At 45.5% G+C, this 260,077-nt stretch overlaps 1 protein-coding gene across 3 annotated transcripts; it reads right to left on the bottom strand.

Moving 5' to 3' along the window:
- Positions 1-37,578: 37,578 nt before the first annotated feature.
- On the bottom strand, positions 37,579-249,801 carry SLC41A3 (solute carrier family 41 member 3). Of its 3 annotated transcripts, none has more exons than XM_078661723.1 (11): positions 249,444-249,801; positions 203,432-203,744; positions 148,947-149,054; positions 140,537-140,608; positions 134,332-134,476; positions 112,498-112,644; positions 63,850-63,994; positions 54,459-54,538; positions 49,044-49,178; positions 46,719-46,867; positions 37,579-38,487 (listed from the first exon to the last, which is right to left on the bottom strand). In XM_078661723.1, exons 1-11 carry the CDS (start codon positions 249,698-249,700, stop codon positions 38,302-38,304), a joined length of 1,737 nt encoding a protein of 578 aa, XP_078517849.1. In that variant the 5' UTR covers positions 249,701-249,801; the 3' UTR covers positions 37,579-38,301. The 3 variants fall into 3 exon arrangements, with proteins under 3 accessions (XP_078517849.1, XP_078517850.1, XP_078517851.1); XM_078661724.1 differs by lacking the exon at positions 249,444-249,801 and adding an exon at positions 222,364-222,539; XM_078661725.1 differs by lacking the exons at positions 203,432-203,744; positions 249,444-249,801 and adding an exon at positions 181,109-182,115.
- Between the last annotated feature and the right edge of the window lie 10,276 nt (positions 249,802-260,077).

Here is a 260,077-nt window from a genome sequence, read left to right as displayed (position 1 = left end):
GCGCAGGTCGGTCGGGAGGGAGTTCCAGGTCTTGGCGGCCAGGTAGGAGAAGGACCTTCCTCCTGTTGTCGTTCTTCGGATGCGGGGGACGGCGGCGAGGGCGTGATTGGCTGATCGGAGGTGGCGCTTGGGAGCGTAGAAGTTGATGCGGTTGTTGAGGTAGCTCGGGCCTTGATCGTGCAGGGCTTTGTGTGCGTGGGTGAGGAGACGGAAGGTGATTCTCTTGTTGACGGGGAGCCAGTGCAGGTCTCTCAGATGTCCGGAGATGTGGCTGCGTCGGGGGATGTCGAGGATGAGTCTGGCTGAGGCGTTCTGGATCCGCTGGAGTCTCTTCTGGAGCTTGGCGGTGGTTCCGGCGTAGAGGGCGTTGCCGTAGTCCAGTCGGCTGGTGACGAGGGCCTGGGTGACCGTCTTCCTGGTTTCGGTGGGGATCCACCGGAAGATCTTCCGTAGCATGCGCAGGATGTTGAAGCACGACGAGGACTTGTCTTGACTTGTCTGGTCATGGAGAGGGAGGAGTCCAGGATGAAGCCCAGGTTGCGTGCGTGGTCTGTCGGTGTGGGTGCGGTGCCCAGGGCGGGGGGCCACCAGGAGTCGTCCCAGGCGGAGGGCGAGGAACCCAGGATGAGGACTTCCGTCTTGTCTGAGTTCAGTTTCAGGCGGCTGGTCGTCATCCACTCGGCTACATCTTTCATCCCTTCGTGAAGGTTGGCTCTGGCAGCGGCGGGGTCGTTGGTCAGGGAGAGGATCAGCTGGGTGTCATCGGCGTAGGAGATGATGTTCAGGTTGTGTTGGCGTGCGATGGTCGCGAGGGGGCTCATGTAGACGTTGAAGAGGGTGGGGCTCAGGGAGGATCCTTGAGGGACGCCGCAGATGACTCCGGTGGCCTCTGACTTGTACGGTGGTAGACGGACTCTCTGTGTTCTTCCGTCGAGGAAGGAGACGATCCATTCCAGTGCCTTCTCCTGAATTCCGACGTTGCTGAGGCGCTGCACAAGGGTGCGGTGGCAGACAGTGTCGAAAGCCGCGGAGAGGTCTAGGAGGATGAGGGCCGCTGTTTCTCCGTTGTCCATCAGGGCTCGGATGTCATCGGTGGCAGCGATGAGGGCGGTCTCGGTGCTGTGGTTGGCTCGGAAGCCAGACTGTGAGGGGTCGAGGGATCCATTCGTCTCGAGGAAGGCGGCCAGCTGTTTGTTGACGGTCTTCTCGATGACTTTGGCTGGAAACGGGAGGAGCGAAATGGGGCGGTAATTCTTGAGTTCGGTGGGGTCCGCAGTAGGTTTCTTTAGTAGAGTGCTGAGCTCGGCATGCTTCCAGCCCTCCGGGAAGGTGGCGGTGTCGAAGGAGGTGTTGATGATGTCCCTCAGGTGGGGTGCGATGACAGCGTCGGCCTTGTTGAAGACGTGGTGAGGGCAGGGGTCGGTCGGAGATCCGGAGTGGATGGAGTTCATCATGCGGACGGTGTCATCGGTGCTGATCGGAGTCCAGTCGCGGAGGGTGGTGGTGGGCGGCGTTGCTGCGGTCGTTGTGTGCGATGGTTGAATGCTGAAGCTGTTGTGAATGTCCGTGATCTTGTTGTGGAAGTAGGAGGCGAGGGAGTTGCAGAGGTCTTGCGATGGGGTGATGTCGTTGTTTCCGGCGCTGGGGTTGGAGAGCTCTTTCACGATGTTGAAGAGTTCCTTGCAGTTGTGTGCGTTGTTGTCCAGCCGGTCCTTGAATGCAGTTCTCTTGGTGGCGCGGATCAGTTGGTGGTGCTTCCGGGTGGCAAGCTTGAGGGTGGTCATGTTGTCCGGTGTTGGTTCCCTTCTCCAGACTTTCTCGAGGGCTCGGCAGTCCTTCTTGGAGCTCTTGAGTTCGTCGGTGAACCATGGGGCTTTCTTGCTGCCGGGTCTGCTGGGCGGGGTCCTCAGAGGGGCGAGTTCGTCCGCGCAGTTGCTGATCCACTTTGTGAGGTTGTCGGCGGCCTGGCTGGGGTTCGCTGAGCTGGCGGGAGGGTGCTGACTCAGGGAAGCGGCGAGCTGGTCGGCTGTGAACTTGTTCCAGCTTCTTCGGGCAACCTGTTGCTGGTGGTGGTGGATCGTCGTTCTTCTGAAGGTGAAGTGGACGCAGCTGTGATCCGTCCAGTGGAGTCCTGTGGCGTGGCTGAAGGTGATGTCTTTGCTGGATGAGAGGACGGCGTCGAGTGTGTGTCCGGCGAGGTGGGTGGGGGTGGTCACCAGCTGCTTGAGTCCCAGGTTTGCGAGGTTTTCCAGCAGGGTGGTGGTGTTGCGGTCGTCGTTGTTCTCCAGGTGGAAGTTGAGGTCCCCGAGGAGGATGTAGTCAGCGGAGGGGAGGGCGTGCGGGCTGATGAAGTCGGCGATGTCCTCGCTGAATTGTGTGCGTGGTCCCGGGGGTCTGTAGATGAGGGTGCCTCTGAGGGTGGTCTTGGGGTTGACGTGGATCTGGAAGTGCAGGTGTTCGGCGGGTGCGATGGTGTCGTCGGTGTTGGTCGTGATGCGGATGGTGTTCCTGTGGATGATGGCGATGCCTCCTCCTGTCTGGTTGACGCGGTCTCTCCGGATGATCTTGTAGCCGTCCGGGATGGCGATGGCGATGTCGAGCGCTGAGGAGGCGTTCATCCAGGTTTCCGTGAGGAAGGCGACGTCTGGGTCTGTGGTGTCGAGCAGGTTCCAGAGCTCGACGGCGTGTCTGTGGACGGAGCGGGTGTTGAGCAGGATGCACTTCAGGTGGCTGCTGTTGTTGCTCGTCTTGGTCGGTGCGGGTGTAGTGCAGGTCCGGATGCAGGTGAACTTGCAGGAGCGGCAGCTGAAGGGTCCGTGGGTGCGTCTCGGGGTGGCTCGGTAGCATCCAGGGGTTCGGCCGGCGTTGAGTGCGTTGAGGGTGGCGGCGTCGTACGTCCGGCGGGTGGGCTGGGGTCTGCGGGGGCCAGGGGTTCCGGCACTGGGCGCGGTCCAGGCGCGGACGGGCGCAGACGGGCTTACCTTTGGCGCGCCTTCGGCGCACAATCGGCGCACCCGCTGCGCGTGCACGCTGCGCGTTTGCCCCTCTGCCATAAGAGGAGAGAGGGGGGGGGCGGAGCGAGGGAGGGGCAGCTGGGAGGCGGGAGCGGGGCGGCGAATGGGAAGGCTCCAGGTGGAAGGGGGCGGGGCCGCAGGGGATCAGCGGCGGGGAGCGGGGAGGTGGCGGGAAGAGCAGCGGGGTTACAGCGGGAGAAACGGCGGCAATAGACTAACAAGTGAGAAGACAGACAGGCTGGGCACCGCTGGGGAAGCAGCACCAGCACAGGGGGAATAAAAACAAAAGTGCAGGAACAGCGAACAGCCGGGTGAGAGGCACACAGGCAGCAGGGAGCGGCGCTGCGCTCCAGAAGCAGAGACCACGCCTCGTGGTCAGGGGCACAGCTGTGGGCAGCAGCGGAGACGGGGCAGCCTGGGAACACACACGGGGAGTGCGCGTGGTGGAGTGACCGGCCCAGAGGCACAGAGGTCACAGATCTCCACTGCGTGCACTCCTCCCTATATGGTCCAGTGGGAGGGAGGGGCAGCTGGGAGGCGGGAGCGGGGCGGCGAATGGGAAGGCTCCAGGTGGAAGGGGGCGGGGCCGCAGGGGATCAGCGGCGGGGAGCGGGGAGGTGGCGGGAAGAGCAGCGGGGTTACAGCGGGAGAAACGGCGGCAATAGACTAACAAGTGAGAAGACAGACAGGCTGGGCACCGCTGGGGAAGCAGCACCAGCACAGGGGGAATAAAAACAAAAGTGCAGGAACAGCGAACAGCCGGGTGAGAGGCACTCAGGCAGCAGGGAGCGGCGCTGCGCTCCAGAAGCAGAGACCACGCCTCGTGGTCAGGGGCACAGCTGTGGGCAGCAGCGGAGACGGGGCAGCCTGGGAACACACACGGGGAGTGCGCGTGGTGGAGTGACCGGCCCAGAGGCACAGATCTCCACTGCGTGCACTCCTCCCTATATGGTCCAGTGGGAGGGAGGGGCAGCTGGGAGGCGGGAGCGGGGCGGCGAATGGGAAGGCTCCAGGTGGAAGGGGGCGGGGCCGCAGGGGATCAGCGGCGGGGAGCGGGGAGGTGGCGGGAAGAGCAGCGGGGTTACAGCGGGAGAAACGGCGGCAATAGACTAACAAGTGAGAAGACAGACAGGCTGGGCACCGCTGGGGAAGCAGCACCAGCACAGGGGGAATAAAAACAAAAGTGCAGGAACAGCGAACAGCCGGGTGAGAGGCACACAGGCAGCAGGGAGCGGCGCTGCGCTCCAGAAGCAGAGACCACGCCTCGTGGTCAGGGGCACAGCTGTGGGCAGCAGCGGAGACGGGGCAGCCTGGGAACACACACGGGGAGTGCGCTTGGTGGAGTGACCGGCCCAGAGGCACAGAGGTCGCTCCTTGTCCTTTTCTCTTGTGTCTCTTTTTCGTTGTCTTTGTGTCTCCTTTTTCTCTCTTTTTGTTTCTTTGGTCCCTTCTTTCCTCGTTATTTTACTCCTCTTTCTTCTTTCTTCTTTTCTTTATTGCCTTGTAACTTCTCCTTTGCTCTTTCTTTGTCCTTGTGCAATCTTTGTCCTTTTATTACTCTTTGTTGTTCTGCTTTCTTTCCTTTTGTTTTCTTTTCTTTGTTGTGTCTCTTTTCTGTCTTTTATTTAGCCTTCTCTGGCTTCTTCCACTCTCTTGTTCTTCTTTCTTATATATGTATATATTCTTTCCTTCTTTCTCTTTCTCTATTTATCATGTTGTTATTCTCTGGTAATCTCTTTTCTTATTGCACCATCATCTTCCTTTGCCTTATTGCTCTTTTTCCACTTGTGCGCTCTTTTGCCCGTTATTTATCCTTTATTCTTCAATCAAGACATTTATTTCCTTTGTCTCCCTTTTCAGACCTTTTCCGTGCTTATCTTCCTTTTCTTCTTTATCTTCTTTTTCTTCCTGTCTTTTCTTCTTGCTCGCGTTCTCCTTAATTCACCTTGTCTTGTGTTCTTCTTCTTCTTTGCCCTTTGCCTGGCTTTGAAATGGCTGCTTTCCTTTTTCTTATGACCTTTCCTTGAATGTCCCCTTCAAACTGTCACTTTGGTCGTCTTTGTCCTTTCTTGTCCTTAATATGCCCTTTTATTCTCCTTATTTCTGCCTTTGTTTTATTTATTTCTACTTCTCGTCGTCTTTCCTTTCTCATTTCCTTCTTTTCCGACGTTATTTGGCCTTAAAATGGCCGCTCCATTATAGTCTATCTTTCTTTCCTTATCTAAGATGGCCGCCGCTTTTTTTCGCGCAATTTCGCAGTCCTAATCGCCTTGCCTGTTCTTAAGATGGTCGCCTCCGCTGTTCTCACTGCCCATTGGCTCAGCTCACCTCCTTCTAATATGGCCGCCGAGACTCTCCATATTGTCTTTCTCTTCCTTTCCTGGCTTGAGATGGCCGCCGCTGTTATCGCGATATTTCGCGGTCAAAGTCTCATTTCCTGTCCTTAAAATGGCCGCCAATGCAGTTCTCAGTGCTCATTCGTCCCAATTGCCTGATTTCAATATGGCCGCCTCTCGCGAGATCTCGCGCTAGTTATCTCAATACACGCGCTTAGCTCGAGCGCTTACCGCGTTCTTGCAGATCTTAGGTGATGGCAGTCGGGGTTGGTTCCCGCGTCGCTGCTTTTGCAATTCTCTTGTTTGTTGTCTTCCTGTTGCTTTCCGCTTTTATCCACTCTTGTTCCCTCGTCGAGATGGCAATTGCTGGAATCTGCGTCGATCCGTCATCCCGCCTTCGTACGCCAGTTGTCGTGTTCTTCGGGTGCGCCGGGAGGTACACCATACACGGGACACAGGTTGGTTTCACATTTCTTTATTGGCATCTCTCATTACTGCTAGTTATCATCTCGTGCAGCTGCTGGTCTGCACGTCCGTCCCCGTCCATGTCCTGGTCATTGTCTGCCCCCTTTCCCCTGACGTCACCGGATCTGGTGTCCGGTGACCTGGTCACTCTGCCCACAGGGTCCTAACGCCCTACTGTCCGTCGCCCACACTGTCGGGTCACGACAATTACCAAGGGCCTTATCGCCGCTTTAGCAGCACTTTTTGCCTGACGAAAGCAACCGGTTTGGGTGCCGCTTTGCATGTCAGCGATATTTATTGCTAATGACATCCAAAGTAGGTGTTCCCGACCAACAGACCTGTGAAACAGTCGCTAACAGCCCTATTACCTATTGGCAAGGAGGCCCTGGCCCCGGTTAGCGACGTAAAAAGTTGCGCTAACCGGGGTCTTCACAGGTTTTTTAACACCTGCTAATATGATGACTTAGCAATACCTAATATGGGGGGTGGATTATGCTGATACGACCACAGGGTCTTATTAGAAAGGTTTTCCCCTTCCCCATGCAACATCGATCGTTTTCTCGCGATGTTGGCTCTTCCCTCCCGCTATCGCTGGAATATATATCATCATGGCGCTAATTGTTGCTAATACATCGTTAGCGTGGTGAAATATTCCTGCGATAGCTGACGATGGAAATATTTGCGCTAAGCGCGCTCTGCGATATTTTTCGCAGCTTCTTGCTAATATGCCCCTCGGTATTTTCTGCGGGAAAGGAGCCTCTACCTCAGTGTAAACAGTGTTTTGTGCTGCTTTACTTCTCTGTGCATAAAAGGGTACTAGGCTGTGCTTTGGGTCAACAACTAAAAAACAAATGCCTCCTTGAAGCAGACGCTAACAATAAAATATAAAGCATGCATTGCTTGAGTGCTGAAGTGCACAGCACACATCAAGCGTCTCATTTATGGGATTTTGGCATAGGGCACCACAGCAAGTCACCTTCGTGCGCTGCCTTACGTCAATGTGAAAGGGCAGGAATGCACTGAATTTATCCAAGACCATACATTCCTGTCCTTTCCTCCTGTGCTGGAGCCGTTTCAACAGCCTTGCCGTGCAATGGTGCCTGTGTTGTCAGCAGGATTGTTTTTGGTTTTTGTGCAGAAAGGGACACCTTCCTGCACAAAAACAATCCTGAGAGGTGTTTTCCTCTTTCTATATGTCCTGCAGAATTCAGCACACATCGAAACAGCAATAAACAAGCAGCAATAAAGTTATTTCTCCTCATTATGCCTCACCTTGGAAGATGTAAGGTTTTGGCACATCCCCATCTTTACATGGTCTTGTAACTCTGGGGAAGCATTAAAATCCATGGGTGTTGTGTGGGAAACCCCACCGCAACTCCCATGAAATGCCTCTCGAGCGCAGAGTAAGGCAACGCAGCGATTTGCTCTGCCTTGCGTTACTACATATCTATGAGGCCATTCAATGCCACGAAAAGTGGCTTTGCCTGTCCCAATAGATATCATGTCAAGGTTTACCCCGCCTGACCCTCATAAAAAGCGATGTTACGGCGGCACAAGGTGGTCATAAATATGCCCCACGTGCGTGGAATCCTTCCATGTTTGATTAGACATAGGGATTTGAACTGGCAGAGCATGCTTACAGTACAAGTTCAATGCTAAACAGTGGAATGTAATGAATCCAGAAAAATGGAGCAAAAAGGTTTTGTTACGAGTGACAAATAGAAACTTCAGAACTTTCTGCCCATATATTAAATAATGGCCATATTGCCCCCATGTAGAAAGGATGATCAAATCATGTGTTGTAAATAAAATAAGAAATATGGAGATGCCATCTGGACTGCAATAATCCCATTTTAAAAACCAGGAGTTTGCCTTGTGAACCACTTACTCAACAACCATTGGCAAAGGCAATAGGTCACGCCTTAAATATGTGATTGATGGTGTTATTGTTATTCAGTGGAATGTGTTTGAATGTGAGTGTGCTGTGAGCATTTTTACCAAATGGCACGTGGCAGTGTTTATCGAATGAACTTTGTATGAAGGGAATAAAATTAGTGCACATGATCAACAAATTTGATTATATGAATTTTATTAATTTATGTAAGCCACCCAGTGGCGGCGACAAAGATAAAGAGTGGTGGGCGGGTGGGGGGCTGCGGTGGAGCGTACGGGCAGAGACCATGGCAGGAGGGGGTTAATAATATAAATTTAAAAAAAGGCTTACCTGGTGCTGCCAGCTGCCTTGCGCTCCTATGAATCCAGTTCCAAGTCCCAGCAGCCTCTGGGACAGCATCACAGACACCCCATCCAATCCCAGCGCTGCTTTCAAGCATGGGATCAGAGTGGGGATTGGTCTGAGTGGGCTGGATTAATGCTCACTCAGGTACAGGGATTCTGTACTGTTTCTGCAACCTGGTTGTGCAGCGAAGCTGGGTTGGAGAAACCTAAGTGCGCATGTCAGTTTGGTTGGCCTCAGACAGCCGGCCAAACTGACATGTGCACAAAAAACTGCACCAATCACTCCTGCTCCACCCTCCAATGGCCTGGCCCCACCCCTCCCCTTCCTGCACATGCTGGCTCAGCCAGCAGCTGAAAATATTGTTTTATTTTTCAGCTGCTGGCTCTGAGCCAGTGGGGAGGTGAAACCACCGCTGCAGGCATCTAGGGAGATGAATAGATTTGATCAGAATTACTAGATGGTGACGTGCCTCCGGACTTGAACATAGTTGGATATCAGCTAAGCCGGTAGCCGAAGGTTAGATCTTTTGCACTTAAGCGCATATGAACATAGGGCACCAGAAAGCACTTTGGTGGAATAAATGAGATTGATGGCACAGGTTTTAAGATCGAACAGAATAAGTCCAGCGCTTCCCAAAAATGATGCACTTTAAAACGCCACATACTTTGTGTTTGAAAAGGCACAAATATGTCCAAAATGATTATGTTGCTTTATGCCAGCCTGGCCTGAAGCATCTTACTGGACTGCTTGTGTCGAAAGACTATGGGAGTCACGCACATACTTTGTATGAGCAGAGAACAAGTGTAGCTACCAAACATGTGCAGTTACAGACTGCGCTACTAATCGTTGGCTACTGTGTTGCAATAAATAATGGGGCTTAATTATTAGCGTCACTTATTGTGATGCAGTGCTGCGACAGCGTAAAAAGTGCACCACTTTGTGCCAGAATTACAAAGTGACGCATCTAAGCAGATCCATCACTTTGTAAAGCCCTGAACTACATTATACCACCCATCAGGTACAATGTATGCAGGGTGGGTGTTCCCCTGTAAAAAAGGGTCATAGAAGTGGCGCAGTGAAATCTATGAGATTTCACAATGCCAATTCTAGGTTGCCACTGCGTCAAAATCTCACGCCTGCCTCACAGAAGGCGTAAGACTAACGCAGGCGCCTTTAACATGGGACTTACCTATGTGTAATGACCAATTGCTGGAGTAGCATCACTTTTGCGACACACTCCAGCAATGCATCATAACTGTGCCTACAGATACATCAGAAATACTGACGTATCTGTAAATCTTTGCGACATGGAGCGCCGTACAGTAAATACAGCATATTCATGGTATCACAAGGAGGGTGCACTGAAAAGTGTTGCATCGCTGTTTTTCGCGCAGCCACGCAACACTTTTCATAAATGAGGCCCAGTGTTCTCTATTTATTGTTTTATTAGAGTGCGCCGTGGACCTAGTGGCCAATTGACTGGACCGGATTACAAAATAAACGATATTTTGTAATCAGTAGTAGTCCTGTCAGCTGGATGCTGCTTTAAAGCGCTTTGGATGGATAACATCGTAGCAGAGGAAGAGTACATATGAAAGCACTTTAGGAGGAACAGAGAGGGAACTTTGCCACTACAGGAGCAGTTTTATCCAGATGGTGCATGACAGCGTTTTGGAATGAACTTTGCCTAAAGGGATAAAAGTTGTGCCAGATATCCAGGGAGATTAATAGATTTTCTAAGAATCGCAGGATGATGACGCAGCCCTGGATATATCAGCAAAGTCTGTAGCTGTGGGCTGTTAGACTGCATCTATTGCACCTAAGTGCATAAGAATATAGGGCGTCAGAAAGCACTTTCATAATAATCCATATGACATTGATGACACAGGTTTTAAGATGAAACGGAATAACTGCGGCAATGCCCAAAATTGAGTCACTTTAAAAAGGTAATAAACGCAGCCTACAAACACATGCAGCCACACAGACTACTTTAACCCGTTTACCGCAGCGGCAGTTCCCCCACGGTGCGGCGGGTTTAATGAGTGGGTGGGGCCGCGTCGGCCAACGGGAGTGCGCAGCACTACGAAGGTAGTGCGCGCGATGGCCGCTGGCTGACAGAAGCACGCAACAGGTTAACAGCCAGTAAAAACATGTTTTCCCATTAAAAGGAAGTGCCGAAATGCAAAAGAAGTAAAGCACCCCAGAGCAAAGTCATGAAGTGTTCAAGAGTGTGTGGCGCACATAATGCCGGAAAATGGCGGTCAGAAAAAAAGGGCTGAATTCCAAAATAAATTAAGCAATACCAAGGTGTTGGTAAAACGTAGCACCAAAGAAAAACAAAGTCATGTAGAACACGGTAAAAGATAGATACAAAAGAACCCAAAAATGTTGGTCAGAAAAACGTGAAAGAAAAAATTACCCTGAATCACAGCGCGAGCAGCAGAAGGACACAAATTAAAGGAAGTCAATTAGTACTTAGCTCATGCTTCGGATAAATAACAGGAAGTGATGTGAGGCATATGGTGACCAATTAGGAGGTGGATATATACAATCCCCTTGCAGAAACAGCACATGCGCGCTGTTTGACAAGACCTAAAAGCCTACTCCCGGCTTGAGTTGAATGGGTCTTCTTTTCTTTAGCTTGATATGTTGTGTTCAAACAACAAGATGTATCTCTGTCTCTCTCTTTCATCAAGACACATATATGTGGAGTTCAGAATAGTAATTCTATACTCACCAATATATTCTTACTTTCACAATAGTTTGTTTTTTGATATTTTGGCAACAATTTTAGTAGAACGAAACTTCTGCCCATTTGAACGTTTTTAAGTCCTGGGATATCTTTATCTCTTTTGACTTTACTGTGTGCACTGCCCTGGAGTGCAGCCTTGTCACTCAACCTATTTTACCAAAGGTGAAGAAAGAACCTTTTCCTTTACAAAAAAACAGTCTTGCCTTTGTACACACTGAATTGCTGTACATCCCCAACAACCCAGGTCCTAATAGTTGATGAAATTTCTGTTATCTAACTTGGGGGCATATCAACAACGAGGGGTGATAATTATCGCCCAGCGCGCCTAGCGAAGATTTCCCTAACGCTGGCTAAATTAAATCGCCGAGTTAGCACGTTATCATCAACGCATAACTCAAGGGCGATATATAATCCAGCGATGGCGGGGAAATCGCCGGTTTTGCAGGAAACATCGCTGGTTTTCCAACAATGTTCCCTGTAAAACGGCGATGTGCTTGATGATACGACCCTGTGGTTGTAACACATCAACCCACCTCCCATTGTCAACATACAATAGTCAGGATTTTAGCAGACGTTAGTTTTCGGCGAAAACCGCGGTTTTTGCCAAAAACTAACGCCTGCTAAAATCCTGAGGGCCACCTTGTAAATATCGCGATGTACATTTAGCGATAATTTACAAGGTAGTCCGTCAGGGGTACGCCCAGTGACGCCCACTTTGCATCTCATTAGAGATGCAAAGTGAGGCATCGGCAAAACGTCTGGTAACATGCGCTAATGCATGTTAGCACCGGCTTGCAAATAGGGCGAAAAGATTATCTCCGCTTTTTTGGCTTTAAAAGCTAAAAAGCGGAGATAAGGCCCTTGATAATATGCCCCTTGGATTTATGCTAGACCACGTTTTCCCACCATTGTTTTATTCCCCCATTCAACACACTGTTTTCGTAGGAGGAAAGCACGATTGCATCTCCCCTTCTTGTCATGCCATACTCATGTATGCACTCTTGTGTTCTTGGAGATGTCTGCATCAGCCAGAGGTCCAGTTACAGATACACAGGTAGTTTCCAAGAGACCCACCAAGGGGGCTTGCAAGATGGTGACAGCTCTCACCACTGACTCTAATCTGAATGTCAGGACCTGTAGCAAGAAGGTAGTTTATTGCATGGATGACTATGTTCATGAAGTATGCATTCTGTAGATTTAGCACGGTTTAAAAAAAATCCTGTGGCAATCAGTGGAATTATCTCCTGTAGCCATCCTCAAAGGAAGATGTAGAATAAATTGATAGTCAGGTATGAGGCCCATCAAAGAATCGGGTATCTGTCTACAGATTGAAGAGAGTGGGGAATTTTCCAGGTTTGGAGGTACCAAACCTATCTTCTGGTGCACCAGCCGTTTCTGGAGCAAACATGCGGCAACTTTCTAAAAATTTGGGGGCAGATTTACAAGCCCCTTGCGCCTCTTTTACGCCGCTGTTGCGTCACTTTTGTGATGCAGCGGCGGTGCAAAAGATGCACCCTGGTGCGGAGTATTTACAACGTGACGCATCTGAGAGATGCGTCACGTTGTGAAGCCCTGCGCCACATGAAACCTGCGTCAGGTTTCATGTGGGCGTTTCCACGAAGGGGGGCACGTTCTGTCGCAGGAACGCCCCTGGAAAGTGACTCAGTGAAATCTACAAGATTTCACTGAGTCACTTTACTAACGCTGATGCGTCAAAACCCTGCGCCTGCTTGAAGCAGGCTATAAGGCTTGACGCACCACGTTAACAGATAGGGCAAGTTGGAAAAGTGCTGGAGTTGCGTGCCGCATGCAACACAACTTCAGCACTGCGCCAACTTCACTCCCTAGATGCGACACGCATCTGTTTATTCCTGCACCATGGTGCGCCGCATTGTAAATGCGGCGCATCATGGGTGGCGCAAGGATAAACTTGCCTGCCGTATCTTTCCTGGCGCATCTCTGCTGATTTGCAGAGATGCGTCAGGCAACATAAATCTGCCCCCATATTTCTAAGAGCAGCCAGTGCACGCCTTAGTTGTATTCCCCAGGTGAGAGATCTAAGCAGGCCAATTTTCACACAGGGAAGATGCTTCGATAAAACACTCTGCCTTCCTCTTCTAAGGGCACTGCCAAGATCACCCCTTTCTATTGAAAGCCCAATTTCGTCCCATTAGCCCTGAACACTGTCATTCAGGTTCCTTTGCAATGGGGTAACCACAGTCCCTTAGTCCTACTGTATACCCTTGCCCTCTAGTGTTCAGTAGTCAAATACTGGCTTGTTCTATCAATGTAGGGAGTATCATATGACACTATATCATCACCTCTCTTCACAGCATATGTGTACATTGAGGATAGGGGAGGCAGGCTCTGCTCTGTCTCTGACTGACTCAATCCTTCCACCTTAAGAAGCCTTACTAAAAATAATTGCATTATTTTTCAGAGCCTCAAAGTCTGCCTCCCTCCCACAGAAATGAACATTTTTGTCAGATAGAACTTTTGGATTGCATCTGTTTTCCATGACGAGCCTCTGTGGATTTAGCCCATCACTGGTACAGAGAACCATCCATAAAGCCAAGCATCTGATAAATAACACAACATTTTAGTCATGGGCAAAGTGCCATAACCTTGGTGGAAGGAAATTAACAATATCTGAAATGTAGTCAATAATGACTAAGCAGTATACCACCCCCCCTTTTGTACCGCTTTTTGCCTGCCCTAAGTGTGGCAGGGTATGCTCAGACGTGAGTCCCTTGCTCACTTTGCCACTGGATTCAAGCAAGCCGGGCTGAAGACGGCTGTAATGCCAGAAACCGGTCCTCGGAAGCTTGTTTCCGGTCCAGGGAAGGCATGGCTTGGCAGTTCGGGCTGGACTGTTCCCATGAGGCACAGGGTCAGACTGATTTGCATATAGCCATGTCTGAACTGGGGTGGCAAAGTGGGCTAAAGAACGGTGATGGATTCAACCCAGATCTTTTGACTGGTTGTGAAGGTTTGATTGGGTCAGATGCTCAGTCCATCACTACCCCCTTTTGTACCGCTTTTGGCCGCCATAAGTGTGGCAGGGTATGCTCAGACGTGAGTCCCTTGCTCACTTTGCCACTGGATTCAAGCAAGCCGGGCTGAAGACGGCTCTAATGCCAGAAACCGGTCCTCAGAAGCTTGTTTCCGGTCCAGGGAAGGCATGGCTTGGCAGTTCGGGCTGGACTGTTCCCATGAGGCACAGGGTCAGACTGATTTGCATATAGCCATGTCTGAACTGGGGTGGCAGAGTGGGCTAAAGAACGGTGATGGATTCAACCCAGATCTTTTGACTGGGTGTGAGTGTTTGATTGGTTCAGATGCTCCGTCCATCACCACCCCCTTTTGTACCGCTTTTGACCACCATAAGTGTGGCAGGGTATGCTCAGACGTGAGTCCCTTGCTCACTTTGCCACTGGATTCAAGCAAGCCGGGCTGAAGACGGCTGTAATGCCAGAAACCGGTCCTCGGAAGCTTGTTTCTGGTCCAGGGAAGGCATGGCTTGGCAGTTCGGGCTGGACTGTTCCCATGAGGCACAGGGTCAGACTGATTTGCATATAGCCATGTCTGAACTGGGGTGGCAGAGTGGGCTAAAGAACGGTGATAGATTCAACCCAGATCTTTTGACTGGGTGTTAGTGTTTGATTGGTTCAGATGCTCCGTCCATCAACACCCACTTTTATAAGCAGTATACACGGCACACGTCCATGCACATTCATTGTTCAAGAAGGAAGTTTTTACAGAAGGATAACCTTTAATAGGTTGAGTGACTCTTGCAACCGCACACCTCTGGTTGGTCCATGTGGGGTGCTGATGTGACCGGGAGACTCGCCTGTGTAAGGCTCACCGCCTAAATAGATTCAAGGGATTAGTGACTTCTGTTGTCCTGCTTACATCATTTCAACATGATGGCCATCTGGCAGGTAAGCAATTCTCAAGATTTCACTCACAGTAAGGTGCTCATCAATAAATATGAAAATATGCTTCTTAGCAATTGGTGTATAATTTACTAGATTGTCTTGTTACAAAACATAGGGTGTTTGAGACGGAAATGTTTATCTAAACCTATCACTGACTGCTTGCCTCACGGTCTTGAAAGAGGATACTGATAAAGTAAAGCATAGGTTCCTGGGCACCCCAAATTAATGGGGGGGGGGCTAAATGCTTGCTCTATCAAGTCAAGCTATCGAAATCTGTGTTACTACACTGGAAATAATATATTTTCAATCCCAGATCCCAGTTTTGGATTACATCACTTTGAGACCAAGGCAATATCAGGAGAAGGTGGTTGCCATCCATGATAAATGGAAACATATAATAGAAGAGGCAAAGGAGAGTCCCTGATGGACTTTTACTGCAGTTGAATCCTGCGTGTTTCGAAGCTGTGTTAAATCAGAGGTGGTATTGAGTACTAGAGGCGACTCCCCCTCATTATAGTTAAGATGGTAAAATATTTTCCTTAAATCAAGTGAATGATTGATTGAATGAAAAGTGATTTGTATAGCTCAGCTGCTGCTTCACAGCGCTTTGAGTAATTAAAGATGAATCTAACATCTCACTAAACAGAACGGTCTTTAGCTGAGCCTTGAACAGACTTTCACTGGAGATACTATGTGGGTAAGGAGGTAGTGCATTCCAGAGGCTGGGGGTCAGAAGGGAAAAAGATCTGTCCTGTGATCGGGCTTGCCGAATTTCAGGAACGCACAGTAAGTTATGGTTACATGAGCCGATTGCCCCATGAGGGTGCACAGACATAATATCGAGTTTATTTTCTCCTACCTACAGACATATCGAGTTTCAAATATCTTAGGGACAGAATATTGACATCAAGAATATTGGTGACCAGAATATCGACCAGAAGGTAAGAAATATTGTTCTTGTTAACATCGAAGTTAGTAATATCGTTAGCAAAAATATTGTAAATAATATCGATGTTTTTGTTAGTGTTATGTATTTTATAATGTATTTTATATGTATGTGCTCTACATTTTTTGTTGTTTTGTATTTTTTTCAAATATATGTATTAAATATTTAGAAGTTAGTCATTTTTTAAAAGTAAATTTTGCGTTTTAGTACCGTAGTGAGTTGTGGGTTTATAGGGGAATAGGGTGGGAAGTAATTTAATTATAGTAAATTAAATCATAATTTTTAGAAATTATTAATTATTTTTAATTAACTTTAGCATTTTAGTTCCGTAGCAGGTTGTGGATAGGGGAATAGGGTGGAAAGTAATTTATTATAATTAAGTAATTATTCATTTTTATTTATTTGTATTGATAGTTAATGTATTGTTAATTAATTATTAATTGGTAATTAATTGTTTTTTCTTGATTAATTGATAATTATATTAATTGTGTCAATTTTGTATTGGAGCTGGTTGTGGGTTTATAGGGGAATAGGGTGGGAAGTATATTAATTATAATACATTAATACTTTTTATTTTTGGGTATTGATAATAATGTATTGTTTATCAATTACCAATTGGTAATTAATTTTTATTAATTGATTAATTGATAAATATATGAATTGTGTTAATTTAGTTTAGGAGTGGGTTGTGTTTTTTTAGGGGAAAGGTTGGGAAGTAATTTATTATAAATAAGTAATTATTAATTTTTATTTATTGGTATTGATAATTATTTTATTGTTAATTACTCATTAATTGGTAATTCATTTGTATTATTTGAATAATGGATAATTATATTAATTGTGTTAATTTTTATGCAGAGCGGGTTGGTGGGTGTATAGGGGAATAGGGTGGGAAGTAATTTAATTTTATCCAAGTAATTAAATTTAATTTATTTGTATTTATGATTACATTATTGTTAATTCATTATTTAATTAAAAACAATATTTGATTGATAAGTATGTAATTTTTAACCCCTCTTCTATCCAACCCTTTCCCCACAGTTGCATTCTCTGGAGTGGGAACTGTTTTTTTTAACCCTTTCGCTATCCAACACTTTCCCTACTGTTGCACTCTCTGGAGTTTGAATAGTAATTTTATTTGCTCCGCTATCCAATATTTCTTGTATTGTTTTAGTTAATGTTGTGTATTATTTATTTTAAAAGATTTTAAAAAATTTAGATGTTTTTATTTGGTATATATATTTTTATTTATAATATTTTTGTATGTGTATATATGTATTTATAATTTATAATTTTTTTTTAACAATTTATAAGTTGTTACAACCAAATCGAATGCGTAGCCCTTTCCGTACGACTCGTACAATTCCGTCCGAATTGCGTAGTACGATTCGTTTGAAAAATATACGACCGAATCGTTGCAAACCGTACGAAAAGCAAGGGAAAATCCGTACGACACGGACCCTCACAGTGAACAGTACGAATCGTAAACATGCTGTATGACCCGACAAGTACGATTCGGACCTGGGAATGAGTATGCGATTCAAACTGAAAACTTTGCGTATAAGCGATTCGCACGGAGAGCCACAAATCACATATGCACCGTACCCCTGCAATCATGGGGTGTACGCACCGTACCCCTGCAATCATGGGGTGTACGCACCATACCCCTGCAATCATGGGTGTATGCACCATACCCCTACGCACCGTACCCCTGCAATCATGGGGTGTACGTACCGTACCCGGGGGGTCCGTTTTGTACGCGGTTCGAGTTGAAATCTGCTTGTCCGGATGTTTTGCGCTCCCATAGAAAAAGAGTTGTACGGAGTGTTGTCGAGACGAATCGTACTTGCTGGGTCGGAAAATGCTGCTTCGATCCATACGGACGTCGCGTACTGCGTGTTTCGAATGCCATTCGTACGGATTTTTAAGTCGTATGGTCTTTCGTACGATTCATACGGAGATCTGCTTTGGGTCCGAATCGTACTTCTTCGTACATACGGGGACGTTTAAGGGTACGATTCGTACGGGAAATATGCTCCGTACGGCTATTTGTAAGGGATTTTACCGAATCGGAATCGGCCCCTATATGTATTAGTTATGATTTTTAAACATTTGTAAATATTTTTAACTATATTTCTTTTAATTATATGTATTATTTACTTTATTTTATATTATTTTTTAACATATAAAAACGATATTTTTAACAAAGATATTTTTGACATTGACATTTTTTTCTTGATATTCTTTTACTTACCATGATGTAGATAAGATGTCGATATTCTTGACTTCGATATTTTTGTACCTTGATATTGTGGCAGTCGATATTTTGTCAGTGATTCCCCCAGAAGGTAGATATGTTATTAACTTGTCTTCAATGTAGCTCGGGCCCTTCTGATATAATGCTCTTTGCGTAATCATGAGAGTTTTAGATTTGATTTTGGATTTAATCAGTAGCCAATACAGTTGTTTAAAACCTTGCCTCATAGAGTGTCTTTAAGGGATGTTCAAGATGAGCAGAGCTGTGCCATTCTGTACACACGAAAGCAGAGTCAGCAGATTCTGAGGAGCTTCCAAATAGAGTACATTAAAATAATTCAACCTGGAGGTTACTAGCACATGTACAATCCCCTTTCGGGTGCCAAGAGTTTGATATTTCGGAAACTTCCTTTGTAATTTTAAAAGCATGAAACAGGTAGCAGCAGTGGCCTGAACCTGGGGTTTGAAGGATAGAGCTGTATCCGTCTTAACCCCCAGATTCCTGACTACTGTGGATGCAGTGTCTGTTGGCCCCAACTCAGGAGGCCAAAGTCTCATGGCATCAAGTGGGGAAGTCATATCAAACATCCGAATTTCTGATTTGTCAGAGTTGAGTCATAATCAGCTGTTAGGCATCCAGTGAGCGATGGACGTGAGCAGCCCTGGAAGTCACCAATCACAGTATCATTGAGCATTGTTGTGTATCATCTGTATAAGAGACAATGTTCATTTCCCAACTTTGTGCTATTGTGGCTAATGGGACCAAAAACATGTTAAAAAGGGTTGGGCTTACGCTGAGCCCTGAGGGACACCACATCTTATGTCTCTGAACTGGGAGGTGAAGGGAGATAGAAATACTGCTTGCTACCTGTGGGCTACGTAGGTGCAAAGCCAATCCAGGGCTCGGCCCACAATTCCAGTCTTCTCCAATCTCTGTGCGTAGATCATATTTGACACGGTGTCAAAAGCGGCGGAAAGATCTGAGAATATGACCACCACTTTACGACCCAAATCAAAATTCTCTCTGATATATCCAGTAATCTCAAGCAGGGCCAATTCGATGCTGAAGCCAGCGAAGAAGCCTGTCTGATTGGAATGAAAAATATTATTCTGCTCGACATGCCTGGTGATCTGACAGAGGTACCACCAATGCTTTTTCCAATTGGTAGGCACCACACCATATTTTAAGGACAAATTTAAAAAAATGGCATTAATCTGCGGATTGATTGCAGTGACTGCTTTAGAAAGCATGTAGGGGGCAGGTATTAAGTGGTGAGCGGGATTTGACTTTTAGAATAGTATGTGCAGATTTGGCTAGCTAAATCTCTTTTAATGACTGAAGCCGTGAATCAGCCTTATCCGGAGAAAAGCAAAAGATTGAAATAATAATTTATATTTATTGCGTGATGGTTCATTTTATTAACTTTGTTTAGATGGGCATTTATGTCATTAACAAATTACTTCCGTAAATCTTAGAAAAGGCCACTTCAAAATGAATGTGCTCTGCTTTATTTGATTTTCAATTCAAAATACATCATATGTAAACCGATGCAGGCAACTCAGCATCAAGAGTATTCAGTAACTACACCTTCTAGACTTCTAAATGTCATTCATTCCACACCCTTCCATTCACAGATTGGGAGATTACTGATACCAGAAAAATATTTAAAGGTAGGCTTTCATATTGTTGGAGCATCTCTGACCCCTTTTGACTCTCCTTTACAGGAGGAAACTAATGTGGTCTAACAGTTCTTTCAGTAGTTAAGGGCAGACACGCTTGCCATTCCTCTGATTAGGTTCAGATTTATATGATGAAAATGATGTTGTAGAGCTCTTATCACCTGTCCTGTACCGCACATTTTGAATGCATTCACAGGAACCACCATGACAGCAGTTCCACCCAATGTAATAGATGTCCATTTGGTCACCGGACATCTCTAAATTTGGAGTGTGCTTACTCCGTCAGGTCGATGGAGTAAAATACCTGAACCAGAATACAAGCAACCTAGGACTCATTTTGCCCTTATTGTGGGATCTTCAGCCAGGTACAGGTTGATTCCAGTGGTACAGAGAGCACTGGACCCCCGTCTGGGCATATTTGTCGCACATAGAGCGTCAACTGCAACAACAAGATGATGGATGGAATGCTTGAATTAATCTCAGCCTCTGGCAATCAGTGGGGCCGCACCTCAAGCCTTTGTTTTTCGTCCACAATGCCACCTCAGTTTGGACCCAGCCATCTGCAAATCAGTCTTGACACTGCTCCAATGGGAAATGTCCAGCCCTAATTGCCAAGACAGGTCCTCAAGTGGTGTACCCAGTTCTTGTCCTCCAGGTCACTGTGCATAGCCTTTAGCTATGCACCTAATGGACTGGGTCAGGCTATGGTCATTAACCATTAAGAAAATGGGGTAAAACCCAAAGCTGGTCAGTGGACCTGGGTATTGAATGATATAGAGAAAATGGTCCTAGACACAATTCAATAAACATCAATGAATGCAACACTCATATTAAATCTGAGTTACTCCATGGGACTTAATCCTGCAATGTAAAAGAGAAAAGCAACAGAGAACCAAATGCGTTAGTAGTCTTAATAATGCTACCCAAAAATAATTGTGAACACCAATATTTACAAAGCAGCAAAAAGTCTGCGAATTTATTTCACAATCCTATATACAAAATATTTAAAAGTCCCAAGAGTTGGGAAGAAACTGCCAGGTGCAGTAAAGAGTGTAAAAGTATGTGCTCAAATGAAAGGAAAAAAGGTAAATAAAAGAGTAATCCAATAGTTTGAAATGTAACTAAGGTTCTATTCACTTAGTATATTGCGCCTGCCCCACAAATTTTAATCATACGCTCAATCTACAGTTGTACAATGTTGGGGAGGGGGATGGAGAAGGGGTACAGGCGTCAAAATGGGGGGGGGGGGAATTGTCGCTGTTTCGACCCTATTGCTGTAGTGTTTGGATTACAAAGTCCCTTATACTCCGATCCTTCCGAAAGGCATGCATTGGGGGTTCTAGTATCCCAATTTCATCAGCCACTAGATGCCAATGGTTGTTGATAACCTGCTTTATTTCAGTGCTCCGCATGTTGAACGCTGTAACACAAGTCATCCTTTCGTTGTTTTTAAGTTTATCTGGTTTCGGTTCAAGGAGATGCTCCCTATGGCAAAACCATGCCCTCTTCCTCGCTTTTTTTAGGAGACTTCTCGGATACCCTCTGTCTAAAAGGCTTTCCATAAGTACGGCTGACTCTGTGAAAAAATCTATTTTTCTGCTACAATTCCTCCGCAACCTCAGGAATTGGCCATAGGGTAGGTTATCCCTGAGGTTGCGTGGATGATGACTCGAATATCTAAGGAGTGTATTTTTCTCAATGGATTTTCTAAAAAGGGTAGTATGTAATTTTCCTTCTTCCTCCCTAATAGTGATTTCTAAAAAAATGATTGCTTTATTGCTATAGTCAAGGGAAAACTGAATATCCTTATTTCTGTTGTTAAGCCATACATGAAATGATGTGAGTAGTTCATCACTGCCATTCCATATCAACAACACATCGTCGATGTAACGACGCCATATTGATTTTGTTTGTATGTTTGTTTCTAGTTATCGGGAATACATTTCCGTGTTGTGATTTCTACACTAAGGGCTGAGTGATAGACCCTTGTTCCAAGTTTTTGGACTATTTGAACCCATCATTAATTGGTGAGTGCTTTCTTTGGATTGTATCACCGAAGCCTATTAGACAGATCCCCCCCTGGGATCGAAGGTGCCAGTAATTTGCCTTTCTGGACACTTAGCCATTTGCGTTCTTTTGTTTTTAGGTGGCTAACCTCATTACTGGGGCGCTGTCTTTTTGCAATCTAGGTAATGTACCCAACCCATTGACTGGGGTCTTTTATGTTTTTCCAATTATTTCTTAGCGATTGGTTTGTTTGACTCTTGGTATGGTTTCTCCCAGGACCCCCTTTCCCGTCCTGAAGAAGAGGTGTTGATCCTCCCTCTACAGCAATAGGGTCGAAACATCGACAATTCCCCCCCCCCCATTTTGACGCCTGTACCCCTTCTCCATCCCCCACCCCAACATTGAACAACTGTAGATTGAGCGTATGATTAAAATTCGTGGGGCAGGCGCAATATACTAAGTGAATAGAACCTTAGTTACGTTTCAAACTATTGGATTACTCTTTCATTTATCTTTTTTCCTTTCATTTGAGCACCTACTTTTACACTCTTTACTGCACCTGGCAATTTCTTCCCAACTCTTGGGACTTTTAAATATTTTGTATATAGGATTGTGAGATAAATTCGCAGACTTTTTGCTGCTTTGTAAATATTGGTGTTCACAATTATTTTTGGGTAGCATTATTAAGACTACTAACGCATTTGGTTCTCTGTTGCTTTTCTCTTTTACATTGCAGGATTAAGTCTCGTGGTCATTAACCATGGCACAAACTGCCCGCAAAGCAGCACACAAGGCTGCTCAGCTGTTTAACTTAGGTAAGGCATGTGCCTTGCACCAAGTCGACCGGCCCTCACAAGCACTTTGCTTTGCCAGTGAACCTGCATGGTGGGCTTTGTGCACAGGGCATCAGGATGCCCTGCGTCCGGGCTCTGTGCTCCAGTAACTCATTGGGCATGGATGTGGGTAAAGACACTGGGAGCGCTTTGGCCACAACTTGAGCTTATCACCTTGTCCCTGTGGCATTGGTCATATGCAGCAGAGGGTGGGCACAGGACTCGACTATTAGCCCCAGCCTTCATTTATCCATTGCTTATTTCCTTTGCCTTTGCACAGAAAACACACGTTTTTAGGTCTCGCTAGACGTAAGCAAAAGCGAAGCTTTTGCGTCTAGCGAGACAACTATAGTAGTTACTTTTCGGGGAATGAGGACAGCAAAGTGCCACGCGCATTTGCAGGCCGAGATTCGACCTCGTGAGCGCGCACGTCGTCACTCACGTATGCGCACAAAGAAAGCCATACACACACTGCATATACACACACGCACCCCCCCTTAAACATACACACGCGCACACAGACAGACAGACGCACGCACAAACACACTCAAACAGAGACACACACACGCGTACACCCCACCCCCACTCACCCCTCCTCTCACTCAACTTACCTGTTCTGGCGGTGCACGGCGGCGGCTCCTTCTCCCGGGTGGCGGTAGCGCTTTGCGGGGCTCTCTCACCACATGAGAGCCCCGCCTTCCCCATGCGCCCGCCCGGTCCCCCATCTCGGGACCGGGACTCAATGTGGAGCCTTCGTGGCTCCTCGGGCAGCTCTCTCTCCCTCTCGCCGCGATGGGGCGGGACTTCCGGTTGGGGCCGCGCTGTGATTGGCCGGCTTCCCAACCGCTTCCGGGTCGTCGCTGGCAGCGCGGCGGCCCGGTGGGGATTTGTTGTTTTTGTTGGTATTCCAGGGTCTTGTAAATTGTTTGAATTGCTAGGCGTAGAGAACAGAATACTTCTCAGATCTTTCAAAAATCAAATCGTTGTGGAATTTTTTTTAGATCTTTCAAACATTCAGGAAATCAGACCAGGGACTAGAGGCCGTGGACCGTAAATCACAAGACCCCTGTAGACCGGGTTGATGCGGAGTCTCTCCGGTGTTTCAGCATGCAATGTGAGTGCACCCTCACCCACATCCCAGTCGATCCAGTTCTGTCCGGTGTCCGTAGGCACCTTCACCGTATCTCCTTCGCTCCACTGCGTGCACCGACTCACCGGCGGCCACTGTGGGACTGCTGAGAGTGCAGCAGTGGTCATGGTTGCGATCAGCGGTGGGGGACCTGGATGGGTTCAGTTGGGGGATGGGTTTCCCTGGGTCTCAGCAGCCAGTCAGCAACCACTCCACACCGTGACTTCGCTCAGCGCTCTTGAAACAGGTCATGTTGCATGGGAGAAGCAATAAGTAGGTCAAACAGGCAAGTGAATTATGCACAAAGCCTGTACAGATACACATCCTCCGGATCACTTAATGAAAGAATTAAAGATGGCAGTGGACCACATAAAATAATTGTACATGGTTTCAACACTGATTGGAGAACTGATATTTTAAGGTTTTAGTAATTTTTACAAGGAAAATGAGGAGCACCAAGACTGAATGTGCAGAGAACCAAAGGCGGCCTGGCTGTTTGTCTGTTGTGACCCGAAAAGGTGCAGGGTAAGAAAGATCAAGAGGCATGTGAGGAAAACAAGCATTTGCAATGCAATAGGTCTCGCAATTGTGAGAGTTTGAACTATTGGCATTGTAAATGACAATACCTTATTTTTTTTTATAAAAACCAACACGTAAATAAAAGGCATTGCCATTTACAATGCCAATAGCTCAAACTCTCACAATTGCGAGACCTATTGCATTGCAAATGCTTGTTCTATATCCTACTGCCAGTTCTGTTACCCTGGACTTCCTGTCCAATGCCCTTGAGCACAGCAGTCACAGGACAGAGGTAGGACTTTTGACTATTGCCTGCTTAAACTCTGTCATTTATCCCGCTGTGCACAAGCAAAGGTTATGTGCAGTGGACCCTAGGTATGGTGTGTGGCTTTATTTTTCACCTTGTCACTAGCCCCCACATGCCAGTACTTACTGCACATGTGGTCATGTGCATTTGCAGGGCTTATGTGTCCGCCACACCCTGTAGTCAGTCCTTGTGTCTGAATCCACTAACCAAGGACTTCAACTTTGTGGCATAGCCACTTCAGCCATGCCCTGCCCCCGGTCTTTCTGCACACAAAGCTTTTGCATACAAAGGCCATGCACAATAGGTTGTGGGTGCATGAGGAGCCACTTCTCATATCCCAAAAACCACCCACCATGTTTAGCATCCAGAGCACGCACGATGTTCTTTCACCCTGACCTGCACCAAGTTCGTGTGGCCTTGAACATGCAGTATGGGGGTACTGGGAAGAGGATGTGGCCTTTGGTAACACATTGTGCCCATTCCCTTTTCCCCTTGACCCCACTGAGCATAGCTGTCAGTAGTACAAAGCAGGCTGTAAGTGCAGAGTTTCATGTTCGATCGCTCCTTGTCCCCTTGCCCACTTGGCCTTTAGCGGTCCCCTTCTTTAAAATACAATTTTTGGGGCCACAAGATGTTTTCATATTCCTTCACTCAATTAAAATGACTCCCGACCAAAGACATTTAACCACAAGCCTCTTCAAAGACCATTGTGATATGTAAGCAATTTATCATGCCAGAGTGGGTACAATGGATAATAAGCAATTGATTTTTATTTTTTCTTTGGAACACAACAATCAAGAGAAAGGACATTCTGCCATATCTTGGAAACTGTTCCAAATTAACATCTAGACTTCTTCTGTATTTAGTCCTGTACCTTTTCTCCACAATTTAATATTAATCTATTCACCTATGTGGCCCTTGTTGAAAGTCTTCAAATTAGCAAGCAGTAGAACTTTCAGACTTGAAAAGATCTCTGGGTGTTGAGAAGGTTATTTTACATTCCTCTTTTCAGGCTAAGAGCCCTGCCAATATCTTTTGTTAAGATGTAGGGCACTTATGTTTTGGGCTGACCCACGTTGTTCAAACATCTTGTCGATTCCAGGCACAGATGTCCTGGCCAGAGACCATATTCTCTTAGCACTCTTTGGGTCACAGACAAAGAGGACCCTCTTCCTTTAACTCAAAACCAATAGAAGGCCAACTACTGCAGAAGGTTCAATTATGTCCAGTTGTAGCTTCCCACTTGGCTTTGAGGATTCACACGGATGCACCATTAAGGTATTTGGCCAAAATAATGAGTAAAAAATATTGAGATGCAGAAGCATTGACTTTATAATATCGTGATACACAAATATCATGATGCAGGAATATCGTTGACAAGAATATCGATTTTCTACAGTAAGTAATATTGATGTTCCAAAATATCTATGTTGGTAATGTTGTTCACAAAAATATATATGTTGTTAATATTGATGTTACAAATATCTATGTTGTTAATATCATTTACAAACATATCGCTGTTAATATAATTTGAGGCCTCTGGTTGGGGGCAGAAGGGGTACCCAAGTTACCCCCCCCTGTATAACCATGCCCTGTGTGCAAGCACTATGGGGTGCCTGCGACAGGGTGTAGGGTTTTCCGCAAAGTGTTGTCGGACAGAACACGGGCTCCCATAGAAGTCAATGGGACTCCGTCCTAACAGTGTTCGGTTGCATCGTAATCGGTCGGGCTGAACCGCAGATCGCGAGTTGGTTGGATCCGATTCCGAGAAGGAGTCAGGCGGAAGGTTTCCGCACGACATCGTAATCGATCCCATAATGTCTTAATTTTACCAAAAATCAACAAATAATATAAATATTATTACTATAATTAAAATACCATACTAAGGGGCTGATTACGATGGTGGAGGGATCACCACCGCCAGCTGTGCCGTGGCAGTCCCTCCGCCATCTGAATGCCCATTTCCACCCGCCACATCAGGATGGCGGGGGGAATCGTTCCGCAAGCGTGTTGGGCGCAAAGAGCGCCGTCACGCTTCCCCCACAGGCAATCATTGCGAGACCACATCAACTCTATGGCCAAAGCAGCCAGATTCCACCTGAGTTACCTATGGAAGCTGAAACCTTTCATCAATGCTCCTGACCTAAAAATAGCAGTTCAAGCTCTAGTCATCTCTACACTGGAATATGGATGTTCCACCCTTACTGGTATACCAAAGATCTCTTTAGCACCTCTAAAAGCCTGCCTCAACGCGGCCGCCAGACTACTCACTGGCACCAGAAAATTCGGCCACATCTCTCCACACATGAAAGCGTTGAATTGTCTCCCGCTAGAAGCCAGAATCCAGTTGAAAATGGCATGCATTACACACAAGGTCCTATACACAAACTCCCCTGCCTATCTGGCACAGAAACTAGTGGTATCTGGAGGAAGCAGGAATTCCCGATCCGCCAGAAACCTCTTACTCCAACCTGCCTTTTTTCAGAAAAAAAGAACCTACAATAGGGCGTTCACTGGGGCCGCACCAAGAATTTGGAACTCTTTCTCACCCGACATCAGAAAAATGTCCAATGCTTTCTTTACTACAGTTGTTTTAATATTGTTTACACATTTATTATTATAACGTGTTTATGTATTTAATTTGATGATTTTATACATATATATATGCATGTAATTTGTAACATATATTTAGTCAAATATTTTTATACACTGTTTTCTGTATAATTAAATTAGAAACATTTGCATTGTTTGCAGTCTATTTATTACATTTATTAATTATTTGAATATGTGTATGCAAATATATATATATATTGTCCGGGGAATATTAGGACAGACCTGGGTCGTTGATATATATATTGTGAAGATGACCTTTGCGGTCGAAACGCGTTGCCGTTGACTTTAATACACTAATCTTCTGAAATATGACCATGGTGTGCGAGTATGTATATATTTGGTATATTTAAAAAAACATTGGAAAATTAAATTATAGATTATAATTAATATTTTTTTAAGTTTTATACTATATATATATATATGTGTGTATATAAATATCTACACATTCGTATATATGTGTGTTTAAATAAGTTTCTAATTCTACATATAGTTAAATATTACTTAAAAATATTTAATTTACCTTATATTAATGTTATGTTAAAATATTTATCTATATTTTTGACACAATATTGTTTGTTGCGATATTGAGTCAGTTATCCACTATTGAATATGCATTATTTTTCAGTTTTATCTGATTCATTCAAATGTGTCTTCCCAGAAATGTGGAAAGAACATGCCCACTAGAGACCATACCTAGTATAATTATTTTCCATCATAAGGGGGGATTTTGGTGCATGCCACCAGTTCTTGCCAAGTGCTTGGAGTTCAAAATAGTGACATGTTATCTGGTATGGCAACATTTTCACTTCTTATTCTGACTATTTGTGTTTCAGGGTTTTTTCAGCGCCCTATGTGACTTTTACCACAGGTTCAATTACTGTATAGGGTCCAGGCCATTGACCAAGGAGTTTGTGTTCAAATATAGAAAGCAAGACTAACTCACTGTGCCCTTTTTGAATGGCTCTTATCCTGGTTCCTTGATTGTAATAGTCCTTTTCTCAGTTTTGCATGACTTGTTAATGGTTGGTAGCTACTTCTCACACTCAGTGAAGTTTTTCTTAGAGCAACAGGACACAATCCATCAAGGATGTCAAAGAGACTTCTCACTCTTTCTAGTCTTCTTGAGTCAAGTCAAAAATAGCACAAGACTGATGGCAAAAAAGTAATTTAAAATGCACTAACTCCTGTGGTGGACTCTGGGGTGCTGCATAGAGAAAACAAAAGGAGGCTTTATTTTCTGATTATAACTGTCCACTAAGCCATTGGTCTGGGGATGATACTCAGAAGTTCTATTGGGAATCTAGAGTGTTTTTCATACTTACTTCATTAGTTAAGACATACAGTTAAGTTCACAGATTCATGATGTTTTCTGTTGGCAGACCTAACCTAGTAAAGAAAAGGAATAGATTATCACACAGTGGGCTGCTGTGGGTTCTCTTAACAGAAAAGTCTTGTTGTTGGTTCACATACTCTGTTATGACCAATGTATGACAATGTCCTCAACCAAAAGGTTTAATTGGACTGCTAAATCCATACTATGGTGGAAGAGGTGTGGCGCAGCGGCCAGGGTGCCTGACTCCGGACCACAGGGTTCATGGTTCGATCACCGGCGTCAGGTTAGCCCAGTGCCATGTGACTCTGGGCAATAGCTCGCTTAATCTTCCCGAGGGCCCCCAGTGCCGGGACATCTCTCCGGAGGTAGCTGTACGCTTTACAAATGCTGGTATTTTATATTCTCTGGAAAGGAACTTGGATGATTGGTAATAGCTGTACAAGGGCTTTTGATACTTCTGATTTATTATTGACAGACAGGATAAGTGTAATCAATCAATCAATCATATCATTTGTAAAGCGCACTACTCACCCGTGAGGGTCTCAAAGCGCTGGGGTGGGGAATGCTGCCACTGTTTGAAAAGCCAGGTCTTGAGGAGTTTTCTGAAGGTCAGCAAGTCTTGGGTCTGCCGTAGGTGGATGGGGAGGGTGTTCCAGGTCTTGGTGGGGAGGTGGGAGAACGATCTGCCGCCGGAGGTCTCTCTTCGGAAGCAGGGGACAGCGGCGAGGGCAAGGCCGGCGGAGCAGAGATGGCGGGTGGGGGTGTAGAAGCTGAGTCGTCTGTTGAAGTACGTTGGTCTAGTGTTGTGGAGTGCCTTGTGTGCGTGGGTGAGGAGCTTGAAGGTTATCCTCTTGTTGACGGGGAGCCAGTGCAGGTCTCTCAGGTGGGGTGTGATGTGGCTGCAGCGAGGGATGTCATGGATCAGGCGTGCAGAGGCGTTCTGGATGCGTTGGTGCCGTCTCAGGAGTTTGGCCAAGGCTCCTGCGTAGCGGGTGTTTCCATAGTCCAAGCTGCTGCCGACCAGGGCCTGGGTGACCATTCTGATCGTTTCAGTGGGGATCCACTTGTAGATCCTGCGAAGCATGCGAAGGGTGTTGAAGCAGGAGGGAGACGGCGTTAACCTGTTTAGTCATGGAGAGGGTGGAGTTGAGGGTGGAGTCGAGGATTACCCCTAGGTTGTGTGCATAGTCGGTGCATGTTGGAGTGGTTCCCAGTGGAGTCTGCCAACAGGAGTCATCCCAGGGCAAAGGGGTGGATCTGAGAATGAGGACCTCCGTCTTGTCCGAGTTCAGCTTCAGTCGGCTGTTCCTCATCCATTCAGCGCCGGCCTTCATTCCTTTGTGAAGGTTGGTTTTGGCGTTGTGGGGGTCCTTGGTGAGGGAGAGGATCAGCTGGGTGTCATCGACGTAGGAGATGATGTTGAGGTCGTGCCGACGGGCAACGTGGGCGAGCGGTGCCATGTAGATGTTAAACAGAGTTGGGCTGAGGGATGAGCCCTGGGGTACACCGCAGAGGATCTTGGTGGCTTTGGAGCGGAAGGGGGGAAGGCAGACGCTCTGTGTTCTGCTGGAGAGGAAGGAGGTGGTCCAGTCCAGGGCCTTCTCTTGGATCCCGGCGTTGTGGAGGCGTATTCGTAGTGTGTGGTGGCAGACCGAGTCGAAGGCGGCTGACAGGTCCAGGAGGATGAGGGCCGCCGTTTCTCCGTTGTCCAGCAGGGACTTGATGTCATTGGTGGCGACGATGAGGGCAGTCTCGGTAACAGTAATTGCCAGTCTCGGTATAAACTCCCTTTCCAAAAGAAGTGCTGTTATATCAGCTATTGCATTTTAACCCTCTTTGATGTCCTCTAGCTAAACAACTGTGAGCCAAGGTAATACAGTGGTTAGGAAAGCCTTTATGTTTAACAGTTGTCACCTATGATCATTTTCTTCCTGGGGAATCATTTTGTATATAAATCCCCAATAAGAATTGAATAAGTAACATCTTACTCACAAGCTCTCAAGAAGACATTTCTAAGGGTCTTATCCTGAGCATGTTCTTGTATGAAAATGACCCGACTCTCCAGACTTCAGATCAACCGGGTTTGAGGCACGTCACTGTGAGCTGATGTGTCTTTGTTTTTTCTCTTCTGTTTTGATTCTTAGTTCTTCTTTCCCAATACCAAGTTGGGCTAATAGTCCTACCCTAGGTTCTACTAAAGAAACAAGCTCATGAATTTGGGTATAGGGTACATAACACTACAGGTGTAGGTAGATTAGGTAGGCAGGTAACTGTTATTGGAAACCTTTTTCAGGTTACCTCAGTTATTACTTCCTTGATAGGGTAGGTTGTTGTGTCCCTATGGATACAAGTAAAGAGTATTATGCCAACTTCAGGTATTTGGGTTCAGACTTCAGTATTAATTACAGTTTGTAGGCAATAACTATTTATCAACCCATGAGAAATGTGGCCATGCATACTCTCTTCCGTCAAACATGGATGACAGCCAAATTTCCTTTCTCCATAATGGACCCTGCCAGACTGATATCAAATCAGATTTCCCTTGTGCCAACATTGATGAGCAATTCATCCTCACCTTCTGCAGGAATTAACAATGGCACCTTTGTGAGGATTAATTCCTCTTGTGACAGGTCACTCCTGAGGTCCCTAGCTATGTCCTCCTCCTTGATGATCATTTGGCTTCGCTTGACCTCCTTTACTGGTAAAACTAGCCCGAGATTTGAGATTGAGGTAGAGGTCATGATTCTTTTACGGATACGCGATGATCGGCAGTGGCAAAATCAACCACTCCTTCCAAGGTTGGTTTGGGTGTTTTTTGACCCAATTCTGCATTTGACTTGGAAGAGCTTCAGTAAATTGATTCAACTCCATTTTTATCTCCAATTTGTTCCTTATCAGCCAAAGTTGTACCTAACTACCTATTACCCATGTCTTTCATTCTGTAGTATAATTGGTATTCCGTGCTAGACAGATTGAGATGTAATCTCCTGAATTACATGTGGTATGTTTCTTCATCATATACAGGGTGCTCAAGCATAGCTTTTTTATCTCAGAATATTATCTAGAAATATCTGGGTAAGCTGCCTGATATGCTAATTTCCGCTAAGAGTAATTGAGCTAGGTAATTTATTCCATTTACAAACAGAGACTTTATTCAAAGTTGCTGAATTGAAAGAGAGATGGTAGTGGTCAAAACATCTTCCTGGATGGTTGCATTCCCCTGGCTGGTATTCCAGTCATAACCTCTTCTTAGCACCATCTTTACTTGCCTATGAAATTGAAAAAGTAGTAGTCAGGATACCTTTCTAGACCTCCACCCTGTTCTACTGCCTTCCTCTGTTCTGCCCTTTATATAAGATAACAGGGGTTTGGTAGAGTGCTATCTATCCACCCACTCCTTTCATATTGGTTCCCTGGATTTGTCTCTGTGGGCGTGGGAACAGGGATGACCGTGACACCAGGATTTGGATTCAATGACGGTTTTATTTTGAGAGTTCTTTTAGGGTGTGACATAAGCGTCTTTCTGTTTCTAAATGTCAGTCTCTCCCGGGCAAAGGTGTTGGGGTCCGTGGCGAGGGTCTTCTTCTTTCTCCACTGCTGTCGGGGATAGTTCCTTTACACCGGATACAGCAGACTCCGGGCCATGGAAAAGACCAACAGGAGAGGGAAGCCGTTAGTTCACAGTCCTCTTTATGAGGTGCACCAGGGGGACCGGGGGGGAAGTGAGGGTGAGCCCAGTGAGGTATGTCTTGAACTATGTACAGTGCTCCGTGAAACATCAAAGGAAGGAAAACAATACAGAGGGTTGGGGAACACGGTATGGTAGGGAAACGACAGGGGATAGTAACGTACAGGGATATGTACACCGCTACTCTCTAGCGCTTAGTTTTCCAACCCAGGCCGCCCAATGCTGCCGTACCTGTGATAGCCACACTCCTCCCTCGGGAGTGTGGCACGGCGGTTCGCGGGGTCGTTGGCCTCTCCTCTGGTCTCTCCTCTGGTCTCGGACCCTCCGTCCCTTCCGCGTTCTTCCTTCAGGTAGTCGTTCTCCTCTTCTCCTCTTCATTCGCTCCTCTCCGCTCCGCCGCCTTCCGCCTTCTCCTCCGGGGTGATAACACACCCCGCGTACATCACTTCCTGCCCTTTACCCAATCCAGCGCGGCTGACGTCATTCTGGGCAGTCTCTCCGTTCTCCGTTGTAAACGCCCAATTAAAGGCGCCGCACTCTTCTCCCTCGTTGTTCTGTCTGCTATCATCGTCCTCCCATTCATTAGTCTGAGGAGAAGGGGGAGACGCACATTCAGCATGGCATGGGTTCCACCATTCTCTCGGGCATGCCCCTACCCCGTTACACTCTCATATTTGTGGGAGAATAGTTTTAGGCCATTCCCGGAATGTTTGCATTAGAGGCTCTGGATCTATGACATAATATCGACAGACAGATTATCGACATACAAAAATATCGACACACAAATATCGACATCAAAAATATCGGAGTTATATCTTCATAATGGTAAGTACAAAAATATCGAAAATATAATATCGTAGTACAAAAATATCGGAATCAAAAATATTGTTTTTTTAAATGTATTAATAATGTAAAAATAATTAAAAAATACATATAATTTTACAAATATTAAATAAAAACATTAAAACATATTTAAAAAATTATAACTAATACATATAAATTAAAAAAAAAATCTACATATAAATTAATATATATACTTACTCCACATATTGCAACAGTAGGAAAAGCGTTGGATAGCGTAGGGGTAAAAATTACTATTCCCACTCCAGAGGGTGCAACAGTAGGGAAAGCGTTGGATAGCATAGAGGTTTAAATTACTATTCCCACTCCAGAGGGTGCAACAGTAGGGAAAGCGTTGGATAGCGTAGGGGTAAAAATTACTATTCCCACTCCAGAGGGTGCAACAGTAGGGAAAGGGTTGGATAGCGTAGGAGTAAAAATTACTATTCCCACTCCAGAGGGTGCAACAGTAGGGAAAGCGTTGAATAGCGTAGGGGTTTAAATTACTATTCCCACTCCAGAGGGTGCAACAGTAGGGAAAGCGTTGGATAGCGTAGGGGTAAAAATTACTATTCCCACTACAGAGGGTGCAACAGTAGGGAAAGCGTTGGATAGCGTAGGGGTAAAAATTACTATTCCCACTCCAGAGGGTGCAACAGTAGGGAAAGCGTTGGGTAGCATAGGGGTAAAAATTACTATTCCCACTCCAGAGGGTGCAACAGTAGGGAAAGCGTTGGATAGCGTAGGAGTAAAAATTAATATTCCCACTCCAGAGGGTGCAACAGTAGGGAAAGCGTTGGATAGCGTAGGGGTAGAAATTACTATTCCCACTCCAGAGGGTGCAACAGTGGTGAAAGCGTTGGATAGCGTAGGGGTAAAAATGACTATTCCCACTCCAGAGGGTGCAACAGTAGGGAAAGCGTTGGATAGCGTAGGGATAAAAATTACTATTCCCACTCCAAAGGGTGCAACAGTAGGGAAAGCGTTGGATAGCGTATGGGTAATAATTACTATTCCCACTCCAGAAGGTGCAACAGTAGGGAAAGCGTTGGATAGCGTAGGGGTAAAAATTACTATTCCCACTCCAGAGGGTGCAACAGTAGGGAAAGCGTTGGATAGCGTAGTGGTAAAAATTACTATTCCCACTCCAGAGGGTGCAACAGTAGGGAAAGCGTTGGATAGCGTAGGGGTAGCAATTACTATTCCCACTCCAGAGGGTGCAACAGTAGTGAAAGTGTTGGATAGCGTAGGGGTAAAAATTACTATTCCCACCCCAGAGGGTGCAACAGTAGGGAAAGCGTTGGATAGCGTAGGGGTAAAAATTACTATTCCCACTCCAGAGGGTGCAACAGTAGGGAAAGCGTTGGATAGCGTAGGGGTTTAAATTACTATTCCCACTCCAGAGGGTGCAACAGTAGGGAAAGCGTTGGATAGCGTAGGGGTAAAAATTACTATTCCCACTACAGAGGGTGCAACAGTAGGGAAAGCGTTGGATAGCGTAGGGGTAAAAATTACTATTCCCATTCCAGAGGGTGCAACAGTAGGGAAAGCGTTGGATAGCGTAGGGGTAATAATTACTATTCCCACTCCAGAGGGTGCAACAGTAGGGAAAGCGTTGGATAGCGTAGGGGTAACATTTATTATTCCAACTCCAAAGGGTGCAACAGTAGGGAAAGCGTTGGATAGCGTAGGGGTAAAAATTACTATTCCCACTCCAGAGAGTGCAACAGTAGGGAAAGCGTTGGATAGCGTAGGAGTTTAAATTACTAATCCCACTCCAGAGGGTGCAACAGTAGGGAAAGCGTTGGATAGCGTAGGGGTTTACATTACTATTCCCACTCCAGAGGGTGCAACAGTAGGGAAAGCATTGGATAGCATGGGGGTAAAAATTACTTCCCACACTACTCCCCCTTTAACACACAACACATACAAAAAAACACAATTAATATAAATTTCAATTAATCAATTAATAACAATTAATATTATTAAATTGATGTGATTATAAATGAACTAATTAACACATATTAATTACCAATTAATTAACAATGAATACCAATAAATAAATACAATCTTTTTAATTAATTACATTTAATTATATCACACCCTATTCCCCTAAAACACACAACCCACTACACATAAATAAATCACATAATTTAATCACTTAATAATTATTAATTACCAATTATTTATTAATTAACAATAACACAAAATTAAATATATTAGCACATTAACTCGAATTAATGTATTTAACTAATTAATATTATTTAATTAACAATTAATTATTAATTAACAATAACACAAAATTAAATATATTAGCACATTAACTCTAATTAATGTAATTAACTAATTAATATTAATTAATCACCAATTAATTATTAATGAAAAATATTTACAAAAATAAATTAATTAATTATTATTAAATTACTTCCCACCCGATTCCCCTATAAACCCACAACCCGCTCTGATACTAAAACGCAAAATGTAAACAAAATTACTAATTTTCAAACATACATTAAAAAACATAATTAACAAACATATAAACAACATAATAAAATACATAACACTAAACAAAATTTCGATATTAGTAACATACATACCTTAAAAAACGATATTCTGTCTGTCGATATTTTACACATCGATATTCTATACCATCGATATTAAAACTTCGATATTAATGTATATCGATATTTTAATTTCGATATTTTGTCTCACTACCAGAGGCTCTAACCTCCCGCCACCCCGCTTGAATTTAGCCAGTGTTGTTTGGTCCCATATTCTCCTTGGATATACACCATTATTATCCCCATCTTCAAGCTTTTGGGATTTTTCACTAGCTTTTTTTTAAACCTTTTCTTCCTTTTTCTTCTGTAGATGATAAGCGATGGAAGTACCAAGCAAGCTGTACCATCCTGGCATCCTAAACTTCGCAGCATGTGTAACCCAGGGCATTTCTGTGCACCACTATCTGCACTCAGGGAAAACCGGTTCTTGTGACAGTGTAGTCATATCCCAATTCTATCAACATATGCAAGGAAAAGGTAGCATTCCATCCTGGCTGTAACTAGGTAGTCTACCTGATATACCATGTTTCACTGATTTGTGCCATAAGGTGTTTGTAGGGAGGGATAATGTTTCACATCATTTCATAATTTTACTATATTCCCCAAAAAATATTCTCTGGGAGGGAGCAAGCCCCACAAAACATGGTATTGGTTGGGTGGTAACTCTTCACCCATACAAAATAAGTGCCACAGACAATTGCTAGTGATTAGTGATTTATTGCAAAGAATCCTCCCATCAACTTTTGTTTGTTTGATGTAAAGTCCTAAGTGACTGCCCAGACGTGGATCCTGTGCGCTCTGTGAAACTGGAACCAGCTCAACCTGACTGACGAGCCGTGATCAGGGCGGCGCCAGCTCAGTGTTCCAGTTTGGAGACATTACTGCTTTTTTCAGACCACGGCTGACCTGGGCAGGAAAAATCCACACCAAAGCGACCACCCTGAATATGGTTTGCTTTCTAAAGTCAGCTATCATCCCTGTGGCGAGGGGGCCACCAATCACAGGTTTTCAACAACAAGGCTCCATCGTTGGAACAATAGCAATTTCCCCACCTCTAAATAAGACAGGGGAAAAGAGACTATGCTGCAACTCTGCAAACTTCTTTCAAAGGAAACAAACTGGGATGCAATACTCTAAAGTACTCATGGATGAGAAATACTAGGATTTTAAATGAACTAAATCCTCTTTTGGGCAACCATGTTGTAGTGACTTTGCACTGTATTAGAGCAGAGGTGTATTTTATCCAGGTAAATATTGGTGTTCTTATTCTTTGGACTCCAAGACAATGCCTAATTTGTAAGGGACTCAAGAGTAATAATAATACTTTAAGTCCATTCGGTGCCCAGTTCTTCAAGCTCAGCTGTTGGTTAGAGGAACAGGGTGCTTGACTCCAGTGGTTTGCTGCTGGATCCACAGAGGACAAAAGCATCTCCTGCCAGCAGCTGTTTGCAAGTAAGAAAGCCATGCTTTTGAGATGCCCATGGAAGGAGGCTCTAAAAAAAACTAAATTAACATATTCAATTTACATACAGGCGTCATTTTTCAGGTCATGCTCCAGATAAAGGTAAGTGTATTTCAAGTGGCTAAAATAAAGCAAATTTGAACTTTTAAAAAACATGCTTTTGAAAAAAGATACTAAAATATCAGGATTCAGAGCTTTAAAAGAAATTTCAATACAAATGTGCATCCAGCTTAAAACTGCCTACCTGGGACTAGGACAACTCATAATCATTTTACCAGGGTTGTCGTAGGAGGAATGAATTTGGAATCCATTACACAGTGTACATTAGGGTTGATCTCAGAAATACATGCTGTCTCTCTCAGTGGAAGTAAAGGTGGGGCGTCCAAACAATTAGCTCTGTGAGTAATAATAGGCAGATGGGATTCCTTCAAACGCTCTCTCCTCTTTAACATGACAGAGACTCACACCAACCTCTATCCTGACGTCTTTGAAAGAGGAGGAATCTGGTTAGACAATCTGCATTAGCATGGTGACTCCCAGGCTGGTGTTCCAAAGTGAAGATTAGGACTTTCAGATTAAGGCATCCAAGAAACTTCGAATTTTCTACACTCATCTGTCTAAGCTATTCCAAGTTTCAATGTTTAGAATAAATTGCAAAACAAGTGCTAAATGTATTTAATGGCCACATCATCACAAGGCACTTCAACTCAAAAGCTTCTCAAGTTTTGTCCAGCAATGCACTCATTAAAAGGTTGCCCAATTTGTTCTTTTGGCAAATGACTCCTAATAAAAGCTAGAATTTGGGTGTCTCCATTCTCAATGACTTGAGGTAGCACTACTCAAATTCCTTGACCTTCAACACCCATCTTCTGGTAAGACTAATCAGATGCAGTTCCTCACAGTGTCATCTCACATAAGCTGTTGACATTTCTTTTGACAGTAAGGACTGTAGGATAGTTATCCAAATTAAGAACATGTAGGGTAAAGTCTTATCTTTGTGCCCAATACATTTGTTAGGTCTTTATTGTCACATTACCAAACATTTACGAAACACCACATTTTTCCTGTCTACATTATTTCCAAATATTTAAGGCGGTCCTTACAAAGAGCATTCCGTGGCCATTGGCGCTTTATTTACAGAAGTTCGTTATTACTTTAACTGCACTGTTTGAGACAGTGCAACAGTCTCCATGATGTTCAGCAATTCTTCTCAGAAAGTACCACCAAGTTTCAGGACACTGGAGAGCAAACATGTCACACTGTGACTGGTGTGCTTTGTTTTACAAAAATGAAACCAAGGAGACCTTCTTGATCCCATGACTGTGGAGTCAATGTTGCACACATGCATCACACTTCCCTTATTTTGAGATATACAAAATATCCTTAGTTTCCCATGTCTGAAACCTGCCCACTCATGAGAAACACCACCCGGAAACAGAGAGCCAGGAATCCTGTTCCTAGGAGGTCTCCAAGAGCCGTGAGGTAGGGGATGGAGAAATTATCCGGGTCCAATTCTCTTCTCCACATGAATCGCACAAACAGATCAGCCAGGTACAGTAGGATGGCGACCTGCAAAGAGAAGAAAGGCCTGTCAAAAGCAAACACAGAAGGAGTACTAGGCAAGAGTATCTGAAATATGGCAGTAATCACGAGGACAGGGATTTAAAAGCCTCCGAATAGTTAAATCCAACAGATTAACATCAAAGTACATTTATATCGAAATACATTATTTTCCATTTTTTATATTAATACACTATATGGATATCGTGACATCTTACTCAATAATGCTATTTAGAAGCTGGAAGATAGTGGGCAGGTGTTTCTGGTCCTAAAGGTACTGGGCTTGTGAAAACTATACCTGGTAATTTAGGGCCCGGAAATACAAGACCCAGTTTTACCAGGTGGGGAACCACAACCGAGAAAACCAACCAGAGCTGACAGGAGTGCAGGAGCTGTCATCAGAAGCAAAACCTGGGCCAGACCCACCACTGCAGCACCAGAAGGTAGCAGACACTGCTCTTACCACCAGGGTCCTCCATGTCATGCCTTGCCCCTGCTTCTCAACTCCTCATCATCATGTACCCCCAACCCACACCCTGCTCCACCCCACCAGCAGAAATGCTGGGTGCAAGTCCACACCCAGCTTATACAGTGAAGCCCTGGGCAATAGGCAGACTTAACACCCACCCACACACAGCTACAACACAGAGAGTAAGCAATGCCCCCCCTCACCATCCCCAAAGCCACGTGGCAGCTCCCTCCTACAGGTTCTTGATCCACAACTCTACCCTCTACAGGAATTCAGGTTAGAATTTGACCCTGTAGAAATACAGGTATTCCCCTTTCTGTGGGGACTAACTCGAAATTGCTTGGTACTGGTGGAATATTCCCACACGATGCCAGTGTTTACAGTTTGCAGCCCACCAGTACAGTTCAATCTCTAATTGGGCTCTACATGGCAGGACAAGACTAGGCCTAGTAATCAGCTGACAACTGGGATAGAGAAAAAAAGGCAGCGAGGGGTTCGGGGGATGCACAGAGAAGGAGCTGCAGAATTTGTGAGGATGAGAATGAATAGATGAGAATAGTGGAATGGAAATGTCAGTGAATGAGGGCAGTAATTGACCACAAAAGACATAAGGTATTGTACAACATGTATTAATTCAAATGAGAGTTTAAACAACCCTAAAAAATGAAGCACAGCTAAAACTCAGGAAAAAAGAAAGGTAAGTAAGGCTGAAATAGGAAGGGCAGTGTTCTTTGAGGTGAGTTGTGCAGGCGGGAAATTACAGAATTTCATTTTTGGAACACTGTTGGTGGAAGGGCTAAAGCTGTCTTCCTTCTTTTGAATAATGCTCACGGTTCCAGCAAAGTTTCTTTCTTTCATTTGGATCACCAGTAAGACACTGCCCAAATTCTGAAGTCTGAAACTAATAGATCTGCTAATTTCATTTAACTGTATGAACTTAGTCCAGTTTCCTCCACATCTTGTACAAGTGCCTCACTATCATTCACAAGAAACTATTTGATTTGAGATCCAATAATTCAAGTAAAATGCTACCATCACAGTGGGATCCATTCAATTGGTTATCTGGTTTGCTTTGCTAGGATAGTCTACATAACAAGCCTTTTTCACAGGGTCGACACTGTGATGCACATTATTTTGTAACGTCGTTCAACCAAGGTAAGCTTCTCCATGCATAGGATGGGATGGAGGAATCGGGGTTGAAGAGCCAGAATTGTAATTCCAATCAAAAGGCTCAATAGAAAAGGTCTGCCCTCAAGTGTTTGCAGAATTTCCTGAGGATCACCCAGAAGCACAGTGCAAAGCAAGTGAGTTACAAAGGAAGGAGCCCACAGCCATCCTACTTTATCTCTCTGCTACCTTTGATATTAGGTCTAATAGTGTACCACTTAATCTCCTGAATGAAAAGGGAATAAGGGACATAGGTTAGTAATTGATTTCCTGTTTTCTCTCAAAAAGGTCTCAAGGCATCCAGAGCCCTCCTTTCCACTCTTCATTCACACATCTTCTATTCGGCATGCCGTAGGGCTCGTCACTCAGCCCTACTCTTTTTAGCCCACAAGTTGCTCCACTGGCTCTGAACATCTGATCCTTCATTTATTTTAATCTCGTATGCTGACAATATGCAAACTATTACAGTCATACATCATTTATATATTGGTCTAGCTCTATCTTCTCCACATTCTTTCTTGGTGGTGGTTTTAAATTAAAAAGAGAGAAAGTCTTCTGTTTAGCTTCTCTTTCAAAATCTTGTCTTCCTTATCATGGTCCTCTGAGCTAAGCCCCACACCACTGCAGTCTTTGCTGCAACAAATAATTGGTTTACCTCTGACTAATCCCTATAATTTTCTAATGTTTGTCAAAGTCTTTTCTTCCTGTTTTCTTCTGTCTAACAGTATTGTGCAAGGAGAACCCTCTACTTCCTTTAGAATGCCGAAAACAGTTGTTCAAGCCAAGATTCTTTTAGTCTGGACTACGGGTATCTTTGCACCTCAGCCTTCCTGCCTACCACACTTGTCAACTGCAAATCATTCAGGAAACTACAGCACATTTTCTGGCTTGCACATCCATTGCAGGTCATCTCAAGTATCAAATTCTTATGCAATTGTCATCGAGCAGTGCAACAATAAGGATCAATGTATTCATATCTGGATTCACTCACTACTCACCTACCTGCTCATTCCTTGCATTCTTCTTCTGCTGAAAACTCCCTCTTTTAAGAGTGGCTACACTGGTGACCATGGGCTCTCATATTTGGTAGCCAAGCACTCAAACTCTTTCCTGCTCTCTAAGGCATCAGAGCAACCATCTACTCCGTCACAAAAAAATCCAAATATCTTTCTTTTCTAACTTTACCTTACTTAGTTCTGTATTAGTGTGCCCAAGAAATATAATATAATTTCACAGAGTTGGCACCAATGTAGGATCTGAGCAAGGTTCCTTCAAAATGGTAAAGTTCTTTAAGTATTAAGCATGTATTAATCTATCAATCAGGTTTTTATAAGGCGCGATGGTAAGAGAACTCACAGTGTGCTCAGAGCTGGTTCAGAGGGAGTTTTAAGCTTTGGGGAACGTTGAGAGCACAGTTGATGATACAAGAGGTGGCACGCCAGTAGATTAATTACAAAAGCTTGTACAGTCTTCAAAGGTGGTTCCCAAAGAGATGTGTTCCTTGTGGTAGAGTTATCAGCAGTGGCTAGTCAGCATCAACAGGGAATAGAACAGGAAGACCAGCAAACAACAGAACCACATTGACTAAAGGGAGAATAGGTCATGCAAAAGAAGACGAGGAAAATCTTGGGCAAACCACCAAAAGTTAAGGGTTTCCTTCAATGGCTTGAGCTCCTTCTGTGGTCTCTGGTACATAATGTGAGGGCTCTTTCAAAGGTGAGATGGAGACACTAGTGATCTCTATCCAGGTGGAAAGCGTACTCTTATCAGGTTGGGCGGAGATTCTCTCCTCTGGGTAACAAGTCCTTACATTAAAGATGGAAGCAGATTACCCGTAGAAGTTCTGAAGATGGGGTAGCGCAGTAGCTCAGCATGCAGGGAAATCTATCTCCTTCTTGCCAAGTAACAGTGTCAACAGGCTTCACTTCTCAGTCTTCAATAGTATTCCTGGCTCATAAAGGCAGGCGGCAACAGAGTCAGGATGCTAGTTTAATTGTTTCCCCTGTACTGGTGCACAAAGCCTTGCCCAAAGAGAAAAGGTTAACTGATGTTCTCACCTAGACACCTTGAAGCCAAAGCTAGAGATACTTCCAGACCAACAAATCCCATGGTGATCAGCAAGTTATGTTGCTTAAAATTACCAAGTGTCCATGGTGAGTGAAAACATGTCAATGCTAATAAGGAATGTGAACTGGGTCAGATGAATCTTGGTCAATCAGAGATTGTTTCGAGGCTTCTAGTCTCTTGTCCAGGCTAAACACAGGATATAGGATTAGCCACAAAGCACATTCCCTTTTCACAAGTAAGAACAAAAGGCTCTGCCCTTGGCCTCTTCCTCAGTGTAGGTGTTGCTTCCTGCGGACCGCCGGCTGCTTTGCTTAAACTCACTCAAATTGTGAAGCAAAAACAAAGTGTTGTGCTCTTTACTTTTACCAGAAAGGTGTACCAGTGCCTAACTTGTCCACCTTGTTGCAACAACTGCGACAACTCAGCAGAAGAAAGTGAAGGGTCCATGTCGTGAACAACTGCATGGATGTACCTAGAGGAGCCAGTTAACTGCTTCTCTAACCTGAGGTGAAAGTAATACTGCATGTGCCCCGTGAAAATTGATTTGCTGCCTCCAACAGCCAATCATGACTCAGTCTGGAGAGAATGAAGGTGGTTACTCTTGTCAAAAAGTTTTTTTTTTAGATAACCCCATCTTCAGAAGAGTCACGTACTCTGCTAGGGAACAACATAAAAAAATCATAGTGTAGTACTTTTCAGTGTACTCAAGGCATGAGTCTCATGGGTAAGAAAACATGTCAGATATATCAAAATCCATGACAATCAAATCAAATCATGAAACTACTCGAAGAAAGTCAGGTGCCAGCCAGGCCAGGCTCACTGCTTCAAGGACTTACGGCTACACAATTCAACCACAATGTTAAAGGACAAGGAACAATTTCATCATCAAACTGCCAATCATCAAGGGTGACTGTGCTATAGATATTTTTTATTTTCAAAATAAATTTTAGAAGTCTTACATTTTAACTACATCCTAAGATGAGTTTTCAAATGGTTATCGATTCACAATTTGGCTGGGGTGTGTTGTGGGTGTCCCTTCCAAATTACAAATCGAAACTAAATGTTTTCATGGCAAACTTTTGGTTGTAAAACACTGAAAAGTGACTGACTCCCAATTTGGGGTAGTTACCTCTTAGCAAAAGGTAAAGTGTTCAATCTGGATCCCTTTCCATTTCTGAATTGGGAAAAACGTTTGATGGGGAGTCGGCAGTGGTCAATGAGACCAACTCTCACTGAAACATTTAAAAGAAAACTATTTTTTTTTTTTAAAGCAGCCCCTTTCTTGTAATGAAATGGGGCTGCTTCAAAAATAAAAAAGGTTTACTTTATTTAAAATCAATGGCAGACATAGTAATTTTCGGACCAATGCATACCACTATCCCTTTGATTTGCAACAGAAGGAATTAGTCAAGGTTTGAAACCAACCTAATAATTATTAATTAGGTGGCTCGCACTGCAACCAATTCAGATTCCTTACTTCGCAAACTGACCTACATAAGTCAGTTCGTCAAAATAGGTTTCTGGTTGCAAAAACTGGTCACAAATGGCAACCGCTTTTGGCGCCCAGAACAATACTTTTAGCCTTTAATATTTTTGTAATTAATTTTTTTTTAATTTCTTAGAGAACATCGTTATAAAAAGGAAGAAGAGACTGTTTGCTTAAGAGTCAGCACTTTATTTGTTTGCTTTAACGTTGGCCAACTAGAACTGACTCTATTCAGTTCCTCTTTGCACCCTCCCACCAAAATGCAGTGTTGGCGCAAGATAAGCTGACTTTCCTAGAATGAACACCTAAAAACGGAGCCTAGACTGAACTCTAAACTCAAAAGGCAAACACAATAGAGAAGGCGAATTTCCAAGCATCTAGTACCAGGTGATCATTTGGATGAAAAGTTGTGTTCCGTTGCCCTATGGTGCACCTATCTACACCAGCCAACAATGCATTTTACACCAGATCAAGAACCATTCATCTATTCTGAAGTCACCTGTAGAAAAAAATGGTTCATCTGCCACTGACAGCTTTTTCCTACATGTGCATGCAGACGCAATCTAGAATCGAACACATAATTCAGAGAACATGCACAGGAAACCAAAGCAGGAGTTAAACTATTTGCTCTGAAAGATCTTCGTCCAGCACACTTGTGAGTTATCTGGGACTCTGTATCAACATTTGAATTTCAGAACACAGATAACATAAAGGCACATAAGGCAGGTCTCGCCAGACTAGGAAGCTCAGGCGCAAGGTATGCCTCGTGCATCAGAATGGAGTTAAAAGCAAGATCTAACAGGATCTTCCCAGTCATATCGCATTTATTAAAATGGCTCTCAGTTCTTCAGGAGTCTTGACAATGGGCGTCTCCATCCATTTCCTGGGGCAGAATCTGAGTTACTGTTTTTCTAGGATTTCTGTCCCCTCCAATACGTTGGAAAATTGACAGTCACAATTTTCACCAGGATTATCTCCTGAGCAGGAAACAGTGTAGTAGTAATTACTCACCTCACTTCAGTCTACTGTGAATTGTGAATGTCTTCACAAACAGAGGTATCACATTCAACCTACAACTCTTCAGGACTGTTTCAGAAGTCAGAAAAGAGTTTTTTAAAACCAAGATCCAGTCGGTGAATGCAGTAGCCAACAGTATCCACGGGCAGTGCAAGGATCATTAAAAGGCCCTGGTTCGGTATCCAAAATACACCCCTTCACTTCTGCACTGGAAGAAATTTATATGTTTGTGGGGGAGATATTTCTGGATTTTAGCATGAAAAAGAGGACGAGGCCCATTATAGAAACCTTCAGAAGGCTTACGGCGATGAGCTACACAGCTTGAGTTAAGAAAAGTATTTAAAACTGTAACTCATTAGTTAGGAGCGTTTTTGAGCTCCAAAAATGCAGCTCCTAAAGTATTCAACTTTGGCTAACATGATTTTCTTCTTCGTCTACACAGGATTTGTAGACATTCAACTTGCCTTTGAAGGTTATTTGATCTTCTAACCTGTTGGAGTTGGTAATCAGTCAGTTTCTCCAAATAAAGAACGAATACAAGAGGACACAGGATGAGACACTAGCTACTCCACAAGTACTATGGAGGAACCTAGAGTCTGCAAGTAAAAATAGACATGAAGCACTTTGGAAAGACTAAATAGCCCTTGAGAGTGGACAGAATAAAAGGATTCAAGAGTTCATTGAGCAAAATGCTGTGGAGCAATGCAGCCTCAAAGACATGCACTCCCCTTATCATCTGCCTATAGGATGCAATCCAATATATAAGGATTGATTCTCTTAAAGTTATGGTGTGGACACAACCAAGATTGGGAATACTTCAAAATGTGGAAAAAATAAGTATTAACTTGCAGGGACAGATTTTTTTAATTCTCGATTAGCCACAGATTAAGAACTGCAGAGGAATGTGAAAGGATTTGAAGACATATAAGAAGAAACCGACCTTCAAAGAAGAAGTGTATTTATGGCTAACTACACGGACTTCATAAAGGCTAATTAAAGCTCACAAAACATGCATTTTATTTATGCTAAAATTAGGTTTATATTGCAGTAATGGTTGTGTTCAGCATACCTTGACCAACATCCACACACTAACAGATACTCTGTAACAGTATTCAGAGAGATTACATTTAATGTGTTTTTTAAAACAAAGGGGCATATTACCAACGTTAAGCGATATTTATCGCTAACGATGCTTATCAACAAATTTTTTAACGCTAAGCATCGTCAGAAATTATCGCAGATAAACCTTGCTATTATCAAGGTTTATCGCAAATGCGAAAAAAAACGGCCGCAATGCATGAATATCGCTGAAAAGTCAGCGATATTCATGCATTACCGAGCTAATGCTCTTAGCCATGTTATCCACCTCCCATTGGATAACATGGCTAAGAACTGCTCAGGGCAGGTGTTAGTTTTTGGAGATATTCGCGCTTAGCGCGAATATCTCCAAAAGTTGGTAATAGGAGATAGCGATGTTAGCGACTGTTTCCAGTCGCTAACATCTTGGCACGCCCACTTTGCATGTCATTAGTGATAAATATCACTGACATGCAAAGTGGGGCCCAAGATGGTCGCTATCTCCTACTAGCTGTCGCTAACTGGTGTTAGCGACAGCTAGGTAATAGGGAGATAATTTTATCTCCGCTTTCTTGGCTTTTAAAGCCAAAAAAGCGGAGATAAACCCCCTTGCTAATATGCCCCAAAATGTGCACTTCATTAAAGTTCCTTTCAACACAACAACAGGTCTCTTTCTGAGGCAGTTATCACATGCTGAAGTGGACAGTCTATTATAGATAGTATTTCCTGTAATCGCTGTAAACAGAACTTACCATTCCTGCTTGCATAAATGAATTTCTTTTTACTACTTGCTTAGACCTATCAAACATTTATAACTAATTCTGACTGCAATTAGCACCTTATTCTGAGAAAGGGATTATAGCATTTATAATGAAGGAATAGTAGGTTCTACCATCAGTTAACCTATTACAGTATATTCTTTGGAAGCATTATATACAGGCCGTGAGTACTCCTTACCTGCAGTAAAGCAGCAGTGAGGTAAAACATTACGAATGTGAAGGTAAGGGCAGTGTGTCCTCCCTGCAACAAGTTAATTGTATAAAGGAAGGTGAGGTGCCCCGGGACAACAAGAAAAAACAGGACTCGAGCAGACGTGGAATTTACTCCTGGGGAAAGAAGTACAAAGGAAAGTTACACATCATAATACATTCAGTATTACTGACATATTGGTTCCACCAAATTGCTACTAATAGGAACTGATGGCATGTGATACAAAGACTTGAATTTGGAAATTAATAAAAGATTGGAGGCAGAATTCCACACTTGCATGAGACAGCCTCGGCACTACCCACCCCAAAATATAAATACATTGATCAAACTCCACTCTGTTAAAATAGCCGACTGATCAGATGCAATTAGTTATAAATGAGCTCACGATGGAAGGTGCGTAAGTAATATTCAGAACTTAATATTAGGAATTCTATTGACTAATAGAACTAAATTAAGAACCTCCATCTGCCTTTGTATTCATAACTATAGGTAACTAGTGGTAATACAACTAATTATGAAGTTAAAAGTAATAAGCAAAATGGCAGGACAGACATAAACAAACCATTAAGCGAAAATATGGTTAGGAATTTTAAAAACAGAATAGAACATTCACTTTGTAATGGGTTTCTAGAGTTATTGGAATGATTTTTCTCAGGAAAGACTATGATCCTCTTTAGGAGTGAAGGGCTTTTTTGCACAAGAGTCCTTATTACGAGTTGTGCGATAAGTATCACACCCTCACAGTTTTCCTCTGATACAGTCTGGCAGGTCAAACCTGCCGAAATTTATCGGTTAGGGGGACAGGAGGACCCGTAAAAAAGGCTCAACTTGTAGAATTGGTGTGTTAAAAACGGATCCAATATTTAATGCTCCATTCCCTTTTTAAACACACAGAAGAGGAGGGGCCCAATTCATAAAAGTAATCTGAGACAAAATTCTAACTTTACGACTTTCAGTATTCAGAAAAGGCATTTAGGAGTAGTAAAGTTAGTAATCTTAACTTTACTACTCCCAAATGCCTTTTGTGAATTCCGAAATTCGTAAAGTTAGGGTTTTCCTCAGTTTAGGAGTAGTAAAGTTAGGAATCTTAACTTTACCACTCCTAAATGCCTTTTGTGAATACCGAAAGTTAGGATTTTGTCTCAGATTACTTTTGTGAATCGGGCCCGAGGTATTTACTATATGTGGTAAATGCCCCATTCGCGGGTGGTGGTATTTCCCCATGTAGTAAATACCAGAACCTGTTACAACAAACTCGGAATGAGGGCCCAAGTGTCTTCTCTTTACAACCCTAGAATTGGTTCCACTTTATTTCCACATCTTTCTATAAATAGTGAATGTTCTCTTTAGAATCGTTTCCATTTTAATCTACTGTCCTGTTAAATTGTGTTAATTTCTTCTTTATGCAGTGATGGGCAGGATGAACTATTGGAAGTGCTCTCATCAGTTTGAACTAGGCCAGGCAGTGACAGAAAACTAGTTGAATGATCTACTTAAGATGTAAATAGAAAAATAAATTTGGAGCAAAGCAAAAGTTTGTAAATGTGATCAGGTTGCCCCTGTAAAAGACAGGGTGCAGAAGTAGAAAAATATGGGAAGTAGAACAATTTAACCAAGAAGAGATGGACTTTAAGAAGGAAGCTTTCTAAATTAAAATTCTAAAGTCACGAAAAAGCCACAAGCTCAAAGTGAGATTTAGCAGATATTACCAATGCCAGACTCCTTTCATCTGGCGATAAATGGTAGTCATTCTGTTGGTTGGTGGCCCAAAGGCTCTAGGGTCAGAGGGGCTTCCCCTTCTTTTTGCCTGAAAATCTTTTTGTTTATTTGTTTGTTCACGTTCTCTTGTACCGGATGCATGATTGTATCCCACTGTATTGTTTGTTGCTCTTTAATATTTTCATATACTTGCATTTGATTACATTTTGTGTCCGGCTGGACACCCCTGAATATAGGACTTATTACAGGCTATATTTTATTCAATTGTTCTAAAAAGTCTCTTTAAGGACCACTGTTGTTGTTTAAAATGTATTTTAAGTTTAGCACCTAAATGTTTAAGCTTTACAGGGCCTTATTATGTACATGGCCCTAACATCAGAGATGCTCTAAATCTATAATTTAGCGATGTGAAATGGGATGGAGGACAAGGAATAGGGATGTGGCAAGAGAAGAAGGAAATGTCCACAACAAGAAAGTAACCCAAGCTGCGCAAGTAAACACAAAACTCAGATTCTCATCAAGAAGTACATTGACCTTTAATATGAGCCCCTAATTTTAAAACCTGCTTCTTACCTGAAGAGAAGAACGTGGTAAAAGGACTGGGCCAATGCTGCCTCATCTTGTATGGCAACACACCTGGCATACTCCAGAAATGCAGGAATGTGGATATACGACTGGACTGGATGGCTACAAGATTACCAGCAACGCCTGTGGGTAACATCTTACATATCAGCATCATGTGGTATGTCTTTAAAAAAAACTTGAAGCAAATATCATACATTTTAAGTTTTAGAAGCTTATCTTATTTTCATTCATTCGGGTTTTACTTGGTAGGGTAGTCACAAAGATACAAACATGCTGCAATAAAGTGAATTAATAAGCTAAACAACATTTGCTATTTTTAAATAGCCTCATTCACGTCTTGCCTAAAAGGTACCTATGACAGGTATCTACCAAAGAAATTTGACATAAGAAACAGACTGTGTGGATCTTGTTCTACAGCTAGGTTTGTTTAAAATGAGTTGCAGAATAAGTTTTTGTTGATTTACAAACAAAAATCAGTCTAATGAAAGATGTATCACATTAATCGTCACACACAGCTTACATACACACAATCCGTTCCTTGTTTGTGTCATTAGATATTGAGAACCAAATTTAAATATTCCCTCTCCCCTCTAACATAGCTGTCCGTCCGCCCAAATTTAATTTCAGGCGGACCATCAGTTTGGCCATGGCGGAGACTACTCTGTCTATGGCGTAGCCAAACTTCTCAGATGGCCTAGGAGCATAAGGGATGTAGCAGAAATGATTACATGACTATCCGCCTAATTTAGATGGGTGGACATGTAGCCATATTTTACAGTTTCTCACCAGTAGGTTTTGCCTGTAAACTTTAAAACGTAATAATGTCCCCAGACCATGCGAAAAACTCCCATGGTGAGGGAAGCATTCATTTCTTTTCTTTACAAAAAGAAAATCCAGTTATGGGATCTTTTTTCGAGAATTACAATGTGCGATAGGGCTGCGTCCTGCTGAGACAGCCAAAGCACAGAGTAAAATCCATTAGCAGGAACTGCCAAGACAACAATCCCTGGCAATGCTTTTATAAATGACCGCCTGCTTGGCGGTCATTTATAAATTAGACCGGTGGCCCATTCACCTAGTGGACAGAGTAATTTACTTCATCCTCATGGTGGAATGGCGGGCCGTCCACCCAGATATAAATCTGGACAAAAAAAAAAAGAGGGCTTGCCTATATAACCACACATAACCTGGGCATAAACAACAACTGACGAAATGGTATATCATGGGGATCAATGCCACCCAAACTATTCATCATAATGGGACACTTAATTCACATTGGCAACCTGATTTAAGCAAGCACATTAATACAATTAATGGAAAATATTCAACTGCCCATTAATTACATCTAGAGTAACACACAATCCCTAAATACATATACATGTACAATTTTACTAAACATATACGACAAGACACACGTACAAATTTTGTACACCAGGAAAAATTGATCTCTTATATCTTTTATACAGGAGGAAGATCATTCTCCTACATCGCGGCCAAGACCAGGAACGAACTCCCCACCGATATCAGACGCACCCCGTCCCTAAACACCTTCAGGAAGGCTCTGAAGACCTGGCTCTTCGGCTGATACTGAACTGCTGCACCCCCACACTCCCTTAGCACCTAGAGTAGTGCGCTTGAAATTCCCCAAATTGATTGATTGGTTTTTTAATAGTTTCCACAAGAGGTGTCCAAATAATAAGCTCATAGCAAGTACCCCGCAGAGGTCAATCAGACGATGAGAATACAGAAAAACCTTAATTTCCATCTTTCCTCCATGTCGTCCCAATAAATCGGTACAACTTAATTTATTTATTGGAAACTCCTCCAAAGAATATAGTCAACGTGTTTCGGCACTGATAATTTATGGCCTCTTCAGGACAGAAGTGTAAGACAAGAGGACACGATCCTATAGGAGAACATAAAAATACATATGTATCAACTTCAGATGTTCTTTTCTGCAACGTGGGGGGTGGCTGGAGGAGCAAGATTGCGGCCCCATTTTGTTAGAGCTCCCAGTGGTGGTGATAATCCGCCATCCATCCTGCCCTTAATTAGTGCCTCAGTGCATCTGAGGACGTGCGCAGGCACGTCACTGCCTCAAAGATCGCAGTTCCTGAGGTCCATTGTAACCACTGGAGCTGACGCAAGTAGAGAGGCCTGGACTTGGCTGACAAGGAGGAGCTGCGCACAGCTCTGAGGCCAGATCTGGGGGTCCGGAGGACCTGGAAGAAGGGGCTTCTCTCCTCCACTCCCAGTGACAAAGAGGTGCTGCCTGTGCTCACTCGCCCCCGCTTGCGCCGGAACCATGGAAGCTGGGCACCCACTGGTGGGATGGTGACCCCCTTTTGGAGAACCACCACGGGCCCACAAACACAGGGCAGTCTCCCGCAGCAGTGGCGAGGTCTGGGTGCGCCTCCCCATGTGGGTGTGGTCTGAGGACAATCGGGACCATGGCCTCCTCCCCACACTGCAGTGGGACGGAACATGCACTGCTAAGAATTGGTGAGCACTGCTGTGCAGTGGTGCAACTTGTATGAAGGCCCTGGAGCCGGGGGATCTGCAAAGGCCTTGGGACCGAGTAGTGAGTCATGGATGACCAGCTCCTCCCAACCCTTGAAGTTTTCAGAGACGGGCTGCCTCTTCCACCCCCATCCTCATTTAAGACAGTCTTCCATGGATGTTATGGGGGACTGAGAAGTGCTATTCAAGCTACCTCGTGGTGGCTCTCCGAGGCAGAGATGAATGGGAGCGCAGAGCCCAGCTGGTGATGGAGTGAGCCCCCCCTCTCGGGTGGCTGTACTGAGGATAGGTGCAAAAAGAACAATATGATAGGGACAGGGCAGGGGCCAACAGTGAAACCCGAGCTGATTGGCAAAAAACCTAAGCAAGGGGACCCTGGGCTGCTTGTGCTGATCCCTTGTGGGTGGATCAGGCGGGCCCAGTTGACCTGAAGTAACAGCCATTGCAAACAATAGAGTGGCTCATAAGCAGAGCAAGCTCAATGAACTCGCCTAGCCATTTTTGCACAGGGGGGGATCAGAATGCCCACAAATAGGAGGTCATCTATGGCATGTCGTACCTGCAGGTACCTAAAAAATTGGGAGGAATGAAGTGCAAATGCCGGCGTAAGATGGCCAAAGGACACAATCATATAGTGTCCTTTGGCCACCTTAAGCCGGCATTTGCACTTCATACCTCCCAATTATTTAAGTACCTGCAGGTATGACATGCCCTAGATGCCCATAGAGAAGCCTTTGGGGAGTCCTAGAATACAACCCCCTACAGGCAAAGTTAGCACTAGGCCTGCAGGGCCGAAGGGGTCTCTCACGAATATACAGTTCTTTGCTGCCCAATACTCCAACCCCCCTGCTTACACTCTGTGGGAGATGTTGAGGAACAGGACGACAATGATTGGCTTGGCAGGAGGTCAAAACGGCCTTGAGGCAACTGGCCATCCCTGCCACTCTCAGTCTAATACAGTTGAATTACTCTCATCATAAATATTCTAACCCAGTTAGGTTGGGAAAGATGGAGAGGGCCGAGTCATCGCGCTGCTGGAGCAGTTGAGACCCTGACGGATCCTTTTTTCGCCTCATTTGAACCTGTCCAGTCATAACTGCATACTGGAACATAATCCATACTAGAATCACACACCTCGTTCAGATTACGGATAACAGGGATAATGGAGGGCTGGGCGCACACTAGACACCAGCGCCTGCTTGCAGGTGTTATGTACTTCATAGCCAAGAGAGACATCGGCAGATGTTGGAAGTCCACAGACCTCCCTAGAGTGACAGCTTGATTTGCAGGATGGGCTATTGCTGCTTGGCAGAAAGACGTTTATAAAAGGAGAGTCTGTGCTCCTAGACATCGTAAGATTCGGGGTTCGTGACTTTCTAAATCAGTCCTCGATGGAGTTTAAGATTTGATTTGAGTTTTTGTTTGTCAGATACTGTGTCATAGGCACAGCATACAGTGTAAATTATGATCATTCATTGTCGAGGTCGGATTGCCTTTTTGTTCTGTTAAGGTTCCCTCTCTCCTCTCTGGAAACCCTACAGTTTTATCTCTATCAAATCCCTGGGGACCTCCCCTTGCCTCAGGGAAGTCCAATGCGATCCTGAGCCAGTGCTCCTGAATCATGATGCAATCTGGAATCTCATCTTGGTACAACAGCCCTGAACTTTGTGGATGTGTTGTAAAACCCAGGAGATCTGTGGGATAGACTTTTACGAGTATACCTTGTCTACTAAGTAGGTTCTGCAGAATAATTAAGTTGTGACTTTGAGCAATGTTGGTGCTCCTGAGACATTTATAAAGATAGATCAGATATTTTGGACCACATAATGCTTAGTCTTGAGCAACGCGGGGTTAATTGTTAAGATTTTCCTTTAAGGCGCTGTTGGGTAGATGAGAATGCTACAACTTAAGTAAATATGATTTTTCTGGTATATTCGGGTTTCCTGGAGGTAAGCCAGATTGACTTATGTTAATTGATAAAAAAAGGTTTGAAGAGGTTAGTGTTTATTGAGATATATGACAACTTTATTATGTACTAGTGCAAAGCATGACATTCCCAAATGTAGGTTATTTTGGTTACATAGAACGTATTAATTCTGAATATTGACCAAAAATGCTTCCGAGCATGTCATAACTTCCACAGTGACAGTCAAGTGGTTTTCGATCTTCTTCGGCAATCATCAGTGGCATGGGCACTAGTGCACAACATGACATTCCGAGATGCCATGGTATTGTGATTACATAGAATTGATATAATTCCAAATACTGCCCAAAATCCTTCCTAGTATGTGATAACTCCCACAGTACCTCCAAGTGGTTTTAGATCTTTTAATGCACATCAACGCATAGGGGAAGTGAGAGAATCTGAAATTAAAAGCATACAACTCTACATAATATACATATATTTTGTATGCATTCAGTATTGAATAACTATTTGACTCCTGTAGATAAAATCCACAAAACAATACCAAGATAATATGGATATCTAGATACAGTCTCAAGAGAATGCAACCTATTACCCCCCCACCTCCCTCGAGAGAGTTTCCCTAAAAACATTGTATTATTTGTAAAATGAAATGAACAATGCAAAATGAGATATCAAAGACCATGCCAATCTTCTGAACCCTTCCAACACAGCACAAAGTATTAATTATGTGCCTACAGGTAAAAGAGATATATCTTTGCTATGTAGATGGTGCAATATCAAACTTCCTAAACTTCTCTTGATTTAATTTGACCATCATAAAACAAATAAACATTTGACAATAAGAGACAGGACACTTTTAAAACTACTAACTTTCAAACAATAAATGACAGAATCAACTTTTCTAGAGTGTCATAAAGAGGCAAAATGTAAATGTAATAAAAGAATATGAAACCTACCATTAATTACGGGGGTGAAAACTGCCATCCCTTCAAAGTTGGGATCTGTTACAGTTTTGTCCAAAATAAGTCCACCAATGCTACAACAACAACAACAAAATCTTGAATTTGATGAAAGAGACTGAGGGACATTTAACTTTAAAATAAGTGTTAATTATTTTTCCTTAACATGAGCAACTAAATACACTGGAAAAGTAAATCAATGGAAAAAGATTACAAGTAAGACAAATATACTGAATGCGTTAGTCTACAGCTGTTGCATTACTCACTACAGCAATTTCATTAGCACTAACACAAACAAGTTACTTACCTGAGGTAATGCCTTATCTAGTAGAGACTCAAGCAACAGATTCATTACCTTTAAATTATTTCCCGGTGTCAGACTGGATCCTGAGCAGTACCCCTGCACACTAGTAAGTGGCATTGTTCGGCTCTGTGTAACGTCATTGGAGTCGCTCATGCCAGAAGTGACGTGTGCAGTGCCTATACAGGCGCTACCCCAGCGTGCTGACGTCAGTTTCTTTTCGCAACTTTTCATGCCCGGAGTGCGGAGCAATGAAGAACATTGAGCACTGGTATGTGGAACTAGGGCCCTGAAAAGGGAAAACCCTGTACGTATAAATCAGTTCACAGAGTGGGGAGGATGGGTGGGTCGGTAAGGATCTATCGCTAGATAAAGTTTCTATCAGATGAGGCATTACCGAAGGTAAGCAACTTGTTCATCTGATAGAGACTTTTAGCCGCAGATTCATTACTGTAGAATAGATACTCAAGCAATACCTCTCAGAAGGTGGGTCTGCAAACTTGATTTAGGAAGTCGTGCAGGGCCAAACAGGTACCATCCCGACAGACCTGACTGTCCAGGCAGTAGTGCTTGATGAGCGTATGCAGAAAGGTTCACAATCTTGCCAGGCAGATGTCCAGGGCTGGAACTGGAACACCACCTGCTAACATAGTGGTCACAGCTTTTGGTCTGGTGGAATGAGCATGTAAACCCTCTGGGGGTTGCTTCTTGGCCAATGCGTAGCAGGTGTTAATGCACAACAAAATCCATCAGGAGATTGTTTATTTCTGCATGGCATTCCCTTTGTTGGCTCTGCCACATCCCCCAAAGAGTTGATCGTCCACCTGGAACAGTTTTGTAGAATGACAATGCTCTTTTTGGGTCCAGACGGGGGAGTCGCTCCTCTTTCCTAGAGGGATGAAGAGAGCGTAAAAGGTAGGCAAAGTGATAGACTGGTCTATATGAATGGGGTAACCACCTTCAGCAAGAAGGCTGCTCAGGTCCGAAGGGGCAGTTTGTCTGGGAAGAGGTGTATGGAGGCTGGGATGACAACGCCTGCAGTTCACTGACCCTCCGGGCAGATGCAATTGCCCAAAAAAAAAAGCTTTCTTGATGGTGAGAAAATGAGAGGGCAAGTATGAATAGTCCCAAAGGGAGCACACATTAGAAAAGTAAGAAACAAGTTAAGGTCTCATTGAGGAATAACAAAGAGAGCTGGTGGAAGAAAGTGTTGCAAACCTTTAAGGAACCTATTTACAATAGGAGATTTGAAAAGAGAAGGCTGACCTGGCGGCAGCAGCAAGGTAGAGGTGGCAGATAAATAACCCATCAACGTGCTCAATGATAAAAAAAGAACTTGAGAAAGAGGTGCAGATACGGGGTCAACCTATCTGGCTGCACACCATGCCACAAACTTGCTCCAACTGTCGGCGTACACCATCTTGATGGAGGGACGCGGAGCTACCAAGATAACATAACAGACTTTGGGCAGAAGGTCGAAAGCTATCAACTGTCACCGCGCAATCTTTATGTATGAAGGCACGAGAAAGGTTTAAGTGGAGTAATGTCCCCTACTGCTGTAACAGAAGATCCTTGCAAAGGAACAGCCTGATCGGAGGGCCGATGGCCATGCCCAACAGCTCGATATACCAGTCTCTCCTATCCTAGTCCAGGAGCTACAGGAATGGCTTGGGCCCGATCGTTCCTGATCTTCTTGAGAACTCTGGGCAGGAGTGGCATGGGCAGAAAGGCTTAAAGGAGGCTGGAGCTGAACTCGAAACAAAAAGTCATCTTTGAGCGAGAGCAGCCTTGGAAACTCCCTCGTGCAGAACTGCTGACATTGTGCATTCTCGGCAGTGGCGAACAGATCTAACTAAGGCTCCTCCCACTGTGAAAGAGACCTTGCACCACCTCCAGATGGAGAAGCCATTCATGATACGCTAGGCATCTTCAGCTGAGTTCGTCCGCTCTGGCATTCAGAGATCCCTCCAGCTGGTGAACTCCTAAGGAAATGCCCTGACATTCTAACCATGTTCAGACACGCAGGCTCTCTGCACAAAAGATCCACAACTCCACATCGCCCTGTTTGTTGCAGTACCACATGGCGGTGGTGTTGTCCACAAACACCTGCACTAGCCTTCCCTTGAACGAGGGTAGAAAGGCATTCAATGCCAGTCAGATCGTTCTGAGCTCCAACAAGTTGATGTGGAGCCCGGATTCCGCCAGAGACCAGAGGCCGCTGATACCCCCCTCCCAGATGTCAGCACCAGTCCAGGAGTGATGCATCTGTCACTAATGTTCGATATAGTTGGGGAAGGGAGAGGGGTCTGCCACTGGCCCAAACTCTGTTTGTTAACTACCACTGCATATCTTTTGCATAGCACTCAGAGATCTGGATGCTGCCCCCACTGGTACTTCCGGTACCACTGCACAGTCTGAATATGCCAGTAGGCATGTGTCACAAGCAGGATGTAGGAGGCCATGAAGCTCAGTAAGCATCCTCAGAGTCAGTCTCGCTGATAAGCCAAGATAGGGGCTAAAACATCAGTATCATAGCCTGAATATCCAGGATTGTCGTTCAGGGGGGATAAGCCAGAAACTGCATTGTGTGCAGAACAGGTCAAATTAAAGCAAGCATCTGTGAAGGGGTCAGGTGTCACTTCGGCACATTAATAGTGAACCTCAGTGAGTGCAGTAGGCCCGTCGTAGTCTGGAGGTGGGAGACAACCGCCTGGGGTGAGCCTGTCTTCAACAGACAGTCTTCGAGATAAGGTCTCAACAAATGAGCTGCAACCACCGCAATTACCTTGGTGAACACCTAAGGGGTGCTGGTAAAGCCAAAGGGGAGCATGGTAAACTGTAAGTGCTTGTGGACTACTGTGAACCGCAGGTAACATCTATGGGAAGGCAGGACGGGATGTGGAAGTATGCATCCTGCTAGTCCAACGCTACCATCCAGTCTCTCGGGTCCAGGCAGAGAGGACTTGAGCAAGCATTTTGATGTTCTACTTTTTCAGTAGGGCACAGGTCTAAGATAGGACAAAGGCCTCTGTCCTTCTTGGGCACCAGAAAGTAGCAGAATTGCAGAAACGACCTACTTTTGATGTTGCTACTTCCTTGCGGAGTAAGGAGATATAATCCTTCATCAGCTTGTCGCAATTGGGTGGCATGGGTGGAGTGGTGGTCACAAAGAATAGGGAGTAGCTCCTTCATACAATCAGGAGAACCCAGTAGTCGGATGTTATCAATCTCCAGTGGTGCAGGTGATGGTGTATCCTGCCTCCCACTGGATGCCCATGGTGGTCAGAGAGCAAATTAAAGAGGAGTGGAGGCTACGTCTGTGAGGGGGGTGGTGGACTGGCCTGCCCTCTGGCTACTTAACCCACGATGTCTGTGGGAACAGCGTCTTTAGTCACACAGAGGGCTGGAAAGTTTGCATTCCTTGGTGCGGTGGCCACAAATAGAGTGAAAGGTGGACTGGGGTTGGCGAGGTGCCATGGAAAGGCCCAAAGATATAGCCATAGCTCTGCTGTCCCTGAAGCACTTTAACGCTAAGTCTGCCTTGTCTTCTAAGAGAAAAGAGCCATCAAAGGGCATGTCCATGAGCAAGGCCGGGACATCCCCCGAAAACCCAGTGGTTCTCAACCAGGCGTGGCACCTAAGGTCCACTGACGATGAAACCGTTCTGCTTAGTCGCTCTTTCGTATGCAACCCGCAGCGTATGGTGAACTTAACTGCATCCTTCCCATCAGCAATAGCTTGGAGTATGGCTAAGGCCTCCTCTGAGACCATAGACATCATTGGTGTTCACTGACCGCAGTGCCAGGCTGACGAAAGAAAACATCTTCTTTCCCAAGAAATCTAGCCTCTTGGATTCCCAGTCCGGTGGAGTTGTGGGGAATGCTCCAGGATTTACTCTGCAAACAAAAGCTTGGACCACCAAGCTCTCCAGTGTAGGATTGTTGTGTGAGGAAGTTGGGGTCCCCTGGGGCAGGGCGATGGCAGCAGGAAATTGTTCTATTCACAGGAGCCCCTGTGCAGGGCTTGGACCAGCCCCAGGTAGGACATCCGTGAGGACTTCATTAAATGGGAGAAGTGGTTCAGAAGGGGTGACTCCCAGCTGAAGCATGTCCATCTTAACAGCCATGAAAGGAAGCTGAAGTCCAGGATTTCAGCCGCCCTCCTCACACCATGGCACATGAGGATCATTCCTCCGTAGCCATGGAGGGAGGACAGACCAAGCCAGTATCTGGGATGGTGTCCAGTCCACTGGAATCTGCCAAATCCTCTCACCAGGTGTCCTCAGTGACATTTAGGGGAAGGTATTCATCAGGGTCCAGTGGCCCCTCCCAGTCATCCCTAAGTTCTAACCCATAGAAATAGGGCATAGGCTCCTGCTTGATGGAATGCCTCCAGTCGGTGCTGGAGTCTGTGTCAGATGACGCCCATCCAGCTCCGTGTCGGGATGAGTATGGGGATGGCACAGGGGAAGTCAGCAGTGGGGTTGGCACCAGGGAAGGTTGATCAACAATGGCAGGATCTGTCCATTGATCCAAGGGGCCTGACTGGTGCCGGGGCAAACTCACTGTGGAAGACAAGTGGGGGCCCCTCAAGAGCCCATGGGGCCCAAAGATGCTCCAGCAGGGACGGGCCACCCAAATATGAGATGCATTGCGTCATAAAATTCACGTAGTTGGATGTGAGTCGCAATGGCTCCTGGAAACTCAGGGAGGCGAAGAGACGCACAGGCTCAACTGCAGAGCTAGGCTTCGAAAGCTGATGCTCCCTCGTCTCCTCAAATGCATTCGACAGATGGGATGAAGTTAAAGACCTCTTTGACTTCTTCTTTTTGCGTTTGTGGGAGGTACCAATATGCCTGAACGACTTCGAGGGCAACGATGAGCGTTTGGAGTGGATCCACGACTGATTGCTGAACCATCCTCTCAACCGGGATAGAGACCGTCACGGAGTTGCACTTTAAGTGGCAAAGAGCTTGAGGGAGCACTCCCTCAAGGCCCTGGGGTGCCTGGTGCAACAATTGATGCAGGTCTTGGCGTTATGATCATGCTTAAGAAACCAGAGGCAGATCAGGTATGAGTCCGTCACCGACATTTGCTGGGGACAGGTGCCACATAGCTCAAAACCAGTCTTCCTTGCGGACATCCCTGTCACACCAGGAGACAATGTCTCAAAAAATCTTCGAAAAAGGTCGAAAAAAGGTAAGTCGGATCCGGTCACATAGGCGAGGAAAGAAAAGAAAATGCAAACACTGCAGGTGAATTCAGTTATTCCGTTTAAAACAAAATACTCAAATACAGGACTGCCAAGTTGTTACTGGTAGACTGGTCACCTGGAATGTGTCTATAGTGTGACCGTTTATCAGAAATGGTGAGGTGAACTGTTGGGGATTATTTGGTGGCCCCCCCTTGACACCTGCTCCCAGCCGTGCCATGACAGACAAGAGATATTAGTGCTAGCCCATTACAGAGTGGTCATTGTCCACTTTCTTTTCTTTCTATAAATCAGTGCAGTGTTTTTCAGCATTATGTCTGGGTGTTCATTCTAAATGTTTGAAGACCACCACCCTAACGGCCGCAGCACATATAGCTACACTACTGCAGGTTTCTTCCATTTTTTCCTTTTAAAAAGTTTGTGGAAACGTTTTTCTTGCACTTGTAAAAAAGTGCAAAAATAAGACTGAATTACAATTAAATGAAACACATATAGGAATATAATAGTTGCTATTCAAGTGTGTAATCTAGCTTCTGAGGCACCAGTGGTATTTTTATGATGTTCAAAATAATGACAGTATTTCACTGAATCAAATGGAAATAAACAGGAATACCTCTATTACAGTTTATTTCTTAAATAGTGACATTATTTTCTGACTCCTCAACTTCTGGCCCGCACCTCTTTATTCATGTATTTATTTTTGACTGTTATAACGTACTACACGTCACCTAGGCCAATTCCGATCTGTGCAACAGGCAAGGAAAAAGACAGGAAAATTAAAGTACTCACAACATGGGAGTTAAGAGTTCCGCGGGACTCGTAGGATTAACCTAGAATCACAAGTTCCTAGCGGCATGGTAGCCGGTTTCTGTGAGGTCTGTGCATAATGCACCATTTTTAAAATGTTAGCCTAAATGCAACCAAGGCGCAGAGGAGTGGGCTTTCTGTGCTGGCTTCATATGGTTGGTTCCCTAAACGCAGGTACCTACAGCATGCCGCTGCCCCACAATGCTTTTTGCATGTTAAAGTGTGGTTAACTTGACGCTATAAGTAAACCTCTCGCAGTTTGGCAATGAGTTTTCCAAGATGCCAGAGTATATAATTTTGCAGCAGTCAAATGAGGGACATGACCAAAAATGTAAACTCTATGTGGTGATTGGTCTAAATGAGTGAAAGAATATTCCAGAGGAGGTAGAGTAGAAACGTAGCTTCCATGACCAGCGCATTGCTCTGTGGGCTGAAGTTGAGGTCTTAGAAGAAATTGATCCACTGGTTTCAGATCTGCTGGAAGGAGGCGGAGAGAGAGACCAAGAAGGACTAACTGAAAGCAAGTGATTCAAAGCCAATCCTTCCTACAAGTAGAATTGTGGCTTTCACCCAATCAGTCAAAGGCAATTTCCTTCATCATAAAATTATATCTGGTTTTGCACTCTCCATGCTAAAGATTGCTGCTATTGGGAAAAGAACGTGGATTATATACTTTCTTCATGAATTTTACTGTAAGGAAGTTTTAATGCATTGACTTTATTTTACTATTTTGGCTCTCGCAGTGTTTAAAGACCATGGTCTAAATAAACAAAGAGTTTCAACAACACTCTCCATGCTTTCCCATGCTGTGCTCTAACGGATATGTATCAGACTGTCACCTGCATACATCTGGCCTTTTATATGATGTTGGTATAGTACATGAGCCAAGTCAAAAAATGGAATGTATGGATATATTTAAGCAAAGTAGGGGGAGGGAGGACTCTTGCTGAACTCTTCATTACACTTTGTGGGAAGAGGACACGGAAGAACCTAGATGTCTTTACATTCAAGAAATACATTCAAGAGGAGTCCCTTACACATTCTTTGAGTCAGCCCAGCAGAATGGCATGGTCAACGATCACGGAGAGATCCAAGAGGATTTGAGCCATTTCATGTCCTCCCTCACAGGTTTTGAGAATATTGTTTCTGATGTTAGATAACACTGATACTGAGCCTCGATATGGAAGAAAAGCAGAGTGGACACCATTCAGCCTAGTATTATGACTTCTCTTTATAAAAAGTTGCATGGATATGAAAAGTTGAGATAGGGTCAGTTACTATTCTCCCAAAGAGGGGGCAAAATTTGCATATTTCATGGTGTCAGGAAATTAACTACCGGGAAGAGAAGTTTTGTTAATACTTGTAGGTCAGCTGCAAGGGATGGGAGATTTTTATTCATGTATGCAGCTGGGATAGGTTATAATCGGATGTCAGAGTCTTTTGTTTTCAAGGCCTAGTGTGTAGCTTCCTTTTCCACAATGGATTTAAAGGTGAAAAGGAAGAAAAGGGCGACTGCAGAGGTGGAGGTGGTGGGCGGGGGCTAAGGGTTTGAAAAAGGGATTCTGTTCTATTACTAATGATGGATTGATGTTTGAGATTTCACCCTCAAAGAAGCCTATAATATCTTCACATTCTTTTTGGCAGATGAGAGAACTTTTCAGCACTTCAGAATTATACATTTCTTGAAACATCCTAAAAATTCTGTTACGTGCGATGTAGGTCTAATTTGCATTCTTTAGGGCTTAGTGATAGGCTCTGGAACTTATTGGGTAGGTTATTCGGATTCAGATACTGAGATCCACCATTAGATTTCAGGATGAAAGCATTTTCTATTATTTCTGCCAAGTCAGAATCAAAACATTTATTTTCAGCTTTGATATTAGCCCTTTGCTTTCTAAGTCGACGGGTAGATGGCTTATTAATAGAGAGTAGCATCTTGCCACAGAAAGCTCAGAGACGTAGACCAGGATCACACTAGGTCGGTGATTTTAGCTCTGATATATTCTGAGGATTATTGCTTTTTTTTTTACCTTATGTTATACAGTACTCAGAAAAGCACCTAGCTACAACATGGTGCAATGTCACTCCAAATGTCTAAGGGCCTGATTACAAGTCTCACGGTCCATGGACCGCCATACTTGCAGTGGTGGTGGTTGGTCTGCCGGAATACTACTTTCTGAGATCTTCCAGCGGTGAACCACTGGCTGCGCCAGGGAATTGCTATTCCCTGGTCGTGGCGCAGCAGAGGGGCAATACAATAAGCTGAGTGGGACTGGCACAGTCCCACTGAGCATATTTCGAGTTCCTCCACCGCCAGCCTTTCCATGGCAGTGAGCCCGCCACGAAAAGGCTGGCTGTGGGGAAACAAAGAGAGCCCTATATGGGATGCATTAAGGGGGGCACAAAATGTGCCCACCTGTCTGCTTGCGCCCACAGTTCCGGTCCAGCATGGACTTCCCAGTCCAGGCCGTGCTGAAACATTTTTGTTGTTCCCATTGTGGTGCTCTTTTTCAGGGCTACGCCGTGGGAACGGCAAAAGGACCGTCCACTTGCACGAGTTCATCTCGTAATCAGGTGGGCAGTCTTTGCGTGGCTTTAGCACTGCCATGCTGGCAGAGAGTCGGCGCAGGAGCACCAAAGTCGTAATCGGGCCCTAAGATTATTGAGGAGGGAGATTGAAGAAATATCAGACCGAGGTTAAGGTTCAATGGACAGAGGTTTTGTTTTCTATTTTGGGGGTAAACTTTATGGGCAGAGTAGGACCCATAACATGGGTGGTAACAATCACCACATGCATGAAGCCTAAGCTTTTAATGTTCTCGAGTACTTCTGAAGCTGGTTTTCAGCTGGACTGTCAACAAACAGGTTAAAATCTACAAAAAGATAATGATTTTAAGGGCCATGGATTTAACCTGTAAACTGAGTATTACATCCCAAAATAAATAGGTGTAGTCTGGCTGTCAGTAGATGACGGTCAAAGCAAACAAAGCATGTGACTACTCACTCGAAAGAAGAGAAAATCAGGTCTATCAAATGCACCATAGGAGAACAAGTGAAACATTGGCCTACCTGCTGATAGACATTGCAACAATGACTGGCTGCCAACCAGATTTCAGGACCTCGGAGATTGAGGGGTTCTGTTTAGCAATTGCAATCCAAATTGGTATCAACACAATGAAGACGGCACAGATCAGAGGCGAAAGGTATACAACATCTGCAAAATAAAATTACTGTAAGTTCCCTAATGCATGAGCCATTGATAAGCAGTGTAAGTTATCCTTCTAATCATGCATTTCACTGTAAAGCATTGATTACCAAGCATCTTCAGAAAAGCTCGATTCTTACCAAGAAAATGTTTGTTAATTATGGCTCTAGTCACTTGAACAACCACAATGAATCATCTCAGTAAAGAAAGGGGATCAGTTAGAAATGCTCCACAATCTGTTGGTATGCTTATAATATGGTGAGAAAGTACGGAAAAAGAGAATTGCGGTAAATACTGTAATACTGATATGCTAAATTATACAGATGAATACCAAGCGCTCAGCAAATGTTGTAGGAACACACTAACAAATGGTCGTGCGTAAGTCTTCCAAATTACAAAAATGTGAACCTGCCTGTAAAAGTAAACACAGACACAGAAACTCACTGTCCAATACAGTCACTCACACATGAAGTCACTTAATCATACACCCACTCACCCACCCATAGTCACTACACACCCACTTACCCACTGAGAGCCACATACCCTGTCACTCACCCACCCATACATCCACTGACACAGCCACTCATTCACTAATACAGCCACTCACACAGCATCTCACTCATCCACACAGCTCCTTAAACAACCACTTGTACACCCATACAGCCACTCACACACCCATACACACAAGGGTACATACAGTCACACAGCCACTCACATTATATATATTAAAGGTAGTATCACTCATTAGTAGTATGCCTAGTATACTACTTTAAGTTTTGTAGTACCTTAGTATATATGTTTAACAATTATAAATTCTTTCAAAATACTTACACTCACTGGATGGTGTCATCAGTGATTTCATTTGAGATGTCATTAGTGATATCACTGACCATTTCCTGAGTGATGTAATATGTGAGGTTATAAGCAGTGCATTGCGGGGATGTAAGTTATAGTTAGCGCAGGTAACTATAACTGCCTAATTTCACTGGTTTTGTATGAGTGAAATCTAACCCTAACTATAACGCTCCTGTAACCTTTGGTTTTTTCAATGAATAGATATATATATATATATATATATATATATATTATCTAGAGCTGGTCAGCTGTTCCATAGGAAAAGTAATTTTTGTGTTGCTAATAACTTTAAAACAGTTTAACGCATCTCCACTAAAGTTTCCAAAAAGGTGCTACTGCTTGACTAGTTTGTGCATGTAAAGTTTCTGGGTGATCCATCAAGCGGGGGCCAAGAAATAAGGGGGCCTTTTTTTTTGTAGAGTTTTATATAGCGCGAACTAGACCCGAACCGAATCAGGTATCAGAGCGCTTTACATAGCACCAGTTACGTTACATGAGGACACACTTTCATTTTTAGGCACGGGGAGATTAAGTGATTTGCCCAGAATCACAGGAGGTTTTTGGCGTCGTTACCGAGACTCGAACCCAGATCCCCAGGTCCGAGATCGAGAGCCTTAGCCGTTAGGCCAACCCCTCTCCCCAAAAATTAAAATGCAAAATCTCCATGTATTTTTCCTAGACTTCTTTGGGCAAGGCTACAGCAAAAACTGCTAAACGGAATTACACCAAATTTGCCAGGAAGCTAGATCGTGATCCGCATTGCCCCCTCGCTGAGCCAATACTGGCCCCGGGGACCCCACCCCCTGGGCCAGCTCACATGCTATGTCCCAGGGAGCTCACCCTTAGGACATAGCGGATTCCCTGTTAGAGAATTTTCAATACTCCTGCCAAGTGTAAGCAAATACCTCGTCCGCTCCTATGGGCGGGAGCTATACAAATGCCCATACGAAGGCCCAAAACAGCACCATATCCAGAATTGCCCTGAAGAAAGTGAGCCTTTGCGATGGAGTCAGGTGTGACTTCAGCACTTTCATAGTCAATCTTGAAGTCAGGACATTTGCCATCATCAGGAGGTGGCCTATGATTAACTGTGGCGAGCCCATCTTCAACAGCCAGTCAACGAGGTGGACGGGAAGCTGGGATCCCCAACCACTGAGGGTGTGCTGTGAGTAGCACCATCATTATCATAAACATCCAAGGGGCCCTGATATGGCCAAAGAGGAGCACAGTAAATTGACAATGCTCCTGGCCTACTTTGAACCAAAAGCAGCATCCGTGGGACAGCAAATCAGCACATGAAAGTAGACGTCCTGTAGATTCAAAGCCATCATAGAGTCACCAGGTTCAAAGGCAGACAGAATCTGGGCCAACATGAGGATCTTGAATTTGTCCTTCTTCAAGATGGTGTTCGTAGGTTGGAGATCTAAAATAGGACAAAGGCCTCTGTCCTTCTCCAGCACAAGAAAATAGCACAAGAAACAGCCAGTCCCCATTTCTGTGCCTGGAACAATCTCTATGGCCCCTTTCATCAAAAAAAGCCTGTACTTCTTGAAGCAAGATGGACATGTATCCACTGAACTACACTGATGAGATGCAGCGGGTTGAAAAACAAATGGCAGGGCATAGCCTTTTTGAACGATATGAAGGACCTACTTGTCATATTTTGCCAACCTTGGAGGAAATGCCTGGTCCTACATTCCACGGGGTGGTTGTTTGCCACTAAGGGCAAACTGAAGCAGCTTGAAGGCTGATGCTGGGAAGTTTGCAGCCCTTGGTGGCCTGGGTGTTGTCTAATTTATGCCCACCTGACCCCAAAAGCACTGCAGTGTCTGTTGTGGTGGAAGTGGGCTTTGGCGTTGTCGGTACAACAACCCTCGGGAATAGCCTCAAATGGGGCAAAACTCTGAGGAACTGTTTCACAGGTATAGAAAGGCCTAAGGGACGAGCCATGGCCTAGCTTTCTGTGAAACGTCCTAATGCAGAATCAGTCTTCTTGGCAAGAGCTGAGATAAGTCGAATGGCATAGCCATTAGTGATGCTTGCACATCCCCAGAGAAGCCCATGAATCTTATCCAAGAATGCTGAAGTACTGTGCAAGAGCCAACTGCTCTGCTCAGTCGGTAGTATGCAGACCAGAACGCATAATGTATTTGACCACATTCTGACAATCTTGGATAGTTTGAGCCAAGTTGGTCCGAAATTCTCTTGTAAGTCCAATACCTCTGCTGTATATCACATCACAACAGCATAGGAAGCACTTTTTTCCATTGATGGTGTAGGGGGAAGAACACGACCCAGTGTCCCGTGAAGTGACCAACAATCTGGCCTCTTGCAGATACATGTAAAGATTGTCATCATTATTGTGTGGGGGAAATAATAACCATCATTTCTATTGTCATCTCTGAAAGCTGGTTGACTGTAATCAATCAGAACCAAAATGCTGTGGAGTGCTGGGGTTCAGGCTTTGTGGAAAACACATTGTTCTGTGTGAGTCAGATTGAACTCGGACAGGACCTTGGTCAGGGTCAAGACAAATGAGGCTTGGAGTCAACAGAACCTTTGGGTTAATGACTTCCTCCTGCACTGGTGGAGTCATGACCAACTTCGAAGTGACCAGCTTGGATTTAGGTGCCGGATTGGAAGTTGGGTCCCACATCTCAGTGGAAAATGAGATGGGGTCAGGAAATCACTGAGGGCAGATCCACTGGCAGTAATCCGACTGGAGGCTTCAGTGGAACCTTGGGCCCAAAAGCATGCCAGAGGGAGCAGACGAGGCCTCCTTAATGGATGGCCTAAAAAACTCAGGGTGTGTCAAGACCAGTGTTGGACAGGCCGCATGTTCGAGCTGTCCCCCCTCCTCGCAATGGGACCAGGACCCTGGCTCTCCCTGCATCCCCAGCCAGAGTCCACAAACGACCACCCGAAGTACCCTGCAATCCCTCCACTACAAGACACCAGCTCCGGACCCAGCTGGCCCGGGTCACCATCTACCCCACGACATCGACCCGGCCGCCATCTTGGGGCACTGCAGCACGAGGCCGCGTGGCCTCAACTCGACCCTAACCCCGGGCCCGGCCGGCCCCGACATCGAGGCCCCACCATCCTCCCAGGAGGCAGAGTGATCACTTGGCGAGTCAATGGGAGAAGGAATCGTCAACGGCTCTCCTCCGCCAGGTGTCGATCACCCCAGGCCGCCTGGGCGCTGGCTCCACCCCCCTGCTGGGTGTCTGGACTCCCTCATCCCGGACCTCCCGGCCCCCAGGCGCGAGGGTCCGGACATCAAAGGGGACCAGACCTATAACTGGGGCAGGGCCAGACCAGGAAGGCAGTTGTATCCTGGAGTCGAGAGACCCGAGAAGAACTCATCCGTGACTTGGCCTGCTGGCGCTGCCGCGGCCCTCTGCCTCGTGAAACCATCGTCTTGGCCTGCTGGCGCTGCCGCGGCCCTCTGCCTCGTGAAACCATCGTCTTGGCCTGCTGGCGCTGCCGCGGCCCTCTGCCTCGTGAAACCATCGTCTTGGCCTGCTGGCGCTGCCGCGGCCCTCTGCCTCGTGAAACCATCGTCTTGGCCTGCTGGCGCTGCCGCGGCCCTCTGCCTCGTGAAACCATCGACTTGGCCTGCTGGCGCTGCCGCGGCCCTCTGCTTTATGAGACTATCACCTTGGCCTGCTGGCGCTGCCGCGGCCCGATCCACAGACACTCCAGCTCGAGGATTGTGAGCTCGCCTTTTACCACTACCTGTACCGATCCGGTACCAAGACTGTCCCGCTACCCCCTTTCCCTACAGAGACTAGAAGTGAGAGGACCCCCGGGTCCAAGATATCCTGTATCGCTGATATCCTTGCCTTAAGAACCTTATATAAAGCCTTGAACTCGACTTGGTGTGGTGCCTGTTTGTGGGGAGGGAGGTAACTTGTCTGTACGATCGCCGGAGACGGTCCCCCTCGGGGATCTCTCCCTCGGTATCCGGCCGACCCTCAGGGTCCCCGTCTAACATTGGTGGCCAGCGACGGGATCCGAACCTACGCATAATCGTACAGAAAGTCACTCGCCCCACCACACACAACAACCATGTCAATAGAGAGCGGAACAACGGAAAAATTTCAGATGGAAAAATTGGAAGACTACAACCACCGGGAACTGAAGCAATATTGCATAGAACTTGGACTTCCAACCACAGGTCTTAGCACAAAGGAAGACTTCAAACGAGCCCTAGAAGCTTGGGCAGAAACGGGTACGGCCGTACCCCGAACACAAACAACCGAAACGAGCCCCGCACCAACTAAAGAAAGAGCGGATCTCTCCCTGGAAGAGATCCGAGAAAGAGAAAAAACCAGACTCCACGAATTAGAACTTGCCCGACTTCGCTTGGATGGGGAACTCAAGCTGGCAGAACAAAAAATAACCCTGGAACACTTACGGCTCAGGGAAGAGCGAGAAGACAAGCAAAGACAGAGGGAGCTAGAGGAAAAGAGACTAGAGTACGAACATGAGCGCAATCTCAAAGCACTGGAGATCCAGAAACAGAATAAAGACCTCGGGCTCCCCGAACGACCGACCCCGTCTGCCTCGACCGAACCCAAGGTTCACATCCCCAAAGATGTCATCCGGGAATACCACAAGAACGATGATATCCAGCAGTGGTTTAAAGCCTATGAGGTGGCAATGACCTCCCACCGGATTCCCCGAAGCGATTGGGGAGCCGGATTATGGGGGAGGTTTGTCAACGAAGGGCGGGACGCCCTGCTGCAACTCCCGGACCAGCTGATGACCTCCTACGACCACATGAAGGCCGCCCTCCTCACTCGATACGGGCTCACACCTGAGATGTACCGCCAACGGTTCCGCGACTGCAAACGGATTCCGGGTACAACTTGGGTGGAGTACGTGAACTTTTTTAGCCGAGCCTTCGAGGGGTGGATCAAGGGCAACAAAGTAACCACCTACGAACAACTCTTTGACCTTATCGTATGGGAACACCTGTCGAACAACTGCTTCGTGGAGCTCCGGCAACACCTCCTGGACAGCAAGCTAACCGACCCTCGACAACTCGCCGCCGAAGCCGACCGGTGGGAAAGCACCCGAGTTGGCCGGAGCGCACCCAGCGAAGTATCCAGATCGTATCGCCCCCGAGGGGGAGGAGGAAGTCAGGGTCGGGGGAGAGACCCCGGCCCCTCGTCACCCCCCAGAAACCCCTCGACCCCGGTTGGCCGGGGAAACCCTGCCGTCCGGGCCTGTTTCCGGGCCAACATTACATGCCACAGGTGCCAGCGACCCGGCCACTACGCCAGTGATCCCAACTGCCCAAAGAATCCGAACACTACTCCCCGCCAAGTTGCAGCGGCGGCCCTAGGGGAAGAAATAATCCCGGAAGACCAAGAGGAGTACGAGACCGATCCCTCTGAATGGGCACCCGCCGCCATGGCACTGGTCTGCTTAGGGGAGAGAGACATGATTCCGCGGGCCCCCCTTCCCGCCAACACACAGAAGTACGGTCAATGGGTTAACATCAATGGCCGCCGGGCGGAAGCCCTCCGCGACACCGGGGCCAGTGTAACGGCGGTCCGACGCCACCTCGTCACTCCAGACCAAATCTTGCCGAACATTCTTTGCCCTGTTCGATCAGCCGACAACTCCGAAAGCCTATGCCACATGGCCTGCGTCCCCTTCGAGTGGGGAGGAGTAACAGGGATGTTAAAAGTAACTGTCCGCGATGATGCCCCCGTGGACTGCCTCCTAGGAAACGACCTTGAAAGCTCTCCCTGGGCAGCTGTCGAACGGAGGGAGCACCTGGGGATGCTTGGCCTCCCCGAATGGGTCTGCGTCACGACCCGGTCCATGACCGCCCGCGCGGTCCCCAGCCCAGAAGAGCCCGAGTGGCCAGAACCTCCTCCCGCGCTCATCCCAGAGGAGGCCGCCCCAGAAGCCATTCCCTTGACCCAAACCGAAGAAGGACCCGACCAGCTTCGGGACGTCCCTGACCTGGCACAATGGCGGCAGGAGGGAGGCCCCACGCAGGAACAATTCCGGGCCGAGCAAAAAACCTGTCCTTCTCTCGAAGGACTCCGGCAGCAAGCCCTGGCCCAGAGCACCGGGGATACCTCGGGGGCCCACTGGATCTACTGGGACCAAGACCTGCTCTACAGCGAGCAGAAAATTGCAGAACTAGGGGCCAGTCGGGTGCTGGTGGTGCCCCTTCGCTTCCGAGACTTCCTCCTGAACTTAGCCCACGATGTCCCCCTTGCCGGACACCTGGGGCAGGATAAAACCTACGACCGCCTGGTGACCCATTTTTTCTGGCCCCACATGCGGAAGGATGTCACCAACCACTGCAAGGCCTGCCCCACCTGCCAGGCCAGCGGAAAAAGTGGCCGAAAAATCAAAGCACCATTACAACCCTTTCCTGTCGTCACCACCCCGTTTGAACGAGTGGGAATAGACATTGTGGGGCCCCTCGACCCTCGAACAGCCCAAGGACACCGGTTCATCCTGGTCCTTGTAGACCACGCCACCCGCTATCCCGAGGCCATCCCTCTTCGGACTGTGACGGCCCCCGTGGTGGGCCGGGCCCTGATGGGGATCTTCTCCCGGGTGGGGTTCCCCCGGGAGGTCGTCAGTGACAGGGGCACGAACTTTATCTCCAGATATATGAAGTCCCTCTGGCAGCAATGCGGGGTCACCTACAAATTCACGACCCCCTATCACCCGCAAGGAAACGGACTGGTCGAGAGATTCAACCGCACCCTCAAGGGGATGATTATGGGTCTAGAAGAACCCCTTCGACGCCAGTGGGACGTACTGCTTCCATGCCTCCTGTTTGCCTATCGGGAGGTCCCGCAGAAGTCCCTCGGCTTCAGCCCCTTTGAACTGCTGTACGGGCACCCCATCCGGGGCCCCCTCAGCCTAGTCAAGGAAGGTTGGGAGCAGCCTCCCCAGAAAACTCCCCCGGACATCTACCGGTATCTCCTGGCTCTCCGCAACCAGACCCGGCGGTTCCGAGACACCGCCAAAGCCAACCTCGAGGCCAGTCAGGAGGACATGAAGAGGTGGTACGATCAGCACACGTCCTCCATTGAGTTCGAACCTGGACAACAGGTCTGGGTGATGTCCCCGGTTGAGCCCTGTGCCCTCCAAGACAGATGGTCCGGGCCCTTCAAGGTAATCGAACGCAAGGGGCCCGTCACCTATTTAATCGACATGGAGACTGCCCGGAACCCCCTACGGGTCCTCCATGCCAACAGGCTCAAACCCCATTTTGTGCGATCCGAACTCAGCCTCCTGATGGCTACCGATACTGGGACAGAAGAAGACTCCGAACCCCTTCCGGACTTACTGAGGGCCCTCGAGCAGGATGGCTCAGTGGAAGGGGTCCAGCTCTCCGAGGCCCTGTCCCCGGAGCAACGCCAAGACTGCCAAACGCTCCTGAGGCAGTTCGCCTCCCTGTTCTCCCTCACCCCCGGAGTCACCCCCTGGTGCCTCCACGATGTGGACACCGGGGACAGCCCTCCTATTCGACACCGAGCATACCGCGTACCAGACCGGGTACGAGCCTGCATCCAGACCGAGGTGTCCAAGATGCTGACCCTAGGAGTGATCGAACCCTCAGACAGTCCCTGGGCGAGCCCAGTCGTCCTGGTTCCCAAGGCAGCTGCCCCGGGCGTTGCCCCTGAGCTCCGGTTCTGCGTGGACTATCGAGGGCTGAATGCAGTTACCCGGACCGACGCTCATCCCATCCCCCGGGCAGACGAGCTAATTGACCGGATGGGGGCCGCCCGCTACCTGAGCATCCTCGACCTAACAGCGGGCTACTGGCAGATCGGCCTCACCCCTAGGGCCCAAGAACGATCCGCCTTCTCTACCCCAGACGGGCACTACCACTTTAAAGTCATGCCCTTCGGCATGAAAAACGCCCCGGCAACGTTCCAACGGCTGGTAAACCAGGTACTGGCGGGCCTGGAAGACTTCAGCGCCGCCTACCTGGACGACATTGCTGTGTACAGCCACCAGTGGACCGACCACCTCCGCCACCTGCGGGAGGTTCTACACGCCCTCCAGCAAGCCGGGCTCACCATCAAGGCCAGCAAGTGCCAAGTTGGCCAAGGGTCCGTGACCTACCTGGGACACCAAGTGGGAAGCGGGCTGGTGGCCCCTCTCCAACTCAAGATTGCTGCCATCCAGGCCTGGCAACCCCCTACGAGCCAAACGGAGGTCCGGGCCTTCCTGGGGCTCACCGGATACTACCGGCGGTTCGTGAAGGACTATGGCAGCATCGTGGGGCCCCTCACAGAGCTCACCTCCAAAAAGAGCCCCAAAACCGTCAACTGGACCCCGGACTGCCAATCAGCCTTCAAGAAGCTAAAGACCGCCATGTGCACGGCCCCCGTGCTCCAGGCTCCCGACTACAGCCGGGAATTCATTGTGCAGACGGACGCCTCCGATCATGGTGTGGGGGCCGTCCTCTCCCAACTCAACACCGAAGGGGTCGACCATCCGGTGGGTTTCATCAGCAGACGCCTCTTGCCCCGAGAACAGCGCTGGAGCACCATTGAGAGGGAGGCCTTCGCCGTAGTCTGGGCACTCAAGAAGCTCTGGCCATACCTCTTCGGCACCCACTTCCGGGTGCAAACAGACCACCGACCCCTGCAATGGCTGATGCAAATGCGGGGGGAGAACCCGAAGCTGTTGCGCTGGTCCATCTCCCTGCAGGGGATGGACTTCACGGTGGAACATCGTCCAGGCCAGGACCACGCCAACGCCGACGGCCTGTCACGCTTTTTCCGCCTCAGCGAGGAGAGTCCCCAGGAAGATGGCTGACTCTCCCCGCCTTCAGCTGGGGGGGACGCATGTTGGACAGGCCGCATGTTCGAGCTGTCCCCCCTCCTCGCAATGGGACCAGGACCCTGGCTCTCCCTGCATCCCCAGCCAGAGTCCACAAACGACCACCCGAAGTACCCTGCAATCCCTCCACTACAAGACACCAGCTCCGGACCCAGCTGGCCCGGGTCACCATCTACCCCACGACATCGACCCGGCCGCCATCTTGGGGCACTGCAGCACGAGGCCGCGTGGCCTCAACTCGACCCTAACCCCGGGCCCGGCCGGCCCCGACATCGAGGCCCCACCATCCTCCCAGGAGGCAGAGTGATCACTTGGCGAGTCAATGGGAGAAGGAATCGTCAACGGCTCTCCTCCGCCAGGTGTCGATCACCCCAGGCCGCCTGGGCGCTGGCTCCACCCCCCTGCTGGGTGTCTGGACTCCCTCATCCCGGACCTCCCGGCCCCCAGGCGCGAGGGTCCGGATATCAAAGGGGACCAGACCTATAACTGGGGCAGGGCCAGACCAGGAAGGCAGTTGTATCCTGGAGTCGAGAGACCCGAGAAGAACTCATCCGTGACTTGGCCTGCTGGCGCTGCCGCGGCCCTCTGCCTCGTGAAACCATCGTCTTGGCCTGCTGGCGCTGCCGCGGCCCTCTGCCTCGTGAAACCATCGTCTTGGCCTGCTGGCGCTGCCGCGGCCCTCTGCCTCGTGAAACCATCGTCTTGGCCTGCTGGCGCTGCCGCGGCCCTCTGCCTCGTGAAACCATCGTCTTGGCCTGCTGGCGCTGCCGCGGCCCTCTGCCTCGTGAAACCATCGACTTGGCCTGCTGGCGCTGCCGCGGCCCTCTGCTTTATGAGACTATCACCTTGGCCTGCTGGCGCTGCCGCGGCCCGATCCACAGACACTCCAGCTCGAGGATTGTGAGCTCGCCTTTTACCACTACCTGTACCGATCCGGTACCAAGACTGTCCCGCTACCCCCTTTCCCTACAGAGACTAGAAGTGAGAGGACCCCCGGGTCCAAGATATCCTGTATCGCTGATATCCTTGCCTTAAGAACCTTATATAAAGCCTTGAACTCGACTTGGTGTGGTGCCTGTTTGTGGGGAGGGAGGTAACTTGTCTGTACGATCGCCGGAGACGGTCCCCCTCGGGGATCTCTCCCTCGGTATCCGGCCGACCCTCAGGGTCCCCGTCTAACAACCAGTTGTGGAATTAGCTCCTCAGTAGGGATCTTCCTCGGCACACCAAGAGGCTCTCTAACGTCCTTGCAACTCCTCTTGCTTAAAATAAGGGGAACGGGATGAATACTGCTTGGCCATTTTGCGCTTCTGCTTTGAATTACCGGAAGACTTGGACTGCAACAAGGACCTGTGCAGGAAAGGATCAGAAAGTGGGGTTTCCATGCCTTTGTTCTGTGTTTGGGGACATACAGTTTTGCTTCACGTTCCCAGGTCGCTTTGAGATTCATAAGGGCACACTCCTCACAGGACTTGGAGTAGTGATCTAAACCCAAACACCATAGACATACCTTCCAATGGGTCTGTCATAGAAAATTGTTTGCAACAGTGCCTACCAAGTGTAAACCCTATGGTCTTAGGAGGAGGACATAGTTCCCTTGGATGCTGGGGAAAAAATGTTTAGAAAAAACTCCCTAACGTACGAGGTAAAAGTGGGCACGAGCTCCTGATCCATGTACGAAGGAGCAGAAAAAAAGGACCTGACGCCAACGCTCAGGTGTAACCCTTATATTCGGCTACTGTCACTTCCAGGTGGAACAAATTCAATGTGGAGCCGCACTGCACCACCTACCGGGGTGTGGGAGCAATCTTGCGTATCCCGTCTTGCATCTGGGGATATTCTAAAGGTAAGAATCTGTGGTTAGAAGTATTCTTCAGATGCTCCTCAAAGATATGCAGAGGTAGCGCCGATGTTATTGTTATTGGTAGGATGTTCTGCATGAAAGGCTGTAAGTCCGAGGATTCTGGGATAAAACAGGAACTATGTTGCGGGATGGTGCTGCAGCCTTTTCTACCAGATATATATTTTCTAACAGCAGAATACAGATAGTGTATTTTCAAATTTCAGAACATCAGCGATCCAGAAGGAGAATCGCCCTTAAATGTAGTTTCTTTTTGCTCATATCTGGGATATACAATAGCAATAGCATCTTCATTTTTTAGATGACAAAATGACAATGCCCACCTAGAAGCCGGGCAGCTGAAATCTGTAGTGTGTGCATTTTAAGTCCTGCACTGAAATGTGTGTGAGCATGGGTTCTATCTGGGTAGAGGCTGTTACACCCTCTTGACATTGCCCTTATACAAGGACAATACCTGTGTCTTTTTTATTAGTCAAGGTATAAACAGGCTGATGATAGGCGAAAGTCTTAACTCCCACCTTATCACTCATTTTCAATTCCAACACATTCATTAGCACATTTCCTGCGTTTTGATAATGCTGATTCAGGGACAGACTTCTTCCAGAGTCAAACTCAAACCCTCTACTATGACTTCCAAAATATTAAGGGAAGTGAAAATCTTATGTATGCTTGCCGACTCTAGAAGAAGAGCATGCCAGAAAGGGTAAAACAGGTGGTATTCATTTCCTTGCTTAGACACTGTCACAATACAAGATCATGAGGATTCTCTGGATGGGTTTTCAATTCTCTTCATTGAGGTCTTCTCTGTTGGATGATCTGGAAGATTCTTCAACTGCTATCAACGACCAAGGGAAATGTCTGAGTTTCTCATCAAAGAGATTCAGGGAAGTACTGTTAGGGCTGGTTTATACAATTCAATGATGTGTACAATTCATAATAAGACACCTAGGTTACTCTGCAAGTAATCCCATCTGCAAGACAAGGTAAATTAAGTGCTCCCTGGTGACCACCTTTCATCATCCTGCTACCTGGTATACCATATAATGTATGCCACATACCATATAGCTTATAGCAAGGGGCTGTTTACCCTTACATGCCTTCCGGAACCCGACACCTAGTTTTCCTGCTGCCAGACCTTTCAACCGCCTGCCTGAATTTGCAATATACAACTATCCGTCCGCTGGGTCTCTGCAGAAGGGGACACATTGCTTAACCTTTTACCTCCTGCTGTATCTGTGCACAAGTCTTCGGTCTGGAATTGTCACAATGCTTCCTGTCCAGTGTTCCAGAGCTCTGTGGCCGGTTCAGACAGCTTTGGTTCTCTCACTGTCTCTCTCTCTCTCTCTCTCTCCCAAACTGTAAGCTCCTCTCTGTATCATCTCTATTTTCTGCTTTCTCTGCCAGGTTTTTAGGTCGAGCCTGGGCAGCGCATACACTGCTCTTCAAGGCATGCCATATTCCCCGCCCACTCTCCACCCATATTTGTCATTGGCCTGTGTCACTGTCCTTTGTAAGTGCTGACTTTTGATTAGTTAATAGGCTTCTTAGTCCCGTCTTAGTACCGCCTTGTCTTCATTTGTAACCTCCCATTAGGACTGGCTCTTTTACTTCTGTTGTTACACAGTTCATCTTATTTAGTCTGTAAGCACAATTTTCTTTGATGAGTTTCTCCCACTGCAGGCACGACATGCGTTCCTGTAACATTCAGCGTGCCACGCGTGCTTTTACTTTCCAAGCAGCCCGGGATAATGGCGGCCGCTTATTCGACATGAAGAATGTCTCGCATTTACATGAATTTGAGCTATTGGCAGTGTAAATGACAATTACTTTTATTTATGTGCTAATTATCAAAACAGCCACATAAAAGGCATTGTCATTTACAATGGCAAAAGGCGAGACCTATTGCATTGCAAATGCTTGTTCTTTCTGCCGACAGCTGGTTGGATGGTGTCAGCATGGATCCAGCCTCTCAGCAACAAGTCAATTCCGACCATGCCCTATATGTGCCTGTCTCCTTTCCCTCCCTGCTATGCCCCAACCTTTGGGTTCGGAAGCCTTGGAGACAGGCACAAAAGAGAACAGGAGAAAGGGGCTTGTGGCTGGCGAGACAATAGTGCCTTGTTACAATGCAATAGATGGGCGTCCCAATTGCTAATTACTATCTTTTGTGTCAAAACCGCACTCAAAAACCACTTTGTGACAGTTATCTTTATATGTCCCTGAATGACTGATATACGCACAAGCCTTATTCAAAAGATGAGCCTTTCCATAACCGCGGCACTGAAGTGGATGATATTTTTTGCAATCGCCCTAAAACATGTAGACATATCGAATTTACATAATGTAACTTGTGTATATTAATCAAGCTAAACACTAAAACCTTCAGTGACCTGAACCAGTTCTCTGGCTCCAGGCAAAAAAGGTATAATGGAAAGCTACGCTGGGGTTTTCCACTTCTCTCAGAGGAATGTCCTATCTCTAATTAAATCTGGGGCCCTTCAGCCTTATTGAATGAGAAACACTGGATTTTCTTATTTAACAAGTCCTTCGTGAAAGCATGTACAGAATCGCTCACCGACAGATGTTTTGTTGTTAGCAGGTGGAATTTCAATTGCCATTTCCCTAAAACTGGAGGCCAAAAACACTTTTACTATGGCCACAGGGGTCTTAGAGGCTAGCAAAGTCAGGGCTGACGTTTTCTGTTCAATAATAAAATAAGGTCCGTGACTCTGGACTCTGTGCATGCATGTTGTGTCCATGGAATCACCCATCTGCTGATACATTGTGGGGAATCTCCTATCCTGCTGCCAGCAGGGGGTTTACCACGATACGCATCAGCAGAGGGATAACTAAAGGTGGGAACAGCGTGTGCATGTCCTGGGTGCGTTTACCCAGCAACATTATTCGGGCAACACAACAGCCTGGTCAATGAAGGTGGACTACTCTCACACCAACGCTCATCGTCTGCTCCTGCTTGCCAGCCCGACTACTCTTGAGCTGAATGGCCGCCCCCAACGTAGACTTCACGGCCACCCCAACACCACCTTCTATGTGAGCAGCAACCAAGCCCCTCCCTCACTCTGGCAGTAGCAACAACATTGTTGCGATAAGGTGATCTTGAAGGTGTATTCCAACTTAGCACCCCAGGGGCCATGTTACAGAAGTGCTTTGGGAGCGCAATATGAGTTAGGCCCGCTTTGTGCCGCCCCGGCGCAAACAAGTAAAATGTGCCATATGCATGATACAGCCTCTGGTACACATACAGGGCATGATTCACAAAGGTAAAAGTACACGTTTGCTTAAGTATATTCTTTTTGGGTATTCACAAAACTGCAATTTAATAGTAACTTTAAGACTGCAGAGACTCTTCAGGCGGATCGGGGTGGTGCTCTCCGCACATAAAAAGATAGGCCAGTGAGATCCAGCTAACCGTTTATTCGATATGAACACCATCTCCAGCCATGACTATTGCTGATGCACGGAAGAATTATAAGTGTACCCAAGCTCAGGCCCCTTTAAACCTTTCCATAGATCTATCAATCCATGCACCTGGATCAAAGTTGAAATCACCTATGACGATCCCTCCCATTAATTAGCTCCAAGGCCAGAGAGTCCTAAATATCTGGGTCATCAAAATGTGGGCCTTTAGTAGATTAGCATACACATCCCCTCAATTAGGACTTGAGCCAATACCCAACATTCATTTTTGTTTGCAGCTATTTGAACTATTTTCACTCTCTTAACCCCTTGGCTGCGGGGCACATTCCCCCGCTGTACTGGGGGAAGGGGGGGCGCGCACAGCGCCCCGGTGCTCATGACGAGCTCAGCTCGTCATGAGCCACGGTTCTCGTGTGCTCATAACGAGCTGAGCTCGTCATGGCCACACCAGTTTCCATGGAACGCTCAGCAGAGCAGGGGAATTAGCCCCGAGTGCGAGCGTTCCAACGGGCATGACGAGCTCAGAGCACAAGAGAACCGTGGCTCATGACGCGTTGAGCTCATCATGAGCATGTGAGGGGTTAAAAACAATTCTGTCAATGGTTATTGTGACACTTCTCACATTATTCTGTTTTGTCGTGCATGTAATTAGCCCATACCCTGACAAGTTGACAAGTTGAGGAATGTGCGTTGTTTAATGGCTATATGGGGTTTGCACTAAGCTGTAACAGTGTTCTTTACATTAAAACAATGGTTAGTGTGACAAAGATAAATATTAATAAATCAAATCAATTCATGAAGTGACACAGTCATAATGAAAAAGATATTGTGCATTGGGTTCGATCTTTGGATTATCCTAGAGGTAAACAGAAGAAATGTGCCTTTCATGTTTCATATTCAAGGTGCTTACTAGCCAGACCAGTGTTTCCCAAACTTTGGGTCGAGACCTATTGGTGGGTTGTTACCCGATTTTTGGTGGTCGGCGAAAGACTAAGCAATAAATAAAGATGCCTTTAAATTCTGTATTTATCTTGGAACATTTGCTGCACTTCAAAGATAGAGGTCAAATGTCAAGCTGTATCCTCTGACAAATTGCTGCTTATATTTTTAACATGTGGACTGGTGTTTACAAACTCCTCTCACTTTGCAGTCAGAGAATGAGAAGTAAATTATGCGACAGTCTTGGTGGGGACATGGATTGTGAAAAGAAAAGCATTAGAATGTCATGTTTTTGTAACACACAACAAAATGTAAATACTTGTGAATGAACTGTACAACCACCAGCTAGGAACGCAAATTGAAGATAATTTTTTGTAATTCTGAAGTGTGATGGAACCAAAGAAGTTGATAGGCTCAGAATCAATGAAGACACTTTACTTGGTGATGGACAAATATTAAATTTCACTGAAACCCTATTTTTACACATTATCATTTGTGTGCAATTTAGTTTTAAGTATAAAACTGCCTGGCTGTGCAAATTTAGTGGCTCTTTTTTATAACTCTTTTTATTAGTGTTCAAACAACCAGGAGGTAAATCGGGCACTCCTCCGCCTTACAACATCGTGAGGGGATACCTTTGACCCAATCTCAGAACTCCCGCCTTGCACCACCTACGACCTACTAATACGTCTATACTGGTATAAACATACAAATCATTTTCTATTGTGTGATAACATATCCAGGTATATCCCCTCCTTCCTATGTTCTTTCCTATAATGTCTCTCAGAGATCTGGTTCCTCTGCATTCCTCCATGGACCACAAAAATTCTCAAACGTCCGTGGACAACCCCGGGCTTGGTATAAAAAAAATTCGAGCCTCATGCACTAGTCCAGACCAGACTCCCATACTTGCAATGTTGGTGTCTTTTCCTGCCACCACTGTCTAATGATATGGTGCATTGCCACCATCATGGTCATATTGTAAAAGAGGAGAAAGTAGCGGTCCAGGGCCTGGTCCCCACGACACCCAGGGTAATCAGATGCGGAGTGAGCTCCAGAGTGCAGACAGCCGGTGACCTATTTCCCTCTAAATTGTCTGAATCCTGGAGCACCCCAGATTGTGCTCAGCAGACTGCCTCTTTGCCTGCACCCCTAAGGCAGCGGTCAGTGCCTACCATTCCCATACAGAACATCCTCGTCCTACTGAAGTAGCCTCCTTGGAGTATCTTTCGTTGAATTAATTGAAACCCCACCCGTATGGCCACTTCTCAGGGGTAACAGCACGCAGCCGCCAAGCGTCGTCCTTCAACCTCCTAAGTCTCTTTCCCATTTTTCCGGCGGTTGTCTAGGAACGGAAGGCTTTTGAGCAGAGGGTGGAATAGCGACGGAACATTGAGTGATTGGTCAGAGGGGGTTCCAGAACCCTGTATTCCAAGGGTGATTCGCCTCAGGGTTCCCGTAAGGACTCTTCATGATCTCAGGGCCAGATGTTCAACCATATCATTTAGCAACTTGCAAATTGTGCTCAATTGTTAGTCGCAATTTGCGAGTTGCTAAATGCCATGTACAACAGTGTCTGAGACACTGTTAGCGATGCCTACTGGGGTCACAAATTGCATGCCTCATGCATATTAATGAGGCACTCGCAACTTGTGACCCCATTAGGAATGGCTGGCCCTCCCAGGTATGGTGGCCTGCTGGGCTTTGCAGACCTCCATGGCTGGGACTGCTTTTAAAGAAAGTAGTTTTTTTTTCCTTAAAGGGAAACAGGCTGCATTTAAAAAAAGAAAAATTAATCGTTTTGTTTAATTTTTTAAGGGCAGGTAGTGGTCCTTGGGACCACTGCCTGCCCCTAAAAAATATTTTACTCTGCATTCGTGAAGGGTAAGGGTTCCCCTGGGGACCCCTTCTCATTTACGACTGCTTTACTACCCTTTTGAAGAGGGAGCTAAATTGCGAGTGTTTTGCGACCGCAATTGCGGTTGCAAAACATTCTTACGTAGGCCTCTGACTCGCTATTAGGAAGGGACACCCTTGGAACGCCCCTTCCTAATAGCCACTCGCAATTCCTATTTAGGGAGTTGCAAACAAATTGCAACTTGCTAAACAGGGATTGCACATAGCCCTATTAGATTGTGCATGTGCAAACGGGTCACAAACCCGTTTGCGCACGCAAATTAGGGTCGCAAATTAGGGTCGTACATCTGGCTCTCAATCTCAGCCCTCTAATACACCTACATAAAAAATTGTTGTCCAGAGATTTACAATTTTGATTTGTGTTTTGGGATCATTAGAGACGTAATTTAGCTTGGGTAGACATTGCTGATCCGGGCCAGATTTTACTTTACAACATTTTTAAAAATGGCGGATGTGTTGCAGTGAGGATGTAATATTTAAGGAACCATGTGACCTACATACTTCATTTTGGTGCCAAAACATAGGTTTTGGGGGTCAAGTAGTTTTCTAGTGACAGAAAATAACTCTTCAGAACAACCCTTCTGCCATTTTCCAAAATGGCAGCTATATATATATATGAAAAAAATAATGTTTATCTCTCCTGTTGTAGACACATTTTTATAGCTAACTTTATTCATTTGTTTAATTCAATCGCTTGTGGTACATTTGCAGAAAGACATCTTTTTGTAGCACAGATTTTGCAGGTACATGTACAAGTTCATTCTGTGGGCAGAGGCTTTAAACATTTTGTAGGTTTTAGCACCCCATCAATATCTTCCCAACCAAATTCATATGGATCTTTCTCTACATATGCATGATCAAAAACATTTACACATCTTCTGATCAAGTAGAACGCTCCTTTAATATGTCCACACACAGAATGACGTCGGAGGAACGTCACTTTGCGGGAGTAATCTGTTGAACTCACTGTACCGAAGATCGTCAAATGTGTGACAGTCAGAACTCGTTTTCCACAGACGCACAAGGTACTTTTCTATGTCTTTAAAGTCACATTCTTCTTCTGCCTCAGCAAATCCTTTCAGAAACTTCACAGGTTCAGCTGGTAAAGCTCCAATCTATATTTCAATTTTGCTCATAGTGTCATCACCCGTAAGAATATGTGTCTTGATAAGAACACTGGGCATCTTCGGTTCAAGTTTCTTGTACAGAATATGAAGAGGAACTAAGTGTTTTTTCTCACCTGTTCCATAACGTATCCATAACGCTAACAATCCTTGACTTAAGAACATTGCAACAAATCTAAGTAGCACAATAACATCTGTGTCATTTGACAGTACAATGACTTTACTGGAACCATTTCGAACAGCCCACTCAACATATGGCACAACACGAAGGTCAGCTTCCTCCAATTTGCTGTTAAGTTCTTGAGCAATATGGCTCATACCTTTTGAATACATCTCTGCGGCACCAGCTCCTCATTGACAATCATTCCACTTGCAATAATTGGAAATTTAGTGTTCACTGAAGCATCATCAATGTTTTGGCGCATTAACATCTCCAAGTTCATCTTGTTCGATGTTGATGACCAGAATACATCAAGTTGCACGGGTATAAGTGTCAAACTTTTGATGTAGGCATGGTCAATTGTTCTAGTTGTAGACATATGTCTGATTCTCTAACATTCTTTGACAGATACTTCAAGATAACTGTCAAAGACAATGTTCAGTTCCTGTAAAGTGCACACTGACTTTGATAGCTGTAGAACAGTCTGAACAACCTCTACAAAATGGATGAAATCTTGAACATTCGCAATTGTGACCTATAATACACAACAACAGCCGTTTTCAATGAGGACACCTTATGAATTGAAATTCTTCAGGTGAGTTTTTTTTCCAGCTCTTGTACAAGTTTGTGCTTCTCTGATTTTGCTGCAGCATCTCCGTCAAATAACGTGTTTGTTAGGGTTGGAAGAAGTTTGTGCAACAGAATGTCCTTGATAAATTCACCCCTTTCTTTTGCTACATCCATTTCTCTATGTGCTTGCAAATGTTTTATTTTTACCTGTTTTGTAGTGGCTGATTGGACAAAACTCTTACTATGGCAATTAAAGTGTGTTAGTTTAGCTTTATTGATTATGTCAAACAGCTTTTTCTTTTTCAATACAAATCTCTCTAGCTTCAGTTCTGTTTATAGTTTACATCCATGTTTCAGGACATCTACTAGACGTATCTTTATATTGTTATCCACATATTGTTTGGTCACAAAGTTGTGTAGTCGTATAGGCTCAGTCATTTCAAAGGGGTTTCCTTGCTGCTGCATGAAATGAAGAAGGCAGGCAACATGTTTATTAAAACTTTCCCCTCTCTTTCCCACAAGTTCATGGTGAGGAAAGGTTTAACAATGGTCCATTCATTTTGAACTTGTCATCTCAAAATTAAAAGGACTTCATGGTAAACTGGTACAAAAGGGGGTGGTGATGGACGGAGCATCAGACCCAATCAAACACTCACACCCAGTCAAAAGATCTGGGTTTGATCCATCACCGTTCTTTAGCCCACTCTGCCACCCCAGTTCAGACATGGCTATATGCAAATCAGTCTGACCCTGTGCCTCATGGGAACAGTCCAGCCCGAACTGCCAAGCCATGCCTTCCCTGGACCGGAAACAAGCTTCCGAGGACCAGTTTCTGGCATTCCAGCCGTCTTCAGCCCGGCTTGCTTGAATCCAGTAGCAAAGTGAGCAAGGGACTCACGTCTGAGCATACCCTGCCACACTTATGGCGGCCAAAGCGGTACAAAAGGGGGTGGTGATGGACGGAGCATCAGACCCAATCAAACACTCACACCCAGTCAAAAGATCTGGGTTTGATCCATCACCGTTCTTTAGCCCACTCTGCCACCCCAGTTCAGAAATGGCTATATGCAAATCCGTCTGACCCTGTGCCTCATGGGAACAGTCCAGCCCGAATTGCCAAGCCATGCCTTCCCTGGACCGGAAACAAGCTTCCGAGGACCGGTTTCTGGCATTCCAGCCGTCGTCAGCCCGGCTTGCTTGAATCCAGTAGCAAAGTGAGCAAGGGACTCACGTCTGAGCATACCCTGCCACACTTATGGCGGCCAAAGCGGTACAAAAGGGGGTGGTGATGGACGGAGCATCAGACCCAATCAAACACTCACACCCAGTCAAAAGATCTGGGTTTGATCCATCACCGTTCTTTAGCCCACTCTGCCACCCCAGTTCAGACATGGCTATATGCAAATCAGTCTGACCCTGTGCCTCATGGGAACAGTCCAGCCCGAACTGCCAAGCCATGCCTTTCCTGGACCGGAAACAAGCTTCCAAGGACCGGTTTCTGGCATTCCAGCCGTCTTCAGCCCGGCTTGCTTGAATCCAGTAGCAAAGTGAGCAAGGGACTCACGTCTGAGCATACCCTGCCACACTTATGGCGGCCAAAGCGGTACAAAAGGGGGTGGTGATGGACGGAGCATCAGACCCAATCAAACACTCACACCCAGTCAAAAGCTCTGGGTTTGATCCATCACCGTTCTTTAGCCCACTCTGCCACCCCAGTTCAGACATGGCTATATGCAAATCAGTCTGACCCTGTGCCTCATGGGAACAGTCCAGCCCGAACTGCCAAGCCATGCCTTCCCTGGACCGGAAACAAGCTTCCGAGGACCGGTTTCTGGCATTCCAGCCGTCTTCAGCCCGGCTTGCTTGAATCCAGTAGCAAAGTGAGCAAGGGACTCCTGTCTGAGCATACCCTGCCACACTTATGGCGGCCAAAGCGGTACAAAAGGGGGTGGTGATGGACGGAGCATCAGACCCAATCAAACACTCACACCCAGTCAAAAGATCTGGGTTTGATCCATCACCGTTCTTTAGCCCACTCTGCCACCCCAGTTCAGACATGGCTATATGCAAATCAGTCTGACCCTGTGCCTCATGGGAACAGTCCAGCCCGAACTGCCAAGCCATGCCTTCCCTGGACCGGAAACAAGCTTCCGAGGACCGGTTTCTGGCATTCCAGCCGTCTTCCGCCCGGCTTGCTTGAATCCAGTAGCAAAGTGAGCAAGGGACTCACGTCTGAGCATACCCTGCCACACTTATGGCGGCCAAAGCGGTACAAAAGGGGGTGGTGATGGACGGAGCATCAGACCCAATCAAACACTCACACCCAGTCAAAAGATCTGGGTTTGATCCATCACCGTTCTTTAGCCCACTCTGCCACCCCAGTTCAGCCGGGCTGAAGACGGCTGGAATGCCAGAAACCGGTCCTCGGAAGCTTGTTTCCGGTCCAGGGAAGACATGGCTTGGCAGTTCGGGCTGGACTGTTCCCATGAGGCACAGGGTCAGACTGATTTGCATATAGCCATGTCTGAACTGGGGTGGCAGAGTGGGCTAAAGAACGGTGATGGATTAAACCCAGACCTTTTGACGGGGTGTGAGTGTTTGATTGATTCAGATGCTCCGTCCATCACCACCCCCTTTAGTACCGCTTTTGGCCGCCATAAGTGTGCCAGGGTATGCTCAGACGTGAGTCCCTTGCTCACTTTGCCACTGGATTAAACAAGCCGGGCTGAAGACGGCTGGAATGCCAGAAACCGGTCCTCGGAAGCTTGTTTCCGGTCCAGGGAAGACATGGCTTGGCAGTTCGGGCTGGACTGTTCCCATGAGGCACAGGGTCAGACTGATTTGCATATAGCCATGTCTGAACTGGGGTGGCAGAGTGGGCTAAAGAACGGTGATGGATTAAACCCAGATCTTTTGACTGGGTGTGAGTGTTTGATTGATTCAGATGCTCCGTCCATCACCACCCCCTTTTGTACCGGTTTTGGCCGCCATAAGTGTGGCAGGGTATGCTCAGACGTGAGTCCCTTGCTCACTTTGCCACTGGATTCAAGCAAGCCGGGCTGAAGACGGCTGGAATGCCAGAAACCGGTCCTCAGAAGCTTGTTTCCGGTCCAGGGAAGACATGGCTTGGCAGTTCGGGCTGGACTGCTCCTATGAGGCACAGGGTCAGACTGATTTGCATATAGCCATGTCTGAACTGGGGTGGCAGAGTGGGCTAAAGAAGGGTGATGGATTAAACCCAGATCTTTTGACTGGGTGTGAGTGTTTGATTGATTCAGATGCTCCGTCCATCACCACCCCCCTTTGTACCGCTTTTGGCCGCCATAAGTGTGGCAGGGTATGCTCAGACGTGAGTCCCTTGCTCACTTTGCCACTGGATTCAAGCAAGCCGGGCTGAAGACGGCTGGAATGCCAGAAACCAGTCCTCGGAGGCTTGTTTCCGGTCCAGGGAAGACATGGCTTGGCAGTTTGGGCTGGACTGTTCCCATGAGGCACAGGGTCAGACTGATTTGCATATAGCCATGTCTGAACTGGGGTGGCAGAGTGGGCTAAAGAACGGTGATGGATTAAACCCAGATCTTTTGACTGGGTGTGAGTGTTTGATTGATTCAGATGCTCCGTCCATCACCACCCCCTTTTTGTACCGTTCATGGTAAGCTAGCTGCCGTTGAGTACATGTTTACTTGGAGCTTTTCTGTGATCTGTGGATTGCCACCTCCAGTTCCATAACTGGAGCAACAGCATTGAACCTTCCCTCTCTGTCTTTCACCACAAAATGTATTTGGATGAACTTTCTGTAGAGGTATGGTTTTCTACCTCTAGCTTCATCTCTCTTTCCAAATACCAGGACCCATATCTCAGGTAGTTTATGGAATCAAATTTGCGAAACACAGTAATCAGTGACTTCACAGTCTTCACGTGCAGCTTCTAATCACCTTCTCCATCAGCATGTACCAAGTTTATTACTAGAGCTATCATGTGTAAAACATTTCCCCAGTACTTGCAAAGTTCAGATTTTTCTTCACATTCTTTGACAAGCTCTACAAACATGGTTTTCTGATTTTGAACTGAGTGTATTGAACATTGCCTGGCTTCGCATTACCTCTTTTGAATGAAGTGCACTCTGTGCCTTATTCACATCTGAGATAAGATATTCGAAACCTAATTTGTCATTCTTGTTCCAGAAAGCACTCCAACGCAATGTTTCTAAAGCCTCAGATATGAGCATAACTTCTAACGAATGAACGTAATGAGTTCCGCTCAATACTGACTGGACTATTTTGCTTCCAAAGATTTCAGCCTCATTAAGTGCATCGTCTATGCCACATACACTGACATACTTCTGCACACCACAATGCAACTTCTGTCATGTGGAAAACGTTCATTATTGGAGAAAAATCATCAAATTCTACTGGATTGCTCATAAAAATGTCAGCTACAATACAGAAAACACCTTCATGCAGAAAACTGGCAGGATAGTCTGGGCTTCAAGCGGAGCATACACATTTTGCATTTTATTTAGAGCTGTGTACACGGTTGCGTAGTTTGTGAATGGAGATGGTATTACTGGTAAAAATCCAATCTTCTTCAGTGGGACGGTTTTCTGGGAAATCAGAGCATGAATTCCAGCCCAAGAAGGAACTGGCTTTTCTTCATCCTTCAGTCCGCGCTGAATAAGCAATATGATAAATTCAGTTAAATCAGCTTGCGGACCGCAGCATCAGGTAGAAGAAGATCTATGTCCTCAGCCACTTTGAAACTTTCTGGTAGACTGGGACATATTGTTGGCTTGCAGGAATATTGCACACATTGGCAAGGCAGTTGGGTTATAAGTTTGCAACTTTGTTTGTTTAAGCCTACCGCTGATACAGCTTGTTTTCCAGCAGCTAATTCATTGGCCCTGCCTTGAAAGAGCGCCATGGCAGTATCATGTGTGCTGGATGTTCCAAACAAAGCAGAGCTGCCTTCAAAATCAAAATTATCAAGAGCAACAATTGTAAATCCTTCCCTGGCAAAGTGACTTGGAAGTGGAGTGCAGTCAGATTCACAAGATTTTACAGCATGAGCTGCTAACAAGTTCCTGCTCCGTACTATGTCATTATAATTTGTTGATACACCAATCCTATTCACTGAAGTGATTAGCTCTCTACTTTTGCACATGTCATAGATTGCATGGACAGTCATCACGAGTAGCGGTGTTTTTCCTTTTGCCATGATGTAATTCATAAAACATGATTTGGAAAAGACAGTACATTTTCACAGCATAAGCCTGTCGGTTCATGGGATTGTCTTCCACTTCGCTTATATCTTCAAAGCCATCATCAATGTTGTCGGCTGCTGTTCCAAACTCAAGAACTCTAGTTTGTAACACTTTTACTTTGCTGATATTAAACAATGATGCAAAAAATGTTAAGACAACATCAGGCATTCTTGTTGACTCCCATGATTTGTGGATCTCTGGGGCATCACAAAATTTGCCATTATGTCAAAAATCTAAATCTTTCAGGATGTTTTTTAAAATGGTTCCTGCTGATTTTACTGCATCCTGTGATCTTATTTTGACAGCAAAAACTTCAGGAGTCAAATCAGCTGAGAACACCGAAAGTGGCTCATTCTTGACACAAACAAATTCTGTCATTGTACATTCCCACCAGAAAAATCTTAATTTCATTATTATGGATCAAAAAAGTTTCATCAATGTTGACCATTATTTCTCTGATCTCAGTGAGTGTAAACCCGTAGCCAGCACTCAAGAGTGGCTTTAAAACTTCATTTGCTTTTTCAAAGAGTGCAAAGGTAACTGACAGCTGGCGGTTACACTGCTTTTGGGAGGTCATTGTACATTCATATTTTCAAATGTATACATGTATGTAGTTCGGGTGGGCATACAAATCCTCTGCAACTACATTCACCTCGCTGTTTAAATAAGCTACTTGGCTGAAAACGTCATCTTGGAAGAAACTAGCTGCAGATAAAAACATGTTTCCCCTTTGAGACTCACATACTCTGTACTTTGTTCTTTCGTCAATCCCTTTGGCCCTTGCTCTGGGTAAACTACAGATAACACATTGAAGACCCTCTGCTATTCTTCTAAGTGGATGGGCATTGGGTTTTGTTGTCATCGCTATCTCAGAAGACTTGGATTCTTGTTGTGATTCACTGGTTTCTGCTATTTTTTTAATTAACTTCTTCCAAGCTTTTTTCCTTGTATACGACTTGTTGCACTTGTTGTTAAAATGTGAAAATATTTGATCCTCTTCGCCCACCAGTTTCAATCTTTATTTAACTTCATCTTGCCATATTTCTGCAACATCTTGAACTCTCTTCTGTCCAGCCTTAGTTGATTTTAGCTTTTCTTTCGGATTAGTTTGGCCTAAGAAAATTTTTTCTTTGTTGAAGGAGTCCTCAGAATATGTAGTTAGCAACACTCCGTTCAGGCTGGTAAAGATCCTCTGCTATCACATGCTTCGCTCATGTTTACAAATTTGAATCAACGGAAAACCTGAGACTAAAATCATATTAAAATAAATAAATTATTTGATGCCTAAAACACATTATTATAGAGCCACCATTTTGGGAAATGGCAGTAGAGTTGGTCTGAGGAGTGATTTTCTGTCTCTGTGCGACTACTGTACCCCCCAAAAACTATGTTTTGACACCAAAATGAAGTACATAGGTCTCATGGTTCCTGAAATATTACACCATCACTGCAACACATCAGTTATTTTTAAAAATGCTGTCCAGAAAAATTTGGCCCGGATTATCAATGTCTACCCAAGCTAAATTACTCTAATGAGACAACACAAACACAAATCGAAAATGAAAATCTCTGGGCAACAGTTTTTTTACAGAGGCATATCAAGGTTATGAGCTGAATACTTCCAGTATTTTCAGCACCTAGGGACCAGATTGATCGGGTCTGCTAGGTAGAGCAGTATATCATCGGTATACAGTGAAACAATGTCTTCCCAATCTGGGTCTCACTGCACGCCTCAGAGCAGTGCATCTCTTCTCAACCAGCACGCTAGATGTTCAAATGCCAAAGCGAAGAGCAGGGCGGGCAGTGGACATCCCTGATGGGTGCCTCTGCCCAGGCTAAACTCCTCAAAGAGGGCCCAATTTGCCCGGACCCTGACGACCAGGTCCTTCAACAGCAGTGTTATTGAGGACATAAACCATGTACCCTGTCACCGGGTCACGAAAGCAACAGGATCGCTCCCCGTGACTGAGTTTCCGTCTTCCCCGCAGGATTGGTCCGGGCCCTTTAAGGGAAGTCTGGATTCCCTTGGCCGTGAATCCGCCCCTCTGACGTCAGCGGAGAACAGCCTATCACCAGGAGACGGCATCGAAGAAAAGGAGGACCCGGAAGACGCCGTGTTGCTGCTGTGCCGAGGAGACATCGAACCCCGGAGAAGAAGCAGACGTGGAGGACGAACAACGGAGGACGCCGAGTCGGACGGGAGAAGCAGAGAACCCGGGACGAAGCAAGCCGACAACGGAACGTCGGAGCAAGAGAGCCAGTCAGAGTCCCCGCCGAGGGAGAAGCCAGGAGGCCAACGGTCCCACGCACCGCCCAGCCACGCGCAGGAAGACGCGTGGTTCAGTCAGGTACGGGGTCGTTTCCGTAACCTTCTACGTTTTAAGAAAGGGGGAACCGGGTAACGGAGGGAGCGGGAGGGGCTAGGACACACCAGTTGCTTTGCGCACTTCACCGCACTTTGGGTTACACCTCTGTGAGGTCGTTGTTGGCGATGGTGGTTCAGTCTCTTGACTTCCCACATTGTTATCCTCACTCCCTTCCCCTTCAATTACGTAAAGCCAGGCAGTGAAGTAATTGCCACGTTTTCTTTTGTTTTCCTGTATGTACTGGGCAAGCCGCAGAATCCGAGCTGTGGAGACTCAACCCGAAGACAAAGCAGGAAGTTACCCCCAAGTCCACAGGAATTGTCATTTGACTTTATTGTGCTATCTTGCCTAAGAACCCCAATAAAACCTCTTTACAAAGACCTTAACAGTGGCTCCTTCCCTCCTTGTATACCCTCAAGGTTACATACCAATACACATTTTAGTCACTAGCGCCATTAAAGAGGTCTATTCGACTGAATTGAATGCCTTTCGGCATCCAGAGCGAGCATGATGGTCCGCTCGGCTCTTTGGTTGCATCTCAAAAGGCTTCTGATCAATCTGCATAAGTTGTGTCTCATCGGTCTGTAGGGCTTGAAGCCTGATTGTCCCAGAGACACAGCGTGTCTACCTCCCGGAGTAGGTGGTTGGCCAACACCCTTGCCAGAATCTTGGTTTCGAGATTACGGAGTGAAAATGGGTGGTATGGGGCGCATTCCACAGGCGGCTCCCCAGGCTTGTGGATCTGTAACGGGGAGGATAGGAGGGTGGAAGAGCCCTCCCCCTCTTGCGAATGGTGGGTCGCTGATTCTACCTCCCCTCCTTCCCTCCAGAACGACTGGACTTCGTTTTCCTTAACAACCAACACGGAGGAGGAATGCGAGGAAGGCGCCTTTAACTGGGCCTATACCGAGGACGAAGCCACACCCCCACATGACGTCAGGACCACCGGATTGGTGAAAACCCAGGAAATCCAAAAGCCGGCGTGTGACGACACCCCGAAGGAGTTGGAAGGAGCGACGAAGAAGACGGTGACGGGAGCGGAGTGCGGAATCGAGGGAGAGACAGAGAAGGAAGCTATGCCAGGAGGCCAACGACCCTGCGGAGCGCCGTTCCACACTCCCTAGGGAGGAGTGTGGCTGAGACAGGTATGGCAGCGGTACGCAGGCTGGGTCTGGAGGCGGGGAGACTCTCCTCCATAGCGCTGCGAACGCCCAAATACCGTCCTGTATATATTTTGTATATATACACCCGCCTTTCCTTTTCTTCCTGCATTCCCCCTTACACCTTCTCCTCACTACGTGACCCACATCACAGCCCCTACTGTATAAAACACTCGTCAGCGGTGACCCCTCACAACCCGGTTCCTTTTGGGTGACTCGGTAGAGACCTTGAGCCTGACGGCCTCTCCTCTGTTTGTTTGTTTTTCCATATCGGACCGGTGGGGAGCCAACCCAGAACCCAGACGGGAAAGGAAACCGAAGACGGACATACCACCCAACCCTGGGAGGGAAATAGCTACCATGGAATCTGCCAATTTTGCCCGTGAGAGACTAACATCACTCCAAAGAAAATCTCTGACAAAAATAAAGCCCTATCTCACCAGAAAGAGTCTCCGGTCCCCTACTTCGCCAACGTCACAGGATCATGACTATCGTTGCCCTCCTAAGATCTCAGGGCATGACACCCTACTGGTTTACCCAGAGGTATATCACCCTAAGCGCGCACCAATGCTGGATTTTGTATATTTAAAGACCTCCAGGGGGAGGGGGGGCGGAGAGGGGGAGTAGCCATTCTGGACAAGGGCTTAACCCCTTTTTATCTGACTGATGGCATCTGCTATCTCCCATTCCAAGAGTGCGGCACAAAGAGTGGCACACCTCCTCATCTAGTCTTGGTGTCAATAGCTCCTTTACGAAGTCTTCAAAACTGTTTGCTGAGGTAGCCCCTCTAGCTCTATCGAGCTCTGCCAAGCGATACATAAAGGCTTGTGTGATGGTGGCCGAGGTTGCGGCCAACCCTTCTGCACCACAAGAGATGGCCTTCCTCCTTTTTGGCCAGCCACACCAACAGTTTGCCCGCTTTACCTCATAGAGCTTGCCCTGCTTCTCCCGGTACACACACCCAGCCTCCTGATGGACCGAAACCCTCAGATTGTACCTTGACCCCTTTATCTTGTCCGCCAGAAAGGTGGTGGGGTTAGCTACGTAGTCAGCCTCCTAGGCCGCTAGCTTTGTTTCTAGATCTCTAGCCTGAATGTCAAGTTCCTTACACTTGCCCGAGACATGTATCATTAGGATTTTGTATACCTCCCACAGATGAAGATGAACCTCCGAGTCCACCTGGCCTGTGCCTGTGCTCACTGCAAAGTAGTAGCCCAAAGCCTCAGTGGCCCGTTTCCTGAAGGTCCAGTCCATCAAGGTCCCAGGGGTCTAACTTCCATTCCCCCCTTATCCCCTGTGTGCCCGTACCCAGTTGTGTGAATCGAGGTGAGTGGTCTAAGATGCTGCAAGGTAAAATACTGGTGTTCCTGAACATGTGTGGTTGTTGCTTCGGTGTCAGGAAATAATCCAGTCTGGACATGGAGCGCCTCTGATTAGATTTGTAATTAAACTGTTGTGTCTTCGGGTGCTCCTCCCTCCATGTGTACACTAGCCCCATGGTGTCGAGAAACGAAGCCAGTCGCGAGTCAGGCTTAGGTCTGATCCCCGTGGGCGTTAGCCTGTCGAAGTTCCCCTGGTGTGTTACGTTAAGGTCACCACCCACGAGGAGCAGGGTATTCAGCACTGCAGTCAACCATGTGTCCATTTTGCCCAATCTGTCAGTCTGTAAGCCCAGGGGGAAGTACCAAGATGTCAGCATCAGGCTTAACCCGTTACATTGCCCACTCACCGCCGCCTGGTACCCTGGGTGTCAAACCATCTTTGGGGCGGCTGGAGAGGGAGGATTTGTTGCACCAGTATGCCCACCCTCCAGGAGCATCGGAAAAATCCGAAGTGTACCAAGAGGTGATATCTGCCCTGATTCCGCACATTACATATGGTCCCCGCCAAGTGCATTTCTCGCAGGAGAATAATGTCTGAGTTTTGTCTTGCTGTATACGTCTCACGCTTGTACATGCTACCCCATCTGCTTCTCAAATGACCATGTCTGCAGTCATTGGGGTGAACACAGGGCGGGCTGTTTCCTCCGAATCCACCCCAGAGTCCTCAGAGCCATTGTTCCCTTCATCTGAGCCAAGTGCTAGGCTTCCCATTTGTTGCCAGGAATGTGTGTGTTGAATAACCGCCATTACTTTGGCTCTCTCTGTTTCCACCTGGGCCCTAGTCCAGCTGCAGCGGGGCCTCCGTTGGGTTTTTGCCTGATCCCCTGTCGCCTCCACCCTGATTTCGGTGCAACCCGCGGTAGCCAGGGGGAGGGAAGCCTTGTGATTCCAGCCCATCCCATGCTGTTGCGGCCGTCTGACGAAACTGTGTGTCCCCTTTTCCGCTGATCTGCAATTATGCCAAATTTGGATGCTTCTCTTCAGCGCTCAAGTTATCCTCAGCTGCAGGATGGGACCTATCTCTTTGAATCCTTGAAGGCTTTACTCGCTCTGAACGAAGTTCTTATGTTCCTAGATTCTGAATGAGGCTCAGAGAAGTCAATTGCAGTTTTCGTTTCATCTGGTATTTTGACAGAAAACGAAAAGGGTGAAGAAGAGGGCCTTGCAAAGACTTTGGTAAACTCTTGCTGACAGCGGGGCTTTGAGGTTTAACTCTTATGAAAATGGTCCTGCATACTAAGTTTTGTGCTCAATGTTTTAACCCCATTTGTACTCTTCAGCTTTGTATCCATTCAGACTCTCAGAAGGTGTCAGGCGACAAACTCTACTATGGATGATATTGTTAGATGATGTCATTTTATTTGAGAATCCGAAGACTTATCAGATGCACTTGAGAAGACACTGGATAGTGGCTAAACCCAAAACAAAGTTGTCATTTTGGGTTGTCAGGTATTATGATGGAAATCAAACAGTCAAAGGCCCAAGGATTCAGATAATCAGCTCGCCTAGGGCTGAATGTTGATTAAGAAATCTAAGAAAAGGTTAGGGATGTCACAATAGCCAGATAACCGCTGTGTCACTCAAGAGTGACTATAGATAACTGCTTCTGGTGTCCACTTCCAACATATTTCTATTGAATCTTCCCTCCCTTTATAAATATCTCCTCGCTGTTCACTAGAGCTCAACCAGGCAGCACTCACCGGCACTGCTGCTTTCAGTGCTGTGCAGCATCCTGTGTCTTTTTGCTACCAGCTCTGAAAGCACAGATACAAATAAGAATTCAGGAAGTTGTACTGTAATGCACACTCATTTTTTCACTGTAGCCTCTGCATCGATGTAAAACCACACACTGTCTCTGCCCAAGGTTTTTTCTGTTTCAGCATGGAATTGGAGTAGTTTCTGTCCTGTAACTCCAGTTATGTAGTAGGGGTATCGCTGTTATAGTCATAATCTAGTGAATAGTCCCGCCCATGTGCGTGGACCCCGGAGCAATCAAAAATAATCTCTTAGAGTGTCGAAAAATGCAGAACTGCACAGACACTTAAGAGATAATTTAAAGACAGATAATGCAGCCTAAAAAGGCTACACTGTCCAGTACTTCAACTAGAAATTCCACCACAAAATCCACAAAACAGCAAAGCCTGTACAGATTTCCCTTGCTTTAACAGCAAAAACCCTCTGGAATGATAGAGAGAAGAACCTGGACAGACAAGCCCCATAGGCTGCCATTATGTGGCTCAGAACAGGATACTGTGCCTTTAAGAGAACTTTCCAGAACTTCACAGTATCCCAGAATGCACTGCATGTCCCAGTTACTTTCAGTTCTTTTTGAAGGCGTAACACGCCAGACCTGTAGCATTCCTTACATGAATAACTCCCTCCACCGGGGAGGAGGGCGGGCGCTTATGACTATAACAGAGATACCCCTACTACAGAACTGGAGTTACAGGACAGAAACTACTCCTTCTGTAGTAGGGGATCTCTGTGTATAGTCATAATCTAGTGAATAGAATGGCAAGCCCATCCCCACACCAAGCGGCGGTGGAGAAAACAGAAATAACACCACTATTGTGCGAACAGATTTCGCAGCGAAGCCTGCCCAACCTGAGCGTCTGCCCTGGCATCAGTGTCCAGGCATTAATGCTTAGCAAAGGTATGAACCGACTTCCAAGTGGCCGCCTTGCAGATCTCTGCAATGGGAACATTACGAAGCAAAGCTGTTGTGGCAGCTTTGCCCCTGGTGGAATGAGCCTTAGGTTTTCCCCCTAAGGTCTTATTAGCTTTGTAGTAACACAATTGTATGCAAGACACAATCCACCGCGAGATGGACCGTTTAGAGGTAGCAAGACCCGTCCTGACTGATCCATATTTAACAAACAATTGGTCTGACCTACGAATATCTTTGGTTTTATGCAGATAAAATTTCAACATCCTCCTATCATCCAGGGAATGTAAAGACCTTTCCGCTGGAGATGAAGGATTCTGAAAAAACGTAGGCATAGTCTGGTTGACATGAAAATCAGAAATAACCTTGGGAAGAAATTTAGGGTGAGTATGCATAACAACCTTAGCAGCATGAAATACAGTATAAGGTTCCTGGCAACACAACGCCTGAATTTCACTCACCCTGCGGGCCGATGTAATGGCCACGAGGAACGCCGCCTTCCAGGACAGGTACTGCAACAAAGCCTTATGAATAGGTTCAAAAGGCACCTTCATCAATCTGGACAGCACCACATTCAATTCCCAGGAAGGCGAAGGAAGCCTGACTGGAGGGAATACTTTCTTCAAGCCTTCCAGAAAGTCTTTGATCACAGGGATCTGGAAGAAGGAAGTCTGTGAAGGGCATTTCCTGTAGGCGGTCAAAGCAGCCAGATGAACCTTAATGGAATGGACATTAAGGCCAGACTGCGCCAGATGTAGTAGATATGGAAGGATGACATCCTCCTTGCATGTCGTAGGGTCATAGTTCTTGGACTTGCACCAGATGCAAAACCTCTTCCACTTGTAAGCATAAGAAGTCCTAGTGGAAGGTCGCTTAGCCTCCTTCAGTATGTCCATGCAATCCTCTGGGAGATTCAGATGGCCATATTGCACTATCTCAGGAGCCATGCCGCCAAACTCAAAGACGAGAGGTTGGGGTGCAACATCCGGCCCCCGAACTTCGTGAGAAGGTCCGGCCTGCACGGCAGCTTCATGTGAGGAAGGAGAGACCGGTGAAGCAGGTCCGTGAACCACCACTGTCTGGGCCATTCCGGGGCAATCAGAATCATCCGCGCCCTGGACTGGCACAGCTTGATGAGAACCATCGGAATCAGGGGAATGGGTGGAAAAGCGTACAGAAAGCTGTTCGACCAGTTGATCCATAACGCGTTCCCCAGCGTCCCCGGCTGGTAGTACCTGGAGGCGAAGTCTCGGCATTTGCTGTTTTCTGCGGTGGCGAACAGATCTACATCTGGAGTTCCCCACCTTGCGAAGACTTCTCCTAGTACTTTGTCGTTTATGACCCATTCGTGGTTCTCCTGAATCAGTCTGCTCAGTTCGTCTGCCTGAACATTCTGCACACCTGGCAGATGTGTGGCCGTTATCGTCAATCTTCGGGCCAGAAGCCAGTGCCAGATCGCCTGCGCCTCCTGCGACAGAGTGCAGGATCTCGAGCCCCCCTGCTTGTTGAGGTAATACATCGTGGTCGTATTGTCCGTCTGTACAAGCAGAGAGTTGGTCTGGAAGGACGGGTGAAAAGCCTTCAGTGCCAAGTGAACAGCTCTGAGTTCCAGGAAATTGATGTGGTACGTGGATTCCGTCGGGGACCACGTCCCTTGAATCTGTAAATCTCCGGAGTGCGCTCCCCATCCCTGGAGAGAAGCATCCGTCACGATAGTCTGTGTGGGAATGTCCTTGTGGAAGGGAACCCCTCTCAGGAGATTCTCCGCTGAACACCACCACTTCAGAGACTGAAGAGCATGCAGAGACAGTCGTATCTTGTCGTCCCAAGATCCTCTCCTCTGGTCCCACTGATCCTCCAAGCACTCCTGCAGCGGTCTCATGTGCAGCCGCGCATGTGGCGTCAGGAAGATGCAAGATGCCATCGATCCCAGTAGAGAAGACACCTTCCGCACTGTCGTAGATGGAGTGGTCATGAGAGCCTGAGCCTTCCGAAGGAGTGATAATCGTAGCTCTTCCGAAGGAGACACGCTTGCTGACAGCGTATTGATGAAGGCTCCCAAGTACTGAATGCACTGGACCGGAGTCGGGACAGACTTAGACATGTTGATGTGCAACCCCAGCTTCTTCAAGAGAACACACGTCTTCTGGAAATACGCTTGAGCTTCCGAGAAGGAGGAGGCCTTGATCAACCAATCGTCCAGGTACGGGTAGACAAACACCTTGTTCTTCCGCAGGTGTGCCGCTACCACTGCCATGCACTTCGAGAAAGTCCTGGGCGCAGACTTCAGCCCGAACGGAAGAACCGTGTACTGATAGTGATTGGTGCCGACTTGAAATCGCAGGAACTTCCTGTGTTTGTGTGCAATGGGCACATGGAAGTACGCATCCTGTAGGTCTATAGCACATAGCCAATCTCCCTGTTGCAACTGAGGATAAATCTGATGCAACGACAGCATGCAAAACTTTTCTCTGCGAATCCACTTGTTTGCCTGTCGCAAGTTCAGAATGGGCCTGAACTCGTTCTTGTCCTTCTTGCGGACCAGAAAGAACCGGGAGTACAGACCTCTTCCTCTTTGAGACAGAGGTACATCTTCTATCGGCCTCTTCCTTAACAGGATATCGGCCTCTGCCTGGAGCTCGCGCAGTTGATACTGCGAGCTGACCGGCGGAACCATAGGAGGAGGGCTGGTGAACCGAAGACTGTATCCATTGCAAACAATATTCAGCACCCACTTGTCCTGAGTAATTTTTCTCCACTCTGCCAGAAAAAATTGAACGCTTCCCCCCACCGGAGCAGGTAACGGATGAAGGGGAAGTAACCGCTCAGGGTCGAGACCCGGCCGGGCCTTTGTTCACGGTAGAGGACTGCTGTCCACCTCTACCCCTCTGGCGTTTTGGAAAGGGTCTCCGGAACTGCTGCTGTTGTTGCTGCTGCTGTTGTCCCGAAGATTGTCCTCGTCCTTTCCCCTGCGAACCGAACCGCCGTTGGAACGGGCGGTAGGGCTTCTTGTCTTTGGGCTTCTCCAGGCCCACAGCCGTCAGGGTCTCAGCCTCCGCCTTCATGCGTGCCATTTCATCCTCGGCATGTTTTCCGAATAGTGTCTCAACGGAAAAAGGCAGATTGGCCACCCTCTGTTGCGCCTCAGGCTTGAGTGACGTAAGCCGGAGCCAAGCATGGCGGCGCTGGTTGACCCCGTGACAGTAGCCATGTGCTGCCAACAGTGCGATATCCGCAGCGGCGCTGATAGCCTGGTTTGAAACCAGCATCCCTTCCTTGACAATTTCTTGGAAATCCACCCTCCTGTCGCGTGGTAGAAGGTCCGCGAACTGTTCCAGGGAGTCCCACAGCGCACGGCCGTACCGCCCCAGCAATGCCGAATCGCTGGAGGCCTTCATAGTAGTGGAAGAAGTCCCACAAGCCTTCCTTCCAGCCGAATTAATCCAGCGGCTCTCTTTATCCGGAGGCACTGTGGAGGACGGGGAGGTAGCATGCAACTTCCTGGCAGCCGTCACTATCACGGAATCGGGCACTGGGTCCGTCCGCAGGAAAGCCAGGTCCGAATCCGGTGCCCTATACTTCTTCAGAAGTCTGGAGGGAGCAGCCTTCACCACCGCAGGTGTAAGGAACAGCTCCTCCGCCGGTTCGACCAGTCCTGGCACCAGCGGCAGCAGAGGGCAAGACAGGTGCTTCTTGTGAAGAGTCTCGAATATCACGGACGTCGTAGGGGTAGGAGCCGTCACCGTGATACCCAACTTCGCAGCCCCACTCAGGAGAACCTCCTGGAACGTGCCGATGTCGTCTACCGGAGACACCCTAGTCTCCGGCGAGTCCGATAAGGTAGGCGAATAGGAGCGAGTCCTAGAGGAAGTCGTACGGGACCTCGATCTGTGCCTCCTATGGCGATGCCTAGATGTAGTGGAAGACCTGTGTCTACTCCTCAATCTCCCTCTCCGTCCGGAGCGCGACCGCGATCTCCTAGGTCTGGGACACTCTGCCGGCTTCCCCGGGGTGGGCGTCTTGGGCTTGGACGGTTCCTGAGGTTTAGGAGTCCCTTTGGGAGGGGTCGGAAGCCTGGGCAACGAGACTGACCTCGGTGGAACCGGGGGCGGCTTGTCCGGCACATGAGGCCGCGGTTCCGTTGGAAGGGGAGGCAGAGGAGGCAACGGAGGAGGAGTCGGAGCCCTCGGAGGGGGACCCCTCGGCAACGGAGGCGGAGGTGTAACAGTCTTCTTTGGGGTATACACCTCGGAGTACACCGATCCCGGTGACCCGCCTCCCTTTCCAGATCGAGACTGTGGGGAGCCCCCCACAGCCCCAGGCCTCTTATCACGATCCCTCGACGTCGAAGAACGTTAACCAGACGGCGAGCGTAGGCCCCTCGACGTCGAGCGCCCCTTCGGCGTCGACCGTCTTCCATGCCTCGGCGCCGACCGCCTTCCATGTGTCGACGTCGATCCCGTCCACCTCGACGACGACCTCTTGCGTCTCGACGTCGACCTCTTGCGCCTCGATGGCGACCTCTTGCGCCTCGATGTCGACCTCGACGGCGACCTCTTTCGCCTCGACGGCGACACCTTCCGCCTCGACGGCGAGCGCCGACGCCGGGCCCGTCGACGTTGAGTGATCGGCCGAAGACGACGAAACCGTCAAAGGATTTGACGGCGGCCTGTGCAACTCCCTCGACGCCGACCGTCGACGTTTCCTCAACCCAGAGCCCTGGGGAGACGGGGAGCAGGCCGTGGTCATCCCTCTCGACGTCGTGGTCAGTGCCACCGACCCAGACGGAGAATGGTGAGGTTTGCTGGACTTCCTGCCCCTGGGGAGCCCCCCAGAGGCCTCAGCATGGGCAGAAGAAGCCCCTCCAGACCCACCTTGTGCCTTCAGCCTTCTTTCCTCGAGGCCCTGAAGCCTGATCTTCTGTCTTTCCTTCAGGGTCCTGCCAGAGAAGCCTTGACAAATCCCACACTCCTCGGGGATGTGGGAAGAGGGAAGGCAGAGGATACACACCTCATGGGAGTCTGATTTTGCCTTCTTCCTGGAGCACTCCGGGCATTTGTCAAATAATGCAGGCATATTTGACATCAAAAGGGAGCAAAAACCAAGAAGAAACAGCACAAAAGTACTTTAGAAGCACTCAAATCGAATTTAAAGTGAAAAACACCAATAAACCCTTGAAAAGGGAGAGCTCAATGCTCCAGGGTCCTGCTTGCAGGAGCCGGAAAAAAGAACTGAAAGTAACTGGGACCTGCAGTGCATTCTGGGATACTGTGAAGTTCTGGAAAGTTCTCTTAAAGGCACAGTATCCTGTTCTGAGCCACATAATGGCAGCCTATGGGGCTTGTCTGTCCAGGTTCTTCTCTCTATCAGTCCAGAGGGTTTTTGCTGTTAAAGCAAGGGAAATCTGTACAGGCTTTGCTGTTTTGTGGATTTTGTGGTGGAATTTCTAGTTGAAGTACTGGACAGTGTAGCCTTTTTAGGCTGCATTATCTGTCTTTAAATTCTCTCTTAAGTGTCTGTGCAGTTCTGCATTTTTCGACACTGTAAGAGATTATTTTTGATTGCTCCGGGGTCCACGCACATGGGCAGGACTATTCACTAGATTATGACTGTACACAGAGATCCCCTACTACAGAACTAGGGATTGGCGGCTGAGATGTGCTACAGAGATTATCTGTAAATGCGCAGGCACTTAGTGACACTGGTTTTTATGAAATCTGGGCCACAACAGCAAACTGCCAGACATAAAGCAAGCTATCAGTGTCTATAGCGCCAGGCCTCTGTGATTGTCAGTAGGTAGCTGGCGGACTACATTGGAGGTGTTCTGTGGGGAAGGTGTTTTAGAATTAGACTAACAGTCTCAGTTAGATTCTGGGTGATAGATGTTTAGTCCGCCTGCCATTGTGGTAGAGTTCCCAGATTCAGAGGTCTCCTCTAAGATGTGGAATATTTTCACCAAAAGGAGCAAGTTTGGTGTTGAAAGAATGAGAATTAAAATCCCAGTGTCTGTAACTGGCAGTGGAAATTCTCCCAAATGAGTGTAATGTAAATGTACCACCATACTAGGACATTGTCACAGTCCACATATTGAGTTCCCATAATATGAGGAGGTGTTTTACAGCTACCTCCACATCACTGGTGGAAAGCAAAGAGTATTCACACGAGTGTCCGCCGGCAGGATGTCTACAATCTACTTCACTCTAAATAATCTGACTACCACTGTATATGTAGCCGGTGAATCCTCCTATATTTAATATTCAAGTAGAAATTTCAATTATCATAGTCCCTTAAATCAGGCCATGGTAACAAACATTTCTATGAAATGATGAAGCATTTAGTAAAGGAAATGAAGACTGAATACGATTGTGTAACAAAAGTAGTAGACTTTCAGAAATTAAGCCTTCCTCCTTTGTCTAAATAGTAGTTAGTACATTAGCATCCTTTCATCATCATCAAAGAGTTTTTATTCAGCCAATCATGGCCATAAAAGAGATAGATCAACACAGTAAAATCAAATATAATCATAAAACAAGACTTAAAAAGTGCATCATGGTCCACTGCAATCTTACGTGACATTGACCCTAATTTAGTACAAGCAAAACACTCAGCAGTATGGTAACAGCAGCTTATAAATAAGACTATTAGCAGCAAACATATAAAGTGCAAAGTGCATATAAAATATAAATACAACATAGTCAAAAACAATAAATATCTAAAAGTTGGAAGCTGTTATGTCAGTAAAACAAATGTTATTACCCTTCCATTGTTTTCTTGACTCAGATTGCGGCTTTAAGAAAAGCACTTACCCTAAAATAGATACTTGGCGTATTCAATAGTAGCAGATTGCACAAGGCCTGTACACATCTACAATGCCCTAATGTTTTTAATAGGGGTTTAAGGAAAGGTCTTCATGAATAACTGCAATAATTACAAAAGAACATACAGTGCAGTAGTGAATGCAGAGAAACCCCGTTACAAGGAAGAGTCCGGGTAGTACCTCCCAAGGCATCAGTTGGCTTTCCAATACTCAAGAGCTGCCTCACTGAGACGGATCTAAATCGAAAAAGGAGAAACCTTTCCTGTTCCATTAATTCTAATGAAAGATAAAAAAAAGAGACTCTGAGCTAGCGAGAGTCCAGTAATAACTTATCACATTACTTTTCATCAACTCCTTTTGCAGCCTTTTTTCTTCACAAAGTTCCAGAAACGCGCTTTTTATCCTTCTTTGTGTTTTTAACTTTTGCCATGTAATATTACAGGCAGGATGTATCATACATTTTTAAATGATTTGTACTAATAAAAGTCTTTTTTACATTGTTTATAAGTGGTCACTTACAGCCAGATTCATGAAGCAAAAATCGTCTCGCAAAGGGCCAGATTCTGCGAATCTGGCCCTTTGTGAGCGCTTTTTTTGCATTTGGGATTCATCATCCCAAATGCATAAATCGCTAATTTTGAAATCGCTAAATTGCGAGGAATTGCATTTAAGGAATCTCTATTTGAGATTCCTTAAATACAATTCATGGACCATTTTAGATTTGCGAATTCGCAATTCTGGGCCACTATTTACCGCGAAGTCTGACTTCGAGGTAAATAGCGAAAACTTAGAAAAATGCACTTTAGTGCATTTTCCTAAGTTGTATGTTACACAAACACATGTCCTTTGGACATGTGTGTGCGCAACACCAGTGTTAATCACCATTTCAGGGGTGCTACAGGGTGTCATTTGGACACCCTGGCACCCTTGAAATCGCATCCTAATTTGCGATTCGCTAATTGCTAATCGCAAATAAGGAATGACTCCCCATTCATTAAATGGGGAATCATTCCTTATTTGCGATTAGCAATTAGCGAATCGCAAATAAGTAAGCTGTAGAAATCGCTATTACTTTTGCGATTTCTACATGCATCCCGTTTTGCGAGTCTTTAATAGCGATTCCTTAATAATCGCTATTAAGGACTTGCAAAAGAGGACAATGATGAATCTGGGGGTTAGCCTTTTTCATGATTATGTTGCAATTATGTTATATATTCAAAGTAGAACATTAATTGCCTAGGGATTTGCTATTTAAATTTGTAATCTCCCTGCCCTAGGAATAGTTATAAGTAGCAGGGGGCCTTATTTATACAAGAATAGCATGTATAACCAACAAATAGAATAGCAGTGGTCACCCAGGTCTCCGGCGGGACAATGATGTTATACATGTTAATAAAGGTCCACCAATCTGGATTAACTACTTTCCCTGCAACATTCCAATTTAAGAGAGAGTAGGTGCGCGCAGTATTGTGTGTATCTAAAACTACATCCGAAGGGGCTGTAATCTGGTTTATACCAATGTCACTAGACAAATTTGCCGCAGACAAAAGTCAATCTATGTCTGCAAGGGGATCAAATCTATTCTTGGTAGGGATTGCGAAAAGCCTAGTAGTCCTCTGCAATGTGATTTCAGGACCTTGGGACGAAGCCTTATGTGGCATTCCAAATGTTTGAGTAGTAATTTGCCAATGAGAGGGCAGGTGCGAAATTCATCAACCACCCTTTATTGGTTGAAAGGAGGACCCATAGGGCTAAGTCTGTTTGAGCAATAAATTGGTGGTTTATAAAAAACGCCCAATGGGACCAAGGTGACAGCGCTCCTCAGACCAGTGACTAAAAAATTCCAAACAATGAGTTTTGCACTAAAAACGGAAATGTAAAATTGATTCTAATACAGCCACTGGTGGGATCTCCAGGGTCAAAGCCAATCCATGCACATCTACGCAACATGAAAATATCTTTAGCGTTGGTCAATGGGAACCCTTTATGCCGTACTAACCGGTCCAATGTTTTGTTATACAACACCTCATAAGCTTCAGACTGGTCCTTGCTCAAAGGAGGAACTCCAGTGAGTACGGCCACGTATGGACACGCTGCAGACGGTAAATTAACTACAATTTTGTCGGGCCTCAACTCATGCCCTGTGTGGCCCTTAACCAACTTTCAATCCTGAGAAGTCTTGCTAGAGTGCCCCAATTCTGTGGCTGCCATAGTGTTAGCATAGGAATATTGCCTGCAATTACATGAGCGCGCCTGATTCACGAGCGTGCTGCTCAGATTGAGACTTTCCTAGCGCTGTTAAGCGCTCTGCCTGCTCCCTTCTCTCTACCAGGGATTTCAGACCGCCCTCGGCCGAGTATTGACGCCGAGGGCTGGGATCTGTTTGGGGCCGCCATCTTGGGGGTAGGACTCTCCGCCCTCGCGCTCTAGTAGCGCTACAAAAGGGAATCCCGCCCGTTAGACAGGGATTACCATCTGCATACAAACCATTTCCCTCCTGAGGCGGATAGCCGGGAGGTCTCTCTTCTTTCCTTTGGCAAACCTGCTTTTAAGCCACTGTTAAACCTGCTTTAACTGCGTGTATTCTGTGTTTTTAATATTGCCTGCAATTACATGAGCGCGCCTGATTCACGAGCGTGCTGCTCAGATTGAGACTTTCCTAGCGCTGTTAAGCGCTTTGCCTGCTCCCTTCTCTCTACCAGGGATTTCAGACCGCCCTCGGCCGAGTATTGACGCCGAGGGCTGGGATCTGTTTGGGGCCGCCATCTTGGGAGTAGGACTCTCCGCCCTCGCGCTCTAGTAGCGCTACAAAAGGGAATCCCGCCCGTTAGACAGGGATTACCATCTGCATACAAACCATTTCCCTCCTGAGGCGGATAGCCGGGAGGTCTCTCTTCTTTCCTTTGGCAAACCTGCTTTTAAGCCACTGTTAAACCTGCTTTAACTGCGTGTATTCTGTGTTTTTAATATTGCCTGCAATTACATGAGCGCGCCTGATTCACGAGCGTGCTGCTCAGATTGAGACTTTCCTAGCGCTGTTAAGCGCTTTGCCTGCTCCCTTCTCTCTACCAGGGATTTCAGACCGCCCTCGGCCGAGTATTGACGCCGAGGGCTGGGATCTGTTTGGGGCCGCCATCTTGGGGGTAGGACTCTCCGCCCTCGCGCTCTAGTAGCGCTACAAAAGGGAATCCCGCCCGTTAGACAGGGATTACCATCTGCATACAAACCATTTCCCTCCTGAGGCGGATAGCCGGGAGGTCTCTCTTCTTTCCTTTGGCAAACCTGCTTTTAAGCCACTGTTAAACCTGCTTTAACTGCGTGTATTCTGTGTTTTTAATATTGCCTGCAATTACATGAGCGCGCCTGATTCACGAGCGTGCTGCTCAGATTGAGACTTTCCTAGCGCTGTTAAGCGCTTTGCCTGCTCCCTTCTCTCTACCAGGGATTTCAGACCGCCCTCGGCCGAGTATTGACGCCGAGGGCTGGGATCTGTTTGGGGCCGCCATCTTGGGGGTAGGACTCTCCGCCCTCGCGCTCTAGTAGCGCTACATAAAGCTCCCCTTTCCCTCCGCGCAGCGGACGCGTTTAGCGGACGCGCCTGATCTGCGCCTGAGTCGCGCCAGAGTCCTGCCCGTCTGCGCCCGTCAGCGTTCCGGAGGCGTTGGCGTGGCAGGTACCTCTGGCCACTATGCTTTCCTACTCCGCTCAGGAGCTCCTTTCGCTGCGCAATTGGAATGTGGCGTGTCTGTCAGTTTTTCCAGGCCGATATAGGGGCAAGCAGAAGTGCCCTGTTTGTCTCTGGCACCCTGTCCGCTCACTCCCTTCCCCTGTTCCTGTTAAGGAGAGTGGCTTAAAACATCACTGCCTACTCCTTAATACGAGGTCGTTGCATCGTCACACTCAAGAGATCTTTGATCTCCTGTCAACGACTAGTCCCACTTGCTTGATGCTTACGGAGACATGGACCAATGATTCCTCCCACCCGGACATTGTGGCTGCCATTCCCACTGATTATACCATCCATCGACAGGATAGAGACAAGGGCAGGGGAGGAGGAGTTGCCTTAGTTGTGAAGAACTCTCTCTCGTGCATGGTCACGCATGCTCACACCATCGAAGGGGCTGACTCATTAGCTTTTACCATCTCCCTATCGCCGCAACAAGCACTGAAGGGCCTGATTGTTTATAGACCTCCGGGCCCAGTGGGCTCCTTCCTTGATGATCTCCAACAGGTCATGTCGGTCCTTGTCCTGAGATCGGAGCATTGCTTACTTGCGGGAGATTTTAATTTCCATATGGACGACCACAATGACCAAAATGCCATCAAACTGTTAGATCTTACATCCACCCTGGGTCTTTCCCCTTATCTTTCTGGTCCGACCCACGATAAAGGCCATACACTTGATCAGGTTTTTTCCACCATACCTATCATGAATGTAACACTTCTGCCAATCGTTTGGTCTGACCATTTCCTTGCCCATTTTGAAGTACCCTCTACCTTGGCTTCCCCGGCTAGCGCCACGAGACAGCAGGGCAGCAGCTATAGGGCACTTCATCGGGTGTCCCCAGATATGCTCACGCATGCTCTGGATGATCACCCTGTGGCTTGTACTGGGGACTTGGAGAAAGATCTGGAAAGCCTGCAATCCTGGCTTCTTGCCAGATTAAATGAGCTCGCTCCCTTACAGTCACCCAGGTCCGCTGCTCGACGGGTTTCTGCCCCCTGGTTCACGGAGGAATTAGCCCATGCCCGTAGGCAATGTAAAGTGGCGGAGCGGGCTTGGAGAGTCCAGTATGAGCCCGAGGCCAAACAACGGTATAAAATCATGATGAAGTCATACCATGAACTAGTCCTTCAGAGCAAGAAACGGTATCTTGCCAAAAGGATTGACGATGCTGCCAATTCCTGCAAGGAGATCTTCTCAATCGTGCGCGAATTTACTAGCCCCCGGTCCCTCTCCACTCAGGGTGCCCCAGCGGAGACCTGGGCTAACACCATCGCCAATTTCTTTACCACCAAAATTAGGCAAATCCAGGTTTCCTTTTCGCCGAGAGCCCCAGATGATGTGTCTGCGACGCTGATCGAGACAGCGTCTCTGTCTCCCTCAGGCCCAGCTCTGCTTGAGTTTCCTCCCCTCTCGGCTGCCACATCTTTAGCCTTGATGAGGAACCTCAAGTCTGGCTCACCATTAGATCCGTGCCCGGCAAAATTTCTGGCAAAAATGGCAGATGCCATCAACCCCATAGCCAATCCCATTCTTAATTTATCCCTGAGCGAGGGCTTTCTGCCCCAGACCTGGAAGCAAGCCATGGTCATCCCTCTGATTAAGAAGCCCAATCTTGACCCAGAGGTACCCTGCAACTACAGGCCAATCTCGCTCCTTCCAGCACTGACCAAGATCTTGGAGAAACACGTGCACAACGTGCTTTCCAACTTCCTGGAGTCCAATGATTTACTTCATGAATCCCAATCGGGCTTTCGCTCCAACTTAAGCACCGAGACGGCGCTCTTGGAAGTCTCAGAGATCGTAAAAGAGGTGCTGGACTTGGGAGGCAGGGTGATGTTAGTTATGTTAGACCTGTCGGCGGCGTTTGACACCGTCCCCCATGAGGATCTCCTCATCAGGCTCCGTGACATCGGGCTAGGGGGGACGGTGCTCAATTGGTTTTCTTCCTTTCTGGCCAACCGCCGCCAGACGGTCTGGGTCCCACCCGGATCCGCCGAGATGCCGCCATTGGGAGTCGGAGTGCCTCAGGGCTCCATTTTGAGCCCCTCTCTATTTAACATCCTTATGACCCCTCTGGCGACATTGGCGGAGTCCTATGGGGCCCGGATCGTCTCTTATGCTGACGACACTCAGCTCCTTTTTACCTGTCGTAAGAGCGAAGAGTTCGATGGAGAAAGGATCCGTGAGTGCCTTGGGGCTGTTTTTAGCTGGTTTTCACATAACAGCCTCAAGTGCAACTCGGACAAATCCGAAATACTATTCTTCGGATGCCCATCAGAACCAGATTGGCAAGGATGGTGGCCAGCCGACATGTTCCCTCCCACACAGTCCTCTAAGTGGGCCAAGAACCTGGGAGTTAAAATTGACAACGAGCTTTCGCTCAAATCCCAGGTTTCCACTCTTACGGGAACATGTTTTGGGATTCTCAGAATGTTGCGCAAGTTTTTTCCCCTTCTTTCGGAGCAACATCGGAGGATCACTGTTCAGGCCCTTATAGGGTCCAGACTGGACTATGCCAATGTCCTATATCTGGGCCTGCCTGAATATCTCCTCCAACGTCTGCAGGTTACCCAGAACGCTGCTGCGCGTGCCATTTTTGGCCTTCATCGCCGCACTAGCGCCTCTAATCTCCTTGTATCCCTCCACTGGCTTCCGGTGCGGAAGAGGATACTGTTTAAGGCCATGACTCTTGCCCATAAGGCCTTGCATGGCAATGGCGCCAAGTATCTCCAGAGGAGGCTGGACTTCTATCGACCTGCACGTTCCCTCAGGTCAGAAGCCTTGGCTTTGGCTCGGGTACCACGCATTAAAAAGGCTCGGCTAGGCGGCCGGTCTTTTAGCCTCCTTGCTCCTCAGCTATGGAACTCGTTACCGTTGTCCCTGCGAAACACCTCAAATCTGCTTGTCTTCAGGAAAGACTTGAAAACCTGGTTGTTTGCTGGATAATTTCTCCCCTTCTTTGGGCCTCTTTCTGTTATTGTTATGTTTCTTGCTCTTTTCCATGGTCTGGAGCTCAAAGCGCCGGGACACTCCTTTGGAGTAGCCGTTGCGCTATAAAAGTCCCATTTTAACATAACATAACATAACAATATTGCTGGGTAACCCCAATTGGCCTGCTCTTCCGATGGTTTTGGCTGACATGCTCCTCAAGATGAGGATTCCTGATTGGAGCTGAGCCCATAGGCGCTTCAGTACTAAATACCAAGACAGGAACCTCCCTGTTGAACAAACCTGCGCTTACGCATCCTGAAACTGCTGGATGACAGGCGTTATCTTTACAAGCAGGGGTTGATGAACATGAACTCGCCAGGGCCAAAGCTAATTTGGTTTCCAAGGCCTCCAAACGTATTAACAGGGCAGAAAGTTCTGACTTAAGCCAGGTCTTAAGCTGTTCAAAAAAGCCTTCCAAATGGAGAGACAAGCTGAGAATCCCCCCTTCGAAGGAGGAACACAATGGTGGAGAAGACAAGGCCTTTACTCATCGGTCTGTAGGGAAATTGACAGAGGAGCCGGGTCAAAGATAATGTAATCACAGCACTGCTTACACTGCCCGTTTAGACTTTCTTAGTGAAGTTGCCACATTTGAAGAAGAGGGGCTTGGTGCCTTCAAATAATTTGGACTTAATAAGGACACACATGGTGAGATGCAAGGCGTTCCCGCAACTGAGGCAGACAAACAATCTACCAAAAGAGGACTTAACTCACTGAGTCCCCCATTGCAGTTTTGACCACTACCATCGCCAACGCTAATGGACAACCTCCTCTCAGAGAGCGCAATCTCTCCAATAACAACGCTGATAGCTCGCTCCACCATACGGTCAAAAGAAGTAATTTTAGCAAGTGGAGTAGTAGCAGAACCGGGATCAATGGCCTTCTTTTACCCCATTATGGTTAAATGAATTGACAGTAGGCAAATGGCATAAATGCAAGGCAAGAGTCCGCAATGGCAAACAATCAACAGTGTCGCAAAAGTGGACTCCACAAACAATGGTAATATACAGAATAAAGGATACCATTAAAACTGTACCTTCTGGTGAGACGAGCCAAGCGACCAGGCCTACCCACTTCCGGCCAATGACAGGCAAACAAGTGTTCGCCCTTCGCCCACGTGTGTCCTGCACAGTGGAGAAGCTGGTAGCACTATAAGCACTCGTTGTAGGGTAGCCCGTCCCCATGGGAAACACTTGGAGTTAGCGCCTCCAGGCGCTTGGGAGCCTAGTAGATGAAGTCTCCCTGCAGCAATAACCTCACGGGGCATGGCCCATGAAGCGGGGTAACCGGTAGTGCAATAATCGCTCGGTGTAGGGCAGCCCGCCCGCTTGTGTGAGGCTATGAGTTTGTTCCTAAGGGCACTTGGGAGCCTGGTAGATGGAGTGTCCTTGCTGCAATCACCTCATAGGGGGCTCTAAACCACCTCAAAGTCCTCCAGTGTATCCTTTCAAGTAAGCTATTCCATGAGAATTGTTTTACACACCTCTCATTTTGGAAGAAGGGTCCGCCAAGGATGTATTCTAGTGCCACTTTAGTTTATTTTATACATAAATTACTTGAAAAGTTATTTGGTTGAGAAGGGTGTTGATGTTAACATTGTCTGTGGTAAACCTATGCTGTTCTGTTTTACGCTGATTATGCAGTCCATTTGAGAAAACTCCAAGGCCCTGGGAAACTTGGTGATCAATTTTACTCAGTTATAACCAGCCTTGACATTAGTACAACCTATTTAAAGTCATAAGTAATGTCTTGTTGGCCGAGTTGATCTAACTTCATTCTGGCACTGTTCGTTGCTTGATTTGCCTTCCATTAAGCTAATACAGTAATTCAGATGTTGTTGTTTGCCCCTGCGATGGAGTTTGCTGCTAATCATTGTTACATACTAAATTGTTTGAAAACATTAGACAATTTTTACCCAACACTTTTTTAACCTTTTATTTGAAATATTGATAACTGCAATAGTTGTAGGGTTGCTTTGTGCTTTTTACAAATGTTAAATGATGAGGTAACATTTTTCTGCTGGTGTCTTCTTGAAATCAGCTGTTTATCACTGTAACTCAATGTTATTTTAAATTAATATTTTCTTCTTAGTCTTATAATGAAGAGTGTATATTTCTATGAGTGTTTTTCTTTAACCCCTTCCATGCTCATGACGAGCTTAGCTCGTCATGCAGTACACTGCTTGTGTGCTCATGACGGGCTGAGCTCGTCATGAACAATGGGATTCATCGATGATCAGCATGGGGGATGAATCTCTGTAGCATTGATGGTGTTAATAGTCGGTATAAACATTTAGATTGATTGATTACTCACCTCTGAAATACAGATCCATTTTTTAGTTGTGATGTTCCTGCACTGAAAAAATCCTTACAATAATAAGTTACATTTTCAATAGCAATGTTTTTTTTACAAACATATGTAAACCAAATACTATTACAGTACCTATGTATTTAAAAAGGGTGCTGCTGATTCCTGCCAGCAGCGAAAGGGTTATCAAATCTCCAAGGCTGGCTGCAATGGGAGTAGCTACATTATCCGGGTTTATTCCCACTTTCCTGGATGCAATGATTACCCCAATCATTACCAGACCTACAAATTCAAAATGAAAAAGAGTTGGTCTCAGCTGATAGTATTTACAATGCAGGCAATTCTTATAATTCTCAGACGGATAATTTATAACAATGATCTCAGCAAGTATTAACAATGATCAACCTATAAACTATATACTCCTTTGGCCAATAGCCATAATGACTATTCTGGCATTATTAGCATCAATAAAAAGTTACTTACTGATAACGCTTAATCACCATCATAGAATCTTTACAGAACTCATCAACAGAGTATCTTCACTTATGTTTTTAAAGAGTAATTTCTCTTAAACAGATATCTACATAACGTATTTTCCAGTTTCCCTTAACCAATGACAATTTAAATTAAACCTTACAAAATCTTTTTAGTTCTTTCTTTTAAAAGGAAGAAAACACGACTTTTTGATGGATTTTGCGCTGTCACTTTGAGGTAAAGAGCTGACTTGGCTACCAATAGTGCATAGAGGCATCAGATAGGCCAGTAATAATATTTAGCATTTCACAATTTAACAATTCCTGCCCAATGCACAGTCACTAACTACGCTAGTAGAACTCAACGCGAGTAAAGGTTTAAGAACAGCGACGACAGTAATTACAGGCAGTGAATATTCAATTAACAGGTCATTATAACCAGTCAAGATAAGAGAACATCAAGTCCCAGAAATCATTGGCTGACTGATCACGCAAATAACCAAGAGAGATCAGCCCCTGATGAAGGCACAAATCAGTGCGGAAGTGCATTGGGCAGGAATTGTTAAATTGTGAAATGTTAAATATTATTACTGGTTATTACATTGAATATTGTATAATGTATTGAAAAACATTGTAGTAATTCATTGTACAAAATTGTATAAAGAGTATGAATGTAAACACAAGTTGATTGATTGCAGATAATCAGATTATGATAATAAATAACTGATGAACAATTGCACATAAAGTTGAAAGTGTTGAAACAATTAAGGTGTAAGGTAACACCATGTGCACTGTGCGCAACTAGATGAGCGTCTGACAAGCATTGGCATAGCCAATAGGTCTTGCTTTTGGGACCTTATAAGTATTTAGTTATGCAGCACAATATCCTTGGTGCAACAACATCAACTGTTGCATGGCTAAACACTTATAAGCTCTCAAAGGAGAGACCTATTGGCTATGCCAATGCTTGTTGTGGAAAGGGTCATGTACTCATCATGCCCCAAAAGTCATTAGATCATTACAGCACAACACCCTGAAACACCATAACTGTCTGTAAACGCTACACACACAGTAAAGTGATAACTGGCAAACAACAGGAGAATCCTCATACTGTAGTCAATGGACAGAAGGTGATGAAGGGCATGGGAAGCAAAAGACAAAGTGAGAGGGTTGACTATTCCCAAGTGAAATTGGAAGCTGAAGATTAACAAATTGTCTATGGCCCAAGTTACAACTGGTGCAGAACCTCTGCATATGGTTGAGGGGTAGGTGATCGGTGAAACAATGGAGCCTTTTCCAAAAGCACCAGTTATGCAGAAGAAACATGGTGGGAAACAGCTACACAGATCAAGCTTTGAAGAGAAGTAAAGTGGTAAGGGATAATAACATATGGGGAAGGTCACTGAATACTTTAAAACAAAAAGGAGATTTGTCACTACAACATACATACTACAATCGCAGTAAGAAATCAGACAAAAAGAAATATAGCAAAATACTATAAAATATTGAGAAACGTACCAAAAAGCAAAGAGAAAAATATCAGCCAACAATCTAAAAGAACAGATACACACAAGAACATAAAAACAAATGCGGCAGGAGATATGCACAAGTGCGCACGAGAATACAAAATGAAATACACATCCAATATCAATATCTGAAGAAGAACTAAAAGTCATTGTAGGTGCCACAAAATCGTTTGAACAAATGATAGGATCATTCGGGACAGTGACGATATTTTGAGAAAGCACCCTCATACACTACCAGGGAAAGAGTCTGATGTGATGTGCTGGATATCAGGCAAAGCGGATTCAGTCATAACAATAAAGGAAGGACTGTTCACTAAACATTTAATGAGGGCAAAAGGCAACAGCAAGATTGACTGAAAACATATTTGCTGAAATACTCTTCTAAACTGAAGGTGATTTATGGCAAAAGTTAAATTTTGTAAGGCAGAACGGGGACGGGACGTGTCGGCAAGGAAAGAGGCGCGCGCTTGGGAGAGCAGTCTGCCCATTTTCAAGCACTGCACTCGTGCTTGTGGCGCATCCCTGCTCGCTCCGCCAAGGTTTATGCTGCCACAAGCACAATTGTGTGTGCTTGAAAAGGAGCAGAGCGACGGCTATGGCCCTTCTATGCAGCGCATGCGCGCTGCCTAGACGAGACCTAAAAAAGAACAGTCTGAATAACTAATCACTATTTGCCTTACCATTTTCCTGACTTTACTCAGGAGGCACATGGGTTGCTTCCCATGATGGAGAAGTAAAATTTCAAAGCAAGCAGATTTTCCATCTTCGTCATGGGATCCGCACTGATATTACTACAGCATAAAGAATAGAAAAGTGAGAAAGAAAGCTTCACCAAATTAGTTCCACAGATAGGCTTCTGATATATTAGTTCTAGTTCTAGAGTCAGAATACAAACAAGCACTGGCTGCTTGTTGTCCTATTGATGGGTCTAAGGATGGTAGTGATAGACAAAACTAAGCACCAGAATATGGACTGTCTACTAGTCAAACCTGTGTAAAATGGACGTAGCAAACCAACAGTTTCTTGGACTTCTTAATCTACTATGTTAGGAACTGTGGGTAGAAAATACATGAGATTTATAGGGAAAGCTGATATGACTGTAGAAGGAAGGAGGCGCCAATTTTAATAAAGTACCAGATTGTGAATAACATAGTATAAGGTTCATGAAAAAACAGGGATGGTAGCACAGTCATTCTTCTGACCGAAATGATGGTCACTAAGAAATCTACTTTCCTGGACAGGTGTTAATGGTTAGATGTAAGCATAAGTTTGCAGTGGGGATCTATCAAATTTGCATGCACTATGTCCAAAACTTTTGGTGGGAAATGGTATTTTCGCTTGAAGAAAGAATTTTCTGGCCATTCCATAAATTCCTTCATCAATGGAATGGATTTGAGAGATTATCAGTGATGTCATCAATGATGTCACTGACCATGTCATGAGATCTCTGAGGTCATAAGGAGAGCATGGTGAGGGCACACGTTCTAGTCAGTTCAGTATATGTATATAACAGGTAAATGTCAGTGTTTTTTCATTAAAAAATGCATCCAGTGAATTTCACTCCCACGGGCGCCCACCCCCCACCATGCACCGCCATCAGCTGTGCAGGGCATGGGGTTGGGCGCAGGGCCTGCCCTGTATCCAGGCCCTGTGATCACCCCATCTTGGGTGTCCAACCCCTGCCACTTACGGTCGTAGTCCAGGCCCCATGACCAAGCTCCTGCGGAACCCCCCAACAGACACTACCCCATACATTTTTGTTTTGCAATTCATTTTCCCAGTCAAGGTGGATCATACCCCAAAAATATATAACATTTGTATTTTGACCTGGGGTGTCCCTCTGGGACCTGTCCACAAGAGCCAATGGGTCAGGCCCTGCCCCTTTATGGTATTTTTAAAACATTTTCAGGACACTGTGCCAAGTCCCTGTAATGGCAGCTGCATCATTTTTTCTGATGCTGCGGCCCATAATTCAGAGAGCAAAATTACCAACGGAAGAAAAAGCATGCTCGGCCAATCATTATGCTTTATTTTATTTGAATACGTGGTTCTACAGGCCTCCTGAGGGTCTCCTGAGGCACCTGCTGTCAATATAGCTATGTTTACACCAAATCACAATTAGCACACTTTCTGGGTAAAGATCTAGCTATCTGACAACTTTGGTGTAATTCTGTTTCAGCTGGTTTATTTGTATCAATGTCTAATTTTGCATGGGAAATCCCCCTTTTTCTTAGCCCTCGCTCACGGATCACCCCAAAACTTTCGAGAAATTAGCATAGGTGGATGAAATTTTTTTGTGAAGTTTCATGAAGATTTGTCAAGCGGGACTAAAGTTATTAGCAAACCTAAAACACCATCTTCCTAATACAGGCCATGTGTGGCACCAACGAGGGGATGGGCGCAGAGCCTGACACCCTCACCATGACCTGCTTATTACCTAAGAAGTTCTATGACATCACTGATAGCATCACTGCAACATCTTAAGTGACAAACTTGATGACAACACTGCATGGCGGAGGCCCAAGTTATAGTTACTTTTAGGGCGGGAATTATAGCTACTTGAAATATCTATAACTGGTACATTTCAGTGGTTTTGTTTGTTTAAAATGGTATATTTTAGATGACATTTTCACCTATCCTAACTAAAATGTCCTTTATTCCTTAAAGTGAATTTCTAAGATTGTTTTAGATGTAAAGTAAGATATTATTGCAATTCCAAACTATAACGTCCCTTTAACCTTTTTGGGAAAATAATTCATAGTTAGGCTCCTTTTAAAAAAAATATGTACATTGAAACAGTCAGGAAACATTCAATAAGAAGGTTTACACACACAAACACACACTGTAGATAGGTAGAGGGGACTCATATTGTACAATATTTGTAATAATATTGAAGATCGTGTGCTGGAATCAATGGGATTTTCATAATTTACCAGGATATAATGGTTGAAAAAGTGAAGAAGGAACACTACAAAACCCCTGATGAACAAAGTCTCGTAGAGGTTCTGAGAAAGGAGTATGGCTTTCAGAAAGGATAGACTCTAGGATATCAGGAAGGCAGTGTCCCACGTTAGGGGAGTACAAACAGTACTGAGCGTGGATAATTGTTTCAGGTGCTCCTGTGCCCCAAAAGCTATATGAAATTAGTCACACCATATGAGCATATCCCAAAAAGGAATCACTTTAATTAGTCTTTATTCGATATATTTCAATCATAAAAGACATTTTTCAGAAATAAAAAGCGTTGTTTTTTATCCCACCCCACCCCCCCACCCTACAGAAATACAGAATCCACGCAAGTTAATACAATAAATAAGCAGAAAAAAGCAAAATAATAAAAAATCTTCATATCTCATACTATTTACACTACTACTATGTATTCTACTTACATCTTTACACAATCTTACAATATCCTATTTACATTTTTACATAACCTTAAAATATCCAGCTAAGTTCATAGAAGCCAATCAAATAAGGATAGAAGAACAACAACTATAAGTTGAAAATTACATATTTTCTCACGTAGAATACGACTTAAAAGAAGTTTAAATAAATGCAAACTGTACGACATTAAATAGAAATCCTAACTTATTCCAGACAGGTTTTGCGTGCCCGAATTATCCACATCCAGTGAAGGAACTTTGCCATAGCTATAACAACAGGCTGGGAGGAATCTGTTCTTAAAATCCTGACAGCCTCATTTGACGTCTTTATACCTAACTGGATGCAAATTGGTTTGAGCCATGATTGTCTCGGTATTCTATATTCAGGGCAGGCAAATAACACATGACCAATGTTTTCATTATGATCCGGACAGAAAGGGCACCTTGGAGTTTGTGCTTTATGCCATTTCACTGTTAGGGCATTCAACGGGAGTGTCCCCACCCTCATCTGATGATACCTCTTCCGGTCCCCTGGGACCGTAATCCAATCCCAGTATAGTTCGAGGGCCGGTGAGTGCTTGAGCTCCAAAAAATCATATGTAAAGGAACGGTCAATATGATTCCTAAAGCACTTGATCTCCACCATACTCCAGTAGAGTTCACGAAGTATCTTTTTTGGTGGAAAAGCACTATTTAGCGGATCATCCCACATTTGGGATAAACCCAATGCCCTATATAGAAGCTTAGCCTCTTTCAACCAGACTATCTTATTAGCAGTATCTAGGGATCTCACCTCCAGGAAGCCTTGGGCATACTGGGAGAGCTCAGGAGTTGTCCATAGCCTTCTCCAGTAGGCCACAATTCTATACTTGGCTATGTCACTAAAGCTATAGATTCCCAGATCATACTTTAAAGGTATCAATGGGGTTGACATTGGTAGCCCAGTAATGTTGCGGAGAAATTTATTCTGTGCTACCGTCAATTTATTCAGATTACTGGACCCCCATAGTTCTGCTCCATAAAGAACAGCTGCTCCGACCTTAGCATTGTAGATTTTTAAGACAGGTCTAATCGGTTTAGTGTGAGATGAAAAAAGCTCCTTTGTGAGAACTCCTGCAAGTTGAGCATGCTTTGTGTCTAATTCGTTTATATGGTGTTTCCAATCTAGATTGTATGACAGATTGATACCAAGGTACTTAAAGACCTGGGTCTGCTCAAGCTGGACCCCATCCATAATAACTCTGCCTCTAATGTGTTTTCGTTTATGCATAACCATAAATTTAGTTTTGCTGGTGTTAATTACAAGACCATGATCCTTGCAAAATCCTTCAAACACCCTAATGGCCTTTTGTAGCCCCTGCTGCGTCTTTGATATCAGCAGGGTGTCGTCCGCAAACATCAACAGGGGGATCGGTCTTCCTGCCAACCTAGGGGCATCCGTGGGCTTTTGTTCAAAATAACCGATCACCCTGTTGATGTATAGCGAGAAGAGTGTTGGTGCAAGCACGCACCCTTGACGTACACCCCTCGCTACGGGGAACTTCTCAGTAGTACTACCCCGCTGATTCCATCGGACTTGTGCAAAACTATTTTCATGCATCCTAATCAATAAAGAGAGGATTTCTATAGGAATGCCCTGATCATGTAGGATATTCCACAGTTTGTGGCGGGGAACTAAATCAAAAGCTGATTTTAAATCAACGAAAGCTGCAAAAAGCATCCCGCCCTCTAATAAAACTGTGCGCCAATATAATAAAACAAATCTAAAAATTTGATCAATAGTGCTGGTATGACTACGAAAACCAGCCTGCAGGGGAGATAATATATCATAGTCATCTATCCACCCATGAATTCGCTGTAATACTAGCCTTGCCACAACTTTTTGCATACATGCGATCAGGCTAATAGGCCTGTAATTGCCTGGATCCGAGCATGCCCCCTTTTTAAAGATGGGGATAATCTCGGCTCCTTTCCAGGTCTCAGGGATAGGCGAGCCCTTTGCAATAGCGTTGGCTAAAAGCTGAATATAGGTGGCCCATAGATCCTTGTCATGCATAAACAAATCTGCAGGGATAAAATCTAAGCCCGGGGCTCTGGCTTTAGGTATACAGCTCAGAGTTTTTAGGATGTCATCTTTTGAAAAGACTAAGGGGCTCTCGAGGATATCTACAGAAGCTAGACATTCCTCTTCAACTTTGTCCTCAGCAGAAAAGTGGGTAGAAAAATGGGATACCCATGCTTCTGGTAACACATGGTTAGTGGGTTCTCCTCTACTAGACCCCCTTCCCCATTTGACGATGTTCCAGAAGGGTGTCATGGATCTTTCCCTACTGGCATCCAGTAGGTCCCTCCAGTAGCCTTCCTCCCAATCCCTTTTTGCACTAAGTTGCACTTTTTTGTACATAACTCGAGCCTCCCTTATTTTAATTTTGTCTCGAGTTTTAACCGCATCTGACAGTAGTCTATAGGCAGTCCTGCAGGACTTGTCATACCACTGATCCTCCTTTCTAATTGGTCTACGTGGCTTTTTCTTAGCTTTCTTTACAAAAAATAATTTTAAATTGTTAAAAAATTTATCGTGGATCCTGCTAATTTCATCTATCGGGGTATTATTTTCAAGTATATCCTGGACTTCTTGAATGGCCGAAGTTGTTAGATCCCTTATGGCTATCAAGCTTTCCTCATTTGCTGCACAAATTGCCCATCTAATGTGTCTTTGATCGTTAGAAAGGTTTATCTGGACAGTTTCCATCTCTTCCTCTTTTGCCATCAGATCGAACAATTTAAAGGTTAAAATCAGTGGGTCGTGATCACTTTCCACCCTAGTCTCAACCCTCATATCAAGAACTTTCCCCCAATTCTCTTTATTAGTTAATATATAATCAATACGGCTTTGCGTAGTTCCATTAGAGAAAGTAGGGGCGCCCTGCTTGTCCGATGGCGTTCTTCCATTAGTGGCCCTCAGCCCAGACTCAGCACATAATACTTTTAACTGTAATGCAGCCTCAGTCCATCTTTTGATGGGTATCAAGGAAAGCTGTGGGATTTCCCAAATGAAGTCCTCCTCAGTAATGAGGTCAACATCCTGGTTGTCAAGTGGTTCAAAACAACAATTAAAATCACCACCAATAATAATATCAGCATTCAAACAGTGTTGATTTAATAGTACATCCAATAGCTCAACCGCCTTGGTGGATTTACCACCCGGAAGGCCCCTTGAGTAGATGTTAAAAATAAAGATGTCCCTACTTGGCGGTCGCTGTAGTTTGACCAGTAATATATCAGAACTATTGGTATCTATTTGTAACACTGTGTAGTCATTCCTCTGCTTAATCCATGTAACCAAGCCACCTTTTGCCCTTCCCCTTAAGCTCGGGGTGGCTGGAATAAAATAATGTAGATATCCCTGAATTGGATCCGGTTCTAACTGCCAAGTCTCCTGTAAAAGGACTATATCCTTAGAATCCAGGAAATTTAGCAGATCCTGTGATAAAATCTTGTTTTTTAACCCTGCCACATTCCAGGACAACAAGGTACTTTGTATGTCAGCATTGTCACTGGTAGGTTTTGTACTATTGGTTAGACCCTTACCATGTTGCTGAGTAGAAATATATTCACATGCATTACCTTCTATAGTACCCAGTTCAGGGGAGAGAATCTCATATGACTCGAGTATATCATTATTTGTAGTAAGTTTGGGACATTCGATACGCTGTTCGACATTAATCACATTACCAGACTCGACCTGAGTGCTACTTACATTGGTCAAAGCATCAGCTAGTCCAGTACTTAAACAAGTGCCCATTTCCCTAGCCTCATAAGTGACATCAGGAATTAGAAAATTTTCAAGACTATTACCCAGTCAATCACAATCATTTAGCCCTGATAGGGCATCATATCTATTACCTAGAACCATACCCCAGTCTTTTTGGGGAACACCTTGGCCTCTGTTGTTTCTCACAGTGTTCCACATAGGTCCCGGGGTCCTAGGAAAAGTCACATTCTTTTGCTCACCATAGAAGAATTTTAACGTAAGGGGAACGACAGATCCTGCTCTTCTTTGGGGGGGATTGATGTGTTTTAGGAGATTTGGCAGAACACCTGGATGAAAAAAAGTCACTATAACACAATCTCCCTTGAAAACTTTCGGTCGATTTCCAATCCACGCCACCCTCTTAGCGGATTTAATCTCAGATGCAAGTTGATGTTTACCCCCTGGTGCCATTTGCATGTTATTTGTTAACCAATGGAGGGCTTTACTGGACAAAGATTCCGGGGTTTCGAGTTGTGCATCTGCTGGCGCGGGAACATTTGCCAGAACCAGGACCACAGGAGACGCTTCCTCAATAAATTGGAGGGGATCTGTTTCCTGACAGTTTAATGGCAAGTTTTTGGGTCCTGATACCCCGGCAATGTTTGGAGGTCGATTAATAGGATGAGTTTCGTTCCCAACTGTACTTTCTGGGAGCATAGGACTAATCTCCTTTTCTATGGAGCTCTTTGCCTTAGGTTCAATTGATTTTGCCATTTGTGTCACTAAAGTATTGACCGTCTCAGCCCCTTCCACAGCTTTGATTTGAAGAATAGTCATCTTTTTTACCTCCGCATTCAGTTTATCAATCTTGGCGATCAAAGGCTTAATGATAGTTTGGATTTTAGAATCAATAATGTCTGCTATTTTCTGAAGCAAATCATCTTCGTTATAGCTTTTTTCATGATTGCTTTTATCAAGGACATTAATATCACCATCATCTAGAGTTTTTGACTTGTTTTGCCCTATTGGAGAAACATTTTTCCTCCTGTTACTGGAACGTAACCCCATCCGTTTTTGATGAGTTCTCCTGTTTTTTCTCGTAGGTCGAGTTTCCTGCTCAGGAGAAGGTAAGTCATCAATATTATGCACCAGAGCCTCATGGTCATGTTCAATATTTACTCCTTGGTCTAGTGGCATAGCATTAGCGGCATCATCCAGATTAAGACTAATCTGATCATCCAAATTGGGAGTAGGATGAACCGTGATGTCTATTAAGTTTGGGGTATCATCCAGTACTAGAGAACCTGAATGCTGAGGACTTTGAATTGGGCTTAATAACTGTAAGTCAGGCGACTGACTTAATCCCAATGATTCTCTTCTGTCTTTATTTATTTTAGTTATGACTTGAAGCATGTAGTTTTCAATGGGCTTAGAGTTGACTATAGGCTTAGAGCTAGCAGGAGGCTGTTTTTTAGAATTCTTTTTAGACATGTTGAGATTATATAATCGATTGACCAGGGATTATATAAGCTTTACCAATACACACCGGATACTTGAATAGAGCCTTACGTAATGACACTATAAAGTAAAGTCAGTAAAGAAAGGGATTTTCTTACTTGCTTGGGTTGCAGACGTTAGAGGGGTTGCCCAGTCCAGTCCCGGCCAGTCTAGGACTGTCTAAGACTGTCCCGCCCTTGTCCCGGGCTTCTCCCGCGCGCGACTCGCGTGTGCGAGAGGCGTTCCCTGCTGATAAGGCGCCTCCTGGCGCGTAGGCGTCGTCACCCCCGCCGCGTCCACCCCCGGGGCAGCTGGGTGATGTAGTTCCCCAGCTGCTGCTGCACCGGGTGGATAGCGGAGGATGGCGGTATGGGCGCTGCGTTTCAGGCCGTTTCCCTCACGGCGCGGTTAGGCAAGGTTTCAGGCTGTGGGCTTCTGCAACAGGAAACGAGATGGCCGTTTCCCTCACGGCAAGTGCTGCGGCGTTCAAAGTGTCAAAATGTGGATCCTTTCCTTCTGCATAACATATTATAAAAGATAGTTTGTTCTCATACTTCAAAGAAGAAAAGAGAAAAGTCAGATACAGGGTACCATTGTAATAAAGGTGTGAAATACACATCTCCCAATATCTTCTAAATGGATTTGATATGTTGTGTGTAGAGAGTGTTTCTGAATGGATGCAATTACATTTTTAAACATCAATTCTGTCTCACATTAATGTAAAAATCCCCTTATGCATTTGTATGACTCTGGGAAAGCTGGCTCCCCAAAATGTGTATTTGTTAGAAATTGGGGTTATGGTTGGCAAAAGTATGCACCCTGTCCAAGCAGGAACCACAATCCTAGTCAGGGCAAGTTAAAAGTAACACAGTCTAAATTAACGCATGCTAACCCTCTGGTAGACGGCAGGAAGCAGTCAGGGTTAACTAAGAGGGCTAGCTAAGAGGGTTAACTAAGAGGCAATGTGTTAAGTATTTGTACACACCACACAGTAACACAGTGAAAACACCACAACAATACTCCATACCAGTTTATAACAATAGACTATGATTTTATAAATAAAACTAGACCAAAACAACAAAATCCAATATGTAGAAGTCGAAATCTAATCCCAGGACATGTAAAAGGTAAAAGCACTCGTCCTACTTTTTAAATACACTGCATCCTGCCCTCGGGCTGTCCAGGGACTATCTTAGGGGTCACCCCATGTATGTTAACAAGCATTTACAATGCAACGGTCTCGCCTTTGCAAAAGTTAGCGCTTTTGGCATTGTAAATGACAAATGTTTTATTTATGTGTTGGTTTTGGAAACAGATAAATAAATGGCATTGTCATGAGCAGTAGAGAGTGAGTAGTAGAGAGTGAGTAGTAGAGAGAGTAGTAGAGAGTAATAGTGAGTAGTAGAGAGAGTAGTAGTGAGTAGTAGAGAGTGAGTAGAGAGTAGTAAGTGAGTAGTAGAGTGTGTAGTAGAGAGTAGTGAGTGTGTAGTAGAGAGTAGTGAGTGTGTAGTAGAGACTAGTGAGTGTGTAGTAGAGAGTGTGTAGTAGAGAGTGTGTAGTAGAGAGTGTGTAGTAGAGAGTGTGTAGTAGAGAGTGAGCAGTAGAGACTAGTGAGTGTGTAGTAGAGTGGTGAGTGTGTAGTAGAGTGGTGAGTGTGTAGTAGAGTGTGTAGTAGAGTGTGTAGGAGAATGTGTAGTAGGGAGTGTAGTAGAGTGTGTAGTAGAGAGTGTGTAGTAGAGAGTAGTGAGTGTGTAGTAGAGAGTGTGTAATACAGAATGTGAAGTAGAGAGATTGAAGTAGAGAGATTGAAGTAGAGAGATTGAAGTAGAGAGATTGAGGTAGAGAGATTGAATTAGAGAGATTGAGGTAGAGAGATTGAAGTAGAGAGTGTGGAGTAGAGAGTGTGGAGTAGAGAGTGGAGAGTCTGTAGTAGAGTGTAGTAGAAAGTAGTGAGTGTGTAGTAGAGTAGTAGAGAATGTGTAGTAGAGTAGTAGAGAGTAGTAGAGGGTGTGTAGTAGAGTGTGTAGTAGAGCGTGTGTGTAGCAGAGTGTGTAGTAGAGTGTAGTAGAGTGTGTAGTGTAGAGTGTGTAGTAGAGAGTGTGTAGTAGAGAGTGTGTAATGTAGAGTATGTAATGTAGAGTGTGTAATGTAGAGTGTGTAATGTAGAGTGTGTAATGTAGAGTGTGTAATGTAGAGTGTGTAATGTAGAGTGTGTAGTAGAGTGTGTAGTAGAGTGTGTAGTAGAGTGTGTAGTAGAGTGTGTAGTAGAGTGTGTAGTAGAGTGTGTAGTAGAGTGTGTAGTAGGGAGTGTAGTAAGTAGTGACTGTAGTAGATAGTGTGTAGTAGAGAGTGTCTAGTATAGAGTGTGTCGAAGAGAGTAGTGGCTGTAGTAGTGAGTGTGTAGTGAGTGTGTAGTAGAGTGTGTAGTAGAGAGTAGTGACTGTAGTAGAGAGTGTGTAGTAGTGTGTAGTAGAGAGTAGTGACTGTAGTAGAGTGTGTAGTACAGTGTGTAGTAGAGAGTTGTGACTGTAGTAGATAGTGTGTAGTAGAGAGTGTCTAGTATAGAGTGTGTCGAAGAGAGTAGTGGCTGTAGTAGTGAGTGTGTAGTGAGTGTGTAGTAGAGAGTAGTGACTGTAGTAGAGAGTGGGTAGTAGTGTGTAGTAGAGAGTAGTGACTGTAGTAGAGTGTGTAGTACAGTGTGTAGTAGAGAGTAGCGACTGTAGTAGAGAGTGTGTAGTAGAGTGTGTAGTAGAGTGTGTAGTAGAGTGTGTAGTAGAGAGTAGAGTGCGTAGCAGAGAGTAGTGACTGTAGTAGAGAGTGTGTAGTAGAGTGTGTAGTAGAGAGTGTGTAGTAGAGTGTAGTAGAGAGTAGAGTGCGTAGCAGAGAGTAGTGACTGTAGTAGAGAGTGTGTAGCAGAATGTGTAGTAGAGAGTAGTGACTGTAGTAGGGAGTGTGTAGTAGAGAGTAGTGACTGTAGTAGAGAGTGTGTAGTAGAGAGTGTGTAGTAGAGAGTGTGCAGTGATTTGAGTTTTACATCAAATTAAAAACGGGAACGGAACAAACTCATCCTATACATTATTGTGGTAGGTGCCCACGCATATAGGGTTAAATGATGCGTTAGATGCCACAGGTCCCACCAACACGCTTCCTTTATGATAGGAGAATGCCCAACATCGCGGAGATTTGCTCTCTGCTCTTCCCGGATATTTGTATTTTCAAATGTATAATGTTATCCTGCTAAACGAAGACGATGCTCAAACTATAAAAGAAGAGGGTTTCACAGATATGTTAGTCCTTCCGGGCAAACGAAATGACCCAAAGAAAGATCAAGTGACAGTTTAGAGCTCCAAGTGAGTCTTAATAAAATCAGTGTCTGGAACGCATAGCATCAAAAAACGAGCGGGGCATCAAACTGCAGTGTCATTCAATCAAAGCTTCAAGGCTTCTGAGCGCTAGCCGAGAATTATTTTTTGTGAAGCACTAATCACTGTGGAAGGTGCCCCTGCTATCCCAGATGTGAGAAGTCAGTCTGATATGAAAATAAGCAGTATTTGGAATGAATGTATTTGGCAGGGGGAAGGTGGGGCGGCGCAAGACCGTACTGACGAGTGAACAGGAGCCATTTTGTACCGAGTGATTCTGCCTGTGTGCATGTAGACAAACCAGGCAGCAGCATGAGCATGTGATTCGGTAAAATAACAAGCATTTACAATGCAATGGTTTTGCCTTTGTTAAAGTTAGAGCTATTGGCATTGCTCTTGACACTCTGAAGCTCCACTCTGCATTCTGAAGCTCCACTCTGCACTCTGAAGCTCCACTCTGCACTCTGAAGCTCCACTCTGCACTCTGAAGCTCCACTCTGCACTCTGAAGCTCCACTCTGAAGCTCCACTCTGAAGCTCCACTCTGAAGCTCCACTCTGAAGCTCCACTCTGAATCTGAACTCTGAAGCTCCACTCTGAATCTGCACTCTGAAGCTCCACTCTGCACTCTGAAGCTCCACTCTGAATCTGAACTCTGAAGCTCCACTCTGAATCTGCACTCTGCACTCTGAATTTGCACTCTGAATCTCCACTCTGCACTCTGAATCTCCACTCTGCACTCTGAAGCTCCACTCTGCACTCTGAAGCTCCACTCTGAATCTCCACTCTGCACTCTGAAGCTCCACTCTGAATCTCCACTCTGCACTCTGAAGCTCCACTCTGAATCTCCACTCTGCACTCTGAAGCTCCACTCTGAATCTCCACTCTGCACTCTGAAGCTCCACTCTGCACTCTGAAGCTCCACTCTGCACTCTGAATCTCAACTCTGAAGCTCCACTCTCCACTCTGAATCTCCACTCTGAAGCTCCACTCTCCACTCTGAATCTCCACTCTGAAGCTCCACTCTCCACTCTGAATCTCCACTCTGAATCTCCACTCTCCACTCTGAAGCTCCACTCTGAAGCTCCACTCTGAAGCTCCACTCCACTCTGAAGCTCCACTCCGAATCTGCACTCCGAATCTGCACTCTGAATCTGCACTCTGCACTCTGAAGCTCCACTCTGAAGCTCCACTCTGAAGCTCCACTCTGAAGCTCCACTCTGAAGCTCCACTCTGAAGCTCCACTCTGAAGCTCCACTCTGCACTCTGAAGCTCCACTCTGAAGCTCCACTCTGCACTCTGAAGCTCCACTCTGAAGCTCCACTCCACTCTGAAGCTCCACTCTGAAGCTCCACTCCGAAGCTCCACTCTGAAGCTCCACTCCGAAGCTCCACTCTGAAGCTCCACTCTGAAGCTCCACTCTGAAGCTCCACTCTGAAGCTCCACTCTGAAGCTCCACTCTGCACTCTGAAGCTCCGCTCTGAAGCTCCACTCTGAAGCTCCACTCTGAAGCTCCACTCTGAAGCTCCACTCTGAAGCTCCACTCTGAAGCTCCACTCTGAAGCTCCACTCTGCACTCTGAAGCTCCACTCTGAAGCTCCGCTCTGAAGCTCCACTCTGAAGCTCCACTCTGAAGCTCCACTCTGAAGCTCCACTCTGAAGCTGCACTCTGAAGCTCCACTCTGAAGCTCCACTCTGCACTCTGAAGCTCCACTCTGAAGCTCCGCTCTGAAGCTCCGCTCTGAAGCTCCGCTCTGAAGCTCCACTCTGAAGCTCCACTCTGAAGCTCCACTCTGAAGCTCCACTCTGAAGCTCCACTCTGCACTCTGAAGCTCCACTCTGAAGCTCCGCTCTGAAGCTCCGCTCTGAAGCTCCGCTCTGAAGCTCCACTCTGAAGCTCCACTCTGAAGCTCCACTCTGAAGCTCCACTCTGCACTCTGAAGCTCCACTCTGAAGCTCCGCTCTGAAGCTCCGCTCTGAAGCTCCGCTCTGAAGCTCCACTCTGAAGCTCCACTCTGAAGCTCCACTCTGAAGCTCCACTCTGAAGCTCCACTCTGCACTCTGAAGCTCCACTCTGAAGCTCCACTCTGCACTCTGAAGCTCCACTCTGAATCTGCACTCTGAAGCTCCACTCTGCACTCTGAAGCTCCACTCTGAATCTGCACTCTGAAGCTCCACTCTGCACTCTGAAGCTCCACTCTGAAGCTCCACTCTGCACTCTGAAGCTCCACTCTGAAGCTCCACTCTGCACTCTGAAGCTCCACTCTGAAGCTCCACTCTGCACTCTGAAGCTCCACTCTGCACTCTGAAGCTCCACTCTGAAGCTCCGCTCTGAAGCTCCGCTCTGAAGCTCCGCTCTGAAGCTCCACTCTGAAGCTTCACTCTGCACTCTGAAGCTCCACTCTGAAGCTCCACTCTGCACTCTGAAGCTCCACTCTGCACTCTGAAGCTCCACTCTGAAGCTCCACTCTGCACTCTGAAGCTCCACTCTGAAGCTCCGCTCTGAAGCTCCACTCTGAAGCTCCACTCTGAAGCTCCACTCTGAAGCTCCACTCTGAAGCTCCACTCTGAAGCTCCACTCTGCACTCTGAAGCTCCACTCTGAAGCTCCACTCTGCACTCTGAAGCTCCACTCTGAATCTGCACTCTGAATCTGCACTCTGAATCTGCACTCTGAAGCTCCACTCTGCACTCTGAAGCTCCACTCTGCACTCTGAAGCTCCACTCTGAAGCTCCACTCTGAAGCTCCACTCTGCACTCTGAAGCTCCACTCTGAAGCTCCACTCTGCACTCTGAAGCTCCACTCTGAAGCTCCACTCTGAAGCTCCACTCTGAAGCTCCACTCTGCACTCTGAAGCTCCACTCTGAAGCTCCACTCTGCACTCTGAAGCTCCACTCTGAAGCTCCACTCTGAAGCTCCACTCTGAAGCTCCACTCTGCACTCTGAAGCTCCACTCTGAAGCTCCACTCTGAAGCTCCACTCTGCACTCTGAAGCTCCACTCTGAAGCTCCACTCTGAAGCTCCACTCTGCACTCTGAAGCTCCACTCTGAAGCTCCACTCTGAAGCTCCACTCTGCACTCTGAAGCTCCACTCTGAAGCTCCACTCTGCACTCTGAAGCTCCACTCTGAAGCTCCACTCTGAAGCTCCACTCTGCACTCTGAAGCTCCACTCTGAAGCTCCACTCTGAAGCTCCACTCTGAAGCTCCACTCTGAAGCTCCACTCTGCACTCTGAAGCTCCACTCTGAAGCTCCACTCTGAAGCTCCACTCTGAAGCTCCACTCTGAAGCTCCACTCTGAAGCTCCACTCTGCACTCTGAAGCTCCACTCTGAAGCTCCACTCTGAAGCTCCACTCTGAAGCTCCACTCTGAAGCTCCACTCTGAAGCTCCACTCTGCACTCTGAAGCTCCACTCTGCACTCTGAAGCTCCACTCTGCACTCTGAAGCTCCACTCTGCACTCTGAAGCTCCACTCTGAAGCTCCACTCTGCAGCTCCACTCTGAAGCTCCACTCTGCAGCTCCACTCTGAAGCTCCACTCTGCACTCTGAAGCTCCACTCTGAAGCTCCACTCTGCACTCTGAAGCTCCACTCTGCACTCTGAAGCTCCACTCTGCACTCTGAAGCTCCACTCTGCACTCTGAAGCTCCACTCTGAAGCTCCACTCTGCAGCTCCACTCTGAAGCTCCACTCTGAAGCTCCACTCTGAAGCTCCACTCTGAAGCTTCACTCTGCACTCTGAAGCTCCACTCTGAAGCTCCACTCTGAAGCTCCACTCTGAAGCTCCACTCTGAAGCTCCACTCTGAAGCTCCACTCTGAAGCTCCACTCTGCCCTCTGAAGCTCCACTCTGAAGCTCCACTCTGAAGCTCCACTCTGCACTCTGAAGCTCCACTCGGAAGCTCCACTCTGAAGCTCCACTCTGAAGCTCCACTCGGAAGCTCCACTCTGAAGCTCCACTCGGAAGCTCCACTCGGAAGCTCCACTCGGAAGCTCCACTCGGAAGGGGCAAAGATCGGAGCATCACGGAACTAAAACAAATATAAACAAGGCAGTGAGTGCAGCACCGCCTTAGCAGTGGGATAGCAGCCTTGATAACATCGGAGCAGCCCCTGCGCCCGGCCTCAAAACAATAAAGGCAACTCTAGAATGCAGATTTACCTGTATCCCGCAAGTGATGTACGCAGATGGGAAAGAAACAAATAGCAACCTTGGAGAGCTGGCGGGGCAGGCAAACACAGCATCGGGAGACGCAATATAAATAAAATAACAGCTAGTATCAAATTATACAAAAGCCCAACGTAACGAATTGCTCAAAAAAGTCAAACATCATGTGTACATGAAGACGCAATATAAATTAAAAAAAAAAAACAGCCACCAACAGATTAAAGAAAAGCCCCTCCATAGCGGATCGGTAAATAAACTCCAAACGCATCTGTTTATGCAGCATCACACAACCCACATGCCCGTAATATTAAACAAACATGTGATAGCCGCAAACCTTATCATTTAAATTAGTTAAAAAGCCGTTGTCCGAGCACCCGTGAATTGCCTGAGAGCTGGGGTACAAGCCTTCGCCAATGCAGAACGGGCACAGAGAGGCAGCCTGCTGTGGCGGAGCGCAAAATGATGCCCCCCCTGCAGAATGCGAAGAGGCCCCGAGGCTCTTGAGTATAAAGCATGCCTCGCAGATATGTAATGAGCTTGGGCTGAATAGGATCCCCCCGAAAGGCTGCAGGGTTTCTGCATGTTAGCCCCTAAAGAGCGGTAACATTATTAAAGCCGGTTTATGAGGTAATGGACAAAGTAAATGACTTCAACTAAAAAGGGTGTAAAAAAGGGCCGTGTCTTGATTTCGAGTGCTCGATCTGTTTATGAATTATGTGATGACTCGGTTCAGATATGGGGTCCAGGATCAGTACATATCCAAACGCCTTACGCTATCGGCTTGGATAGAAAGTATTGTAACCAAACTCGAGGGGACTTCAGAAGTACAGTGCCATAAAATTCAGCCATCAATGTTTAAAACTAAATAAAAAGGTAGCGTCCCAAAAAAATAAATAAATAAATACCGCCTTCGGGTAAAGTCCGCGCTATATAAAAATGCATAAATAACTAACTAAATACATACCGCAAATCACTGCCGTCACTCTGCCGGCCTGCGACCAGGAAGTCAGGCAGGCCGGCGCGTCAACAGGAAACAGGAAGTAGGAGGGCGGGAGCCTACCCCGCCTCCCACGGAAGAGCCGCGATTGGACGGAGCCGCCGTGTTTGGAGCACCGGAGCAGGCAGGAGCCTACCCTGCGCCCCGGTGCAGAAGGAGGGAAGAAGAGTCCTGCTGCCGGGCCCTGCAGCTGAGGAGAGCCGCCGCACGAAGGAAGCCGGTGAGTGCGTTGCTGAGCGGGGAAGGGGGAGGCGGGGGGTGCGGGGAAGGGGGAGGCGGGGGGCGCGGGGAAGGGGGAGGCGGGGGGCGCGGGGAAAGCATGTGCGGGCGGGCGGGCTTTGTATGTATGTGTGCGTGCGTGTGACTGTGGGGGAGGGGGGTGTGTGTGTGTGAGCGAGTGTCTGTGTGCCTGTATGTGTGTGCCTGCGTGTGCATGCGCTCGCCTGTGTGTGCGTGCGTGCGTGCATGCAGAGGGGTGGGGGCTGCCTGCCTGCGTCTGTAAAAGCAAGGGCTGTGAGTTACTCTGCGCATGCGCGGGGGCAAGCCTGTTCATTCCAAGCCAGCCTCAGCCAGCCTCGGGAAAAACGAAAGTAATAAAAAAGCGAAACTGACACTGCCACTGCAGACAATGCTGCGCGCTCCCGAGGTGAAATCCGGCACTGAAAACGCTCGTAACACTTTGGTGTCCACTCTCCTAAAAACGGATCACATTAGTTGTCGAGCTGACAGCATTCATGCTTCGCATGAATGCTAACGTCAGCTCGACCTAAAAAGGAAGGTTTGGGTCTGGCAAGTTGGTTAACGTGTCAGGTGAACATGGCAGTTTAAAACTGCACACACAGGCTCACCGGTGGCAAGCCAGAGACATGTTTAAAGTGCTACTTAAGTAGGTGGAGCAATCAGTGCTGCAGGCTGACTAGTATCATTTGATCTCTAGGCCCTGGGCACACATAGTTCAATTCACTAAGGACTTACAAGTAAATCAACTATGCCAATTGTGGATATCCCAATGTTACCATGTTTTAAGTAAAGAGCACATGCATTTTTAGCAGTGGATGGCATTGGTAAAGTGTCCAGATTCCTAAAGACAGCAAAAACAAAATCAGCAAAAAGAGAAGGTCAGAAGGCAAAAAGTCAAGGGAAACCACACCAAGGATGCTAGGCCTAACAGTATTAATAAAACATACGTGCTCCTTACACATTTAAAATTATTTATGACAGAACTAAGAACATAATTCAAAACTATCAAAGATGAAGCTGGAGCATTAAGTATAGTTTTGTAATCATAAACAGAATCTTACAGAAGATTTAACAATATCTGGTACTGAATTCAGAGGTCGATGTTACGTTCTCTATCATAAAGAACTTGGGCTGCCCAAATACAATAGTGGGAATTGGAGCAACAATATAAAAAAGATACAGAAGTTCTAGTGGGTTTTATTTGAAGGCAAGATTAGATGATAAAATTCAACTCTACGGAAGCAATTTACTTGACTGTTACTTTACACAAGGGCTTATTTAGGGTTTAGCAGAGTGGAAACCCCATCATAAATTGGCAGTGCACTGATTCCGCCAAACCCATGGTTCCACTGCCCTATTTAGAAATGGGAACCACTTAGTTTTCACCAGTCGAACCTCCTCTGGCTCTGGAGGTGGATCCCTTGACCTGGCAGTCAGTCAACCAAGAGGCACCTGAGTGGCGGGTGCCCCGTCCTATTTAGGGCAGGCCGTTGCACCCACCACTGATTTTTTCACTCATGTCTGCTATGGAAATCTTGGTGGAGCCAGGCAGGAAAGCAGAAAAATGTCCCTGGTGCTCAATCCAACTCCCTGCACATCAGGACCACTAAATTATTCTTTTTCAGAAACAAACCAAAGGTCAAAGTCTGAACAGGCAGAAACAACCTGGTGGCATCCTGCTTTGTAGAAAATGCATCCGCCACCGTGCTTACAAGCAGATGACTTTTTTAGGCCCCAAGAAAGCCCGAATATATAAAATTGTGGGTTGCCGTCCACCATTGAGGTGGAGGAATGACTTCCACCGACTCGGCGGACATGGTGGGCTGCCTGCAGTAGCTTAAATGGAGCCCTTAGTGGAAAATCATAGATTCACTGTATAAACATACTTGCATGATTAATCTGAAATCAAAAATATAAAATGGAGACACAGAACAAGCTGCTTCAAACTGGGCTACTGGGGTCACTGTCATTCACATAGTACATAGCAGCCATTAATGTGGCCCAATAAGGTGTCTACTCACCCTTGGAGGCATTCCAGTGCATGCAAGTGTGGAAGGGTGGGAAGTCGGTTTGTGTGAACAATATGTAAAGTTGAATGTGTTTTTTGGATGGCTCCAGCAGACATGATCAAGTTGTAATGCACATTGACTTATGTCAAAGAAAAGGTGTACAGAGGTTTTGGGCTAGCACTCAAAGCAGTAGGGGATTAATGTGGGGGTTGCTAGAAAGAAAGTGCAGGATTTGAGAGGTGTACATTGTACCTGTGTATGCCACAGGTATAAGAGGTCTGGATGTGTTTTACTAGGGGCACAATAAGCAGCACGTGCATCTAAGTAAAATGGCAAATAGACAGGATTTGAGGAGCTGTGTGGTGAATAGATGAGCTTGAAAGCAGCACTGCAGAAGAGAGACGGTGCATATGTTGGTGCTGTGGGACAGTCTGAGATGTGCTCCCATCATGATGAAGTGAGTGCTCAGCTCAGCTAAGAGTAGGAGAGAAGTATTTAGATAGGTGCACATTCATTACCAAATATTTGGATATAAAGTCAGTGTTAGAGAGCTGCTGGTCTTACCAAGTGAAAGTGCAGCAATAAAGGCGGTGGTCACACTGCTGGCACACAGTACAGCTGCTTGTTCGAAATCCACATAGCCCTTGGATATTGCTCCCAGAATCACAGCCGCAACAGCAGCGAGGAGCCCCACTACGGTGGCCTGCACCTAAAAAGCAGGAAACAGATCCACCAACATAATGACTACACCATGATCAAAGTCACACAAACATTTAGACTAGCAGATGCTCAAAACATTGTGTTCATTGAGTAAGTCTAGTAATTCGGGTCTATGGTCCCTGCCCCTTCACGCCCTTTGGACATTTGGGGGCCCTACCGCACTTACATCAACAAGATTACTGCTGAGCGCCAGTCCCAGCTGGTGAGTCAGGTGGTCCCCACGGGTGTGGGCTGAGAGATGCCGCCTTCCTCCCCAGATGTAGGTGGAATGCCATTGTGCTATGGGCCCTGGTGACACCCACCCTGATACTGTGTGACTGCATGGCCGGGATGTGTACTGGCTCACCTCCGTGCCTCCAACTTGGTGCGTCCTCTGGTTCAGCTTCTGCTCCTCCCTGATGCGGGTCTCCCCCCTTGGCTCAAATAGACCCTGCGCTGTCATGCTTACTGGCGATCCCTGAGACCATTATGTCCTCTAATGGCTATGTTATATGTGACCCTCTCCTCATATACTGTACTAGATATATATCTTACTGTGTAACTAGAAACCCATTTGTAATTGCATACATGTTTTGTGTATTATTATTTGGAAAATGAGAAATAAAGGTTAAAAAAAAAAAGTCTAGTAATTCGGGTAAAACAGCATCGCATTTATCATGCTGAATGTCAAGCAATGGACTTCAAGACATTTCTGTGGCATCACTTATCAGAATATTATTATCTTGTGCCAATTTGTACTACCTGTCTGTGATTACGTTTTCTAACATATATTTATTTTTGGGATACATTCTCCTTATCCTTCCTGCAGATCCTCATGGATTTATTTATTTAAATGACTTTATGCAAGTAAATACTATGTGAAATTAACTAGACAAACTGACATCTGCAGTATGGTACATTTTGAAAATGATAAGGAAGCTTCTTCCATATATCCCGCTTGACACCAGGAAAACGGTGGTAACAGCACTGGCCTTATCAGGCTAGATTACGGAAACGCGCTCTATGACGGTGCCCAGGCCCAAATCATAACTACACTCCAACGTCTACAAAACGCAGCTGCCAGACTGGTGCTGGATGTCCCCAAGTTCGAGCCAATAGCCCACAGACTAGATCATCTCCATTGGCTCCCGATATCCACAAGAGTGTCGTTTAAATCACTCTGCCTGGCCTACAAGGGCCTCCGCGGTTCGGGCCCGTTGTTCCTCAGAACACGGTTCAAACCCTATGAACCATCCAGAACCCTCAGATCCGGCCAGTCTCGACTGCTGCAGGTCCCCAGGTTTAGACAGGCCAGATGGGCAGGAAGGAGTTTCATACTGCAAACGGTCAGGACCTGGAATCTACTCCCAGTCACTATCAAAAACAGCACCTCTTTGCTCTCCTTCCGGAAGGAAGTAAAAACCTGGTTGTTAAAAGCAAGATAATTCTGAGCAAACCGAACCATGTGACTTTGGAACAGAATCAGCGCTTAGACGCCCACGGGCAATCACGCGCTTTATAAAATAAAAAATCAAATCAAATCAAGATTTAGTAAACTCAATCGTCTTCATTCTGTGGGTAGCAAGGGTTAAAAAAAAGCAGGAACTGTTTTACAAAACATTTTGGCCTGAACTAGTACGTGTCCATGGTGGTAAGTAAAGCAGCAGTTGGGGAACCACCTTTTCCCACAGTATTATGAAAACAAATTTGTAAAGGAGGCAATGTGTGATGAGAACATTTGTGAATATTTGTTGCATTTCATTTTGCATTGCGGAGATGTGTTGTGCTGTATTATTGAGCTGTTTCATTTGTGTTCTGCATTATTACATTGTGCTGATCTTGTGTTGTGCTCTAGTTGTGATGCATTGTGTTTTGACTGCTCTGATGAGCTGTAGCATGTTATCTTTTTGTTTTGGTTTATGTTATTATGTTGTTGTTGGGATAAGAATGTACCCAGCATGGTAAATGGGAGTGTGACCATGACCTGAGTGCCCGACTGGAAGTGAAACTGGTATCCTGAATTGTTTTTACCCTGGATGGTGGCGGTCACAATGGGTCTAGTTGTATCCTGTTAGTATGCCACATGAGGACGTGATGACTTATCCCGCGTTTCCCTGCTTGGCACTTTGCTTGGGGTGTACACTTCCTATATTTGCTGGGCACAGTTTCCTTGTGCCAAGCGGTAAATTTCACATGGGGATGTTGGTAGTAGTAATATTTTTCACTGAGGTGTTGGCAGTGAATTGTTGAACTTGGCTCTCCAGTAGGCACTTTGAATGACTTTAAAACAAAAGTCCTGTGCACACGTGGAGGTAGGTATATACAAATGTAGTCAAAAGGTGAAGAACAGTTCTTATCAAATGAGACAAGGTAGACACACATCAGCGATTTTAAGCTTAGAAATATATTTGAACCTACCTACCTCCACGTGTGCACAGGACTTTTGTTGTATTTACTAGTGGGCTCTTGCCACTACTTGCAGAAGTTTTGGGGTCTCCTCTGACCTTGTGGCACCGTACATTTCTATTGCTTTTGCTCTAACTTTTAACCGCTACCAGCTGGGCGCCTATCTTCCTGTATATGTGAAAACCATACACAGAGCCTTTTGTACTTTGATGACTTTATACTTGGTTTTTCATCAAGAGTGGTGACACAATTGTTATCAAGGAGTTACACGTGTCCGTGGAGCTAATCGGGGAGTATATCATTTATTTATAAAGTTATAGCAGCACAGACCCCGTTTCATGGGGTCATTTTTGACACCGGATATGCATTCTGGGTAGTGGTCATCGTTTTTGAAACACCTTGTCAGCATTCTGAATAATTGTCATATTGTCCTTAATCACGATGTACAAGATGAGCCTATGCCCTACATTGCAAACATTCTGGCTATTTTGGTTTTGGTTATAGACAAACATTATTTGTTGTCAACGTATGCACTCTTTGGCAACACTAGAGTATTGTTTCTTAATTGATATCACAGTCATATAATACTAAGGGCCCTGTTTTTAATTTGTAGGACACCAGTCCTGATGAGACCCGCAATTCAAGTCCATCTGGGTCAAAACGTCGACAAAGTTGGCAGTCTAGCCGTAAGAAGACCACATCATCTCCCCAAGCTTCTCACAAGTGGGCACCCCAGGTGACAGTAGCAGCACTGGGCTCTTGGGGCAAATGGAGGGAATACATGGCTGCACTGTGACAACTTGAATACTTATTAACACACCTCACAGCTGCAATAGGAGACCGAGGGACCCTGCAGACTTTGGGTCAGGACTGGCTTTGCTCCCTGTCAGTAGTCAGCTAGTTCCTGGAACCCTATGCACCAGGGACAGGCTGGATTTTTATTTTTGGACAGCCTAACTGTTCTGCAGGGCCAGACACTATCCTTCCCGCTCTCTGGCAAGCAGGCAGATTTCTAGACTCTTAGGCTGAAGACTTTAGGTGATATCCACTCACCTTGGGCAGACTGGTTTCCATGCAGATACCAGCTTAGTCACACAGCAACCACCCTGGTACGCTGGGGAGAACTTCCTTCCTTGGTCATGAAGGACTTAGAATTGCAGGGGTGTATCCCATTTGTACATACATTTTACACACAGAGGATTTGAATGCATTGTTTCAGGATTCAGAATCGATTTGAGATGGTCCTCTTTCAAATGGCATTTCAAGGCTGCTTTCCTGACACAGCCATTGTGTGAATTTATGGTAGCAATGGGGAGGGCTTCAAGCCGAAGTATCTAAAAATATGCGCACAATGAAGTGAGAGTTATCTGTACCTGGCTGCAAGAACCTTACTGGAACTGTAATCAGAGACACAGAAAATGGCAGTCCCTGCCTAGAAACATCCTCACCCTGTATAACAGAAATAGCAATTCAACCCTGCTCCTACCATCTATCAAATGTCGGCGCTCAGGAAGAACTAATCAGCAGCCTCTTACTAACAAGTATCTTGTGGAAATTCTAAAGGAAGCCCTAGCTCCATCCTCCTCACTTTAGTTTCTGGGTCTCCACCCTCCTGCCGAAGAAATGCAGGCAATAACTTCCATGGTCTGGGGACCCTATCCTTACCCTTCATCTTGTGCCATGCTAATGTTATGTTATGTTATGTTAAAAGCATTTGTTAAGCGCACGTACACCGACGGTTTCTTGGCGCTCAAATGAGGATCAAGCCTGTGACAGGGAGGTCGCTTAATCAGTATATGCTTGAATGAACAACCAGGTCTTTAGCTGTTTTCTGAACTGGGCTAAGGAAGTCAGAGACCTTATCTCAGCCGGGAGAGAATTTCAAAAATGCAGAGCAAGGACTTGGAACCTTAGTCCGCTGTACTTCTTTCGTTTGGCTGAAGGAATTTCCAACAAATTCAAATGGGAGGATCTGAGGTTTCGAGAGGGAATGTAGCGTTGTAGACGAGCCGAGATGAAAGCCGTACAGTTGCCAGGTAGTGCTTTAAAAATGGTGCAACTCATCTTAAACACACAGCGCTAAATCACTGGAAGCCAGTGGAAGCTTTTCATTAGTGGGCTAACATGGTGCCATTTAGGCTGATGAAAGATCAGCCTGGCCGCCTGGTTGTGAACTAGTTGGAGACGCCTCAGTTGGTATGCTGGAATGCCAACATACAATGAATTGGCATAATCCAGGCGAGAGATCACTAAGGCAAGAGTAACCAAAATCATAGCTTCCCTACTCAAGAATCTACTGATCTTCTTTATTCTGCACAGCTGAAAGAAGCCAGCAGAGACAACCGAGCTGATCTGAGCCTTCATGGACAAATAATGATCCCCAAGCTTTTAGAAGAGGCAGCTGGCACAGGGGGATTGGCACAACACTCAGAATCAAACAACGCAGAGTCCTACTAGAACATATGTGTGAGACAAGCACAGCAGTCACCCATGGAATGTCAGCAGATGATTTGGGGTTTTAAATAACAGTAGTATTTTACACAAGAGGGGAAATAGTCCACACTGTTTGACACTGAAAAACACAAAATAAAAAAAAACAGTATGCTGCATCTGCCATCACCACTTCAAGTGATTACTCAGGCCAAGGACAATAGTTTTTTTTAACCTATGAATAGGACCAAATTGGTGCATCCTTCGAGTCACAGGACAGGTCCTCGACCTTGCATTGTCAGGGAGTGGGAAAGGCCTACATACCCATGCTGGATTATCATGACATCAGGATACAAGTCAGAATACTGTTTCACACGCAGTCAAGTACTAAGAGAAGCTGTCTAACCTATGGGCAGACCAGGACAAGTATTTCTCAGACCTCTGAATCACAACCGCAAGGGACTGTTCAGAACACAGTGGAGCTGCAGTTTGGCTCTAACTATGTTGTCAGTAAAACAAGTACTGTGTAGGATTTCGCATTGGGCAGCATTGTCTCAGAGGACACATACATGTTTGTATCTCCGCCGCAACCCAAATATGTAGAAGAAGAGCTGCATGAGGATCTGAGTGTAAGTTACATTTGCTACAGAAACCTATGTATGTAGATTCATCATCAAACAGCAGTGGAATAAAATTCTTATTTTGGGTGGGTACCTGGGATTTCAATCTTTGGTATTAATTACACATATTATGAATGAAATGGTTTAAAATGCAATTGCTAACTAATCAAACAGTGATAAAGGAGAAAAGTTTTTAAAGTAAGCTGATGGTGGCAGGATTAGGTCTTGGGAAGTGTTTTCTCCAAGCAGGATCTTTTTACTAGATGTCAACCTTGCTTTATCAATAGCTCCTGCTAGGCTGAGAAGAGGCCCTGGACCTACTTCAGACACTGCTGCTCCCTTCCACCTCTGCCTTTAGCTTGGCAAAGCTAAAGAAGAGCAAAAGACTTCTCAAGAAACCATTTCCACCAACCCATCCCCCATCTGTGCACTGCCGGATGTATAGTTCTGAACCATAAAGCCAGAAAATGTGTCTTCCAGTTCAAGTCTGCCAGTGATTTGATCAGCTTTATGTTAGACTTCTATCACAAGGCACCTATCAAAGTGACATTTGTTTAGCAAAACCTTAAAGTAAGAAATACAAATATCTGTTAACTATGTACAAATGTGCTTACCTGAATCAGAGCTAAGTTGCAAGTGGCCAGCTTCCACTGCGCCTTGCTATCATCCATCTGTCCCGTGTTTGCCTAGAAATATGAAAAAATACACTGAGCAAAGGAAATTAAGCGTCTTCAGATGAATTTATTCAATGCAGGATTTACTACAGTTATATCAAATTAGTCTGGAGTGAATACAAAATGGAATGATGAGGCAGTGCACTTTTTCTGGAGAATGTAACAAACTCCATTTGTGCACTGGGTTCAACTGGTTCTTCTTTCAAAGTGTATCTTAAGGCTCTGTTGGCAACTGAATCCCATGTTGCTTGGTACCAGTATAGGTATGATCTGAAACTTGAGATTTTAAATGGTGAAACATATTGCTACTAAAGACCACTCAGAAATTGAAATATTAAAGGAAGATGTAAACTGAATTAATATTTTTAACCGCATGCGTGCGGCAGCTTTTTTCGCGCTGTGCTGCATTGTTAAAATAACCGCGTTACATGACGAGCTGAGCTCGTCATGAGCATGCGAGCGGCGCAACTCATGACGAGCTCGGCTCGTCATGAGCATGGAAGGGGTTAAAATAAACAATATCAATAGCCTCAGCTATAAATTCAGTTGAGTCTCCAATGCGCCTTAGGATGTTTCTTGAAAGTGACCCAGCGGAAGCACCAGAGGAAGTTCACCAGAAGTCCCAAAACAATTCAGAATTTCTTCTGGCGATGCCCCCTTCAAAAGTTGTAACAACCCATCTCTATTTCTCACTTGCTTACTAACGAGGTCCTCATTAAAAGTATAGAAAAAAAAAGACATTCCCAAACGGGGTACCACTGTGCCAGACAACAAGTGTTCCAATGTTTCCAGATCTGAAATTAGTGGGTCTAAAAACACCAGACCCAGTTTTGTAGGGTGCAGATCTGCACATGATAAAAACCATAGCTAGGGAGAGGCAAGGGATGCAGACAGAGGTCTGGCCACTCACCTCCCACAACTTCCAGCACCACAAGGTAGTAGCGAATGCTCCACCCATCCAAACCACAGCCCCTCCTCACACTGGATGCCTTTAATGTCACCGCTAACTATTCCCCACCAATACCATCCCTCCCTTCTACATTGACATTTATTACCTGCTCAGAGCAGATGGTAATGCCAGGAGAACTGTCTCCAGAATTGTGGAAAACTGTGTGGTCATCCTCCATTCTGGGAACAAAAGCTTGTAATGGCTGGTTTTAGGTGCAGGGATACTGATTGGAATAGGATATTCAGGGTCCTTGGAATACCTACACCTAAATCAGACTAACTCACCACGATGGCTTAAGAGGCTTACCCAGGTTCACTGCTGCATAGCAACAAGAAACAAACGGATATGTGTTTCTTCTTCTCTTAATTGGTCGTCTCTTATTAATCAGAGGGCCAAAATGGTGAATGAAAATATCCTCTTACCAAAGGTCTCTTCTCTTTTTCATTCCCTATCTTTGGGAATAGTCAGGAAAGTGTTGGAGTCTGTCTGACTGTTCGATGCCTGCACTACCAAACTTTCTGAAGATGATTGCTGAGACAAAAAGGCAGGATCGCCTGGAGCGAGTTGGTGGCGCTGCACAATCTGACAATTTACTGGAGGGCCAGAGCAAGGTTTGACCCATGCCCCCAAGAGTGTATCAGTTGTAAAAAGGAGTAATGGCTCAGTTGCGGTCTGTCCTGGCTGAAGGACTTTGGTCAGGAAAATGGTTTTTGACCTCTACGATGGGGAGCTGGAGGTTGAGAGCTTCGGCCACCATCTGCATGACCACTTCAAATGAAGCACTCTCCTCAGTGGCTATACCTGGGGTGTGTGAGAAGTCTTGAATAATGAGAGATATTAAGCCCACCGGCGTCTTGGAGGTCGTCATACCAATTCTCCTCATGGAAAGTTTGGCCAATTTCGTCATTATTATTGTCGGAATCGGTACCAAACAAGGCATGTAAGGAATGTGATCTGCCTTGTGGAGGCGGTTCGTCAAGCAGTGCAGGCTGAGGACAAACAGACATCTGTCTCGCTTCGAGGTCGTAAAGGCACTGACTTGGAGTCGGAGACCACAATGGGCACCCCCTTCTTCGGCATCAACTCAGTTGGCATGTCGATATTCCCAGAACTGGACAGGGTTGTGGAGGTGGAGCTGGCATGGGTGCCAGAAGCGGACCGTGATGGATACAGAGGGTCCACAGATGAAGTGCCATGGAGCTCCTTGGGGACCATAGGTGCACCAGGGGGAGTTGAAGAAGCTCTGAAGAGTCAGTGCATGGCCTTGCAGGACTGTTTGACCTCCCTGAGTATCATAGAAGGCCTTAGAAACTCGAGTTGTGCCGGGACAGATGTAGGATGGGCTCTAATGGCGACTGACTTCAGGAGGGAGATCAAGATGCATGACAATCCCCTCACACCTTCTCATGAGTAGAAGAGTGGCGGGGATGGGGTCTAGTCCAGTTTAGATATCTTGTGCTTTTTCTTTGACTTACGTGACGATTTGGAGCGCGAAGTCTATCGACCCCAGGATCGACTCCTCGGGCTCCTAGACTTGGAACGGGACCGAGAAACATCCTTGGAGTGGCCCGACATGGAATCTTATGATCTTTGGCGATATAGAGCTTGGCCTCATGGTACAGATAGGCAGGGTTCATCGACAAGCAGTTACTGCAAGCGTGACGTAACCTAAGGCACCACAGGCAAACCTGATGGGGATCTGCCACTGGCGTTTGCTTTACCTTACAAAGTGTTAAATCCAGGAGTTTTGGGAAGTGACATTTCATTGCACACATTTGGAAATGTCTGAGGTAAAGGTGTCTACTGAAGAGACCAGAGGTTGCTCCAGATCGGCATCTGGTGCCGTGAGAAGAAAGGAACTGATGTCAGCACACGGGAGTGGCATCTATATATGCTCCGAATGCCATTTCCAGAGCAGCACAGTGTCAGTATGAAGCTGCAAGGTACCACCTACCGGCGTGCAGGGTTACCGCTGAAAGGTTTTGGGTTCCTGTCTGAAGCCTGGGGGAATAATCAGCAGTTGAGGATCCTGCAGGTAGAAGTCTGTATCAGAAATTAACAACCCTGGCTGGGAACCTATGGCCAGTCTATTGATTACCAAGCATACTCTGTGCACCATTTTATTTCCCATAACTGTAGCTTTCTCACAAACAAATCACAAATTGATAAGAGATGTTAATAAAAAGGGTAATCTCTGGAAAATATCATAAAGGTAATGTTTCCTTAACTTAAGCTAAGTGCTAATATATTTTCAACCCTTTTTAAAACATGTACTATACCAAGGCCTAGTCTAGCACTAAACCTGGCTTACTCCAGAAGGGTAGGAGTAGGTCAGGAGTTCTACAAGAGTACGTCACAGCAGCATCTTTCTGCATGAGGCCCAAAGTGTTTCCATTTCTAAAATACATAATCAAAATTGATAGCTCTATGATAATCCTTGATGAGCTGGAGAGACATATTGTAGATGTTATTGGCAGAAGGAATTAATTTCAGACAACCAACAGGACTGGAGCCAATAATTATGAAGATTACACAATGGATCTGGAAGATAGCAAGAGCAGAGACTGTTTGTATCCCAGGGCTACAGATACACATCAAAAGGGTAGATATGAAAGCTTTTCTGGGAACCCTCATTCCAACCCTGTTGAACTTCACATTTGACCCTCTCTTAAAGTTCTCCCTTCCGAGGGAAAAAAGAGGAAGGGAGGGGCTCTTAGAGTGTTTGCTGCAATGGTGAGGTCCCTTCGAGAGCTAGTTACGGGTAGCATGTGCAGAGTTCAGAATAAATGTAAAGAGACTATTAGGTAACTTTATTAGAGGTCCTCAAAAGGCAGATCAAAACTAAGACGGGAGTGGGTACCTTCAACCCAGACAACAGAAGAGGGTCAGCATGTTTCTGCCCAGCTCATGACCCTCTCAGAAAGTTCTGGGAATTCATCAGGGCCAATCCTTAAGTGTTCACTCTGCTAAGTAAAAACAAAATTAATGGAAAAATACATTCTTTACTTATTTTTTGGTGTCACAGACAATGGCCCACAGTTGTGTGGTGTCGGTCCACCATAGTCGACACCCGCAAAATTTTGGGTGTCAGGCCTAAAGTGAAGTCTTTGCTGACAGACATAAACAGGGCTCTGTCATTCACGCTGTCATCAAGGCGACCAGATTTGTCACAGCTGGGTTCATGTCTCCCAGTGTTCCTGATGGCTTTCGTTTGTCACCACATCTGGCTGATTTCCTAGAGTCCTACCTGCACAAGCTGTCAAATATGTCCTCAAATTCTTCTTGTGGAAGTGATGAACTATATGTGTCAAGACTATCACAAGACAAAGGATTGGGGCAATGAATTGTGCATTCTTTGGTTGACTTGCACATTGCAGTGAGGCCAATGTCAGGCACATCCTTTGAAGAGGGTGGTCTTATTGCAGATGGATTAACATATGTGGATTTTTTTGCATTTGCAAATAAAAAGTTTACAATATGGCCGAGCATAACGTCCAGAATATTTGTAAGTCTGCGAGGATTAGATGAAGATTCAGCTTTATTACCTGCAAAGGATCTGCGAAGGGAACCATGCAGCAAAATAAGTAGGGTAAAGGAAACCCTGCCTGGGTGAACCTCCTCCAAAGTAGGTGCTGGTGGTGAAAAGAAAGTGAGAATCCACTGATCACTTACACTGCTTGAGTCCGGAGCAATAAAGTGTCATTCATAAGCATTTCCTTGTATAGGGAGTTCCTTCTTCAGAGGCATGCAAAAGAAGCATGTACACTTACATGTGACCCTGATAGGCTTATTTTGGATCACACATGCACAAAAGCCACAGAGGTCATCAAGACCAGTGTTGGGTTGACCTGAAGCACCCATCACAGATGTGGCACATCATTCTGGTTAAAAGTGTGTTAGAAAATGGCAAGAGGTGAACTGAGAGGTAATTAATTTCAGTTATAACATTCTGTGATGTCACAACAAAAGGTATGTCACGAGACACAGCAAGCCTATCATTCAGTGGCATATCCAGATTAGTGTATGGTTTATTTTTTCCCTTGAACATGGCATTTCCAGATAAGTGCATGGTTTACTTTTTTCTAGCCAGCATCTTTCATTTGCATATTTTTACACACTTTAAAATGGTTGTTTTTCTGTTTCTTAATTACTAAGTAAATAGGTTTTGCCTATTAGTCCCGGGCTTAAAAAATATCTTTCGTGCCCATTCAAAATGCTCAAACAGCTTAAGCAAGTGTAATTATTGGATGTGACTGAGTTTTTGCTGCAAAAGAGTCAGGTTCTCATTTAGAGTATGTCAGCCATTCCTGGAAATTACATGATCTCGTAATATCATTAAACCTAATAACCGCGGAATCACAGTAAATTAGGAAATAAATAGAGGAAAACATACAGAAACAGTGTGTCCACACATGTTTCCACATTTATTAGTGGGTAATTGGCATATTTTTGCTGGAACTAATGGGTACAGGAACCCTATGCACAGAAGTGGTATTACCATATTTTTAAGTAATTATATCTCATTTCACTAAGTACAATTGTTATGCTAAATACAGGGACATGGCTAGTAAGAAATGATTTGCTAGCCACTGCATTAAGCCACTTGAACGGTGACTGATGAAGGATTTAGGATTTGTGTTTCCGAGTCACAATCGAGTAGCACCAGTGTAAGAGTAGCCAACACTTGTACTGGATACCCAGAATGAATAGTAATTCTACATATTCCGGCTGTTCATTCAACATAAATTGGTATCCCTTCTCTTCACGTTGCACCTCAACCCCTTGGTCGCCATACGATTTGGCACCCAAGTGGAAAAAACTGAGCTGATTGCCTCAACAGAGGGCGTCTGTCAAGGGTGTATCTTAGCACCCTTCTCGTTTTTAATATATACCATTGGTTTGGAGGACATTTTATTAAGTAGGAAGCTTAATTTCCCTAAAACTGTTAGCAAATCTGTTCCCTTACTAGCTTATGCAGACGACACAGTGTTAATGGCAACAACAGCTAATAGCCTTCAGAAATCCCTAGATATTTTTACTGTTTTTATGTCCTCAATCAACCTAAAAGTTAACTTCACTAAATCATATATAACGGCATGTGGCCCTAAGACTACAAGAACCAAGAACTTTGTTGTGTGGGGCAAGAAAATAGAAAAAGTAGACAATGTCAATAACCAGTTGAACTGGGAAACACTTTTCAAAACAAGAGCCCGTCTTACAAACAGGGCTTTGGATGGGCTATTTCGTTTTGCACGTAGATTGGGCCACACACCAGTGAGGGAATGAATTACTGTATGCAAAGAAAATTGTCTTTCTATTGCAACATATGGGGCAGGGGTGTGGGGGACACCATAAAAGCCGCCAGCTACAAATACTGGAAAATAAATTTACCAACAGGTTATTGATGACCCCGAATAGTGCCCCAAACCGCCTATGTCACAAGGAACTAGGTCTAGAGTTTGTAGAGGATCGCATATCTAGTGCTCCATTGTTTCTATGGTCAAAAATATGGCTCCCAGAAGAGTTAATGTTTTCATGTGAAGTACTAACAGATTGCCAAATTTAGCTAACGCCATACAAATACCATGGCTACGCTTTGTGGGGGACACTTATCATGAGATAGGACTGAGGCACTTTTATGACAACCCGGGAAATATTCTATCAAATGCTAAAGCCATTGTTAAAGAGGCGTTCTTTTCAAGGGCAATTTGCGCTATTGTGATCAAGATGAGATGGGCCCACTACAGTTGCCACTTGCCCCGTTGCAATACTATCTAACTTTTACTACTGATTTGCAGGCTAGATTTTATTTAACTAGATTCGTGTATGAACTATACACTTTTTATTGGCATTCCCACATCAAAGAGGGTGGGCTGAAAAATGTACACCTTGTACTTTACGAGCCAAAGCACTTTGCACATTATTCTATTCTGCACCTTATATAAAACGGCAAGGAGTACATTTTTAGTCCCATTATTATGGAAAATCCACCCCTGCACATATGTTGATGATTTTAACTTTTTGCACTCACTGGCTGCCCCTGATATTTGTATTGTGGTAGCCAATTACATAAAATTTTCTTTGGCTCACCGAAACCGCTTTGAGTAAGTGCTCCTCTATAATGAATGGCTTTTACTGTACGCTGCCTTAAAAGGATTATTATAGATTTCGAATTTTATTTCTTATGAATTTTGTATGACCCATACATTACCAGGTTGTTCCAATGTAATTAATGTATGTAAAGAATTTGTATCTCCCTGGTATTTTATTAACTATTCTTCTTTTAATTTATTTTTTGTAATTGTTATATACATTGTGATAATTGTATTGTAAACTTTTATGGTTCAAATGAACCGAATAAAGTTGTTGAAGTTACACAGGGCATATTTAACACCATCAAAACTACATAGGATTTTCCCTGCAGCTTCACCTTCCTGCCTGAGATGCCAGTCTGGTGATGCAGACTTGCTGCATATGCTGTGGTCATGTCCTACGTTAATAACCTACTGGAAGGACATCGGAGAATCACTCATGAAACTTACGGGGTCCACAAACTGGGATACAAGAGGACACTGCTTTTTAGGACTATACCCTAGACCTAAGGCCTCCAAGACTGAAGCACGCTTTGTTGATTTAGAACTTCTCCTGGCCAAATGGCAGATCACACGTCATTGGAGATCCCCTACCGCACCCTTCGTGGAAGGTTGGCGAAAGGGTGTTTGGCATTGGGGCTCTGCTGAAAGTCACGCCTTACACAGGGAGGAATACCTTTGGGTTGCGTAAACAACCCATGGCAGCAGTGTGGGACGCCCTACTGGAACAATTTAAACCCCAGGATTAGGATGCTGCCTGATCTACCTACACGCAATGGGGCTTGCGCTCTCATGTCCCTGCCTCTGGTCATTCCCTCACTGTTCATTTTATGTAATATATGTTGAGTCTTGTGAGTCCTTACAGGGGTGGACAGCTCTCACTGATTTGTGTTGATTCTCAAGCAGACATGGACTTCATATGGTGGTCAATGTTAGGGAATAGGTAGGCAGTTGCTTCGTAGTTCTCTTTTTTGTTCTTTTCTTACTTAATCCTTATGGTATGTATTCTATTAAAATTCCATGTAGTTTTTCGTTGACCACTACTGAGTTTCATATGCTTATTTCTATGTATGCATGATTGCCTCCACCCTGCTGGCCCCCCACAATACAGTGTATGACAATGGTCATTGCAATAACATTCCGTTTATGATGATCAAATTGCAATACAATAGGTTTTAAAAACAAAACATAAGCACAGCTTAATTCTCTGCAGCAGGAAGAATTCAAGTACTGCAATATTAAACCCTCAATACAAATAACATCAATACAATGCAATTGAAACTAAGGTTGGATAGTTTTTAATACTTACAGCAGTGGATAGTCTGGAGGCCAGTGTCATTTCGAGATTCCCTTTCAGACCAACCAGGGCGGGAACTAGAATGAACACTTCTGTGATCTTTTTAAATACATCCCAGTGCTGAAAAATTAGAAGTTGCAAAGAATCAGCAACTGTTGCTAACAGTGGCAAGACATTTTAAATCTAATCTACACAATCCATATACCATAGAAGATATCAAAAGCTAATGAAATAAACACTGGACAACACTAAACTGATCTATACACTTACTTATCATGTCCTATCTGTTACTTTTACATTTACTACAAGCGATGTTGTCTTCCACCACGCTCCCTTTAGGCGATCCTAACAAGGACCACATGTTTGAAAAAGTTTTGTGCTCCCAAAGTCTAGGCTTTTGCAAAATCACAGTTTGAGACCACAAACGTTCTGCTATGTACACAACCCCTTTTTTAAAAGCCGTATTGCGACCTATTTCGAATTACAAATAGGAAGGGTTGTGAAAGGCGTCACCCTCCAGTTTGGAAATCGCAATAGAATGTACTAATACTTTCTGATTGCAACTGTGATCGCAAACTATTGATCAGGTGCCAACAATTCAGAGGCAGTGGTTTCTGATTGGCAAAGGGGAATCTGCTCCCTGCGGTTGGCTTTCTCTTTGTGGATGATGTCGGTCACCCCGGGGAGCATACAGTGGCACTTAATTCCCAAACAGGAAAGATTTTTTCTAAAGCAGCACCTGTCCCTCTAATGGACACAGGTTGCTTTTAAAAGAAAATGCTACCCATTTGGGTAAGCTAAATCACAGATCACTTGCTTTCCCATGCAGACCACACACCTCTATCTGCTGTCAATAACAGAGGTTGCAAATTGCAACCTGACTCATTAATATTAATGAAGCAGGTTGTTTTATGACCCTCAACGAACTGATATTTAATGACGTGGCCTATTAGTATATAAGTAGCATCACCAAACGGTAGGAAGGTCGCAAAAAATGTGTGCAATTTACGACCTGCCTGTCCATGTAGCCCGCCAAGAAGAGATATTTTCTATGCTTTTCCTTCCTCCGCCTACTGGCCAGAGGAAGTAGTGTCCAGAACCAGGGCCAGTGCCAGATCTTAGTTCTCACTGGTCACATGATAACAGACCAAAGACTGAATAGGCTTCTGGGTATACCCTGAACCTCTTTCAGATAAAGCACAAATAGAATCTGGGAATTTGTGATTATCAGAGAGCATGATGCTTCCTGTGCAGTGACAAACTACCTCCCAGTCCTTGCCAGGGCCCAAGTCCAGCTCCACTCCACCCCATCCAGAGAGTCCTTGGACCCCACCCAGAGTGTTTATACCCTAAACCATTTTCCATCCAAAGGAACAACTGCCCAAGTACCTACCAGTGATTAAATTCATAGTATGATCCAGATACAAAGTGTAGTCTGTTATCTTACGGTCGGTCACAGTGACTAATAGATAATGCACAATACGAAATAAATAAAAGCAGTGTACAGGAATAAGTATTGCTAAGTGGCCGATTGCCATTTGTTTTTTCAGATAACTTTTATAATTGGCTTGTTACCTTCATTATATTGGTGGCTACTCCGCCAAGAGGGAGCTAAATAGGTAATAAAAAGTAAGCAAACAGCACTTTAAATACTGAACTGCCTAAATCAAAGCAAAAAGAACTACAAGACATTTGATTGACCAACATCTGATTAGCCTTACAGAACATAATTATGATTTCACAGCTCTGACTACGTTTGATTTAGATGCACGTGAAGAGCCATTAGGGACATATTATTGCAAATACTGATCCACAGTTTCAGGAACTATGCAACTATTTTCTGGAGTTGTGAGTTCATGGCTGGGGTCAAAACACAGGACCTCTGATGAAAAAGACATGGGCATTGTGGGCATTGACATTCTTTTCCAAGGACCTTTCATACCTAAGATCTGCACCTACACTTTGTGTTTGTGAAGTGGGTGTGAGAAGCACACATATTTACAAAGTCATCATGACAAGCACTCCTGTCTACATTCTTGCAGACAAGCTCACCGTCTATGGTGGTTCAGAGTAAGAAGTGCAAAAATGAAAAATTAAAGGAAACAGGCATTTTCCATCTATGCACCCAGAATCTGAAAAAACATTCTTGTATCTATCACGACCCCGTCCCCCAACACTGCTCCAATGTAAGAAAGAACACTTCACTACAATGCATTAGCAATTCACATCCGGACTACCTCTCTTCCCACTGGTTGTTTTATGCTTTTGTTTTTGACCCTGTACAATTGCATCACAGCCTTTTGATTAGGTTCAGTCTACAGACATACCATATGCATACAAACATACACAAATACTAAAGGTAACTCACAAAGATGGGGCTCGCCTGCATAATGTGACAAGGGGCCACTTTGGGAAAATATCAGATTTTTTAAGGAATGATAGATGGCTGAATATAGCTGAAATGTCTCATTTAATTCCAAATGATTTACTTCTCCTTGGGTCATACAACATTTTCAATAAGTTCCTGAGTAAACTTAATTTGTTCCAGATCATCGAACGGAAATTCTTAGTATATGATCTATTAGATGATATTGCATCTAATAAACCTGGGAATGGAAAAGCGTTTAGCCTCTATCAAGGGTATGGATCTTAAGGCGAAGGCTATAACTAAATGGGGAAAACATGAGGAGCTGGAAATCACAGCAAGTATGTGGTCAGTAGTTAATAATCTCAACTTTAGTACCTTAAGGGGTGCTAATTGGCGAAGGATGTTATTTTTTAGCAAATGGCTACTTTATAGAACTCCACTTTTCCTATCTAAGGTTTACCCCAACCAATCTGGGCAATGCTTTCGTTGCCTTAACCATCCTTCAGCCAATTGGACACACATCATATTACAATGCCCATTGATCCAGAGGTTCTGGAATTACATTTTTCACTATTTGTAAGCCGAATGCTTAATTAAAATATATTTGAATACTCGGCTGATAGTGTTTGGCTATGACCCAGACCTTCTTTTTTCAGACAAGGTGATCAAATTATTATATATTGCAATGGCTGTTGCCAGATCACTTTTGCTTCAGAGATGGCGATCAGATCTTATACCATCTAAAAATGAATGGGTCTGGAAAATGAAGCAGGTTAAAAAAGCGAACGAGCCTATGCACTGCGAATTGGCGGGCTTAAGAACTTTGAGAGGATTTGGGCAGCCTATTTTGATTAAGATCTCAAAATTTAGCCCATATCTCAGGAGGTATTTTCAGCATGTTTGACTCCTATGTATTGTAATATCAGCACTTTAATTTACTATAAGACACTTCATATTTTATTGTAACATAGCTATATAATCAATAGGAAGAAATAGTATGTTGGCCATACTCGCTGATTTCTCTGTATATGCTTAAAGTATCTAAGATATAATCAATTGTTTAGTTTGTGTTAATTATTGGCAGTGGATGCTGTTCCAAGATATTATGCGTTTCATTTTTTGAATACTGGCTAAAATGGATATATTGTCTCAATTTTATTGCTTTTAGGACTTACTGTTTTCCGGCCTTTGGTGTTACTTAACAATTTTGTATCATTCGTCACATTTAATAAATTTGACGGATGTATGTATGGATAAAAAACTTCTTGTATATGGATTTCAATCAAAAAAATGGGCCGCTGAGTCTCACATCTCTCAAAGATATTCACTGGCCTACAGTTAAAAAGGGGCTCCCTGCAGGTTTGTCCCCCCGCGACTGTACAAATATATTTGCTTGTAGTTTTAGACATCAAAATGGTCATTGGCTTCTCAGCAACTGAAATTATATCAGCGTAGAGGTGATTGATCTTTTTACTCAATCCAAGGGGTAAGTACATTATTTTCAGTGACAGTGTCCCTTTGAATGTCTAAACTTTAGTTTCTTCATGTTTAGTTTTCGTTTTGGAGAGATTAATTGTGGGGGGGGGGGAGTTGAGTGGAACCCCGTTCTTTTTTCTTACAAATCCTCTTCACTGCCTTTAACACCCCCTTAGATACCATGCTTCTCAACTTTGCTCTAGTTTTGTTTACAAACTCATAGCTCACTTTTTCACTTTACTCGTTTTTGTTTCAAAACACCCTTACTCCTAACTCCGGATTTGCTCCCTTTTTTACATACCACTTACTCCCCTTCTCACTTTTTTTTACAAACCAGTCAGCCCCACTCCCGCTTTACTCCCATTTTTTTACAAACCCCTGACTCCCACTTTACTCCTTTTACAAACCCCTTACTCCCCACTCAAGCTTTAGTCCCTGTTTTTTTAACAAACCAACTCCTGCTTTCATCCTTTCTTCCAAATCCCTTAGTTCCCCCACTTTATTTCCTTTTCTAATAAACACTTTTCTCCCACTCCTGCTTTGATCCTTTCTTGAACCCCTTAGTCCTCCTCCACATTTACTACCTTTTTCACAAACTCCTTTATCCCAGTCCCACTTTACTCCATATTTGCAAACCCCTTACTCCTCTTCCCACCTTACTCCCGTTTGTTTTATTTTTTTTACAAACCACTTATTCCCCCTTCCACTTTCTCCTTTTTAACCCCCTTACTCGCTTTTCCACATTACTCAAATTTTTTCAACCCTTTATTCGTCCGCCAAACTGCAAATTTGGGGCTTCTATTGTAACAGAGGATCCATTATTAAAATAATCTACTACAACTTATTAAGTTAAGCATATTTTGGCTCAAACGAAAGATGGAATAGATAATAATGCTCGATTTGCTTGGAGGATAAAAGAGCTAATGAGATGATCCACCCAATAGAACACAGGAGATCCCAGGCTGCTGTGTATCAGGATGGCCATGAAATTAGGAAACATGGATTCATGATCAACAGAGGGCAAAATTGTCAGATATTAGACTACTAGACTATGAGGACTCAGAGGACGAATAGCTCCCTTCAACCTTGAATATCCAATGCGAGAAATGCAGATTGTGTGAAAAACAAACCATAGTGGGTAATCAGATTAAGAGAAATTGAGGAACATTTCAATAAATGAATGCCTCATCTTCTGACACACTTTGCCGATAGACGGATGAGGCAGAAAATCTATTCGCTAGTGCTCATGACTTGTTCTGTACCGGGCGCATATTGCTGGAATTTGCCTTTTCTTTTCCCGCAAACTACCTACGGCTGTTGTTAATGTAGACTATACTTTCAGCACCTAGATATTTTGTTCCCACTTCTTTTAGGTTGTTTGCATACAAGAGCACCAGGCTCCTTTACCTGAGTTCTGGCAAACTTGACGATATAGTACAGTATTGTAGTGCAGCAGGTCTTAATACGCATTGTCTTGAGTGGGCTAATAGGTCAGTGATTAAATAAATCATCTTATTGCTCTGAGTTGCAAACGATTAATAACAAGCCTCTGTTTTTGAGCTTTCCACTCGCTTTGCACAAGCAGTTCCATCAGATGAAGGTGTTTGCTTTAGCATCACACTACTTTAGGGATTGTGACTACAGAAGTAACATCATAACCTGAGCTTCACAGTCTTCAAGTGCTCAATTTCATTTATTATCCAGAAAATATTGCAGTGCAGACACATCAAAGGTCTTCGGAAGAGCTTTGGAAGGATACATTTTGAGAAGAATGTTGAACATTCTCATTCTAGAATTGAATAACATTTGGCAGTAATTTTGTTGAATAACACCATGCTTTATTGTCATTAAGGCTCTTAAAAGTTGCACGTGCTGGCAAGAGAATGGAATGGACACTGTTATCTATACAGTCAAACTAAGATAAGGAATGTTATGGATTTTCTTTGAATTTCTTTAAGTCACATTTCTGTACACAATTTTTTAATGGTTTAGATATGGGTAAAAGTAACTAATGAGCCCCTTGGTAAAAGTACTACGATTAAAGAGAGACAATTAGTAAAAGCTTGTAGTGTAGTCTCCTTTGTATAAATGAGCTAAAACATCAGAAGGTAAAGGAGCCCTTCAACTACAAATCTGAGAAACTTGACTTTGTGTGCCTCTGTAGATATCACTATCCAAGTGAGCTCTGAAGCTGTTGTCATAAGGTCTACAACGGTTAAGGAAAACCATTTTACATTGTGATAGGCCTGACTATTTTTTTGTTCCAAAGGAAAAGATCCAAAATAGGGCTCTGTGTCCTAAGTTTCTAGAGAAGGAGGCTTTATTGGCAATGAACTCCTTAATTTGGTAACAAAGGGAAACAAGTTTTGAAATTAACAAAACTCACCTCCATTACATGATTCAAAAGAAACATGGGTGAGATGTCGATGAGGCGTCAAGCTTAGGAGGCATGGCTTCTGGCTGCATCGTTAATTATAAGTGCACCCACCTAGGATCCATCTGTTTCTAGTAAAATGCTCTGACTGTTACTTGGGGAACCATACTCTCCACTTGTCCTCATCCTGGATATAAAATGTTTTTATTCTCTCATTCTTGTATCCATTACATATTTTTTACCAATATTATAAAAGCAGATGCCACATGTCTGCTATATCAAACATTGATAGCAAATAGTATTTATGAGATGCATACAGTTTCTTGCAAACACGAGTGGGACATAAGTCGAAGAGAGCAAGCAGAACAAACATAGACATTAAGCTTTTTTATTGCCAAGACTCTCTGCATCAACCCTCCAGCAATCAAACACTTGTGGAACAATATCTGATATGAGATATCTTAGATCTATATTTTGTTCTCATCTTGGTAACATCTTTGTAGAATACGACGTCTGATGCATTTTTAAGAAAACATCAAAAGATCGGAGATACAAATCTATCTACAACTCAAGAAATGTAAATGTCACACCTCTGCTATGAAACTCCCCTGAGAGCATATTTCTCTCTCCTTGTTGTGCACCTGTATTTCCAAAATATCCTGCGATTAGCAATGTGAATAGTATGTAATTGAATAACTGCAATAAAGAATTGGGTTTTTCAGGCTCTATAAATGTATTAGAGCTTTTGCTACGCATAATGGTCATCCAATTTTCTGCAAAAGGATGTACACTTTGGATGGTATCAAACCTTTTATGACACATTTGAGGTGTTAGAAAGAGATGTTACCACTTCAGCAGTACATCGGAGGTTGAGAATATATTATGTGCTGGCTGCAATTCTGTTCTTTCACAACTAGATGAAGACACATTTGCTACATATGTAGCCTAATTCTCATTCAGGTAATCCACCTTTACAAGGAAACACTGACCATCTAAATCCATGGAGTGCTTTGGAGAGGTGCGGGACTCATAGGGGATTTCAAGTTGGACATGTCAGGAGGCTAAAGTCGGGAGGCAGGCATGATACACTCTCTTTTCTCCCAATAACCCTCCAAATCCATGCCTGCAGGATGAAGGTCAGGTACCTCTATACTTTGGTAAGGCAAGTGCCCGCCCTGTTGCTGGGCTCCTTGGAGGATGATAAGAAGTACAGTTGTTGACCTGCAACAAGCCCAGAGCCCTTGATAAAAGCTATGATGTACCTTGAATTAGTGCAGCGTTGACCAGTTGCCTACAACTGGACCAACACCCAGTGCCTGGGTACCCTCACGGGTGCCAAAAAGCGCACTACAAATCTACCGATTGATTGTACACTGGGAGATCAACTCAGGGAATATGAGCAAAGTCTGACGCCATTGGGACGATTGGCTGTGACAGATCATTCCTTTTTTGTACAATAACTTTATGATTATTTTTTTAAAGAAAGGACTGAGGGATGTGGGAGAGCTTTCTTAAAATTATATATTTGTTAGTTTCAACCCCTGAAAGCCTCCGCAGGCTTTTTTTTTAACCTAAGTTATATGTGTGGTTTCCCACCACTAGTGTCTTTATATAATTAATCCTATAACCATTAGTCAAACACCCATCTCACATGTTTATTTGTGACAAAGTGTTTATATTTTCTGCAATAATTTGCGAAACGTATTCTTGTGTTAAATGGCTAGCAGTGTAATGCAAGTCCAAAGCGTCAAATCTTGGTCTTACAATTTTGCTAATTCATTTCTTTCAATTATGATCCTGTAAGAAAATGATTTATTTTTTATTTTTTATATTTTTATTTTGAAGGTTTAATACAGCGCTAGCTCCACCCAAGGGTATCAGAACGCTTTACATTACAGTGGTAATACTCGGGGAAGCAGCAATATCAGTGTACGGAAGACAAATTCAATAGTTGGTTAGCTAAAGATTAGAGGAACCATTTAGAGTACATAGTGTGAGGAGTACAAATCATATATGAAGAACGTCAATTAAAAGAAACAATGTCGTAGTAGACAGCTATTTTAGTGTGCAAGGAGGACTCAAGAAAGCAGCAAAAGGGATGCAGGAAACAAATTCAGCAGTTGATTTAGGCAAAAAAATAAAAAGGAACCATTTAGAGTACAAATTGGGAGGAGAGTAAGTAAAGTAAACAGAACATCAATAGAAGGAACAAGAAAGGTTGCTTACGGCAGGATGGGAGACAAAAGTCAGAAAGGAGAGAAGGGGGTTACATTCCCCAAAATTTAGTCAGAAAGTGTATTTTAAGGTTTCTTTTAAAGTTGGCATAGGAGGGGTTGTAGCGAAGGTCTCTGGGGAGGTCGTTACAGATGGTAGGGGCGTTGCCACAGAAGGAGCGGGATTGTGGGGAGCTTTTTTTGAGTAGAGGGGGTATGAGGAGAAGAGAGTTGGTGCTTCTCAGGGTTTGGGTGCAGCCAGCTTTTTTGAGTTTAGTTGATAGTAGGTTGGAGTCTTCCGATAGAGTGTTTTGTGCGTAATGAAGGCAATTTTAAAGGAGGATCTACCTTCAATGGGGAGCCATTTGAGGGCCTTTAGGGCAGGTGAGATGTGGTCGAAACGTTTACAGTTTGTAGTAAGTCTAGCTGGGAGGTTGAGGACAGATTTGATGGGGGCAAGGTGGATTTTGGGGGTACCAGAGAGAAGGGAATTTCTCAGTCGATTTTGGAAAGGACCAGCCGGAATAAAGGGTTTGATTTTTTTGAGATGCCGGAGTGCGAAAAGTGCACTTTTTGCTGAATTTTTAATATGGGAGTTAAGAGTAAGATTGTCATTGATGCCAAGTGATTTGACAGATTCAGCGAGGGAGAGAGGGCAGTTTAGGGCATTGAGGTCCGCGATCCATGATTGAATGGGAAGAGGGTTGTTTTTGGGCGAGTAGAGGATGATCTCAGTTTTGTTAGGATTGAGTTTAAGATGGTTGTTGTGGAACCAAGTTTGGATCTTGGTTAGTGCTGTGTTGAGGTGTAAGATGTCAGAATGGGATTTTATTTTAAAGTACAGTTGAGTGTCATCAGCATACAGGTGATAATTGATTTTGGCTTGTTTAAGTATCAAGGTAAGGGGTTCCATAAAGAGGTTGAAAAGGGCAGGCGAGAGGATGGATCCTTGCGGTACACCAAGGGAGAAAGGAGTTGGGCTAGAGAGGCAGTTTTGAATTTTAATTTGTTGTGTTCTATGTTGGAAGTAGGAGGTGAACCAGTTAAGGACAGTGCCATTAAGGCCAAAGCGATCCTGGAGTGTATTGAGTAAGGTAGGGTGGTACACTGTGTCAAATGCAGCGGTGAGGTCAAGAAGGATGAGTAGCTAAGTCTCACCCTTGTCCAGGGCAAGGTGTATGTCATCGACTATGTTGAGCAGTGCAGTTTCCGTGCTACAACCTTTGCGGAAGCCAGATTGCAGGGGGTCAAGTAGGTTGAATTTGTTCATGTGTTCGTCCAGCTGAAGTAGGGCGCACCTTTCGAGGGCTTTGGAGAGGAGGGGAAGGTTGGAGATAGGGCAGAGATTGTTGGGGTCATTTGGAAGTGTACTTTTCACCCTCTTGAGGCAACAGCCGGGAGGTCTCTCTTTCCCTTTTAATTTGTGATATTTCGTGATATTTCGTGATACTTGCCTATTTTAAAAAGACATACTGAGTTCATTGAACCTGCGTGTTTCTGCTTGACTAAAAAGCATTTTAACTCAGGACATTCTGTGGAGACCTCCTAGAGATCTCTTTTCCCCTCCCCTCGCCACCGGGCCACTCTCAGCCGAGCACCGACGCTTAGAGCCGGTCTCGGGCAGCCGTTCCCAAATTAGCGGCCATATTGGGTGTGGGCGAGCGCGGCGACGCGCTCCAGCTGCAGATAAAAAGATTTCATTGTGCGCGAGCGCTTGACTAAGAAGTGCGCTTTTCACCCTCTTGAGGCAACAGCCGGGAGGTCTCTCTTTCCCTTTTAATTTGTGATATTTCGTGATATTTCGTGATACTTGCCTATTTTAAAAAGACATACTGAGTTCATTGAACCTGCGTGTTTCTGCTTGACTAAAAAGCATTTTAACTCAGGACATTCTGTGGAGACCTCCTAGAGATCTCTTTTCCCCTCCCCTCGCCACCGGGCCACTCTCAGCCGAGCACCGACGCTGAGAGACGGTCTCGGGCAGCCGATCCCAAATTAGCGGCCATATTGGGTGTGGGCGAGCGCGGTGATGCGCTCCAGCTGCAGATAAAAGGCCACGGTCATGCCTCCGCGCAGCGGACGCGCCGGACCTGCGCTGGAGTCATGCCAGAGTCCTGCCCGTCTGCGCCCGTCCGCGGCCGGACGGGGCAAGGGGCCATTACCCCTAATCCTTCTAACAAAGACTCTATGAGGTATGATTACACTACATTACACCTGTTAAGACCTACTGAGATGGCGAAATGTCAACATACACTGGACCCTGCTAAGCCTCTTTTATTATGCCAACATTGTCATAGGCATTTCAAAAAGCACGACCACCGGGACAGAGACCATACGTCCACTGCACTATACAATTTAGCACTTCTAAATTGTAGATCCCTGCCAAAACATTGCACAGAAATAGGACTTCTAATAGAAGAACTTGAATTGGACGCCATATTCCTGACCGAAACCTGGCTCCAAACAGGAAATGAACCAGACATCGTTCGCGCCCTTCCTCCAGGGTACAATATCTGTAGAATAGACCATAGTACAGGAAGAGGTGGAGGGCTAGCCATTATTTTTAAGGACAAGTATCGCTGTCGCCTCCTGCCTTCAACCTTTACAGAAGGAGAAAACCTTCTTTTTTCTCTAGAGCTATCTCCTACAGACTGTCTGTCGGGCACTCAGATATATCGCCCCCAGAGGCGCTAAAGGATTTCATTCCAAAATGTATTGATCTAGCCTCAAAACCAGTGATAGCCATGGCCAATTACACCACCTTAGGAGACTTTAATATTCATCTAGAGGATTTCTCTCTGTCCACCACTAATAATCTTCTATCTGGCCTTCAGGCCTTAGGTCTTGACCTAAAGTGCCCACTTCCTACCCACGGTAAAGGCCACTTACTGGATCCCGTATTCAGTAACTTGCAAAATCTTACTTCAGGAGATCCTATCCCTCTACCCTGGACCGACCATTTTTTAATTCCCCTGTTCTGGGTCACCAAAAATACGCGAGAGGCTCCTCCCCCCAATGTAACATACGACCGAAAGTGGGGTAAGCTACCTTTGGATAAATGGCAAACCTCTCTTAAAGTCACTCAACCTGTAATAGGAACCAACATTGAAGAGGCAAATACCAACTTTAGTATCTGGATCCAAAATACGTTGGACTCCATTCTTCCGAAAGTTATCACACAGAAATGTGACAGGAAAAACACTGCACCATGGTATAGTCCTCAACTAAGATTGTTAAAACAAACATGCCGTAGATTTGAAAGAACCTGGAGAACTTCTCCCTCGAAAGACACAAAAGATACATATAGACAAGCTATCAGGAGCTACAAAAAGGAGATAAAAGAAACACAGGCTAAATTTTATGAGGAAAAAATAGCCACTGCTGCTAACTCTCCCAAAGAGATCTTTCGAATAGCGAAAACTCTGATCAATCCGACACAAACACCCCTTGCCAAGGAAGGAGCCCTGGAACGCTGTAATAAACTTGCAGTGTTCTTTAAAGAAAAAATAGAGATGATATATAACACCTTTCCCTCTAATCAAACCGATACAGATAGTCAGCATCTCACTGACTTAACCGGAGTGCCCATTTTAGATCACCTGGACCCTTTGACGTCAGAGAAACTTGATACAATCATTGGTAAAGTAGTCTCAGGTTCTCCAACAGATGCTGCACCGCCCAAACAGCTAAAAGCAATAATTAAATCCGTCCAAACTACCATAATGGACATATTAAATCTTTCCATGTCGACCGGTATAGTCCCTCCATCATGGAAGTGTGCAATGGTGAAAGCATTAATCAAAAAGCCCAGTCTGGACCCTTCCATTCTATCTAATTATCGGCCAATTTCCCTCCTGCCATGGCTTAGTAAATTGGTGGAGAAACACGTAAATATCATTCTCACCAATCATCTCGAATCGAACAGTCTGTTGGATGACACCCAGTCCTAACCATGGTACGGAGACTGCACTGTTGTTAGTAACAGAAGAGGCAAGGAAATTGGTAGACGAAGGAGGAAGGGCAGCTATCATCTTGTTGGACCTCAGTGCAGCGTTCGACACTGTCAAACATTCCATCTTGACCAACCGCCTTAGAATGAGCGGGGTGTCGGGCGCTGCACTGAATTGGATTGCCTCCTTCCTCAGTAATCGCCATTTCCAAGTCTTTGAGGGAGATATAGTCTCACCTATTCAGTTGCTGGAATGTGGGGTTCCACAGGGTTCGGCATTGAGCCCAACACTATTTAATGTTTATGTGAAGCCGTTGGCAGCTGTGGTACATCCATTCGGCATTAAGATTGTCAGCTACGCAGACGATACCCAACTGGTGGTATCTCTGGGCCAAGACGTGGGTTCGTCTGATAAGCTGACACCCTGCCTTGAAGCAGTAGCCGGATGGATGAAGGACCCCTGCCTCCGTCTTAACGGAGAAAAAACTGAAATCATGTTGTTGGGCAATGCCGCCCCTGCTTCCACCATGCCCTCTTGGCCCACATGTTTGGGTCCAGCTCCGCTACCCAAAACGCACATAAAGAGTCTGGGAGTGTGGCTTGATGACAAATTGACCTTCAATCACCAAGCCACAATATTATCGTCAACATGCTACAGCCTGTTAAGGATGATGCGAAAGATTCTCCCTCTCCTCCCTTTTGTAGCACGAAGAATTATGATTCAGGCCTTAATTCTTTCCCGGCTGGATTATGGGAACTCCCTATACCTTGGAGCTCCACTGTCCACCATCAACAAATTACAGGTGGTACAAAACAGTGCAGCTAGACTACTCCTCCAGGTCCCTAGGAGACAATCGGCCAAACAAGCCCTTCGTCAGCTACATTGGCTGCCAATGAATGCCAGAATTCAATTTAAAACACTGTGCATAGCCTATAAAGCCATTTGGAAAACAGGCCCTAAAATTCTCCACCCATTAATGCCACTCTATCTACCATCTAGGTCGCTTCGATCCAGCAACCGATTTTTAGCCTCCATCAGAAAGATAAAGAAAGCAAGATGGGGGGGCCGCTCCTTTTCACATTCAGCGGCTAAATTGTGGAATGCCCTTCCCCAGCCTTTAAGAGAGACACGTAGCCTGCCTGTCTTCCATAAACATCTGAAGACACATCTCTTCAACTAGTGTCTTCACTGAATTGACACTCTTGGTTCTGAAGCGCTACGAGGCCTCCGGGTAGTTAGGCGCTATATAAATACTCTTTCAATTCAATTCAATTCAATTCGGGTCGGCTTTAGGATATTTGGGAATGGGATTGATTTGTCCGAGTTGAAGGGAAGGGGGAACATTCCTTGTTGAGAGGGAGGCTTTAATGATGGTGGTCCAATAGGGGACAATGATATGTTTGAGATCTTGGACAAGTGAGGAGGGGAGAGGGTCTTTAGTGTGTGAAGACGGTTTGTGTTTCGATAGGATGTTGAAGACTTCCCGTTCAGAAACGGAGTGGAAAGTAAGCCATAAGGCGTTGTTTTTAAGTAGAGTGATAGTAGGGGGGGTTCCGGGGAGAATGAGAGGGGAGGATGAGTGAGGGTGTCAGGGGGGGTTTCAAGGGGGGGATTAGGTGTAGTATCCTGGGGGTGTTGAGGGTTGAACGAGGGTTGGGTATCAAGTAAAGCACTGTCAATTTTGGCAATTTTTTCAGAGAAAAAGTTGGCGACTTCTTCACACTTGTCAATAGAGGCCACAGGGTTGGGTGGTGCAGGGGAGTTTGGTTTCTAATAATGTTGAACAATTCTCTAGGTCTGTTTTTGGCATGTGAGAGTTGTAGGCGGAAGAAAGAAGCTTTTTCTGAGAAAATGTGTTTTTTGTAAGAGGATCTGGCAGTTCTAAGGAGAGCAAGGTGGGATGGTGTAGGGTGTTGTCTCCATGTTCTTTCTGCTAATCTGAGTGCGCGTCTCTCTTTATTAAGGTTGAGGGTAAACCATGATTTGGAGGGGTTGTTTTTTAGCGTTTTACTTTTCAGAGGGGGGAGTTGGTCTAAAACCTCTGAGACAGTTTTGTTAAAATGTTCCGTGAGTTCGTTTGGATTTGTTGAGGGGGGGGGGGGGAATCAGATGGGATCGGAGTTTCAGTTTCAGGGCGCGGGGGGGATTTGCTTAAGATTTCTGGTCATAATTGTAGTTTTGTTGTTTTTAATAAGGGCAGGTGGGGCTGGAGGGGAGATTGTGAACAGAATGAGATGGTGGTCAGACCAGTCGATAGGAATGATGTTGGTTAAGGGTTGGTGATGATGGCGTCAAGAATGACTCCTTTGGCGTAGGTAGGGGAGTGGCAGAGTTGCTTGAGGTCACTAATCTCAAGAAGGTTATTGAGAACGTTGATTGTGGGGTCATCAGGTTCATTCCAGTGCAGGTTAAGATCTCCTAGGCAGATATTTCTGGAGATGGAGAGTAGCGATTTAGTTAGAAGGTCCGAAAGTTCTTCAGCAAAAGGAAGGGGTTCACCAGAAGAGTGATAGATATTATGTAGTCGTATGGGGGGGGGGAGCTTTTCATTTTACGTTCGGCTCCTAAGTATTCAAAGATTTAATAGTCGTTGTTAGTGATTGGGGAGAGTTGAAGTTCTTTTTTAAAAATTATTGCTAGTCCTCCACCTATTCTTTCAAGTCTGGATTTACTACTTGAAATAAATTATGCAACTTTTTACACTCAGAATCTCCCCTTCTTACCAGGTTCTAACAGTGTCACAAACTTATAATCTAACCATGACTGTTCAACTCTTTTATAATATTCAAATCAAAACAAATACTGTTTGAATGTTTTTTCCTTTCCAACATGGTCATTTAGTCTGTTGGTCCTACAGGTGGGCTGAGGGCATGGCCTCCAGCACCCTGGCAGAGGACTCTTCGCTCTATTTAAAGATTCCATGCGTGCCTAACAGGGATCTCTGTGCAGTGGCGGCTCCCTTTATAGCACTGCTGGGTTACTGAGATAGTTCCATATCTTATGAGCATGCTCTGCAAAATTTTTAGCTTTGAGAAAATCCAAAGAGTGAGTTTGTGTTCCTTAAACACAAAACAAATGACTCCAATAGACCGGGAATTTTCTCCAAGCTCATGAGGATAATTTTTTAATTTCCGTACCCATGTCCATCATAAGTTGCATAACGGACATGTGAAGAGAAAATAAGTTATGCGCACCCGGGTCTAAATGGGTCAGGCCGACTTTTCTCTGTGGACCTGTAGTGGATAGACCTTTGGGTTACCGTTGCTAGCTGAGGCTACACTAAAGTAATTCTGAAGTTCGCACACATTTAAATGGGGCAAGACAACTGTCACTTTACTGGTATGGTTTAGCACTGGTGTACAGTAATTATTTGGCCTCTTTCAGCTTTTTTAAATCTCTAAGTGTACGACTTCAGAGAGTGTTTAAAACCCACTCAATGAAAAACTCTCTGAACGTTCAGATACTATCAGTGTACCCATCACCCTTCCATCAATTAATGGAAAATGTCATCTCTTTCCACATATACACAATGGTGCCAGACGGCCACCGTTTAGGAGAGTAGGACACGGCACTAGCAAGGGCTACTGGGCCAAAGCCATGGGAGCTGGGGTTATGTGGCCTTAAGACCCTCAAGGGTATGTAGTGCGCTTAACAAATGACTGATTGATTGATTGATTTGCCTCAGATGCCCCGGGCTCCATCCTACCATGACTCCATAAACTAGCTTAAATACAACCCCTACAGCACGTGACTCTCAGTGACAGTAATGACAAGCAGTCACAGGCTTCTCAATGAGGTTAGTGTGGAGATACAAATAAGCTCAACCCTCAAAAGACATCCAGCAGAACAGTAACGTGATTGTACAACCCAGTGCTTCTCTTATTAAAATAACAATAATTTGTTAAGCAATGAAAAACAGTACTACTCATTATCACATAAGATATCAAACATATGAAATGTGGGTGCAAGGCTAATACTTCTAAGAAGAAAGTCCTCCCTGACTCTGACCTCTTGACCCACGTTATTACTTTGGGGTACTCAGGTGATGGAAACAGTCCAGGTGTTGCACTTACCCAGTTTGGGTATCAGTCTTTTAGACAATAATAGCACTAAGTCTCTTACCCGTTTTCTGGGAACGCGGTAGACCTCAAGCTGGTCTGCCGCTCTCAGTCGGTGTTCCTCTGTCACTGGAGGTGTGCCAGCTGTGTCTGAATCATAAAGCTGCTCTGCTTGGGCAGGCAAAGCTGCACAGCAGTGTCCTGGAAATAGCAGCAGCATGCCTCTATCTCCTGACCACAGCCCCCTTCTGGGCAACAGGTGAGCCTCCAACTGCTGGAATGGTGAGTCTTGGTGGTAGATGTGCACAATTCAGCGAAGACATCACAGACTTCATCAGTCCACACGCCCTCCCCTCCGCTGACTACATCCTCCTAGGGGACCTCAACTTCCACCTGGAGAACAACAAGGACCGCAACACCACCGCCCTGCTGGAAAACCTCGCCAACCTCGGACTCAAGCAACTGGTCAACACCCCCACCCACTACGCCGGCCACACGCTTGATCCCGTCTTCTCTTCCAGCAAGTACATCACCTTCAGCCACACCACCGGACTCCACTGGACCGACCACAGCTGCGTCCACTTCAGCTTCAAAAGAACCACGACCCACCACCAGCCGCAACAGGTACCTCACAGGAATTGGAGCAAGATCACAGCGGACCAGTTCACCACCTCCCTCAGCCAGAGCCCACCCGCCAACACAACGGACCCCAACGAAGCAGCCCGCAACTTTACACAGTGGCTGACCGCCTGCGCCGACGACCTCACACCACTGAAGAACCCTCCCAGCAGACCCAGAAGCAAGAAGGCCTCCTGGTTCACCGACGAACTCAAGGACTCCAAGAAGACCTGCCGCACCCTCGAGAAAGCCTGGCTCCTCGACCGGACCACCGACAACATGACCGCCCTCAAACACGCTACCCGCAAGCACCACCAGCTCATCCGTACCACCAAGAAGAAATCCCTGAAGGAACGACTGGACAACAACGCCCACGACAGCAAGGAACTCTTCACCATCGTCAAGGAGTTCTCCAACCTCAGCACCGGCACCAACGACATCACTCCGTCACAAGACCTCTGCGACTCCCTCGCCTCGTTCTTCCAACGCAAGATCGCCGACATCCACAACAGCTTTGGCGCACCACCCACGCACCCAACCGTCGAACCAACGCCCCCCACCACCACCCTTCGCACCTGGACCACGGTGACCACCGAAGACCCAACCCGCACAATGAACACCATCCACTCTGGATCACCGACCGACCCCTGCCCACACCACGTCTTCAACAAGGCCGACTCCACCATCGCACCCCAACTTCGGAACATCATCAACACCTCCTTCAACACCGCCACCTTCCCGGAGAGCTGGAAGCACGCCGAGCTCAGCGCCCTCCTGAAGAAACCTACAGCGGACCCCACCGACCTCAAAAACTTCCGCCCCATCTCGCTCCTCCCTTTTCCTGCTAAAGTCATCGAGAAGATCGTCAAAAGACAGCTGACCGCCTTCCTCGAGACGAACGGATCCCTCGACCCCTCGCAGTCCGGCCTCAGAGCCAACCACAGCACCGAGACCGCCCTCATCGCAGCCACCGACGACATCCGGACCCTGCTCGACAAGGGGGAAACAGTGGCCCTCATCCTCCTGGACCTCTCCGCTGCGTTCGACACTGTCTGCCACTGCACCCTAGTCCAGCGCCTCAGCAACATCGGTATCCAAGAGAAGGCACTGGAGTGGATCATCTCGTTCCTCAACATCATCTCTTACGCCGACGACACCCAGCTGATCCTCTCCCTCACCAGAGACCCCGACGCCGCCAGAACGAGCCTACACGAAGGGATGAAAGACGTCGCTGAGTGGATGAAGGACAGCCGCCTGAAACTGAACTCGGACAAGACGGAAGTCCTCATCCTGGGATCTTCGCCCTCCGCCTGGGACGACTCCTGGTGGCCCCCAGCCCTGGGCACCGCACCCAAGCCAACCGACCACGCACGCAACCCTGGCTTCATCCTGGACTCCTCCCTCTCGATGACCAGACAAGTCAACGCCGTCTCCTCATCGTGCTTCAACACCCTACGTATGCTTCGCAAGATCTTCCGCTGGATCCCGACCGAGACCAGGAAGACTGTCACCCAGGCACTCGTCACCAGCCGACTGGACTACGGAAACGCCCTCTACGCCGGAACCACAGCCAATCTACAGAAAAGACTCCAGCGCATCCAGAACGCCTCCGCCCGACTCATCCTGGATGTCCCCCGACGCAGCCACATCTCCAGCCACCTGAGGAACCTGCACTGGCTCCCCGTCGACAAGAGGATCACGTTCCGGCTCCTCACCCACGCACACAAGTCTCTCCACGACCTGGGCCCCAAGTACCTCAACGACCGCCTGACCTTCTACACACCCACCCGCCAGCTACGGTCCACCAGCCTCGCCCTCGCAGCCGTACCACGCATCCGAAGAGCCACCGCCGGAGGAAGATCCTTCTCTTACCTGGCTGCCAAGACATGGAACTCCCTCCCCATCCACCTTCGGCTGACCCAGGACCATCTCGCCTTCAGGAAACAACTCAAGACCTGGCTGTTCGAGCAGTAGCATACCCCTTCCCCCAAGCGCATTGAGACCCTCCCGGGTGAGTAGTGCGCTATACAAATGGTATGATTGATTGATTGATTGATAAATGTTTGAGCTTCCATGGGGTGACGTGTGGTTCTAATACTCTTTTCAAGTCCTGAGTGGCACCTTGACAGCTTTGAGGCACTTCTGGCAGCGATGGCTGGGTGTGCTGGAAAACACTGAAGTTAGTGCTGCAGGCAGACAATCAGTGCTTCGGCACACAGAACAAGTGCCTTGATACAGCAGTAATGTCTGCGGTGTAGGCGGTACAGCAATGGCATATGGTCTTCAAGTAGCTAGCCACGTGTTTAGTCTGTTTGGGGCATCCTGGCACATACCCAACGGGATTCACATGGTACTCCTTCAGGGGGCGGACTGCTAGAACGTTAATCGACCAGTGCCATAGCCATTGTGGCACACAGTCACTTTGGGGTGCTTGAGCAAGTGCAAACAGTCAATGTTGATACCCTCTTCAGTGATGCTGGCCATGGCTACTACAGCAGGGACAATGTTGGTTTTTCTCAGGCACACTTCGGCAGTGCCACAGAACCTCCACTCAGGTTCCTGTGACCAACTACGAGACAGCAGTATGCCTGCCTTGAGTCTCTGGTGCCCAGACTCACTAATAGTACCTTATATGCCATCTGCCGATGAGACTATTCCGATTTTCAATTTGTCAGACATTTATTGTCATCTGCTGAGATTTCCCTTTTAACTAAAGGGTTGAGTTTCGTGCCCACTGAGAAGTCGAATCTATTCGATATCCAGCTTGAACTGTTACAATGTTTTCGCCGACTTAGACTAAAAGCTTTCTTCACTAACAATGATTCACATATGGTAGATAGCCAATCGGGACTACGTCCCCTGTCTTCATTTAATCCTCCGGCTAATAAAAGCCGATTGAACTATTGGCATTCGAATCCATGGTTTTGAAAGAGGTTTCGGCTCTATATAAAAACTTTGAATTTATTCCCTATAACAATCACGCTGACTGAACACTACACGTAACAGGGTCGAAACGTAGACTATCTAACCCCCTTGAGACCAGCTTGTACCCCTAAGCAAGATTGTTTCAGCTTTATCGAAGCTTGGTTATAGGAATCTTCTGACCCATTGTGGCATGTCTGTTTGGCTTCCTTTTGAAAGCCATTGTAATAATGTATTTGTGAATAATGACATTTTCTGACCTGCACTTAAGTGGTAGAATCTTCTTCGTTATCCTACACAAACCCCTTCACCGCACAACCCCTCCTCCCTTCCCTTTCTCTTTTGGGCACAACTATAATTGAAATTTGATGAGTTTTTTATATGTAAATGTATAACTGATAACATGGCTGAGTACTTTGTGAATTAAAACACTGTACTCTCAATTTGTCTCTTTGGATTTCTATGATTCTATTTTGATTTTTCTTTCTCTCCCAGTCTGGGACCCCTCATTTCTAATATAACCACCACACTACCGGCATGATCCTGTGACAGGGAAAGTAGTCCTCTGCCACTACCAAGAACACAATTGGTTAGCCCTCCTATTCCAGGATGAGTCCATGGTCAGTCTCTTGTCAAAGGCAGGCCTAGGCCTTAACACATACAGTACAATAGTGTGAGTTTGGGGCCAAAAGAAACACAACTGTACGCCATGCAAGAGACATTCCCATCACAACAGTGTCTCAGCACACATGTTGCATACAGTGACGTTTGCTGTGATTTCCTAATTTGTTTTCAAAGACCAAATTCCATAATGTATAATTATAGACCCCTTGAAGCAGTGGACACAATCATACATCATTTAGACCCTTATTACCTCCAAACTGACCTCTCTTACTTTCTTCCATTGATCGCACTGGATAGAATCCAAGACATTAGAATGGCTGTGAAGCTTGGGTTGCTGGCTCTGACTGTTTACCAGCAATGGCTCCAGGTTCTATTTTCAACTCATTGTCTATGATTTGCTCCAAGAGCTGTCTTTGCTGCTCAAATACAGTTCTCTGTACTAAGTAAAATTCTGTAGATAATTAGCTGCAGTCATCCAAAATATTCAGGCAAAGGTCACTTCAGAAGCAGCAACAATTGTATATAGATATGAGTGGCGTTGTGTTATGATCCAATATGTGAATGTTGTCATTCCGGTCTACTCTGTGTAGACGTGGAGTAGAACGGTTGAGGGTGGAATGTGGGTTCTTTTTGGAGTTGAGACAACGATGGAGCTGGACGTTGTTTCCGTCATTCCATCCTTGTTTGCCAATGAGAAAGTCTTGAGATGAAATAAACTACCAAAGAAGAAACCCGAGCGTGTCAGTGATTCATTACATAAGACTATGGTGACGATCTCTCAAGACTTCTCGCTGACCCATTTCGGCCATTCACAAGTAAGACTGTTTACATTAAGCACAACAAAGTGACGTTTGCATGGTACCGCATCGGCATCCTCAGTCGACAGTATGGATTTTAGTGCATAACTGCAAATAATTTGGTTCAATGAACTTAAAATGTTAGAACTAGATGTACTAAAAACTATAGCCAAAGAAATTTAATCTGGCTCCCTACGAGATCCGGCCTGTCCAAAACAACTACTGATGGGAGCCGATCTTATCATGCCTTATATTTCTGAGCTAATTACTACCTCCTTCCAGAACGGAGAAGATCCCACTAGCTGGAAACAAGCAATAGTGCGTCCATTGAAAAAAAAACATTAATAGACCAAGCAGTCTTAGAAAATCTACGCCCAATTTCGCTGCTACCATTCGTCGCGAAGATCGCTGAAAAAGTAGCAAATAAACAGTTAACCAACCATATCCAGAAAAATGATCTATTACACCCCTCCCAGTCTGGCTTCAGAGCAGCCCACTCAACAGAATCGGCTCTACTACTGGCTACTGACACAATGATTCTCTGTGTGGATGAGGGGCAGACAGCAGCAATGATCTTATTAGACCGAAGTGTGGCGTTCGATACGTCTCACATAGGCTGCTTCTGCACAAACTACAGGAATGCGGTATACAAGGTACTGCATTACGCTGGATGGCATCCTTCCTATCGTCACGTAGTTTCCAAGACTTACAGCAATCGTAACTTTCTAAGAGTATCTTATTGCCCCAGGGTTCAATTTTGAGTCCCACGCTATTTAATCTATATGTGGGACCACTGGCAGAGCTAGTGGGAAAACATCATGTTACCATCATACTGTACGCTGATGATACTCAGTTAATTGTGACATTATCAGGAAACAATAAACAGACAGCACTCAATTTCAGTAGGTGTTTAGAAGAGGTAGCAAGATGGATATCTAATCACTGCCTGAAATTGAACGGGAATAATACAGAGGTAATGATAGTAGGCAATGCACCGAATATATGGTCTTCTGCATGGTGGCTGGAAACATTGGGACAAGTACCTACTCCCAAAACTGAAGTAAAGAATTTGGGAGTTTGGTTCGATCTTAAACTGTCTTTCGATGCCCAAATAAAGAAAGTAGTGGGTAAATGTTTTGGCGCTCTACATTTTTTTTTTTTAATTCTTGACCTACTACCACCCATTGCAAGGAAATCCATAGTGCATGCCCTGGTGACTGCACAATCGGACTATGGTAACGTACTGTACCTGGGAGCACCAAAAAAGGGGCTAGCCAAATTACAGGTGGTGTAAAATGCGGCTGCTCGGCTGGTACTGAGTCTCCCCAGAAGAGCTTCCACAAGGAAAGCCCTGAAAGACTTACACTGGCTGCCGGTGAAGAAAAGGGTTCTATTCAAGTTAATGTGCTACTGCCATAAAATTCTTGCAAAAAAATGTCTGCAATACTTGCACCCTCTAATTACACAATATATTCCAGGCCGCAATCTGCGATCGGAAGGAAGCGCACTAGAGAATGTTCCAAGAATTCGGAGTGCAAGAATGGGGGCACGGTCCTTCAGTTATCTTGCGGCAAAATCTTGGAACGGGCCCCCGGAAACCATAAGATTGGAACCATGCTAAACAAAATTTAGAAAAAAGCTAAAAAGATGGTTATTCTCCTCTGCGTACTAAAGTAAAGAATAGCGACAGGATTGTATCAGCAGGTAAATCAAGTGACGTGTCTAGGGTCGTCTCTTATTAGCGAGTCCGTTCAGCGTGGGGACACGCCGGTTGGTATAACCATGTGCTTTAGAAATGGTCAAATAAATAATAAATCATTTGGCTCAACGTTAAGACCTACATGCGCAAGTCCAGCAATAGTTCTCTGTTCGTGAGACTTTATATCAGACACTTTCAAAGAATTTGTAAAACAAACAGAAGTAACACACAAGACAACATCTCTATATCACCCGGAGAGAAACAGTAATGTGGAACCTTTCAACAGGGTCATCAAGGGAACCATTGAATTGTTGAACAGCAATGGGTTGGTCTGGGAGGAAGAAGTGAGGAAGACTGTGAGAGCGTTTGGAATTACAAAGTGTTCTAACACAGGGACCAGTCCCTTTGAAGTAATGAGGGGTAGATCAACCCGAAAAACAGACAACATGGGGTGGCTGAGTTGCACCAGAAAAGTTGAGTGGTCGCCCAATGTTGTTAGGAGGTACATGAAACAATGGCAGGAGAAGTACAAACAAAGCTATGATTCCACTCATGTTGTTAGAAAAGTGGATCTCAAAATTAGGGCTGTTATAAAGGTACAAGTAAGATGCATGGTTTGCAAGGGTGAGAGTGGATTTTCAAAAACTCTGAAAGTAGTCAAAATATTGTGCAAATCGGCTTTACCGAGTGATGGCAAAGTATGGCCTGCCAAAAGGTTGGCACTGTTCAGAGGGAAGGTTAATAACACCAGATCAAGAGAGGGTCAAAGTTGTCAGTCATACGATTGGATGGATGATGTGTGTGCGGATAGCAATTGCCCAAATGTTAGTGATGGTAGGCTTACTGTTACTGACCAACAGTGCACAAATGGGGTTCCTGGTCATCGAGGAGATGACGGTAAGGGTCCTTTCACGTCAGAGAAGTTTCAGAGGAAAAGCAACAGGGGTTGATTAGGGACAGTCCCATTTCACCTGATAAAGATTTGGTGGAAGATCGCCCAGTACATCATCAAATGGTGTCCAGGTTTGGCAGAGTGTGCATAAAGTCTAAACACCTTGATGATTTTGTGGAGTAATTTCTATTGTAGGATTACCATTTGCTTTAAATGCATTGTATCACATTATTTGCTTTGCATAAATTAGTTTAAAAGTTATTTTATCTAGGTGTATTGTAGTTTACAATGTTATTTCTTTTGTTGTTATTGCTTTGCAATCTAATCAGACATTAGTTTTCGTTTTTCTTTTTTTTTCCTTTGCAACATTTGTGTTCAATTTGGGTGGGAGGATGTGTTGTGTTATGAACCTATAAGGTAAGGGTATGTTCTTGGCTATGTGAATGTTGTCATTACATTCTACTCAAGTTGGAATGTGTAGACGTAGAGTAAAACGGTGAGGGTGGAATGTGGGGTTTTCGGAGTTGAACCAACAGTGGAGCTGGACATTGTTTCCGTCCCTCCGTTCTTGTTGGCCGATGCGAAAGTCTTCAGATGAAATAAACTACCAAAGAAGAAACAATTGAATGTCAGTGGTTCATTACATAAGAAGTGGTCGAATGTGTGAAGGATTGGAGGTGAGAAGGCCTACTGAGTTCTCTTCTTGACAACACAAGGAAGGTGAAACCCCTCGCAGCTCCCACAGGCCCATTCTACACCTTCTACATGAGTCAAGTGTCTCCTTAATATATGTTTACCATGGCTAATCACTGGTTAAATACCCAGGCCAAGTGTGATCAGAGTTCCTAAGAATATTTTGTTCGGTCCAGGACCTCTCTGAAATAATTGATTGTCTGTTTTATTCCCAGTGGCCAACTGTCCAAAGACAACAAATATCTCAATCAGAAACTTGGGCTTGTACAGAGATCAGTACTTGAAAAAGCAGGACATTTGCACAACATTTTTTTCAATTGTAAGGCTTATACAGAGCACTGCAAAACCTGTAGTATGTGTGGTAAACAGATTCTACTGCATTTCAAAGTCACCTCTTGATTTTAAGCCATGTGGTAACAGTGAATTTCAGCTGGGAAATTAGCAAAATATTGGTAATTAAGCAAAAAAATTGCAATGCATCTTTTAATATCTTTTTAGATCTGGTTTTGAGAAAGCTTTAGCTATCTCTTCAGAGTATTCTTTGTATGAAAAAAGTCATCTTGCATCATCTCATACATCTTTTGCTGTTCCGATCCCCCAAAACAGGCTTTTCTGGACCCTTTCCTCTTGCTCTTCCCCTCAACATCCTTTTTGCTCATCCCAGATCTCCTCCTACGGCTATGAGCATAAAAACAAACAAAAAGAAAAATGTTTTTTTTTTTTAAATGTCAAAATCCTTCCCTGTTCTATCCCTCCACTATCATTTTCAATCCAAATAACAGCCAAACATGTAAACCACTCAAATTAATTTCATAATTCACTATACTATCCACCACTAATCCTTTATGAGTTCCGGAGTAGCGTGCAACTAACCAAAAAAGCACATCAACACCCCATCAGGGGTAGCAAACGCTATATAAATGCAAACCTTTTTCTCTCTTCTATCCCTCCACTATCCTTCTCAATTCAAATAACTGACTAACATATCCACCACTCAAATTACTTTCATATTTTACTATACTAATTCACCACTAATCCTTTATGGCTTCCGGAGTAGCGTGCTACTTGCCGAAAAAGTGCTTTGATGCCTCGTCAGAGGTAGTAAGCGCTATATAAATGCAATTACAATCTAATCCAATCCAAATTATACACAGAGCAGCTTTTGGTCAACAGGCTGCACCCAGTGGTCTGTTATATTGTCATTCACAATTTGCTTCTGCCCAACCGGCGTACAGCATGGAGCAAGGATCAGCATTTTTTACCTATGGCTCCCTTCAATTTGAGTGACTACACTAAGGGGTATATTCACAAGAACTTGTGATAACTACCGCAAGAGTAGCATAACGTAACTTTCAACATCACAGCCAATTGCGGGAAAATAACCCTGTGGCAACATAGCATTCACAACGCATGCGATAGTCTGCCGAAACCACGGACAATGTCCGCGATAAAACCATTTCGATGGAGACAAAAACACAAACCATAACACCAAAAAACCTGTGATGGGCCAAAGCGCGATGAGTAAATCAGAGATAAGCAGTGCCAGGCCTGCAACATACACCTGGCAGGTGGAAAAAATCACCATAAAAGTAGAAAAAACACCCAAACACAAACTGACCAACACCCAAGCACCATGGAGGCAGCCAGAACAAGAGCAGTGGACGAGCACAATCCCACAAGCACCCAGAACGACCAGCCCGGGACCTCGGGGACAGGGAAGGGCAAGGGCAAGTAGAAGAGGAAGAAATTCGGTCCACAGGCAAACAGGATCATAGTCATGGAGGTGATGGAACACCATCAACAACTGTTTGTCACCTTCAACGTGTCATTGGGTACCAAAAATGGAATCTGGTGGGACATCATGGACAAGGTGAATGCCGCTGGGGAGCACAAGAGGACAATGGACGAGGTCAAGAGGCGATGGAATGACATCAAGCAGAGGACCAAGGAGAAACTCTCCGCCAACCAAAAGGCAGCAATGCAGACTGGAGGTGGGGGCCCACCGCCACAGCTCAAGCTGGATGACATGGAGGAGCTGGTGTCAACAGTCATTAGTGTGGAGACTGTGGCCGGAGTCGGGGGATCGGACACTGCTCGACAGGACACAACACAACCGCAACAGGGTGAGTGACCACCAGGTACCGGGGAGGACGGGTGGAGATGGGCACAATGGCACACATGCACAATCAAGCAGAGCACAGTGCACACCGACATATACTCTGCGTCCTCGTGCAGATCTACAGACTGTCACAATGTACAATGCCATGCTGTCTGAATGTCAACACGTACCATGCGGCTAGATACATGTGGACACATTGTAATACACCATCTCCCCTTCACATCGCAGGGGCACCGTCAACTCCTCCTGCAGAGCAGTTCCAGCCACTCTTCACTGATGACGAGGAGGACAACCCCAGCATCGACACCCAAATCGTCCAAGACATCATTGACCTCATCCGCCACTCACCTCCAGGATCAAGGCAGCCCAGCTACATCGAGGAGACCCCACCCACTACCCAAAGCACCCAGCAGGAGGCACACACAGCCCTGGCACTCCCCCAAGAACAACACTTGGCCTTCCAACGCCGTGTGCTGAGTGGCAGAGGGAAACCGCATAGCAGGTGCGGTAAGGCTTCGCCATCATGGCACCCAAACCTGACGCCATCCTTGCGTGTGTAGGCCCGCTCCATGGTCTCCAACGAGCCCTGACTGACGTCGCTGGAGTCATGGAGCGGAGAGAAGAACACCTGTCCGCTCAGAGTGGTTCCTGCGAAACCAGCCGTGAGCAAGCACATGCGGAGGCTCATGGAGGACATGGTGCGGATGGAGGCGGAAAGGATGGCAGCCACCGCTGCACATCAACGGAATGTAGCTGGTATCTACCATGCCCTCCAGATCCTCATCATGGCATTGCTGCTACAAGCATGGCGAAGATGAATGCTGCTGCCCCCACACCATCCACATCTCCGCACCCTGGTGTGTCTCTGCCTCCCAGTGGGGCAGGCCTATCCACTCTGGCACCTGATTTGTCAGTGGCACACAGTGCCACAGCCGGTACTGCAACACATCCAGGTGGGGCAGAGCACACATCCGGGGACGAGGGTGTGGATGTGTCTGTGATCAGAAGGACTCAGTAGCATTAATTTTCGCCACCTGGCATGTTTCTGCTTGGTCCAGCACATGGCCTCATGACCTTCCACTGACCCCCGATTCACACAGATGCACTCACCTTGGACTACGACATGGACTGCTACATCCTGTCTGATGACCAATGACACGTCGACCAGACTGCGGACTGCACACCTCCACTTACGCAGTACTTGTTATCCCCGGATGGACTCTGGCTGGCCCTCCACGGGCCCATTTTGTGTAGTGTGTTCGACATTGCCCTGTACCGCTCCAACTGCAGAACTGCACTGGATGTGCAATAAACATCCAGTGACGCACTGCTGTGTCATGTCTTTCATCATTCATGTATGTATGGATGAATATAGGGACAGTGATTTCCCTTGCGTCAATGAGGCTCATCCTGTGGGATGCCAGTCAGAAGGTGCTACATTGCAATTTGTGTTACGGGTCCCGTGGACACCACAACAGGGACACACTCATCAGCCCCTTTCTTGTACGAACATGGACTGAACCACGCCCAGAGCCCCCGAGTCATTGTTGCAGGCCCTGTGCTGGTACGGCGTACACCAGACCTGACCACTCCACTTACTCTCCGAGGGGGGGGGGGGCTCATTGCTACCCGTCACAGGCGTACCTGCTGGTGGTGTGCAGGTCACTGGTCTAGTTGTCAGCATGTCACAGCCACTCCCTCAGGGCAGGTTTGCACGCACACCACACCCATCCGACACAGGGTCACAGGCCATGGGACCCCACAAATACAAGGGGCCGACGACGTCACATTCCCCTCTGCCGGTGGTGACTGTATGACGGACCCGAGGTCTTGAGGCCAGCACGGGCCTACCACCACATGGCACTGACTGGGGTTGAACAGGGTTTGTGGCACACGCTGCATTGTGGACGGCACAGGCACCCCGCCACGGGACGTGACTGGGGTTGAACGGATGTACGTCATGACAACGCGGGCTTTTACACCGCGCTGCCATTACGACGCATCCATTACAACGCAAGTCGTTACAACGACTTGCGCTGTAGGCGCTGGATTTTGGAATAGTATGATTTACTATTCCAACTCCAGCCTACGCAACAGTAGGGAAGGTGTTGGAATAGTAAATCTACTATTCCTTAGTATTTGCGCCATCCAGCGCAAGTCGTTGTAACGCCTTGCGTTGTGATGGCAGCATTGTAATGGCAGCGCGGTGTAAAGCCCGCGTTGTCATGGCTGTCTCCCGGTTGAACAGGGTTTGTGGCACACGCTGCATTGCGGACGGCAGAGGCACCACGCCACGGGGCGGTGACTGGGGTTGAACAGGGTTTGTGGCACACACTGCATTGCGGACGGCACAGGCACCCCGCCACGGGACGGTTGACTTTCGGTGCACAGAGTCATTGCCACCTTAAGCTGCTGAGGGGTGTGCAGCCTGTGATGATGTCCTGTCCCGTCGATCCGGACTGCTCAAGATTTGTGTGCCTTGCTGGACCACAGTGTAGGCCGAGGCAGCGGGCTGCGCGGGCCTACCCATATGTGGCCTCGCTTCAGGGATCACAGAGTTAGTGGCACCCATTGGGCTGAGCGGCTGTGCAGGCTGCGATGTTGCCGGGTGCCCTGGTATGTCCTATGCCATGGTGTAATCAAGACCCAGCACCAGACGTGAGACCTGGTCGCCTGCGCAGCGTGGCTGCATGGTGTTGTAGTGTGCCATGTCCGCGGGCCCCGGGCTTGTGGCTTGCAGCGGCATGTGGTGGGACCTGCTGTCTACACTCCAGTGGCGGAAGGTGAGCAGTGAGGCCCGGGTGTGCATGGGCGGGCATGCTCCGATGGGCGGCGGGAGGGACTGGGATGCCTCTGCCTGGGTGTTCATGGGTGGGCGGACGACGTTGTCTTGTGCAAGTGTGTGTACTGTGCCAGTCATGTATCTGGACTCTGTTTCAGATGACGGCTCTGACGGCTAAGCGCTGCGAGGCCCCAGGGCAGTTATGCGCTATACAAATGCAATTTTTCATTTCACTCTGATGTGTGACCTGGTGTACTGTTATACATACCGGCAAGTGGTTGAAGACACACTGGTGGCAGCAGGTGAGCAGTGTGGTTTGGGTGCGCAGGGGTGGCACTCTCTCTCTCCCCCCCTCTCTTCTTCTTTCTCTCTCTCCTTCTCTCTCTCACTCCCTCTCTTCTCTCTCCCCCTCTCTTCTTCTCTCTCTCTCCCCCCCTCTCTTCTTCTCTCTCTCTCTACCCTCTCTTCTTCTCTCTCTCTCTCTCCCTCTTTTGCTCTCTCTCTGTCCTTTGATGTGCGACGGACACACCTTCTCATCATGTTTTTTGTCTTGCAGGCTGTGACCTACAGATGTGTCTTCATTTCATTTCTGTGTTAATTTCAATACAGTGTCATTGGTTGTGTCGAAAGTGAATGTGTGATGCTCATTTCTGTGATGACACATGCATGTCACCAGTTGTGATTGTACGACATCAGGCGGATTATTTAATCCATGTTTAGGTGTAGCTGGGTCGGGGGTTTGCCAGGGAGGGGCGGTCCTGGTTGTGGTGTCGGTGGGTGTTGTGGCCCTCTTGGGGTTTCCGTGCTGCATGTTCAGTTGCTCCACGGCATCTGTTTGTCTTCAGGTGTGGCTGTGGGCTGGGCTCACTTTCGTGGTGCAGGCTGTGGTCCGACTTTGCACCAGGTCAGAGCAGGTGTTAATTTCCTGCTGCTAACGTGCCTTATTGCGTGTTTTGTGTTTTTATCGCCGATCTGGCTGGTTGTTGTGAATGTTGGGGTGTCGTATTGTCGCTGCTTTTTGCACGGGAACGCCTACTCTGCATCTAGTGATAGTTGCGGGGGGCCTCTGTCGCGATGTTTTTTGTGGCTGCTATCGCGGGAAAACTGGTGCTGTGGGCTGTTCGCACCAGCTTGTGAATGGGGGGTAAATTTATCATGACTTTGGCTGCGATAAAGTGCCATTAATTCAGCGATAGCGCCTTGTGAATATGCCTCTAAGGGCCATATGTATCAAGTCAAATTGCATTCGCATTTGTGAATGCAATTTGGCCAAATGGTATGTATTTAGCAAATCTGCATGCAAAATAAGGAATCGCAAAATTTGCGATTCCTTATTTTGCGATTGCATTTAAGGAATCGCAAATTTTGCGATTCCTTAAATGCAATATAAGAAGCATTAAAAAAATGCAAATTGGCCTTAAGGAATTGCAAATTACCACCAACTTCAAGTTAGTGGTAATTTTTGAATTCCTTGAAAAATTCACTTTTTTGCATTTTTCGAAGTGCACTGTGAAGCACATACATGCCCTTAGGGCATGTATGTGCACCACATGTGCACCCATGCTAATTTCAGGGGTGCAAGAGGGTGTCCTTTGGACACCCCTGCGCCCTTGAAATTATTCTCAATTTGCGATTCTCAAATTGCGAATCGCAAATTGAGAATAACTTCCCATTCATTCCTATGGGCCTCCTGGCCCATAGAAATGAATAGGAAAGTATTCCTTCATTGCGATTAGCAATTTGCTAAATCGCAATTAAGGAATTTTAAGAAATCGCAAAAAAATGCGAATTTCTACATACATACCAATTTGTGAATCTCAAATAGCGATTTCTTAAAAATCGCTATTTGAGATTTGCAAATGGGTACCTTCATACATGTGGCCCTAAGTCTCTGCATATTGTTCACATCAATCAAATTATAATTCATTCCTCTTTGGACAAACCCCATTCAAAATGCACCTTTCTATGTATGCATTTTTCATCTTAATTTTGAAATAGCCACACTTTTTTTTGCCTGCACCAAGGTAGATGGTGATTTCTTTTTTTTTATTTTTCATCTTCTTAATAAAGTTGCTCCACCTGCATTACAAAGTGTGTTAGTGACTCTATAACATTGCAGTTGTCCATGAATCGAGTTCTTTGCTAGGTCTTTGTGTTATTTTATTCTGCTCTCCTTCTTAAATAATGATGATAATACTAAGCATATGGCGGCTAGGCTTAGAGGCGAACGCGTTTTTGTTTTCTTTGTGGCACATATTTGCAATAAAAATAGTCATTACACCAGCTTGCACATGCTACACTTGTTTGGCCTTGTCAGTACTTTCTTTGCACTTGTCCTCCAAATTCTAGAGAAATATTGTGCCACCTAAACGTAATCTCCTTATTACAGAACAGAAAAACTATAGACATATGATTAACATTTTTCTACAACAGAAAAACTATAGACAATGTGAAAGATAGTGTCCTATCTGCGCATTGGATTTGCAGCCCTTTAGAAAACTTTCTAACACCATTTTTTTTAGCAATAAAAAATTGCTTTATGTTTTTAAATGAAAAACATTATTTGGCATTGTGATACATTCCAGATACCTGAACTAGGTCCATGAGCAGGCCCGCTGCCACCATGCCCAGGCCGGCCAGGAGGATGGGCAGCAAGACCTGGCTGGCGATGCTGAAGGTGGTCTCCGGGAGAAACCCGTCGGCAGACCTGGTGAGTTTACAGGTGAACCCTCGCAGCTTCTTGCCATGGTAGCAGAACTCCAGCTCCAGCTGAGTGACCACCATGGTCAGCGCCGCTGACCCATCGCCTCGGAGTCAGGGGCGGGGGGACGGGGCCGCGCGCTGTCTGAGACCCCGCATCCGCTCAGGTGTGCTGCCCGGCTCCTCGACAAGGGGACGAGTCCAGTGTCTGGAGAGAGGTGGTGACGTCAATGATCGCCGGGTTTAAAGGCTGAAAGTTTTCTCTCTAAATGGAACTAACTGGAAACATCTTGCTATATGTGAGTCGGGTGAGCGAAGAGCAGAACAAGAAATACTTGCTTTTTTCTCTAGTGCAAAAGTCCTTTATGAGGTGAAACGGAGGCCCTCGGGCCACTCCCAGCGACCCCTCCTGTCCTGGCGCTACCGTACTTTAGAAATAGTTTCAGCAAACAAGATAGTTTGTCAGACACCGTGGGGCAGTGGTTACATGGTTGTGACTTACCGATCTCCAAACTGATCTTTGAAGCGCTGTGGCTTCCATTGGTGCAGCAGGTGCAGTGGCACCGGTGCCCAGAGACCTGAGGGGCCCACTGAACCCAGGTATTGCTGTATTTTACGACTCAAACCCGTGACACACTGGCTGCGCTGCAGGTGCTTTGTATTTCCCAGGCATAATTTCTTCCTTGGAGGTCTTCTTTTTCAAGGTGAAGAAAGGTCAGAGGCCGAGAGAATTCTCCCCGAGCATGAAGAGTTGATACAGAGAGAAACCTGCGAACGCAAGGGCCGGAAGTTACCCAAAAAGAGGCCCTTGCTGCAGGGTGGCTGCTGCTGCAGCCTCAGGGTGTGAGATGGCAGAGCTGGGAAGATCTGCTCGAGCCGGGTGATGTTCAGAGAACGGAGAAAACAAACGAGAACAGGATTACTCAGACCTGACCAATGAGCTTCAAGCACAAACCTTATCTGCTGTCATCACTTGAGCGAGCAGCTAGTTACCGGAAGCCCAGATAAGCGTCACCGTTCCGGGAATACATTTAAGGCAGTGCTCATAACACCAGGACAGAAAACAGGCCACTAACGCGCGTGCAAGGCCACTGCACCGAGCTCCACAACTTACATGTTTTACCTTTTAAAGGAGATTTACAATATATCGCTTAAAATTGTAGTTTCCAACCAACAATTTAGAAACATTGTACAGTGAAAGAGAGATGAAAGAAACAGGCAGGGCACAAAAAGGCCAACTTTATCAGAGTTTTAATCATCAACGAGGTCTGTATGTATGAATGTATGCAAATTATAAAATTAATGAACCCGGTGATAGGGTCCTTAGCGCTAGGCATAAGAACGCAACTGTATTATGATGACAGATAAATCAGTTTTGCACAGAACAAGCCTTCAAGGCTGTCTGGCAGGCAAGGGAGTTTTCAACAGCGTAGAGTGAGTCATAAACTGTTCCACAAAAACAAAAGGAACAAATGATGGATAGAATGCTGAACAATGCAAACATTCACCCCCACTCACAAAGATCTGGGGTTATCCATCGTTCTTTTATTCACCAAGCCACCCCATTTTGGACCCAGCCAAATGCAAATCAGTCTTGACCTTGCTCTTCATGGGAACAGTCCAGCATGAACTGCCAAGCCAGGTCCTCCCTGGACCAGAAACAAGATTTGTGGGACCGGTTTCTGGGCATTAACTCTCATCAGCCAGACTAGCCAGAGTCCAGTGGCTTAAGCATGGGACCCACGTCTGGGCATACCCTTCCCAGTTAGAGCAACAAAAGTAAAAGGACCAGCTTGGCAGTTCGGTCTGGTATTCCCATGAGGAGCTATGTCAAGACTGATTTGCATATGGATGGGCCCAAACTGGGATGGCATGACCATAGACCATGGATCACTTCAGCTATGTCTCGGACACATCCCAAGGGAGACTGAATATGGAAATATGTATTAATGCGGTTTAATGGCATAGGGCAAATCTCCCATACACATAAAAGGCAAGATGTAAGTCACTATCCAGAACTTCTCTGCCAGTGACAGCAATTGAGAATAAACAGGCCTACAAAAGGTGTGGACGCCCATCATCTGCTGGGTAGAGAGATTTGCAACCCCTAAACCACCATTGGTATAGACCACGTTTCTCCCCTTTCTAAGATCATGCTGCCTCAACTTCCCACCATGCCACATATGTGATGAACCCATATACCTTGAACTCATACATGAATCCCCAGCATCGGCACATCCCAGGACATTCATTTCTTTTCTTTGTATAATGGTTTGTTAACAAGAAGATGAGCCCCCTCAATTAAGTCCTTTGCTTTTTCCTTCTGTGCTACTTGGACATTTAAAAGGACAAGATATGAAGATGGAAAAGCAGAAAAACACGAAATCAGTCTACATATATATCTGATCAAAATGATATGGAAGAAGCACTGCAGTCTAGATAAGGTGGAAGACAAGTTGATTTGTGTCACCGTTCTTTCAAGATATGATTATGGCATTTGTCAAGGGTGCTAGTAAAGAGTACTGATCCCTCAAAGGAGGAAGCCCAGTGCCTCTAGCTGAGTGCGAATGTAAGCTGAGATGATCTGAACCAAGTCTGCCTTATCACAGACCTCTCAGTGGGATGCCCAAGAAGTACTTCCCAAACTGTTACCAAGCATGCATCCAGGCCCAGAACTGCCTTCAGAGGGTCTGAAAATCTCTTATTTCCGTCCAGTTCTGTAGGATGAAAAAAATCACAATGATGGCTGAGTTTGCCTGTCAAATGGAAAACATATTATTATAACAATTAATTTCAATGCCTCACCCATGCATGGAGGGGAGAAGATGCAGTAGATTTACTAACATGTTGCTGTCAAGAACTGCAGCAACTATGCATCAAGCAGATGTACAGCATTAGGCAACTACATCCAGAGGGTTTTGTAATATGTTTTCTAATGAGATAGCAACCGCTACAAACACTGCAGTAATCAACGGTTTATATTTCTCAATAAACATAGCACAACCCTACATTAATAGAAGGTCTACTTCCTTCAGTTTTATCGTAAGCTTGGCTCTATCTATAAGGTCCAGAAAATGATTATCTATCATGTGTACGTCTTCTATCAAATCTGAATGCTCTTTCTGGTTGGGAGATCTTACGTGTTTACAAGTGAAACCTCTAAGGCTCTTCCCCTGGTAGCAGAACTTTATCTGAGTGACAACCATGGCCAACACTGTTAACCCATCTTCTCTCAGTTAGGAATCAAAGGAAAGTTTTCCAGGTTACTGGAGTCACTCTAAACTTTCCCCAGCTTGTGATTCACTTTCCTAGAGTTTTCTGTCTGGCTCCTTGTAAAACACGACACCTTTGCCTAGGTAAAAACACACCAAACTACTTTTTTAAAAGGCAGCTCTAGCTCTTTCACATTTTTCAGAGGCTTTGCACTATCCACTTGGTTCTCAAAAGGCTGGTCTATGATGGACGCTTTTTTCATCTCATCTGAATGAAGGTGAAAGGGACAAAGCAGCTCACGAGCCCTTGTCTGAAGGTCCTGGGGATTTTTTCCCTTTCTTTAGGGAGGTAATCATTTTGTTCAGCTAGGGAACTTGACAACTTGCTCCATGCTCACACATCGTGGGGTGCCCCCTAGGCCAGCCTGTCACTCACTGTACTTCACATTTATTTGGGGCTTCTGGGACAATGTCTTGCTTTATACTCCGAGATAATACAGAATTCCACTCATCCACACGATGGCACAAACACGACAAAGCAATAAGCACAACTCAACACCCCCTGGAAAGGGATTTCACTTTATAAAATGAAGCACATCAAAGACTGTTCTCAGAATCAGGCTTGGGGTTTTACTTATGCAATGCACTCTAACAGAAAGGCTTTCCCAGATGTCAAATGAACAACAATCACATATATATATATATATATATATATATATATATATATATATATATATATATATATATATATATATATAAGAAATCAGAAATATATATACACTAACTACATCAGATGATCAACTTGGATGTGTACTCAGACTCACACATCACAAAGTCAACACTCAAAGAAAACACCTCAGATGATTACAGACACAGGAAACTGAAGGTGCACACTGACAGTCATGCATCACAATGACTTTTATAGCCACTGGAAACTGAATATTCACGCAAACAGCCACACATCACAATGGCAACAATTAAAAAATAAAACACTTCATCTGGTGCAATCTTCATCCTGGCCCACTCCAGACTGGGGGATTCACAGCCGGGGTCAGGAGACTCAGCAACCAGATGCCTGCACTGATGATGAATCCACTGTTCAGGCTCGAAATCCTGGTTTCTAAGTCAACAAGCCTCAGCTTTATAGTCTCAAAACACACTCGAAGGTTCTGAGAGGCTTTCCCTTGCACCAAGGAAACTTACTAAAGATGGCCACTTTCCATGCAAGCATTCCAGGGCAAAGGAGTTCTCACATTCTTTCTGCATTTTCATCTGTCCCAGCCTTTATCTTAACGAAGCTAACGAAAGTCTTCGGCAGTACATTCAACAATACCAAAGCAACCTTGAACGTGGATAACCTAAACAACTTGAGCAATATGGGGGCCTGCCTGTGCGTGCAAACAGCTCAAGCAAGACAGAATCAGAATTCAAGATGACATGAGGGCATGTCAAAGCCAATAGTAAGAACTTCATAATGCTTCCCAATATACAACACAATGCACATTTGTGGACCATTGCCTATAGCATCACATACGTCATCTCTCAATATACAACTCAATGCACATTTGTGCACTACTGCTTATAACACTGCACTTCGAGACTAAAAAGTGCATTCCACACCTCTCTCCGTCTCATATTTTCAAATGCAGATCCCACACGTTCTGTTCTTGGCAAGCTGTTCTACTCTGTGACAGCTCCCACTTTAAAACTGCAAAGAGATTACACAAAAGAGATCTTCAAGGAAAACACACATGCAGGGAAAAATGTTGTACATTCAGGCTATAGTAAAACAAAACACCAAAAGTCAATTAAAATGATGGTAGTAAAAGGTCATCACATGGTTTCAAACCATAGGAGTGCCTCTAGCACTGCAGAGAAGTAATCACCTCTACATTAACTACACCCATCCTGCAAAATGGACTTGGTTTCATTGAGGACTTGATGTTCAGAAATTTGCTCAAATAACATCCAGTTAAAGTTTTAATTGTTTTAATCTTCTAGTTCCTCCAGTCTTGTTCGATAATTACTGAAGGCCAACTGTCTCCAGCTGAACACCGACCAGACTGCGATTGTGATCTTAGGGAAGTGCACATCACCATGGTACTTACCAGGTAACAAAACAGAGCTAGGGCCAACATCCACCCCAACCAAACTTGTGAGAAATGTAAAAGAACCTCTGGATCACCATCAACAACAAACTCAACATGATCACCCAATTCAATGCAATTACTGCCTCAAGCATCCATAACCTACAGATGCTGATGAAGATTTCCAAATGGCTCCAATCTGAACCCGGAAAACCATCACACAAGCCCTGGTCACAGGCAAGCGGGACTAAGCGAACACCCTCTATGCTGCAATCAACAAAAAACTAACCAAAAGGCTGAAGACAATTCAGAACTCAGCCGCTAGATTCACTCTCAACCTCTCATGACGCACTCACATTAGACTACACCCAAAGGAGCTTCAATGGCTTCCCATTCATGAATAAGCACAATTCAAACTCCTCATCCAGACTTTCAAGGCACTATATATACCACAGGCCCAACATATCTCAACAATCACATCTGCTTTCACAAGCCTTCCAGACACCTCCAGTCGTCCGGACTCCTATTTGCACAAATCCCACACATTCAGAAAACCATATCTGGTGGGCAAGCCTTTTCGAACATCACTCCTAAAGCATGGAATGACCTACCGCTACACATAAGAGGCTCCTACTCACTTCTTGAACTCTGCAAAAAGCTGAAAACTGGGGTTTTCAAGTAGTCCCACTGGACCCTTGGTGTGGTTAGACTCACACCAACTCAGCGCCTGCATACCATTCCTGGTGCTAGTGCGCTATACCAATCTGCATAAAACAGCATCAGATTATCATGACATAACTGATACTGGACCCCATGGTGTTTAAACCATTGATAACCAAATAAGACCCTTGTTCAGTGGAAGTATTTGCAAACAGAGCACAGCTATACCACTCTTCTTAAGCTGGAGTCAAATCCAGAGGTGGGAGTAATGAATGCTTTCCTGCAGAATATATTGCTGCAGGGCATGGGAGGTTCACCGGGTTATGCCTTTCTACCTTTAATAATGATAACAAGAGTGGCATCCCAAGTGAGGAGTCAGGAGATGGATCTGATCCTGATAACTTAGCTCTGGTGATCATAAGCTTTGTTTAATTGTCTTACAGAACTTTCTCAAGATTACTCAATCCCATTCACCCTGTTTCAGAGGATAACAATAGATCCTCTCACTCTCTGCCATTCTCGACCAATGATACTGTAGAAAAACCTTCAATTTGTGGCATGAAGTAATACACTAAATGATGGGAAATCAAACGCCTTGTCCAGTACTTTGCGAAAAGCTTAATTTTCTATCCTGCAGCATGGGCAAGTGGCACCATTAACACATATACACTGACCTGTCAGAGAAATAAAGTTGACATAAAAAGATTACGGAAGCAGTTTAATTAAATGTTAAAAGTGGTGCTGATATAATGCTCCGAATGCTGCTGATCCTTCTTCAGGATCTGATAGTATGCACCGTTATGTCAGAACTCAACGGTAATAATAACAATGCAATTGTTTATGCATTTGAGAGCTTCATGTAACGCTGTGCATCACCTTCGAGGCACATCAGAGTACTCGGGGTACGGTTCGATGGCAAGACCCAATCGCTCCTATTATGCTCCCCAATTCTTAACTACTAGCCAGAAGCAAAGAAAAAAATATACATATTTGATACAAAAAACAGTAATTCCATAAACACACAAAAACACGAGACAATCACAGTCCTGTGTCCACTATAATATCCTTTGTCAGAAATTTCACGTACTCTTTTCTTTGCTGCTAACTGGCTGAGGGAAGTGCTCTAGTTTTTGTACTCCTTATTCTCAGTAAGTAAAGTGCAATAATTGATTTTCCTAGCTTATATGATTATTACTGTTGTGACTAGATCAGGATGTGTCACAATCCTTTTCAGAGGGGCAAGGGACAAGCAGGAATTACTGGGCCCAAACATGAGGGTCGAGGCCTTTTACTACTGATGTCCCAGGACGCAAGAATTACTATGGGTCCTGAACAACTGGGCCTACTACCCTACAGCACTTTACTCTCAGTAGTAGCATGGGTCAAGCAGTCCAATTCTTCTTGGGAGCAGCACGGGTGGGATGTTAATACTTGTTTTTATGGAAAAAAGAAACATAAGTAAAATATAGCATACACAAGCAATGCACAATACATGCAGTCCCCTGAGGTCAGAGTCTCAGGAATCCCCATTCCAACTCTTCCAAAGTCAAAAATGTTCAAGCAGGGGCGTGGCTAGCAGCCGGAGATGGCGGCAGCATAGAAGGCGAGCTCCGAGGTTAACGCGGCCTCCTCGCAAATCCGACTAATGATCCGATAACAAAAATTACCCTGCGGGAAGGTACTGAGGCCCAGGACCGGGCGGCACAACCGACAGAAACAAAGACGAAAATCCGTCGGAGGGAAGCGGAGTTTACCGCACAACTCGCTCAGGCCCCGCTTTAGGCTGACTAGATGGGGAGCTAGGGCCTTTTCAGTTGTTGCCCCGCAGCTTTGGAACTCCATCCCAATTGAGATAAAAACGCTACCCTCAATTGACCTGTTTAAAAAGGAACTTAAAACTTGGTTCTTCAGGAGGGCCTACCAATGACAGAATGCTACATGTGGTGACGAGCTGTTATTTTTTTTTTTTTCTTGATGTAGGCGCCTTGACGCCCACTGGGCAAAGTTTGCGCACAATAAGAATCTCTTCATTTCATTTCATTTCAGGCCACGGAGAGGAACTGAAGCCGGGAGGCTGCTTGACTCCGGGACCCGACGGGAAGTGCTGCGGGCTGGGCGCCGAGGCACCGGAAACAACCACTGGTGGCGAAGCTCCGAGTGCGGGAGGTGTCCACAGAACGTTGCGGACGTCGGAATCCAGGTACCTGTGGCCAAGAGACCGTCCGTCGTCTGCTGAGACCCGGCGCAAGCCAGGGAACACCCCAGACCGTTATACGGAGGGTACGGACCAGCCGCGTCCGAGTACGGACCCGCCATCTTGGACCCGGGCTCCCCAACGGCCCGGGGCAGGGGACGGCGAGTAAGCTGCTTGCCTCGGTGAGGTGCCCTGATTGCAGCGTGGGGGCCGAAAGGAGTCCTTGCCCAGACCACGGGACGCCTGGCGAGAGGGTTCGCCGACAACTAGGACGGTGCCGCAAGGGCAGACCGTAGTGCACCGAGACACAACTCCGGCCCATTCGCCGCTGTACGGAGGCTGAGTCCCGGCGGGGGCCCAGTCATCCAGGACCCCATACCCCGCACTCTGCATTGAACACTACCGCGGGGGTGCGGTGCACTTGCCCCTCTGTCTCACCCTACTGGGGAGTGGGCTGCATCGCTGGTGAAGCTGCCGCCGAGCGTGGCTGTGGAGAGACACTATACTCCCATTTGCAGCAACGGACAGTGGGCGCACCCCTGCGGCGGCCAGAGTAGTCCCGACTGGGGCCAAAAAAATACCGGGAGCTGCACCGACCATCAGCGGCATGACGGGGGCACGGTGAGGGTGACGTCTGAGGGAAGGTGTGGCCCAAGACATCTGGGCGAGGACAACCTGCACCAACTCGACAGCGGAGGTGTGTTTCCCTGGCGGGCCATACAGCGATACGGCCCGAACCGCACGACCCACCAACAATCTGCGCCTGGTGAGAGACATATGGTACAGATCGCGCCCGTCGGTGGCCTGCAAGAAAGAGGGAGAGATGGTGACGTCTGATGGTCAATACATCTGCTAGGCCCACACGCATCCATAACCCATTGGAACACTGCGAGCCTTCACCGGGGATACTTCCAGTTGGACTCAGCTCCCTAAGCACATTGTTCATAGCACCTACTCAACAGTGGATCGCCACCGCAGCGATAGCCAGAATGGCGGGTAAAGGGCCGAAGGGTGGAAACACGCAGTCAAGACTCAAGAAATATGCATATGATAAAACGACATCCTCCCCGACGGACGCGAAAATGCAGGCGAACAAAACAGCGACACGGCGGGAGGGAAGAAAGCGACCCTGGAAGACGTGATGCGGGCTCTGGCGCAGGTCCAGGTGACGGTGGGGTCGATCTCAACAGAAATTACACTAATAAAAGCAGACTTCCACAAAATGTCGGAAAAAGTGAACTCGATGGAGGTGGTGACCAAGTCGCTAGTGGAGGACGTCTCAGAGCTGCAAATCAGTATGGAGCGGATCTCGAAAGAAAATAGAGAACTGCGTGAAAAACTGGACGAGCAGGAAGGGCGCTCGAGACGGAACAACATCCGCATACTAGGGGTTCCAGAATCGGAAGACACTAGAGCAATGGACCTATATGTGGAGGGCCTGATCCAACAAGAACTTAAGCCCAAGGGTCTTTCCGCATTTTTTTCAGTGGAAAGAGCTCACCGAGTCCCAGGGGGACGCCCGAAAACAGGAGCAACCCCACGACCGATCATTGCCCGACTCTTCAATTTCAGGGACAGGGATGCGATTTTACAGGCGGCAAGAAACTCACCCCCAATTAAAGTCCAAAACTCCACGTTGGCGTTCTTTCCAGACTACACGGCTGAGGTCGCACGCAGGAGGAGGACATTCTTTGAAGTTAAAAAAGAACTTAGGGCGAGAGAAATTCCTTATGCAATGCTCTTCCCGGCCAAACTGAGAATAGTGGCGGACAATAAAACATGGTTCTTTGATACCCCGGAGGCGGCACACGACTGGCTGGAGGGCTGGAGAACAACGGGCCTGCCTCGCCGCTCCACTAGACCGAACAGACACCGCAATAATGGTATGCGACCAAGTTCCCAGGTATCCGGTGGAGACACGGAACAGCATTCGCCCCTGAGCGAGGTTCAAGAACGTGAAGACAACGAAGAAGAATGACTTCCAGTGCTTATAATGATAGACCAAATGCAACTCTGGCCGGGCGGGCCGCCAAGGACACTGGGCGGAGGTCCTCCGTGGACGTGATGAGGGGCCGCTGACTCCGGAGAGTCCTTCACCCCAGCGAGCAAGTACTGTGTTTTGGGTTTGCGTTAGGCACTCTGCTGAGTTGGGGGGGCGGGCAGTTCTAAGTTCGTTTAGCAGGGGGGCAGGGAGGGGGGGAGTTGAGGGTAGGGGGGTTCTGCCTTTTACGGGTAGTTTTACAGGTCAAGATTGGATTGGCAGGCACACGTATACAGCATGGCGAGCTCCAGGCAACTTACTAGAATATGTTCAATGTGGCACATAGTCACTCTTTACCGCAGGCGCTATGGCACACAACACACGGAATGACTTAGGAGGGGCAGACCCTGGGATGGGACCAGCGACACCTTTACAACTTTTGTCTTGGAATGTGAGGGGCCTGGGGGATAAGGTCAAACGAGGCTTAGTATTACAAAGTATAAGGAGACTCAACCCGGCCCTGGTCCTGCTACAGGAAACACACCTGACAGGTACTGCAATACATGCACTAGACAGGAAAGGCTACCGTATGATTGCCCACTCAGAATTCACTAGGGGGTCCCGTGGTACAGGGATACTAATGCACTGATCCTCCAGGTACATAATTCAATCCACGAAGATAGACACGCAGGGGCGCTTTGCTGCGGCTCTTGGACAGTGGGAAGGGAGACCGCTAAATGTGGTCTCGGTATATATTCCGCCGGCTTTGCATGCAGTCGCACTCCCAGAACTGGGAAAATTTCTGTTAGAACTCCCGGAGGGAGATCTCGTAGTGGGAGGAGATTTTAACGCAGTGGTACACAATACCTTAGACAGATTCCCGGTAGGAATTCAGGCTCCCGGGCCGTCCCGGCTGAATGACTTCCTAGAAGCGCAGGGTTTGATAGACCTTTGGAGAAGTTTCCATCCGACAGCCCAACAATACACTTACCATTCAGCGGTCCATGATAGTCTCTCAAGGATCGACTATTTCCTGGCGTTGGGCCACGGGCTCCTCACTGTTGACGACGTACGGATTAGGCCGAGAGGTATCTCGGACCATTCCCCATTGACGCTGACTCTCTCCAACCCGGAGCGGTCCCAAAAGCGCATTTACCCGATCTACCCGGGATATCTTAAGGTGCCTCAGGTGACCAAAACACTTAAAAAAGCAACAAGATGTTACCTCGCGGAGAACGAAGGTTCTGTGTCATCCCCTTCTGTCCTGTGGGAGGCCTACAAAATGGTTCTCCGAGGACAAGCCATTTCCACTATAACGAGGCATAAGCGCACCCAGAAACAAGAACTAATGAACTTAGAGGACGAACTCACTAAGGCCAACGAAGAACACATGGCTAACCCGACGAGAGACACGCTGCACACGCTCCAGTTGTGTCAGCAACGTCATACCGATCTTATACGCCGAAGAGTGGTAGAAAATATGACGGCCACGGCGCACAGGATATACGATGTAGGGGATAAGGCCAGCAAGCTCCTAGCGTGGCTGGAAAAGAAACGGGAGGGGCAAAGGTCGATCCAACGACTAAAGGACCCGCAGGGGGAAATGCAAACCCGCCCTTCACTGATAGTCGAATTACTGGCTGATCATTATCAAACAGTGTATGCCCCTGAAATAGAAGTTACGCAGGAAATAGCAGAGACAGCTCTCGTGGGAGTGCCCACCCCTAAACTGTCACAGGACAGGGTGGAAGAACTAGAAGCGGACTTAACGACTGAAGAGTTACAGTCGGCCATCGCAGCGTTGCACTCAGGGAAAGCCTTAGGCCCCAATGGAATACCGATTGAGTGGTACAAAACCATGTCTGAGACGCTAGCTGCACCCCTACTTAACATGTTCCTGGAAAGCCTGGAAAAGGGACAACTGCCACCTGACCAGCGCATGGCGACTATTGTGGCGATCCCGAAGCCTGGCAAACCACCTGAAGATTGCGGATCCTACCGGCCGATTTCCCTCCTCAATGCCGAAAGTAAAATATTAGCGAAACTACTGGCCAACAGATTGCTGCCCCACCTCACACATCTAATACACCCAGACCAGTCGGGGTTTATGCCTCATAGAAGTACGGCGATGAATCTCAGACGCCTGCATGGTGTGATGGCAAGAGCCCCGTTGTTGAATGAATCTGCAGCAATCCTCTCGCTGGACGCCAAAATGGCGTTTGATTTGGTAGAATGGCGGTATCTCTTTGCGGTCCTACAACATATGGGCTTTGGCCCGAAATTTGTAGCTTGGATTAGGCTATTATACAGCAACCCTGTGGCGCGAGTAACGGCAAATGGCCACATCTCGAGAGACATTCTGTTAGCAAGGGGCACGAGACAAGGCTGCCCGCTCTCGCCACTATTGTTCGCCTTAGTACTGGAGCCGTTGGCCACGGTCATTAGAACACTCGGCTACTGCGAGGAATAGACTGGGGGGGCGACTGGGAGGACAAAGTGTCACTATACGCTGACGATATGTTAATATACCTAACTGACCCGGCAGAAGGAATTCCAGTATTGTTGGCACTATGTGAGCGACATGGTGTAGCTTCAGGCTATAAAATCAACTGGACGAAATCGGTGCTCTACATGCTGCGTGGGACTCCATCGCACTTGAGCGGGGACTGTCCTCTGCTACTAGAGGCCGTCTCCTTCAGATACTTAGGAATCCAAATTACACGAGACCACGGGGCCTTTCAGGACATGAATCTGAAGCCGCTGCTCGACAGACTAAAAGCGGATGTCCGGCACTGGAAGACCCTTCCGCTAACATTGTTGGACAGGGCGGCGCTTTTCAAGATGATGGCGCTGCCCCGTTTCCTCTACGTCTTGGAAAATACACCGGCAATGGTCCCACTTTCCTTTTTTAGACAGATATCAGGACAGCTGTCAGGCCTCTTGTGGGGGAACCGGCCGGCTAGGGTCGCACAGGCGAAATTGGTTAGAGACTGGTACAGTGGAGGAATTGCGCTCCCAAACTTAGAATTATACTACTGGGCGGCGCACCTCAAGGTGATTAACCAATGGATACATGCACCACAGAACGACCCGGCATATCTAGCGGACAGGCGGCAGCTAGGCACTAACACCCTTTTGGCCCCGCTCTACAACAAAGGATTAACAGCGAAATTGGTCGGCCCAACTAAGCACACTGTAACACTATGGCACAAAGCTCAAAGACGACTAAACTGGGAGGGTGTGATCACACGGCTTACACCCCTGTGGGACTCCAAATCCCTGGGCAATCTACGAAGCAGCAAGGGCTTTACCCAATGGGACAACATCGGGATCTCCACGGTGGGTGACATGTGGATGAGAGATGGGGTGATTCCGCTCGCGACCCTGAGGGAGCAGTACGAGCTGGGCATTACTGAAATGTACCGGTACATACAGATTAGACATGCATTAATGGCTGCCATTACCCCGGGCACTAAGGTCCCAGAATCAGCTCCTTTAGAAGACCGACTCCTTACAGACTACATGGAGGCTAGCGCCACCTCCCTCACATATCGCAAACTGGTAAACAACCTGCCTGACCCATTACAGAAACTGAGAGGCAAATGGGAGGATGAGCTCGGGGAATTAGATGAGGCAAACTGGAATGCGGCAATGGCGTCGCCTAGAGAAGCTGGAATCTCGGCGAGATTCCGACTAATACAATGTAAAATACTACACCGGGTATATTACACACGTACCACCCTACATAAAATTCAGAGGGCAGATCACCCTTACTGTTTGAGAAATTGCGGGGAAGAAGGCATGCTGTTTCATACCCTATGGTCCTGTCCCAGCATGGTAGAGTACTGGAGGCGAGTAACACGCACTATGGCCCAAACTCTGCAGCTCCCCATCACACCTGACCCTAGAATCTGTCTACTGAATGTCTGGGGCCCGAACAACCTGACTCCACAGGGACGGCAATGGGTAGTTATCGGAATGATGTTAGCAAAGCGGGACATAGCGCAGAAATGGGGGGCTTCAGAGGCACCGACCTTGGCGCAATGGTGCAGAAATATGGACATGCTCATGGTGATGGAGCGTGCGGTGTACCAGCAAAGAGCCAACCCACGTAAATGGAACAAAATATGGCTGCCATGGAACACATATAGGGGGGAAATTTGTGATCCGCTACCTGAGGAGGAGGATATAGATAGTTCAGACGAGGAGGAGGATATAGAGTAGGTGTGGGAAGCGGGAGGGGGCTACACAAATAGCAGAAAGGTTCAGCGACTTCCGTGCCCTCCTGACGTGAATGATAAGTATGCAACCTGTGGGATACAAGGCCTTACTCGCTATGCTGCTTCCGTGGGGTATAGTAATTCATGTCTTGAGTGCTACTAAGTTACCAATCTATGAACCTAAAGTTGAATGTTATGTAATAAAAGGAATAGTTGCAATAACGGTTGGATGTGGCTGAATGTTGACGCGGCACCGACAATGATATGATACTGTAAAATACCTTATCTTGATGCAACAATAAAAAAAATAAAAAAAAATAAAATAATAAATGTTCAAGCAACCAAAGCGCTATGTGGTAGAATAAGTTCCGTCAAGGCCTTCTGTCCCTGCGATCATCCTTATCCGCTTCCGAAGGGTTGCACTACGCGAGTTCCCAGAAGTGTTTCTCTCTTGGGCGTCGTAGAGGGCTGCAGTTGCTGCCGATGGCGAGTAGCACTCACGGCTCTGAAGGGACAGCGGGTAGATATCCACGGTGCTTCCTCTGCTGAGACAGCATTTTCCTCTGGTCCTCCTCATAGGTGGAGGAGCGATTGTTACAGTTTGGGTCCCCAGTCGGGGCTTGTGCACACACAGGTCCCCAAGCTGTCCTATACTCTTGACAGTGGAACGTGGAAAAATTCCCTGTTCTTCATGAGGACCCTTCTCAGGCATACGGGGTCACTAACCTTACTCGGCACCTGGGAAGCAACGAGATTGGCACTGCAGTAATCTTCACTGCAGTATCCTCGGTCATATTGGCTCAGCTTCACTTTGCACACAGGCAATGGCCCGATCAGTGTGGCGGTAATCTTCATGACAGCCCCCTCTGGCATATGGGATCGCCAGATTTACTCTGCACATGGGCGATGGCGATGGCCCAATCGGTGTAACTGCTGCTAACTGCTAACTTCCTGGTAGCCCCCTCTGGCATGTGGGGTCACCAACTTGAACTTGCACATAGATGACAACCTGATTAGTGCAACAGCTGTTTCCTCACAACTCGATAAAGAGCTCTCTGCCTCCTCACAGGGCACACTGATCATGGCAAACAGGCAGGCACTGGTGTTCAAGGCTCCAGGGGCAGGTGGTCTTGAATGTCCCTGGTTGATGTTGTCTCACCCAGCTGGGAGACTGGCAGGTATAAGCCCCCAGCCCTGGTCACAGGTAGAAGTCTGCAAACCTTCTCTTCTACGCACAGCTTGACTGGCTGCTATAGTTCATTTCCAGACACCAAATGTAATTTAGGTCGGAGTCTTTGGAGCTAGTGATGCGAGTCTGCTTCCTTTTGAAGTGCCCACTCCACTGTCCTGCCTTTTCTCGAGAAAGCCATCTGTCACAGCAGGAGCAACTCCAAATCTGCCCCACAGCACAGGCCCTGGGAGCGAATATAGGTTCACACCTGGATGTCAGCCACAGTAAAATGTGCATCCAATGGGCCTCAGCCCTAATCTATATGATTCTCTTATCAGACCCATCTCCTTTCGGGGCCCGAGCAAGCGGCGTAGGATCCTGTGGCGCCGGAGCCGGTGGCGGAGCCGCCGGGCCAGCAGGATCTGGACACGGGACCGCGGGGCCCGAAGGCGTGCCGGCGGGAGCCCGGGGCCTGTAAAGGCAGTCCAAGGCAGCAAGAAACTCTTGCATCTGTTCAGGAGTCGCCAACGGACCCGGGTATAGCGGGTAGGCCGCGGGATTCCCCGGCTCCTTGCCCCTGTCCCCCTCGTACGCCTCCGGGGAGCGACGGAGGGAAGTCAGAGAGCGAACACACTTCTTCGACTTCTTGTTATGGCGTCGCTTACCGGAATCTGAAGGTGAAGACTTAGAGCCCGAGGAGCGACGGCTCCGGTCCCGCGAGCCATCTCGTGAACGGCCCGTAGACTCGAGTGGCGGTGAGAGGAATGCCGGGCTTCCAGCAACTTCCAGCGCCGCTCCCGCAAGGCCTTCGGGCCATGGCTCGACAGTCTCGACAGTCCCGGGAGTCATGATCGGTCTCTGGGCAGTAGAGGCACACATCGTGGGGGTCCGCCACCAACATGTTACGGTGGCATGAACCACAAGACTTAAAGCCGTGCATCCCCCAGGAGACAGAGGGGAAGACAAAAGTCTCAAAAAAGTAGTTAAAACATTACTGAGGTACGTGCTCACTCCGGATCTGCGCTTTTGGCGCGGAAAAAGAAAGAACTGACGTCAGCGCGCATGGGTGACGCCTAAGTAGTCTCCTTGACGTCATCTAGGCACTTAGGACGCCACCTACTGACGCACAGAGGTACTGCTAGCGAAAACTTTTCGGATCCAGTCTGACGCCTGGGGATATTCTAAGGTAAGGAATCTATCACTAACGTGTCTCTTTCAGATGCTGGTGTTTTTCCACCAGAAGAAGGGTAGAAGACAGAGTGATGGATCAGTGGAGAAAGGACTCAGCAGTAGCTCATACAGGTGGACAGAGTATGGTGAATAAAGGATACTTGAATAGATTTAGTCGTTCAGCTTCACAACAAAGAAAAGAGGAAGTGGAATTCATGGCAAAGGATATTACAATGGACAAAGGACACTGATTGACTACTGTTTCATTTTGTTTGTTTTTACTACAGATTCATGGGATGTGTAGTTTTTTTGTATTAAAAGTGTTGATTTTTTTCTTTGCTGCTGTCAAATAGTAAAGATTTGTGAAGTATAAAGCTCTCCTTGGTGTCTTTAATAAAATCCAAACTTTCTTTAACATAGTCCATAAAATCTCAATCTATTGCAAAACACAGAACCATCTACTATGCCCGATATAGTCTGAAAACTCCTATTACTGGCCTCTTCATGAATAAAAAGAATTGTGAGAGTATTGCTGCCCTCGGGTTGTTCCCTGCTTCTCAATGGCATATTTTTAATGGTTCACTATTATCGCAGCCCAGAAGTACTGATACCTGTGGTATCTGTATCTCAGGGTGCAGGGATACCAACATAATCCTGCAAAACTTGTGATCAGACCCTTTGTGTCCACTAACTTATTTCTGGAGGTCACTCAAGAGGGTAGTCAGCGTTCAAACATATGTGAGATTAGACTCTGCAATGGAAAGTCCCCCAGCCATGTGCTTTGCACAATTAAGGCATTATTCCTATATCAAATAGAACAGCCCATACATAAGGAGATTAGGAAGTGCAAGTAGAGTATCTCTTCCCACAAGATATGGGTTAAGATGTTCCAGAGTCTAGGACTTTGAATGCCCAAGGACCAGCTTCCCCATGATTTTGATGTTACAAGGCATGCTGTGGCCCATCCCAGGTTCCTGGCTGGCATGTAACAGGCCTTTATGTACTGTGCTTGGTTAACTAAGCTCTAAAAGATGTTCTAAGTGACCAGCGATGGTAGAACGTTCCAAGATTCTGTTCAAGCAACTCATGAACCTGCTCTAAAGTACTGCTTAACAGATGTCTTTTTCTATGCCTTACGCGTTACTTGGTACACCGCAGAGAGGTATGCTGCTTATGCTGCACTGCAAGTACTTAGCACTCACCTTTCCTTCGATGACGCCTCAGGGCAGCCAGCGGTCATGCTGTCCTTTGGAATCTTAAAAACCATCAGAGACCCATAAGCAATCATGATGTCACCTTTGTGCAGAAAGTCTAGGTTTCAAGAAACTTGAATTTCCAGTTCACATGCCTGATGACTACAATTTCGCTCAGTATAAATATTATGTTCTTTAGTATTTAGTGACTGTAAACAGGTTTCTGAGCTTTCTAAACATTGCCCCTGAGAGTTAGGGCTAGGCCTGTTAGCACCTGTATTTTACAATCAAAACTGCACTTATGAAAGTGTACTTTGATGGGGGTACAATATTATTTATTACTCGATAGAAAGCCACATTAATGCTTGACACAATTCTGAGAGCATCACCAGAGTTCTGGAAAATGTGGGTAATGGTGTGACCAAAAGCCCCAAAAATAATTCTTAAGCACTACGTGCCACTTTCTGATATCCGTAGTAGCAGGACGACCATTCTGGGGTTTTCTGTTACTTTACCATTGTAAGGAGCATTGACGTTTCTCATTATGATCATCTGGAATATTTAAAGGTTCAAATTAGTTTTATCGTGCATGCCTCATCAGCCCTTTCTTCCACCTTCTCTGGTCATTTCCGATGAAAATTTTTCCATGCTCCTAACAGGCTTGTTGCAGTCTTCTACTATTCAGTTTTTTTTAATAGATATATTTAGTTACTTCGCTTGACATAAATTCTACTTCTTGTTGAGCCATGTATGGAGCACTCTGAGAAATGGAAAATAAGCACAGTTACGCAAAGAAATAGCTAACAATCTGCAAACGTATTTTTTAAACTAAGTGCAGTTTGGCAGTATATGCCTAGCTTTTTGCATTTCAAGTCGAATTTAAGGGCACTGCAGACCAAGATGAATGACGGGCGCCTTGTAAATCCAGGAGTTAAAGAACATACATTTAACTTGCATTCTTGCGTTGAAATTATTTCCTACGAAACCACTGAATAATTTTGAATTGTTGAATATAAACAGAACGCATGTAGATGTAGCTCTAATTTGTATATACATTCCATTGTATGAGCTAGCTCTGTTTCAGAGAATCTACGTACGCCATACTAATAATGCAAAGGAATTTTTGCAATTTTGCATTTCAAGTCCGATATATCTGTGTTGTGATTTTTCAGGAAATTAAATTGTCTATGATTGGAATTGCATCAATCACTGTTTTGTTTCTTTCGAACTATTGCATGGCATTTTTAGCCATGGAAGAACCAGGCACCTGATTCTGTTCTGAGAATACGGCAGATCAGATGACTGGCGCTGGCACGCAAGCAAAAATGTCAGTGGCATTTTATCTATCAGCTAAGGGCAGGCTGACCTCTTCTCTCGGTTTTACACACTGTTTAAACACACCAAGAAGAAGAACATTTTAACCTGGTGATTAAAGTACAAATAATGACATTTAAATTATACAAAATAACCTATTATAGAGCTATAATTGTGTTATGTTAATAAATTACAGAGACCTTATTTGAAAGATAAACATGCATGCTAAACGGCAGTGATCAGGGTTAAACTCAATTTATTAAATAACATGTAATTAAATGTTTACATTAAATGAATGTGCCAAATATTGGTAAGATTGTACTACACACAGTTAAGGAGTTTCTTCAATCACAGGTCTATGTCATGTTTTTCATCGTTTTATAAGACCTTTAAAGCTCAGATTACCAAGGGATTTGTCCCTAGGTACAATCTGCTAAAAATTGTGGAACACAGCCCAGACTTCCTTACTTAGGTGGTTGAGAATTGCTAGAAGGTGCATATTGTAGGGAGTTTGAAGAAAAAGATACAGACAACACTGGTTTTGAGAGGGGCAAAGAACACGTCCATTCCTTCATTATTCAGTAGCATTGCACGAAGAAGTCTGAAGAGGAGAGGACGAAGAGGAGATACCTGCAGAACCCACCAGGACACTGGTGCACAATCCATTACAATGGACCCATATGTGGCCTACTACATTTGATTGGAGCGGAAGGATCAGAAAAGCTCCAACATATCGCATGGCGTGGTCTAAAAGTAATTGATACACAATGCTGTCAATTATAGACAGCAAATTCAGGATAAAGAGCGTGACTACTAAACATAGGAGCTGCCATGACCACACTCTAGGCAAAACCTTCAGTGGCATCTCTAAAACGCATCATAGATAGGTAGAAGTTGTTATGAACGTTTGTGGGAAGTAAGTTGTAGTGCTGTGCTTCAGTAAATTTCATACCAGAGGCAGGGAAAAAGCATTCCAGCAGCGGGATGTCCTGGAAAGTTTAGGAACGCCCAGAAGTGTTTGACTTCATGGGTATTCCACAAGCTTCTACACGACCCATTCCCACCCTGAAAACAGCTGGTGATAGACTCCTTCCAAGAGTAAATCTCTTTTTAGGGTGGGAATTGAACACCCCCCCCCCCAACATTTCCTGGAGTACTCAGTTAAATCTTTCTGAATTCATGAAATTCCTAAATGTGCACCAGTGAGAGGAAGTAAACCTGCAAGTGCGGATTTTCAAATTCCTTCGTGACTCAGGCTCAGTATATTTAATAAAACCATAGATGAAATAGAATTATAAAAAGAGATATAAACCATTTTGCAATTTCTGTGCACATCATTTATTACAGGAAGATGAGCAACAAAGACCTTTGCACAAACAGGGTTCATCAATATCTAGCACTCAACCAATCACAAAGACAAAGGGCTAGATTCACAAAGATAAAATGTAGACATGTATATTTATTTATTAATGTGTATATGTACTCTTACACCTATGTTTAACTAGCCATTTTTTCATTATTCATTATTTTCAAGTGGATATTTACTTTTAGGTGGAGACTTACACACCTTGACCGCCTCAAATAAGGAGGTGGAATCTTCTACAACAGAATTTACAAGTATAAAGTTACTAATAGTAACTTTTCACTTGTTGGTGGCAATCTTACACCGGGGTACAGAAGATAATAAAAATATGTTAACAATAATAATATAAATTGATGAATTGAAATTAATTTCAAACATTTATTATCAAGCAGGACATTTTCAAATAACATTTTAGAGCATATTACTCATCAAAATAAATGTGTATTGAAAAATAAAATAGTTTAAATATACTCATTCAATTTATAAATATACGTTTTTTATAAAATAGATAAATACTCTTTTTTAAATTTGCATTTATACTTTTGTAAACTTGGTGAAAAGTTACAATTTTAATTTAAAAACTCAAATTGTTTTCAAAAGTTTTTTTTTTAAATGAGTTTATTATTGTTTTCTATGGGAGTGTGTTGCAATGCCACTCGGCCATGGGTGGTGCTTGACTTACTCTTATTTTAGAATTGTATTTTGTGAACTACAGTGGTCTTAGTCGTTTTGGGTGTATGTTTTGTATTGCAATGTCCCTCCCAAAGCACTCCTTAAATTTCCCTAAATCCCTCCCACTTCGTAGTAATTATTTTCCATTATCCCACTGCTCCCCCTCGTCCCTCCCACATTTACTACTTACAAGTATACCTATGTGTGCGGAGATTTCAGCTACCTAAGCGAAAATTTTCACACAGAAAAGATTTGTGGCTGAGGTTTTTGGCACAGATTTGTGAAGTGTATTGTGTACAATATACAGTAGTTCTACTTAAATAAAATGATGATTGCGAATCAAGCTAAAAGTGTTTCCATGATCTTTTGATACAGATTTCCCATCACTTACTCAAACAGTTATTACAAAGTCCACTTCAATAATAGCAATCAGCCAATGAATCAATACATTTCTGTGTCACCACTAACGTCCAGTCACTTCAATACAAATGTCTTGAATTAGAAAATAAATAATACAGATGTTTGACTTTTACCACCAAAGTGAACATTTTCCCTTGACATTCTTGAAATAACGACATCATACAAGGCGACAAAAACACAAGAGCTCAAACCCTCTTTACAGATGTTTTTTCCACATAGGGATTTTGACATTACCACTACATAATGTAAAGTGATTGACATGCCCTGTAAGTATCATACAAAATACGATTTGTTAGGATAGCAGGAAATTAATACGGAAGTACTTTCACATGATGTGCTAATCTGCTTGAATAATATTAGTAAACATTAGATAAATGATTATGTATTATTCGGCAGGGGTTTTGTGCTTGCTTTTAAAGAAAGACTCAGTAAGTATCCACAAAGATGTACATAATATTTAATACTGGGACCAAACAAAGCAGCACATGACAGTAAAGCGATTCGAAATATATAATGCAGATCTCAGGGAAGGTATATATTATTCTATCCTCTTACCTGAACGGAATCCAACACCATTCCTGCCATAACCATTCCAAGGCCGGCCAACAAGTATGGAAAAATGACCTGCAGGCCAATGGCTTTGGCAGACTCTTCTCCCAACTTTGCCATGACCACTTTCTTTTCAGCTTGCTGCTTCTGCGGGACCAAAGGGACATCCTCGCACTCTGTGGTGCCAAGTTTTCTGTCATTCTGTTTACTCTTTTTCTTTGCTTTATGTCTGGACGTCTCTCCATTTTTAGGCCTGCCCTCTTTTTTCCTTTGCCTGACGTCCTCACTTTTCATAATGATCTGATAAAGTGATGTAACTCTAGAGAGATAAGAAAAGAAATATGAACAAAAGAGGATATCCTGTGCTCTCTTCTTCTAGCAGGTGTATTATGGAACACTAACTTTTATGAAAATTTCCTTAGCTCCTTCAGCCTATTTCCTGTAGAAAAAAAACTATTTAGAGACTCAAAAACTCTGATGGAGTTCCAAAAATAAAGGATTTTGAAAGCTAATGATTCAAAGGCGATAGAGTAGAGAAACTGAATGAATGTCAAGTGTGTATTCTTTACTCTAACCACTAATATTTCTAAACAGGGGAGATCAGCTATGGTAGAATAGGCATTTATAATCAAGGCCTACTTTAACCACAGGGGAACTTGGCAATTAGGTCAAATATGTTTTGACACTATACACTCTGTGACCTCATACAACCAAACACACACCTCCTCCCAACAGACAGATGTTCCATAAAAGATCCTTGTTCCCTTTTCTTGGGTTTCTATGGGTGTGGGGAGGACGTACGGATGAAGTGTGGGGCAGGCTTTCTGGATATATTGTTTCACTAGCCTCCTGTTCGAAATACACATGGATTAAAGTTCTTTTCTGGCAAAGAAACAACATCCTATAAGCAAATTATTGTCTCGCCATCAAGGTCATGACTAAAGTAAGCCACTCTCAGCTGTCTTGTGCTGAGCTGTCCTTTCCTGGCCTGAGCTGCCCTGTTAGAGGCAGCTGCTGGAGTGGTGGAATCTTTCAATGTAGCCAACATTCCTTTCCTACTGCTGTTGCTGGCATTGATACGGTCAGCGAGTGGTGCACACATGTTGTTACTGATCTGTTGGTGGTAGCATCTTAGTGCGAGTTTGAAGGTGTACTTGATTGTGGTGTCTTGGCTTGTTCTCCATTTGTGCTACAGTTACTTGAAGGTACATTTTGTTAGGCTGAGTTCCTCTATCTACCAGCTCTCTTGTGACCCAGCTCTGCCTGCTTGCTGCACTTGAGGGAAGTCAGGGTGTTAGCGTATGTGGTGATCTAGCTGTTGAATCTTTGATTGCTGGCAGGCTGCTGGTCTTGTGGGATGCTGTGTGGAGAAAGATGTGGTCCAGTCCTTATCCAAGATGTTTTTCCAGCCCCTGAGGGCAGGAACAGTGGTTGTAGGGCTGTGTTGATGCAGGAAGTGGATGTTGAACCTGACACAGGTGTGGTTTGACCAGGTGACCGGGGATGGATTGTTGACAGTGAAGTTGCTGAAGGAGGTGAAAATCGGGTCCAGGTGTCTGGCGGCATTTGTGGGGTCCATGATGTGTTAGGTGAGACTGAGGTTTTCAAGGTTTTCTAGAAAGGCCGCTGAGTTTGGGATTGTGCAGTCTTCCAGGTGAAAGTACAGATCTCCAAATAGGATGAACGTGCTGGAGTCAATGAAAAGCAGTGCAACAAAGTCCATGATGTCACTGGAGAAGTTGGTGTGGGGTACTGGTGTTCTATATACAATGGTTCCACTCAGGAAGAAGCTGGCTGTGATGTTTAGCTTGAACCTGAGGTGTTCAATGTAGCTAGAGGGCACAGATGTGGAGGTAGGCAAGCTGATGGACTCCTTGAATATGATGGCGACTCTGTCTCTGGGCGTCTGCTGACAGCCATACATAGTGATCTTGTAGCTGTGGGAATGGCTCTTGCAATGTCTGGGGCGTAGGATGGGCTCAGCCAAGTTTCCGTGAGGATTAGCAGGTCTAGGAATGGTCATGTATGCATGCATGGTTTCTTTAATGAGAAGATCACCAAGATTGAGCACTCCCTTGATGCAGTTATGCAGCAATTATCAAAACAACCCCCGATGCACTCCCTCAGCAGCAGCTGGAAGACAGTCAACCCCATCTCTGAAGCAGACATCACTGAAATGATTAACAGGTCCAAATTCTCCTCACACATATCTGACCCTATTCCTGCCCAACTCTGCAAAAAAGCTCTACCTCGCCCCTCTCTGGGCCAAGATTAAAAATAGCTCCCTGAGAACCGGAGTCATGTCGGATTGTCTTAAAATCAGCCAAGTCACGTCATTACTAAAAAAAATGGGCACAGACCCAAACAACCCCAGTACCTTCAGGCCTGTCTCCAATACCCCTTCTTAGCCAAAATCCTGGAAATATGTGTTCTCCTCCAACTTGACCAACACATTGACAGCAACAACCTTCTGGATAAACACCAATCGGGCATCAGAAAAGGATGCAGCACCAAGACAGCGATCCTGAATGTCATAGATGATGTCTTAAAATCACTTGATGCAGACCGATGCTGCCTACTCATACTTCTTGACCTATTGGCAGCCTTCGATACGGTTGACCACAAACTGCTCAATAATGCACTCCGAGAAAGGAATGGAGCGGGCGAGGTGGTGCTACAATGGTTTGCCTCCTTCCTACAGAACCGCTCTCGACAAATAAAAATTAACAACTTCACGTCTGACCTACTCCCCATAACCAGGGGTGTCCTACAAGGATCAGTTCTCTCCCCATCACTGTTCAACATGTACATGGAGCCCCTCACCGCAATACTAAAAAAAGCCAACATCCCCTTCCACCTCTATGTAGACAATGCCCAGATCTGCCTAGAAACATCCTCAATTGGAGACATACAGAGACTAAACCACACTCTAAGAGATGTACAGCACTGGCTATTTCACAACCACCTAAAACTAAACCAAGATAAGATGGAACTCCTTCTCATATCCAAAAATGAGCAGACTCCCCAAGTCCCAGAATGGCTAAAAGCCATTGATGCTCTTAACTGCAATCTTACCCTGGCCAACTCTGTAAAATCCCTGTGAATCACTCTGGACCTACGTCTAAACATGAGCAAACATATTAAGAGCACTGTGAAGAGTGCATTCTTCAAAATAAAACTACTCAACAAAATCAAAACCTTCATCCCTCCCAAAGACCTTAAACAATGCACACAATCTTTGGTTCTGTCCAGATTGGACTACGGGAATGCGACCCTCACAGACATGGGAAAATCTCACTTAGCTCTCCTCAGAACAACTCTAAAGGCAGCTGCTAGGATGGGCACCAGAGTAAAGGAGTACGACCACATCTTTCCCCCTCTAAGAAAACTAAAACGGCTCTTAATTGAAGCAAGTTCCAACTTCTGAACTGCATGAATCACACAAAGCTCATCACACCGGTAAACCTGCATACCTGGCTTCCAAACTCAATAAGGCAGGCCAGACGAGGAATCTCAGGAACACTAACACACTACTCCTCATTCCTGCCAAAACTCACAAACAAAAAACCTTACCACGCTCCTTCTCTGGAAATACGCCTAAAATTTGGAACACCATCCCAGTCCATATCAGGACTAACCCCTCCTTCATAAACTTCAAAAGGCAGCTCAAAGACCTCTTCTTCAACCGAACTCATCCGAATGGATAGCTAGCACCCGAGAAGAGTTCCTCTGCCACAGGAATCTCGCCCAGCGGAGAATATAGACACTTCAATAAGAAGGCATTTACATTTCCTGCCTTTTGATTTTGCTCCTATGATCCCCTCCAGGCCTTAACAGGTTTCGACACAAGACAATGTTATTTATTGAAATAATGTGTGTCCGATTGCATCATGATAAATGTGGTAAAGCGCTCTGATACCTTTGGGTCTGGCCAGTGCTATATAAGACTCTTAAATAAATGAAATGTAGCACGCCCCATATCTCTGTGGTATGTTTAGTCAGTGACTGGGTCCTGAGGAGCATGCATGACAGTACAGAGTGTTGAGGGGTGGTGCTTGAGTTCTATGAGTATGAGAGTGTGGGTGTCGAGGCTAGGGTGGCGATGGCAAAGTGTGAGAGGGTGTATCAGACCTTGCAGGAGGTGCAGGAGAATACTCTCTCTGTATTTTGTAGGGCGGTGTGTCAGCAGTGAGGCCACGCTGGCGACGCAGTGAGTGTGGAAAGCGAGTGACCCACGCCGAATTAAGTGGCCCCTGGGATATTTACTACCCAAAGCTAGACGCGAGCAATAGCGCATACAGACCTGACGCACATGAGAAATAGTTGGCGCTCTGTGAGCTTCCGGTGGCCTGCCGCTTTGGAACTGCGTTCCTGGAGTTCTTTTGTCGCCCTGTCCTGAAGAGGCCAGACTTGTTGGAAGGCAGAAACGCGACCGCGTCGACACTTTCCATATGGAGGAGTCTTTGTTTTGAATTAATTTGGGGAAATCGATGCCATTGTACACACTTGAAGATTAAGGTTCTGTGAGGTTTTTGCGTTGAACCTGTTGTGTCTGACTACCTCCCAATGTACCCCCTTGATTGAATAGGAGGGCACTCAGCGTTTTATTGTTTCTTAGGGTGAAGAAAAGAAAAAAAGTGTTTTTCATTATATATTTTTTGTTCTTTGTATAAAGTGTATATGTCGTTTATTGTATGTAATTATTGTATATAGGTGTGTACATAGGTATGTATTTTTATATACAGTGCATACATTTGCCTTAAAAAATGTTTCTTTTTTCTCTTCTGTTTTTTGTTAAAAAAAGAAATGAGATGAGAATATTTTGGTTTGATTGCAATAAATAAAATGTGTAATCTTATCCCCTTGTGTTAGTGATGACATTGATAATGTGTGATTGATTGAGCAGTGGACTTTTGCCACAAAAACAATAGGAGAATTTATTGTCACCTATTTGAAAATCAGTTGTATTTGTTCTTCCTTTCTCCATTTCTCCTTCTTTTCTGTATTAGCAGTGAGGCGAGTGGCATCCTGGGTTGACCGTGCGGAGGAACACGGTGGGGTAGCAGTGGATGTAGGAAGGACTAGGATTCCAGGTGCCGTGCAAAGATGGGTCGGATTAAGTTTTCCTTTTATTAAATACTGGTTGAAAAGAGGCACAATATAATACAAAAGAGATTGTCAAGGGCTGGACAGAGGAGTACATCCTTCATTTCTTTCTTAGAAATTCTGACAAAAGGGCAACCCATTCCAGAAACAACATTATTATCTGCTGAGGTTATAAAATGGGTTTCAGAGAGGATGCCCCCCTGAGGATGAAAAGGTCAATGGCACAAAAACCTCCATAGTGCCGAGTCCTGATTGTAGGACTATTCTTGCATGGTTGAAGTTTTGGATCTGGGTAAAATCAGGACTATACCACACCTGGAACTGGAGCTTGCAGGCCTGGAGCAGAGCTGGAGTGAGATCAGGACTGGAGCAGAGCTGGAACTGTCAGGCCTTGGGGAGGGCTGTATTAAAACCACAACTGGAGCAGAGCTGCAGCAAGACCAGGGCAGGAGCAGAGCTGAAATAGGACCAAGACTACAATAGCGCTGCAGCAGGGAGGCCCTGAGATAGCAGCACCGAGGCTGAGCTAGAGCAGAGCAGAGCAGGAGATGGAGCACAGAAGAAGCAATTTGTGGCTGTTCTGATGCAATGGTAATTGGCTCAGAGGCTCTTAATTTACAGTTAGGGCAGAAACCATGCAGCAGGAAGGGGCTGGTCTGAAACATTTGTTGGCCATCTTGGAGTGGCATGTGTTACAGCTGTCCTCTTTGCTGATCCACAACCATAACAATATACCCCCTTTCAAAGCTCTGAGTTTCCAGGAAATTATGAGAATCAGAGACTATGGGAACTGACTTGTATCAGGTGATAACTTGTATTCTTTCCCACAAATATATCAGCACAAGAATGTGATACTTTAGGGACAAGAGACAACCAGATAAAAAACTGTCACTTAGTTCCTGGCTTTCTATGGGTGACTTTTCAGGTATTTGAGGTGTGTCAGTATGCTTTCTAGGTGGTTGGGTTCTTCCTGCAGAGCATAGACAAGGTATCTGCATACAAAACTGGTCACAACTTCTAAATATAACATAGCAGAAGCATAAAGGGCCTCAATTAAATATTCAGATTGCAACTGTCTGTTCCTCAAAGTGCACTGTGCACAGGATAATACAGAGCTTTTATCAGCTTATTTGGTACAGCTGTACAATAGCTCTGTCTACAGGTTAGTAAGACCCCTCTGGCCCCTTAGACATCTACAGGTTAGTAAGACGCCTCTGGCCCCATAGACATCTTCAACTCTTGTCAGAAAATGCTAAGAAAGACTTTTGAAGGCTTCACTGTCTGAAGTATCATACTAACCAGATGACTGGCCTTGGGAGAACTATTCCCAGAAGTAATGTTTCTACTTTCAAGCCTCTCCGAGGTACTTTGCCCAAGATGGCAACCTACAATGCTCATGACAGAAAGCGGAATTCATAACTATGAGCTTGGACAACCAATAAATGTATGTGTTGTGATATACAAGCCATGGCAATTCAAAAATTAAATAAAAGACGACATCAAATGAGACTATTTCCCTGTTTGTGCAAAGGCTGCACATAAGGGCTTTGATTGGACATTAACGGGATGCAAAGTTAGCATTCTTTATTTCTTTATTGATTAAAATTCCAGAACAACTATGTGCAGGTGGCGCTTCACTTCCGGAAATGTGGACCTCTGCCACTGAAGAGCCAGGGTGTAATTGGGGAAATGTGAGACTCTTGGGCCCTCAATGGTAAGTGGTATGTTTCCACGTGCTGCACTAAGCAGCAGGTCCCGGTCTCTAAAGTTAAGTATCCCCCTTACAATTGACATTGAAGGTACCCCTGGAAAAGGTTTCCTCGTAGGCACACAATCCGCCCTTTCAACCGTGAAGAGGTCCGACATGGTTGTCGGGGCCAACGCTGTGCGAAAGCCAAGTCTCTATAAATTGAGTAGCATGTGGATCCTCTGTGCCCTCAGGCATCCCTACTATACAGATATTGTTTGTATGTGCCTCCGCATCCTCAGCGCAATCCTGGAGTTGACCCACCGGTAGACACAGCTGCGCAACCAGAGATACATGTTCTGCTTGGCACAGCATTAGATTGGACAGTGCTTTCTCATTCCTTTTGACTCTTTCAGCCAGTTTGCGGTGATCATCTTTAAAGACATTATTATCCATGGTAATGATGCCAAGCTGTTGATCCATAGCAACTCTGGAGTCTCGTATCTGCTGTAGGATAATGTCTAGTTTGTTCATGGGGGTGCCACCATTTTGGGGGTACATAATCTGCAGGCATCAGGGTTGCTGAGCTTTCAGAGGGTGTGGATCAGAAGAGAGCGCACATCCGGCTGAGGGGGTTTGGTTCTGGTGCACCCCATACCGAGTCCCAGTGGCTGTGTACGGCACATCTGGAAATGCAGGGCCCTCAGTTGTGTCCAGGACGAGCAGGGGGCAGTGATAGCCTCGCTATCACAGCCCACACAAGGTTACCTCCCCAGGGCTTACAGAGAGAAGAGTTGTCAGGAGAGAAATGTCTATACAATCGGCTGCCGCACCGTAGATGCCATGGGTGTCGAGTGATGGTGTCTGGACTTTCATTCAGCTGATGGACTCCTTGAATATGATGGCGACTCTGTCTCTGGGCGTCTGCTGACAGCCATACATAGTGATCTTGTAGCTGTGGGAATGGCTCTTGCAATGTCTGGGGCGTAGGATGGGCTCAGCCAAGTTTCCGTGAGGATTAGCAGGTCTAGGAATGGTCATGTATGCATGCATGGTTTCTTTAATGAGAAGATCACCAAGATTGAGCACTCCCTTGATGCAGTTATGCAGCAATTATCAAAACAACCCCCGATGCACTCCCTCAGCAGCAGCTGGAAGACAGTCAACCCCATCTCTGAAGCAGACATCACTGAAATGATTAACAGGTCCAAATTCTCCTCACACATATCTGACCCTATTCCTGCCCAACTCTGCAAAAAAGCTCTACCTCGCCCCTCTCTGGGCCAAGATTAAAAATAGCTCCCTGAGAACCGGAGTCATGTCGGATTGTCTTAAAATCAGCCAAGTCACGTCATTACTAAAAAAAATGGGCACAGACCCAAACAACCCCAGTACCTTCAGGCCTGTCTCCAATACCCCTTCTTAGCCAAAATCCTGGAAATATGTGTTCTCCTCCAACTTGACCAACACATTGACAGCAACAACCTTCTGGATAAACACCAATCGGGCATCAGAAAAGGATGCAGCACCAAGACAGCGATCCTGAATGTCATAGATGATGTCTTAAAATCACTTGATGCAGACCGATGCTGCCTACTCATACTTCTTGACCTATTGGCAGCCTTCGATACGGTTGACCACAAACTGCTCAATAATGCACTCCGAGAAAGGAATGGAGCGGGCGAGGTGGTGCTACAATGGTTTGCCTCCTTCCTACAGAACCGCTCTCGACAAATAAAAATTAACAACTTCACGTCTGACCTACTCCCCATAACCAGGGGTGTCCTACAAGGATCAGTTCTCTCCCCATCACTGTTCAACATGTACATGGAGCCCCTCACCGCAATACTAAAAAAAGCCAACATCCCCTTCCACCTCTATGTAGACAATGCCCAGATCTGCCTAGAAACATCCTCAATTGGAGACATACAGAGACTAAACCACACTCTAAGAGATGTACAGCACTGGCTATTTCACAACCACCTAAAACTAAACCAAGATAAGATGGAACTCCTTCTCATATCCAAAAATGAGCAGACTCCCCAAGTCCCAGAATGGCTAAAAGCCATTGATGCTCTTAACTGCAATCTTACCCTGGCCAACTCTGTAAAATCCCTGTGAATCACTCTGGACCTACGTCTAAACATGAGCAAACATATTAAGAGCACTGTGAAGAGTGCATTCTTCAAAATAAAACTACTCAACAAAATCAAAACCTTCATCCCTCCCAAAGACCTTAAACAATGCACACAATCTTTGGTTCTGTCCAGATTGGACTACGGGAATGCGACCCTCACAGACATGGGAAAATCTCACTTAGCTCTCCTCAGAACAACTCTAAAGGCAGCTGCTAGGATGGGCACCAGAGTAAAGGAGTACGACCACATCTTTCCCCCTCTAAGAAAACTAAAACGGCTCTTAATTGAAGCAAGTTCCAACTTCTGAACTGCATGAATCACACAAAGCTCATCACACCGGTAAACCTGCATACCTGGCTTCCAAACTCAATAAGGCAGGCCAGACGAGGAATCTCAGGAACACTAACACACTACTCCTCATTCCTGCCAAAACTCACAAACAAAAAACCTTACCACGCTCCTTCTCTGGAAATACGCCTAAAATTTGGAACACCATCCCAGTCCATATCAGGACTAACCCCTCCTTCATAAACTTCAAAAGGCAGCTCAAAGACCTCTTCTTCAACCGAACTCATCCGAATGGATAGCTAGCACCCGAGAAGAGTTCCTCTGCCACAGGAATCTCGCCCAGCGGAGAATATAGACACTTCAATAAGAAGGCATTTACATTTCCTGCCTTTTGATTTTGCTCCTATGATCCCCTCCAGGCCTTAACAGGTTTCGACACAAGACAATGTTATTTATTGAAATAATGTGTGTCCGATTGCATCATGATAAATGTGGTAAAGCGCTCTGATACCTTTGGGTCTGGCCAGTGCTATATAAGACTCTTAAATAAATGAAATGTAGCACGCCCCATATCTCTGTGGTATGTTTAGTCAGTGACTGGGTCCTGAGGAGCATGCATGACAGTACAGAGTGTTGAGGGGTGGTGCTTGAGTTCTATGAGTATGAGAGTGTGGGTGTCGAGGCTAGGGTGGCGATGGCAAAGTGTGAGAGGGTGTATCAGACCTTGCAGGAGGTGCAGGAGAATACTCTCTCTGTATTTTGTAGGGCGGTGTGTCAGCAGTGAGGCCACGCTGGCGACGCAGTGAGTGTGGAAAGCGAGTGACCCACGCCGAATTAAGTGGCCCCTGGGATATTTACTACCCAAAGCTAGACGCGAGCAATAGCGCATACAGACCTGACGCACATGAGAAATAGTTGGCGCTCTGTGAGCTTCCGGTGGCCTGCCGCTTTGGAACTGCGTTCCTGGAGTTCTTTTGTCGCCCTGTCCTGAAGAGGCCAGACTTGTTGGAAGGCAGAAACGCGACCGCGTCGACACTTTCCATATGGAGGAGTCTTTGTTTTGAATTAATTTGGGGAAATCGATGCCATTGTACACACTTGAAGATTAAGGTTCTGTGAGGTTTTTGCGTTGAACCTGTTGTGTCTGACTACCTCCCAATGTACCCCCTTGATTGAATAGGAGGGCACTCAGCGTTTTATTGTTTCTTAGGGTGAAGAAAAGAAAAAAAGTGTTTTTCATTATATATTTTTTGTTCTTTGTATAAAGTGTATATGTCGTTTATTGTATGTAATTATTGTATATAGGTGTGTACATAGGTATGTATTTTTATATACAGTGCATACATTTGCCTTAAAAAATGTTTCTTTTTTCTCTTCTGTTTTTTGTTAAAAAAAGAAATGAGATGAGAATATTTTGGTTTGATTGCAATAAATAAAATGTGTAATCTTATCCCCTTGTGTTAGTGATGACATTGATAATGTGTGATTGATTGAGCAGTGGACTTTTGCCACAAAAACAATAGGAGAATTTATTGTCACCTATTTGAAAATCAGTTGTATTTGTTCTTCCTTTCTCCATTTCTCCTTCTTTTCTGTATTAGCAGTGAGGCGAGTGGCATCCTGGGTTGACCGTGCGGAGGAACACGGTGGGGTAGCAGTGGATGTAGGAAGGACTAGGATTCCAGGTGCCGTGCAAAGATGGGTCGGATTAAGTTTTCCTTTTATTAAATACTGGTTGAAAAGAGGCACAATATAATACAAAAGAGATTGTCAAGGGCTGGACAGAGGAGTACATCCTTCATTTCTTTCTTAGAAATTCTGACAAAAGGGCAACCCATTCCAGAAACAACATTATTATCTGCTGAGGTTATAAAATGGGTTTCAGAGAGGATGCCCCCCTGAGGATGAAAAGGTCAATGGCACAAAAACCTCCATAGTGCCGAGTCCTGATTGTAGGACTATTCTTGCATGGTTGAAGTTTTGGATCTGGGTAAAATCAGGACTATACCACACCTGGAACTGGAGCTTGCAGGCCTGGAGCAGAGCTGGAGTGAGATCAGGACTGGAGCAGAGCTGGAACTGTCAGGCCTTGGGGAGGGCTGTATTAAAACCACAACTGGAGCAGAGCTGCAGCAAGACCAGGGCAGGAGCAGAGCTGAAATAGGACCAAGACTACAATAGCGCTGCAGCAGGGAGGCCCTGAGATAGCAGCACCGAGGCTGAGCTAGAGCAGAGCAGAGCAGGAGATGGAGCACAGAAGAAGCAATTTGTGGCTGTTCTGATGCAATGGTAATTGGCTCAGAGGCTCTTAATTTACAGTTAGGGCAGAAACCATGCAGCAGGAAGGGGCTGGTCTGAAACATTTGTTGGCCATCTTGGAGTGGCATGTGTTACAGCTGTCCTCTTTGCTGATCCACAACCATAACAATATACCCCCTTTCAAAGCTCTGAGTTTCCAGGAAATTATGAGAATCAGAGACTATGGGAACTGACTTGTATCAGGTGATAACTTGTATTCTTTCCCACAAATATATCAGCACAAGAATGTGATACTTTAGGGACAAGAGACAACCAGATAAAAAACTGTCACTTAGTTCCTGGCTTTCTATGGGTGACTTTTCAGGTATTTGAGGTGTGTCAGTATGCTTTCTAGGTGGTTGGGTTCTTCCTGCAGAGCATAGACAAGGTATCTGCATACAAAACTGGTCACAACTTCTAAATATAACATAGCAGAAGCATAAAGGGCCTCAATTAAATATTCAGATTGCAACTGTCTGTTCCTCAAAGTGCACTGTGCACAGGATAATACAGAGCTTTTATCAGCTTATTTGGTACAGCTGTACAATAGCTCTGTCTACAGGTTAGTAAGACCCCTCTGGCCCCTTAGACATCTACAGGTTAGTAAGACGCCTCTGGCCCCATAGACATCTTCAACTCTTGTCAGAAAATGCTAAGAAAGACTTTTGAAGGCTTCACTGTCTGAAGTATCATACTAACCAGATGACTGGCCTTGGGAGAACTATTCCCAGAAGTAATGTTTCTACTTTCAAGCCTCTCCGAGGTACTTTGCCCAAGATGGCAACCTACAATGCTCATGACAGAAAGCGGAATTCATAACTATGAGCTTGGACAACCAATAAATGTATGTGTTGTGATATACAAGCCATGGCAATTCAAAAATTAAATAAAAGACGACATCAAATGAGACTATTTCCCTGTTTGTGCAAAGGCTGCACATAAGGGCTTTGATTGGACATTAACGGGATGCAAAGTTAGCATTCTTTATTTCTTTATTGATTAAAATTCCAGAACAACTATGTGCAGGTGGCGCTTCACTTCCGGAAATGTGGACCTCTGCCACTGAAGAGCCAGGGTGTAATTGGGGAAATGTGAGACTCTTGGGCCCTCAATGGTAAGTGGTATGTTTCCACGTGCTGCACTAAGCAGCAGGTCCCGGTCTCTAAAGTTAAGTATCCCCCTTACAATTGACATTGAAGGTACCCCTGGAAAAGGTTTCCTCGTAGGCACACAATCCGCCCTTTCAACCGTGAAGAGGTCCGACATGGTTGTCGGGGCCAACGCTGTGCGAAAGCCAAGTCTCTATAAATTGAGTAGCATGTGGATCCTCTGTGCCCTCAGGCATCCCTACTATACAGATATTGTTTGTATGTGCCTCCGCATCCTCAGCGCAATCCTGGAGTTGACCCACCGGTAGACACAGCTGCGCAACCAGAGATACATGTTCTGCTTGGCACAGCATTAGATTGGACAGTGCTTTCTCATTCCTTTTGACTCTTTCAGCCAGTTTGCGGTGATCATCTTTAAAGACATTATTATCCATGGTAATGATGCCAAGCTGTTGATCCATAGCAACTCTGGAGTCTCGTATCTGCTGTAGGATAATGTCTAGTTTGTTCATGGGGGTGCCACCATTTTGGGGGTACATAATCTGCAGGCATCAGGGTTGCTGAGCTTTCAGAGGGTGTGGATCAGAAGAGAGCGCACATCCGGCTGAGGGGGTTTGGTTCTGGTGCACCCCATACCGAGTCCCAGTGGCTGTGTACGGCACATCTGGAAATGCAGGGCCCTCAGTTGTGTCCAGGACGAGCAGGGGGCAGTGATAGCCTCGCTATCACAGCCCACACAAGGTTACCTCCCCAGGGCTTACAGAGAGAAGAGTTGTCAGGAGAGAAATGTCTATACAATCGGCTGCCGCACCGTAGATGCCATGGGTGTCGAGTGATGGTGTCTGGACTTTCATTCAGAAGGCATTGCCCAGAGTGGCTTGACGAGACTACTACATAGGGAGGGAACTGCGTCCAGCAAGCATATGCAAACACCCCAGCTATGAGATTAACGAGCAGCCCATTCAGTTTAACTCACGCTGCATGCACTTCCACTTGTGCCGTGCTCCAGCCATTTGTGCGTCCTGCTACCTATCCTAAAGAGCGTCTAACAAGCTGTTCCACGTGTCTGTGGCATGTGCTTGCTGGGCTGCAAATAGAAGCAGCATGGGGAGGCCTCTGTAATCAAGGCCCACAGAATCCAGGTCCAGGCGAGTCATGCCCCCATCCCCTCTTCAGGAAAGTTGTAGCGCTGTATCCAAGCACAGTCGATGAGGGAATCCACTGCCCAGTAGCCCGGGGGTATCAGGCTGCACCACGTGTTTGGGTGTGTATCGCTAGGCTGTTCTGAACGTTCTGCCAGCAGTTTAGGCTTTCAACACCCCCTTCTAATACATACCCATGCTGTGTAGCTTTTTAATGGAGCACCGTTTCAGGGGGGCAACTCAGTTCCCATCAGGCACCCAGTCTGGTGTTTCTTACTGCATTGAGCAGATCAGGTTATTGGTGTCCTCCGGGCGTAGCAGCCTGTCGAGCAGGCCGGCAGTTGGACCATATCAGGCACGGTCGGATCTCTGGATCACCGCTCTCTGCTTTTTTCAGTCTACACAGCCTCAACCCATCTCCTGTGGCTGCGGTGCCATCCATAACAGGCAGTGTGGTATATGAAACTCTTACAACCAAATGATCTGGTCACTAGACCACGATCGCTGACCCGGTGCACACGTGGCCTCGGCGCTGCTCCCCTTTTGCTGGTAGGAACACAAACGCATCCAATGCACGCATTCAGTCAATGGATGCAGGGGAACCACTGTGCATGATAGGGGGCCCGGATGCCATCACCTGGTGCTTGAATTCAGTAGATTAGTGGGCCCTAGAGCCCCGAAATTACGAGTCTGCCATCTTGGGCAGTTGGCCATGCACCCCACTCAGTTCAGTGGTATATACTGAAATATTAATACACCTCTTGTAGAGGTAGGCGTTGGGTGAACTGTAATCGAAGTCTACATGGAAATACAGGTATGTGTCAGTCATGAAGGAGGTCTCATTTCAAAAAAATAGCCACCCAAGTTAAATTCTGGCCTAGATAAATTGTTGTTCAAAAAGGGCAAAACATCTGTCTAACTACGTGTTCAGGTTCAGATAAAGCTTTATATATTGTTAAACAGGTTTTTCTCTGAACTAAAACTGCATACTTCTCATTCTTACTAATTTAGGCGACAGGCTCCAACTATTCCTGCAGCGCCGATTTTACACACCATCCTATGCAACAAACAACATATGTACTATTTTTCCCACTATGTACCCACTCTCATATGGAAAGGGTTCGGCACTGTCCACACCTACTTGCTCAGTGACACAACATTTATTCAATTTCTATAAGACTTGGCGAAGTGGCAACACTGGCCAGCGCTCACAATCTAAGCACCACTCCAGCACAGAGGTGGCCTGCAGCTGAACCAGTGAAAGAAGAAGTAGAGCTAACTATGTTTGTCTCCCTTAGGGTAAAAGAGAAAGTGCACGAGACACCTTGAAACTAGTCAATTGTCACCTTGCTAATGTGTAAACAACTTTAAAATTCTTGAAGGAAAAAGCGTCATGGGCATTGACTCTTTCCTTCTTGCATTCCAGTTACTCTGTAGAGAAAGTCCACAGGGTTAGTGTAAGAAACAAGGAGAAAGAAAAGTGTTCATGATGCAACGCACCTGCCCGCCAGGACCAAACAAACTTTACTTGTGTCCCTTGGGATATTCAACGTTAGCATCTCTGTTCCCTGGGAGGGGATGGAGAAAGTGCATACAGCACAAAGTGGCTGGGTCATTATCACCATGTTGAGATGTTAAAAACTGCGGATCGAATAGAGCCTGTGGATTTCCCCAACCTAGCTAGGGTATTTGGGGTCTTGGCGGAGAAACACAGGTCCAAGGCTTTTCTGCATAATCTGATACATTTGGCCTGGCATAAAGGAACTAGCAGACGGTAGTGATCACTAGAGAGTTTGGGGCAACAGCACAACAGGTAGAGCCACGATTATCGGCAGTAGTTGCATAATCTTCAGGATATTGCCTCGTACTGCCTCGCCCAGGCACGGTTAAAATAATCGGTAGGGCTAGGGCCCTCATGACAATGATTTGCCTATGTGCATTGGCTGTGAGGGCTTGCTGAAAGTAAGGCTGGGCCTACCCCAGTGTATAAAAGGCATCCATTGCTAACAAAAGTGGAATTGCAATAGAGCCTTTAAATATCCTTTTCAAGGAGTGAGTGAGTGATTTGCTTAGTCATGTTTGATTAATAAAAATCATGACATGTGGGCAAACGGGACGACTCCGTTGCCCATAAATACAGATAGCCAGTAAATAGTTAAAACCCACTTAAAAGAGTTACAAACAATGATTAAGATCGGGAAGTGTTTTTTTGTGTAAAATTGAAACAGTAAATTGAGAAGTTTTTTCTTAACCCCTTTAGAGCTTGTAAATAAACCTCCCCAGTGCTGCGCTGTCCATTGGAACTAGTGCTGAATGGACGTCCAACGGTCGTGCGCAGCACTGGGGAGGTAGTGGCCGTGACGACCGTTGGCCGACGGCAGCAATTAAGGGGTTAAAAGACAAATTGCATAAGTGCAATTTAGACAGTCCAGATAGAGCACTATGGTTTGTTGGACTTAACAGGAGGTGCATCTCATCAGATACAAATGAGTGCTTGGATGGTCCTCCGCAGGAGTGTCTCTCCTCCTACCTTTATCAGTGTTTGCAGTGCTAGGCTGTGTGCAGTGCAGCTTGGATGATGTTGGTGGATTTCCCCAAGCGTGACAGGGTTTGTGCAGTATTGTTGGTGAAGCATAAATCTGATACTTTCCTGCAGCGTCTGTTGGAGTCGCCCGACAGAGTGGGATTATGAGGTGAAGTCGATAATTCGCAAAGTGGGGCAATAGCACAACAAATGTAACCAAGACTCAAGATGGTAATTATGTAGCCTGCACGATTGCTGCCCATCCCTGCGTGCCCAGAGAGGATTGAAATTGTGGATTGGAAGAGCTAGCAGCCTCATGTAGAAGATTTTATTTCTAGTCAGGTGTCGGAGAGGGTATTTGAAGTATGGTTGTGCTTTCCCTTTAATGTGCGAGGCGTCCCGAGCTGTAATAATTAGGTTTACATAACCTGCCCATTCCCTGCTTTATTCCGGGCTGGGAATTGTATATTCCAACTGTGCAAGTTGGCAACCCCAATTTTAAAACAATTGATTGCCTCTGCTACCGGTAATTGCCATGGGGAGCCCTCCTCCTCAAAGATTGTTTTAAATTAAGCTTTAAGTGTGATCTCTGGGGCCTGCAGGGTCCTAATATACTACTTAACTAGATCCCCTTGGCACATGAGGTCTGGACTCCAAGGCCCAGCTCCGGTCTCAGCCTTGCTCTTACGGCTTGCCTGGAAGCAAGGAAGATTTTTTTGTATGCTGACATTTGAGAGTTCAAGAGATGCACATCCAGTGCGCCGGGGAAGGCTAAGTGGGTGTAGTTTAGAGCTGGGATCAGTTTTGGTCTCAGGACTTTCAGCATTGGTTCCACTCAGTGGTTAATTTGTGAAAAAATAACGTCCGGGACTGTCGTCAGGAGGCAGCGTGCACCAACCCATTGCTCCTATTAGCACCGCCTATAACAGAACCAAATACTTACCATGAAACCCAAAAACCGGGTAGAGGTTGTGGCGTAAGGGCCAGAGCTGTCGACTTTGGAGTTGGCGAACTAGGTTCGAGTCCAGACATAGGCCGAGCATCCTGTGATTTTGAGCAAATCACTTAATCTCCCGTGTCTATAAAAAATAAATGTGTCCTTAACTGGTGCTCATGAAAAGCGCTCTAATACCTTTGGGTCGAGTTCGCATTATAAGCACCGGTGTTGAAGATTAAATGCTAGTGCCGTGCACAAGAAACCACCAGTTCAAATTAAGCACTGGTTACATTTTTTGACTGTATAGGTGACGATTTAGGCGCTTTAAGCTGTGGTTGACTCCAGCACCCTTACTTCTAATATGCTTTAGGTGGGCCGCCGGTTTGACCCCTTAAGTAAACCAAATCCCTAAGTAGTTATAGTTTGCAGTTGTTATTTGTAGATCTCCTAGCTGTCAATATACTTGTTTCTTGTGTGGGTATTTGCAGAAGATTACAATTTTGGTCTTTCCCAGAAGTTTATTCACCTGATTGTAGCAATGGAGAGTGATGACGGCTCTCTGTAGGCCTGCTCTAGAAATGGTCCATGATTGCAATGTCATCTGCGTACTGCAGACTGGAAGTTGCACTCTGCCCAGCCTTGGTGTGATTAAACTGGTACCTTCCAATGCGTTTGCAGACTGGCTGTGTAGAGTTTGAAACGAAGGGAGGCCAACACACAGCCGTGTTTAAGCCAGTTATTGGTTGGCACCTTCGAAGTTGCTGTGGTAGGACTTGTTTTTGTCTGGACCCAGGTCCCCTGATATAGGGATGTTATGGCCTTGAGGGGCTGGGCACGGATCCCCCATATGGTTAATTTCTCCCATAGCCTTCCCCGACCCACCCTATTGAAATCTGCGCTGAAAACTATGACTACATCAAACACAGATCTCTAAAAGTGCAGGGTCGTAACACAGGCCCCCGCAGCCCCCAAGCTCCAGGCGGGCTCCTCAGCACAGTACTCCGGCCGGAGAGCTCCTGATTGTGCTCGGAGTGGACCCCTCCACATACCTTGCAGGGGGGCCCCCTCAAGTTTCGTTACGCCACTGTCCAAGTGCATTAATCAACAGCACATACATGTCAATAGACCCGATTGAGGCGGGAGACTACCGATTTTTCAAGCAAAAAAATTGCTTTATTTTAACTGTCTCTCACCGGAAATTGCATTTTCTACAATTGAAGCCAATGGGGAATTTTCATTCTCCCGATTTTTTACTTTAAATCTCCCACGTCCCTATCCTAAAATGTTGACATGTATGCCAGCATTACTTCACTATTATTATCCCTGAATATTGCTGGGGACCCAAAGACCTCTGCAGTAGGTGCATTAGCCACCTAAGATATCTAAAAATGTGGCATTAGATCTTTGTAAATTCTTAAGTAAACCACAACAGCTATTTGGTCATGATTCTACTTATTGCCAATTTGTTTGCAGCAGACTGTTTTTTTTAACAAAATAATTGCGTATGTTGACTGCCAGACTTCACTTTTCATGACTCCACCCACTTCCCAATGCCACATATTAACCCCAATTTGAGAATTCCCAAATATTTTTTTTCCATTTCAAGCACCGGTGCTGCAAAAACATTTAGATTGTTTTCCTCTGTTAAAATGGAAGTATTTAGGAGCGACCCAGATGTTAATTCATGCTGGCCCAGTCAAGCCTCTTACCTTAGCCACGAGGCTCATTCGTCGAGCCCGTCGCCTTTCCCGCCTTTATGGTGTTATTTCAATACGTCACCAAGGGGGGCGCCATCGCACGCCAGCGTGGCTTCAACCTAGTTGGCGCCTGACCTAGGTGCAGTCACTCGAAAAGGTCCACGGTGTGCTGAAATCACGTGACCTACACGTACCCGTAACGGTTGGCGCATGCGCACATTCGTTCGCCTCACCCTCGGCCCCGCCTTGTCCTCTCTGAGGAACCGTTGCTTCTGTTGTCTTTTGGGAGCTCCTTGTTATTGGGTGAGCTGATGTGCGGTTCGGCGCGGGGCGTACACAGGAGTCTTGTCTGCCTTTCAGGTTTTCCTTTAGCAGCTGCCTACCGGACGTGCGCGAATTACTGGTTGATTGAATGCTATGACGCAGGCACTTTCTGGTTAGCTTCGCTCTCACGGGAAAACAGCCAGTCGGAAAGGTGTGGACTGTGGAGGTGACTGAAAACAGAAATGGCTTCGGTCCAGAGCACACGGGCAGGAAATTTCCGCGATCTCGAATTTTCTCATGTCGATGCATGAGTATCCATCCAATCGGGGTATTTGCTGCGCATTCTGGAACTAGTCATGTTTATCCAGTTAATGAAAAACATAAGGTCAGGGCTTTTAAGTGGGATGAAAGAACTGGGGGGGGGGGGGGGGGGCTCTCACAGGGGCGTGGCTTAAAAACACCCAAGCTAAAAATCTGTGCTTAGCATAGTGTGCCGCCAACTGGTATTTTGCTGTTTCTGTTATTGCATCTAGATATGATACAACATACTGTAAAGTAGGTGCTTCACACTGTAAAGAGAACAGACGCTGTACTTTAGACCAGTATGTGTGGTTTATTACAAATCAAAAGGATCTGCAGAAGAGCGCCGGGCGTCTTACCACAATCACGCTCTGGTCGCCTCTGACGCGCAAATCGCTCCCCGCGCATGCGCACATCATTCGCGCTCTAGTTCTAACGTACCGCGTCATACGCTGCTACGAAGAACTAGAGCTCAACACTACATAACTCCCCTTTTTATATACACACCAAATAGCTAAGAGTTCAGGGGTTCAATAGTCCTCTAATTCAAAGTCTGAAATGTGCAGGTCTTACCACCACTCTTCCAGCACGAGTACGTCTTACTGGTGTGGAGGCTTCTCGGACACCTTCATGTGCAGTGCTCATTACTCCCTCTCTCTGTTGACTTGGTTCACTTCTCTTTGGCGTGGCGCCCCATTCTGTAGGAGTCTCCTCCACACTTGGTTCCTCCAGATCTTCTTTCTCTACGTGCATTCCTTCTTCCTCTTGGCATTCACCTCCTGCAGTCATTCCTTCTTCGCCACTTCTCTGTCTTTGATCTCGTCGGTCTTTTCCTTCCTCCGCGGGCCACTGTATAATTTTATTGATCTTCGCCATGCGATCTTGGGACCACACTTTTCCGTCACTGAGTAATGAAGCTCTATCCTATACTTCTACTTGCAGGAGTGGGCTGTACTTGCTTTCTCCCTTCTTTCTTAGTACGACCAGCTTGATTCTCACCCATTCTCCTCTCTCTAGAGCTGTTTCTTTCACATTTCTCCTCCTATTGTAGTGCTCAGTGTATACTTTCTGGGCCTTCTCCAGATTGTGCTGGACTACAGCAGGTGACCATTTGCTAGTGACAGTCTTTTCTCTCCAAATTACATTGTCTTTCGTGAAAGGGTGCCTGCCTCTCAAGATCTGGAAGGGGCTGTACCCTGTCGAGGTGGGGGTGATTCTGTACGCCCACATCATACTCTGGATTTCTACCTCCCAGTCTTTGCGTTTCATTATGGCAGCTTGTATGGATCCCATAAGGACACGGTTAAATCTTTCCACCTGTCCGTTGCTTGCTGGATGGTACACCAAAGTGTGTTTTGACCAAACAAGCACCGGCTTTGTGGCAAGTGGAAAACCCATCGCGGCGACTTCCACGGGGCTACGATTGGAATCCCCAATTAAATATGACCTTCAACTTCTGGTCCTTTCTCAAGCAGACACCGATTTACTTGAGAACCACGTAATTTTGTGTAATTAAAGGCATGAATGTTTAAATGTCCTGATGATGATCCCACAATTTTTCAAAGGGATCGAAACGCCGTCGACACCTTACACTGGATGATTTGATTTTATTATTTACTAAATCACAACAGTGGATTCTTTGCAAAATATCGTCTGCTACATTCTGAATAGATGCAGACAGCCTACTCTTGCCTCACTTGTCTATGTATGTCACAGATGTCTTTGTACAGTAGTAGGACACGGCTGTGTTCCACTTTGATATTGTACTGAAAATACTGACTATCTATACAATTGTGTAATTAAACCCTGTCCGGCCGGACAGACGCTATAGATTCCAATTTTGGTCTATATGTATTTTTTCATTATTCTCTGAATGTCAGGGACCACTGTTCTTTGAAGTAATTGTTTTTATACCATTCCTTTCAGTATATCTGTACCATTTCTCAGATGTGAATTGCGGGTCATTGTTGCTCAGGATCGTTCTCGGGATCCCTTCTCTTAGAAGCACAGAGGTGAGAAATGTTATCACTGTATACGAGTCCATTTCTTCTTGCACATGAACTTCCGGCCATTTGGAGTATTTGTCCACTAAAACACACAGGTATTCCTTGGTTATCCAACACCGGCCCTAGAATATCAACTGAAACATCTTCCCAGGGGTTGCGCGGCTGGTCGAATCTTCCCAACGCTGGTCTTAGCGGTTTCAATATCTTGTCCGCCCCTTGGCACTGGTCACAGTCTCTCGCATGCCTTTCCACTTGAATATCCATTCCCGGTCCCCAGTACATTTGTTTCACCCGTAGTTTGGTTTTCACGATGCCGAGGTGACCTTCGTGTAGCTGGCTCAGCAGGAGCAGGATCAATTTCATGGGGGGCACTACTTTGTCACAGCGATACAAAAAGGTTCTAGAGTCGCTAATCGATAGCTCCTCCCGCACCTCATAAAATTTCCTGATCGTCTCTTTTTCTCAGGCCAACCCTTGATTAGTCAGTGTTTGACTTCTTTTATGTCTTCATCCTCCTCATACGCTTGCGCCCATTCTTGTTTGCTGATCACTCTTTCTGAGTCCTCCATCACAGCTACCATCTCCTCGCTCTCTGATAAAGTATTGGCGCTTCCTCCATGGCTGAGGTTCGACTGAGGTAGTCAGCCACTTTGTTGCGCGTTCCTGGTATGTACTCCACATCATATCTGTACTCCAACAGTTTCAGGGTCATCTTGGCTATGCGTGGGGTGGCGGTGGCATGCCCGCTCGAGGTGAGCACCTTGACCAGTGGTTTGTGGTCGGTTTGTGGCCGACATCTCGTGCCCCACAGAAACTGCCGGAACTTCCCCATGGCCCATGTCACTGCCAGCATTTCCTTCTCAATCACGCTGAATTTCTGTTCTGTGGGAGATAACGCTCTGGACGCAAAGCTGAGGGTCTCTACCGTGTTGTCTTCCCTCTCTTGTGCAAGGACCCTTCTCGCTGGCATCTGTGGTCAGTATGGTCTGTCCCAAGGGGTCATGTCCATGTAACGGCACCGCTTGGCTTATGTTCCTCTTCAATACTTCAAATTCAATTCGTGCTTCATCATCCCACTGGAACGCTGTCTTGTCCCTTATGAGCTGTCTTAATTTGTGAGTCTTCGTGGCAAATTGTTGGACAAACTTGCTATAATATTCGGCCATACCCAGGAAAGACCTCACTTCTTCTTTACTGACCGGCGCTCTGGCTTCGCAGATTACCTTCACATTCTCTCTTTTTGGGGTGATCCCCTTTCCTCCTATCTCATGTCCTAGGTAGTTGACCGACGTCATGCCCAGCCTACACTTTTCCCATTCGGCCGTCAGACCTTTCTCTTGTAGCACGCTCAGTACTTTGTTTAACTTCCTGTCGTGGGCTTCACGGTACATCCCCATAACTAAGATGTCATCCTGGAAGTATTGGATGCCTTCAACGTCCTTGAATAGGCGGTGCATTAGCTTTTGGAACACCGCTGCAGCGGACGCTAGCCCAAAGGGCATCCTGCGGAACTGATAACATCCGAAGGGTGTTATGAAGGACGTGAATTTCCTGCTTGATGGGTGTAAGTCTATTTGATGGTAGGCGGATGTGAGGTCAACAGTGGAGAGTAACTGTGTAATCCCGGAGCACTCAAGGGTTCACGATTCAATAATATTAAACTTATACTGAGATCAGGTTGGCGCTTGCATTCGTCACACGTAGTCTCACCGTGCCTTATGTAATCAAAAGAAATGTGGTGGGTAGAGAAATCTAACCACCAGAATGTGCGCACTGTAAACTTGAAACCACTGTTTCTTCACTGAGTTTCGTTTATTGGTTTGAAAGTTTGTTGAATACTTCAATACAATTTCTTCAAATCATGTGTTTCATCGAATTTAAGCAAACATAATGAAATTCTTATGATGCAATTCTCAAATCCAAGTTATCCATAGGTCATATGTATACCCAATGCATTTCGGGTCAACAAAACGGGGACCCTTCATCAGGGGTTTCGGACCGGACAACGCCGCGTCTCTCACGTTTCGAAGTCTCCAACTCCCGGGTCTAATTTTATTCCAAGGTCCCCTTGATCCCTCCATCCTAACACTGAGGGGCCCCTCTCTGCCACGTACAGTTTGCATACTGCCGATCTTCCTCTGAATTCAAACTTCAGGATCCTGTAACCTACCATGGGGATCGGGTTGCTCGTGTACGATACTGGTCTTATGTCTGGTGGCTCCAACTTGGGGCCTAGACTAGGCTTGAACTCTTCTTCCCACACCGATCTTTGGACTATGGTGTACGGGGATCCTGAGTCTATCGCTATCCTGATCTTTACTCCCCCTATCAGCATGTCCGCGCGTGGTTTATCGGTGCGCTTGCTTTCTATTCCCAACACTTGCTCCTCGATACACAGCACCAGGTCTTCTTCATCCAGTTCCTCCTCTACTTCCTCTCCTGTTTGGGATTGTGGTATGTATTTCACCACCGACTTCTTCCCTTTTCTGCGACATACTTTTTCGTAATGTCCTATCAAGCCACAGAACATGCATTTCACGCGGAATGCTGGGCAGCGTTTGTCTTGGGCGGCGTGTGTCGTACTCCCACATCTGTAGCACGTGGATTTGCTATCCATGGACTGCTTCCCAGTTTGTCCTGGCTTTCTCGCCCATTTGTTAGTTCCTCTTCTGTCTCTGGGCGTTATTCTATGTCTTCCTGAGGGCTCAGCATCATCCACCTTGTTGACCATGATCCTCTGAGCGTTCTCCCTTTTCGCTGCTTCGACACAACGCTTCGAGAGCTCTGCTTTCTTCACCATCGCTATTACTTCCTTTAGCGTCGCTTCTCCGTGTGCCCACAACTTGTCCTGTACAGTCTTGTTGGTGGTGTGCATTACTATTTGATCTTTAATGAAGTCGTCTTGGAGTGTCCCATACTTGCAAGTAATCGCCAGTCTTCTTAAGGCCGCGACATAGTCTTCTATAGATTCTCCCTCTTCTTGCTTTCTCTGTTGGAAGTTGAAGCGATCAATGGAGACACACACCGCCGGACGGTAGTGATTGTACAGATCTTCTAACGCATGCTTGAAGACGTCATCGTCGGCCGCCTGCCGGGGCGCGGGCACTATGTTCGTGAACACTCTTATCCCCTCAGGGCCTAGGTTATGTAGAAGAATCCGCCTTCTCCTCACGCTGGGAAACGCCTCCCCACTTTCATCTTCTAAGGCTTCGAGGTAATTTTTGAAATATTCCCTCCAGTCCTCCCATTTCATCTGGGGTTCACCTGGTTTGGGCAGAAACGGAATAGGCGCAGTGAGCGAGGATGCTTGGTTGCTCATTCTGGCCTGTTCTTCTGGTTCTCCTCCCTGTTTCCTGGGGCTGCCTGGCGCGCTGGCGTTCCCGCCTTGTGACGTGTTGGGTTGGGGTTATCTTCCTTCCCCTTCACCGCGGTCTCCCCTTTCCGCCAGGGCCTTAACGGGGGCGCTGGCACCCTCCTACCATGCTTCTCCACAGATCGCCTTGTTTCCTGGCTCCGGGGCACGTGGTGTGCGTGACATGTTCTCGTTCACCTCTACCGCGCTCTTCCTACGAGTCCTACCGCTGATTTTCACCTCCTGGTAGCCAGCCTGTGGCATGTGATGTTCCCCGGTGACCGCTGCTCTTTAGTGAGATTTTTCTCTGGTTACTTTTGGTGTTTTTTTTTAGTTTTTTTTATGGGGATTGTGCTTGTGGGATATCCCACTCCTCGTCGCCACTGTGAAGTAGGTGCTTCACGCTGTAAAGAGAACACAGACGCTGTACTTTAGACCACTATGTGTGGTTTATTACAAATCAAAAGGATCTGCAGAAGAGCGCCGGGCGTCTTACCACAATCGCGCTCCGGTCGCCTCTGACGCGCGAATCGCTCCCCACGCATGCGCACATCACTCGCGCTCTAGTTCTAACGTACCGCGTCATACGCTGTTACAAAGAACTGGAGCGCAACACTGCACATACCTACAACAAGCCAGGACTATTGGCTTTGTCAATTGTTGTTAGTTGCATAAGATAAATAAGCAGCAACTATGGCTTGTATGTTATATTGAAAAGGCTTCCACTTAAAGCCCTGGTGACACCACAACAATGTTGCTGCTCCTGAGTCTCAAAAAGAGAAGGGAGATCCAGAGAGAAAATGACTCTCTTTAAAGGGTTTCCCTTCCTCTATAACTCTCGAAAAAAAATGGACTGCCTGTGCCAGGGCACAAATCTGAGCCCTATAGAGGCCCGTTTCGAGGCCCCCTTTAATAAACTACCGGTGCTCAGACCCAGAGAGACATGGCCCACTTAAAGCCCTGCATAAGGTTAAACGAGAGCCTCACTTTTTTATCTTAAAAATCGCCTTACACTGCTGTAGAAATTAATGGAGAAATTATTTCCCACCAAAACTATCTTCTAATATTCACATCTTCCCTAAATGGTCCATGTAGGGAGTAGAGCTGGTTGAATTGATAAAGCATATTTGTCAACATGTTGAGTGCCTTGAATGGTGCTAGGCAAGCCAGTATTGTGGTTTGGCCATTGGCTGCTCCATTTAATTTGTTGCCACGTAAATGATGGATTCATGACAACATTTCAAAGGAAAGTGGAAGATTTTAAAAACCTAATCGGGACAATATATTTCTCACATTGACTTCTATTGAAGCAGAGGCAATTTCAGGCTGAGACAGGCAAATTAAGGCCATGTTTTGCTTCAAAAAGCCATCTTAATCAGGTTTGCGGCATGTATGTTGGTGCTAAAACATTCTTCAGAACACATGGATGCGTTTCATCTCAGTACATCAGATTTTATCACTACATTGGGACTCGTTTATTAAATATGGTAATTTTTAAATCTGAAGTTTGATTTTAGCCTCCTCCCTGCGCTGGCAATTGTACCATTAGTGAATTAACAGCAAAGTCCGTTGTCATTTGTACCCTATAAGTGTCTTCCGTAGAGTCTTGTAGTTAGACCAACATTATAGCCTATCAAACAAAAGAAGAACTTGAGCCAGAGATTTTAGTGGCTCGCCCCACCTCTAACTATGAATGCGTCTTTCAGTCCTGCTTTTTCAGCCATCTGTTTTTGTTGATGTGACATCAATTACAAAACAAAAAAACAGTGAAACTGGTTTCATTTGCGCACAATCAACCCATTATCAGGTGAGAATTCAATTTATTGTGTATTGCATGGTGTACTTAGTATTTATTGTATGAGGTAAGATAGCAGTCACAGTACTGTTACATTAAATAGTTCATGACAAAACATTCAAGTGAATAAATCTATCACAGATTGCATCTAGTCATACAATATTTGCTGATTTAGAAACTCCGATATAGTTGGCCATTAATCTAAAGTAGGATCTGATCATTTAACAATTTAAATTATCGGTGTCAGGAACCTTCTTTCATTATAACAGGTCACCGAACCTGCCAATAGGCAAGATCATCACTGTTGCAAGGTTGAGTACAAGAAACTATAAGGGGGCCAGAACTTGCCTGTCGTTGAAACAGTTGACCGCAAATAGAAACCCACTGTCATTGCCACTGACCTCCATAGACTCTGATACAGAGCAAGAAGTTAGCGGTTTACTTTTTAGTAGCAGGTAACAAGTTGATAATTGTCCATAATGTATCAGCCTCTCTATCATGGTCATCAGCTTGAGCCAGTCCTGCTCCATCTCAAGTCTTGAGACATCCATCTGTACTATGAAGCGTTGACTAGTCCAGGGCCTTCAGTACAGGTGCATTTCAAAGTGCTCTTTTCAGGACATCAACAGCTTTTCAACACGTATCAGTACAAATCACTGTCATGGGCAGCTTTTTGGATGTCAAACCTGTGGGCAACTGCATCCCATAGTTAGTTTCTGTAGTAATCAGTGAGCTTTAAAAAGGCAGTTGAGTTTTGGTGGTGGGCACCTCCTACTCCAAAACGGACTGAATTTTGGCACCCAAATGGTGAATGTTCCCATTACCTAGCTGATGCCTAAAGTAGACTACAGTGGACTGGTACTTGGTTGCCTGATGGTCTGATTTGGCCCCTATATTCTGACTGTAAGAAATCAGGTTTTTGGGTGTCTGGGTTGGAAACCTGTCAAGCAGCAACCACAATCCTTGTAAGGGGCAGGAGCAAGCCAACCCTGTATTAGCCAGTTCTCAGCTCTCTGGTAGCTTGAGACAGATCAGCAAGTGTTAACTTAAAGGCAATGTAGAGTATTTGTGGAACACATCAAACAGTAATACAGTCAAAATACCACACAAAAAGAATCCCACACCAAATGGAGAAAACTAGTACTTTCTTTGATAAAAACAACCACAAAATGAAAAAAATCCAATTAGTAGAACTGGAGATGTGCAATTTTCAGTTTTTTACTGAAAATAGCGCCAACTGTGGATGTATGGGTGCGTCTGAAAAGGACAAAGTCACAAGTTTAGGCCGATGGAGTGCAGGAAGCTACAGGGACCCAGTTAGTACCTTAAATCATGGTTTGCGGAACGTTGCGAGGATGCAGTGAAGCTGCGATGCGAGGGCTTGTTTCGTCGTCGAGGATCCTGTTGACAAGGCTTACAATGCAATGTGCGGAGTTGAGGATGCAGCGCAAAATTGGGGCGATGAGTCAGTTCTGAGGATCTGTGGGGCTGCAATACGATATTCGTCGAGCTTGCCATCGAAAAGGCAAGCGAGTGGATGCGCCAATGATGCGCTGTGCAGTGATAATTCCAATGGGCTACGATGCAGGTCTTTGCAATGGGTCCAATCCATGCAGCAGCAGTGATGAGTTGGTTCTGCTGCTGTTTGCACTACGCAGTAGAGAAGATATGGTTCCGCTGGAGCCACAGAGCTTTGCAGAGCATCCTTAAGCCCACTTCCAATTGTCCAGGACTGGGGAGGCAACACTTGACAGGGTAGACTGCAAGATGGCAGAGCCAAGGTGCAGGTACAGGGCTGTTGGAAGCCTATGATGTCACTAAGACTTCGTATCAGGACGCCAGCCAAGTAGTCTTTGGAGTCACTCTGGGTTCAAGAGATGCAAGCCCAGTCCTCACCCAGGCAAGAGGACAGCAGAGTGTCAGACCTCGTAGCAGCACGGCTGCCCTTCCTGGCATAATATCCATAGGTGTAGAAGTGAACTGAAGAGTTGATGTCTGTGGTCCAGTATTTATATCCAGTTGTGCCTTTGAAGTGGGGAGAAGTTCATAGAGGCATGCCTTTGAAGTGCACAGGTGCTCTGCTTTCCTGATTTTGGCTCCAGACTAACTGCATAGGGTATGCAGCCCTTTGTATGGAGGCAGGACACAGCCTATTCAAGTGTAAGCGGGGCTGGTCCCAGCTCCTACCTTCTTTCTTGCTGGTGATGGCTCATCCAGTAACACCTAAGCTCTTCATTGTGTGTGGCTGTCTAGGAGTAAAACGCAAAGCCCAACTGTCACTACACCCAGTCATGTGATACAGGCAGGCTGCAGCACCAAATGGCTAAGGCAGAAAATACCAATTTTCTAAAAGTTCATCAACAGAATGTTCTAACTGTCTGTTTAAACTTTCATATGCTTTGTTGATGAATATATAGAGGGGCTGATTCTAGCTGTCAATAAGGGCTTCACCCCTCCAAATACCTGATAACTTTCTGAAAGTGGCATTTTCAAAACTGAAATTTAAAATCCAACTTTACCATAAGTTAGGATTTTTCATTACAACTCCAAAGACACCAAACATGAACTGGGAACCTGTTCATTTTGGGGAAATGACACTTATTAAACGTAATAAGCTAACTCCAATGTTATCCTATCGGGGAGGTAGGCTTTGCAGTAGTAAAAAAAAACAAATGTAAGTGGTTCTCATTACCAGGACATGAAAAATGTAAAAGTACATGTCCCGCTTTTAAAATACATTGCACCCGTCCCTGTGGGCAGTCCAGGGCATATCCTAGGGGTGACATGTATTAAAAAGGAAGGTTTGGTCTTGACAATGGCAAAAGGTTTAGTGTCTGAAAAGTTTCAGTGCTCCGTCCATCATCTCCTTGTGTTTGCTTTGTTCGCCCTAAGTTGGCAGGGTATGCCGGGACGTGTGTCCCTTGCTCCCTTTGCCACTGGATTGAAGCTAGCCTGTTTGATGACGGGTGTTACCCCGAAACCGATCACATGCTGCTTGCTTCCGGTTCAGGGAAGACCTGGCTTGGCAGTTCGGGCTGGACTGTTCCATCCGGCTCAAGGCTGATTTGCATATTGCTGGGTCTGAACTGAGGTGGCGAAGTGAGCTAAAGAACGATGATGGATTCACCCAGATCTGTGACTGGGGGTGAGTGTCTGAAAGTTTCAGTGCTCCATCCATCATTAAAAGGTTTAGTTTGCCATGTCAAAATGGCAGTTGAAACTGGGCACTCACATGCTGCAATAATAGGCCTGAGACATGTTTAAAGTGCTACTGAAGTGTGGCACAATCAGTGCTGCAGGCCCACTAGTAGCATTTAATTTACAGGCCCTGGAACTATGTACTCCCGATTTACTAGGGACCTACAAGTAAATGAAATGCCAATTGGGTATAAGCTTTACTAGGGACCTCCAAGTAAATGAAATGCCAATTGGGTATAAGACAATCTGACATGTTTTCAGTAGAGAGAACAAGCACTTTAGCTCTGGTTAGCAGTGGTAAAGTGTGCAGAGTCTTAAGGCCAGCAAAAAGAAAGTCAGCGAAAACAGAAAGTCTGAAGGCAAGAAGTTGGGGGGAAAACTATGCCAAAGATGCTAGGTCTAACACTGACCTACATCTGTTCTGGGTAGTTCGGTTAGTCCTCGTATTAATTTTTTAAAAACCACAATGTCATCCTTGTAGGTCACACATAACTTTTGTAAACATGATAGAACATAGTTTACCAGGCGCTGGAAAGTGGCAGAAACCTTTTTCAACCCAAAAGGCATTACCTTAAACTGAAATATCGGCACTGGTGTTTCCAATTCACTATTAACTTAAAGCAATCTGCCAGTATCCAGTGGTCATATCAAAGGTGCTTAAGTACTTTGCTGCACCAAGAAAGTGTACACGTTTATCAGCCCTGGGGATCGAATGTACACCTGTCATAGCAACTTCCTGGAGGGCCATGTAGTCCACACAAAAAACTTGTGTGGAACGTTGCTTGATTCAAGGAATTCTGCATCACTCAGTCACTCGGAAGCACAACATCTTGGCCACTTCTGCTTTAGTGCTTTCCTGTACACTCATACATGCAATAAGATTTGCTTTTGAGTGGCAGATTATCTCCTGTGTCAGTAAGGAATGCAGGCAGGTGTCAACCCTGAAGTAAGAGAGAAAAGATGGGACAATCATCTCAGGACTACTCTATGCTCTTTTTGTCTCTGGTGCGTAATCTCGGGCAATCTGTGCCTCTTCCACAGATCCATCCTTCATGATACTATGCAGCAAGTCAGGAAGAGGTTTACTGGCTTCCTCAACTTTGTCTGCCATAGCCATGATGTTCACTGTGTAATTTCTCTGCAAGTTAGATGTAAACTGGTTCACCTGGAACACCCTCCTGTGTTCCCTTGTGCCACCTGTGTCCCCCAAGTAGTTCACATCAGAAACCTTCTACACTACCTTGTATGGTCCTTACTATCTATCTGCTAAAGTGGCAAGAACAATCACAAACATCTAACACATACAGGTCACACAAGATATCACCTGTGGAGTTCCCAAGGGCTCCATACTGTCTCTTGTTATCTTCAACCCATACATGTAACCACTTGGTGCTCTACTCAAAGATAACAGCATCAATATTCACCAGTATGTTGATGTTACACAACTATAGTTGAGTCTCCTTGCTACAGACATAAAACACCTCATTCCCTGCTGGCACATCATTTAGGCCTGGATGCCCAGCTTCTGCCTAAGGCTCAATGTAACAAAGACATAATTCCTATTATTTGTCAAGAACAACAAACAAGATATAGTACACATCTGCCTCAATGACTTGAACCTTGTGACTTCAAACCCCAACTTTCACCAAATGTCAAGTCACTTGGGTTCACCCTGGATATTAACCTCACCCTCAAGTACTCAAAAGAACACATTGCCAAAAAATAAAGATAGGCTGGTACCAGTTCTCTCTTCTAAAGAAAGTCAAACCATTTCTTCCAGAAATCAACTTAAGAACTGCTGTTCAGGCCCTTTGCATCTAGATGATGGTAATGCCCTACTACATTCCAAATTAGCACCTCTTTAGGGGCAGCCTACATGCAGCAGGATGTCTCCAGCAGGGCTCAGACTCCCCACTAGCAACCATTAGGGGCATCCTATATGCAGCAGCACATCTCATGCAGGACATAAATGAATATGATCACATCACCCTGATGGGAATCCATTTTCTCCTCTTGCCAACCTGCAACATCTTCAAAACTAGCTGCACCATTTTCAAAACTATAACACCAGCACCCCTGCTTATTTTGCTGACAAGCTCACCAACTCTGGTAGATTTTGGCCCACCCACAGCCTGGACACCATCAGACTGCAGACTTAGAAGTGGTAAATCGCCACTGCTTTTGGCTAGGTTTGCGCTATAGAAATACCAAATACGTACATACATACGGACTTAAGCACCATCACCTTCTGACCCACCTGATACCCAGTGACCTTCTGGTCATACCATTTTTTCATTAACTCTTGGCTAGTCTGTACTGCATCATTGTCTTCCTAAGGCAAATCACATAGTCCACTACATCATTCTGAGGTGACCTGCATGTTACTTCTCAACCCTTTCTGATAAAGGTGAGTTGGCCATGCACTGGGTGCCCAAACAGAAATTTGCAATGAAATCCTTCCGTTTCTGTTGAATTTCTCTCTAAGTGAGCAAGAGACATGGAAGAACAACCCAGTTTCAACTGAGGTTCTCTTCTAGAGTTTCAATCATGCTCTTAAGGGTCTTGCTAAACCTCTCCACTAAACAATTGGTGTGTGGATGGTAAACAGTGAAAAGGTGGTTGGTCACACCAGCTTGCTACCACATTTCTCATGTAGGAGGAGAGAGCCCTAGCTATAGCTTTTATAGTTTGCTTCATGGTGGCATGTTTCACCATAACCAAGATGTACTTGTTGCCTGATGTCAAATAGAAACTGGACCAACAATATATATTCGCACCCACTCACATGTAACCCTCCACAACTAGCAGAGGCGCTATTGTGCCCTGTTCTTGCCTCCTGACTTACCACGTAGTGGGCAGGTGACATCAGGAAACTTCTGTGCACTATTGGAACTACTAGCCTCTGGCTAGCATCTGTCTCATGATCCACAGGTATGCTGTAAAGCAGTCAGTCCAACAGCTAACATAATGTCTTCAAATCTTGCTGACCTGTTCCTGGGATTTTTTGGAATAGGGTTTATAAAGTGCTGTGCTACCCACACTGGTGTGTCCTGGGGAGCCAGTGAAGTTTCTTGAGGTGTGGTATGATGTGGGTGCGGCGTGTGAGTTAGAGTATGAGTCTTGCGTCTGTGTTCTGGATGGTCTGAAGTCTGTGTAGGAGTTGTTTGGAGGTTCTAATGTAGGGAGTGTTACCGTAGTCCAGCCTGCTTTTTCTAAAGCAATCCTCTCTTTCGGGTTTTGTCGCCATGATCACTTCCTGCCTATCACTTTCACACTCTTCACGCTTCATTTTTCTCTTGGCCATCTATTCTTCTTTCATCTTCCTCCTGGCGAGCTGATTTCAGCTTGTACTAGGCATAGTGCCTTGAACTTCACTTTTCACACTTAAGGAGCTGCAGGCGGCTACAATGGGAGCCCCTTCTGGTTAAATCGCGGGTCCGAGTGGATTCCATGTGGGATTCTATGAAAAGTTCTCCTGGCTCCCTATCTACTTCAGCTCTTCGAAGACGCCGCCCATATGAGATCCCTGCAAACCAGCCGTGCTTTGCTCCTCATACCACCTAATTTCTCTTTTGAACACAGAATCCAAACTCCTGGCCAAAATGATAGCCACCACACTCGCAAACGTTATTAAAAAAACACTGATTCACAAAGATCAGAATGGGTTTATGCCAGGTAGAAGAATGCATCACTGCCTACACAAAATTCAAGCTGTCCTTTCACACCCACCTGAGTTACGGGACTCTGCAGTAATATTGCTAGTTGATTACAAGAAAGCCTTTGACAATGTTTATTAGCCCTTCCTCCTTCAAATACCTGCACAAATGAACTTTGGACCTACATTCCTCACCCTGGTCAAAGCCCACTACCATGTCTCTTGTGGTAAGGTTTGCATGAAGGGCACCATGTCTGCATCCTTCCCTATCCAATGCGGCACAAGGCAGGGTTGCTCATCTCCCCTCTTTTTGCCATATTGATGGATCCACTAACGAACTGGATTAGGATTGACGCTCAGGCCCAAAACCTCGCCTGGTCCTCGCAGCACGAGGGTAGATTAGTGCTATATGCCGACAATATGTTCTTATACATGTAATCACCACAGATGATCCTAACCCGCATCTAGATGTTAGACATTTACGGCTATGCAGTGGGGATCCGGGTCAAATTCCAATATGTACACTTGACGGGTCCTGCCGCAGCCTAATTACCAGATACTCGATTGAACATCAACCTGGGACCTTTCAGATCTCTTGCCATCCAATTCACCTGAGATACACAGACTGTGGGGCCTAAACATCACCCCTATTCTGGCAAGGACATGGGCAAGAATAGGGACTGTTCTCCTGGAGACTGCCCTCCCTCTGAATCTACCGAGACGAATAATGTTTTATAAGATGTTGATCCTCCCTCAGGTTTTGGATCTGCTGAGGAATCATCCTTCCATACTCCCCCTCCTTAATTATTTCAGGAACTGCAGTCGATCACAACAACATTTTACTGGGCGGGTAGGTCACCTAGAGTGTCATACTCTAAATGCACTCCCTTTTGATGGGGGCCTGTGTGCCCTGGACCCCCGCCTATATTACTGGGCTGCGCACATGATATCTATTTATGATTGACTATTTGTATACTGCCAGGACTCCTCTTGGAGCTGCAAACTGAATTTTTTGAAACAAAAAGGGTGCCACAACCTTGTTTATGGAAACCGCTCCCCTGCTTTTTGCCCACAGAAATCCAAGATTACCCGGTTATGCTGGCAAGCCACACTAGCTCACATCAGGTGGCTGAGGAAACCTATGACCCAGACCCCATACTGGGAAGGGACTCGTCTGAATAAAGCAGGTGGCCCGGGTTGTAGGGCTTCAGGGGATGGGACAGAATAGGATTTTCTACACTTGGTGACCTCTGGGAAACAGATCACATTGTTTGTTTTGATTACCGTAATCTTCATAAGACACAATTCTTCAAATAGCTCCAGGTACAAAATGCGCTGGAGACACGCAGTGACATAACCCATTAGAAGTAAAGTAATGATGGGCCCCGTGGAATTTCCCGCCTTCATAAATCCCCCTTGATCAACCCACCAGATCCCCTTATAAATCTCAAATAACTGGACACCTAACCTAAGGGCACTTGATAATGATGACTGGTGTGTGGTCAAGGACTCTGGTCATGCTGTCCAACCTCCGACGTATTCAGTAAAAAAAAAAATTCCAACTGGCCTACTGCCCAGATAGGCTGTGAAAGATGGACCACGCAAGATTGTCATGCTGCACTCGCTGTGGGGAGCCAGAGGGGATTCCTTTCATTCATATGGTACTGCCAGTGATAATGACTTATTGGCAGCTGGTTCACTTTACACTTCTCGCAAATGCGTCATGTCACTACCAAACTGACCCCGCAGGTGGCCCTTCTGGGGTTCATGGCTGTATGGGCAGACAACACACATCATAGGCTATTCATGGGCATTGGTTATCTGATGGCTAAGTGAGACACTGCCCGTAACACGAGATCTTCAGACCTCCACTCTCCATCGCAGTGTTTGGAATGGACCTCTGCTGCAAGGCAGAAAAAAAGATATACAAGTGGAAAGGCTGAGCAAAGAAGCACACAAAGATCTAGGGCCATTGAACTACGGGCCTGAACTAAACTACACACCACCACGCTTCTCTCTTGAGCTAAATCGTATTATGGACATTGTCTTGTTCCTGGGGAGCGGGATGGCATGCTTAGTTCTTTCTTATCAATTGCCCTGGTGGGCGCGTATGGTTTGTTTTATGCTTATCTTACAAAATCAACAAAAAAGAGTTATCTTGAAACCATTAAATGTAGTAGCTACAATAATAATGTTAAATTACAAAAATAATTAACCATCATATGTAATTTTACTAGAAAAGTACAGACGTGCACTTAGAAAAGATATAGAAAACTTCTTAGTTTCGGTGCATGTCACAGGAATTTATTATTCTTCCTAGCACAGAGGAAAGGTGCTATTGCATACATTTGCTATAACCTGAAAAGATAGTTAAATACACAAAGATGACAAAAAAGGATAAAGTAAAACATTGACATTGGCAAAGTAAAGTATTGGCCCTCCATTCCTGCTGCTGACGCGAGCTTCTTTGTAGGCGGATGATCAGGCAAAATAACTGCACTTGAAGTGCAAGAGTCAGTGGCTGAAGTTGGCTGACATAATGTCCTATTCTGCATGGTATGGTGAGCGGAAGCAAAATATGAATTACAGTTGACAAGACCAATCGATGAAGAGGGCTAACTCAACGCTCATCTACATATGGATATATGTATGCATTTTTTAAATTTGTTTAATTACATGAGGCTGTATAAACAACAAAAGCTGTACGTAGACCAGACCTCAAAATGGTCTCCAGTGTGAACTTTGGCGCTCCTATTACAAGACATACATAGATACGATTTGGCACAATTATGCTTGGTCATTTAGAGGGAGATCAGTGTCCATCAAAATGGAACATGGGTGCTAAGAAAACACAAACGTTGATGACTGGAGGATCCCCTTGGGGTCTTACTAATGAAAGAGCAAGGTTTCAAGGGCTCTTCGCAACTTACGATGATCTAGATAGAGGGACCTTGTAAATCATTCTAAAACGTCTTAATTCTCAACAGCGCCCAGACGTAGTAGCCCCGTACAGCTCAAAAAGTGTTTATATGCCTATGACCTAAATGTCATACCCTTTGGGCACCAAGAATGCAGAAATATGTTTGCTTAATGTATGCACCGTGTCAGTCAAGAACATCGCGATACAGCTCTAGTAATACACATCACAGATATAATGGCAGAAGAAATAATGACCAACACGCATGAGACAGGAAAACACCTTAAGGTTGGCTGTGCCTGGAAAAATAATCACCTCACAAATAAATCAAAATTATCTACTGAAATATAGACGAGTTAGTGATTTATTTATTTGCAGCCTTCATTTGATTAGGCCATTCTTGTTACTCAAAAGCATAGTGAAGACCACCATATTCTTTATGGATGTTTGTTAGGAAAATGGTTTCTTAACGTTTAACCTTCTGACCTATGATATTTGGTCGCCTTCGGTGTGGCAAGCCTCTTCAATGGGATCTCACACAGTGCAGCTCTATTTAAATTGGACTTCTAGCTGCAACCTCTTCCACCCACATTTTAGTATAAGGCCAGCTGCTTTTGGACCTCTAGGGTAGGTGGGTTTGGGTAGGTTGCAGGAGACACATATTGAGACTGCATGTGCACTGTACATGTTTAGTGGGCAGATTATGGAGTGGAGTGCATCTAGTGCTTTAATGTCTGGGGACATTAATCCATTTGGGATCCTCTGTGTCGATGGCACACAAGACAAAGGTTGGATAGAACCAATTAGACTGTGATGTAGACTCTAGAATATTCTACGAGTAAATTGAAGTAGATCAGGCTCATGCGAAAGTAAGGAGGGAGAGATAAATGCAATGACAGCCCCTGACCACTTCCTACTTAATTTCTACCCATAGATTTTACAGCAGGCCGTTAATAGCGGAGTAGAAATGCCTTTTTCTATTTTGTGCCTTTGTTTCAAAGTGGACTGTCAGGTTACGCTCCTTTATAACTCCACTTCCTGCTGAACTTAGAGGAACAAAATACTTTTGCCTGCCCATTCTGGTGCTAAAAATCAAATGTCGGGAAAAGCATGAAACCAACTTAGAGATGGGTCCACATTGCTGTTGTCTCCAATTATAGAATAAATACTGCATAAAAATCCAGGTGTGTGCCAGTATTCTAATTGACTGGTGCCGTCGTCCACCCACCAAAGTGGGAAAAAACTACTCCAGCTCCTTAGCCAGGATCTCTGATGGCTGGCTTCCTTATCAGGGGTAACAACTTGGCAAGACCCCTGCTATGAGCGCTATAGGATGTCTGGAGTAAGGAGGAACTACCTGCTGGAGAGAAGGATTGCTGGTCTGCACCCTTGAGAGGATGCTTGCATTGCTGAGTCATCATCCTCGTTGCCTGGTGAGCTGTGCAAGGGACTAACATGCTGTAGAGAAAGGCTCCTACAAGTCCTGTGGGACGACGTTGTCTGGAAAAGGAGAGTTCAACTGTGCTAGAAAAACAAAGAGCTAAGATCAACAAATGCTGGGGGTCAAAAGGCCACCGGAAGGCAGCACTGGTGGTGAAAGCCACCACCAGGAGCAGAAGGTTGAATACTCCTTGTAAATATTTGCACTGAGAACCAAGTGGTTGTAAAATGAAAAGCCTGCTCGTGAAAGAGATATAATATCCTACCTCACTTCATGTCTAGTGTTATGGAGTCTGATGTGCTAACTGTTCTAAGGAGTCACTTGGACCAGGTCCCAGATGCCAATTGCAGCTCCAGCTGTGTTCTTGTCTCTAAAATCAGCTACTCACCTACTTGATTTCCGCTACTCTTTACAAATTCTATGAGATTAAAGAAGACTACGCTGGTGTGGAGTGCACACCCAGCAGCTGGGAGTCACACCAGTTGAATGAAAAACCTGTGATTTCACTTAAATATTGTCAGTATGGTATGAGATTAATCAGAATGTAAGGGAAGGGAAAGTGGAATTGGAAGTGAGTCGCCAGATTTTGGCTTTGATGATTCCTGAGGCAATTGAAAGATGCAGGTGAGCATTTTGTATGAAGATCAGACACTAGAATGCAGAGGAATGCATTGATTTCCAAATGAGGAGGTGCTAACATGCTAGGGTACTTAAACCATTGTCTGCCTGTGCAGGGCTTTAAGTGGGATGAAAAAACTGGGGGTGGGCTCTCAGAAGGGCGTGGCTAATGTAATTAAGGGAGAGGCTTAAAATACGTAAGTTATAAATGTGTGCTTAGCAGAGTGTGCCACGCGACTTGTATTTTGCTGTTTCCGTCATTGCATCCAGATTTACTATACAAGTAACATCATACCTAAAGCAAGTCAGGACTACTGGCTTTGTCAATGGTTGTTAGTTGCATAAGATATATAAGCAGCAACAATTACCTGTATATAATATTGAAAAAGCTTCCCCTTAAAGCCCTGGTGACACCATGACAATGTTGCTGCTCCTGAATTTAAAAAAAGAGAAGGAAAATCCAGAACAAAAATGACTCTCGTTAAAGGATTTCTCTTCCCCTACAACGCTCACCTGGCATGACATCATGCCGTAACTTCTCCACTAGTGAGAAGGGAGCAGTGTAAGCATGTGCACATCGATGTACCTGCTGTCACTGCAGTCCGGAAAAAACAGACCGCCTGTGCCAGGGCATAAAACAGAGCCCTGTAGAGAACCGTTTCGAGGCCCCCTTAAAAACTAGGGGGCATATTATCAAGGGGGTTTATCTCTGCTTTTTTGGCTTTAAAAGCCAAGAAAGCGGAGATAAAATTATCTCCCTATTACCTAGCTGTCTCTAACCCCAGTAAGCGACAGCTAGTAGGAGATAGCGACCATCTAGGGCCCCGCTTTGCATGTCAGTGAAATTTATCACTAATGACATGCAAAGTGGGCGTGCTAAGATGTTAGAGACTGAAAACAGTCGCTAACATCGCTATCTCCTATTACCAACTTTTGGAGATATTCGCGCTAAGCGTGAATATCTCCAAAAGTTAACACCTGCCCCAGAGCATTTCTTAGCCATGTTATCCAATGGTAGATGGATAACATGGCTAAGAGCATTAGCTCGGTAATGCATGAATATCGCTGACTTTTCAGCGATATTCATGCATTTCGGCCGATTTTTATTGCTTAGGAGATAAACCTTGATAATAGCAAGGTTCCTAAGCGATAAAAATCGCCGCAGCTCGGCGATAAAAATATTGCCGCTAAGCCAACATAGCGATAATTATCGCTAGTTGTTGGTAATATGCCCCTAGGTCTGTTTTTAAACCCCCTACATGAGGTCTCTTGCTGCGCGAGCAATGCTGCGCACTGCAATGTAGGTGCGAGACCTAAAAACTGCTGGTGCTCAGCACCAGTGAGACCCGGCCCACTTAAAGCCATGTATCTGTGAAAGCTGAGTCTGGTGTGTGATGTATCATGGCCATTTTGATGGAATGTGCTTCATTATCAATACCCAAAAGGACCTCCACCTTGAGTAATTGGGATGAAGCATGATGGAGGAGTGTGCTGAATAAAACGTATTCTTCAGCATATCTTGGTGGTGTGCACACCTGATGCATATAAAAATATAAATTTTCCTAAGGAGCGTATCTGGATGTTGAGGTGATACGCATATCTTATTTGGAGCGTGCGGCAATGATGTGCATACATAATTTTGTGCATGGGCTATGCGGATAAAAAAGACATCATAAACTGGTGCAATATGACTTGCAACTTGTGATGTACAACATAAACGTCTATGCTAATGCAAAGTTGAAATGTGCATATAGTATATACTTATGAAAGTAAAATAAAAGAATAGTAAATTCTTAGAGACATGTCACATATTATTTTACATTAGACTCCTTAGTTTAAATGTGCATGTAGTATATACTTATGAAAGTAAAACATAAGAATAGTAAATTCTTGGAGACATGTCTCAACTTGTTTTACATTAGACTGGGGTGTACTCATAGGTATTAACAATGGAGAATATCACAACACCACCACTGTTTTAACAGACCTAAGGATAGATCGAGAGGTAGAGGATTATGTAAAACGAATGAATCATGAGTTCCATGAGTGACACGCATTTGCAGACTAATTTCCCTTATCTTCAGCCTATGGAGTTGGCACAGAAGGTATGGTGCATAATTGGGGTTGATTTTCCATTGCGCTACTTGGAAAATACAGATAGGTGGTACAGCTAACAAAACTTGGCAGGATGGTTAGAAACAAGGTTTTTTAATGTGCCCAAGATATGCTGTGTTGATCTTCTTTGAATGAATGAACATATATTTATAAAGCGCGACTGTGATCTCAAAGGTATCCTGGCGCTCAAAGATTTGTTCTTGAGCACAACCGGCAGTGTGGCTGGTGATGTTCGCAGTCAGTGTGCAGACAGGCTTGCCTTTGGCGTGCCAGGGATGAGTTATTTACTGTGGAGGAATTATTTTCTGAGGATGGATTCTAATAGACGATGGAGTTCAGTTCACCGGAGTAAAGCTGCAGAGTTATCTCAAGAAGAGAGGAATTGGGCATTTAGGGACGGCATTATATCATCAACAGTCATCTGATAGTAGGATGGGTGATTGCGAGAATATACAGTGGGTGGTAAGATGTCAAGAGGATTTTGCATAGGCCAGAACAGGATTTGATTTCCTTCCCACAGAACTGTCCCACATATTTCCACGGCGGGTTCTCTGTTAGAAGGGATGAGAGAAAGGAAGGTATGTTCTGGCTTGTGTCCGTGTGGATTAGGAGAAGGGGTTACTTGAGACAGGAAAGTGTCTTTGTGTGCGATGTGTGGTGTAAGTCAAAGGAAAGTCTTTAGACAGGAGGTGATGTTGAAGAATTTGAATGCATATGGAGCCAGTTCCATGTTGTATGTGTTGAGTGAGGGTAAAGGATCAGTTGTTTGCACACAGGGGATTGTCCAAATGTCAAAACCCAGTGGAAGTGTTGGAAGTGCAGCAACCAATGGTGGAAGGTGGGGAATTTGACCCAACTAATAAGATCTGTTAAGGCGGACGTGGCTAAACGGAGTGCTTTGCAGACAAGAGGGAATAGTACAGTGTCCTAGAGTCTGGGGTCCTGTATATCCTAATACTGTCTGCTGGTCCCAGACATCAGTATCAGCTCCTGATGTGTTCTTGTCTCTTTAACTTGTTACATACTTGATTTTATGGTGTTTTATATTGACACCGTATTCAGTGGTTACAGAGGAGTCACTCCTGTTTGTGTGAGGTTCCCAAGAAACCAGGAACACGATGAGACAATCTTCAAATTGTCCTGCCTTAGAATTGGGGGGGACTACTGCTCGAGGAACCCTGGACCTGGTCTGTTTAGCCCTTAAGTAGAAAGGGACCCAGGCGCAATGCTCCAAGTAAGCCTACAGACACTTCCCAATTAAAAATCCAGTAGCTGCAGTGTGAACAATTGATGTTTTCCTAAAATACTACAGCTGTAGGCTTAATAATAACCAGAGTTGCGGATTGCTGGAGTGAAAAGCCAGATATCATCAACAGTCAGTAAGAAATCTGTTTTTGATAATGCCCACAGTGACATCGTGCTTTACTACTGCGAATATACAGACTCACGCAGAGCTCTTTACAAACCCAGACTTCATCTAGAGTTTCTTCTCAGAAACTCAGCATGGAACCAATCAAATCCATTCACTCAGTGCTCTCCACTTTAACCCGAAATCAGACAGCAGTTCAAAACCAGAATGGTCCATTTTGATTGGCTCATTAGCTATTATCTTCCTAGGAGATTCATAGCTATTATTTAAACTAGGGCCAGAACCCGCATGTCTTCATGCCTTGTTTCTATATTGCGTCTCTGTGAATGCCAAACATTTTCATTGAAGAATGCATGTGCTTTCCTAGCACTAGACAGTGCCATCACTCTGAGAGGTACTGGAAATCAGCTTTAGAATCCTTCTGTCTTATGCACAAAAGGCTGATTCTATCATTAAAAACAGCAACAGTACTAGCCTGTGATGTTACAACATCTAAAAACGGACGAGAGCATAAAAACATCTGTCCTTAAATGGGTTAATTAAATTTAAAGTGTTTTTTAGTCTGTGACAATACTGATAAAGAGCACAACCAATCAGAGTGTTGGTCTAGTTTTACACTCGATGGCTTGTTCAAGCAGGTTCAGGGAGGGCGTGGCTTTGAGCTTGCTGGCCTCTTTCCTGAATCAGAGGGAGCAGAGGGTTAAGCTGGGAGACTTTTTATCTCCTCCCACACCTGTGCAATGTGGGGTCCCTCAAGGGTCTGCATTAAGTCCGACCCTGTTCAACATCTATGTGGCCCCACTTGCCAGGTTGGTGAGATCGTATGGGATGGAGGTAGTCTCCTATGCTGATGATACACAGATCTTGGTGTCCCTCTCTCACTCAGTGCACGCTCCCATTCATAACTTTAGAAGCTGTATGGAGGCGGTTGCTGAGTGGATGATTAACAATTCACTCAAACTGAATGGGGAGAAGACCGAAGTTCTGGTCTTTGGTGGAAACGCCAACATCTGGACGGCCGAATGGTGGCCTCCTTCGTTGGGAGTCTGCCCTACACCTACAGATTCTGCTAAGAATCTGAGAGTAATTATTGACCTGGATCTCTCAATGGCACAGCAGGTCAATAGAACAGTCGCTACCTGTTGGGGCATTATTAAAATTCTTCAAAAAATTAAGCATTACTTGTCCCCGCAGGCTCGCAAGCAAGTCGTCATTGCATTGGTGGCTTCGCGACTTGACTATTGTAATGCTCTTTATGCTGGTGCTAACAAAGGTCTTATGCAGCGCTTACAGACAGTCCAGAACGTGGCGGCCAAATTCGTACTGGATGCTCCTAGACTATCTTCCGCCACGGCTGCCAGGAAAACCTTACACTGGCTCCCCATTGAGTCTAGGATTGCCTTTAAGACTCTTTGTGTGACCTATGGGACGCTTACCGGTAATGGGGCTGAGGGCGTGAGGAAACTGCTGCATCCATATGCACCGGAGAGAGCTCTCCGTTCCTCAACCAAGAGTCTGCTGGTGGTCCCCCGCGTTCGTAGAACCAAATGGGGTGGGAAGGCGTTTTCAACAGTAGCCCCCAAACTGTGGAACAGCCTTCCTCTCGATATTAAATCCCAACCGTTAGTCCAGAACTTTCGGAAAACCCTAAAAACGTGGCTATTCTCCAAGGCGTATCCGTAGTGCTGGTTAACTGGTTATTTTGATCTCTTTTTTAGGCGCCTTGATGCCTCCGGGCTTAGTAGCGCAATATAAGACTCCTTTCATTTCATTTCAGGGAGTAAGAGGTTGTGGTTTTAAGGCATCGGTTATTGACTGTTTCATCTGCCCCTATGCTGGATATAACATTTTACAAACTGTGCATGTGATAGTACAAAAATAAATTTTAATATATTTGTTGCATGTTTTATAAATGAGAAACATGCTTAGTATGTCACAGCCAAAGCACGCAATATTGGCTATTGTTTAAATGTATACAATCATATATTTTCTCAGCACTGTACAGTAAATTAAAATTGTATGTTTTTTAAAATTCAGTTTACATTATATCTGGATGTAGAAATGATCAGGCACGCATATAAGCTTGTATTGTGTGTGTGGGCATCTATGTACCAATTTGCGATTTCTTCAACCACATTCAATAAAAAATTGACTTTGAAGTCAGTGCACTTCCATGCAGGTTGGGTCATTTGGAAGGATCTGAGTAAGGCTACTGGAGATGCAAACATAATAAATGAATTCTGCAAACACCATCTCTTTTGGGTATTTGATCACTCGTTTTAGAAGAAACCAGTTATCCTGAACAAGGGATCTACTTGTGGATATGTTCATTCCCCTCTAAAACATCGATTCTAATACGTTACAATAGGAGATTACAATTTCCCTTCACTGTATATTTTCAGATACAAACCTTTGTAGTGTTTGGAAACAGAAGTGGGAAAGGGATTTTCCACATATGTGGAGGGACTTTCCGTTGATATGTTTAACCTTTGTAAAGAATCCCATGTCATTGAACGACTTATGACCCACACCACCCCTCAAGTTTTAAAAGAGAAGGTTCAGAACTGCATTAATAATAACCCGTACAATCAAATATGTTTCTCGATTCCTGTTGCCTACTTTATAGCAAAGGCTGTGAAATGCACCACTCCTGCTCAAGCCAACATGTCCCTGTGTGCCCTTGTAACCCACAGCAGCTTATGTTTTCTGCCTCTTGCCAGAGACATGCTATTCCTAACTCAGTAGTTTTGTGCAGTGTATCATGTAACTATATCTGACGATTTCTTTTAGCATTGTCTGTATTTTGCCATATTTATTTTTAGCTCATTTTATCTTTGTATATTCACATTTACTTCGTGAACAAATGAAGCATCAACAAATATATTTTTGCACTTTTTAACCAATAAATGTACGCATTTTGGATGGCAAATGGATTTTTATGTTTTAAGTGGCCATATATAATTAGATACATTTATATCATAATACTTTGTAAGGCAGTGCCCTCACAGGGTAGAGTCGTTACCAAGAAAAGTCATCGCCCGTCTGCCCTATACCCAGCATCTGTACTTGCAAAGTATGAGTCTTTGTCATTTTTTTAATTATCATATATTTAACTACATTCCAAAATACTTCCCACGCCCCCCCCCCCCAAAAAAAAGAAAACGATACTGTTACCAATGTAACCATTATTGTAAAGGGTCTAGTGGAGAATCCAATTTGTATATTTGTCGCTTATAGCATCAGTGCCTGTATGTTAAATTCGTGCTTTAAATGGAAAAGTTTTACTATATTTCAGTAATGACTTTTATTAGCTATATATGCATTTAACTCATGTTAACTCATAGATACATTCTGCAAAATGTACTGTCTTTAAGCCACAATGTGTTCTTTTTATTGATGCAAATTTGAAGTATTTTGGCAGAAATCTGTTTAGTTGTGAACTATACTTCTAAATTCCAACTCTAGATTCCAAGACTGGTGCCGCTTCCAGGGGTGTGGGTTGCAAATTATGTTAGTAGAGTGAGTATGTTATGTCATGTTAAATTCTTACTCAATTATATGCATCATTTTAGCTGTTATTTTAGCCTGACTTCGGCACGGTTACTGCTAAATTAAACCAGGATCCATTTTATTATGATACTTGTTCTCCGTAGCTTACGTTAATGATTTTGTGCATGTCACACTAAGACCAAGAGCACGGTTGTAGTGCTTATGTGAGAGGACATTAATGAATGTAAGTTCATGTCTGAAATTGCCGCAGACATGTAAACCATCCATCTTGCAGGTTAGTATTTGTGTTGAAATCTGAAGCGCTCATTTGGAGAACCTCTGCCAGCATCTGGAAATGTATATAACATGCAACACACCAGGCACGTAACGTCCAAGTTCCATGCATTTGCAAGAATATTTATAAATGGTTTCATTCATGATTTTTCATTTCTGTATGTCACAAGGTCCAACTGAGCAACACGCATTTTTCAAAGGGAACATTTTCTGAGCAGGTGGATACAGCCAAAGCTTCATACAGCGTGTAATCCTACACAAAACTTTAAGGATTATTACCTGAAAGGAGAAACTTTACGGAAAGTCCAAGAGTCTGTCTGTCCAACCACGTACAGCCAACGTCCTAAAACTCCATGCAGAAAGGTTGGGCGGCTTACCAGGGGCTTGCAAGGCGCTTGCTTGCTCCCACGAGGCAGAAAGGACAGTTCTGACACGTGAGCTATTCCGAGAGACGGTAACAAAACTCTGCAGCTGCTGCTGGGCACACGCATTGCTTCTCTAAAATGGACAGGCTTCAATTTCCGCCTACTAGACATTAAACGGTGTCTTCGCTTAACAACATATGTCTCACTGCTCCATGGAAATAAACGAAAGCAACAGAAGGGTGTGATAAAAAGACAGACCTGTCACGCACAAACCACTGAAGCCACACACGCGAGTCACAACTTAGAAATAAACTCTTTTAAAAAGACACAAGTTTAATTTAAAGGCAGTGTAACAGAATTTTTTTAAATCTTATTTCTGTCTCCGTTCTAGTTGGTTACTCTCGACTTTTTATGCGTACAAAAATCTTAAACATTTAAATATAACTTTTGAATGTTAGTAGGGCCTTTCAAAAGATGCCACACACGTGTGACCCGTGTTTGATTGTAAATAGCGATCGTTTTTTGGCAAAATGCAACCTTCCACTGATTAACTACCTCCTTGTCCGTCTTCTTCATCCCAGTCCTTACGTCTGTTCGTGCCTTCCATACCTGGAAATATTTTTTTTTTCCTGGTTTAGAAGTGTCTTTTTTAATAATCAACTACAGCACACATGCGCTATCAGCGGAATCTATTGTCTTTAAAAAACAAAAAAAATCTTAGACAGGAGCTTCAAGCCAGCCCATTTACTTACTATTGGTTGGCTCACACATCGCTCTTGTTTCCTTGCTTCCTATTGGTCAGCTATTCGTCCTGGCATCTGACTTCCTCCTGGGCTTCAGAGTCTTCGTCCTGGCGTGGACCAAGTACTGCTTACTGGAGTCGGTGTCCTTCCAGTGTCCAACACGTACTCTTTTTAATTTTGTTTTATTTACCATCATGCACTCAGAGAGTGCATGCCCTGTAGTCCCTCTCTTTCCCCCATTACCCCCCTGCCCTTCCCTGGTCCCTGATGTGTCTCCACCCCTCAAACACCTCCAAGCTGTTTTTTGTTTTTTTACTTGTTGCACAGCAGTGGGCTGCTGTACAACATGACTTAAAGGTAAAAAAACAAGAGCGCTATGATGTGGTCAATACTGCCTGTGTTAGTACCCTTTTTAAAAAAACTTTAAGCCATGTTGCACAGAAGCTTAACTGCTGTGCAACATGAAAATAACAACTTTGATGTAGGCAATAGATTTTGCTCAAGCAAAACCTATTGGCTTTGGCAATGCTTGTATCCCTTCTCCGAGTCATCCATCGAGTGCTTGTGTAGTATGCTACGCTTCTTCAGGGCTGAAAAGGCCTAGTCAGGACCAACAATCAGTTAGCAAAGGCCTAAATCAGTCGTCTGCGGGTACCAAGTATCTGGCAGAAGTGCTGGTAACTGAAACTATCTGTTCATAGGCAGATGACTTTTTAATCTCTTCATGCCTCTTATCTTCTGCGGATCAAGAACCAGGCAATGTCCTGTTATTATTTTTTGTTTTTATCAATGTAGCCCGCGCCCCCACCCGCAAGCTCTGCCAGCCGCCCCTGCACAAGCATCCGCCTGGTTTCATCTGTCTTCAGGCAAACGGGCATGTCGGGTGGCCGTCCACTTCCAGTAGCTGCAACTTGCTAACACTAAAGTGATAGGTTGTCTCCGCAAGTGTATTCCCACTTTTACCCATGGCCTTTTATCGCCTGCTGGAAAGGGCCTGTGGAAAATCATAACAGGACTGATGAGTGAGTTCTGGCTGGACCTCTTTGCCTTGGAAGATGCCACACTTCATCACCAGTTCTCTTAGGAGAGTTAGAGCCATATGTATGAACTCATTTCCTCAGACACAGAATGGGTAAAATCCTTTGATACTTCCGGCCCCTAGTATCGGAGAGACTAGGGGTGGATGCTCTGTCTTTGGTTTGGCCTTCAGGGCTACTGTGTGCATTTCCTCAAATTTCCCTCTTCCTGAGGATGCTGAGGAAGATTTGAGCCATTATAAAAAATGGGGTAACCCAAAGCGGTTGTTGGACCTGGGTGATCAATATTATCAAAAACAATGGCCCAACCCGTGATTGATTGTCAGTTCAATGAATCATATACTCACAGTTGATTATTTCCAAGGCTAAGTAAGGATTAAAGTTATTCTCCTCTTGTTGATTAAATCAAAAAATTATTCATTCTGTTAAGAAAGCAACCACCTATCAAAACTGATTTATTTACAAAAAGGAGTTTTAATAAATTACTCCAAACACAGCGAGAAATTTTATATATACATTTATACAATATTCAAAGCAAACGGTAGAAGAGAAAGCAACGTGCTTCTACAAGGGTGCCGGAAAAAGAAGAAAAGAAGTGGTTTGGAGAAAAAAGGGGTGTAAGCCTCAACAGAAAAGTGACATAGGGTTATATTAAATCGAAACAATACTGGAAAGGATTCCGCGTATTATTAAATCAGGCCACTAATAATATTATTCCATTTTGAACATTCATACAGTCTTGACTGGCATGTATAATGTTTGAAAGAGTAGTGGTCCTGTTTATGGAGAAGGGGCGTCGACGTTTCGACCCGTCTTGGGGTACATGGGTGACTGGGAACCTCGACCTGCGGGTCTTCCTCAGGACGTGTATGGCACAGCCTTCGTACCGTGGCTAATAAGCTGTGGGCCCAATTGGCTTTTTTTGGGGTGTTCACAATCCTCCTGCGTCTCGAAGAACGTGAAGAGACTAGGTCACGATCCCACTCCAATTTAGTGACGTGTGGTCCGGTCCTGACGAGTCACTGTTAACAGACAAACAACTTGCGCCCGAAATTGCCAGTTTGGACGGCGCCCACTCACGCGAATGTTTCCCAGTGAGAGTGACACCGAAGATACAAACAGCACCGTTAGCCGCCAGGACTAAGATCTACTCTTCCACATCCTACGGTGATGTCCATACATGAACATTTAAAGTAACGGACGATGCCCTGTATGAGAACCGTAATTACTGTTGTTATCATCACCCGAGTTATTATGTTGAAGGTCCACGACCACTAAATTGGAGTGGGATCGTGACCTAGTCTCTTCACGTTCTTCGAGACGCAGGAGGATTGTGAACACCCCAAAAAAAGCCAATTGGGCCCACAGCTTATTAGCCACGGTACGAAGGCTGTGCCATACACGTCCTGAGGAAGACCCGCAGGTCGAGGTTCCCAGTCACCCATGTACCCCAAGACGGGTCGAAACGTCGACGCCCCTTCTCCATAAACAGGACCACTACTCTTTCAAACATTATACATGCCAGTCAAGACTGTATGAATGTTCAAAATGGAATAATATTATTAGTGGCCTGATTTAATAATACGCGGAATCCTTTCCAGTATTGTTTCGATTTAATATAACCCTATGTCACTTTTCTGTTGAGGCTTACACCCCTTTTTTCTCCAAACCACTTCTTTTCTTCTTTTTCCGGCACCCTTGTAGAAGCACGTTGCTTTCTCTTCTACCGTTTGCTTTGAATATTGTATAAATGTATATATAAAATTTCTCGCTGTGTTTGGAGTAATTTATTAAAACTCCTTTTTGTAAATAAATCAGTTTTGATAGGTGGTTGCTTTCTTAACAGAATGAATAATTTTTTGATTTAATCAACAAGAGGAGAATAACTTTAATCCTTACTTAGCCTTGGAAATAATCAACTGTGAGTATATGATTCATTGAACTGACAATCAATCACGGGTTGGGCCATTGTTTTTGATAATAATGAGGAAGATTTGAGGGTAGCCTGCTTCTGTGATCTTGGTAACCCGCTCCTGGCCACAAAGGCCCTGGTTTCTGATCATTCTATATATGGTAGTGGTACTTCCATTCATTCCACCTTTGAGCTAATCCTTCTCCCCTACAGTAGTAGCTAATTTGAGCAGGTGGTCTCCGGTGCTCGGCACCAAATTGTCAGCACCAGCACTTATGACAGTCAGCCACATGCTGGCGCTGTCCATCTAACGACTATGAGCATGACTGATACCTGCCAGCCAAGCCATTCTTATAGCTTTGGGTGGTCTGGAATAGTCTGAATTGTCACCCTTGTAGAAATGCCGTGGTTGGTACAGTTATTGGCACCGCGGGCAGGGTGGTGCAATCCTCCTGATAAGAGCACTGCTCTATAATATCCTCACCGCTTAGTGGGTGCATGACTCAGGTTCTAGTTCTAGAGCTGTAGCACTGGATATTCAAAATTACTGGAGGTCATCTACATTGGTCTGGTACCCTGTGTTGTTAGGACGGTGTCGTAGTTTCCCTTTCTCATCTCTTCCTCGATTTTCTGTGTGATGGCTTTTTGAGGGGGTTGCCTCCCTCCACGTTATGGGCCCAGGAGATGGCAGCTTCAGGGGATCACTTATTTCAGTGATACCTTTAAATGCAAGCTCATTACGTTTCTGAAACAAACATCCTGTTTTATTCTTTCTTCTTCTGTGAGTTCTTTCTACTGTTTTTCTCAAGTTTCCCCATTTGACCCTGCTTTTCTCTCTTGGTTTTCTGAAAATGATTCATGCCTGGTTGTTACTACATTGCCCTGTAGATTATTGGAGTTGAGTTTTTTGAAAAATCCTGCACTGCAGATGAGGGAGTTGTACAATCATCAATAAGCATGTGACCTCACTATATGCATAACCTCAACCACTTGCACTTGTGCATGAGCCTCCTGCTTTTTCACTTTCCATCAGGCATGACGTCAAGCAACTTCGACAGATCATGCAGCAAAAACCACAACCTTTTTCAGGAGCCAAATATACAACTAAAGGCTGTTCAGATTGGAGAGAAGTGTCTGCCCCTCTCCTGTGATGGAAAATATGGCTACATCAGCAGCCTTGTAGACCTTCGATACGTAGGCGATCTATCTGCCAAATTCCCATAGACCTGTTGAGAGCAAATGCCCATTGGCCAGGTCAGAGCAACCAAGGCATTGATGCATCAACTATCCCGAATTTCTTCACGACTGTCTGTATGACTGGAAAGGACAGGAAGGCATACAGCATATGGTCCCGGCTAGGAAGCAGTCTTCCAGCGCACCTTGTCTTAAAAACTCCAGAGAACAAAATACCATGGGCCTTATTTATGAAGGCCTTCCGCCACCGGTGCGTCACTTTTGAAATGGGAAAAAGTGACGCACCAGCAGCGCAAGGCCTTTATAAATAAGGCCCAATGTATTTGCAATGTATTGAGTTATAAAGAGTTCTACTTGAGGATATGCACAATCTTAAATGCAGTTAAAGGCTTTTTCCCTACCAAAGCTCCACTCAAGTGAAGAAGTCTGAAGTCTGCTGAGACCATTAGTCTAAATGTCTTTTCCCTGGTAAACAAACCGTATGAGGAACGTGGACTATTATATTATGTCGTTGTGCGACCTCACAGTGTAATAAAGATGTAATTCCGGATCAGTTTCAGTCAGATTTGTGTGTTAAACCTTAGCTAAGCTATGTCTCAGAGCAGTCAGGCTTTATCAAAGGAACACGTGTAAAGCATTAATAAGTACCAAAACAATTGATTAAGAAGAAAACAAAACACAATAAAAATCCAACACCAATTTATAAAAATAGGTTGTAGTTTTATCTTTAAACAGACACCTCAATGACAAAAATCAGCTGGTGGGTTCCAGAGAAATGAATTTTCTAAGGAACAATAAATGACACATTTTCACTCAATGCAATAAATTATTGAAATCTACCATGATTCATGGTTTAGGGTTAGCCACAACATGTAACTTGAAATTGGCACCAGTCACAGAGACCAAAAAGGTCCAGTTGAACAGTGACTTTGCAGTTAAAGCAGTCTCCAGTCCAGTTCCAGGATCACGAGCGAACCGCCACAGAAGTCATGAAGTGGTTTTGATGCAAGCGATTCAGGATACTGAAGAAGCTCAAGGATGTTGAGCAGGTGTCGGGGATCATCCTTTCGCCACCCTTTGGTCCACAATCACAGGAGGGAAGGGGCTGCTTTGGCCTCAGGGGTCTATGCCCCACGAAGTTCAGATGAAGTCCTGCACAAAACCAGTTACCACTAGTCTATTGGCCTCAGGTTACAGCAAAACCAGTGGTTCTCGTTAATTAGCAGTAACATCTGTGCTGGGCGATCAAACTGCTCTCCAATGACTCTTGCACAGCCTGTTAGGGTTGGGACTCGGTTTCTCATGCTGCACCTTGGCGCCCCAACAGCAGGCAGGCATTCCTGGCTATTGAATTCTCCAAAGGCAGACTTCTCAGCTTTTATGTCCCAGTGGCTGTCGGAGGGAGTCAGCCATCAGACTCTTGAAGTCACTCCTTCAGTTTGATGCTTGTGGGCAACCTTCATTGAGTGGGGCACCACAGACACAGTCCTCTCTTTGCTCTTCCAAGGTACAGCAGGTGCAGTCCAGTCTTTGGTGTAGCCTCTCTATTCTGGGGACCAGGAGTAGACGAGCAGTCCTTCTTCATTTCTTCTTCCAAGACAGGGGCGAACTGAGGTCAGGGTGCCCAGGAGTGCCAATGTTATTCCCTTTACGAGCCCAGGGGGATGTGGCGACTAACTGGCCAATGGGAATACTAGATCCCGCCCACCTGAAGACGACTTTCTGTGAAGGGCAGCATCTAGATATTCCAGAGTACACCATTGTGCCCACTCTCAACATGGTGGAGCTCTCAATGTGTGGAGCTCCCTGCCCATCCCACAGGTGTGGCTACCTGGGGGCTGCACTCCCCTTGAAAAACTGGTTTAGCAACAGCCTTTCTCTCTCTCCCCAAGATGCCAGCCTGCCTCCAAACACAAAAGAGCAGCCTGTGTGACTAGCATTTCCCCTTCAAAGGCAGCTTCCCCTTAGAAGCTCGCCTTTTGGGCTCACACCAACTCTGGCCATTCCACCAGGAGGAGGTCACATCTCTTCCTGTGGCAGGTCCCTTATGTCCCTTCCTGAGACTGGTTTATACCTATTTCCATGGGGCAAAAGTCTTCCTCTGGGTCAGCAGTTGTCTGTAACTGAAAAAACCTGGGAAACAAAGTTGCAACTTTCTAAATTTGCACTCTGTAAACTAGAGGCATTAAATTCGACTCGAGCACCAAGTAGGGTTTAATGCACTAAATCTTATGGTACAGTGAAGTCTTAACTTTAATAGTCCTATTTGGAAGTTAGTACAGCTGAGCTGTCAGCGTTTAGCTCCATATTCGCCAATGGGGCTATTTGCCTTTCCACAGTTCCATAGTGCAGGGATTTTAATGCCAAGACATGTAAACATGCATGTCCTTTTCCATATGCAGCACCCTGCCTTGGAAGTATTTAGGCCTGCTTGAAGGGTGACTTGTACTTAAAAAAAAGAAGGATTTGGGCTTTGTTATAAGTTTAAGTGGCAACGTTGATCTAGCAGTTTAAAAATACTCTAACACTATACAATGGCAGAATTGGAAACATGTTTTACTTTGTCACACTTGTTGTGCCTTAATCAGTGCTGCAGTCCACGACGGAGACTTAACTTACAGGCCCTGGTACCCTCAGCCTTATATGATAGGGACTTTAAGTTAACAAGTGCTATATGGGGGTAAAACAATTAAACAGGGTGGGCCCGATTCACAGAATGAACTTAAGACTCAATCCTAAACGTACTACTAATTTGGTATTCACAGAATGCACTTACTACTTTTGGCATTCACAGAATGAATTTACTAATTTCGGTATTCACAGAAGTTAGGAATTTGTCTTAAGTTTGTCTTAAGACAAACTTAAGACAGACTTAAGACAGACTTAAGGCAAACTTAAGACAGATTTAAGACAAAATCCTAACTTAAGTCTGTCTTAAGTCTCTTAAGTTTGTCTTAAGTCTCTCTCAAGTATGTCTTAAGGCAAACTTAAGATAAAATCCTAACTTCTGTGAATACCAAAAGTAGTAAATTCATTCTGTGAATACCAAAAGTAGTAAGTGCATTCTGTGAATGCCAAAAGTAGTAAGTACATTCTGTAAATACCAAAATTGTAGTAAGTTTAGGATTGAGTCTTAGGTTCATTCTGTGAATCGGGCCCATACTTTTTGAGGGTGAGAGGAAGTGCACTGGAGCATGATTAGCAAAGCTCATAATACAGTCATTACACCTAATAGTGGAACAATGTTAACACAAAATGGGGGTGAACCAGCAAAAAGCCTTTTCCTCACACGCTTCATGGGGGTAGAGGTCTCTCATGATTGGCCAAAGGAACAGAAATCCAGTCTTTCCCCACAACTTCAAAGAGCCCACTTCCCTGCATTTGCTTATAGAGTGCATAACAACAGTATGGATAGTTGCCAACAGCAGAACACGCAGAACTAAATCCTTTGAATCATTCTGTCTCACTATCTGCAAGTCACCCTCAATTTTGTGACCAATGAGTCCTCAACAACTAAACTTACCAATTCTAATGACTTACCGGAGTAGTCAGAAGAGCCCATGCCATGAGGTCTAATAACCTCCAAAAAGTGAACTGCATGTATAGTTAACAAGGCAAAAACACTGACATTAGAATGTCTGCCTTTAACTATAAAAACACATTCTTTGTGCTGTAATAATTGGATATGAAAATATGCACCCGGCACACCTTGGGATACCACGTAGTCTCCGTTTCTAAGCAGTGTCAATATCTAAGTCCAAATATACCATCTTAAATGTTCTCTTGGTTCTTGTATTTGTTCACCACCCTTTCATCTTTCTCCATATGGAACTCGAAAATACCTGCAGTAAGGCCTTAAATTAAATTTTTTTTGTTGCATCTGGTCTGTGGCCTGCTTCCTCAGGAATTGTCAAACTTCCGAAAACTTTCTCTCTGCCCTTCTGTTCTTGTTTTTTGCCCCCAAGGGAAGTAGGAAATAATTCTCTTGACTGGAAGACTGCATACCTATTTTATGATTTTTAGGACACACCAATGTTTGCCCCTCCAATACGATCTGCTAACCACCAGTGTACCATGTTTTAAAGGGGTTACTGATGTAGCTTTCTTGGGCGGCTTACCCAACTGTTGCCTAACCAGTGGTGCCATCTTCTGTTTTATGTGTGTGTCCTGTGGCCAATGATAGTTTCCTACATGAGACCATATCACAAAAGATTGACTCCTACTAAACGTAGGCCTTTGCTGAGTGAGAGGCAACAATAAGTATTGTTAGGCATAAATAAGGACTTATCTGGCCCAGTGACAGTCTCTCCGACTGCACTCCTTTAACAGGTGCTTGTATAACCACTAAATAACTACGCAGGGCCCTGCCCAACATCATAGACTCACTATCCATAGAAACGGACACAGCATCAGCCATGAGTGATGCCTAGTGGGGTACGAGGTAGCAATACAGTGATTTCTTAATTGATGATAGTGTTAAGTCAAAATGTCAGTCATAGCGTCACACAAAAAACACTGAAATTCAGCAGGCATAGTTTACTGAGCTTACTATAACTTGTGCCCCGATGCCCTGCTCAATGCCTCACATATCACATCACTCATGACGTTTAATGATATCATTGTTGACATCACTGATAACATTTCGACTTGCCGAATCGTGTCTCACTGATTGCCCAAAAGAGGATGGCTATCTGTAAAAGTTTGCTACGGGTGAAGTTTGTACATAGTAGATGCTTACTCTACTAAGGGGCCTTTAGTGTCTAGAGAGAGTGGCCGCTACATGAATAGTTGTGCATAGGAGTCTAGACTGGACGCACCAGGTAGATGCCCACGCTTGTGTGCTCGATTGCCCACAAGAGGTCAGCTATCTGCTAAGTGTTCGGTACAGGGTGAAGGCTGCACGTAGTAGTACCTTGGTTCACCTAAGGGAGTTTGTGTGTACGTGAATGGTAATTTATGATATACAGATTTCTGCACCATTTAGTGCTTAGCTCCTTATCTGAAATCAATCCTCTACTGGTTTACAGAGTAATTTGAACCTACGTCAGCAGTGATGTCATTTTCGGTCTCATCACTGATGTCATTGAAAATGTCATGAGTGATGTGATATGTGAGATCATAAGCAGAGCATGGCGGAGGCCCATGTAGTTAGCTCAGTAAACTGTAGCTGGTGAATTTCTGTGTTTTTCTGCATTTAAAACATGATTGTATGGCTGAAATGTTCGCCTAACTATAAAGTCACTTTAACCTTTGTTTTTTTCAGTGAATTACTAGGGTTTTGTTTTCTAATGTAGATATGATTACCACATCTAATTAAAATGTCACATTAACCTAACTTTTTCAGCGAATAACTGTTTTTATTAACATAAAGCAACATCTTATTACCATACCTAACTATAACGTCACTTTAACCTTAGTTTTTTTCAGTGAATTTCAGTGTTTTTTTCTTTAACGGGACATACGATCTTATTACCACACACTGTGGGCTGTCGACCTCCCTCAGCATCTAACCCCGCTGTGCAAGGCCGAAGGCGTCAAAGGAGTCTGCAGCCAGGCCCTGCACCGAAACCAGCCTGGCAGACACCCCTTCACCACACACTGCCGAAGGCCGTAAGTGGTGTGGGGTTGTGTGCAAGGCCTTATGTTATTTGAGATATCACCA

Source organism: Lissotriton helveticus, chromosome 9 (assembly GCF_964261635.1).
Source record: "Lissotriton helveticus chromosome 9, aLisHel1.1, whole genome shotgun sequence".
In the NCBI taxonomy this organism is placed as follows: Eukaryota; Metazoa; Chordata; class Amphibia; order Caudata; family Salamandridae; genus Lissotriton; species Lissotriton helveticus.
The sequence above is the reverse complement of the archived record's forward strand: the minus strand, read 5'-3'. Positions and strand labels throughout refer to the sequence as shown.

What these genes read in the sequence shown, in the direction of transcription:
- SLC41A3 (XM_078661723.1), bottom strand. Translation starts at nt 249,700, where the DNA reads ATGTCTAGTAGGCGGAAATTGAAGCCTGTCCATTTTAGAGAAGCAATG. An exon ending in CACCCTTTTTAAATACATAG is followed by an intron (nt 63,995 to 112,497) that starts GTACTGTAATAG and finishes TTTATTTTGCAG; the next exon opens with ATGTTGTATACCTTTCGCCT. An exon ending in TTTCACCCCCGTAATTAATG is followed by an intron (nt 49,179 to 54,458) that starts GTAGGTTTCATA and finishes TGTTACCCACAG; the next exon opens with GCGTTGCTGGTAATCTTGTA.